Consider the following 288,358-nt stretch of genomic DNA (forward strand, 5'->3'; position numbering starts at 1 on the left):
TTGTAAATCTGATCTTTTCAATGGTGTTTTTTTCCCTACCTTAGTTTTGATGGGGTAGTATCGTTTTCATGCAGTGCTCATCGTTTCAAGACTATAATGGGTTTTTTTCAGTTCCGTGCAATGGTCATCATTTCATATGATTTAAGTGCAAACGGCTGTATTGCAAGACTATCTTTGGGTTTTTTTCAGTTCCGTGCAATGGTCATCATTTCATATGATTTAAGTGCAAACGGCTGTATTGCAAGACTATCTTTGGGTTTTTTTCAGTTCCGTGCAATGGTCATCATTTCATATTATTTATGTGCAAACGGCTGTATTACAAGACTATCTTTGGTTTTTTTTTTCAGTTCCGTGCAACGGTCATAATTTCATATTATTTATGTGCAAACGGCTGTATTACAAGACTAATGGGCACCTTGATTAAATGCTTGGCGCATACACCTGTAGAATTACGTAAATGTATATAACCAAGTGTATATTTCTATTTTTTTTGCTAAATGATTGTTTTAAAAAAACGAGGCTGGAATGATTTTTTTTTTTTTACATGTTCTGTCAAACTGAATATCATTGTAATATTAGTATCTGAATTATTTCATATTTTGAAGTATATTTATGATATAAGTGTGGCTTTTAAATGCAGTAGTTGATTGTATGTTTGAGTGTGCCTATGTCTCCTGTTAATTGCAATCAACATGGCTCAGATCTGACATGGAAATCTGCTTAATTTTTTTTTTTTAATCGATGCAGCAAAATTAAAAAATTATTGTCTGTTTCGTGTGAATATACAATGGAAAGTTGGGATAAAAACAAGGAAAGCCAGGTGCAACAGTGGTCTTCAGCATAATGCACTGCCTTACAAGGCTTTCCTAACAATCTTCAGAACTCTTTGGGTCCATATTCTCTGTGTAAATTGCAATAGAATCGGGAGGCGTCATGGCTCAGTAGTAGAGCAGTGGTGTCATAACATGAAAATCCCAGATTCAATACCGAGTCAATGAGATACCTAGTGCCCTTTGGGAAGGCATTAATCCTTATTACCAAGTCCCTCGAAGAGCACTTAAAGCCGTTAGTCCCCTGGTTGCTCACTTACAAGCATGCGCATGACATGCCTTTTTGGCAGTCAGGTTAAACAAACAAAAAATTAAGTCTAAATATCCTAATTGAATCGGGCCACTTATTTTAATGTATTTGACATGAATTTCTGTGGATGCGTTCAAATGTTGCATGTGTATCCTAAGATCTGTGTGAATTGATATGCAGAAATGAATTAGAAAACAGACTTTTACCTCACAGTAGAACCTTTCAAGTGTGAATGCAGCCACTTTTTATTACTGCAAAGTGCTTGACTTTCTGCGAGTGTGTTCCAATGTTGCATATAATAATGGAATCGTAGAAACCACTTAAATGCAGGAAGAGAAAAGAGACGGAAGCCCTTTTCTCTGCACCTTATTTGCAGAGATTCATGTATGTATACATGTATCTTCAAATGTGAACTAGGCTACCAATATCAGTGTACAGGACTTGACTTTGTGTGGTTGCATTCACATGTTGCGCTTACTTTCAGACTCAGCGATAGCAAGTTTCTGAAAATATATTATGCAAAACTTCTCTAGTAGAGCCAGAGAGTATATAGTTTATCATGTTCTAGCTAAGCTGGCTTTCAAAAGTAGTTTTATATATTTTACTGATATATCCTCTCATTTATAGGACTATTCAGTGTAATGATTTTACATCAGAAATGCTTCTGTTGTAATAAGTTTTAAGACAATTGTTTTATATAGTTGCAAGATTACTTGCATGTTCTAAAAACATGTTAACTTGAAAGTGTGAATGTACCCACTCATCTTATTGTGGGCCTTTTCTACTAAGCAAAACTTGATTCTACTGTCCCAATTATTGTTTTGAAAGGTAAAACTTTTTTTGTGTAAGAATTTTTTTTTAAATTCTGTCTATTTTGTTCCTTTCTCCACAATATAAAATGGTTCCTCGTTAAGACTTATAAATAATGATAAAATCATTTCATGATGTTAATCTTTGGGACCATCTTTCCCCGTTTTAATGAAGAAAAGTTAGAGTTGTCTGAAAAATAATAATTATAAAGAAAACTTTTAATATTGAGTGTTTGCAAATATATAATCTGGGCCCTTTATCTTAAAAAAATGATTTGAAAAGCAATTGACACAAATCAATAACAAAGCTGCTAAAAGCCCAGCAAACTGTACTATTTTGAGGAGCTTATATTAGTTATCATTACCAGTTATTGATAACTAGTTTTCAGAAAGAGAGCCCAGAATTTGTTTGTTTTGTTGAGTTCTCAGTTGATTGATAGTTCTCATTGATTTGAGGCCGTTTATTCTGATTTGTTTGTATGCATGTATCTGCACTTCATGCCAAAAAATGAATAAAACTCTGAAAAGATGTTCTTTTATTGTAAACAATATTCTGTACTCTATAATGTTGTTTGTTCTGTGGAAATGATCATAACATTTCAATTTGTCTCCATTAGTTACCATAGAAACAGCCAATTAAGTGAAGTAATCAAATTCATTGGTTCAGCTTGATGGCTATTGTATATGCAATGATTTTTTTGGAAAAAAAGAGTCCTATTAAAGTTTGGAAACAGAGAGAGGGAGATAGATATATATATATATATATATATATAGAGAGAGAGAGAGAGAGAGAGAGAGAGAGAGAGAGAGAGAGAGAGGGAGGAAGCAATATACAGATAAAGAGAGAGAGAGATTGATAGAGAAAGAGGGAGACAGAGAGCAAAGAGAACAAGATCTAGAACAAGAGCTTTCATATAATGTAAAGGGGCATTTATCATAACCAAAAAAAATGCAAAACAAATAGAAATACATATCCATTATATATTGCATGATAATCATAATTCTTTATTTCATCAAGCTGTCCATGGCCTCATATCAACTTCTCTAGATAAACACCAAGTACATGTACAAATATATCAAAATTGGTGACATAGTAAATGCATATGAGTATACCGAAAACATGTAAAAAATATATCAAAATTTGTGACGCAGTAAATGTATATGTACATGTATGACAGCAAAAGTTTCCTGGTAATTTACTTTTGATTGTGAATTTCTACAATTGCTTATCTAAGATACATGCATATTTAACTAATATGTAAAGATAACTATATGTGTACATGTAAACAAAAACCTGATGAAAACAATAGAAAATTAAGGAATTTTTTATTCAGCTCAAACTGTAAGATAGTTTCAATTGTGTATGTTGCAAGCAGATCACACCATGCCTTCGCCCTGTTTCATTAAACTTGTTATCAATAACAAATGTTAAATTTCTATGGCAGATTTGCTCTCGGTCTCAGCCAAGCCAATGCCACAATTTCATTAGCTTTTTAGTCATTGATAAAAAGTTTTATGAAACAGGGACTAGGTGCTTAGAACCAAAAGGTCACTAACTATATTATTTGAAAGTAAATGGTTTAACATCCTTCTGGCTCTCACCACCAGTGTTCGGTCACAGACAAATCTTGTCTCATAGTTTGGCGTTTTTGCTTATGGTCTCGACCACTTAAATTACGAACAAATTAAATACAGTAAATAACTTTATGCCAACCCGGAGAACCGCATAAATGTATCCGACATAGCAACAATGCATTTCAATATCAACAGAGTGGTGATATCAAGACATGCATGTCCTATGGTATAGGCAGTCTAAATTCATTTCCCAGTCTCATTTCATTTTAGAAATGACTTACAATGAAAATATAAACATTAGATAAAATGATCATGATTCTTTTATTTTGAAAATGAATTACAATGAACATGTAAACCTGTAAAATTCTTACAGATGTTTATTTCAGTAAAATGAACAGAGACAATCTCATCCAATGTTGAATGCAATTTTGCTATATAAGAAATATTTTCTTAATAACAGTTACAAATTAAAAACATTTACTTTAATAGTGAAAAGACTGAATCAGACAAACCTTCGTGTACGGTGTAGATATATAAACAACTACAAATGAATATACATGTACAAATGTTTCTTAAAACTTCATTAAACATTAATAAGGTGCACCTGGGTAGATAGTTTTTCAATTTCTAATCATCTCTACATTGAACTTATAAAAAGCAACGGCCTACGTGTATTCGAGCATAATATTGATGTATATAAACCTTCATGCGTCCATGCAATCTTATATGAAATGAACAGAATTTCTACAAAAGTCACAAGTCATGATATGATGTAAAACAATGAGTTCAATAAAAGCATATGATAACGGTGTATCATTTCTTAGGAAGTAACAGTAAGCAAACTGAAACATAATACCCCTTTTAGAATATTGATTGATATAGATAAGTTGCAAAGTTGTTTTCGTCTGTTAATCAGAACTATAAAGAAGTGGCGACCGGAAGACCAACAGGATTACCTTTTCTTCCGTATACTGTTGATGTTGACGTAAATTCATTTCATTTCAATTATCAAGCCATTTCTAATTATATATTTTTTTAATGAGGATAATATCAATACAATACGTAATGGCTGCACAGCTCAAGTGAGTTAATGGTTATATTTTGCCATTGATGGCGCTGTTTAACCAGGCCTCAGTTTCAGTGTGAACAGACATTTGAGCCCAATTAGAGGGGTAAGGAAGAACAATACAAGAATGGTACAATAATGGAAACATGACATAATTCCACTAAATGGTTATATTTCGCCACTGATGGCGCTGTTCGTAATCAAGCGTCTGTGTGTTCATCAATAGGCAATCGTGCCGGTGAAGCATATACAGGATTATCAATGCCTCCGCTAGATGGCTGTAACATAGAAAGTAATATGAAAAAATAGAAATGGTTGTCACTTAAATCATTTCTTGCATACAGAATTGTGACTACACTCTCAGTTGACACGCACTTCTGCTTAATAAGATCACAAACATATTTACAAATTAACTTTTAGAATACAGATTGAAAAGTGAATGTATTCATAGTGATTAATATCAAGGAAAAATATTCAAGAAGTTGAAAACCAATGCTTCATGTAAAAGATATCTGTCACTTATAAAATGTCTACTTCTCCTTCATTTCAAACATGTCTTTAACAACTTGTCTATAATGCATGAATTCATATCATGCTTGAAGTAGTAGAATTGATTCCAAGAAAATGATAACAAAAAATCAGCCTGTGAAGAAAGCCTTGCCCATCGCCTATTGTAATGCGAATAGCACATTTATGTGATTATTGTATATGGCGTATTTGGCTTCATCTGAATTGAATCCTCGCAATGTAACCCTATAGGGTCTCTATTTGCGGTTTAACTGATTGAGGGTGTGCAGGTGGACCACTACACCGGGGGTTTCCCCTACTTTTTTGTGATAGGTGCAGATGTAATCCAAACATGATCTATGCAGCATTTACAACAAGGGTATTGATATCGTCCTTGATCAGGCTTCTCAAAAATCTTTGTGACTGGTTTGAAACTCTTCCCTATTTAACTCACTGAGTGCTGAATTCTCTCATTGTGATATGCTTAACACAGGGACCACCCGGTTCACATAGTCAAGGGATTAACTGAGATCTTGTGCTATCAAAATGAAATCGGTTTTAAAATTACTTACCATGCCCTCAGAAGGGTATTCTCCAAACATGCTTGTATCTACTTCTTGTAAAGCAAACTGTAAAAACAAAAACAAAATTGGAAATAGTAATCTTGAGATTTAAAAATCATTAATTTATAAAATGTGGTTATCTATAAGACATGGAGGGAGGCATGATGATTTTGTTAGCTCATTTGTTGGTCTTTGGGGCTGTTGGTCTAGTAAAAATGTTGTAATTCTTTTGTATTTATTTGTTTTGTCGGTTTCATGGGGTGTCAGGTTCATGACCCTACTGGAATGACCCTTTTGAAAATCAAAAAACATAAATGAATAAAATCTTTACAAATTCAAGTTCAACTTTAATTTATTTAATTCCTGTAAAAGCATACAAACTTACAAATCAGAAAAATAGCACAGATTCAAATCATTATACATGGGATCAAAGGTACCATAAAAGACCAAGGCGGTCTTGTCAACATGGTTTCCTTATGAAAAAAGTTGAAAGTAATCAAAAGCAAGAGGAGAGTATATTTAAACATTTAGTTACATGAATATGCTAAACTCAAGAATAAAAAAAAATTAAAAAAAAACGAATTTAAATGATTAAAAGATGTAATAACACAAATAATGATATATTTAAAAAAACAAAGAAGTGTAAGACCAGACAACTGGAAACAATCATTATTGACTTTATACTAAAAATTCACAAAATAACAGAAATTTCATTAATTTGCTCTTGAAAACTATTATAACATTTAAATACAAATACTTACGTTAGGATTGCCGAAGTCTTTATCGAATCCTGGGTTTTCCATGTTCTTTTTGAGAGGTCCTAAGTCCCCTTTGCCACTGTTAAAGATACAGGTATAATAATTAGACATCTAATAACAGTAATATTTTTTGTTTGTTTGTTTATTTCAATACAGTGATATGAAACCTACCTTTAGCCGCAAGGCTTTTTTTCAACAAGACCATATACAAAAGAAGACATTTGAAAAATAACATATTTATAAATTATTCACAAAGAAAATTGAACTTGAACAAATTACAAAAACTAAATAGAAGTTATATGCAAAATATTGTGAGAAAAGGAAGAAAATAGATAGTAGAGATAACAGAGACAGTAGGGAAAATAAAATAATTAGACAAACAGAATTTTGTATTAATAGTCATAGTTGTATAGTGCTTAGTACAATATTCTTTAATAAGCATTTTACATCCCCCCTGGTCATAGGATTCAATTGTTGTCCCACATATACGGTACATACTCTCTACCCCCCCCCCCCCCCCCCCCCACTGCATAACAGGTGCACAAATGCTATCTCAACCACGATGACATCATGAGTATGGAACACCAAATGAATGATTCCCTCAAGCGTTCATTCATTCATTCATCACCAAAATGTTCCAGATAAGGTCATTTTAAGCATTGCAATATTAAAGCATACATGCAGAAAATGTAACCAAATTTATAGCGGAACATGCAGATCCATAATATGATTGAAAGTAGGTACAATTTGTTTTATACAGGTTGGGTGTAAAACAAGAACTTTAGTCATTCTTTCTGCCCCTGCACCAAAACATGTAGAAACATAGAATGATCATACATAAAAACTCCATATTCACTCATACCTCCTGCGCTTGCGCCAAAACAATAAAGATAAGACCACGACGATGAAGAAGATGATTCCAAAAGTTGCCGACAGACCTGCGATCAAACCAGCTTCAGGATTGCAAGAGGAGGCGGAAAGAGATATAGATATGAAACATTAGAAAATAGGCAAACAACTACATTGTACATTAATTTACTAGTAGAAAACATTGACAGAGAGAGAGAGAGAGAGAAACACAGAGAGACAGAGAAGAGAGGGAGAGGGAATAGAATGAGAGAGAGAAAGAGGGGGAGGAAGAGAGAGAGAGAGAGAGAGAGAGAGAAACACAGAGAGGCAGAAGAGAGAGGGGTTGAGAGAGAAAAAAGGGGGAATATAATGAGAGAGAGAAAGCGGGGAGGGGGGGGGGGGAGAGAACAGAGAGAGAGAGAGAGAGAGGGGGGAATAAAAGAGAGCACGACAAAGAGAGAATAGGGGGGAGAGAAAGAGGATGAAGTAAGTTATAAATGACAACAATTAACAAGACAAAATAGTTAAAGAAAAAGAATAGAAAAAAAAATTGAAAATGTAGAAAGTCAAGAATGTTAAGAATCTTTTACTGCTTGTGTATTTCAACAAAACATCCACTCACTCCTCAAAAAGACTCTAATTTTCATAAATCAGGACTAAATAAATACAATCATAACTAGAATATCAAACGGATATTTGGAGACAATACATACTGTTGCTTGTGTAAGGACTATGTGTAGCTTGTTGTCCAGTAGTCTCCTCACTTGTGGTGGAAGGTGTTGATGAAGACGATGTACCTGCGCTCGATTTAGGCTTAGTAGCAGGCACTGAAATGACAACAAAATATGAATTTAATGCACAAATCCTTCATTCAAATTGTTGCATTCATCTGTTTATGAATAATTGTATATCAATAGTCAGAATACAAACTGCCTATATTACGTGTTGCTAGGTAGGACAAAGAGTTGCAATTGTAAACTTTCAAAGTTGATATATTATAACGGAATGACATAGCAATGACACACATTAACCTTATAATCAATCCATAGGCAAACACTGTAATATCATCATCTTGAAACAGAACACATTTCGTGTATCCCTTGAGGAGGCTTTACATACAGATTTCACTTAAAGGAAGTAATTAATAAGTACATGATAAGTAATTATAATAACAATTTTTATCGTCCAAATCATTGTCATCAGGATAAATTATTCTTTGAAAAAAAAAATAGAAAAGCAGAATTTCCTGGGCATGAAATTTTAACAATTTGATTTTCTTTAATCTGTTAAAGATTTTGTCAAGTTTGGATAGGAATAAGCATAACTGAAAGGCTGTGTCGGGGTTCGAACCCACGACATTTGCATTTAAAGTCAAGTGCTTATACAAACCACTCTACTACGACACCTCTACCCCTTTGATATGTTTTAATTGTATTAATTAAAACATTAATGATTTGATATAATCTTACCAGTAGCAGTAGTGGGAGCCATTGTAGTGAATGCAGGTAGGCTGGATCCAGACGCGCTGCACTCAGGAGTAAAGGTCGTATCATCGATGGCCAAGTGACCTGATGACCCCTCACCTTTGACCCCCTCTATGATGACCTATAATTCAGATTTAAATAATGACATCATCAGGGCTCCATGGTTATAAGAAGTTGCAATTCAAATCAATCACAAAAAAGTGAGGCAAAAGTGAAGAATTAAAATGTTAATTTTTGCTTCAAAGCCATTTTGACTTCCTTCTACGCTACCAATTTGACCCCTTCAATAATTCCCTGCTATACAAATATAGACATTATTAAGTGTTTAAAAAAATGTTTGTTTTTCTTTCATGGCTTGGAGAGTCAAAGAAAAGCTGCGCTATCTCAATATTTACCTGAAAGATCTCATCACTGTTCAGAGTAATGGCCTTCTTAACCCACATCAACCCGTGATCAACTGAGTCTGTCCAACGGAGCAATAGAGGGCCTCCTATGTTTGTGCGAGTGTAGACATTCAGAGTACCGCCAGTCATCCCGGTCATGTAGTAGAAAAACCGCATCTATAAAAGTTAAATTCACACTAGATCAAGGCCTTACATTATCATAAAGTATTAAAATGGTTTAACTTGTGGCAGGGGTGTAAAAAGCGAAAATTATTAATTACCCCTCAGGGGGGTGTTTCACATAGATTTTAAGTTGAACATATCTCTAAGTTGGACTTAACAATTATGGAAAGCCGTTTATTTTAAAAGGCATAACATGTTGATTCAAATCATTCATATTTTCTATTATCAAGGAGATTTCATGTTCTTGATGTGGAATTTATGAAAAATCTAAAATACTTGAATTTTCACTTTTTAATATATAAAAATAAATCACATTTATCGTAATAACTATATTCAAGAAGTCATGTCTTAATTAATTGCATTACATTCAATACAGTCGTCTGATCTATCTTTATGTCTTATACAATTTCAAACAAATATGTATATTTTTTCCTTAGAAGCTGTTCCATTACATATAAACGTATGCTTTGAACAAGATTCATGAGAGTGAAGACCTTTTATTAAACCATGGCTTAAGCAAACCTGGAGATTCCTGTAGTAGCCCTATTGAAATGAGTGCTTTCAGGAGTCAATGGGTCATATAATTCAGTTTTAGGATCCACCATGTGCATTTGCAAGAATTTTCGCAGACTGGTACAACTGTTTAGAGACTCACCTTGCAGTTGGTATCACTTGCCCTGATGATGTAACTTCCAAGTTGTGTTATGTCTCCAGTCTGTGCTCGGTTTTGTGGATCCATATACAAGTAATATCCTGTAGAAAAGAATCCAACAAAAAGAGTAATAATGATTTCACACATGTTCTTAAAAGCAAGAAAAAAAAGAGGACATCTTATTTATAAATAGGCAATATCTACAGTGGAGGAAATCGGACACAAGTATGGCAGTTTTGTAGACCCAAATATCACAAACGTTTAATACCACATGTAACATTCTTCATCAAAGAGTTCATAGATTTAATACTCGCCCAAGGGTAAAGTGGTTTATGACAAACAAATCATGAAAATATAATTTGAAGAGTAGCAGAAGGTTGTGAAATCATCCTTTTTTTGCTTCTGGCTTTAAATAGGCAATACATTTTAAAACAAGACAAACACGACTCTGTTTCCTATATGCCTCCACCCAAAATTCAGTTAAGGAAATGAATAAAATTATTTGTAATATATCATAATGAAAACAGAAACATTTAATCATATGTCGACTGATGACTTTGATCTTGACCTACTAGTCCCAAAATGTAAATTTTTATTTTTTATTTTATTTTTCAGTAAAAGGAATTCATTAAAGCAATTCTAATGCATAATGATAACTAGACAAAGAATATATAGTACAACATAATGTACTAGTTATCAACAAAGTTACTTAACAAAATATCTGCCAGTTCTTATTATGAAGATCACACAATCTTTCTTGAAATTGATTATACGTTCCATATTTTCAAAATGTTTAAGAGCTTGTAGAAGAAAACGAAGTAGTAGAAAAGTCCAAAATAGTGGAATAATGTTTTGCAATATATATACAAGTAAATATTGAATATTTGGCAAAAATAATAACTGTATTGACAAAATAGAAATGATTAGCAATGAGAGTACAAACATTTTTTGTTCATCTTTGAAAAAAACATTACATACATTTTTTTTCTTTTAACAATGGAAATACAAAGAGATCATACTTTTTCACAATTTAGAATAAATGAGCTGACGTCTGTTCATGATTTTCACAAAAAGTACACATTGTAGAAATGAAATTGGATCATCATAGGCAACACTTATTCCTAAACTGAAATATACTCTGTAAACTTTTTCATGATCAGTATTTTGTTACTTGCATAATTTATTTGTTCTATTATATAATGTAATACTGTATGGTTTATATATATCAATTTTATTTGTGGATATTTGAGTGGAGAAATAGATCAAATCAAATCAAATCAATACATTTTGAAAGAAGTTCAACATTTTCTTCTTTTAGCTTACCATCTTCAGAATCTAGCGTGTGGTCAAATCTTAATTGGCTCATCTTGCTACCTTGGATTCTCGTCCAATCAAAAGCGTCGTCTGCTACCTGACTCCAGACACTGCACAGGTCGGCCTCAAAGTCACACTGCTTGTAGGTAGCTGCAACCAATAGGCAAATATAATAATAATAATGATAATAATATTTGGTTCTTGTATAGCACATATCACATTATATAATGCCTCTATGCGCTTCTAAAGAGCTTTGGGAAATATTATCCTAGCTTTAGCTCCGACAGCCGTAATCAGTGCACAGTGCATTTCAAGGAATAATCCTAACAGGTACCCATTTACCTCATCTTGGTCGAGTGTGGCAAATGTAGATCAATATCTTGCCAAAGGACATCAGTGCCGTGACGAGACTCGAACCGCGGACCTTGTGATCCACAGTCCGCTGACATATCCACTCGACCACGGCACCTCTATCACAAATATACACAACCATCGTAGAGTTGTGGAGATGAGAAATGACACTAAAGGATCAGGTTCAATAAAATGCTACCTTTATAAGAAATGACTTTCAATATTCTGTTATGTTTTGTTACATTTGGGATACAGGGGGGAGTTTCACAAAGATCCTAAAGTTGAATTTATCTCTAGGTTGGACTTAACAATTATGGATCTTTGAAAATATTTTGTAAAAGTTATTTTAAAAGGCATGAAATGTTGATTCAAATCATTCATATTTTCTTTTATCAAGGAGGTTTCATGTTCTTGATGTGGAATTTATGAAAAGTCTAAAATTCTTGAATTTTTGCTTTTTAATATATTGTATTTTAAGGCTACAAATGACTCTCCATAATGTTTAATAATAATAATAATAATAATAATAATAATAATAACTTAGAGTTAACTTTAACTAAGGATCTTTGTGAAACACCCTTCAGGTACAATATGACTTAAAATGCTACTTTTATAAGACATGTCTTCAATATTCTGTTATGTTTCGTCACATTTGGGATACAAAATTACCAAATAATTTTGATGTGCACATGAGCAACAGTTAATTACTGCCCATGGTCCCGGTATAATTATCATCTCTCTGATAATATTTAGATATTGAGTGGAATAAACACACTAAAGCTTCTCTGATCATTGTCCTTGTCTCTCTATTGATGCAGCACTTATTGGTCAACTCACATTGGCTGTTTGGGGATAGCTTTGGGATAAATAATGTTTTCTACCCTGACAGGAGCCCACTTCTGGCATTTGTTTCTCAAGGTCATGTACAACAGTCTTTCATCAATTCACAATAGTGATCGCATGGCACTGGGGGGGGGGGGGGGGTGTTTCACAAAGACTAAAATCTAATTTAAGTTGGACTTAAATATGGCAGGCCAATCATGCCACTGGATGATGTCGCCATTGGTCTCTCAACTATGATCTTTAGATATTATTTTTGCCTTCAATAATGAATTATCAAATCATGTAATTTCTGTAGATTTGTTACCACGATTTGTACGTCCCTTGAGAGACCAATGCCAGGAATGGTTAGAGGATCGAACTAGTGGCATGAGCGGCCTGCCATAGTTAAGTTCTACTTAAAGTCAATCTTAGTCTTTGTGAAACAATCCCCTGAATAAGTTATTCTTTCCTACATATGGTGGTATCGGGATTTGATAAACATTTATAGTACTTACAGCAACTGGCTTCATCGTTGCCGTTGCCGCTATCTGTACAGCAATCCTTCGCCAAGTCACACTCACTGTCCTTATCATAGCACTGTTGATCACTGCACTGGTAGGAATCGGTAGGGCAGGACTCAGAAGGTGAGTAGGCATCAAATGCACAGTCATCGAAGCGGATGTCATCGACCGCGTAACCTCCTGAGACAGGGTTGTTCTGTTTGTTTCCTGCATCTATCAGGATCTACACAGAGAATAATAGTAACAATAATATTGGATATTTATATAACGACATATACACCATGCATGGTTGAGCACAGATTTATGTGGTAATAGTTAGAGCACCTTGCTCCAAGTATTACCCCGGCTCTGCTAGGCAGCCGATATTGGCGCTCACAGCCTTCAAAGAATTTCTTCCTACCGATACCCATTTAGCACTTGGGTGGAAAGTGGCAAATGTATATTAATATCTTGCCAAAGGACATTAGTGTCATGGCGGAACTCGAACCACGGACCCTGTGATCCACAGTCCAACGACTTATCCACTAGACCACAACACCTCTACAATGAAATGGCAAATCCAATGGATGGTAAAATAATGACCTGTAGAGCATGTGTGTTGTGTGTGAAAGTTGGTGTGAGTGTTTGTGTGTTTGTAACTGGGTTTCTACATGCAGACAAATCAAATCAAATCATTTATTCACTCAATATAAAAACAGATACATAGAATTGCGAATAAACGCATACATGTATAACAAATATTAAAAAAATGTACATAGCAAAATCACTAGTTGACAGCACAAGTAACATAAATTGAGTGGGGATCAGATTAAAGATCTATTTAAAGACTTGTAGCAGTCATGGATAATTAATAATTTACATCTGGGAACTAAACTTTAACGTCACCATGTGAAAGACATGAATCAAGGTCTGCCAGAGTCACTTTGTAGATGAACAGAAAGAGGGGGAGAGAGATCAAGAGAGAGAAAGGGAGAGAGAGAGAGATACAGATATGAGCCCTATATACAAGAAGCCAATATAATTTATAGAGTAGAGTTAGTCAGTATCATAGGTGGAACAAAGCGTTCATATACTGAAACCACCAGGTTTCTCTAAATGAAATTAAAGCTGACCACTTACATTAAAGTTAGCCAAGCATGGAGGGAGAGTGATTATGGCCTGTGTCCACTCCTCGCTGACCGCATTCGCCTCGTTGATGGTCATGAGGGTTCTCTCCTTACCGTCCACTTTGCGTTTGATCTCCAGGTTGCCGTAAGACGAGCCATAGATGTAGTACCACACCGACACTATGCAGGTTATTCCTGTCTGGCTGAATGTTGGACTGATCAAGGTGGAATGTTGATTCAGAGAACTCCCACTGGTGAGGCCGTCAACATAGTAATAGATTCCTAGAAGAGAACAGGTGTGTGCAGGGATGAATCAGGAAAGAGCAATCAGTTGAGTAATACACATTCTAACTACAGTTAAACCTGTCTAAAGCAACAGCCCAAAGGAAACAAAATACGTGGTCTTTGTAGACAGGTTCCTTTAGTAGATGTTTCAATAAGACACTATTTTCAAGGGAAACAACAAATTTGGTCTTTTTAGGCAGAGCAGGTTTGGCTGAACTTGCATAATATTGGTTCAAATATGAGCCTCCCATCCTAGTCTTATGTATTGATTCTGTAACATTCTGCATCAGAAGGTATTTTTATTCGATCCACAAAAAAAGTTTCTTGCAATACAAACGCCTCCATGCTCCCCCCTCCCCCCCCCCCCCCTCATCACATGCATTTACATCTATAAACATGAATTCAATTGATATAAAATAAAACTGAGAAGTGCACTAAAAAGTTATTTTGCTATTAAATTACACTGTAATTTATAAACAAATGACTATGACACAGCAAGAGATATAAATGAGAACCCCCCAAAATGCTCTTTAAATTCATAAATGATATGAATATCATTATATAAAATCTGAATTAAAATTCACAAGCTAATTGTTAATTTCAAGAAGACATTAAACTTCTCTTCCTTCGTCATACCACAGTGTGGGTAGTTCAAATACGATACTGCACTTATCTGTTGTATTCTGCAGAATGTGATATTAAGACAATGGCCCCTCATATGCTTACCCATAGGACTGCCTTTAGAGTGGTCAGAGATGGGACCAGCATAACTCTTGACCTCTGAGTTATTGAACCTTGACCAATCAAAGTCATCGTTGACCCCCTGTCTCCACATACACATGTCAACCTCAAAGTCACAGGCGGATGCTGGAGAAGAAAGGGGATTAATTTTAAGATATAGACACGCATCCATACGATATTATGAACTAGTATAATATATACTGAGTATAAAATGACAAGTTTCTTAAAATTGCAGATATCAGAATAAAAAGGAGTACATGCATGAGTCGAGAAACAGATATCATCATTGTTCAATATGTCTTGCGTTGCAGCACAAGGAATGGAGTGTGTAGAATACGGAATATAAATATCCAAAGAAAAATGGATAAAATCATTACGTGACCATATGCCCAATTTTTATTTCCTGCGATATATAAGACAACTTTTCTTACAGTGTGTACTTTCTTTTCATCCTGTTACATCTTACTCAGCACATTCAAAATATTTTTGACATAGGAATTGAAAAACGAAATCATGAAGAAGTGGTGGCCAAAGAGCAAAGACCAATTTGGTAACTCTTTCATAAATTTCCTCAGTGGCATTACATGAGGTGATAAAGATGTCAAGAAGTAATACTTACGGCAGTCTATCTCATCAGAAACATCATCGCAATCAAATATAAAGTTACAGAACTTCTCTGAGGCGATGCATGTACCATCTTTGCAGGCTCTCTCACCATCTCCACAATGCGGGCTATCTATAAGGTCAAAGGTCAAAGGTCAAAAGTCAAAATATTTTAAATCAAAAAGTCAAAAAGAGAATCATAACAGATATCGTCACATAAATCTCTGTACTGTTGTTGCTATACCATGCTAAGGTGGGATCTGTTACAGGTGAGCCAGGATTTTCATTTTGATGGCATGGGTTTGAATCCCACCGCTGCCACCATGTTATTAGCGCTCTTTCGCAAACATGACGGTAAGGCGAGCGAAAGAACAATCTGGGCATGAGCCAACCAGAATTTTTTCTGACCTGTTTGATTTTCAGGACCGTATGAAGCCATTATAGCTTTCGTTCCCTAAACACGTCAACAGATTTGTATCCCCGTAATTCTCCTGTAGTCTTTGCTTCCGTCGTGTTTGCGAAAGCGATCAAGTATCAGGACAGCTAGAGCATCACACTATTGCAGACATCAATGCTGTGAATTAGGTCTTTATTTACCCATAATAAAGATGGTATTAAACCATCTATCAATAGAGGGCGCTTTTAAACATTTCATCTCATGAATGTTATCAACATCACCACATGATTCCAGACATTGATTGGTTCAACAGTACAACAGGGTCTTCAGTAGAAAGCTCATCGGTGAACAGATAAATTTAACCCCAATGAATCAATCAATGTTCTTCAACAGATGCACAGAGTCTATCAATTTGTGTTTGATTGATCACAATTTCAAAAGTTCCTAAGTTTTTTTTTTTAATCAGAATTTGCTCAAACTTTCACTGACCCAATCCTCACATTTGTCTGCTTCTATTCAAACCAACATAATATCAGGGTGGACTTTTCCTTTAATCATGTTCTCTTACCAGTAGGTTGCACGGTGACAGGTAATGTCTGATCAGAGTCTTTGATGCATCCTGGGGTCATTGTGATGTCATCAAGGGCTATGTTGTCATCCAGACCTCCAGCAATACCTTCAAAGTAAACCTACATTAAACATAGATGGAAGAATGAAAATGGTTTTAGCATATTGGATTTATCTTGATATCATATTAATGTCTACAAATGCATTTTTTCATTGTTCCTTGTTAGTCCTACACTTATTCCTTTTGTTGTTTTCAAAAGTTTTGTTTTTATCAACTCTAAAGATGATCTAGGGCAGAAGTGACAGCCAACAAAATGCTGTATCTCACACATGTCTACAACAGTTAAAAGTGACAACGCTATCAATATGCCCTCCTCAGTCTAGTGATCTGAAAAGCTTTTATCCTACAACTAGTTCATTAAATAATAGTAATAATAACAACAATTAATCTTGATTATTGTATAGCTCCTAATATGTAGTATCATCTGTAAGTGATTTACAGATAATATCAATACCCTGGTCATCGGATTGATTCACACACAGGGCTCACCATCTCCACTCCCTGGTGAGTATTCCTGCCATATGGTCACCATGAGGGAAAGTGGCAATTACAAACCCAAAGGATTTCTTCAACCAACCAGGTACCCATTTTTCTCCTGGGTATGGAGAAGGAAATGTAGACTAATATGCCTTAATTGCCAAAAGACGCAAGTGATGAACGTGAATCGAACGCACAACCAAGTCTAATGCTTCTTATTTTGTGTCCATCATCTGTGCTCAAATGTTCTGCCACGCTTTTGCACACTGAAGAGCCTTCTCATTTGCTGCCACTAGGTCTTCCAGGCAGCATTGGTCATCTAGGAGTGGGTATCTTAATAGGTGTGACATAGACTGCACGGATGTTCCACACTCACAGTCACTGTCTGTGGAACATACGTGCTCAAACCACATGAATGTGAAACCTCTATAAGATTTGATTCCTTAGCAGCTGGGGTAAAACATAAAAACAATCAATTAATATTGTACCTTGAATCTGTATCCAGCATCTAGTGGGACCGAATTCTTAACCCAGACATCTCCTGTAGATTCAGTCTGTGTCCAGGTCCTTACAGGATCATCATGGGTGGATATTTGGGTCAGGACACTCAGACGATTCACATTAGCTCCGTTCATGAAGGCCCAGAAACGAATCTGCAAAGCAACACAAACAAGGTAGTATCCCAAAATGTATCTACATGTGCATGTATACATTATTAACCTGGCATTTCTTGAGTTCCACTAAGAAATTCCTGTAGCAACTTAGCATCTTTCTACATGTTGCAATATTCTGCCATGTTGAAAAATATGATTTGTAAAAGGATTCAGCTAACACAGTGCACACTGATTTGACTACTGAAAGCTGATTACTTACTCATATTTTGCAAATTTAGCAACACTTAATTTTGTATTTGACTGTATCCATTGTTTACTAGATCTATTTCACTTTCATTTATTTATTCGTTTTAGTTAAACAGGGTAACTCTCAGTATTAAAACTGTTTTCCTGAGAGGCCCTGTACAAATTATATGTTACAAATACAGAAGAAAGTGAATAAAGTTTAAATACATATACATTTAAATGTCATATCATGGACTATTTGTTTTGTTTTTTATTTTTTATATGCAATAAATGTTATACACCATGCATTGCTGCCTACAACAATCAGTCATGAACTGACCTCACAGTCACCAGGGTTTTGAGTTCTAGAATAAACCAGCCCATCCAGCAAAGCCTTCTTGTTTGTGTCACCTTCTGCTGAGTCCAGATAGAAATAATGGCCTAAAGAAAGAGATTGGTTTGATTGGCATGTCAATATAGATACATGTAACAAGTGCCAATGACTTTGGAAATAGAAGCAATGATAATTATTAGAATTACAACAATAATATTCTGTTTACCCTTTTAAGGTTCTGTACCCACTCCAAAAAAAAATAAAAAATAAAAAATTGAATCAAAGAATTTCTTCCAATCTATTTATTCATTACTTCTAATCTTTTGTCCGGGTAGCCCATTCACCCATAAATAGTGGTCTTCCATGGGGCCTCTTAGGGTGCGTTTATCTTGTCTTCACTAGATATGTACATATCGAACCCCACTATCGAACCCCACTATAGTACGTGATTTGCAGGATGTCGCGTTTATCGTCTCTTCACGATTCAAAATAAAGGCCTACGTCTCTGTGCAGCTGCTTTGCGCCGTTTGATCCGGGAAGCAGACAGTTTCTCAGAGGTCAAGTACACACACATGCTTGTACAATAACATGACACAGCACATGGCACGTGCTAGCCTCCGAACCGGAAATTAACCAATGAGGTCCGATTTGTATGTGGGGTTCAGAACAGCTTTGCGTTTATCATCTCTCAGAAATGTGATTCTGGCTGTATGTCACATTCAAAACGCACCTTTTTCAGCGTTACAATATGCCCATATCTAAAGACGTTTGAAAAAGGTTTTGCGTTTATCACCTTAAAAATTTGGTTGAAAGATGTATGAGAAACCTGATTCTAGGCAAAAAATTGGTCAATAAACGCACCCGCAGAAAGATATAACACAGTAATAATGGGCATGGCACAAACAAATATTTATTTGCAAAATAATCATATATCTGTAAACTAGTTCATCTAGGCTCATTTTCTTCTTCTAATGATGCCTGCATCAAGTTCCAGCCATATTTACTAGTGTACTTAACATATCATATTTTAGAGTAATTAATGGACCCATGTGGGCAAGGTGTAGGTGTGGGGATCATATGGAGCTATATCGACCGACCCTTGATAAGCAAATACAATGTCAATGTAGCTCATCATCAGACTTTGGGAAATTGCTTGGCCACTGGCTATTTTGAGATTAGCGGCATTTGTTGTCATAATGTGCATCAGCCAATCTATACTAACTTAAAACTTACTTCAATTCAACACATACATGTACCTATTAGACACATATGGGTGTGGTAACTTCCATTATCACTCACCTGTTACTATCCTATTCATAGTTGTGGTTATCAAAAGGGGGGCTCCATCGAGAGACCCTTGGAAACAAGTGAGCCATGCCCACCTATAAATCTACATGAACTTTATTATTAAACTAATCTGGGCGTGGTCATTAGCACTCACCTGTTGGGTTACCGTAGGTGTGGTCATCATAAGGGGCTCCATCGAGCGACCCTTGGTATCCAGTGAGCCAGATCCAATCTAGATCATCATCAGAATCTTGACTCCAGTCACAAACGGTGCCAGATTCAAAGTTACACATTCTGTAAGCACCTAAATAGAGCAGAATAACAATGGACAATTAGGCATTTCACAGTTAAAATCTACATACCAGTAGTTGTGTTTCTTTATAGTTCAAGTTCAAGTTTATTCAAACCAAATCAAACATAAACAATGGTACAAGATTATAACAGCAAGGAACACAAGAATGATTGGTTTGGGACCCCAGTGAAGCACAGCTTGTGAACAGGGCCCCTTTACACAGTAGACTATACAGTAGGTATATAATGGCAAGGAGTAACATATTTACAACGAGTATAACTCATGTGTATGTAAGAATGTAACAACATAACAAATTATGCAGATGAGTATACCCCCCACCCCCCAATTACTGCCAGAGTAAGCCCTAGCATGCTTATGTCAAGTCTTATGATATATCAAAAATGAATATATATATTGTCATGAAGTTTCAGAATAAACATTAAATATAGTCCAAGTATTTATTTCTACGACCTATATACAAAGGCCACCAATCTGTCAAGACCTCATTCACCTATCATGTACATTATAATCTCTTCTCCCTAAAGACTGTCACACTTGTGCCTCTATATATTTTCCTCTCCTTTCTGTCTCGTCTCTCCCTATCCCTATCTATCTCTCTATCTCTCTCTCTCTTTCTCTCCTTCATATCATTGTAGGACTATGATATATGTATACACTTGTATGACATTTTGTTTTTTGGGATTTGATTTAGTAAACTTCATGCAATTCAACCCTTTAGCTTCAATGTTGACTTTTAAAAATAAATACCAAATACTCCAGAAACACAATATTTTTTCCATAGACATGTTCTCTCATTGAAACATGTACTAAAGGAGCCTGCTTATAAAGCCCTGTATGAGTCCTCCTTGAATGATCTTTCTATACAGGTTTCAGCGTGTACACTTACTACATGTCTTTTCATCAGTTCCGTCCCCGCAGTCATTGGAGTAGTCGCACTCTGCAGTATACGGCACGCATAGCTTGTTATCGCATAGGATCTCGCACGGGATGTAGGAGTTGGTTTTGCAGTTGGTGAACGAGATGTCGTCCATCGCTACAATGTCATCGTCGGATTCCACAGATGCAGCCATGATGAGCTGGAGAATGCAGGAACAAAACACAGGACAATAATTAATGGCCAATGCCTAATCCGCCGTCACCCTTCAAGTAGTTACCCGAAGAAAACTCATGACAACTGATAATTATGGAGAAATTATAAATGAATGAAAAGATTTTCTCTTGAAAAACACGAATAATTTGCTGAAAAATCATATAGATATCATGGAAAGGTGTAAAAAGATTTGTGGCTAGCTGTGTCTCGCATGTGATGTCACAAATCGTGACGCTCTACTGAGGACCACTGAAGGCAGAAAATCTGGATCTCAAAATAAACATTTTTGAGAGATGATTACTGCAGCCCCAAACATATTTTGAAGAGGGAAGTTGTTATGTTTGATCAGTCAGGCTTCCCCTTTGCAATGATATGAATTTTGCATCAATTAAAAACTCTTTTGATTCTTTGGGTGACTACTTTAACCCATTCTCTCCTAGAACAGGTGGTTACTGTACCTAACCCATGTACAAAAACTAAGCCTTATATTTCACATACTACAGGGTGCACAAAGAAAATGAGCTTGCGTCCTACCTGATAACTTGTCTCCTTTCGTCCCATTCCAACATGTAGGTTCATCCAAGACGACGTAGAGGTCGTAGAAGGGCTCCATATCTTATAGCTAGGATCATCACCTACCTGCACCTCCAGCTGGAACTCTACTGTTGAACTGGATGTCTAGTAAAAAAAACAAAATCATCAAAATATTTTATTATCCTTTTTGTGCCATTCAACATTTGATATTCATCCAACAATTTAATTGAAGACAAAGTTGAGTTCTGGTCATGCGATTGCATCGTGAAAGAAAAGGTGTGGAATGGATCAGAAAAAGTTGATCACGTAGCATGTAAGTATTGGTGAGTGCTGCAAGGTTCTGGAGTCATCAAAATCATAATGAATTTGGCCCAGTCTTGGTAAAGTAACAAGCACTGTACACAGAAAGATGTATATGGGATTACACAAATGGTGTCGGGCCTACTTACTGTGATCTTTCTATGCTCATTTCTCGGCCAGTATACATTTTCTACAAAAATTGTTTGGCAAATGACATTTATTTGTAATCTTGAACATTCAATGTAAGTTTTGTTTAATCATGTGAGAATTCATTTTCTTTTTTTACCAGAACTCAAGTTTATCTTTAACTAACTGTACACAGAAAGAAGTATATGGGACTACACAAACATGTGGCATAAAATAAGGCTCACATTTTTAAGCTGTTACATGTCATAGTTCGAATATGAAGGCATATGAAGAGCCATGCGTTTCAGGGAATATTTTTTCTCTGATGTTCTTCCACACTTGCATAATAACAATGATAACACTCACAAATTGGTTTTCACCTCTCCGGTCAAGAACTCAAGCTTCTCTTGGTTATAACAAAATATATTTTGATCTTTTGTTTTCTTTTCTGCTTACATTTTTATGATGAAAGTGTTAACATAAAACACACGACACATACCTGATAGAAGAACCACAAGTCAAATTGGCAATCGACCGAAGTGTGAGGTAGAACAGGACTGTAGAACCTTGCAAACTCACTGAATTGTCCATTGCCAGGCATTACTTTCATGTAGTATCCTTAAAAACAATCACAGAGTGGCGATGTATCAGCATACTTAAACGATTTGCTTATATAAACTTGAGAAGTTTTTCATTTCAGTCAGTTTGTCAAACTAATCTTTTACTTCATGATACTTTCATGCATATGTATGGGCATCTAAACTATAATAAACAAGAATATATCATTATGTTTATCTGATTTGACTAACATGAATTAATCAAGCTTGTAGAGGTCCAATCAAACAGCCAGTCTGGCGAGCTTAATTGTCAAGCTATCTATCACCTAATATTGAAAATGATAATTACACAACATTGCATGCTGTGTACTAACCTGTCTTCAGGAAAACCACTATTAATAAGTTTTTAAGAATTCCACCTAAAACTCATAACATATACATATTAGCATTCAAACCATACAAATATGTCCAAATGATAGCCCGCATGTTGTCCCCAGTTTTGTTTTTTCCTTTTCTGTTTACTTTTTCGCAGATAACAATAATAATAATATTCAGCTTTTATATAGAGCTTAATACAATGTCTCTAAGCGCTTTACAGATATACTATTACCCTGGTCACTGGATTCAGTGCTTGCCTGCACACACTGTGTGCACAATCTCCACTCCCTTGGGAGCATTCCAGATACCTACCACTTTGTGAACCCGTATGATCAGTCTCTGGTATCTTGCCTGCCCCACCTTGTTCCTGCTGCCATATGTACTCTCCATAGCTCTGATCATACCACCCACAAAGCCCAGCTGAGTCAAACACGCATGGTCCTGAAATACAATAGGAATAAACCTGTTTCAAGTTCAAGTTCAAGTTTTATTTATCTTTTTTTCATAAGACATATTAAAAATATGACATGAATATAACAGTTTAACAGAATATGGCGTTACAATAGAAGATAAGGTGACCTTGGTTGAAAGCAAGGCCTGTGAATTTTAGGTACCTCATGAGCAGCTTATGAGTATGTCCTAGAAGAACAAACTCGTCGGATAAGAATAATGCATACATTTAAATGCTTACAAACTATTAAAAAAATGTCACTTTCACCTTTTTTGTTTGAGTTCAATCTCACCAGTGCTTGTTGCATGTAAATATGTGAATAATTTTTGTTTGTTTGTTTGTTTTTATCCCACTGTTCCCACAATAATTACAAGATCATGTTTCACATCATATCTCATCATATCATATTGTACTTCACCATATCACATCATATCACATCGTTGCTCCATGTTTGTTCCAGGCTCTATTTTGTCAGAAGCACAGCGTTAGGGTTACAATAAGGTACAAGTTTAGGTTTGGGGTTAGGGTTAGTTATTGGGTCCAGAGTTGAAGTTACGAATTTGGTAAGTGTAAGAAACTATGGCAGAGAAATGTCCACAGGAGCAAGTGTCGTACAACCGTTGTATAAATCCTTTATCTACAATCAGGAACAATATCTTACCACAGAATGCTTCATCTGATTTATCAGGGCAGTCCTCCTGATAATCACAGTACTGATCGCTGTCGATACAGGACTGATCAGCACACTGCCATCTATCCTTTCCACATACACCGAGGGTAGTAGATGCTGGTGTCGTTGTACCGGATGGAAGGCCACCTGGTGCAGAGTTGAAAACGAATGTTTTGGCCCCAAAATGAATGAAATTTTCCATTTATATGATGCTTCATTGTATTTTGTTTTTATTTTTCAGTTTGCAATATTGAATATTAACAATAATAATAATATTCTGCCTTTATATATTGCCTAATACATGGAAAAAGTGATGAGCCTAAGCACTTTAAAGATTTATTATTACCCAGAATATATATATATATACCGTATATTATAATTTTGTTTTGACGTCACTCTGATAAGTTTCTGTAAAGGGACTTAAAGAGAAGGCGAAACATAATATGTGGACATTTCTATTATTGACATGATGGTCTTAATGAATATACATGAAGAAAACTGTAAGTATTCATGTTTCTCAGATTAACTAATATTAATTATACTATATGTAAAGTATCTATTTTGTATATACCTTTGTATTGTATGAAATATGTTGTTTAGAAATGAAATGTCATGTTATTTTTTAACTTGATTGTAAATTGTCATGTAATTCAGCTGAGGCTGCGAAATGATAATAATAAAACAAACTGAACTGAACAGATAGAACCAACCATTCTGCTGCAGACAGTCTGGTGTAAAAGACGTGTCATCGATCCCAATATCACCGTACGGACCGTCAGCCCTCACCACCTCTATAACAATCTGGTAGTTAGGTGATCCTGCATCTGGGAGAACAAGATTGGCTAGCTCCCAGTAATCATTTGAAAACCAGTTCTTGGTGAAGAGGAGATTCATGTAGCCTCCTATGTTTGTCCTCTGGTAGATGTTCAAGGTACCAATGTCACTTCCATACATATGGTACCAAATGCGCACCTAGAAGAGATAGAGAGAGAGAAAATAGAACTTGAGCCTGAAATAAAGTCTACTACTACTTGACCTACTAGAGATCTACTACTATTTATACTACTATTACTACTATATACTACCACTACTACTACTACTACTACTCCTATATATACTACTACTACCACTACTACTACTACTACTACTACTACTACTACTACTACTACCACTACTACTACTACTACTACTACTACTACTACTACCACTACTACTACTACTACTACTACTACTACTACTACTACTTCTACTACTACTCCTATATATACTACTACTACCACTACTACTATTACTACTACTGCTACTATAATATTTACACTACTACTACTACTACTATAGGCCTATATATATAAATATGTGTTCAAGTGATAAGTGCACTTATCCTCGAGTGCAGATAGATTGTATTATTCATTATCATTATTAATATGACTGATTCTCCCCTATGATACTCACGCTACAATCAGGACCGATAGATTGGTAAACTGGGCTGATTAGCCTAGCTGTGTCACCGTCCTCGTAGCCATCAGTGCTTGCAAGCAGTACCATATAGTACCCTTTAAAGAGAGGAAGAATAACAAATATAAACACGGTCACACTCGCACTAGATGCACTACAGCAAAATACCTCTAGCGCCATCTCAGGTGAGCTGTAGCAGTATGGTCCGAAAACTCGCTGCTCTGTTAACTGCGCTGTTGGTTGTCGTATAACGTTCTCTGTGTGCTAAGTGGGAATTAGGTGTTGGCTTATACGTACTGTAGGCAAAATGTGGATATATAGGCCTATGCTTGAGACACACAATTTGGTGGTGAGACAAGCGTGTTGTGGTCTAGTAAATAAATCACCAGACTGTACTTCACAAGGTACAGGGTTCAAGTCCCTGCCGAGACAATAACATCCTTTGGTAAGACACTAATCTACATTTGCCCCACTGGACCCAGGTGTAGTAAGTAGGAACCTGGAAGCCACCAAATTCTCTGGTTGCTGGATTGATAAAGCAGTGGTAATGTTATCTACAGTCTTTTGGAAGTGCATTTAGCTGTCATATCATAATGTGATATATGCGCTATACAGGAACAGAATATTATTATTATTCTCATTACCAAGATACTGTGTAGTATGATCCCGACTTGGGCCACTGCGGAAACCAGGTTCCGATGGTCCGCTCATCCTGGTGAACTCCATTTCGTCTTCGGTATCCTGAACCCAATCACAGGTATCATCCTCAAAGTCACACATGTCATAGGTACCTGAAGAGTTGAAGAAAAAAACAGAAAGGCTGAAATATTTAAAAAGGTACAAACTATCGGTGAGCAGGTACTAGAATCAAGGGGCATGCACTAATCTTGCAAGGCAGATGAAAGGTGAATGAACAATGCCACTAATTTTATTTGGGAAATTTTGGAAGGGTCCTATAGAATTAGTGAACGGTTCTACTTGGTTTTTTTTACACGGCTTAGATTACAATTCATTCACACGTTACATGGAAATGTTCAAGTTTATACGAAAATGCAATGTGTCAACATCTTATTTAGATAGTTATCAAGCTATTATTTGTCAAGGAAATTTTTTTCATGCAGTAAACATAAAAACAGTGAAGATTCTACTCAATTAGTAAGAAAGCTTGGATAGCAATTTCATTCACAATTTATATGGAAATGTTCAAGTTTATACGAAAATGCAATGTGTTCATATCTCATGTAGATAGTTATCGAGCTATTTTTTTTCAACAATTTTTTTTTCTTCAGGAAGTTAGCATAAAAATAGTGAAGATTCTACTCAATTAGTAAGAAAGCTTGGATAGCAATTTCATTCACAATTTATATGGAAATGTTCCAAGTTTATACGAAAATGCAATGTGTTCATATCTCATGTAGATAGTTATCGAGCTATTTTTTTTCAACAATTTCTTTTTTTCTTCATGAAGTTAGCATAGAATAAGTGAACAATTCTATATGGTTTTTTACACAGCTTGGATTAAAATTTCATCCACACTTTACATGGAAATTATCAAGTTTATACAGGAATGAAATGTGTTCACATCTTATGTAGATAGTTATCAAGCTATTATTTGTCAAGACAACATTTTTCATGAAGTTAGCATACCATTAGTAAACAGTTGTACAACAACAAAAAATTAACGCAGCTTATATGACAATTTCATTCCAATTTATATGAAAATGTTCAAGTTTATACAAAAATGCAATGTTTTCACATCTAATAAAGATAGTAATCAAGCAATTATTTGTCAAGAAAACTTTTGTTCATGGTGTATGCTTGAAATGAGTAAACAGGTGTATTCGAATTGTTACATAGTTTATATTACAACTTAATTCACACTTTATATGAAAATGTTCAGGATTATACGAAAATTCAATGTGTTCACATCTAATGAAGATAGTTACATATATGTTGCTTAATTAGCTTATCAGCAAGCTTATCTAGAAATGCTGTAAGTGTTTCTGAAACTTAAAGCTAATCTTGAGCTCTGGGATGGGTATCGTATGTCTAGAGAACATGGCTTTAATTATTTCTGGGGTGTTAATCCTGCAGTAGATTGATTGTTTGTAAAATAAAAACAACATCACAAAGGCTTGCTGGAAATCATCTTCAATAAAAACCAAATCTTTCATTTTCGCATGGTCACCTGTGTTGAGCACATAGAGTAGGGTCTACTTACCTTGATTTCCTTGATCTTTATCAGCTCAATTCTCAGCCCCAATACATTTTCTACCAAAATCGTTTGGCAAATTTATTTATTTGTAATCTTGAACAATCAGTGTAAGTTTTGTTGGATTCTGTGAGAATTTATTTTTTATCATTACCAGAACTAAAGCATATCTTTAAAAAAAACAATCTTACTGCAGATATCGACAGCTTCATCAGACGAGTCTCCGCAGTCATCAGTGAAGTCACAGAGTCTTGTTAGTGGGATGCAGGCATTATTAGCACATCGAAACTCATCAATCTTACAATCCTTGGCTTGAGGTACTGCATCAATGAATGAGGAAAGATGAAATATAGGGTAACAAACATTAGGGTTGATATGATATTAATAATAATATTCAAGTTTTATAACAGAATAAATATTACTGAATTTTCTATGTACTTTACAAAATCAGTTTCTGACATGCAATCGGTATAAACAAGCAATGTAGAAAAAATATTCTGTATTGCATAATATAAAAAAATAACATACAAATATGAAATGTAGCTATCATAAATATTGCTAATCATATCATTGTATGTATTATCATTTGTTATATTTATTTTACTATTATCAGTATAACATGTATTCCTGGTATAGCTATTTTTACTACTGTTCAAAACCTGTAATTCGGATTTCGAGTCACGACTGTTTTTTATTTCAATAAACCATTACTACTACATTTTAACATAATCTTGTGAATGAGTTGCATCACCTGGTAGCGTGTATTGGGTATTCTGCAGTCAAGCTAAGTTAAACATACCGTAATAATAAATCCTGGATACATATTCTCCCGGTATGGAGTGGCAGTAAAAGTGAGGTCCCTTTACCTTGTAATGTTTATTGAGGTATTCTGCACATTAATTAAGTGGCCTAGCGTGTGTATCATTCAACCACATTTTGACAAGATGGATACATAATCCCCTGGGTATGGAGTGGCAATATTAGTGGGATGCTTTACCTGGTAGTGCACACTGCATCATACTGATATCGTCTATTGCTACATCACCAAACACGGTGTAGGTTCGCACTGACTGGAACTTCACCTGGAGAGAAAGGAGGGAAAGAAGATATTCTAAACAAATTTTAGATACATCTAATAGTGACTCGGTACATTACAGGTAACAATTGCTGCTGGAGCATTCTTCCCAGAACCCATTTGTTGTTCTTGAAGAAGATGATCTGTTGGGGAGGATACCCGGTATTTCCCCGACTCCCAAGCTTTTATCAAGGCATCATCAAGAACTTCCCCTTCTGGATGTAGAGCTGAAGAGAACCAAAGTCCTCTTCTCGTTTATACCAATCATTTACAAGTTTTAAAAAAAACTACAATTGTTTGCGTGTAAATGAACGGGTTAGGGTTAAGGTTATAGAGTTATTCAAGTTCCTTCTGGAAGATCTTACATTGAATCCTCCAGAGATCCTGCCAGGAACTTCTCCTCTTGGATGTAGAGCTGAAGAGAACCAAAGACCTTTTCTCCTTACCAATCATGTGTAATTGAATGGGTTAGGGTTAAGATTAGGAAGCATGTATAGAGTTATGCAAGGTCTTACATTGAATCCTCCAGGTATCCTGCCAAGCGCAGCGATGCCTTCATGCCAGGTATCCCCCTGGCTCCCGGTCTGATACCAGGGCATCATCAAGATCTTCTCCTCCTGGATGTAGAGCTGTAGAGACCCGATGTCCTCACCGTACATGTGGTACCAGAAACGCACCTCGCATGAAGCAGCCGCGTTGCGATGCATCCTGGAGGACAGCACGGCCCAGCGCGTCCCAGAGTCCGGGGTGATACCAACATACATGTACCAGCCTAGGTAATAGGTAGTGGATATGACAAAACTGAGTGGTTACAAGTGAGTTACGTACATAATCAAATATAGAATAATAATAATATGAATGGTGGCTTCTTTCATAGCGCACCTGGCCAGCCCGATCATTACCCTGGCTTTAGCAAGGCGGCCATTACGGTGCACTAGCGTAGAAGGTTGAGTTCTGGTAAAAGGGAGAAACTAATTCTCAGCTTTCTCGTTCTCTTTTTGTCGGTTTGGAAGAATATTATTGTAGAAAGGTCTGGTCAAGGTAGTCCTTCCAATGCCCACATACATGTATTTGAAATGAAGTAAGTTACTTACTTGATGAAATATAGAAGGTCAAGTTCTGGTAAAAAGGAAAAACAATTTCTGAGCTTTTTCATTCTCTTTTTGTCCGTTTGGAAGATATCAATGTCGAAAGGTATGGTCAAAGTAGCTCTTCCAATGCCCCATACATTTATTTGTTATGGAACATGAGGGCCCTGAAAAAGTTAAGACTAAACTGTGATGCCACTTGTGGGTGTGATCCTACATATCCATTTTGTGTTCAAATTAATTAAAGAATTTCAAGTCAATATTTCAGTCTAAATAACAATACTCTACACAATTTGTGGCATAGAAAGGGTTAAAAACATTTTAGAAATTACCAAATGCAGTAAGTGTGGTGTGATCGAAGGAAGGACCGGTGTTTGAGTCTGGCGTATCTCCTTGGTGTCGTATGAACTTATACACATTGTGTCCAGAGTTCCACCACCAGCAGGTGTCATCCTCAAAGTCACATGTTGTTCCTATGGATATAATCAATTAGATAGTATACTGGTACTGGTAGATGTGTGTGTGTAATTGGGTTTTTACAGACGTGTATCAATCAGATATGATTATTTACGTATGGGAAACGACCTTTAAAGAGAAGGTTCATTGATTTAAAAAACTAACTTTAATGTCATCATTGCAAAGGTGACACTTTGATTGGCCAAGGTTATCAAAAGCCAGTGCTTGGAAACATTCGAAGTAATGATTATTAACAATTACAAAATGCTTAGATACAGCCCCGACATAGCACCTGAAAAGCTCCCGGTCGCTGCTGAGATATGACGTCACATGTTGAACATGATGTGCACAAGCAGACGATGTCCCATGACATCTCACACAATTTCAGTGTCTGTTTTGTTATCTTTTCTTCAGTTAGTTCTCTTACTTCAATACCTTCAGGCAAAATGTTTAATCTATTGCCTCACTCTTAACCCCGTGCATGGTATTATTTTGATGAAAAAATGCAAGGATTAAAAAAAAAAGGGAATCCGTCGCTTGTAAACAAAATAAGACGTCATTGTATTTTCAGCTGCATACACCGTGGCAGGTTCGGCGTTTCAAGAGGGAACAATAATGACGTCCAGCTATCATTCCGGAGGTTTTTTAATTTGAAAGTGTGGTTTCTTTGATCGTTCATTAACCCATATCCTGTGTATTTACAAACAAAAGAATTTAGTTATCAGAATGGGGGTCATATCCCTTTTTGAATGGTGTAAAATTCCACCACATTTATATACACTAAACTCATTATAATTTGAGAAATATAAGCATTGCAATTATGTTTATTCTTTATGGGATGTTGTCTGCTTGGGCAGGGTTGGTTCATATTGTGACGGCATGAAAACTTTTTTTTTCCGGCGAATCTCTCGCATATCCCAGATGCTATGGAGGTTGTTTTATTTGTATTTTTATAAACCACCCGATATGTAGTTGACCTAAAACTTGCATAATAGTCATCTAATAGCTTACCAGTTTCTAGTAATACGCTATTTGCCGTATTTGTGATTTTCTATGAACCCGCACTTTAACGTCACCCTCCAAAGTATTGACTCAGTTTCGAAACTGCGTATTCGGCAGAATCAGTTTGTAACTTTCATTGTTAGCTGGATTACAGGCGTACGCCACAACGCCCTTTTATACTGGTACTGGTAGATGGTTATATATAGTACTGACTTTGGTATGTAGCGACGTGTGCCCTGCTCAAAGTCAAATGGCATTTCTAGAGTCATTTACATATCAATACTATAATAATACATGTAGACGATAATATACATATTATATTGAACTGACTTCAGTAATTAGCGACAAGTGCTCTGCCTCTGATCATTTAAAATATTCATGTGATAGTCAATAGATGGTAATACTATCATAATACAGGTAGAGGGTTTTTTCATGATGGTACATGACTTTGATAATTACCAAAATATGGGCCCCTTTGCATAAAACTTAGAATTGATAGTAACTTTGCGATCAACATTAACCATGGTAACATTTTACTCAACAAATCACGGTCCCCACGAAAGATACCATAAATGGCAAAGTTACCATCGATGCAAAGTTTTATGCAACGGGGTCCTGATCACATTACGGAATCTGGTTTGAACAGTGCGGTGTGAATTGACAAACAAATCAAGGTTTCCATGGAAGTTACCATCAATTTAAATTTATATGCATGCAGTTAGTAGAGCGTCCGCCTCACAACCAGGAGGTCGTGGGTTCGAACCCCGGCCGCGTCATACCAAAAGACGTTAAAAGACGGGAGTTGCTGCTACCTTGTTTGGCGTTCAACAATAAGGGATAGAGCAACGTCGATCTGGCGCTGCTCAGTGGCTGCCAGGCTCACGATCAATTCGGCAAAAAGAATTTCCATTTTCGGTTTAACTTTAAAAAAAATTAGAGTGGACTTTAAAAGATTATTATGATTATGAAAATATTGTGTTGCACCTACCACAGTTAAGCTCATCCATCTGGTTAGGACAGTGCGGTGTGAAATCACAGAACTGACTGTTAGGTAAACAGGTCTTATCATCATCATCACAGTAGAACTCACAGGTTGATGGAGGAGCTGAAGGATAAAAGATAAAATGCCCAGTGGTATTAATTCATATTCAATTAAATTAAATTCAGTTCAATTCATTTATTTCTACAAAATTCATAAAAACAGTAAAATGCGTTAAACAATGTTTAAAACAAATCCTAATATTGCATTATAATTTTTTTAATGCAATAAGAACAATTATAAATTACATGACAATTGAGTGTAATGTGGAGGGAATAGCAAATATAAATATTGACTTGATATAGGCACGATAAAAAATTAAAAATTAAAAATATTACAATTTTTATCACAAAAGAATACAAAACAAAACAAAATTATTAAATTAAGATTTGAAGAAAAAAAAAAATCCCAAATAGTACTTTTTCAGCGCAACCTTAAAATACTTGAAATATTTCTGGTCACATGACAAGCTCTCAACCAACCAAACACCAATAAATTGTTGATGCAGATATAATAATAAATAATGGCACAACAATAGTACTCAATAGTAAAAGATAACTACCTGGGCATTCTCCTTCATAGAAAGCGATATCATCCAGGGATATATCACTGGAGAAGGATGTGCCAACAGAAGCAATTAACTGCAACTCGTAGGAATAGGCACCGTCTATTACATCCAATGGTACCTGGGATTTAAAGGATATACAATGGTGTTATTATCTAAGGTATGATTATATTAATCTGGAGTTTGAAACCAAATACATGTAAGACTTGAAGCCTATCTGCACTAGTTTGGCCAGGAGGGATTAGACCTCCCTGCATGGTCACTGTCAGGTGGTTCTCTCATCAACTCAGTTCTCAATTAACCTAAGAAAAAAGGGATCATGGGGGACCAGCGGGTACTGCTTAGGAATTGTTGGCTGTATAAAGGGCAAATTAGCTACAAGTAGTGCAGTCCCACTTTAAAGGGAAGGTTGAGTTCTGGGGAGAGGTGAACAATAATTTGTGAGCGTTTGCTTTGTTATTATTCAAGTGTGGAAGAACATGAAATAACAAATGTTCCCTGAAAAGCATGGCTTTTCAAATGCCTTTATATTCCAAATATGACGTGTAACAGCTTAAAAATGTGTGCCTCATCTTTCTGTGTGTAGTGCTTACTAAGACTAGGCCAAAAGACACCAAAACTTATATGCTACATGATCAATTTTTCTAAATTATTCCACACAATTTCTTTCACAATGCAATCGCATGACCAGAACTCAACTTTAGCTTTTAGGCTTATTCATGCACATACACCAAGTTTCCATTTAGTGTGTAATCTTTGAATTAGTGGGGGCTCTAGAATTTAAAGGAACTAATTCCTAAACCATCCGGGTCGGGTGTGGCAAATGTACACTAACATCTTGCTATATGAAATTGGTGCCCTTTCCTGATTCACCAATGAATAGGTAATGCTAATGATATTGACTGGCTTATCTATCAGGAGATACAATGACGTTTTTCAGTCTCATCAGCGCCTTTGATTAGGCAACTAGATATTCACGCTTTATAAATACCTGTATTGGATTAGATTAGATTGGATTGACCACGTCTACAACTCGGTCAATATGATTTCAGTAAGGGCAATATTTGTTGGTATCTCCCCCAAGGCCAGTCAATATTATATAATTATCTCACCAATTGTTGTCGCCACTGATCGCCTTTGTCGCCTTTGAGTGTAATGATATTGGTGAACTTTGTTTCTGTATCTGCCTGCCTCTGGACGTAGAGGTTACCCACACCAGCTCCATACATGTGATAATAAAACTCCAAGCATCGCTTCTGCAATGCCAGGAAATCACCAGACTTCAAGTAGGCCATGTCATTCTGAGACTTCCCAGACGCCTCAATGAAGATATAGGTACCTGGGAGAATTAAGACAGATTAAGTTTTCAGTGTGAGGTGCCATGGTGAAATGACCTCTGACATGCCTCAATGTAGATATAGGTACCTGGGAGAATTAAGACAGATTAAGTTGTCAGTGCGAGGTGCCATGGTGAAATGACCTCTGACATGCCTCGATGAAGATATAGGTACCTGGGAGAATTAAGACAGATTAAGTTGTCAGTGTGAGGTGCCATGGTGAAATGACCTCTGACATGCCTCGATGTAGATATAGGTACCTGGGAGAATTAAGACAGATTAAGTTGTCAGTGTGAGGTGCCATGGTGAAATGACCTCTGACATGCCTCGATGAAGATATAGGTACCTGGGAGAATTAAGACAGATTAAGTTGTCAGTGTGAGGTGCCATGGTGAAATGACCTCTGACATGCCTCGATGTAGATATAGGTACCTGGGAGAATTAAGACGGATTAAAATGTCAGTGTGAGGTGCCATGGTGAAATGACCTCTGACATGCCTCAATGAAGATATAGGTACCTGGGAGAATTAAGAGAGATTAAGTTGTCAGTGTGAGGTGCCATGGTGAAATGACCTCTGACATACCTCAATGTAGATATAGGTACCTGGGAGAATTAAGAGAGATTAAGTTGTCAGTGTGAGGTGCCATGGTGAAGTGACCTCTGACATGCCTCAATGTAGATATAGGTACCTGGGAGAATTAAGACAGATTAAGTTGTCAGTGTGAGGTGCCATGGTGAAATGGCCTCTGACATGCCTCGATGTAGATATAGGTACCTGGGAGAATTAAGACAGATTAAGTTGTCAGTGTGAGATGCCATGGTGAAATGACCTCTGACATTCCTCAATGTAGATATAGGTACCTGGGAGAATTAAGACAGATTAAGTTGTCAGTGTGAGGTGCCATGGTTAAATGACCTCTGACATGCCTCAATGTAGATATAGGTACCTGGGAGAATTAAGACAGATTAAGTTGTCAGTGTGAGATGCCATGGTGAAATGGCCTCTGACATGCCTCAATGAAGATATAGGTACCTGGGAGAATTAAGAGAGATTAAGTTGTCAGTGTGAGATGCCATGGTGAAATGACCTCTGACATGCCTCAATGAAGATATAGGTACCTGGGAGAATTAAGACAGATTAAGTTGTCAGTGTGAGATGCCATGGTGAAATGACCTCTGACATTCCTCAATGTAGATACAGGTACCTGGGAGAATTAAGAGAGATTAAGTTGTCAGTGTGAGGTGCCATGGTGAAATGACCTCTGACATGCCTCGATGTAGATATAGGTACCTGGGAGAATTAAGACAGATTAAGTTGTCAGTGTGAGGTGCCATGGTTAAATGACCTCTGACATGCCTCAATGTAGATATAGGTACCTGGGAGAATTAAGACAGATTAAGTTGTCAGTGTGAGGTGCCATGGTGAAATGACCTCTGACATGCCTCAATGAAGATATAGGTACCTGGGAGAATTAAGAGAGATTAAGTTGTCAGTGTGAGGTGCCATGGTGAAATGACCTCTGACATGCCTCAATGAAGATATAGGTACCTGGGAGAATTAAGAGAGCTTAAGTTGTCAGTGTGAGATGCCATGGTGAAATGACCTCTGACATGCCTCGATGTAGATATAGGTACCTGGGAGAATTAAGACAGATTCATTATTGTCCAGTTGAAAATGGAATTTCTTGGTGTATACATGGTATATGGGTATACATATACATGTACTGTATTCATATAAAAGATAAACTCAATTAAACAATTTTGAGTCAACAAAAATGAAAACAAAACCAATCAAACATAGATATAGTCATGCATCAAAAATAATCTGATGAAGTGACTTACCATAAGGTGTTCCGAAAGTATGATCCGCTGTTGGCCCCGTACCACTAGAGACTGTCCTTCCCTGGATGCGCTGCCAGTCAAAGTCGTCATCCTTCTCTTCGTTCTTCCACGTGCAGAGACTGGTCTCAAAGTCACACGAGCCAAACGGAGAGCAAGGATTGGCGCTGATGAAGACGTCGTCCAAAGATATGGCAGCATTCTCAGTGTAATCTATGGTAGAGGCTTGGAACCGGATCTAAAGAGGGAAACAAAACAAATCCAATGTTACCCCATAGCCAGCAGGAACTGGGTGGCTCCTATGGGAAAGACAGAACCCAGAAGTCAACGGGGGTTAACAAGTTAGAGCACATATTCATAAAACCATATTCAGGCTAGTAAGCAAATAATTACCATTGGTGAAGGTGATGGGACAAACTATCACTTCCGAGGCGATCTGGATGTAGCTATCTTTCCAAAGCGAAGCGATTTAGCATTCCTTAAAGATGATTTTAATAACATTTAAAGAAAGTCAAAGATGTAATGTGAAATGATCTCAGACATGTATCTTTTGTTGCAAGGAGAATAATATGCGACTATACAGCTGTTTAGAACACTGTTCATCTAGTTTTTCATTTTGCTTTCAAAATTGTAGCTGAGCTTTGAACTACATGTACCTAACCTTTAGTCCTAGACTTCATTACCTTGTAAAGACTGTCGGTATCATTAAGGTTCAGCTCCATTTACATGCCATTCATAGCAAAGAAAAAAAAATTATGAGAAGAGAAAAGAGCAAGGAGAAGAGAAAAGAGGAAGAAGAAAAAAGAAGGAAAAAAGGGGAAAAAGAGAGAAGAAGAAGAAGAGAAGAAAAAAGGAGAAAAAGAAGAGAAGAAGAAGAAGCAGAATAAGAAGAAAAGGAAGAAGAAAAAAGAAGAAAAGGAAGAAGAAAAAAGAAGAAAAGGAAGAAGTGGAAGAAGAAAAGGAGAAGAGGAAGAACAGAAAGGAAGAAGAAGAAGCAGAAGAGAAAAGAAGAAGAGGAAGAAGATGAAGTAAAAGAAGAAGGTGTATCATAGAACTCATTACCTTGTAAATGCCATCAGTATTATTGAGGTTGATCTCCACGACATGCCACTCATCTTCATGTGTGATTCCATCCATCTCCCAGAGTAACTCAGCCTGCCCAGTCACCAGCTGTACCTTGTATGCCTGTTAAGAAACGAGGCACCGGGAGGAGAGATGGTTAGCAAGAATCGAATTGAACTGAATTTAATCTATTGAACCATATAATGTATACAAGCAAAGCATACAACAGGAAAATACAATACATATTAAAACACATTTATAAAACCTTCAATACTAAGTCTTGTTGAAAACTAAATACTTATTATAGCTAGCCTATGTAATTAGTTGACAAGTAGCTTAGTGAGGGGTTATGAATATGGGACCAGGGGAGTGTTTTACAAAGACTAAGATCGACTTTAAGTTGGACTTAACTATGGCAGGTCATTCATGCCACGTTTTGCTCTCACCATTTACTGGCATTTGTCTCTCAAGGGACGTACAAGTCGTGGTCATAAATCTACAGAATTTACATTTTTTGATAACTCATTATTGAAGAAAAAATATTTTCTAATGTTTTTTCTTCTAAAGATCGTAATGGTAAGAGCAAACAGTTGCTTGAACGGCCTGCAGTAGTTAGGTCTAACTTTAAGACAATCTTAGTCTTTGTGAAACACTCCCAAGTGTTAAAATCTCTGAGCTTACTTTGAGCTGGCAGTATTTAGAGTTGGTCATGTAGTACCACATTTGAAAACACTGCCCATCTCCTGTGGTAGCTGGGAGGGGACCGCTGTCTACTATCGCAACATCTGTGTTCGATGAAAGGTCTGTCATATCAGCAAAGAAGACATGGCCTGCAGAGAAAGAGAGAGAGAATTAAATTGATTCTTTTAATGACTATGAAATAAATGATGACGAAATACATGATGATGAAATAAATGATGATGAAAAAATAGTAATAATAAAAGAAAATATGATGATAATAATAATAACAATAATATTAGTGCTACTAGTAATAATACTACTACTTATAATTATAGTAACAATAATGACAATAATTATAATAAATAGTTTAATCTGATTATAATAAATACAAATTAACACAATAAAATACAACACATGGATTTACAATACACTGTAAAACCAGCAAATTTCTTACATTTCAGTGATGGAAGTTAGAATCATAAGAACGTGTATGAAAATTATGGACATTTGGCAGTATGACAGTATTTATCAAGTATTTGTTATAAATAACTTCAATTTCAATTCAAATTTCTTTTCAATTTTCAATTTGTTCATGTTTCCAACAAAACATTACAAATCATTTATAACCATTTACACAAAATGTAGAAATGCATGTTGGAAACAGAGGGTTCCACTAAAAAGCAATGCTTGTACAAGTGTGAAAGCCTCAAATGATACTTAGGAATAATGAGTAATTAAATTAACAATTACCATATTCAGTTCGATAGGTGTTGTCTATGGCAGGGGCAGCTGATTGTGAGTCTGCTTGAATGACTTCCCAGTCAAACTGATCAGGACTCGTCTGACTGTAGTAGCATTCTCCGTTCTCAAAATCACATACATCTGTAGAAGAGAAAGATATTGGTATTAAAGCCCCACTTGTAAAGCTACTTATGCCCTCTATATAGAAAACAGTGCCTAATTGGTGCCTGTTGGTCCCCCATGATCCCCTTTTTTTATGTTAATTGAGAGCTTATTAGATGAGATAACCACCTGTCAGTGACATTGCAGGGTGGTCTAATCCCCCTGGCCAAACTAGTACAGACAGGCCTTAAAGAATAACAATAAATAACAATTCTTCTATTAATTTGATGTTATCGCCTGTTTGGAGTCGGAAGGGCGTTAACCTTAGGTTGAAGTATATGGTTAATGCCCTTCTGGCTCAAAACAGACGATATACTTCATTTCATTTGCACATTATAACTTCTAGTCTGAATATAGTAGTGTTTTCCATTGTAAAAATTACATACACATCTTAGAGAGAATAAAATATTGCATCAGAGACTAACAATAAACGTATCGTTTGTTTGCAGCCAGAAGGAAATGTATTGATTGTAAAAGTCACGAGTTAAAGCCTCCAAAAAATAGACAAGTATTATCAGGTCAAGAAATTGTTCAACTTTTAATCTGACTATAGCAACGTTCACTATTCTCAAAATCACATACATCTGGGGGAGAAGAAGATATTCGATTTAAGAATAACAACTACTAACCATTATTATATTACTTTGATGATATACTTCAATCTTCCACCAAATTGTTTCTTGCAAAGAATAAACTACATCACCTAAATTTATCTCAAAACTGTGCGATGCAAATCTTGACGCGATTCCGAAACCTCTTAACAGAACTGAAGCGGTGTAGCTACTACACACCTGGGCCTCGTGTTACAAAGAGTTACGATTGATCCAAATCAATCGTAAGTCCTCCAATCAATTGTAAGTTTGCAGTCTCCTATCTCTTATGTACATAGTTGCAATTTAATTCAATCGCAAATAACTTGCGATTGATATCAACTCTTTGTAAGATGGGGCCTAGGGGTTAATAAATACCCAATATTGTTGAATTAATTCATGTACTACTACAGTGATACTTAAACGTAATGATTGCAGAAAAACAGCATCTTTTAGAAAATCCTTCAAAGATCTGTAAATTGGCAACTCTTTATTACTGAATTGTTTAATTCCCATTGGCTTCTTATAGGAGCCACTCGGTTCCACGAGTCAATGGGTTGATACTCACTTGGAGTAGGGCAGGAACCAGGATGGAAGGTTATGTCATCTAAGGCGATGTCACCACTAAAACCATTTCCACGAACTCCTTCAAAGATTATCTGAAAATCAAGAAAACAAGAGCGTGATTGAGGGTGTTGCAAAACTGAAAGGCGTCTAATATTCTGGACAGAATCTATAAAAACAAATATTTTTACATCTGTGAACACTGAATACAAAATGTAGGCCTACATGTGTTAAACGAAAGCAATTTAAGGAAATTTCTTACCAGGGAGGTGTTTCATAAAGATTCTAAGTTGGACTTAACAATTATGGAAAGCCGTTAGCATATATGAAAATATTTTGTAAAAGTTATTTCAAAAGGCATAAAATGTTGATTTAAATCATTGATATTTCCTATTATCCAAGGAGATGTTATTGATGTGGAATTTATAAAAAGTCTAAAATACTTAAATTTTCACTTCTGAATATACTTTATTTTAAGGCTACCAATGGCTCTCCATAATTTCAAGTCCAACTTAAAATTTATTTCGACTAAGGATCTTTGTGAAACAACCCCAGGTACCTTACCTTACCTAGGTTGAGTGTTGTGAATGTAAATGTACATGCTGCATGTTTGTTAGCGCTGTGGCAGAGATCGGTCGATCAAGCTCACTATCCATAATGCGGAACAAAATGAATAGCAATCTTTTATGAATAGCGGTCCTTATAAATAGCAAGCTGAACCCGCAGGGATTCGAACTCCATACCGTGAAGTTTACAAACCACAATTTCAGGGACTTATCAACTGGACGAAAACACCTCCACAATATCTCGATTTGTGCTCCGGATGCATCTTTATGAGCCAATGTATTTCATTAAAGCCTATCTGCACTAGTCTGGACAGGAGGGATTCACTTCCATGCATGGTCAGTGATAGGTGGTTATCTCATCAAATCAGCTCTCAATTAACATAAGAAAAAGAGAATCATGGGGGACTAACAAGCACCGATTGGGTAAGTTTTCTATATAGAGGGAGCAAGTAGCTACAAGTAGTACAGTGGGGCTCTAAAGCATATCTGCACTAGTTTGGCCAGGAGGGATTAGACCTCCATGCATGGTCACCGACAGGTGGTTAACCCATCAAATCAGCTCCGAGTCTCAATTAACATAAGAAAAAGGGGATCATGGGGGACAAACGGGTACTGATTGTTTGCTATATAGAGGGCGCAAGTAGCTATAAGTAGTGCAGTAGGGCAAGTCCCTAATAAACTTCAACTCACATGATACGAGCCTGTATCTGTAAAGTGAATATGGACTTGGTTCCATCCAAAACACCTCCACAATTTTTTACAATCTCTCAATTTTTGTTCGGGACGCATCTTTAAGGGCCAGTACATTTCATTAAACTACCTAATAAAGTGGACCGTAAATTTCAATTAACTCACATAATATGAGCCTGTTTCTGTGAAGTGAAGATGGACTTGGTTCCATCCTGGTCCTCTGGGCTCTGTCTCCTGCCACACCGGCAGCTCAAGACCCTCTCTTTCCTCATAGACTGTGAAGGCGCCCATCTGATCTCCATACATCTGGAACCAAAACTCCATACAGTACCCGGCCACATCGACATTGTTCAACAGCTCAGAGTCTAATCGGGCAACATCACCGCTTCCCTCGCCAGACATCTCAGTATAGACGTAAAAACCTGAAAAACAGAAAGATATATACCGCATCAGTAAATTGCTTTACAGATATATTATAACAACCGTCTGACATCAACATTTTTCAAGAGCCCAGAGTCTAATCGGGCAAAATCACCGCTTCTCTCGCCAGACATTTCAGTATAGATGTAAAAACCTGAAAATAGAAAGATATAAACTGCATCAGTGTCTAATCGGGCAACATCACCACTCCTCTCACCAGACATTTCAGTAAAGACGTAAAAACCTGAAAAACAGAAAGATATATTATACCGCATCAGTAAAATTGCTTTACAGATATATATTACCGCCTCCATGGATTCAAGCTTGCATCTTTTAAGTAGTCACTTGAAGAATCTTTGCTTCATAATGAATATATGCATGACTGTTACATAATGAGCTCACACGTTATGTTCAAATTAAGAGTGCTGTTTTCAACCTCATCTCCTAAAATCATATTATTTGACCTCGAAATTATTTCTACAACATGCCCATACCTGTTTGATCCCCTTTGGTGTGGTCCGAACTGGGTCCTGTTCCTACACTGCCTGTAGATCCAGAGGCTCTGGTCCAGTCGAAGTCATTATTGATATCATGTGTCCAGTTGCAGAAGCCATTCTCAAAGTCACAATTGTGTGTGTCTGGTACTGTAGTGGAAAAGAGGAATGAACATAGATTCGTCCTCGTGGTAATATTTAGCTCTCATACCATAAATAATGCATGCAGGAAAAGATTGAATGTCATTGTATATATAATCTTTATAGCTCTGTTCATGACAGAAAAAATTACCATAGTACGTAGAACATAGGAATTAATTTGGTAATATCTGTACTTAATTATTTCTAATTTGCTAATATTATTTTCAGGAATTTCATTTAATTGATTTTGTGCTTTTGCTAGCTCTTTTCTTTCACCGAGAATGAATGTTGTAGGATTGATTCTAGGGTCTTTGGGCTTTAAATTGAAAAGTGTTACATGGGTGGCAGGAGAGGGATCCAAGAAGCGTTACACTTCTCTCACTATCCTGTTTTTAGTTTGCCTGATTAGACTTGTGGGGAGATTCAATGACATTTTGAACAGTTAAACTCTTGGCAGTGGTAGGTAAAAGTAAAGTAATGTAAAGTTGTGCTACACAACATTGCCAACTCCTCGCATGGTTGATTGAAGGGTGTTTCTGCACTAATTTTTACTACACTGGTGTCAGCGGTGGGATGTGAGAAGTGTTACATTTCTTTCACTAGCCGTTTTGTTTGACTGAGCTTTAATTTGAAATGTACATATGCACAGGTGGTAGCAGTACATGTAGGTAAAAAGTAAAAACTTACAGGATGTTTTAAGATTGGTTGTGGTTTGATTAAGTGTTACTGTCACACTGATTGCGGGATGGGACCAACCTGGTGGGTTGTACCCCCTGCCCCCAATCCCTGGATCTTGCCCCCACAGTAACAAAACACTCTAAAACTTGGCATGTATGTGTAGATAGGGAATCTTCTAATTAATAAACCCAAGAAGTAGTAGGTAAAATGAAAGTTATGTAACGTTGTGTTACACAACAGTATATAGTCACGTGATGGCTCAGTGGTATCTGGTCCCTGGTTTGAAACCACATGATGCGCTAGTGCTCTTTAGGAAGTCCCTAGGAGAGGACTTAAAGCCATCAGTCAACTGGTTGCTTACTTACAAGCATGCCAGTATATGCTTCCTTAGCAGTCAGGTAAAAACAAACAAACAAACTTACATGATGTTGGTGGAGGTGCAGGTTGGGTAGGTATCTCGATGGGGATAGAGCAGATGGAAGGATGCAGAAACATGTCGTCCAGAGAAACATCACTGGTGTAGTTGTACCCGACTACACCCTCAAAGATCACCTGAAACACAAACATCAAATAACATCAGAGATATAAGAAGCATCAATGATGAGACAAGCATTATAAGACTCTACTTAAAGGGACTTGGTATTAAACATTGTTAAGATGAGAGAAAATGGTGCTAAGGTAGTAACTTCATTGCAAGATGTACAATTAAAGACAATATTAAAGTTTGAATGAAAACAGACTATTATATTGATGAAAAAATTGGGACAAATCTATCTGATCAATTCATTGATTCTCTCAACTACATCATCACAATTTAATTACATTTAAGGTAACCGTAAATTGTCACAAAGCAATGAATTGGCTCTATATACCATTCCAGATATTTAGGTGTTGAGAGAATTTCAAAGCCTGTTTTATGTATTAAAAAACATTTTTTTAAACACTGTTTGACAAAAGTTGATTAAAATACTTAAATGTTATCTTGCCAAAGCCAACGGCTGTCATGTGCCCCCCCCCCACCCCCCGGGCTGCCATCGCCTCAAGCTTTCATGCTTATGATAGTAGGCTACTGCATATATCTGGATTCTTCGATTTACCTCTATAATTTCAAGTTTTCAATAATATCCATTAATTCTTTTGTAATTAATCAGTTGTCACCTTTATTTATTTCAATCAATTATAGTATATATAATCATTGTTTTTTGGAATATTTGGTATTTGATTTTTCCATAAATGCAGAAACATTTGCTTTAACAAAGATCATTCGTACCCAGAATGTTGAGATTGCGTCCACATTGACCTTGGCCTGAAGCCAGATGTCACCATGATTCTTGCTCTGTGTGAAGACTAGTTTAGGGGCCGTGTTTTCAGTGGCAGTGTAAACGTTCAAATCACCCATTCCAGCTCCATACATGTGATACCAAAAATCCATACAACGTCCTGCAAAGAAATAAGAAGATATTATTATTATCATTATTTATTTTGCGATAAAAATTAGAAATTCACAGTATATACAAAGTCAACATAGTAAATATAATTATCTTAGAAAGAATAGGGAAAGAGAAGCAAATGAGAAGCAAGGAGGAAAGAAAAACTGGTTACCTATGGGCCAGGGTTTACAAAAGTGAAATGCTTCACTGTTACCCAGAGGACCGTCGCATGCCTCTGGGCAATTAACAGTGAAGCATTTCACTTTTGCAAAACCAACTTAATATCAGGGTGGTCTTCCCCTTTGAAATTATAATAGTTGCTGTATGTTGCTAGAAGTGTTTTTATTTACATAAATGTACTCCAGCAAATTAGCTGCTCTTTATTTACATACTAAGAGCAGTACAATAATAATAATAGTGGAGTCTTATATAGCGCTCATGTCTGGCACATTGCCACTCCTGGCTTACTATTATTTTCACCCTGGCTTTAGCACGGCTGCCGTTACGGCGCTCAAGCATTTAAAGGAACTAATCCCTGCCAGGTATCCATTTACCTCACCTGGGTAGAGTGTGGCAACTATAGATTAACGTCTTGCCAAAGGACAATAGTGCTGTGCCAGGGATTTGAACCCGTACCTTGTGGTTCACAGTCCAGAGACTTTATCCACTGGACCACAACAACTGAAGAAAACAAAATTGTTTCAAACTTCACAGGAAATAGAATTTCAGAATATATATGTTGAGCCTACCTCCGGTTGCAGGGAAGTGTTCACTGAGTAGCCATGACTTGCTTCCTGCTGTACGGAATGACCCCTCTATGAAGACATAGTGACCTGCAGAAAGGAGGAAACCGTGATCAATACTGGTATTAGCAGTTATGACAGGTTCAGTGACCCAATCAGAATTATACATCAAGTGTCTCTCTAAGAACCTCGGTCTTGAACCATCCATTTCAGCATTTCATATCCTGTTGCTCCACATTCTGTGATTAAATCATCTAGAAAGCCTTTACAAGGTATTACCCTCTTCTAGTGATGATTTTAAAAAAGGAAAGTGATCAAGTTCCTAGGATGGGCTCAAAACCATGTCACAGACTTTGCCAAATTGAATTGAAGAGGACATCATTTAGACCTTCTTCATATATGTTCATGACATTTGTGGTCCTTCTTTCCCTCTTGTGTCATCCACTTCCAGATTCCATGATCTTTTACTGGTTCATCATCTTCCCTTCACAACATTTGACCCATACATCTCAGTCCACTTTTCTTCACCACTTCCACCACAGTTTCTTCCTGACCCAACCTTGACATGACCTCCCTTGTGTATAGAACCGAAATATTGTAAACAAAAATTTTGAGATAATTCTTCCCCCAAGAATGACTGAGGAAATCTTATTTCTTTCAAGCCTATCTGTACTATTTTAGCCAGGAGGGATTAGACCTCCCTGCATGGTCACTGACAGGTGCATGGCTATCTTGATCAAATCAGCTCTCAATTAACATAAGAAAGGGGGGACCAGGGGACCAACCCAAGCCATATCTGAACTTGCTCCTTTAACTTTTACATAATCCTTAATGATCACCGATTAGGCATTCTTTGCTATATAGAGGGCGCAAGTAGCTCTAAGAAGTGCAGTGGGGCTTTAAATCATCAGGAAAAGGAGATGTAAGTGTTACAAAATCTCACCATATCCAGTCTGTAATGTATGATCAATGCTTGGTCCTGTGTAACCAGACGACGTCGTGTAGCTCCCTCGTATCCAGTCAAAGTCATCGTTCTGGTAGTCGTTGACGTAGCCGCACATGTCGTACTCAAAGGTGCAGGTGCCCTCTTCGAGGCAGAACCTGTCGTCGATGTTGACGTCGTCGATGGCCATGTGGCTGCCGGTGGATGGGCCTGTTGATGTGAGCTCAATGTAAATCTGTGGAATATAGAAATCAAGATGATTGTGTTAGCCTGATATGTTTAAGTTTTGCTACAAACATTTAAAGGGACTTAGTAACATTGTTTAGATGAGAGAGAATGGTGCTCCAATGCTAGATGTACAATTAAAGATAATCTGAAAGTTTGAGTGAAAACAAACCATTATTAACAATAAAAATTGGGAAAAACTGATCTGATCGATTCCTTAATTCTCAATGTAAATCTGTGGAATATAATAATAATAATAATAGCTCACATTTATAATGCGCCTAATACTTTGTTTCTAGGCGAGGAACATATTATTACCCCGGCCATCGGATTCAGGCTTACCCGCAACACAATGTATGCACATGTTCCACTCCCTGGGAAGCATTCCAGCTAGTCGCCATTTTACAAGCGCCACTTGCTAATCCAACCACATTAACTTTCGCATCCTACCGGGTACCCATTTTAACACCTGAGTGGAGAGTGGCAAATGTAGATCAATGTCTTGCCAAAGGACATTAGTGCCGCGGCGGGACTTGAACCGCGGACCTTGTGATCCACAGTCCGGTGACATATCCACTCGACCACGACACCTCTACATATAAAATATATATAATATAATCACATTAATATTCATTTGTAAAGCGCAATAACTAAGTGGATATATTCTATTGCGCTCTTTGTAAATGCTGTGCTATATATACCATATGAACAAGTGAGTTTTAAGTCTTGATTTTAAATTATCTAATGATGGGGCTTTCCACTACGGGCAGTAAAAAGAAATGACCGGTCTCCGAGGGTTACTTGATAGAAATCAAGATGACTGTGTTCGCCTGATATGTGTAGGTTTGCTACAAACAAATCATCTGTTAAGAGCCACCATCATCAACAGCACGACACCACTAGCGGATATATGCCCATTTAAGCGAACTCAATTTAAATGTATCGCTTTAGTATGGCTGCTATGATTATTTCGAGGAATTAAATCCTGTTAGGTGCAAACCATGTGATCCACTGTCCGGTGACATATCCACTAGATCATGAGACCTCCACTCAAATGACCATTAATATCCCCTGCTGCAGCTTGAACTTTACAGATCAGGGGAGTGTTTCAAAAAGACTAAAATCGAGTTTAAGTCGGACTTAACTATAGCAGGCCATTCATGCCACTGGTTGCTCTCACCATTATGATCTTTAGATACTATTTTTTCCCTTTAATTATGAACTATAAAAAAAAAGTAAATTCTGTAGATTTGTCACCAAGATTGGTAGGTCTCTTGAGAAACCAATGCCATTAAATGATGAGAAAAAAATAGTGGCATGAACGGCCTGCCATAGTTAAGTCCAACTTAAAGTCTATCTCAGTCTTTGTGAAACACTTCCCAGATTCCTTTTCCCTTCAGTAAAAAGAATTGAAAGAGAGAATCTTACCTTGTAGCTTTTCTCTGGGTCAGGAATCACTTCCACCTGTGCTAGCATCCACCTGTCACCCTGGTTACCGGTCTTGGTCAAGCTAGGACTAACAAACAGGTCCCCATCATCCTGTCTATAGACTGAAAGAGTTCCAGGACCGGATCCACTCATGTGATAGTAGAACGACACGCATCTAGGACCAGTGTGGGCATAGTCCTGGCTCTGTAAGATTCCGGTGGTACCAGCGAAATGTGTGCTGGTGTCCACATAGAGATAATGGCCTGAAGGGATGAAAAAATAGACACATATTTTACTAGAGGGTTTCCTCTTTCTCTTTCTTCTTCACCTGTCTCTTCCTATTTCCCTGCCTATCTTTCTCTCTCTCTCTCTCTCTCTCTCTTTCTCTCTCTCTCTCTCCCTCTCTCTCTCTCTCTCTCTCTTTCTCTCTCTCTCTCTCTCCTCTTTCTCTCTCTTTCTCTCTCCCTCTCTCTCTTTTTTTCTCTCTCTCTCTCTCTTTCTCTCTCTTTCTCTCTCTTTCTCTCTCTTTCTCTCTCTTTCTCTCTCTCTCCCTCTCTCTCTCTCTCTCTCTCTCTCTCTCCTCTTTCACAGATGCCTCTTTGCTTTTTCCTTTGCCACCTTCTGCCTCCCCTATATAAACTCATTATTATGTTTCTTTCTCCTCTATGACAACATTTTTCATACCGGTATAAATTAAGGTTGCAGTCTGGTATTGTTTTGTTGTTGTTGTTGTATACTTGTATATGTATTGGGTGTTTCGTTTTAACCTTACAACCTAACCTAACAATTAAAATCATTTAAATGAATTCAGGAGACTAGTGATAATATACACGATCATCAAGGTAGAAAAATCTTACTTACCTGAGCTTGTAAACGTTGTGTGATCTAGGATCGGTCCTACTCCTCCTGCACCAACTGCAGTACCCCATAACCAATCAAAATCATCGATACCATCACCCAGGTTCACCCAGTCACAGAAACCAAGCTCAAAGTCACATTCCACTGAAGATACACAGAAGACGTGAACAGTGTTAAAAATGATATAATAATAATATGGATATTTATATAGTGCCGGTATCCGCCAGGCTCTGACGCTCATGGCGCTTTACACATATTACCCTGGTTGTAGCCGAGCTGCCAAAGTAACTCAAGTATATCAGGTACCTATTTACACCTGGGTGGAGAGTGGCAAATGTAGATTATTGTCTTGCCAAAGGACATTAGTGCCGCGACGGGACTTGAACCCCGTACCTTTTGACCTGCAGTCGGGTGACTTATCCGCTAGACCAAAACACCTCTATATTATCAGATCACATTCTCATTTCTGGACAGACATTCTCGTGATTTATAGGGTATTTAGCGGAGCTATGCCTTTCAAGCCACACTGCATTTGTAGATTCCTTTTTCCTTATCTCTATCAATATTTATAAGACATAACATTATATTGCATTATGTCATTTCTATACGAGAATGAATATCGTAGTTGAAAATGAAATTTTATTGAAAATTGACATTCCCTAAGCAAGAAACGTTCTCAAATTGCACAATCAAGTGTTAAGTCAGTTATAGTTCCATTTCTTTGCTGCATGAATTGTCATCAATTTGAACTCAAGAAATTTTCCAGGAGATTTCATGCATGCGAAATTTGTAATCTTACAGTATTTTGTACATTCTACAACGACTGTCCTGGACAAGAACCCTCTGTAAACGGTGTGGTAAAGTATTTTGTACACTTTATTTGAACTGACAATTAAAGATTGTATTTTTGAGCTTCAAAATTAAAAATAATCATGTCGAGGGTCAGTGACACAAAGACGTAACTTAATTTTGGCCATTTTGAGAAAAAGGGGTTTATGTGTCACTGAGCACTTGGACCTTAAGGAGTTAAGTCTATGTTTCATTAGCTATTGAATTCAATGGGGTGTTGGGTGGAGTTAAGTCTTTGTGTTTCCTGGAAAGCCCACATTGTTCAAAACATTTTGATATCAAATACTTTGGCAGAAAATGGAATTACATCTTTGTGTCACTGAACCCTTGATATCATAAATTACAAACCTGATCCTGGACAGACTCCCTCTGTAAATAAGATGTCGTCAATAGAGATGTCTCCATACCAGCCGCCTGCCCTTACAGCCTCTAGGACAAGTTCATAGTTTGAGGTCGTTGCTATGTTCCTCTGGCCAGGCAGCCAGGCATTTGCTTGGTTTCCTTGCTTGGTCCAGACCTACATGAATGAGAAATTAGACACTTCAACATAGAACAAGGAAACACCAGAGACTTGTTTCTCAAGGCCTTTTTTTTCATTGACAAATGACAAAAATCAGTTTACTAATCTGCTGATAACCAATCAGAAATAAGGATTTCACTAGCTTATAACAAAAATTGTAATTTTTCACTAGTGACAAGGTTTGTGAAATAGGCCCGTGGGTAATTTTACAAATGTGTACTATAATTCCATTCTTCTAACACAAGCTTTACAATTGTTCTCTCTCATATTTTATGGGTTTTATCGCATGAACCACAATTGACTACTGAACCTGCAAACATGTGTAAGTCGTATAATATCTATTATTTGAAATCAATGGGAGCAAGTATATATAAGTAGATTGCATCATTCTTAATAGGTAAAAAATTAGATATTTTATTAGGCTGGGGACTGCCTCGACAGAACGTTTATTTGGTTCTTTTGCAATTTTTTGTTTCTTGTTCATTATCTATTTCTTTGCTGTAGACATGTTCTTTTTTTTTTACTCTTGTCTTCACTTTTCTTTTTTAATTTTGTGTTTTAACTTCAATGTATACTGTGCATCCTACATGTAATTATGTTCTCAATGTACAATGTGTTTCCAATCTACTTTTTAAATGGACTTGAATAAATTAAATTGAATTGAATTGAATTGAATTGAATTGAATTGCATGAAGTGTACTCCTGTGTAATGTATAAACGACAACAACAATGCTACTTCTACTGCTATTGCTCATTCATATACTACTACTACTACTAATACTAATACTGATGGTGAACATATTTTAGCTTGTATGTGTATATAGCATAAGTAACTAGAATATAGAAAGTCCCTATTTGCCTAGGGAAATTGTTATAAGAGAAATATCAGGATAGAAAATAATATGTATGCCTAGTATGTTTAATATAACATAACATTCACACTAAACTGAACAAAATGTCATCAGCATGGTTTAAATACTAAAAAATGAGTTATGTGACACATCTAAAAACTGATTGTTATAAAAAAAATTGGATGTATCATAAATCTCATTTCTTATCTCCAGACACATTACAATTACATACAACTTGTAATCAAAGGCATTATGAAAGAGGAGGATGCATTTTGTGCAGGTTTCTGTATACTTTTTATACTTAAAGATAAGCTTGAGTTCTGGTAATGATAGAAAATAAATTCTCACAGAATCCAACAAAACTTATACTGATTGTTACAACTAAATGACATGGGCCGAACGATTTTGGTAGAAAATGTATAGGGGCTCAGTAATGAGCATAGACGTAAATCAAGGAATAATTAGGGTTAGAACATATTAACCATAACCCTAACCATATAGACTAGCCCGACACCATGTGCTTAAAACAGGTCACTATTTGCAAATGAGACTTATGGTTTTTATTGAAGGTGATCTCCAGCAAATTTTTGTGAGTGTTTTTATTTTTTATTGTACTAGTTCAAACAATCAATCTACTGCAAGATACACGATTGAGAACGAGTTAGAGCCATGCTCTCTCAACATACGCTTCCCAAACCAGGGCCCCGTCTTACACAGAGTTGATATCAATTGCAACTCATTTGCAACTGCTATCAATCGCAATTATGTACAAAAGAGATAGGAGACTGCAAACTTGCGATTGAATGAAGACTTGCAATTGATTTGGATCAATTGTAAGTCTTTGTAAGACTGAACCCAGAGCTCAAGATTAGCTTTAATATTATTACTTACCACGCCTTCATTTTGCCTGTCTGTATCTCTCTGGATCACGTTGAACAGACCGATGGATAACGCACATACCTTTAATATTATTACTTACCACCACTTCATTTTGGCCATCTGTATCTCTCTGGATCACATTGAACGGACCGATGGATGACCCATATACCTTTAATATTATTACTTACCACCACTTCATTTTGCCCGTCTGTATCTGTCTGGATCACATTGAACGGACCGATGGATGACCCACATACCTTTAATGTTATTACTTACCACCACTTCATTTTGACCGTCTGTATCTCTTTGGATCACATTGAACGGACCTTTAATATTATTACTTACCACCACTTCATTTTGACCGTCTGCATCTCTCTGGATCACATTGAACGGACCGATGGATGACCCATACATATGGTACCAGAAAGAGAAGCAGTATGGCTGATTCTGAGTCGACCTGAGGGGGCCAGACAGTAAACGAACAAAGTCTCCATTCTTTGCAGGTGTCGAGGTTTCTAGGTACGCATAGTAACCTAAGAAAAGACAATTGATCAATTGATTGACCTGATGAGAACAAAGCATTCACCCTGTACATTTCTCACGTTAACCTCTCTAGATCCACTGTAGTCAATTGTAATAAAAACAATTTTTCAAGAGTCAAAACATTTTTGGATAAAATGTTATTCTGTCTTTCGAGCCATATCATTTCGTCTCGTATAATGTATGCTATTATTTCTTCACTTTTAATTTTTGTTCGAGGAAAGGGGGGGGGGGGGGGTTGCAGGGTAAATTCTTCATCCGGCGGCCAATCTTTCATAAGGTCAAATTGGCTATAATCATTATAACTATTTATTCATTTTCCATAGGACTCTGCTAATTTTTTGTAAAAAATGTCAATCCCGAAAAGGTTTTACTTTCTTTTTTTCCAACAAAATCCTCCAGTTTCAAGTGGTTTGCCTGCACAACCCCAATTGAATATATCGGGATGAGAGACCCTAGAGTTACAGTGATTCGATCAGTTGCATAACGTGAAGCACCAGGAGTTTCAAGTCTGACAAACATGAACGCTATACAAGAACCCAATATCATTATTATTATTATCATTACTATTATTTCGCCTCTCAGCCACATGCGACGCGACAAACTTAAATAATTAATAACCTGTTCCATCCGTGTGGTCAGACTGTGGTCCAGTGTAGCTTGATGATGTTTTCCCTTTACGTAATGTCCAGTCAAATGTGTCCGAGCCATTAGCCTGGGTCCAGCCACATAGAGTCCCTTCAGATGTTCCTGGTCCAAAGTCACATGTCAACTCTACAGGAAAATACAGAATATAGAGAGAGGTATGTAACAGTTATATTTTGGAATATTTACCATTTACTTTATTTAACGGTTTCACATTTAATTTGTCATACTCTATGCTTTACATCTCTTTTGCATCTCTTTTGCATCTCTTTTGCATCTCTTTTACATCTCTTTTACATCTCTTTTACATCTCTTTTGCATCTCTTGTGCATCTCTTTTACATTTCTTTTACATCTCTTTTACATCTCTTTTGCATCTCTTGTGCATCTCTTTTACATCTCTTTTACATCTCTTTTGCATCTCTTGTGCATCTCTTTTACATCTCTTTTACATCTCTTTTACATCTCTTTTGCATCTCTTTTACATCTCTTTTGCATGTCTTTTTACATCTCTTTTACATTTCAGCTCCTGACCTTTATCCCACCGCTGCCACCACTGTCATTTTTTTTTTTAAATTATCTATGCTAATAATGATAGTAATGTTTTATTAGGGATCAATACTAATGTTTAATGGTAAGTGCTGTACTATTATTCCCCTGGCTATAGCTGAGCTGACCTGGGTAGAGAGTGGCAAATATAGATTAAAGAGATACTGAACTGATGACATTTCTGCTCTAGCGTACTGTTTATTGCACAGTGCCATCTCATAGTCAACTTGCCAACAGTGCATAACCCAATACCTAATTCCCACTCCACAGAAAGAGGATTTCATGCAAGAACCAACAGCGCAGCCAGGGATGCAGCGAGTTACAGGACCATACTGCTACAGTTGACCCGAGATGGCGCTAGGGGGTTTTGCGGTAGTGCATAATGTCATAATTGGAGGGCTTTGAGCATCTTGCATGGTGAATATCTACCTATCTCTATCTATGTACCATAGCTTGGGGCGATGATGAAATGGACCTTAGTGCATAGCTTCTCCATAACTTTCTGCCTACAGCTGTTCTAGTTAGCTACTCTAATGACACTCCCCGTCCACTGTTTGATGTTATTAGTCCAAGTCCTAGTTGGTCTATATATACAGTCAGCCAATATTATACAAACCATGAAGTGTTTGATTTCATCTTGGGAAAACAAAGTTTAAGTCTGTATTCTCACTTAGTTAATTCATATTCCGACATTAATATTTGCTATCTATCACAATAATATTCCAAAGCTCTTTGCAAGCGCATAAGGAAGTTTTACTGTCCTTTGGCAAGACAATAATCTACATTTGCCACACTCGACTCAGATGAGGTAAATGGGTATCTGGTACGATTATTCCTTGAAATGCACTGTGCGCTGATATCGGCAGCCGGAGCTAAAGCCAGGGAAATAATTTCCAAAGCTCTTTGTGATATGCGCTATACAAGAACCGAATATTATAATTATTATCATAATTTAATATGCATTACACTAGAAAAAAAATATTATTATTATCAAATCTGACTAATTCTTTACCTGATGACTTGTCACAGTTGATAAACTTGATATCATCTAGTGCAATATCAGTAGTATCCTGTGTGTTGTCAAAACCGATTCCAGGCGAGGCTTCCATTCGAACCTTCAAAGAAAATTCAGAGCAAATTCAGAATGTTAAATTGGTAAATTCACATGAGTTGAGGATGAGCGATCAAGGATCCAAAAGACTTTCAAACCTCTGAAAAATCTCTGAAAATAGAAACAACACAACATATCTTGCACTATTCAAATTCCCTGCAATCATTTCACAATCTGATAACTTGATTGTAAAATACCCAATTAGTATGTGTAAAATCTATACAATCTGATGAACTTGATTAATTATTATCTTTGATCACAGGTAAATTCTGTTGATTTGTGACCATGATTTGTATGTCTCTTGATAAACCAATGACAGGAATGGTTAAGAGGAACTAGTGGCATGAACGGCCTGCCATAGTTAAGTCAAACTTAAAGTCGATCTTAGTCTTTGTGAAACACCCCCCTGGCCTGTACTTACATAGTACTGTCCTGCGTACTGTGGTCCTACTAGGAGTGATCCTCGGTGCCAGGTCGAGCCCTGATCTCCAGTCATGATCCAGGATGAGTCGGGAAGGTTGTTAACATAGAGGATAGAGGTCAGTGAACCTGCATCACCAAGCATGTGATAATAAAACTCCATCTCACAACTATAATGGTGGAAAGTGAGGAAATGAGAGAATCATGGTGTTGAAGACACATTGCAGAGTGAAATAAAATGGAAATATTACATTTATTGTTAAATGAATTTTGTCCTAGAAGAAAAATACCTCTATGTTGTATGTCCATTGTTGCTGAGGAAGATTGACTTTATGTTAAGTCCTCAACATTCTGTATTAAGCACTATAAAAGCGCTTTACATATATATTATCACCCCGATCATAGGACTCAGGCCTGTCAGACACAATGTATGCACATTCTCCACTCCCTGGGGACCATTCCAGCCAGTCGCCATTTTACAGACGATCACAATGCTGAGAAAAATACATTAACTTGACATTTGCATCCTACTGGGTACCTATTTACGTGGTTCAAATCCCAGCCCAGCACTAAAGTCATTTTGCAAATGTAGATTAAACGTCTTGCCAAAAGAATTTAGTGCTGGGCTGGGATTTGAAGCACATATCTTGTGATCTACAGTCCGGTGACTTATACTCTAGAGCACAATACCTCTACAAGTTCAGTTTATTTTCAATATTAGTTTTCGTTTCCAACAAAACAGTAATTTTGACAATAAATCAGATAAACAATTCAATATTTTATAATATAATACATTTTGTATGGTTTAAAGTTATAAAAAAGAAAGTATACATAAATAATAGTTATAAAGCTTTGTCCTAAAAAACCAACGGTTACTCTTACCTTGAGCCAGAGCTTCCAAGGACCAGAGGGCTGAGTAAGAGAGCGGTCATCCCATACGTTCCAAATGTACTGTCTACAAACATGTAGTGGCCCGACCCGAGGTTTAGGGTATGGTCAGCGGCTGGACCGCGTCCAGTGGGGGCGCTGCTCGCCTGGATCCAGGTCCATAGGTAGAGTCCGTTGGGGATACTAGACCAACCACAGCTGTCAGTCTCAAAGTCGCAGTTACCTGACAGGGATGCAATGACAGTTTTAACAGTTGTATCCCACTCCTGACATTGAGTATATTAACCCTTGGACTACTGGACCTCATTCATTCCCATAGGATTAATACATTTACCACCCTGCTCCTGTTAGAAAGGGGTTAATATATACGACTTTTAAATTATACTAAAAATTGTAGGTATAGAATGTAAAAAATCTTCGTTAAGCTAATGAATAAGTCCTCCTTAAAATGCTTGGACCATAGTTATCTAGCAGAGATCATAAAGTGTGAGGCATTGTATCCTACTCCAGTCACCCCCATTGCACGATGTTTGACAATATTGTCCTTTATTACATGTACCATTCAAACCTTTTATACAAATCTATATCGATCTATGAACCTGAATAGATAAATGGACCAATTAAGTGAAAATGATTTGATTTAACCATCACAATTTCAAGATAATAGCCCCTATCAAATTTGGTTTGCCTCAAATGCCAACAAAGATCTTTCCTTGACTCTTAGGCCTACAAGAAAGAAAGAAATTGGCGTTACACAGAATCATACTTATATGCAACTCACCACAATTGGCCTCATCTTCCGATTCACTGCAGTCTGTATTTCCATCGCACCTCTGCTCAAATTCCAAGCAGGTGCCATTGTTGCACTGGTAGGAGTCTGGTCCGCAGGTTGGAAGGTCACCAGGGTCTGCTGTAGGTGCCTTGGTCGTCATGGAGGGCAAAGGTATGTCACTGAACTGACATCCAGCAGAGAAACTTGTGTCATCGATGCCTATGTCTCCATATATACCATTGCCAGTGACAGCTTCAATTATAATCTGTGGCAAAATTTAGGTTTAGGTTTGATTTTGTTTGAACTATGAAGATGTGTATCGATCACCATTAATCCATTACCTATGGGAGACCAGAAGACCCAGTATAAAGGCTAAAGAATGAGCCTATCCAATAGCCAATGGGATAATAATGGTGAGCAGTGCACAGAGGCATTTGTTATAGTCTGCAATTAACCATCAACAGTCATCAATGTTTATCGTCACAGACTTTATACAATATATGACATACTATTTGAGTGCACTCTAGAATGCACAATTTCTCCATATATACCGGTATTACTTTTAATAATAGCTCACATTTATAACGTGCCTACTACTTTATTTCTAGGCGCAGTACATTTTGTTACCCTGGTCATCGGATTCATGCTTACCCGCACACAACGTGTGCACATTCTCCACTTCCTGGGGAGCATTATGTTGCTTGTGCTAGATTTGAATGAGGAGATTCAGCAGTAATAATAATAATAATAATAATAGTTCGTTCTTTTATAGTGCATTTCAGGACCGAAGGCCCTCTCAAAGCGCTTTACAATGTACAATGTACATTTACATAATTACTCAAAGCATTCATCAAAAAGGTGAGTTTTCAGCGCTCTCGCATGTACAATAGTTCGACATATTTTAATCCTGATTTTCAAACAAACAAACCTGGACTGGGGTTTTGAGATCCGTCACTTCAATGTCAGCTCTCAAGTAGTATTCACCGATCTCTCCTTGCCTGTTCCAGATCAGCGTCAGTGGGCCGTTGATGGTGTCTCTCGTGTAGACGTTCAGCTGGTTGATATCCACACCATACATGTAGTAGTAGAATCGCAAGAAGCACCCCGATGATAATATGGAATTGAGTGTCCTTGAGGCTAGACGTGCTCTGTCACCAGGGCTCGCATCGGTTGCTTCCATGTAGATGTAGTAACCTATAAATGGAAGAACAATTAACCCGTAAAATACTGAATTATGTTATGCCCGTAGACTCAATGCAGGATCTACCTGGTTCCCATGGGCAATGGGTTCAAGTCTATATCTATTCAATTGCCTTGGATCAAAACCCTAAACTGTTATATTGCCTACATTGTATTATACATGTTTACTGAATGAGTGAGAAGAGTCAACCTTGGCAGAACAGTCTTTGTTTAAATGGTTGACCAAAGCCAATAAAGAGTTATTTAATCTTATATTGATCCCTGTATTACCGAACCTATTGCCACCAGTTTGCAGATGAATGTGCTAACAGAGTGTGTGAACTTTCTTTGGAGGAAAACACAACTTGCCAATTATGGCACCATATAAATATCCATTGTCCATTGCTTTGCAAACAGGTATGGTTAGTCGATTGAGGCAAATGATCCATGTCAGTTTCATACGCTTACTTAATTATTAACTGCAACCTCGGACCCAACACTTACCCTAACCCTAAATCTAAATCTGAATAAATCCCAATTGCAAATTAACTGAACATTAACCCAATATATTCAACGAAATTAAGCTCAGAGCGACTGTCACCTAAGTAAATGTTGGATCAATATTGATTTGATTTGGCTGTTATTTGTAGGAAGATGTAGCCTATGATTGATACCTGATACTAATCCTGTAGTATGATCTCTGGATGGTCCTGTAAACGGTGTCCTTGTGAGTCCTGCAAAGTGTCTCCAGTCAAGCTCATCGGTGAGCAACTGACTCCAGGTACAGATGCCACTCTCAAAGTTGCAATTCTCGTAAGAACCTATATGGTCAAAGTATAAGGCGTTTACAAAAAGTTGTTGTATTGCCCTTTGTGACCGACCCAAAAATCTTAAAATCTGCGGTCGGCTTAAACAAATAAACAATGTATTAAAGCATTCAAAACTAAGGAATAAAGATCAGCCCAAAGAGGAAGGTTTCCGACCGACCGACCGACCCATATTTTGGCACCTAAATAAAGGGCAACTCAGCATCTTTTTTATTTAGGCCTAACAGCTACATTTATATTGCACACAAAAGTCATATCCATTGCAGGGGATGTTAAAGATTCCTACTGGATTTTTCCAGGCTGCCCAGTGGCGCTCAAAGCATTCAATAGATAAATTCCTACTAGGTACCCAGTTACTATACCCGGGTGGAGAGTGGCAAATGGATGTTAATGATTTGTCAAAGGGTGGGACTTGAACCTGAACCATGTGATCTGCAGTCTGGTGATAAACCAATGACACTATATATGTAAAGTCTATGTACAATCCTATTTCCTGATGAGCCATAACCAAGAAAGTAAGTAAATAAACAATATGGCTATTATGTTATTTTACATTACACTGAAACCTTTCAAAGCTGATAAATTATGCAGTCTGTTTGGAGTCAGAAAGGCGTTAACTCATATACTTTAAAACAGAGTTAATGCCCTTCTGGCTCTCAACAGACGATGTTTTCAAATTTTATGCTGACTCCAGAATAAAGATGATCCACATCTAATAACATCAAATCAAATCATGCTGGAGTTGTTGTACTCTGCAGTCTGGCATTTAATATTTAACTGTTGAGCTCATATATCAAAAGCATTTATGGTCTTATCTTTAAGCACTTCCAAACTTGGAGATTATTACCCCTGCTTTAGCTAAGCAGCCATTACGGCGCTCTAGCATTTCAAGGAATTGATTCCTGTCAGCTAGTACCTAATTACATCACCTGGGTGGAGTGTAAATGTAGATCAGTGTCTTGCCAAAGGACATTAGTGCCGCGGCGGGACTCGAAACACGGACCTTGTGATCGAAAGTCCGGTGACGTTACCACTTGACCACAACACCTCTACATATCGAGAACGTATTGAACCCAGAACCTCCCCTATGAGAGTCAAGAGCCTTTGACAATAATATACCACGGTGATCCCACTTACCACAATCATCCTCATCAGACATGTCTCCACAATCGTCTGTGAGATCACAGTATCTATCCGTATTGATGCAACGTTGATTGTCACAGGTATACTCTGTTGGGTCACATCCACCTGCAGGGGGCGCTATAGCGTGGAAATATTAATATTCACATATCAAATATAAGTTAGCACATTGGAAAATGGTTGCACACTTGATATCAAGTAAGAATTTGAGAAGAAATTTGTATAATGAAAATAACTGAGCATTATAAACAAAATTAAACTTATTGAAACCTTTTTGAGAAATGTCCTTCCCTTGAAATACAAGTAGAAAAATAACAATTTCAATGGAGTTCTCATATCTAATGTTATCTGAAACTTTTCATATTCAATTGAAATGTATAACAAGTTCTAAACATTATTATCTTGTTAGACTTGAAAAGCATGTTTGAAACTACAAACCTTCAGAATTCTGGATCTTGGAAAAAATGAAAAAACGAATCTTTTGAACAATAATAACAACACTAAAAATAGTAATACTCAAAACAAAATTAACAATAGAATAATACAACAAAAATATTAACAATAATGATAACAAATGATGTATAAAGTGCCTTCCAATTAACAATCAACCAAAGCTCTCACACTGTTATGATTATTACCTTTGTGACTTGATTCAAAAACTTTTCTGCATATTACAGACAGTGTAAATTATCTACTGCCTAGGGAGCATTCCAGGGGGTGTTTCACAAAGATCCTAAGTTGAACTTATCTCTAAGTTGGACTTAACAATTATGGAAAGCCGTTAGCATCCTTGAAAATATTTGTTAAAAGTTATTTTAAAAGGCATAAAATGTTGATTCAATTCATTAATTTTTTCTATTATTATGGGAGATTTCATGTTCTTGATGTAGAATTTATGAAAAGTCTAAAATTACTTGAATGTTTGCTTTTGAATACATTTCATTATGAAGCTACAAATGGCTCTCCATAATATTTAAGTCCAACTTAGAATCTTTTTGAAACACCCCCCAAGTAGAATAATAAGCATTGTTGTATTACAAGCTTACCAGGAAAGTCGCAATCACGGAAGGAAATGTCATCGATGGCAATATCTCCAATCACATCAAACGATCTCTCAGCTTTGAACTGAATCTATTGAAACAAAACAAAAACGCAATAAAATCAATGATCACTTTCATCAAAGGTTAGTTGCAGAATACTCTGATATTCCTTATGGTTCCATCTCTTTCACTTCAACACAAATTAATAATTCTACGAAAGTATTTAAAAAGCAATCATTATTGATAAGAAAAGAAGTTGCTATGTAGTAAATCAGCTAATAATAATTCCACTACAGCATTTAAGAAGCAATTATGCAGATTATATCGTAGAGCCAAATAGTTTTAAAGACTTTGCTTTAAAAACAAACAAACAAACAAAGGTCTGAAAAGTGGGAGGAAAAACGTAAGATTGATTTTAAAATTGCGCCTTAGATCAAGCTAAATGTATATATATATATATATATATATATATATATATATATATATATATATATGAGCTTTAAAATCTAATTAGGGTTATGCACAAATAAAAAACATGAAGATTTTTTTTGGGTGATTTTAAAGAAACTCCGTCCATCTTATTACCTGGAAAGTCCCTCGGATGCGTCCGACAGGCACAGAGGCACTGAACCATTCATTGGAACCTGTATCCTCCTGATAGAAGAGAAGAGCTTTCTCCAAACCAGACACGAGATAGATGCCCAAAGAACCAATATCTGAAAAGGAATCAATGCAAAGAGTCACGATATGCCCTTCAAATACTATCCCCCTCTCTTTCTCCCTCTGACCAGCCATATCTCATTCCCCTCACCTCCCCCCCCCCTAATTCTCTCTCTCTATGTGCCATGTCCTGAGACGTTGGTGCCCATGGAGTGCCCCAACTATATACTTCATATTCTATGAAGTAATTCATTCTCGCCGAGATCGATTCCACATTCAGAAATCCTACTCCTTAAGCTACTCATCCACAGAATCCTCCTTCTACCCCTACTCCTACTCTCCCCGATTCTTCCAGTTAGTGCAAGATTTTCCAAACCAGTCTTTTGTATAACATGACCCAAGAAGCTCAGCTGTCGACCTCTTATATTATTCAGAAGCTTTTGTTTTGTTTCGTCCTGCTTTCGTCTTGTTAGCATGTTAAAACTAGTAGAATGTTGAATATCTTATATTTCTTACTCAAAGAAAGGTTTACCTTTTCTCTTGATATTCAAAATGGATTTGTTACTGTCATCGTTAAGTTGACGAGTTGATTTCTGATGTATGACAGGTGAATCACTAAATTTCAATTCAATTCAATGATAAGAAGGAATGTTTATATCATGATATGCCATGACAAATAAATATTGTGATTGAAAGTTCATCTCGTCAGATTCTGTTTTTGTTAAATGTTTCTACAATATGTGGTACTGCCAGGTTCATGCATTACATGATGAAGCCAAGTAGATAACACATTTTCTGCCAAGAACTTTGAAGTTACACTTTGATTGTATTATGTATTGTAAGTTTTTCAGCTTTGTTAATGACTCCTCCTGAACAAGTGCTTGTATAAAAGTCGCGGTTATCTAGCATAAATAATGCAGTATGAGAGGTATTGTAAACCATCCTAACAGAAATGGGTTAATGTATTGTCAAGTTTATACATTTCGCAAAGAAAAAATGAATTATCAAATATGTCGCTTGAAAGTTAATTTATGACATTCGCTCAAAGAATCTATTGGAGATTGACAAGCATTAAAGGGATTAGGTAACTTTGTCTCAGATTCTGAAACAAAATCTTAGATTTAGCTCATGCTGCAATGATAATTATAAACCTTTAGGTCAGTCAGGAACCCCATTACTTTTACAAGCCGATCGCCGGTCTGATTATCAAGATATTTATGATAGGAAATTGAAATAAAATTTTGATTTTGCTAACGGTTTTCATAACACTAGGTCTACAGTCTATTGGGGGAAACGAGTATGATGAAAACTAGTCACTTTTTTTGAGGCACTTCTTGATCATTTTGAAGTGCAATTTTTTAAGGGCTTCAATATTACACCATATAAAAGACACTGATAACACGCAGGGCCATGCATCTCAGATTTAATATTGTTAAACGATGCCTTTAGTAAGATATCTACCTGTTCCATACATGTGCACCCAGACGTCGAGAATGCAGCTAGGACTTGCTTCGTTCAGCTCAGGAGAGAGAAGAAAAGCTTCACTGTAACTTGAGCCTTGGCTAGCATCGATGAAGAGATAATATCCTGCAAAATAGTGTTTATATTATGGAAGAATTTAATCAGTGGTGGGTCCAGTGTTCAAAAATAGGTGTAGCATCTTCCACGCCATATTCAAAATGACCCATCCATTGAATTATTCATTTACTGAATTGTAATGTATTTGTAATATTTTATTATATTTTGTTGCTTTTAAGCTATTGAACATGTTGACAGTTGAGAGTTAGAAAGTATCACCTGTGCGCTTAGAAACGCCTGTATAAAGAAGGGGGGGGGGGGGTAAGAGGCCTTTTTTAAGGGGGGGGGTCCCAAAAATTAGGAAATTTGACCGATCGATATTTCGTTTTTTTAATTATTATTTGTATTAAAAAAGAAATTAAAGGGGGGGTGGTTTCCTCCAAAACTCACACGTTAAACAAAAAATTGCCCCCTCCCCCTGCTTTCGCGTCTGTGTGCAGCACCTTTCAAACACTAAAGGTGCTTTCAAAGCAGTATACTCACCTTCACTCGTTTTGAGTGTATGATCTTTGGATGGTCCAGTGTTAGAGTTTGGTGTAGCACCTTTACCTCTCTGCCATACCATACTCCCTATACTGGTGTCGGTGTAATTACACCAGCCGGATTCAAAGTCACAATAACCTGAAAAAGAAAATACAAAGTTTTGGGAAATTTTGAAAATTGGGTGGATAGTGATTCTTTACCATTTCGATATATTTGGATGCCCCTATGGATGTTTTATAAGCACTAGAAAATGTAGCCCCTAAAACACTTCTGCTTTCGAGACAAATTTAATATAAAAATTTACTGGTGCTCCCGATAAATTTTGATAAATTACAAATAGCAACTTTTGGCCGTACAATGGTAGCTGCGACCATGAAAATCTCAGAATAGGTAGTTGTGATGTATAATTTCCAAACGGGAATAGCTAATTGGTCGATTATATTCAAGAAACATTGTTTTATAGCTATTAATATCTTGACCTTGAGAGGGAGCTATACAACATAAAGAGTTTATTATATACAATTTCATAACTTTAGACTCGATTTCAACCGCGACAACGATCACTGAATATTGTAGGATTGCATATGCTTTCAATATGTTCATTTGAACCAAATTCATGACCCCATACCAAAACTTTTTATTACCTTTAACAAGAAAATAAATAATGCAACAACAAAATCAAGGAACGGTGCTGAGGAGGATGATTCATTTCTACTTTCTTGATTGGAGACACAATTATCTACAATCCAAGTTTATGGAAACTATAGGCACAAATGGTTTTATTCTTACTTAAATCATACTTCTTCCCTGAATAATCAGATGCGATGATCTACTTATCTCCGATATTTTGTATTTTTATTTGAAACTGTTATCATTGTTATCATCATTAGCAATATTGTATTAACATTATTATTATTATCATTATCATTTTTGTCACATTTATGGAACTATATAAAAAAAAGTTCAATTCTTACAATAAATGAAGTAGACAAGCAACATTTATTTGACTCGGGTAAAACGTTATTTCAATCAATAGTTTTGGATAACACATGCATGCATCCAGTGTAAATAATCATACAGATTTTTAAAACAACTATATAAGTTTTGAAACTGAATATGATACATACCACAGTTGAGTTCATCGCTGCTATCACTGCAGTCAGCCTGGAAGTTACACACCAAGGTGGCGTCCTTCAGACATTCCCCATTATCACAGTAGAACTGGCACGTAGGTGCATCAGTAGCTCCTGCACATGCGCCGTCATAGATGTTAATATCATCCATGGCAACGTCACTCTGGGAAGGGGTTCCTATGACGCCTTCAAAGCCGATCTAAAGAAAAAAAAATATTGGATAATTATATAGCGCACATATCCATAAGGTGCTCAAAGCGCTCCAATATTACCCAGGCTCTGCTAGGCTGACGATTTCGGTACTCACAGCATTCAAGGAATTCCTTCCTACCGGTACTCATTTACTTCACCTGGGTGGAGTGTGGCAAATGTAGATCAATGTCTTGCAAAAGGATGATGATGATGACTAAACTCTCTCATTCCCATATACTTTTGTATAGGGAAAATCTTTAGGGAATTGTATTAACTGAATGACTGCAGGAACCGGGCGGTGCGTCCCTGTTTAAATCCTATAAAAAAAGCCAGTTCAGTGGTCAACAGGTTAATATAATATGAATATTATTTTCAAAATCTAAAAGGTTCTAACACATGTATAACAATTATAGCTTCTTTTTCACATCTTGATATAAACATTGTTACATGATATGTAAATACTTCAAGTATGAAACAATTTTAGAAATCAACGAGAAAACACATGCTTTCATATGTCAACAATTATTAGATAATCAAAATGATATCAATACTTTTTTGGAGGGATTAAACTGCCAATGGCACTGGAAAGGTTAATCTCCATCACACTATAGTGCATTTGATTCTCACGTGTCAGTATGTACATATTCATCTTTTAAGAAAATTTGATTTCGGTCAAAAGTGGATTTAGCCCCTTTTGGATTAAAGCTGGTTTTATGTCCGCCTCTCCTGTGCTGGCTGCTTTTAAGAAGGCTCTCAAATCTATTCTACTGAGTGATAATCAGTAGCTTCTGTTTAATACCTCTATAGTAATTACTTTAAGCTCTATAAAGAGTTTTGAAATCTGTTTAATAAGTGTAAAAGCGCTATATAAATGAACATATTTTATTGCATTGTAAACTACACCATTACAAAGAACATTAATTAAAGTTAACAACTAAGTTACTCATATCTCTTGTAAATTTGATATTATTTGTGATTTTCGTAACTGAAGAATGAAAGGTTAACTGGTTGAATTGAATAGGTAGGGCCTTTGTAGAATACTTGTATGTGTATTAAAGGTAAAGACCAGTTCTGGTAATGCGATTGCATTGTGAAAGAAATGTTGTGGAATCGATCAGAAAAGGTTGATCATCTAGTATATTAGTATTGGTGTGTACTGCAAGGTTCTGGAATCATCAAAATGAAAAGAAATTTGGCCCATTTTTGGTAAAGTTACAAGCACTGTACACAGAAAGATTTATATGGGACTACGCAACACGTGCACGATATCTATCCGGTCAGGATAGATATAATAATTTACCAAATATATCAATTAGTAGGCGGTTTCCCGGGAACATTTGTATCATCACGTATTAGTCAAAACATATTCTGTCACATGATTGGTGATAAGAGCTTCCATTTCATTTTTTGAGAGGGGGGCGTTTCCAAAAGAGGTCTTTACCTTTAAAGCTTATATATGTCACATTCTCAAGAAACACAAGAATTTTGTTTTTTCGCATACTTAACAAGATTCAAATCTTGGTAAGGGTGTGAATAATTGAGCTGCTATCTGTATTTCATACTTACCGTATACGTATTAGTCTCATCGTCTACTCTTGCAGTCACTGTAGCATGCTGCCATGTATTATCCAGGGGTCCTGTCTTAGTCCACAAATCATGATCAGTCATTATATTTATAGATCCTTGATCGGCTCCACCCATATAATACCAGAAAGACAGGCACTTCACACCCACCAGCAACGGCGAGTTCAGTGTGGCCGAATCCCCCGCCTGGCGAGGTGAGGCAGAGTCGATGTAGATGTAAAAGCCTGATAACAAAGAACAAGTAGAGATATCTACATATGATCCTTGAGACAATGAGTGATTTCAAATTGGGTGTTAGTGTCAGTGTTAGTGTTTAGAGCAGTCAAGAGCTCTTAAATCGAGCGGAAAATTTTCTGATGAAATTAATAGCCCGATACCGATATCAAAATCGATAGCTTAACACCAGCTGTGACGTCACCACATACTTGATTTCACGACGATGATTTAAAAATAGTACATCAAAACTAAAGATATCATGAAAAGTACAGAATAAATTTAAACCTATTTCTCTGGTCTTATAAAATAACTCATTTTACACATAAGAATATATGAATTACCTGTTTCACATATTCTTATTTGATCGTCAGACAATAAATTGGCGTCGTTCGTGCGTTGACTGTGTGCGGATATAACACTAACACCGAACTGGAAATCAACATTTGCTTAATCCCTAGGGGCTAGTGTTAGTGAATAGGATATTTGTACGTAAAATATTAACACCAGCCACAAAGGTCGGTTCAGCAGACGACAATTTTGCAAAAGCGATAACACTAGCTACCGGAAGTTGACGATATTCAGAGGTCAAAGCCTTAACACCAGCTGATTTCCACTTCGGTGTTTAGGCTGGTGTTAGTGTTTATTAAACACTTACACTAGCCTTAAACACCCAACTTGAAATCACTCATTGTGGTAATTTCATGGTTCTTTGTTTATTAACACTCAACTGAACTCCAATCAATTCCATACACCGGAATGTACAAAGTAGCAATAGAAGTAGTAGTTTAGTAGGTAAAACACATTTTCCCTTCCTTGAATCCGTGCCCACATCATATCATATCTGTAGTTTCCATGTGACAAGCCTAGCTACGTTTGTACAACAATTCCAGTCAATCTACGGTATCCTCAAAACAAAAACTAAATTTGGCTTCTTATAACTTGATCCTTACAGAACATACAAAATACATTAACATGTCAATCCTAAAGATTTTGAAAATATGTGGTGCATTTTATTAATTTGGTCTAACACTCTGTTAAAAAAAACTCCCACAAAGTATGGGAAAGCGAAATTAAATTTACTCCCCGAATCGATGCACATTCTCATGTGTGGCTTTCCTCTGATATGGTTTCTATCTTTAACCAAAATCTCAATTTGCTGAAACTTGTATGAACAGGAAAACAATTATGTTCACACAGAAATTAGATTATATCAAAATGAAATCTACATAAGCTTTGGTCGACTTTTGGAACAAACACAATACTGCAGAAGTTGATGTTTTATCACAAGTACAGTGTATTGTACAGTGTACAGTATGGTATTGTAGATCCAGATTTGAGGCAAATCAGTCTGGGGATTCAATCTTTAAAGAGTACAGAGTAAAATACTACAGGCAATTATCCAGTACAAGTGCAAATCATGTCCAAGAGGTCATGTATATATGAGATACATGTATATCACTTGTGCATGATCATGAACACAGCCTGTAAGGCCTTGGGGGTGTTTCACAAAGATCCTAAGTTGGACTTAACAATTATGGAAAGCAGTTAGCATCTATGAAAATATTTTGTAAAATTTATTTTAAAAGGCATAAAATGTTGATTCAAACATTCATATTTCCTATTATCAAGGAGATTTTATGTTCTTGAAGTGGAATTTATACCAAAAGTCTAAAAAACTTGATTTTTCGATTTTCAATATATTTTATTTTAAGGCTACAAATGGCTCTCCATGATGTTTAAGTCCAACTTAGAGTTAAGTTCGACTTAGGATCTTTGTGAAACACCCCCCAGAAAAATGAACATAAAATCCCATACCTGCTGCTGTTCCGGTAGAATGATCTGTATTTGGACCAGAGGTCTGTGAGGGCGTTCCTCCATTGGTTCTTATCCAATCAAAGTCATCGACATTGGCAGAGGAAGGGTAGTTCCAGAATGTACAGGTGTCATGTTCAAAGTCACATGACCCGGCTGGAGCGCAGTAGTCCTTGTTCATGTTGATGTCATCCAGGGCAAGTACTCCATCATAGCCAATGGTGGCTTCAAAGATGATCTTGAAAGAAAATGAAACATATTTTCAAATCATATTTCTTGAGGAACTTGTTCATCAAGGACGATGTGAATCATAAAGTCTTACGTCATTAGTATTGTAGAGTTGTCGTGATCGAGTGGATACGTCGACGGACTGTCGATCTTAAGGTCCGCGGTTCGAGTCTCGCCGCGGCACTAATGTCCTTTAGCTAGACATTCATCTGCATTTGACACACTCAACCCAGGTGATCGTGTAAATGGGTACCTGGCATGAATTAATTCCTTGAAATGCTAGAGCGCCGCAGTGGCTGCCTTGCTAAAGCCAGGGTAATAATCGGGACAGCGCCACGAGCGTCACAACGTAACGGACATGTGCGCTATATAAGAAGCCACCATTATTATTATTATTATTATTGTAAACTTATACATGTTCTTCTTATAGACTCTGCTCAAATACTGTACTATACTGCAATCGACTCAAGAGAAATAAAACCTGAAGCAATTATTGCAATAAATATAGTAATACATACTTTATAATCCTTTTGAACATATATTTTCGGATCGTTTGTGAATAAAGAAAACACTACAAGAACAGGTTACAAACTTTCATCATGAATACCATATGGAATTGACGGATAAATGTTTGTTCTAGCGCAATATATCATGAGAGATATTTCAAATGTCATGCCACTTGAAAATATCTTCCTCATCATACCGCCTCTTTTGAAGTAAATGACATTAAGATCTGATAATGTTTTGTATTTGTTCTATTTCCCATACCTTTTCAGACTTAAAGGGAACCAAAACCATCATACTAAGTTACTTTTATTATAAATTTTAAGATATTTGAATAAATTCAGTACAAAAGGCATGGAGAGTTATCCACAAATGATGTAATTAAATTGAATATCGCCCTCTAGTGATTAGTTAACTTCCTTATTCCTTGCCCGATTCTGTTCAAATTTTCACTGATTTTATTCAAATATCTTAAACTTTACAATAAAAGTAACTTAATATGAAGGTTTTGGTTTCCTTTAAGCTCAAAGAGCAGCACACTTACTGTGTATTCTAGACTACTGGAAAACGATGCTTCATACGGAATCCAAATACCAATGGCAGAATCGGCATCGAGACTCATGATCTGGGTTAGGGGCGTATCCCCGACTGTGACGGTAGCTGTGAATTGAGGTGGGTCGTCACCTGTGCTGAAGAACCAGATCTGAAGGCATCGTTGGAAGGTTGCTGGGTACACCGGTGAAATGAGACGAACCTTCGACATGTAGTTGTTAACGATACTGTCCACGTAGATGAAGTGACCTGTACAGCAAATGTTGGTAACAAGCAATTCTTGTATTACGAATATGTGATGGGCATGCAAATTTAGTCCACATCAGAAACATTTTTGATTTATGAGTTGGGGGTCATTCCTTTGTTAATCCAAAGGTAGAATACAAATAATAATAATAATAATACTCAGTTTTTATATAGTGCTTATTAAAATCACTGAGCGCTTCCAAACTTGGAGATTATTACCCCGGCATTAGCTGTGCTGCCATTGCGGCGCTCTAGCATTTCAAAGAATTAATTCCTGCAAGGTATCCATTTACATCACCTGGGTTAGGCAAATGTATGAACAAATCGTGGTAACGTTCATTTAATGAACAATGAATCCAGGAGCTTTATCTTTTTTGTAATCAGTCACTTGCCTATTTGGGTTCCATAGGTATGATCGGTGCTGGGTCCGTATGTTAAGTCCAATGGAGAGAAGTCATCACGCTCCACATTCCAGTCGCCTTGGTCTGTGTAATCTTGATCAAACCCACACCAATCCCCATGCTCAAAATCACACATTCCTAAATAGAAAGACAGAGATTGAAATATAGTCATTAGAAATGAAGAGGAAACAAAGATATATCAAATAAGAAGATGAATTAAAAAAAAGGGAAGAGCAATATTCCACAAATTAGAAAGGGGGAAGATGTAAAATTTACGAAATATAACAATACAAAAAAGGCTAGGTATCCAATAAAGGATAAAACTTGCAAAAGGGGATAGGATTGGATTTAAATAAAGAGAAATTCACTTGTTCAAGTGGAGAGAGAAGATACATATCGGTTATAGGAATCGAGGAGAGAGATGTAATTGAAGCAGATAATAATAATACAAAAAATAATGGTGGTTTCTTATATAGCACGCATTGTCATCATACTTCATGATGGTCCTGGTACTCCACAATTATTATCCTGGTTATCCCTAGCAGCCGAATATGTATCAGTCTAACATATCGGGTACTCATTAGCACCTGGGTGGAGAGTGGCAAATACAGATTAATGTCTTGCTAATAGGTTCATGCAAGCCTGTGATTTGAACCTATAGTCCTTGGATTGATCGAGAGTCAATGAACCGCTATATCCCAACACCTCCAAATAATCAAAAGGGCACCCAAAAATCAATCAACTCTTATCATGCCACAGGGCTAATCCCCATTGTGCCAACCACCAAATTCCCCCCCCCCCCCCCTTATGCCAGGTTGTTTTGGAGATAATCTGATTAAAGCGGTGGTTCTATGAATAGCGCATGCGAAACACACAGCACAGTCCAATAAGCATGAGCCATGAACAATAACTGCTATTACGAATGCGTGCTTGCACGCACATGGCAGTGAATCAATGGTTAACTCGCATGTACAAAACACTATAACGGTAGCGCGCATGCAGCCTCTGCTATGAGTTAATAGTTGTCTGCTCAACATGAAATTATAAGCAAATACCTTTATCATTATGCTCTGACCATGTTTGTAATCGGCTTTTAAATAATACTGACAAACTCTTTTTTCCCTAGCATCCCACATTGGCATGTATATAAACAGGGTGGCGTTTCACAAAATTTGTCATCAGTGAGAAATGACAATTTGTGTTAAAAGCTACTGAAATCCTTGCTTCTGACTGGTTATCAGCAGATTTGTCACTGATTTTTGTTATGTGTCATTGAAAAAAGGCTTTGTGAAACTTATTTGGTGGCAGCGGTGGGATGTAAACTGTAGGAAATTGTCATGTATAGAACAAATGCAAACTTACTTTGTGAAGGACACTCTCCAGTGCTGAAGGAGATATCATCAAGAGCTATGGCTCCCCTTGATCCACTCCCCTTGTAGCCTTGGAATTTGACCTGAAATAACATACACAAACACATGTATATCATGCATGTGTAATCATTTGTAAGATAATACTTTATATACAAGTATCACTTAACCCTTGATATTAATGTAGCGATGCTTTACTAATGTGGAGGACCATGTTCTTCGTGAAATGGAAAGGCAACTGGCGGATTCTAGTTAGCTGGAGATGGGCTGAAAAATTGGGTATTCATACGGGGTGAGGGAATGGATGTCAAATTAGAAGGATACTGGCGAAATAGAGAAAGAATTAAGTCCATTAAGCAAAATCCTCAGAATATGATGATACAGTAAAACTTTCTATGTCTACAGAAATAGTGGCCACTGTAAACAGGTTCTACAACACACATTTCTCTCTCTCTCTCTCTCTCTCTCTCTCGGGAGACAAAATGCATAGCTACTATAAAGAGAGGTAGCCACTAAGACAGGTTCGACTGTAATATAATAGGTTTCCTTTAATCTCTATGGAAAACATATATATAGTAATCAATTTGCTAAGAGATACTTGCAAGCTAAAATACTGACCATAAAGCTACCGGTGAGGGAGACCTGGCCGTGTTTCCAGTCCGGTCCCTGAGGCCCGAGCCTGGACCATTCTATGACGTGCGTTGACCCTTCCGTCTTCCAGACCTCTAGCTTGTTGATGTCCGCACCATTCATATGATACCACCATGAGGCACAGATACCCTGAGGGCCAGCGGTCATGGAGCTTGAGATCAGCTGACCAACGTCACCACTGTTACCCACGTCACTCTTGAGGTAAACGTAGTATCCTATGAGTAATACAAATATTGACTCTCGCTGAATATCATTCATTATATCCCTTCTATGAATATTCATGAGTATAATAAATATATGATTGGTCAATTGGGGATCATGTGATAAAATATCATTTCACTATGACAAACAAATCTCTGCCAGAGCTCCGAATAGTTTTCACTATTTTTTCTTAGGCAGAACTTTTGGATTTTGTAATCATCTAATCATTTTGTTAAACATACATCTTCATGAACATGAATATATATGTGATACAAATCTGATAAAAATGGAAACTTTTAAGAAAAATAGACAAATTGAATTCATCATGAATAAAACGCAGATGGTTGAGAGCATGAAGCTTGATTGGGATACCATTTGTAAGTATCGGACATTTAGTGCGCCTGAGAGAAACTCTGACATGTGGGAGTCCCACATGTGCTGTAAAATATGAAGTCTTTAAAAAGGAGGTGCCAGGGCCTGAAATAAGACTATGGTCTAAAAACCTGCCTAGGTATAATGTAGAAAATATTAAAAGAAAGGGGGTGCCTTACAGTGGAGGATAATGAAAAGAAAAATCAGACTTTTTTGACAGGCTTTATTTATTCATGACATCGAAGATTGTTCTAGCAAAAGACAGGAGTTTAAATGAGGCAAGAAAAGAAGTCCTTGGGATTGAATTGAATGAAAAGCATTACAAAAAATATATTAAAATGGGTAATTAATAGAAAAACATCGATAGACTACAGAAAAGAAAATTAATGTTCATAGAATAACAGCAGGCAGATATTGATGAAGATTGATCTTTAGAGTTCCTGTAAGATAAGTTTAGCATTATTTTTTGTACCGAATGTGTTGCCAAGGGTGTGGTCCACAGTAGGTCCTGTGTTTGGAATTGGCGTGTCTCCGGAGTTTCGATACCACACCAGCGAACTGGGTGTGGCTTGGGTGAAATCACAGAAATCATCCTCAAAGGTACAGATGGAGAGCACAGGAGCTGGAGATTGGAAAACAAAAGTTTAAAATGGCAATAAACTGTACCTCATACTATAAATGTTCAATCAACAGCAACCAGTACCCTCTTCCTTCTTACCACCCTACAGCCCATGACATCTTCAATATTGTGATGAGCCACAAAAACAAACCACATTTACAACTACCAAAACACCATCACCATTATATCCATTCTCACGTTTCTCATTGGAGGCGCAATGGCTCACTGGTAGAGCAGTGGTCTAGTAACCGGGAGGTCCAGGGTTCGAAACCAAGTTGATGCAAGTATCCTCATTACCTAGTCCCTTGAATAGGACTTAAAGCCGTTAGTCCCCTGGTTGCTTACTTACAAGCATACAAATGCTTTCTTAGCATCTTATAATTACAACTCCATCAAAACCACCTTGTAATTTTCCATCATGATGATAACAATTAAAAAACAAAGAGCTACGCCAACATCGTCATCATCCATCATAATCACCCTCATCATCAAACCCACCTGTTGTTGGTCTGGCAGGGGTTACAGGAGCAGCTGTTCCAATATCTGAGCATGCGTTCATCTCAAAGTCCAAGTCATCCACAGCTATGTCCCCTTGGTCTCCTACGATCTGGTACACCGCCTCCAGTTGGATCTAAGAATACAAGGAAATCTTTGTCAATCTAAAAGCAGTTCGGTGACAGGACATTTGCTCCACCCATACCATAAGTTTATGGTTAGGACAGCACTTCCTCTCGAAATAGAGACAGTGGCAATACCTTTTTCTTTTCTGTCACATATTACATTTTTCTTGGGATGGTGCTATTGACTATATTATTTCATTGTCCATTTTCAGATGGTCTTGATCCTTAAGTCTCTTTTGACTTTTAATCTAACTTTATACTCCTGTCGAGATTAAGACAACAGATCCTTTTCACAATAGAGTGATGTCTCTTAAAGTGTTGACATGTCAAATACAAGCCAAAACCTGCTTGATAGACACAAAAGGTGAGTGTCATTTTCAACAAATCTAAGACTATGACCAATAATCTTGTATTTCAGTTGCAGTGATTTGTGTAGTTGGTCTCTTACTCACAAAGACATGCTTGCATGCTTTCTTAACTACCAGGGGCGTTTCAAAAAAATTGACAACAGTGACAAATGACATTTTTTATTATAAGCTACTGAAATCCTTGCTTCTCTGATTGGTTATCACCAGATTTGTCACTGATTTTTTGTCATTTGTCATTGAAAAAAGCCTTTGTGAAACGGGTCCCAGGTGTACTAAACATCAACACTTTCGTTGAATCATGAGCATGGTCGCTCATTTGCTACACTTGTAATTTTGCACGAAACAATAGGCATCATTTGATGGAGGGGTTTCCTTGGTGCAACACAATGCTTTGCGAGATTACACATTCCCAGTCTTGATTAGCTCAATTTAAGTATTGTTAACATTGTTATAATTGATCTTGAACTGGAAGTAGTTGAAGTCTTTGGGGTACATGTATCTATCATATGAAAAATACAATCTGGCACAGGGACATTATTTGAGCGGCATATAAAGAGTTATATATAAAACGTCAAGGTTCTCACCCTAAATTCTATGTCACTTGAAAGATCGATTTGAACATTGAACCATGAAAAACCCTGGTCCCCGCTCAAGGACCAATGGGACTCTCTAGGCTGACCATTAGAATATGCCATCCAAACATTCAGATCACCAATATCTGTTGAGAGAGAGAGGCACCATTAGATGAAAGATTGTTGTAATATAAAGGAAAGAAACATACATATATAAATTATACTCTGTGGAAATATTTAACCGTAATTTCATCAAAGCAGTACATAAAATATATACAACTAAACTAAAATCCTAGATAAATAATATCTCAGCCCTGAACAAATTGCTATCATAGCTAATCACTTGGAATATTTCCCAAATATAAACTTAGGAAGGAATAAATGCACACTTGAAGTTGTGATGTTTGTGCGCTGTGTCCCAAAAGGCATTTTTAGTAAGCAGTCTTTTCCCAACAAATGCAATCAAAGAGTATGTTAAATCTAGCACTTGCCACAGCAAATTCAAAATAAATCAATTAACCAAAGTAAAAGTTAACCACCAAATGTAGATATAATATAAATGAGCCAAGTAAATTGTCGTTGTCATCTGACGAGTCATGACTGACCCTTTGTGAACCTATTGATGATGACGCTCCAACCACTTCTGTCCTAGGCATATAGCGATTAGCTGTGCAGATCTTCACTTTTGTGTTAATACTCACCTTTTCCATACATATAATACCAGAAGCTTAGGCAAGCTGACGAAACTGGGCTGAAATGCTCGCTGTTAAGTACCGCTGTTTCCCCAACCTTCATTGTCGGGAATGAATTATCAAAGAAGATGTAATAGCCTGTAATAAAAACAGAATTCAAACACTTAAGGCGAGCAACATGCGCTTCAAGTTCATGTCGCCATATAGGGGCTTGGGTTACAGTTACATTATTTACATCCTAACCTGGTTTTGTTATTTTTTAAGTATGTGAAAATATTGATTTGTCCATATTCATGTTTCTTGAGAATGGGACATATAAAAGCTAATACATCTAGAAGCATTCAACAAAGGTTCCAATTCCACAAGTCCACCGTTCATTCTAGAAAACATTGGATTCACAAGGGGTATGAATAATTATGTATCGGTGTTTTGGGCAGATGAAAAAAATCAGATGTATGAATGACATACTTTCAATTTCAAGTAAACAACCTTTGCCATCCATGCACAAACTAGGCAGGGCAGGTCAATGATCAACACATTTTATGCAGAAAAAACACACACTGAGAAGTGAATAATTCACATTTGCTTAGCACAGTTATAGCATGGATCTAACCATCGAAGGGGTGTGGGTGTCTGAGGATATGGTCATTGATCATAATAGATGGAAAAAATGAAAGAGGAAACACAGTCACAGGAAGAGTGTGTGTGTGCGTGTGTGAGTTAGTGGAGGCATCATCTGATTGTCATGCTTTTTCCCCATTTGCTTTCTATTGCTCCCATTTTCTAATTTTCCTTCCCCCATCACACACACTAAAATAAAGATTCCATCCCTTGGTACGTAGCTGTGGTCTAGTGGTCCCTGGGATAGGACGTTAAATGGAGGCCTGTGCAGAGGAGAGTCGCCATCTCTGCAACCACTGTACTATTCATATAAGAGTAGGGGAAACCTCTGTGTAGTGGTGCACCTGCACACCCTAATCAGAGGAGAGACTCAAGAGTTACAGTGATCAAGTTTACCTTTCGCCTCCCAGGCACAGGTGACGCCAAATACTTAATAATAATAACAATCACCTCCACACACGCACAAACACCCATCTGCACATTAATCAACGTACCTTCTTGCGTTCCATAAGTGTGGTCTACTTGTGGCCCAGTATTAGGACTGTCTGTTGCTCCAGATGACCTCAACCAATCCCATTGGTCCTGGACTACTTCTTGGGACCAGCCACAGAGATCATTTTGGAAATCACAGAATCCTGAAAAACAATAAAAAGATTAGTTTTTAAATATATTTGTGGCTTACCACCAAGTAAATAAGATCCATTGATCGATCTGTAATTGAAAAACAAGTCAGAAAAAATCTTGGAACCAGCGGGATTTGAACCTGCCATCTACTGCTTGCCGGAAAGCGACTCTACTAGTCCGGCAGCCATCTCGATATACCTTGTTTTAGGGTCTATAGTTTTTTTTTCTTCGGATTATAGTTCCTTAGACCATCAATTTGAAGAATTCGATTGCTGACACTCTGTCAGCATTGAGCAATTTGAGATATGTGACGTCATACAAAATGGCCGCCAAAATCCCCCTTTTAACCAAAATTAATGATATAAAAAGTTTTAACAGCATTTTACTACATTAAATGGCAGTCAAATATCTTGATTTTTTTCTAGAATCATCACTAAATAAAAATTGCGATGCTGTATGATCACAAATGATATGCAAATTTGCATAATTCGGAATGGCGCCCTCTATAGACACATTAACTTGCATAGGTCAAAATGATGGCCAAATACCAATTTCTAACATGAGATTTTCATATGTCATGAGTCAGATGCACTGGATACAGTGAGTAGAGATAGTGCTGCACATTTATTTTTAGTTTGTAATTTGATACTCGAAGAAAACACGGTTGAATTTTATGCTCTCTGTCCCATAGATATGAGGTGGCATACGGTGATAAATGCCCATTTTCAGTGACAGCGTTAAGAAACTAGATTTGTATTCTAAGCTACTAGATTCTTTTAAATTAACCTAAAAATTACGAACTACAACTACGATACAGGACTATATCCGTTTATAAGTTTGCTTCAAAATCTTGAAATTTGTTTAAAAGCCCTCTAAAGTGTTGGGAACCCTAAAATATTCCATGCGGAAGAGGGTGTCATTTAACACTTAATTCTGCAAAGTAAGGTCGTGACTGTAATGCGTGCTTCCACACGCATGTTTGCAAATGAGTTCTCTTAACATTTTCTACAAACGCTTCAGTAGTTTGAGGTAGTGAGGCAAGGTTTGGGGGTATTTGGAGCTCCTAGTCTTCGGACCCTTGATAGCCACACGTTGATACGAGCCTCTGACATTCAGTTGATTGTTGACTGTCCATAACATGAAGCAAAGCATTGAGTAGGTTGAGTGATGACATATGACCATGCTGCATCAACATTGCCAACTCAGTCCTAAGGAAGTCGAATCTTCTGCTTCATCACTTTCAGCATTGTACCCTATCCAATGCCAAAGTATGCCCCAAGAGTGTCGCATCCCGTCAACGCATGTCCTGCCAACATCGATGGAATGATATCTCCTAACTTGTCTACATTGGCAGGAACATCAATAACAGTTCGATTTGTAAAGGGGCGTCTCCATGGTCATTGGCGTTTTATAAGTCCGTCATGTAGATAATGATGCAAAAGTAGTACGTAGACGTCTGTGTCATCCACTAGGACCCTAACATACATCTCATTAGCATCAATTCCAATCGCTTGCTGTTCTTTGATGTTGCCTGCTTCATCATAACTATGTTGTGGACAGACCTTTCCCTGGCATGACATCACTGCCTGGAATCACTTCAACAAGAACCTCATCTTGACGGTAAAGGCCTGCTTGTGCTTTTGCCTATTTCTGAGCACCCAATCATCCTGCAGACTCGCGCATATAATTATGATGTCGATCAAGTAGTTTGTTGTCATGAAAAGATAGTGAAGTTAGCAACACTAGAGACACGTTTCAACAACTTCTCTCCCTAGCTTTATTGATCTTTCCAAAGCTTTTGACTGCGTACAACATAAACGCCTATGGAAGATTATGAGCTAGATGGGCTTTCCAGCACATATAATTCAACTCATCCAGTCGCTCTACCAATACCAAGAAGCAACAGTAAGAGCAGAGAATGGCGACACCGAAAGGTTCACTATTGGTCAAGTTGTCCGTCAAGGCTGCAACCTATCACCATAAATTTTCAACATCTATGCTGAATTCATCATAAGGCATTTTATGGTCAAGTTTCTGTTGGTGGACGAACGATCACCAACCTAAGATACGCCGACAATACAACACTCTCTGGTGTATTAATGGGGAAGGGTATGGGGGGGGGGGGGGGGTTGGGGACAGTTGAACCCCCAAACAAAATTCAAACTGTTTCTTTTTATATATTCGATACCAGTGATTTCCTTCTATGGAGGACCTGCTCATCAGGAAGAACCTACGATGGACAGGCCATGTCATCAGGATGCCCTCTGAGAGGTTACCAAAGCAAGTACTATTCTCGCAACTACCCGCTGGCGAAAGAGGGATTGGTCGTCCACGGCTTCGCTACAAGGACACGATCAAGAGGAACCTTAAGCGGAGGCAAATTGAAACCAAGACTTGGACAACTGCTGCAGGCCAGCGAGCTGTATGGAGAACAGCTGTAAAGTGAAAATGAAGGCGGTCATTGTCGCTTCGCGACAGACAGCTACTACTACTACTACCAGTGATTTACAAATGTTGTTGAAATGTCATGATTTTCCTGGGTTTTTTCTCACTTTTTAGTAAATTATTATTTGTTAAGCGTATGTTGGAAAATGACAAATCCTAAATCCACAGTCAAGCAAAAAATATGCTTATTTAAAAGCCTACATGTCAGGGTCCGCAGAACAGCGGGGCTCAGGGGACTCGAGCCCCCCTCACTTTTTGTATAAAGTATGTTAAAGAGAACTAGAACTAGAAAGAAAGAAAGAAAGTGACCCGAGGTGAAATGAGGTATCAAAATATGTTCATCTGACAGTTAATAAATGCCTGAAACCCTTGAGCTTCCGGGGGCTGTGCCCCTTGAACACCACGCCAATTTGCGCTCCCCTCTTCTTGATCGTAAATACTTCAACCCCCCCCACCCCGCTTTAAAAAAAAAGTTCCGCGGGGCCTGCATGTAACATGTATGAGTGGTGGTGATGCAGATTGTTTTTCTGCCCCTCTAAGTGTTTTTGCTCAGTATGCCACTGACAACACTTATAACAAGAACATCAGAAGAACTACTAGAACTCCTTAAAAAAGAGTGAAGGATGCAAGTGAATAATTTGGACCCTACCTCAATGTGAAAAAGACCAAGATCATGATTGGTGGAAATTAATTACATGCAACAGAGCATGGTGGTTGATGGAGAAGAAGTTGATCAAGTGGACAAGTTTATATAATGTTCTTGGGTCAATGAGTGTCAAGGAGGGTGGAAGCTCGGCAATATCTGCCTTTGAAATGTGGTGTTGGAGGAAGCTACTTGGGATATCATGAAGAGATTACAACACCAATGGACACAATTAATGTCCATCATCGGAGATCAACCGCCACTTGCTACCAGGATTGACAAGTACAAGCTACAATAGTTTGGTCACGTTAGCAGAAGATCAGGAGACAACCTTGACAAATTATCATTCAAGGTACCTTTGAAGAAACACGTAACAAAGGAAGACTCAAGCTCAGATGGACTGACGACCTTAGGGAAATCTCTAGCCACCCTCTAAATATTAAAGACACTCTACCGGATTGCAGGAGACAGATGCCGATCAAAAGGTCTCATCAAACGGGTCACAAGGGTGAGCCATGATCTATATGACAACGACGACGACGACGAACAGTAAGAGATAGTTTCTTGGAGGGCAGCAGTGACGCGGGACTCAGTTGGAAGACTCTCGACCCGTTATGACCTCTAAATACTCTCGGATCTGTCAAACACCAAGCAAACATCATCAGATTTTCATCCACAGCAGAGCACAACCATCAATGACTGTACAAGGTTGTTCCAGTGTCTCATGCCTGGCTGACATCTCAACTTTTGTCAAATTCTATAAGTCCGTCTTTGACATGGGAGTGCTCGTTTCCAGAATCATCAAAAAGTGCTGTTGGGACTGATGAAAGCTCTTATGACAAAATGTCCTTGACATTGACCTCTCTAGAACTTGTCTGCAGTCCTATTACTCTGGAGTAGATCAACTTTTCATAGACTTTCGTACCCCAACATTGACTTCTTCATGGCTGCCATGGTTTGAAATTTCTTGGAAATTGTGACATAGAATCCACCAGGTAATTTCTTTTGAAAATCATGCATCTGTCTAGTATAGATGTCAACTGCTTTATCCACATTCACTGACGTTGGCGCAATGCTGGTCTAAATAAAGCCTATTAATTGAATAATAATGTGTGCCGTAAAACCACTTCTCACCGATTTGTTGAAAAATAAATTCTTTCATAGCCATTTTTTTCTTGACATATGTAGGGTAGGTGTAGGGAATTGGAGACCACCAAGCTTGAACCCATCACTGTCTGTCCGTGTTGACTCCAATATTGATATAGCGACATATGTGGCCTTCAACAACACTACTGCATATATCCAATTCATTTCGAAGACTACAGTGCGTTCTCTCTACGAGAAAATTGGCAAAATTGACCAAGATAAGCAATTTTGATCGTAAAATTTTGCTCTGATATAAAAACACAATTTTCACTGAATGTTGTGGTGTATGCAGATATTTAGGGGTGGCTCTTAAAAAAAATAGTTTTAAAAGGAAGTTTATGAAATGTGCCAACCATCACAGAAAGCTTATGGCCACTGTGTGTTGTGAATGGGTGTTGCAATTCACATTATGAATAGTGTCTGATCAGAAATGTGTGTAGGTAATGGGGGACACCAGGTCCAAGATGGGGGCCTACTTCTCCCCAGTTGTCCATTTCATGTTGAAAGGCACTATCATGAAACATATTTGGTTGTACGTGTCACCATTCTAATTTGAATGCATTTAATTTTAAGAAGTTGTTTCTATGCTGTGAGTTTGATAAATGTAAAAGTCATATTGCCAGAAATATTCTGGGCCCCATTGTTTTAAAATCGTTTCAAAATTACAGTAAGTTCATTGGCTGCATGTTTATCTTTCAAAAAGTGTTTGAACTAACTATAACAATCCCATTTTCATTCAAATTGTATTTAAAATGTCTTGATTTGTAACTGTTCCTTATTACCTACACATGAAGGTAATGAGAGACCTTTGGTGATGACGTCATTAATCATTGTTATCTTATTAATCAGTTACATCATCACCACAATTTCGTTACCAAATAAAGAGAAAAAATACTAAAGAGAATACAAAAATGTCTGTATGTGTAACATTGTTCATGTTTATGTAAATTATGCAAATGTGCTTAAGGGTCTTCCATTCCCCACACCTACCGTATCTAAATTTGTACCAAACACGATGAAAGATTAATGCAGCACAACTGCAATTGTTTCCCCAAAAAGCATTTAATATGATTTCAACGTGACATAGATTTAAGAAATTGGCATTTGGCTGGCACACATATTTTATTCAAATTAATATGTTTATAGAGGGCGCTATTTCAAAATATGCAAATAAGCTGGTCATCTCTGGCCATGCAACACCACGAAACACATTTTTAGTGATGGTCCTAGAGAGATACAGACATTTGGCAGCCAAAAATTGTAGAAAAAAATCCTTATTATATATTTATTATTCATTTTTAAAGGAAAATCATGTACTTTGGCGGCCATTTTGTATGACGTCATATATCTTAAATTGCTCAAGGCTGACAGAGTGTCAGCAATCGGATTCTTGAAATAGAAGGTCTAAGCAATCAAAATCCATTGAAAAAAAAACTATAGACCATAAAACAAGGTTAGGCCAATAATCTGGATTTGGCTGCCGGACTATACCACCAGGCCATCACTGGTCCATGGCACAGACACGATAAACTAGAAACAAATACCCGAAGCACTCCTGATTCATTCTGACTTATAAATATTCATTAGTCCGCCATAGGACAATAACTTTTATAAATGCAATACTTCCTGGGAGAAATTTCAATATTTTTTAAACATATTTGTGGCTTACCACCCAGCAAATAAGATCGATTGATCGATCTGTAATTGAAAAACAAGTCAGAAAAATTCTTGGAACCAGCGGGATTTGAACCTGCCATCTACTGCTTGCCGGGCAGCGACTCTATTACATTTATACAAGTTGGAAGGAAGGGCCTGCAACCTGCCATAATCTTCTACCTCTTGGTTGCTTTGATCAATTGCCGAAAATATTTTGGCACCTTTCATCCCTCCCCCCCCCCCCCAACCACGGATACAAATCGACACCCCTGCCAGCTATAATCACATTTTCAGGATATGGACCTGATAAATGCATGTTTCAGACACAATGTTACCTAAAATATCATTCAGATATGTCAAAAACAATATTTGTAATACGCCTCTTTGTATCATGGACGTATCTTTTTGATGATTACTCAAACATCTCAGGATCTATTGTGGCACAATTGCACAAAGCAATATTACGGGGCAGCGTTTCCTCAGTTTTTGACCTCCATATTTATCAAAGAGGAAATAAACAGGAATGAAAGGGTCAAAGACCAAAGGTTATAACCTTACCTTGACGTGGACATGACCCCCTGATGACCTCGACATCATCGATGGCGATGTCTCCCAGGATATAGAATCCTCTCTCAGCTTCGATGACGGCCTTATAGCGATGGGAAGATGAGATACTGACTTGACCAAACCTCCAAGCATCATCCGATGGACCTAAGGTTAAAATACTTGTTGCAAAATAAGGATATCCTTATGCAACTAAGGATGCCATTTCTTATTATTAAACAAGGGAAATGCTCTTGGCGGTCTCGCCTGCATTATGCAATTTATGTGATTACTACTTCAGATAATATTTTAAGAATGGTGAATGGTTCTTGAGGTGAGTTGTCTATATAAAAAAAAAACATGAAAGATATGATCACCAGTCAAGGTAGACTGAAAAAGAAGAATGGGAAGATGATATACTGACCAAACCTCAACGAATCATCCGATGGACTTTATTATTTATTTAAATGAAATAATGAGGACCATGTAAATGTATATCGTGGAGGATATCAAAGGTAGGCCTACATGTAATAACAGGATAACAAATAACCAAAAGTTATTTTTAGAACCATTTGTGAATTGAGTGTTCTATCTGGATTATGAGACCATGTCAGTCTACGCCTGAACTTGATATTTCACTTTGACAAATATATTGACTGAAACTCAACGCCTATGCATCATCCCCTTTTCCAAAGCTCTCTTGTTCACCAACATTCTGCTCCGAATAGTTCAAGCTACAGGCCCATATTCTAGTTGTTTAATTAAGCCCATAGCGTGGTCTGCGTCATCTTCATGAAAGGTTAAATTAAGACCATGGTCTAAGCTTTTGACTTTCGACCAAGCTAAAAAGTACCGTTACGTCCATACTGTAGTGATATACCTGCCAATGGACCTACCTAAGCAAGATTTATATAAAAAATGAATAATGGGGACTGGTGTCCTTGGAATACTGTTACTTTTTCACTTTACATAACTACTTACCATTCCTTGTGAATAAAACACCACTATCACTATGTGTTACTTGGTCCTCTGTGTAAATGGTCAACGTGCCTAAGTTACTTCCATACATATGGTACCAGAACCTTAGACATTCCATATCTGTATCTGAATAGATGGGACTAAAGAGTCGTGCCTTGGACCCAGTTGAAGCATCAGCTGCATTGACGTACGCGTAGTAACCTGCAGGAGACAGAGATAAGATTAGAAAAGGCAACGTTATGAGGATTGAGGTAGAGATATTTGAAGAGATACAATGTGTATAAAACAGAACCATTTAAAATGAGGGAGATTTACAGTTATTCCTGTCTGTAGTTGGAACAGTTAAAATCACATAAAAATGGGTTCTATAATGGGGAATTTGACTCCATTTGTGTGTTTACCCAATAACAGGACTGGTGTTGTTAATTCATCCCGGGTCTGGCTTTGAGTGTTATGATAAAGTCTTTATTGCATCACCTCAAGACGAGATATTTCTTGATTGGCCTGTTAAGGGTTTGCTATGTGCAGACTAGCTTGCACACCCCACACCCATTGATGGTATTTTCACTGAGTCTAGTGTCAGCGAATTGTGACCCTTTGAACATTGAAACTGACGACAAGAACAAGCCATTTTGAGAGGCTTTGATTCAGTTTCCTCTAAAACCCTGATTAGGATGATGACCCCAACCAAGGACATGCAGACATAGCGTTGACCCATTGTATATAGGGACCGGCTTGAGCCCTGTATGAAGCACTTGGAAATTAGTGAATTCAGAAGTGAATGAGTTAAGTCAATGCCAGTAAGCCTGGACAGGTAGTTTTAATAGTTAATGTGTACCAATCACCAAGAATAATAGTGGACAGCTAGAATGTATAAAACCACAATCAAAAAACCTTAGCTGGCTTTTAATGGGCTACCAGATAATGAGTATGAATAAAATACAGCAGAACATAAAACAGCGTAGATGAAAAGAAGAAGTCGGAATTGAGTTCCAGGTGAAATGTTTTTAGCGAGCGTATGAGAGTGTTATGAGTAATGTATGCATAAGTCGCTTTTGTGTTAACTGGGATTGTATTTTTAACTTGCAAAATCTCTTTTGAATAAAGTATTATTATCATCAAGTATACGGTGTCACCTGTGTCTGGGAGGCGAAAAGAGAACTGAATGACTCTAACTCTCAGGTCTCTCCTCCTGGTATAACTAAGTGGGATGTACAGCTGGACCACGTACTACAATAGGAATTAGGATATATTAGGACATTGAACTGAAAACACATAAAACAAACTAATGTTTGATACTTACCAAGAGCACTACCAGTGGAGTGATCGTATGATGGTCCTGTGCTAGATGTAGGTGTTGGACCGGCATTCCTCAACCATTGCCAGGAGTTGGTCTGGTCCTGAGTCCAAGAACAGAAGTCCAGCTCAAAGTCACATTCAACTACGAGATAAGATAGTGGGACATATAGTTTTTTTTTTTTATAAATATGACTATAACTTAATGCTTTGTTCATATTTCCTGGATGAAATATAGTTTAAATAAAAACGACAGGAAAAGAGAAGAAAGGATATCTGTACCACAAAAAAGATGAACAGTGGTGAATGGGGATATGGAAAATGTCGTAGCACGAAAAGAAGCATCTGAAACGCAAAAGACATAATAGTTTATAAGTGCTTTTTGTTAATTAAAAGTTCTTATTTGACACACCTCAATGAAAGTTTAGGTACCAGCTCCTTAAAGCTAAAGATGGGGTTCAAATTCTATGTGATAAAATTAAGATTTTAAACAATTATTCATTATGCATTCCAGGCACGTCTGTTTTTCCCGAAGCTACCTAAAAGAGAGATATTTTAAGATTCTTCTTCTTCCTTCCGAGTCACTACACAAGCCTGGTCCAGTGGAGGAAGTAGGATCTGGCCTAGGCGTTGAAACCCTCTAGGTCTTTTGGGATAAAGGATGTTTAATCGTCTGTTCCTCCATGTTTACTATAGTCCCATGTATGAGATTTCAAGATGAAGAGAACATTAACTAACCTTCTGTCGGACAGGCACCATCATAGAGGGATAGGTCGTCTAAGGCTATATCACCAGAATCACTCTGTCCTACCACACCTTCATAGATAATCTGCAAACAAAAGAAGCAGAAGACAGGTTTACTCCATTACCTACAGGAACTGACTAGTCCCTTTATTAACAATATTCACACCTTAAAGCCCTTTATAATGTAATTACTATTACTAGTCCGGCAGCCACTGAGCTATACCTCGTTTTGTTGAAATAAGTTTTTTTAATGGATTCTGTTTCCTTAGGCATTGCAGATGACCAAACAGAAAATCGGAACTTTGTCAGTGTTGAGCATTTTAAGATTGCCCCCCAAAAAATGCCTTACGTAAGGACATAAGTGCCATGACAGGGATCAAACAGAACAAAACATTGCATCTCCAGGCAAGTGTTTAATCCACTTGCTGACATATGACACCTCCATCTTAACTCGTTAAATACTGAATTTTCTCATTCCCATACAGGGTTCCCATCAATAATGAGTTAATAAGCCCACAAGAGATTCCAGCAGTCAAGGAGTTAATCTTCAATATTTATTTAATAATTTAGCAGTAAGCCCTCAGCATATGCAAATTAGCCTAAGAAGTTTTTTGATCTATAAAATTATATTAAGATGCCATGATGAACTTACATGTAAGTTAACATTTAATATATCTCTAATCTTAAGTGTGTTGAATTCCTGATCTAAATTTAAATTATTTGTATGCGCCTTGAGCATCTCTAGAGATGGGTATGTTACGCTTTATAAATATCGTTATTATTAATACTATTAAATATCAGGAAAATGAGGAAAGTTTACCTCCCAGACATCATCTGAAGTGATCTCCTTCTCTGCTTTGATCCACTGGTTTCCTTGGGTGCCATACTTGGTGAAGATGATGTTGTCCAGCGTCATCTGGGGTTGGGAGACCCTGAGGTACACATTCAACCTGTTAACATGAGCTCCAAACATGTGATACCAAAACACCAGGCACTTTGATCCAGTACCAGTAGGATTCTGGGCGGGGCTGGCAAGTTGGGCCTTGTCTCCAGGTTGACGGCTAGTTGCATCAGTATAGACGTACCAACCGTAGCTAGTGCCCAGGGTGTGGTCAAATTTCGGGCCTGTAGTTTCGGTGTTGGTGAACCAGAAGGTCCTTGTCCAGTCGAACTGGTCACTGGTCAGTTGGGTGTAGGAACACATGCTGGATTCAAATGTACAGTCCATTGCTGAGGAAAGATAAAAGAAAGATTTTAAGAACTCAAATGGAAAGAGATGATGTATGATGTGATTTCAGCTATTGCATTTTGAGGGTTAGGTATTGTTTATAGTAAACACAACAGAAAAAACACTAAAAATTAAGCTTTCTTGTCATTCAAACCAGTTCCAGCCCAAAGTGGAAACTCTTTCAAGAGCAGCACTGACGCCATATACTGCAGAAAATACCCCCCCCCCCCGAAAGTTTGTGACATTCTATGATTAAAAATTTCTGTACTGTGGGCTATATTACTTAAACCCAAATAATTACGTTTTTCATTCTGTGTTTGAGATTAAAATGGCTAAACATTTTCTTTCTTAGAATAAACAGGAACTTGATGTGTTTAAATTTTTCCTTTGAAGATGTTTTACACCTGAAACAATAAAACCAAATTGTATATATTCAGATATTGACTGGTAGAGGGTGTAATATAACTTATTTTTGACAGCTGAAGGGAGTTATATTTTCCCGAGGGTTCGCTGTGTGCAGACTTGTACACACGTTAATGGTTTTTCCACCACGTCTGGTGTCAGCGAAATATGGCCTTGTGCGCATGGAAACTTACGATCCACAAGTTAATAAGTTATAATAGGTCTGTTTTCATCAGCTCAAGATTGCAAAATAGCCCGCTATTTCTGATTTGGGAAATAAACCCGAAGTTACAAATCGCGTCTTTATCAGCTCGAGACTTGACTTGAAACTTGAAACTCAAGATATTTTGCTCAGCGTTCGCGCAAAGTCCAGGTCTTCCTGCTGGTGAAGTCGCACCGGGATATTTTGCCAAATAGCGGGATGATTATCGACCAAAATTCCCGCTAATAGCAACTTCGAGCTGATGGAGACGCAAACAAATCTGGATATTTTGCGATCAGGATAGTTCCAATGGCGGAATATTTGGCAATCTCAAGCTGGTGATGACAGGCCTTTTGATAACTCTTACGAATGACAGGCAAGGATGTAGGATTGCCTCCATCACTGCAGGATCTTGTGAAGACATCAATGTCATCGATAGCGATATCACCCGTTCCACTCTTGGTCCCAGAAGCCTCAAAAACAATCTGGTGTTATTAACAAAAAATATGCTATTACCATTTAGAATTATCAGTGAACAGAACTTATGTATACAACACTTGTACATTTCCATTGTTTGCTCAAAGGGGCTTTCCAGTAGATTTACTTTCACGTTGTTGATGTTCATTTTTGGGGTGTATTTTTGTGTACTTGTAGTTTTTCTTCTCCATTTGGCCTCAAACATTTTAGTCATGTGAAGTTGGCGCATTACAAATACTCTATGTTATTATTATTATTATTATTATATGCATGCAAGCCAGCTTCTTTCACAATTGCTTTAAAAATTAGAAAATAGAAGGAAAATATATTCCAAACTCTTAGCTGGGATTAAGTTGACATTAGCTATGCTTATGCTGCCCAAAACCACAGACATCTTTTAGACATTTTTATTATTTTCTCTCAAATCAAGTACAATCCTTCTTAACAAAACTGGATACATTGTACATTGATATTTTTGATTAAACATAAATTGCAATAATAAAATAAACTGTTTAACCCTAAATGGGTTCCTTCTCATCAAAACCACCCAGCAAAACACACACGCTCTCTATGTCTTTCTGTCTGTCTCGCTTAGTGACTGAGAATCTGGCAAATCTACAACCGATTAAACTACAATATTATTGATGGTAAGTGGTAAACTTACCCTGACTTAGCAAATTCAAAGTCAGCACTGCCCTAAAAACCTACATCACCCTCAACTCCAAAAGCACACCCATACACAAACTCCATACACACCACACAAAAAATCAAGGCATATCGATGTTCCCCTCTCTTTTATCTGCCCCTCAATTGTCAGAGACTTACCTTAAATTCGCCAATGTAGACAATATCTGCACTGCCCTGGATCCATACATCACCCTGTGCACCGGTCTTACTGAAGGCAGGACCTAGGTGTCCCCCATCTGACCCCATGGTAAATACCTCCAGGCTCCCAATATCTTCAAAATGAAATGATAGGAATAAATGTAGTATTTATACTTATTTTGGAAGAAGAATATAACTGTCAGATCCTGAATAGGGGCTATAATAGGATTAAGGGGATTAGCAGGTAATCCCGTAAGACTAAGAACAACCCTGTAAATGTTCTTAGTGAGGTATGGTATGTTATCCCATAGGATTTTTTTGTCAAAGTTGATTTTGTTTGCTGTTTTGGCTTCAAAAGGTTCCCAATTGGCCAAAAATGATGGGGTTCAAATTTCCTGGGGGTCCATATTGGGCGCCAAAATGGCATACGCGCAATAGGGAAATTTGGTGTCTTCGGGAAAATTTGAACCCCATCAATTTCTGATAATGAACCCCAATGAATCCAAAAATGCAAACAAAAAAAATCAACTTTGGCAAAAAAATCCTAAGGGAGCTGTTTCAGTGACATTCGGAACCACACTATTAGTCTAATGGGATGTTTGCGTCATGCCATTAAATATTGTTTTGAATTATACATGTAATGCATGTACCATGGGTAGTATAGTGCACCTGTAGAGTTTAACTAATAAATGTATAATAATGTGGAGCAAGCGCATTGAGCACCTGAGCTTGTAAATACCAACAGTAGTGGTGACAGTAGTGGTAGTAGTGTACTAATAATTTACTTATTATCACTTTCAATATTCCACAGCCATTACGAAAAGGTATTTTTACTTACCATCACCGTACATATGATACCAAAACGTCATGCAGGATCCTTGAGTACTGGGGAGGTATTCACTCACAAGGTCAGCCATACTCTTATCAAGAGTGTCATCTGCTTCAAAGTACATGTACATCCCTACGGACAAACAAAGAAATCAACTGGGTTATCAAAGATCCTTTAAAACTGGGAAGGTATTCACTCACTAGATCAGCCATACTCTTATCAAGAGTGTCATCTGCTTCAAAGTACATGTACATCCCTACGGACAAACAAAGAAATCAACTGGGTTATCAAAGATCCTTTAAAACTGGGAAGGTATTCACTCACTAGATCAGCCATACTCTTATCAAGAGTGTCATCTGCTTCAAAGTACATGTACATCCCTACGGACAAACAAAGAAATCAATTGGGTTAATAAAGAAAGTTTGTACATCAGAAAATTTGAAAGCCAGTCGTGTGAAAAAGAAAGAATGCATATTAGATCTCTCATTTGGTTGAATCATAAACATAACTTCATTAATTATTATACACTAATGTCCTTATTGCACTCACCTTGTGCTGTTCTTGTTGTATGGTCAAAGGATGGGCCTGTGAATGGGGAGGGAGTTGCGCCGTTATTGCGTAACCAATCCCTTGTGTCCGTCTGTTTCTCATCGCTCCACCCGCACCTCCCTTTCTCAAAGTCACAAAAACCTGAAAAAGTCACATAATTGTCAGTTTACTAAACAAATCAAGCAAACATTCCTGCAAGGTCACCGACAGGTATCTCATCAAATCAGCTCTCAATTAACATTAGAAAAAGGGGACTGTGGGGGACCAATGGTCACCGATTAGGCTTTGTTTGCTATATTGAGGGCGCAAGTAGCTATAAGTAGTGCAAAGGGGCTTTAAACAATTAACAACAAAGATGACAAAATGTCTAGAGATATCATACAAATAACGATAATATTCATTATAGTCACATTTGTATAGCGCTTGATACTGTGCTTCTAAGTGCTTTACATGGCAGTTGTTATTACCTCATTGGATTTAACTGCTAATCAGCACATAATAGTGCACACTATCAACTCCCAGGGGAATATTCTAGCCAGGCGCCATCTTTCAAACCCACACATGCAAATCCAACCACATTAGCGTTCGCATCATACAAGTGCCAGATATATTAATCTATACCAGATTTAACCCTATTTAGCCCGGGCTATTTTGAAACTGCATAGCCCGGGGGGGGGGGGGGGGGGGGGGGGGCTTCTCAGGCCCCCCCCCCCCTATGATCTCGGCCGTGAAACGCCCGATCGCCGCGAAAATTTGCATACATGTCAAGTGAAGTGTATAGAATACTATGGTAATTTCAATTTTTTTGAAAAATTCACTCATTTGCATATTTATGGTAATTTATGCAAATAAGGTCATTAAATTCACATTTTTGCCCATAAATCAGACATTATTCATATTTAAGCATTCTTTCTCACTACATATATTTGTTAGACCATTTGGAATAATAATACAGCACAAAAATTTGAAAAACCAGGGTTATTCCTTATGTTATCTATTGTTTTGATAATTTCTTATGTATTTCTTTGTTTTTTTAACTTATGTATTTTATTGTTTTTGTTGTTTTATTTCATTTCCAACTATAATTCAACTATTTTGACCCCAAAATAAACACCTAAAATCTAAACAAGACCAAATAACCAATGTTTTACCTCTTTATTTGAAAAATGAGATTTCCATATGTTTTGTACACAAATCACAAAAATGAGCGATTTTCGGGCTGACATGCGAAGACAAAAGGACACGTGACTTTGTAATGGTAGGTCCGATTTTCGAAAAATTTCTTTCAAAAGTTGCGCAAGACTCGAAAGAAAAAAGTCACAAAATTTCAGTGCAAGAATATCTTGCGTTAAAAAATTATCGCGAAAAATGTCGAGGGGGGGGGCTTCTCAAGCCCCCCCCCCCCCCCCGGGCTAAATAGGGTTAAAAGGACTGTCATTAACTCTTTGCCCAGAGTTAACTCTTTGGGCACACAGGTTGGTGTCCTCAAAGAGGCCAACTAGATAGTTGGGCATGATGGTAACCCTCTTGGTGTGGATGGCACACAGGTTGGTGTCCTCAAAGAGGCCAACTAGATAGTCAAGACTAGAAATGGGTAATAATCCAAAATCATTGTGTCGCAAAAAGCAATCGTTTTGTTGATTGTTTTGTGCAAAATTTCACGTGTGGTAACCGAGCAAACTGTGCAGTGAGGTGAAGAAAACAACCAAAGTGTTAATAGTCTTAAATGCAATTCAATTTAATTTAATTAATCTATTTACACAAAACTCATGGAATACATTGAAATGTGCAAAACACTGCAGTCAAAATATAAATATTACAATTGAAATATATACATGCAGGAAAGAACAATACATACGATGATAATTAAGTATATGTGGAGGGACTAGCTAAGGCAGAATGTCTATCAAGGGCTATAATCCCCAGCTTTAAAGCCAGGCTGCACTAGTTTGGCCAGGGAGGAATAGACCTCCCTACAAGGTAGGTCACTAACAGGTGGTTATCTCATCAAAACAGCTCTTAATTAACAAAAGAAAAAGGAGATCATGGGTACCAACAGGCACCGATTAAGCATTGTTTGCTATACATAGAGGGTGCAAGTAGCTTTAAGTAGTGCAGTGGGGTTTTAATACCTGGCCTGGAACAAGATTCATCAAGAACAGTGAGGTCATCAATAGCTATGTCTCCATTGACACCATCATGTAAGGTAGCCTTGATGACCAGCTGGTATGGGTGAGCAGGAGCGAGAGAGGCACGCCCATAATGCCACTCCATCTCACTATGACCTGCGAGATAGAAAGAGGATAAGGTGGTAGTAGTAGTATTAATTTATAGAAGCATATAGTTGAATTGGGGCCTTTGTTGAATACTCTTAGATGTAATCTTTAATATTTCACATTCTCAAGAACATAAATCGAGATAAATTAAATTTTTCAAATACTTCAAACAAACTACAAAACTTGCTGAGGGTATAAATAATTTAGTTGTTATCTGTATGTAAACGAACATTGCTTGAATGGTACCATATATACAAATATATGCGGTTTGCAAATAAATTCATAAATTGTTTTCTCCATCATTTATTAATTGAATAATACTTACATAAAAAGCACAAAATCTTATTGATTACATAGAAGAAAAAAAGTAAATTATACTTAAATCACAACATTAACTATACTGATATCAAAACATTAATTATACGTTTTTGTTTAAACATAACGAACATTCTATTCCAGGGGGTGTTTCACAAAGACTAATATCGACTTTAAGTTGGACTTAACTATTGTAGGCTGTCCATGCCACTTTTTACTCACCATTTACTTGCATGGGTCTCTCAAGGGATTTAAAAATCATGGTCACAAATCTACAGAATTTACATTTTTGATAGTTCATTATTGAAGAAAAAAATATTATCTAACGATCATAATGGTGAGATTAAATAGTGGCATGAACGTCCCGCGATAGTTAAGTCCAACTTAAAGTCGATCTTAGTTTTTAATTGTGAAACACCCCCATAACTGATACTAGCGATTTTTTGTTTTTCGCATGGGGAAGCAAGTGCTGACTACGGGTATTTAAATGAGCTCGCCACCCCGTACTAGCTCGACTCCTCATGCTAATACGGCTGAATACCATCATAGGTTTTGGACGCTATGCGGAAATTTTCGCTTTGAGTGCGACCCCCACAAAGATTAGCGTTGTAGAAGGCCGCGTCGCCGGTTGCGAAAGATTGCAATTTTTCAACAATTTGCAACTTACTTGTTTCCTTCCAGATAGATGTTGATGCTTTAGACACGGTGTCATAGATGTGAACCTCTAGCTCTCCTATGGCACCTCCATAGAGATGGAACCAGAACGTGAGGCACTCACTGACTGCTGCAGGATAGACAGGGCTGTAGAGCTGGGCCACCTCCCCGTATGCTCTGGGAGGCTTGGCTGTGTTCACATAGGCAAACATCCCTGGAAAAGCATGGAGTGATGAACAAACTCGTTTGAGTTATGAATGGAATGCGGTCTCCTTTCCACCACATAGGCTAAGCAACTTTGCTAGGAAATCAGTTTTTATTTGTCTTGCAATCTTTTATATGTTCAGTTCTCTCCTAGAAATCACTACAATATTAGAGGAAACCAGACTCGACTAGCATTTGTGCTAACTTCTTGTACCCCTTTAACATCAAAAGTGTACACATAATCTTTAGTTTCTTTTGTTTATAACATACTTTGTAAAACAATGTGTATATTATTAATGTGTGATGTTATTTATCTTGTGTTATATTGTTACATGTTATGTATTCATGCTTGATATGTTATGTTTTACTTCTTATTTTTATTTTTTAAAATAAAACTCAAGCTCAAACTCAAACATGTAAAACGCTGCATGTTCTGCTTTTCAGGATGCTTTAGGAGCACTTCCTTTTCTTTACATAAAGGATCTGCTGGATATGTGCATTTTGGAGGGAAATAAAGTATCCATTTGTAAATGATTACATAAATTAGGCATATTTCACGTAGTAAACTTTTCCAGATCCATAATACTGAGCATTGTAAAAAGTTGAACAAATCTCAATCCTTATCATAATATGTAATTGATAAAATGAACAGCAATATATATATATCACAATATAGGTCTTGACAGATTCAACTTGATCGTATTATCAGCAGGTCACTGCATACATACCTCTTGTCAGTAGATTGAACGAATATCATTAACAAAAGCTTGACATTGCTTCACATATTCTTGTTGTGGTAATTCAATCTTATTTCTTTGATATTTTTTTTTTTTGGGGGGGGGAGAAAAGAGGATAGTCCAGGGTAAGAGCAAAGGATCAGATGGAGACCCAGAACAAGACTGACTGGCAATATCATAGATCCACATGAACTTGATGTTCCCTTCATGAGGTGTATGCCCTGCTACTTATTTCCATGTATGGTATAATATTGTTGGGGTCATGATCTGTCAGTCACCCTGAGACTGATAAACCCAAGTCGTATGTAATAGCGATTATGCTATAGTAATAGTGAAATGCTGCTTGTAAGTATCGGCTTGCATGGGGATGTAGATATACAGTAGGCTTGCGGGTGCACCATGTGAGGACTGTTGGTGTAGTCTTGAAAAAGACTGTTTGAAGTCACCAACAGTCCTTGTCAGGATTACACACCCTCAGGACTCTCAATCCTCCCCCTCTCTCGAATGGTGCACCCGCAAGCCTACTGTATAATAGTGAAATGTTATAGTACTCATGATTAATGTCCGATCATAAATCCTACCTAGATCGGTTCCCATGGTGTGGTCTGACGGAGGTCCTGTTCCTTCTAACATGGATCCGTTGTTACCGATCGTCCAATCAAAATCATCCATGGAGTCCTGAGTCCAGGAACAGAAACCCACCTCAAAATCACATGTTCCTAGAAAAGGTCAAAGGTTAGAAAAGTTTCCTTTAGCAAGACATGAGCAAAATGTATAATTATGGACCTACTAGGAGGTCCATGGTATAACTCTGTTTCCTTAAAACTAGATACAATTGAACATGTTCGTGATGATATGACGGTTGGATGTTTTCCATACCTCGAGAGCAAAAATCACCTGATAATGAGGGATTCCTTGAATGCTGCAAGCACTGAAACTGTTTGCATTGTTAAAGGTGAGGACATTTTGGATTGCCTTGACCAGCTTCGTGTAGCATGATGAATATAAGAACTATCCAAGATGCATTTGCATTATCATGATATGGGAGGTGTTTACAGAGATATGAATTTACCCAAAGTGCTTTAAAATTCAACTGATTTACCGACATAAAATGGTCTGATATTTGAATCTTTGCCTTGATGACTTACGTTGTAAGGAACAAGCCCCATCAGTTACGATGACGTCATCAATAGCAATGTCGCCTGCGTTTCCTAGTCCCTTGTAGGCTTCAAAGACAACCTGAATGTCGTCGAAAGAGAAAGGTTAAAGTAATGAGAGCCTCTAAATTGAAGATCTGAGAGATGATTTTGTGGGTATTTTGTGCGTTACCACGTTTCACTGACATCAGACGCGACAGATTTCTTGCATACATACAGATATATAAATATCTTGCTTGCACCAAAAAAAGTGATATTACTAACAGAGGTGTCGTAGACACAAGGATCAAACACCTAGAGATGCTAAAGTCTAGGCTTGAGTGCCAAATATCATTTGGCAAGACATTACTCTGCATTTGCCACTCTCTACCCATGTGTGGAATGTTACTAGTAAAAAGAAGCCCTTGAGTAACTTGCGTGGTGTACAGGAAAACTATCAAATATTATTTTTCTTTTAAAGCTCGTCTCTGCAAGTTTTGCCAGAGGGGATAAGACCTCCCTGCAAGGTCACTGGCAGGTGGTTATCTCATCAAATCAGCTCCCAATAAACATAAGAAAAGGGGGACCATGGGGACCAACAGGCACCGATTAGGCATTGTTTCCTATATAGAGGGCGCAGAAAGCTATAAGTAGTGCAGTGGGGCTTTAATGATACTGATTTATACTAACCGCCCAGGAGGTTGTCGAGCTAACGGTCCATTGTTCATACATCCACTGGTTTCCTTGTGTTCCTTGGCGCTTAAAGATCGGCATGTTCTGATCATCTTGCTGAAGGTAAACATTGAACTTGTCAACGTCAGGCCCGTACATATGATAATACCAGGTAAGACAGACGCCCTCTCCGCTGGTTGCTCGCTGTGGGTGGGATTTGAGAATGGCTTTCTTTCCATCTTCTGGTCCGTCAGCCTCGATGTACATGTAGTAGCCTGCAGTCATGTAACAGAGAAGCAAACAACCACGGCTAATTTACAAACAAAGACAATTTTGGGGTAACCTCCCTGCTGAAGAAACGAGATTTGTTTCGAAAAACGTTACAATAATGCATTCAACAATTGTCTGTTTGTGTTCCTAAAACACCAATATTAAGTGGACATGAACCAATATGTATGGACAATTTCATCTTCCCTGACGAAAGAACGATTTCTTTTTCAAAAATTTGGACAATAAAGATGTCTTCATTATCTAGTAGACTATTAGTGCATTACACAAGCGTCTTTCTTTTGTATTTTTGTTAAACGCCAAATCAGGTATATCTGTAGGAGAGACCCTATAGGGATACAGTGATTCGAATTGCTTTTCGCCTCCGTGGTGCAGGCGACGCGAAATAATTAAAAACAGATACAGATTATTATTCACGTACCTGACCCTGTGGTATGATCGAATCTAGGTCCAGTCGAGTCTGATGACGTTTCTCCTTTTGTTCTTATCCAATCAAAGTCGTCCTCATCTGGACTCAAGCCTTGGATGTATCCGCAGAGACCATCTTCAAACGTACAACTTATATCTGAATGAGTGGTAACAACGAATTATTTTATTCCTTTGACAGTTTCATCTGGAACAATATAACCAGGGTTCAGTGACACAAAGGCGTAACTTCATTTTTGCCAAAATTAGTATTTGATATATGAATGTTCATACAAATGTGGGCATTCCAGGAAACACAAAGACTTAACTCCACCCAAAATCCCATTGAAGTCAATGGCTAGTGAAACATAGACTTAACTCCTTAAGGCCCAAGTGCTCAGTGACACATAAACCACTTTTTCTCCAAATGGAGTAACGTCTTTGTGTCACTGACCCCTCGATATACAGAAAATGAAAATACAGATTAGGATAAATTAAGCTCTGAAGTAGCCAAAATGCAATACGGGCTTCAAGTTGGACACAGATTATTGACAAACTGTATCTTACCCGCTTAATTATATGATTCTATTTTCATCTTTATTTGTTGATCGATATTGTTACTACTTATGATTATTTTAATTGGTAAATTCATTTGTAAAATATATATGAGTGTAACCCAAATTTCTGAATGGAAAATAAGTTCAATAAAATTTGATATCAAGACGACATGTATTTGTGGTGGAAGTGGTAATGAGAAGTGGATTGAAACGGATGTGCCAAATGTTAAGAAGGGAAGATGATGAACCTGTGGACAGAACATGGAATGTGGATAGCATAAAAGGGAAAGGAAGACCGAAGAGTCCATGGGAAGATATGTTCAAGAAAGAACGCCATAAGGTTAGTCGGAATAATGAGAAGGCTTGAGACAAGAAGAAGTAAAGGAGGGCCAGGGATCGACTATCATCATGGCACGAAAGTCAGTAACCCTTCGTTAGAGAGAAAATAGTGACTTTATCGAATGATGATGATGATGAAACACACAATTTCTGAATGGACAATACATTGTATGAATCCCATCTTTTATCATTGTATTCAATCTCAAATTAAACGATGTTACGTTTTATAGTAAATACACTTTGTAATGTATTTCCCCTCCCCTTCCCTTCTCCTCCCCCTATTTTTTCTTTTGTATTGATGTTCAGGTTTTCTCTGCTTTTCTTTTCCTTTTTTTTCCCAATCAATACAGTGTAAACTTTTTAATGGGTTGGGGTTCATAAGGCTAATTGCCCTTTTTGTTAACCCCATATTCCCATAAAGTTGTGTTTGCTCCTTCCCTTTTTTTTTTTTCTTGTAATCGATCTCTTATCTGTATACGAAATGTGTCATGTTTGTATGTTTATGTTTTTTATGCAGAATGAAATAAATGAAATAATTGAAATGAAATGAAATTTAAATGACGTATACCTGGAGAAACTGAGGAGTCACCAAGACAATTGAGGTAACTAATGCCATCCAAGGCTATGGTGTAGGCAGGAATGTTATCAATGTCCAAGTAGGTGTGGTCAATAGTTAGCTGCAAGTAACAAGGATACACTCCTTAACAAATATTCTGCAATTCAGGATTGGAGCATTGATATTTCTTTTGCTACTAGAGGTGATGTAGTCGAGTGGTTAAGTCGCCGGACTGTCGATCACAAGGTCCGCGGTTCGAGACCCATCGCGGCACTGATGTCCGATGGCAAGACATTGATCTACATTTGCCACACTCAACCCAGGTGATGTAAATGGGTACATGGCAGGAATTAATTCTTTGAAATGCTAGAGCGCCGTAATGTCAGCACAGCTAAAGCCGGGGTTATAATCTCAAAGTTAGGAAGCGCTTAGTGATTGTAATAAGCGCTATCTAAAAACTGAGTATTATTTTTATTATATTATTATACATGACTTTGGTATCATTGTAAAGCCTTTTTATCCCCCTATACAGTGATGCCCCATTTATAACGATTATGTTATCATGGACTGTGCAGTAAACCTGGATATGGAGCCAAATCAAACGTGAAATGGTGCAAAATGCATTGTTATTCCATCAAAACACAATCCAGCCTCCAAACAAATGCAGAATTCATTATTGACAATAACAATGCATTTCGTCTAACCTTTGGGAATCTTAATTTCCTTTGCAGCAATATCTCATTCACAAAAATTGTAACTCAATAGATGGCATAATAAGTGCGTCATAATCTGAAAGTACTGGCACAAATGCCACATGTCGATTGAACAACTTATTGGTAGGTCTACCTGAATCTTTTCCTCGAACATCCCTACGAAGGCCACTCCAAGCTCCCATGTTCCTGGTGTCTCGCTTCCTTTCACCACAAAGAGCTGTTGGCCGTTCGTCACTTGGACACGCAGTTCTAGATCGCTGGACCCGCTACTCATTACGTAATAGAACTGGACCTGACAGAGAGGACCAGTTGGTCCCACAGGAGGGGTGGTGAGGATATTAATCCCCAAGTAACCTTCCAGATAGAACCCGGGCACTGAGGTAGAAAAGAATGAGACCAGGGGATGTTATACAAAGACTAAGATCAAAGTAAATTAGACTTAAATATGGCAGACCATACATGCCACTGGTTGCTCTCATCATTGGTCTCTCGATTATGATCTTTAGATAATATTTTCTTTCAATAATTGCATTATCAAAATATGTAAATTATGTAAATTTGCAACCATGGTTTGTACGTCACTTGCAGAGACCAATGCCTGTAAATGGTGAGAGCAAACAGTTACAGTTGCATAAACAGCCTGCCATAGTTAAGTCCAACTTAAATTTGATCTTAGCCTTTGTGAAACACTCTTCATGAATGTTATGCAAATAATTACTTTCATCTAGATATTTAGTAATGGCAGAATTCTATGTTTCAAAGTAAAGTCCAACCTGTCTATTAAGGTCACTTAGGGGAAACTTCAGAAGTGGCCACTGAAGACAGGTGGCCTTTCTAATGTAAAAGTTGAACAACACATATTTCTTTCTCGTGGGAGACAATTTGCATGGCCACTATAGTCAGGTGGCCTTTATAGAAAGGTTTGACTATACTTATAGGTGCATGCATGGTTATACTTGCAATACAAGGCAAACCTGATTTTTAATATGTTTATTAACCTGTTGAGTACTGGATTATCTCATTCCCATAGATTTAATACATTTTATTTCAACTAAGTAGCAGTAAAAGAAAAATATTTTTGTTGCCAATTCAAGGCATAATGTGATCAATTTAGCCCCAAAACACATTAAAGGCACTTGGTAATATTGTTCAGATGAGAGAAAATTGTGCTAAGGTAGTGAATTCAATGCTAGAAAAACAATTATAAAGATAATCTCAAAGTTTGAATGAAAACAGACCATTATTAATGATGAAAATTGGTGGAAACTGATCTAATCGATTCATTAGTTCTCCCAACTATATTATTACAATTTAATTACATTTTAGGTGAACGTAAATCGTCACAAAGCAATGAATGGACTTTATATACCATTCCAGCCATTTAAGTGTTTTCATGAAAAAACGATTGGGAAAATTCAAAAATGGTTAGGAGAATTTACTGTAAGTGGAAGTCGCACAGTGATGACTTCGAAGAAAATCATAAATATCTGTTTGCATGTTAGAGGGTTAGAACATTTCATACACAAATTACGATTTTTTTTTCATCAACCTTCGACAATGTTACCAAGTCACTTTAAATGGAAATATCTGTCATGTCTCTGACATGGGTGAACTGCGATACATTGCAAGACCTCTCAAAGACCACCTCTAATAAAAGAATTCTATTGATGTTGTACCTGATGGGTTGTTGTTGTGGTCTGTAGGGAGATTCGCGGTATCAGAAACCGCTTCTGTAGGCGTCCATCCTAACACTTGAGACCCACACATTCCTTTGTCATCAAACTCACAAGCACCTGTTAAAGAAAGAAACAAAGTTTCGTAAAACGCTGCCCATGCCTCCTTCATTTAATCCTAATTTACAATAGTTTTTACAATAGGCAACTTACCATAAAGAACATGTTACAGATCGATAAACGGGATGATAACATACAATTAATTGCAGCGATACACATTTTTATAATTGATTGAGATGTTTGTGAAGGTATTGAGAGATTACTATCCTTCCCCAAAATCAACATAGAAGCCTTAGAGAGACCCTTGGTTGTGGACTAGTGTATAAGTAACCCATTTGCAGATCACTAGGTATATATAGGGTTCAAATCCAAGCCCGACACTATACGTCCTTTGGCAAGACGACATTTGCCACTCTCCACCCAGGTATTAAATAGGTACATGGTAGGATGCCAAAGTTAATGTATTATGATCAGCATGGTAGGCATTTGTAAAATAACGCCTGGCTGGAATGCTCCCCAGGGAGGGAAGAATGTGCATACATTGTGCGCGGGCAAGTCTGAATCCGATGACCGGGGGTAGTAATATATCTGTTAAGCTCTTAGAGACAGCGTTGGTGTATTTAAGCGATATGAAAGCGGAATATTATAATATTATCATACCGCAGTTTCGTTCGTCCCTTCCGCTGACGCATTGTGTGATGAAGTCACAGACCTGATCCTGTGGTATGCACTGTCCATCACCGCATTGGTAATCAGAAGCTACAGGACAGGGGGCCAGAGTGGTAGGTGGAGGATCTGTGGTACCCACAGGAAGAGGATCATCTGAAAGGTCACAGTTTGAGAAACTGATGTCGTCAATGGCGATTGCTCCGTCAGGTCCACTGCCTGTAGCTGCCTCAATGATCACCTAGAGTTGGTATCAAGAAAATGGTAATTTTTCGTCACCTTCCTAATTTTGGCACTTTACATGGACCAGCTGACTGATGAGTTCTTTATTACCCATAGGCTTTAGAAATGTATCGTAGGTATACACAAAATTTACCACAGATAAAGTTCCTTTAAAATCTTTTGTTGTTCTCTTTGCCTCTCCTCTGGCAAATGGTTCCCTGGGTTCCTATCTGCAGAGATACCACCCTTCAACAACAAAAAAGGTATTCTTAGAGGAAAAAAGAGTATTTTTGATCAGATACCCGGATCAGATAGCGACATGCGCAGTTTGGGGCATCAATTGAAGACAAATTGCATAATACACATACGAAACAAAGCCCATGATCGGATATTAAGACAAATGTCATTTTAAAAAATAAAAAGATAAACATACAAAAACATACAAAAAAGTACTGCCGTATACATAGCAAAATAACGGAACAAATACGGCAAAAACAGAACAGTTGGCAACTTGGCATCTCTGTACCTGGTAGGCGTCCTGAACAGTTATGTAATCACCAAAGTACCACCCAAAGCTGTCCCCGTCAAAGTTAGTAAAGCTCCTGAGGATTGTGAGTGGGCCACCTATGGAGGTCCTGGTGTATATGGTCAGTATGCCTGCATCGGGTCCATGTGCAAAGATTGCCATGCGAATCTGCAAATTACACAGACAGCATTATACACTCATATCATGTGTTAAAGAGAAGGTTGAGTTCTGGGAAGAGGTGAAAAATAATTTGTGAGCGTTATCATTCTTATTATGCAAGTACATCAGATAAGACATGTTCCCTGAAAAGCATGGCTCTTCAAATGCCTTCATATTCTAAATATATCATGTAACATCATAAAACTCCGGGGTAGGATTTTTATGCCACGTGTTCCTGTAGTCCCATATACATCTTTCTGTGTACAGTGTTTGTAACTTTACCAAGACTTGGCCAAATTTCTTATCATTTTGATATTCCAGAACCTTGCAATACACACAAATTCTTATATGCTAGATGATCAACCTTTTCTGGTCGATTCCACACCTTTCTTTCACAATGCAATCGCATGACCAGAACTCAACGTCATCTTTAAATCAGAGCCGGAAGGTCGTTAACTCTGCGTTAAATCATGTGGGTTAATGACCTTCTGGTTCCAAACAGACGTTATGTACATGTATTTTTTTCACGTCACTATACATTTTTCACTTTAGACAACTCTGACCCATTGATTTCTTATTTAACGCATCAAATAAAATAATCCAATAAATAAAGATTGATTCTGTACACGGTCAGGTTTTGTTTTCGTTTTTGTCATTCCCCCTTTATTTAGGCATTAGTTTTTGGTTTGTTATTAATAACCTTTCTAAGCAACTGTTTTACTTTTTCGTTGGTAGCTCCAATAAAGTTTATGGCTTTTCTAGCTGTCTCCACATCCATATGACATGTTGTTGTTGTATTATATTATGATTTTTTTCTCCTTAACTTGTACGATATTTTTTGTATTTTATATATTTGTTATGATGTTTTTATGATGAGTGAAATAAACATAAATTCATTTCAAACTTCAATTATCCTCTATAACTTTTCAGCAAATAAAAGAATGCTTGAGCAGTTTGTACTGACCATGCAGGTAGATGTAGTTCCAGTAGGACGGAACACTGGTGATGCTATCCGAGCAACATCCCCCTGCCTCGTTCCCATGGCATCAGCAAGCATGTAATAGCCCCCTCTGTCGTTGGACGTGTGGTCACGGGTAGGAGCGTAAGGCGCTCCCTGGGTGAGTGCCCCGGATGTTCGCACCCACGTGTAGTCAGCAGGGATGTTCGTGTAGGAGCACATGCTGGACTCAAAGTCACATCGCCCTGGATATGCGTCTGGGTCTGTCGGTTAATACGGGAAAAATGTAGAAATAATCCTAATTCACAACAATGAAACTGCAATCATGAATAAATTCAAATTCAAACAGATCATTCTCAATGTTTGTACATTGGATAACAAATTTCGAAGTTATAGTATAACATAGATAATTGAGTGTAAGAGTGAAGATAACCATAACCAGGAGTGACACAAACTAACATACTACTGCATGTCTCACCTGAAATATAATACAGGGATGAGAATAAATTATATTACTCGCAATAATTTATACAATTTTGTTCCCCTTTTCTTTTCAAATAAAAGGAAGAAAACAAAATTTAAATATATATACAACATGATGGTAACACAATATAAATATATATATATGTTTTATGGTTACCAAACTTAGGTCGACCCTTTCCCTATTCCAAACTCCTGGGAGACAGTGAGCATGGGAATAAATGATGCGTTTCACAATACTTAATTACGTCAAGATTAATAATAATAATGGTAACAAACAATCAATGATCTACAAATTTCGTATGCGGTCGTATTTCTATCACATAATAGACTATCAAAAATATCTTACATAGAAACCTCAACTAACCACACTCAAGCTTATCTGAGTAATCACCACACGCACCCACAACATTTCATACTCTAAACATTGTTCGACTTACCATATTGAAACTCGCCACAATCAAACAGAATTTTCAACAAAAAAAATCGCTCAACTTACCACACTGCAACTCGTCCGAGTAGTCCCCACAATCATCTCTAAAGTCGCAGACCCCCTGCATGTTGATGCAAGCTCTGTTAGAGCATGCAAACTGCTCGTCCTGGCATGAAGTCTGTATGTCTGGGAACATGCAGATAGACATATGAATGTCACTGACGGCTATGACGCCCCCATCGGCATTCCGGTCACGCACACCAAGGAAATTCATCTGAAAAATAAAAGATATTGTACCTTTAATGTTTAATATATTGCTCATTGCGGATGTAGTATTAAAAAATAATACCGCTAGAGATATAAAACACACTTGCTTACATTAGATTTTATCACCTGATGAATCGTTGCAGCGGCGCACGAAACGTTGTGATCGTTTAGATCCCTTGTTGACTATGCATTGCGAGACAAACGAATATCACTAGCGATATTATTTTTGATATATTTTAATTGTAGCTTAGTGGACAGGACTGTATCGAAGTGTGAAATCATACTGGCCAATTAAAGTTTGCTTGTTCTAAACTATGGTGTCGTGATCACCACACTCGCCCCAAACACTGAAATTGCCCTGTTCCTGTCCGTTGCTTGAATGATTTCGCGGTGAACCTCAAGCGCAGGCTCTGTTGTTTGGAACCAATAACGTGGACGATGAGCATATATGACGTTAGCACTTTCTATGAACTTTGACATGCGGCAATTGCCTGAGGGTAACAGGTGTAATGTTAAAGAGGAGGTGTTTCTCCTGAATAGACATGGAGATATCCATCGTCAAACATCCTTGAGGGGTGTCCTTGTCAACGTACGGTGGAAGTTATCAGACTGTGACGCTTCATAATGTACGGGTGTTGTGGATAAATCTCCGGACTGAGAACGGGGTTTGAATCCCTGCTGCACCACTTTGGCTTTTGGCTAGACATTAATCTTTATTTGCCACACTCCACCCAGGTGAGGTAAATGGGTACCCAGCAGGAATTAATTCCTTAAAATGCTAGGGCGCTGTATTGGCAGCAGTGCTGCATGAAGCCGGGATAATACAAAAAGGAGTACTGTAGGAGTGGTCATGCGCTTTGCCCTAAATGAATGCAATTCAAGGCTCCACTATTATCGTTATTATCATTAATGTTTCTGAAAAAAAATAATATTGATGAATCTCAACTGTACAACAAAAAACGGCTTACTCCGAATTATCAGGTCATCTCGTCGGGTTGGGCCGTCGCGTTCCCCGACCTTTTGTTCAAACATGTCCTTTTACTCACGAAATGTCGAGGGGTAATGTTTGTGAAATAAACCTCAGTCGTCTACAAATGGTCTGGTCCAATTACCTGACACTTTGTGAAAACCCTATAGAAAGTCTACGCATTTTGTTTCAAGAAAGGTTGTGTAATGCGACCACCCGACCAGACGCGAAGATCCGATGATTCGAAGTAAGCCAAAAGGGACAGTCAAACGAAAGAGGACAAAAGCTGTACCTGGAATGGCATTCTTATTCGTCCGACGAGGAATAATCCTTGCTCCCAAGATCCCGTCATTGGTATAGCAGCTCGATACATGACGGTCTCTTCAATTGGTGAGGTCTTGTACGTCACAATGATATCATCTAAACATATAAAGATAGTAATTACAATTAACCCAGTGTCTACTGGAACTGGGGGGTCCTTGTATTGCGCCTACGGGAATGAAAGAATTCAGTAGTCGACGGGTTAAATTGAGTATTCATAATAGCAATGGTTTACAGTTAACTAACGAATGTTCATACAACTTGTAAATTTGATGTTTTATTTGTGTTACTCGTTACTCAAGAATGGAAGGTGGACTAGTAGACTTAATTAGCGTCGTTGTTGAATATTTAGATGTAAGCTTTGATATGCCATATTATTAAGATAACATAAATCGGGACAAATCAATATTTCACATCCTTTCAAATGTGAAAAGAACTACATGGTAAAATTGAATCACATGGCTCAAAATTTGTATGTCTTCAACCATTTTGGAGCTGGTTTAGCGGCGTGATTCAAGTGGAATGGTCAAAAGAAATATAGTTACCTGCACCAGCAAGGTAATACCAGAACACGAGAACATAGCTTGAACTAGTGCCCTGTATTAATGGAGTGACCAGTTGGGTTAAGCTGGTCCAAACCAATTGGTCAATCCACGGAATGACCATTTGGTTTGGCGGTGTGGTTCATGTGGAACGGTCAAAGTAAAGATAGTTACCTGCACCACAAAGGTAATACCAGAACACGAGAACACAGCTTGATCTAGTTCCCTGTATTAATGGAGTAACCAGTCGGGTTAGGCTAGCCCAAACCAATTGGTCAATCCACGAACTGACCAGTTGGTTTGGTGTTGTGGTTCAGATGGAACGATCAAAAGAAAGATAGTTACCTGCACCACCAAGGCAGTACCAGAACACGAGAACACAGTTTGAACTAGTCCCCTGTATTAATGGAGTGACCAGTCGGGTTAGGCTGGCCAAACCAATTGGTCAATCCACGGAATGACCATTTGGTTTGGCGGTGTGGTTCATGTGGAACGGTCAAAGTAAAGATAGTTACCTGCACCAGCAAGGTAGTACCAGAACACGAGAACACAGTTTGTACCCGTCTCCTGTATCATTGGACTGACCAGCCGGGCGTAATCTCCGGCTGCGACAGGGTTGGCAGTGCCATCTACAACCATGTATGTACCATTCACTACGTCATAGTCTGCTGGGGGTAGGAGGAGGTTGGGAGGCGGAGTGGTGGAGGCTCCTCCTCCTTGTCGTATCCATGGCAACAGGCCTGCGGGGTCGGTGGTGTAACCGCATTGGTCGTCTTCAAAAGAGCAAGAGCCTGCATTAAAGAAATATATTGTTGAAATTAACCTGTAATTGTCGGAATATAATGCACCAATTACACTGTACACTAAATTATAATAATAATAAGGAAAAAAAGTAATGATAATGATAATAATAATGATAATAATGATGATAAAAATGATAATTATAGAGCCAGTAATAGAAACAATAATAATAATCACAATAGTCACATTTTTATAGCGATAATACTACGTTTGTAAGCGCTTTACATTGTAATTATTATTACCTTGGTCGTTAGGTTAAATTGCTAATCCGCAAATGATAGTACACGCATTCCGCTCCTCGGGGAGTATTCCGGCCAAAGTAATAAATATATTATAGTTCATCACTTTAAAGAATGAATTTCAACTTAAATCAATGTTTTTAACTAGGAAATAATCATAATAATGACGATAAGTTGGATTTATATACCACTTAGTACTAAATACCATCTCTAAGCGATTACGCATATCATTATTTTATTAATTGAGCAGATCAAACTTACCACAATTCATCTCATCTGACCCATCACTGCAGTCCATTCTCATGTCACAGACTTTACTCGCATCCACTACCGTACCGCCCGTAAGACAAGCGAACGGCGGCGCAGGGGTGGTGTCCGCACTGCAAGCTCCGTCAAACAGGTACAGGTCATCAATGGCAATATCACAGGCAGCTGTGTCTGCTAGCACGCCCTCTATCATCATCTATGATGTATATCAAGATAAGGGAAAACAGAGTTAATTTTCGACTTCGATTTACAATGGTTCTATTTCAAGAATGTTTTGTGGCCACTGGGTAAACGCAGGTATATCTTAATGTCAATTTCAGGTTACATTGAACTGCACTAAAAAAGGCTGAAGTTATCATATTCATTTAAGAAAACAACTGAAATACTGTCTCATCAAAGCAAATTGAACAGGTTCAATATCTGATCACCGATTACTGATGGGCTAAGAGCCTTGTTCACAGGTGCCGCGGTAAACGGTTTACAGCACTGTACCGCACTTCACATAGGTTATTTGTATATCTTTTAACACAAATATAAGTGAGTATAGAACTGTTGTTGCAGGCAGCTACTTTTTAACCCTCACTTGCCTTTCTTTTAGCACACACAATAAAAACAGGCGGTTTATCGTGAACGAGTCTTCATGATTATTCAACTTGTTGTGTGATTGGAAAAAGTAAAGCCTTCAAACACACTTAAGGCTCATTCGGATATGAAGCAGTCAACCGCCGCAAAAAAAGAGATTTTCTACGTCTAAATGAATGGCAACTGCGGGCAACAAAGATCTTTGGTACATTCATTGAGAGCTGATCGAGTGGTCAGACACAGACAAATGTGAAACGTATTACACTTTACGTCATCATAAAAACACCGACGCGGTTTTTAACCGCGTCATATTTGAACGAGGCCCTACCGTACTTACCCTATACTGCTCATTGACAACAAATGTAAGTTCACTGAGAGCTGTGTGGTCAGACACAGACATATTATGTGAAGCGTGTGACACTTTACGTCATCATTTAAAGAAAACGCCGCAGTTTTACCGCGTCATATTTAAACAAGGCCCTATTGTACTTATCCTATAATGCTCATTGACAGCAAATGTTGGTTCATTGAGAGCTGTGTGGTCAGACAAAGGTGTCATCATAAAAGCACCGAGGCCATATCGTACTTACCCTATACTGCTCATTGACAACAAATGTAAGTTGTCTGTAGTTCCACTCGTCTTCAGCTACTCCAGTGAAAGACCACAGTATGTTCGTCTGATAAGAGGTTTCCCAGGCAACCTGAATGTTTTTTAATGAAATAAGTTAGGAGAAGAGTTTACAAAAATTATATTTTCACCAAAGTTATAACTTACCTAAAACACTATGAATTTTATGCAAGGGAGGATGAGGGTAATTGTACTTACTAATTTGTGTACATTCCTAAATTATTTTCATAATTTAGAGGCACTGTAATCATACATTTCTTCAGTATTATGCGAATTTAAACTGTATATATATTTGTTTATACATTTACTATCTGTATTGTGTTTAATTTGCTTGTACGATTGTTCATGTGTACTTGTGATTTTACACCCAAGGACCCATGGAAGACTAACATTTATTGAATTGGCTAACCTGTTCATAAATGAATTAATAAACTAAACCTCAGTACCCAATCTCATGTATAATTGTCCTTTAGCCTTCTATGATTTGAGAATCCAGTAAACATGTTCGTGGAGAGGACTTAAAGATGTTGGTCACCTGGTTGCTTACTTACAAGCATAGACATGCTTTCTTAGCAGTCAGGTAAAACAAACAAACAAACAAATTAAAGATAATGATCGTTTCTTTGGTCACTTACCGTGAGCGTGTTCTTGCTGTCACTACTGCACGTCATATGGTACCAAAGACTGAAGCAGGCAAAGTCCTCTGGAGGATCGATGCTAGAAGACTCCAGTCTGGCCCTGGTCCCAAAGGAGCCCAGGGTGGAGTCGATGTACATATACCAGCCCGATAGGGTGCCAGTGGTGTGGTCAAACGTTGGACCAGTGCCTTGAGCGCCTGTAGAACCGCTATGCCTTAGCCAGTCGATCTCATCAGCATTCTGCGTGTTTGTCCAGTCACAGGTGTCCACCTCGAAGTCACATGATCCTGTAAGAGGGATATTGATAGGAGTGTATAGTTCCAAAGATGTCAAACAAACCCTTAATCCCCTCTTGAATAGAAAAGGCTAAAAGCATACATAATATGTATTTAGATTACCGATGCCATACCTTTTCCTTACAGCTAGCAATAACCCAGTTATCACTGTCTTTTTGTTCACAAGTAACATTTTAAGGAAATCTGTTTGGTTGCATTCATGTACAGGACATCTGTTTCTACACTAGGAATGCATGGCATTTAAAGCCTTGAGTGGCTAAATGGCCAAATAAGTGGTAGATAGATTTATGGTATTTGACTTTCTTTGTCACCTGGGACCTGTTAAGAAACTGTTTATCTATAACAAATGCTAGAATTCTATAACTAATTAGGTCTCAGCCAATCAAAATGCTATGATTTCAGAAGCTTGTAAAAGTTATTGGAACGAGTTTTATGAAACAGGGCCCTTGTCCACAGTGGATGAGACTCAGGTATATTTCAAGAAAGAAGGGATAATTTCTTGGCTCAGTTGTGTCCATTAGCTAGATGAATTTTAAGGCTGTAAGGCATGTCTGGCGCACTCATCAATACGATTGAGTCCTTTACAGGGATACTTAACTATGCTCTCTGCCATGCGATAACCTTTGCGATAGTTTACGCTCAAACTAGCAAAACTAACTAGAATCCATGTTCTCCCACACTTTGTGGGAAAAACTTATGGAGTATCATAATATTGTCTAGGGAGTTTGCAGTCAAATTGACAGCGCTATTCGGAATTCCTACATCTTAACAGAGGAGAAAAAACCAAGAAGTCGTTCACTAAAGCTGAAAAAATCATTGACACGTCTGGATGTGAGGAATTTCTTCTTCTCTCAGCAGAGTGGTAGACTCGTGGAATGATCTACCAGAAGAGGTAGTTTCAGCTCCTTCAGTAAACTCCTTCAAAAACAGACTAGAAAAACACTGGAAGAATCTACCTACCGTCTTTGACCCCGAAGGAGAGAAATTTTCAATTTGAGAACTGATTCTGCTCCACGCACACACATCACTAATGTAAACCATATGTATGACAGATAGATGCTCGCTTGATAAAACTCATCCCCGAAGACAGATGGAATTGATTTTAACCAATGATCGATGAACAGGCATTGTCCTACTAGCATCGATGGACTAAAGTAAAGTAAAGTAAAGTATGACATGCCCATACCTAGTTGACCTGTACAGCGCTGATCTTTGACGTAGATATCATCTAGAGCAGCAAAGACACCTTGGATTCCTTTCTTGACCACCAGCGTGAATGTGAACACGTTTGCATTAATGGAAGGTACTTCAATGGAGGCTTTGCGCCAAAAGCCACTGGTTGGCTCCTGAAAGAAATAGAAAAAAATGTAATGGTTGTTTATTTTTTATTTATTAGTCTTTAAAAAAAAAAGAAGACTAATAGTAGAAGGGTGGATCCATCAGTAGTTCAATACTATTTTCCCTGGAGGCCCTACAACATAAATACAAATTTACAAACATATTGATGTAATAAATACAAACCGAGAAAAGAAAAATTACTGCTTGTAAGTATCGGCTTGCATGGTTATGTAGATAAATAGTAGGCTTGCGGGTGCACCATGTGAGAGAGAGGGAGGATTGGGGAGTCCTGAAAAGGACTCTCGGTAATCTTTCTTGAGGGTTTGCAGTCCTGAAAAGGACTGTTGGTGTAGTCTTGAAAAAGACTGTTTGTTATCTTTCTTAGCTTATAGTTCTTTCCAGGACTTTTCAGGACTACAAACCCTCAAGAAAGATTACCGAGAGTCCTTTTCAGGACTCCTCAATCCTCCCTCTCTCTCACATGGTGCACCCGCAAGCCTACTGTTTATCTACATAACCATGCAAGCCGATACTTACAAGCAGTAATTTTTCTTGTCTCGGTTTGTATTTATTACATCAATATGTTTGTAAATTTTGTATTTATGTTGTAGGGCCTCCAGGGAAAATAGTTTTGAACTACTGATGGATCCACCCTTCTACTAAAAAAGACTGATGCACCCGCAAGCCTACTGTATAAGAAAAATTAGTTACAAAATTTTCGAACAAAAAAAAAAACTAACCATAATTCAAATAGAATATGTGCGTGCTATTAGATGAAGATGTGAACATGTATCACTTTGTAGACGGTTCAATATTTTACAAAATATTTGTCTAGTACAGTGAAAACTGTCCATAAAGACCAACCAGTGGAGACGGGAAAAGTGGTCTTTATAGGCAGGTGGTCTTTATGTACAGGTTCCTTTTAATATTAGTACATGTTTCAATGTGGACAAGCTTCTGCCCAAAAAATAATTGCTCTCCAATTTTGGTTGAACAGGCAGATGTTTTTCCAACTTAGCCATCCGGGCTTCTTGATGAATCGATAGCATGTATAGAGGAATCTCGTCCTCATAAACCTTCTAGGACCTATTACGGCTGTAAACCGTTCACAATATTTTGTTTGAAATCGTACCATTGCAAATGATATCGAAAATATTATCGCTAGCGACATTCGTTTGTCTCGCGATGTATGGTCAACTAGGGATCTAAAAGATCACAACGTTCCGTTGATTGGTTGAGCACCCGTGTGCTTCGACCAATAGGCCTTGTCCGTTATGGTTCTAATTATTTGACTGCCGGGCCACCTGGTCCACCCGTAGAGTAAGAAAGACGCTTGCTTACAATAAATGTTATCACCTGACGAAGTGTAGTAGCGGCACACAAAACGTCGTGAGCTTTTAGATCCCTTGTTGACCATACATTGCAAGACAAACGAATGTCACTAGCGATATTATTTTGGATACTATATCCGCAATGAGTAATATATTTAGCATTGCAAATGATGTTAAAAGAGTATTATGTTGTCAGAATAATCTCACGGTAAACGTTGTAGATATTCCGGTCGGTAGGATAACTCCCGAGGGGTCTATTTGGTATGCTGCAACTATTAGTTCTCCAAAGTCATCTGAAAATAAGAGAGCATAACAAAGCAATAAGAGAACAACAACAACAAACATGATACGAAAGATGAATTGTCGGTGCGAACCTGCCCGAAAGACATATCACAAGTGATCTCATGGTAAAGATGGGTCTGGAAAAAACAGTGGTGAAAGTGCTAAAGAGATAGAAGTGGATTGACGATTTTCAGTCATGTTTTGTATCAAATACACGTATATTTCTACATAGTGCACACTTTTAGTTTTCAGTTTTTGCTGACGGATATGAGTTTAACCATGCACTCTTTTGAGGCATGCGATAAAATTATGGTTTCTCTTCAAAGACTGGTATACACTGTAGTACCCAAACTAAAGATGCAGGCACTGTTTCAACTAAAGCAACCGTCATTACTTCTTAGTTTTGTTAATAAAAATCCATGTAACTTGATTAGTGATCTCATTGGGGTCTGCTCGCTATTTATATGGATCGCCTTTTTTATCATTTAGTCACACGGTATGGATAGCGGTCCTTATAAATAGTGGTCCTTATGAATATCGGTTCACATGATTCGCTAAGTAAGTTGTCTATGGTTTGCTTGCTATATATAAGGGCCGCTATTCATAAAGGAACGCTATTCATTTTGTCGCGCGTTATGGATAGTGGTCCTTAAAAATAGCAAGCTTGACCCATCCCATTAATTTCATTCATTCAGTCCCACACGTACAAATTAATGTTACTTACCGCTTATCATATACCAGAACTCAGTACATCTAAACCCACTGAGAGGAGCGGGATACAGAGATGACAGCAGGGTTCCAGTATCACCAACCCTTGGCAGCTGACCAGTCATGATCCGCATGTAAAAGCCTGTAAGATGAAGATGTGAGAGATGGTACATTCATACAACTGCTCGTTATTTTAAAGCCTGTCTGCACTAGCTTGGCCAGGAGGGATTGGACCTTTAAGCGTGGTCACTGACAGGTGATTATCTTATCAAATCAGCTCTTAATTAACCTAAGAAAAGGGGGATTATGGGGACCAATGTATCCCACTTAGGGATTGTTTGCTCTATAGTGGGCGCAAGTATCTACAAGTAGTGAAGTCCCGCTTTAAGGTTTAAAATCTTACACTAAACAAATCCATGCTTCAACACAACTGTAAGTTTACCTTACAAGTGACCAAAATTACAGCCCCCAAACATACAGAGTATCTTTAACATACAAATCATAGACATAATGTAGCTAAAGCAGATGTTTAATAGATCACAAAGTGGAAACCATGTACAAATTCGCTTTCATATACCAAAGAGAAAAACATTGTATAGTAGAAAATATAAGAATTGTTAGATGCATGTATTCATCTCTGCTTACACAATATTACAGTGTGGTCACAAAGGAGAGAGCAATTTCTTCTAGGGGGCATGTTTGGAAAATTATGGGAGTTGCCATGCAACCTCTTTATAACACCCTCATGTAAATACAATAATATAAACGTATGGATTATATCAATATTATCAGCTTAATACTCCCTGGGGTATCAATGCATAGCAGCAGGTAGTCATGCATGTTCTTACAACTTGGCTCAGAATGGAAAATGTAGATTAATGTCTTGCAGTAGCACATTTGTGCTGTGCTGAGACTTAAACCATCAACCTCCTCATATAGTCCAAACTCCAGTGTTTGAACCACCGAACTATAACACATTAAACGGATTCTTACCATCAGCTGTGCCCGATGTATGATCAACAGAGGGCAGGGTTACTTCTGAAGTCATCCCTCTATCTCGAGTCCAGTCCATCATATCCGTATCATCATTAGCATACCCACATGCGTCATCAGCCTGGAAGTCACAGAATACTGAGAGAAACAAAATATTCATTAGGTTGAAAAAAAGCAGATAAAGAACTTAACACAGGCTGGGATAAGTAGGTCTTAAGAGATCTAGAGCAAAATACAGAGTATGATTCTCCTCAAAACGTTCTGACTGGTGACATTAAGGCAAAACACTCAAGTGATTGTGTAACCTTCGAGCAAGAGAAATATATGTTCAAAATTGATAACACTAATTTTGTCCTTTTTGGGGGGGGGGGGTGGTAGTGCCATTTTTTATACGCATAACATTAAGACGTTGAGTTTGAGGAGGTCCCTTACAATTGTTTACTAAAATAGTTTAAATTACTGTTTTCAGAAAGCACTTGATGACCAGAAATTAAGTAAAAGTTGCAGACTAATTTTAGCTGACAACAGTTGGACAAGCATTATGATGTAAAATTGTAAAATCAACTCGATTCAAAGTATGCTTCTAATGAAATTAAGAAGTCTGTATAGTATAAGCATCACTTTGAGCTATTATTATTTTATTATTATACTCACATAAAGTAGGACAGTCTCCATAGTTGAAAGCAATGTCATCGATGGCTATATCTCCTTGGTAACCGTCCCCTGCTTTGCCCTCCAGATACACACTGGGGTTGGTGTCGGTGGTGATGATGGCTACCCGTCCAAACATCCAATTGTAACTCTGGTCTCCCGATTTGGTCCAGATAACTGAGCGATCTACAATCGTACAGACGGGGAGAGAGAATAAGATGTGGTCAGATTGATATGGTAAAATGATTCCACCTTTACGGGGCATCCGCATTCCAGGGGTACCATTTCCCTGTTTTCATCTTCGGAATTTTGCTTGTCTATCTATGGATACATTTTCTTTCGATCTTCGTCATTGTTTTCCTCCTTGTTTCCTATCTCATCATGTATTTCCTTCTAGATTTCATTCTAGCTTTTGGAAAAGAGAACCTTCGAAAATGTATCCATAGATAACCAAGTAAAAAGACGCCTGGCTGGAATGCGGGTAAGCCTGAATCCTATGACCGGGGTAATAATATACACATCTGTAAAGCGCTTTGAGAGGGCCTCCGGTCCTGAAAAGCGCTATATAAGAACTAGCTATTATTATTATTATTATTAAGCAAAATTCCGAAGAAGGAAAACAGGGAAATGCTACCCCTGGACGGCATCCATGTGACTCTCTTCCAAATGTACTCTTGATTTTGTATTCCCTGATTTGCCTTTGTTTTGCCGAATAAATGATAATAATAACGATAATTATTTGATGTCTCCTTTGTCAACGCCCTCTTTCTATAATCCGGGGTATAAGAAGAAGAAGATTGTTAATGATAACAACTCCAAGAAGCTGGAGCCTAATAAACTACCAAAATAAAACTTCACCATCAATTGAAACGGATCTCATTCCTATCTGTAGATTGCTCACCTGTATCTAATAGTGAGTTCCCATAGCCGATATTCAGTGTTCCCACATGCGCCCCATACATGTGGTACCAGAAAGTCATACACATGTGGTTTCCTGCTGGGATGCTGTTGCTATAGAGACGAGCCGCATCATCAGTATTGGTAGAGCTAGCATCAATGGCGATGTAGAAACCTGAATGCAAGAAGTAATCAGTGTAAGAAGTGTGTGTGTGTGTGTGTATTGGGTTTTTACAGACGTGTATCAATCAGATATGATTAGTTACGTCTGGGGACCGACCTTTAAACGTCACCATCCGAAAGACGTGACTCATTTTCGAACCCGCGTCCTCGGCTGAAGCAGTTTGTAACTTCCACTTTAAGCTGGATTACAAGCGCACGCCACAACGCCTAGTGTGGAAAAGAGCGGGGTTTTATATACACGAGATCATGACGATCTAGTAAAAACTTTACCGAATAATTCAGAGACTTGTACTATAGTATTTTAATTGGAAATATGAAGACTTAGATTAAACAATGATCTCAGGCTTCTAGATCCTAAGAAATCCTAAACAGATCTTAATCAGTTAAAAGAAAAATCATTGCAGCAATGAATAGATTTAAAAGAAAAAAGAAACACACCTTTGCGATGAAAGAAAACAAGAGTATGTAGTTCCCTACGTGTATCAGGGAATAGATTCGGGGCCGTTCAGGGAATTGATTCGTGGAATAAGATTCATTAAAAAGTTTTGAAAAACAGCAAGCAAGATAAGCATCGCTCTCATTTTGAAACGGGGAGAGACGGATAAAAAAGATGTTCAGCACTGGAAAGATATAAAGCTCCCGAATCTCAAAATTTGTCGATGATAAATAAAGGTTAACGGACAACTTTTTTTTGGGGGGGGGGAGGGATCATTTAACAAAAATGACTCTCTGTACACTGCAACAGGAATAAAACAATTTATAAAAAGAAAGAAAGACAATTTTCGAAAAACTAGACATTACTCTATTATCGTTTGCATTACTTACCGTCTTTAGTTTGAGTGGTGTGATCTGCTGGGGGTCCAGTCCCGACCGTTGGAGTGCTACCAGTTTGAATGGACCAATCAAAATCATCGGTGGTCACTTGGGACCACGAGCAGAGTGTAGCGCCCTCAAACGTACAGTCCCATTGGAGAGGAGCAGAGGTGGGCGGATTGGTGGGTGCGGGCGTAGGGGGTGCTGAGGGGTAGAGTCGGAGGAAAGTAGGAAATACGGTTAATAACTAAAAATTCATATCCTGATCAAGTTTTGGAATTTGGAATATCCTAGGTAGGTGGAAAATTAATTGTCCTGATCGAATTATGTTTCTTAGGAATGTGACATATTAAAGCTTATATATAAAAGTATTCAACACCTGCCCCAATTCTTGAGTTACGAAAGAAAGAAATAAAAATCAACTTTATAAGGGTTACCAATAGTTTAGTTGTAAACTGCATATAATACATAAAGGAGTATTAGGTCCATGTATTTACGAAGTGAAATACTTTAATGAGAGTTTGGAGAAATCGCATATTCATGGCTGAAAGCAACTGGTAATATTTATCTATTTATAGTGTATTTGTCAATCTTTAAATTGTTAACATATTATGTTGACAAATGTCAGATATACATGTATATCTTAAATGCTTATTTCACGTACGAACCCAAAGACGAGAGTCATGAGAAATGCACTACTGAGCTACATTCTTCCATTGCTAAAAAATCAAGCTGACATTGTTCAACAGCTTAGTTTAATGTTCATAATAATAATTACAGTGCTTATATAGCGCCTAACACTTACTTTGAAGTCTCTAACCGCTCTACAATAATGCAGCATAATTACACTGGCTTTAGCAGTGCAGCTGTTACGCGCGCTGCGTTTCAAAGAATTAATTCCTACCAGGTACCCATTTACTTCACCTGGGTGGAGTGTGGCAAATGTAGATTAATGTCTTGCCAAAGGACATTAGTGCCGCAGCGGGACTCGAACCGCTGACCTTGTGATCGACAGTCCGGCGACGTTTCCACTCGACCACAACACCTCTACAAAGAACGTGCTAGCTCAGCTGACGAAACATTCCTTTTACAGGCATTTCTTAATTACAATTGTGTTAAGACGGATGCGATCCTCAAACACGGCATTAACGTTCTAAGGCGTTGATCTAAATTTGCTACTCCATACCCAGGATATAAATGGGGACCTGGTAGGAGGACGAAAGCCTTTGAGTTACTAATTAACATATGCCCTCACAGTGACCATATGGTAGGAATACTCCCCAGGTAGTGGAAGAGGTGCACATATTGCGTAAATGCATCTGATGACCGGGGTAATGTCATATGCAAAGCGATTCGAGACGGTATTTCATATTAAGCACTATATAAAACCAGATTATTGTTATTATCATAATTAATTAATCAGGACACTCACAGACGTAAAGGCAGCTATGCTCGGTGTATTGTATATCATCTAGCCCAATATCACCCGTATAGCTTGTTCCATCAATGCCTTCAAACTCGATCAGATGGTAGACCCCTGAAGACACCTCAATCTCTGCTAGCCTCCAATAGTTCCCTTGTTCTCCAGTCCTCGTCCAGAGCACCCGCCTCTTCCCAGATTGCATTTCTTGGAGATGCACGTTGAGTGTTCCCATGTCTGTGGACATTTGGGAATAGATATCATCGGGTTCATGGAACACGATGGCCACTATTTATTCTTGAAAAATCAACGCAAGGGCAATTTCAATGGTTCATAGCCGTTTAGTCTATTATAACCAGCCCGTTTACTTTCCACATGATCTAATAATCATTATGTCTTCTTTTCATTTGGTCTAATAATCATTATGTCTTCTTTTCATTTGGTCTAATCATCATTATGTCTTCTTTTCATTTGGTCTAATCATCATTATGTCTTCTTTTCATTTGGTCTAATAATCATTATGTCTTCTTTTCATTTGGTCTAATAATCATTATGTCTTCTTTCCACATGGTCTAATAATCATTATGTCTTCTTTTCATTTGGTCTAATCATCATTATGTCTTCTTTTCATTTGGTCTAATCATCATTATGTCTTCTTTTCATTTGGTCTAATAATCATTATGTCTTCTTTTCATTTGGTCTAATAATCATTATGTCTTCTTTTCATTTGGTCTAATAATCATTATGTCTTCTTTTCATTTGGTCTAATAATCATTATGTCTTCTTTTCATTTGGTCTAATAATCATTATGTCTTCTTTTCATTTGGTCTAATAATCATTATGTCTTCTTTCCACATGGTCTAATAATCATGTCTTCTTTTCATTTGGTCTAATAATCATTATGTCTTATTTTCACATGGTCTAATAATCATTATGTCTTCTTTTCATTTGGTCTAATAATCATGTCTTCTTTTCATTTGGTCTAATAATCATTATGTCTTTTCATTCGGTCTAATAATCATTATGTCTTCTTTTCATTTGGTCTAATAATCATTATGTCTTCTTTTCATTTGGTCTAATAATCATTATGTCTTCTTTTCATTTGGTCTAATAATCATTATGTCTTCTATTCATTCGGTCTAATAATCATTAAGTCTTCTTTTCATTTGGTCTAATAATCATTATGTCTTCTTTTCATTTGGTCTAATAATCATTATGTCTTCTTTTCATTTGGTCTAATCATCATTTAGGAAAATAGTCATTTGGTCTACTTCCCATTTGGTCTATTGCCCATTTAATCTAATTCCAGTCTGTCTAACTCCTAGTTTGTCTACTAATTGGGTAGTAGACGAACTGGTATTTGTAGACCAAACCGTAATTCACCATAACCATCATGTTTTAATTACAAAATACGTCATAGTCATATTCGCAAATGTCAAGAGATGATGTACAAGGATATTGACATATTTTTAGGTTGATTTTTCTCAAGTATATGTTATCATGTAATGAATGAATTAGTTAATTAAATCGCCACCTTACACAGAATGTAGACCATCATACAAACCCCTTAGATATAAGGCATATACGCAATACCACCCTGACCCAACGCTCTAGCTGCAAAGTATCATAGACAAGAAGATTTTTTTTTTCTTATCACTTTGATGACTCCAGAACCTTGGGGTACACACCAATATGCCTACTTATATGCTACATGATCAACTTTCTTCTGATCGGTTCCACACCGTTTCTTTCAACTTGCAATCGCATGACAAGAACTCAACTTTATCTTTAAATGGGAAAGATGTCCTCCGGTAATCACTGATTTCTCCGGTATAATCACTGATTTTCTAAAATGCATTACCTTTTCCATACATGTGATACCAAAAGGAGAAACAGCCTTCGATCCGTGGAGAGAAGTCCACCGACTGAAGAATAGCATTGTAGTCGGTCGCTGAGCTAGAAGTCTCAATGTATGCGTAATGACCTGATAAGAAATGTTAGCCAAGTTGAAAAGATTTATTCTTACAAATATATTTATTATTGTCTTCAGAACCATTACGAAAAGCTCTCGTTAAAACTATACCCCACCAATACAACACAGGAACCATTGTAAATCAGGTGGGGTATCACGACCCCACTTTCGTTTCTCTCGTTAAACTTTGACAGAGCCACTATACCCCCCAACACTATAACACAGGAACCAATGTAAATCAGGTGGGGTATCAGGACCCCACTTTTGTTTCTCTCGTTAAACAGAGCCTTGCAGCTCTGCGTGAGAGATGGCAGCTGTACTCTTCATCATCTTACGTAATAGTGTAAACAGACTCTTACTGGGGCCGTGCCCTTTAAAGGAGAAGTAGGAAATATATATTTAACTTGTTTTAAGATATTTTCATGGTCAAAAGTCACTTATAATTAAATGAAGACCATAATGAAAGTTTGAACGAATCAAAATGACCCAGAATTGGCAGGGGGATTACATTGTATAGCGCTAGTGCTTACTTTAGGCTTGGCTCTCGGAGTAGTGAAAGTCAAATTAGGGTTTTAATTTTAAACGACAATTTTTCGTCCTACTTTGAATTACTTAGAAATCTTTCAGAACATGTATGATTATTAATACAACTAACGATCATCAAGGAAATTGATAATACTAGGACTACATACAGACTAAAAAAAACGACTGATCTTGTCCTTCGGCTAATGTCTCCATGCATGCATAATAACAAGAGAAGATATATTAGGTTTGCTTGTCTGATTTGTCTGCTTTCTTTTAGAGCAGTTATCTATTTGGGTTGGATTTCCCTGAAGTAAAATGGGAGAGGCCATTTTCACATTACTTATGGATTGAGCCGGGTCAAGTCTATTCTGCTAAGAGGGGTGTTTTTACTCACCCTGTGCACTGTTGAGCGTGTGGTCATTGGTTGGACCTGTCGATCCGCTCGATGTACTACCGCTGTGAATGATCCAGTCAAATTTGTCTGTATACACATTGGACCAATCCAAAAGAGGCTCCTCGAAAGTACAGTAGCCTTGAATAACAAATACAAAAAAAAAAACAATGTAACAAAAAAAATTGTTCTCGGAAATTATAACCTGTAGGCCTGTTTATTTACCCTCGTAACACTATAATTGGAAACTAAAGAACATTATAAGTACAATGAGGTTGGTAGGGCTTAAAAAGGCTAGAGTCCTAATTGTTGATGATGTTTTAGCTTATTTATTACGGAAGAGAAGAGGAAAACAGTTTGTCACAGTTGATTTTAACATAAACATCTGAATTTAGTATATTTTTTACCTTTAAATTTACTCTTCAGAGCGCAACCAACTATTTCACTATTAACAGCGTAAACACAAATGATCTGAATTCATATCAATGCAGGCTGTTGTAACGGTATCTGATTTTGAATGAAGAGAATTATTAAACAATAATAATAATATATTGACACTTGAATTGGATAGCGACCACCTGTATAGAAAGATTTTCTGCCAAGCCAGACCATATTGTCTGTTCCCTTGATCAATGCTTCGCATCAAAATAATGTGTAGGACAAACACACCACCTGCCAACAAAGATAATATTTCTTGTCACACTAGAATGATCTTTATATACAGGTTCCACTGCACAATTTCAGTTAATTTTAGACCAAACTGCTCCCTTAAAGGGACAGGGTAGGCAGTTTCCATGTGCAGTATGTCACAGTTCGCTGACATCAGACTTGGTGGAAATAACATTAACGGTTGTACAAGTCTCACACACAGAAAACCCGTAGTCCCGTCGAATTCCTAAAGAGAGCCCACTACTTTGTGTCTTTAAGTACCTACCTACTGGTGGGCACGCCCCCACGTCGATTCTGACCTCATCAATGGCCATGAGAGATCCAGGAGTAGAGCCTACAGTACCCTTAAAGGCAGCCTGTAAAACAAAGTATTCAGGATATATCGGTTTATTTCTAATTCCTTTAAACTGTCAACTATTAATCAATTAATGGAAGACTTTAAACAGACGAGAAGAAGGAGAAGTAGCAATAAAAGAAGAAGAAGAAGAAGAAGAAGAAGAAAAAAGAGAAGAAGAAGAAGAAGCAGAAGAAGAAAAAAGAGAAGAAGAAGAAGAAGAAGAAGAAGAAGAAGAAGAAGAAGAAAAAAGAGATGAAGAAGAAAAAAGAGATGAAGAAGAAGAAGAAGAAGAAGCAGAAGAAGAAAAAAGAAGAAGAAGAAGAAAAAAGAGATGAAGAAGAAGAAGAAGAAGAAGAAGAAAAAGAGAGAAGAAGAAGAAGAAGAAGAAGAAGAAGAAGAAGAAGAAAAAAGAGATGAAGAAGAAAAAAGAGATGAAGAAGAAGAAGAAGAAGAAGCAGAAGAAGAAAAAAGAAGAAGAAGAAGAAAAAAGAGATGAAGAAGAAGAAGAAGAAGAAGAAGAAGAAGAAAAAGAGAAGAAGAAGAAGAAGAAGAAGAAGAAGAAGAAGAAAAAGAAAAAGAAAAAGAAGGGAAAGAAGAAGAAGAAAAAGAAGGGAAAAAAGAAGGAGAAAAGAGCAGGAGGGATAAGAAAGACGTCAAAAGAGTTAGGTCACCTGAAGTGGGTGAACTTGTTCTTTGGGAATATTAGCGACGGAATGATGATCTTATTAAAAGAATTTTATAGACAGGTCTGATTGTAGTATGTTTAATCCAGAATACTTTACCTCAAAATTGTTCGTATCGGTCACTGTACTGCTCCCAAACCTCCATCCATTCACACCGATAGGGGGCGCCACCCAGAGCGGATCGGAGTACGTCCCAGAATGTCGAGAGTGAACCGTGAGGGCGCCTATTCCGTCGTGGTAGTAGAAGAAGCGAAGACAGTGTGATATGGATGTCAGTGTGTAGGTCGGGCTGTAGATGATAGCTTTCTGTCCGTCCACGGGGTTAGATGTGGTGTCCACCCAGGCGTAGTAACCTGACGTTGACAAAGAACATGATATACAATGGTTTGTCAGTTTGTTAGTTTGTTATACCCGACTGCTAAAGAACACGTGAAACCAGGGGACTGACGGCTTCAAGTCCTCTCCAAGTGACTTGGTAATGCGGATTGATGCCTTACTAAAGGGCACTAGCACATCGACTTGGTTTCAATCCCTGGACCTTCCAGTTATGAGACCACTGCTCTATAAACAATGAGCCATCACGCCTTCACTCTTTCACGATGATGTTGTCAATCTAATGCTTGTCCATGTACCTCCGAAGCACGATCGCAAAGACTTTCGAGAAATTAGCTAAATTCCAATTTCATCATCCCATTGCCTAGACATATAGAAGACAGTCAGTTCATAGTTACGTAATACGTCATTGTTTTGATCACACATTACACAAAGCTGATAGCCGAGACTATTAATTGAAATTGGTTGATTTTTATTCGAAAGTCATTGTGATTAAGTATGCGTTCCGAAAATGTTGAAGTTGAATCCCTTGTACCTATTCAACTTGTGATAAATATTACAGATATTAAATTACAGATACATATACGACACTCTTGATAGAGGCCTTGAGGCTATCATCATCATCATTTTCATCATCATGATCAATGTCATCTTCTTCATCATCGCCATGACAGTCATATAATAACCACCATCACCACCATCATCGCCATCCACATCATCTCCGTTCTATTCAATTTTTTCGATTCAAGATTTATTTCGAAAAACGTAGAATATAATGATGCACATGCTGCACCTAAAAATCTGAAATGTATGTTTACAACTATCGAGGATACATATGAATAGAAAAGAATATATATACAAAAACAATATCGACATGATTGTACAATGAAACTGGTCTGATTAAAAAGACAACTGTTCAAATATATAAAAAAATAAAATTAAAAAAATATTGGGTTTGTAGTAAAGAAAAGCTTAGAACAATCATCAATTATCAAGAAGAAGAATAAAATATGGTTTTGCACTTTGTTTAAAATGAGAGGATCTGCATTTCAATTGACTATACTTTCGTTTATTTCGTAATGACATGCCAACAACTTTTCCATCAGGAATCCAGCCTTTGATGTTCCCACCATGATCATAATTAACCATGTTCTTACCTGTATCAACCCCAGTAGTTTTATCAGCAGGGATCGTCTTGTGATCTCTTCCACGACTCCTGGACCAATCAAAGTCATCATGGACCCTCTCCTGCGACCAACCACAGAAGTCCGTCTCGAAGGAACATTGCTCTGACAAAGAAAACAATGAAATGTTATCATAAGAGATGACGTCATGAGTTAAAACGTAATGCAATAGAGGGCAATCCAATCATTCTAATAAGTGCATTTGAATGAAAGCAGAAAAATCAGAGAAACATAAATGCGGAAGTTTGAAATAATTTGGACCAATAATAAGAAAGATATGAATATTTGAAATATGAGATTACTTCAGCTATGGAAAATTTAAATTGGTAATTTTTTAGTGGGTTGTGACGTAGTGACAGATAACTGTCTAGTTTGTTGTGTAAACAAATATTATAAATTTCTGTTTTTCTCCTAATTGCCTTAACCCTTGGAGCGCTACTCCAAATATATTATGTAGAGTATATTATTACAGGTCCTCTAAAAAGAATATACCATTCCAATGCGTACATTTTAGAAGAATTTAATTTTAGGGCATTTTTTGTATTAGAACAAATGGGAAAATTGTCGGCCACTTCATCACAGAGACAAAACCAAGTCGGTCAATTTGAAGAGCCCATACCTGTAGTGATTGCAACTTTTAAATATTTGTGACTTTCTTTTCTGATTTCATTCAAACTTTCACCAGAGTACTTCTCTGATGTTTCTGTTTCCTTTACAGTAGTTTGCTATCAAGTTTAGATTTCCCCTTAATTAAACATCACTGCAAACACCAACACCCAAGAACCCCGACCTGGGTACCTGGTAGGAATTTATTCCTTGAAACGCAGCACCCGTTATGCTGCATTATTGTAGAGCGCTTAGAGACTTCTGATAAAGTAAGTGTTAGGCGCTATATAAGCAAATATAATTATTATCATTATCGCCCTAATCCTATTCTGTATCCTATGTAGAATTGCATTTATATAAGCATAGGGTACAACTGCAGAAAACCACATTACACCCTTATCCCAGACATGATCTTACGGCCCACTGACTCGTATCCTTATACCCTCATCCTTACCCTAACACTCATACATTCTACTAGTATTCTGCATGTAAGCTCGTCGTTGATAAATGAGTACTCACACAAAAAGGTGAACAGTGAACAGAAAAACGTACTTGTTCATGATCTCCTCACATAATACATTTGATATGATATATTGACATAAACATCGATAAACCATAATAAATTGCTTATGTTCCTATGACAAGTTTGTAATTATATGTTTTTATCATTTAATTATTATTATTCAATCAGATTTCATTTTGGGTAGTCATTATTTGTTAACATATGATTTCTGTAAGTCTTGACAAAAAAGAAGAAGAAACAAATAATCTGGAAAATATTTTTGTCTGATAGAAGAAAACTATTTACCGAGAGCTGGGCAACCTGAAGTAGGGTCAAGGAAAAGATCATCGATAGCTATATCGCTCCAGTAACCGATACCACGGATGGCATTAAAGATAAGCTGTGTAATGAAAGGAAAATTATCAAAGGATATGAATATACATATTCAATTCAATTTTCCAACAAAGTCATTAAAAAAGTAACATTCATAAATAGTCAAAAGACAACAAAGTAGATGAAAGGATACTTTCGAAAAAGAAAAAAAAGCACAAGTCTTGTAAAACAAAAAGGCACCCGAACATATCATTTGAAAATGCTAACACAAATTATGAAAATCAAATTAAAACATTATTTACCCTAAACAGACACATAATATATGTATTATAACATTGACAACTAAATTTAATATATCTTTTCTTTTTTCTTTTTTCTTTTCACTATACGATAAAAATACAATAAAAACGTCAAATACACATATATGTATAAACATAACAATGCAGTAAAGGTATAACGAAATTCAACAACAATAAAAGGTACAGTACAAATTTACATTAGATAGAAATAACAAACAAACATTTTGAAATGTGGAGGGCCAAACAAAGGCAAAAGTCCCTTCACAGTCTTATTCCTGAAATGTATCATGTATATGCGCATATATGAACATATAACTAAGATAACTATTACATCGATAACTATATATTTACTCCAACTTTGTCTTGCTGCCTATATTTAGCTGAATTGTTTAATTCTTTTAACAGATGGTAAAATCAAAATGCATTTAGCCCGTTGCCTCCTGGAACCGGGTAGTCCCTGTACAAAGCCTATGGGAATGAGAGAATTGAGTCGTCAACGATTTAAGAACACATTTGGTTGCGGGACCATACAGCTACAGCTCACCTGAGAGGGCGCTAGAGAGGATGTTGCAGCAGAGCCATGATACACAGAGTTTGGCCAACTTGGTGTATATTCTTTTGTTTGTGTGCTTGCCAAACAAAGCAGTAGTCGCCATATTGTGTCCAACGCGAACCGGGTTGGCCAAACTCTGTGTATAAGATAGCTCTGTGTGGCAGTAGTGTTTTTAGTACAGTATGGCTTTGATTTGTTGTGAATTCAAACAGCTGTGTTTTACCTGGTAGTGATAATCAGCTACGATGTCGATGTGTCTGTAGATCCATTGGTTTGTAAGGGTCCCTGTCTGCTTCCACAAAGATTCATTCTTTTGCCCATCGGTGCTTACGGCTGAGAGCTAAAAAGAACAGTCAAGTAAAGAGAAGAATGTGAATGAAAAAAAAATCACGTGGTGGTGTTGCCTAGCAGGCCAGTACAAACTAGTATAAGTTGTGGTGTAAGACTCGATCCAACGAACTTCAGGTTTATACCACTCGAACTTGACAACTATATATAATATTCTTTTCGTGACAGTGTTCATATGCATGGTGTTTCTAGGCGTAACGTGGATCAAGCCATCGAGGGGGGCACTGGTGTCTCGTAAGGCCATCAGGAGGGGGAGCCGAATCAGTCTGTTTTTACATTCCCTTCTATCTCACTTTATTTCTATCTATACCCCCTATCCAACCCCCTCTCTCTCTCTCTCTCCGTCTGTCTCTGTCTCTGTCTCTCTGTCTCTCTCTCTCTCTCCTTGTAACTCAGTGGAGTCTCGTCAATAAAAAAACTACTTCGGACCGTGTAAATTACTTCGTTATATAGAAACCTTGTATTATATGCTAGTGCTTAAAGGGAAAGTCCACCCCCAAAATAAGTTTGTTTCGATAGAGGCAGAATAATAAGAAAATCAGGTGAGTGAAAGTTTGAGCAAATTCTGAATGAAAATAAGAAAGTTATGAATTATTGAAGTTGTGATCAATCAAATACAAATTGGCAACTCTGTGACTTCTTATGCGAGCTCTCCTTCATTTGCTTTGTGCATAATATTCCATAAAATCATGTTTTCTTCGTTATTGATGACGGAATATATATTTGTTCCTTGCAGGGGGAGTATAGAAACATATTTGCAATTATTATATTTAGGGTGCATGTATGGTTGAAATTTTTCTTGAGGGAAAATGAAAATTTTAGATTTTTTGAGTACTGAGCAAATGGAAGTTGAGCTCGCATGATACGTCATAGAGTTGCCAATTTGTGTTTGATTGATCACAACTTAAAAAATCCTAACTTCCTTATTTTTAATCGGAATTTGCTCAAACTTTCACTGACTTGTTTCTCTCATTTTTCTACTCCTATTAAAACTAACTTAATTTCAGGGTGGACTTCCCCTTTAAACTAAATACAAAGAGGCAGGATGGGATTAATATTCTATGAAAAACATCCCGTAATATTCTTTAAGCGTACCATATCTCAAGTTTCTCAGGTTTTCCTAAAATGTAGAGATAGAAATTAATGCATAAACTACCGCTGGGTACGATTGAGATACTGACTCCTCCTCTTCCCCCTTCTCCTTCTACTACTACTACTACTACTACTACTACGTAAGTTGAACTTAACTCTAAGTTGGACTTAATAATTATGGAGAGCCATTTGTAGCCTTATAATGAAATATTTTAAAAAGCGAAAATTCAAGTATTTTAGACTTGTTATAAATTCCCCATCAAGAACATGAAATCTCCTTGATAATAAGAAAATATGAATGATTTGTATCAAAATGTTATGTCTTTTAAAATAATTTTTACAAAATATTTTCATAGATGCCAACGGCTTTCCATAATTTTAAAGTCCAACTGAGAGATAAGTTCAACTTAGGATCTTTGTGAAACACCCTCCTGGACTATATACACACCTCAAGTTCGCCCATAGATTGTCCATACATATAGATCCAGAACTTAAAGCACGCTCCGCTGGGCGTGGCGGGAATGGGGACCGATAGAAGCTTGGCATTGGCCCCCTGAGAGCCCCCTGATGACTCGAAATATACGTAGTAACCTGAGGAAAAAAGAAGGAATAAGTCAATTCAATCTTCATTAATTCAAATGAAATCAATATCGATATCAATTCTGGTTTATTGTAAATAAAAACATGCTAAATAAAAAGCCTAGGACTCATACAAATTAAAATACATTTTAGACATTTTAAATTTACGGTTTAGAGAGGAGGTGCGGTAAATGACTTTTTTGTTTAACAAAACAGTGATCTGCGACTGAATCGAGAATGTGATCTTACCTAACCCAGTGGTATGATCATTAGTAGGACCAGTATTGCCAGTTGAAGTTGAGAGTCGGGTTCTGATCCAGTTTCTATCATCATCTTCCATATCGCTCCATCCACACCAGTTCACCTCAAAGTCACAGTTGACCGTCTGTTGGTTTGAAGGCTCTGCTGCTTCAGGGAAAACTGAAGGAAGAAACAAAATAATAATAATAATAATATTCAGCTTTTATAAAGCGCTTAATACATCTCGAACGTCTCTAAGCGCTTAAAAGATATATTATTACCCCGTTCATTGGATTCAGTGCTTGCCCACCCACACCACTGTGTACACAATCTTCACTCCCTGGGGAGCATTCCGGTCAGGCGTGCCTTGGGGGGGGGGGGGGGGGGGTAGTGGGCACATCTTTTTTGGGGTCCTCGAAAATTTTAAAAATTGCACCCCCCCCCCCCCTTTGAGCGCCAGGGGGGGGGGGGGCCAACCCCTCAAAAAGGTAAAAATCACGTGTTTTTACATGATTTTTTTCTCAAGGGGGGAGGGGGCCGGGCCCCCCGGCCCCCCTCCCCCCCCCCCCCCCTGGATCCGCCACTGTGGTAGCCTAGCAGAGCCGGGGTAATGTAGGATTGCCTTTAGCACCTTACGTGGTGGATATGTACGCTGTTTAAATATCAAATATTATTATTAAAATTATTATTATTATAGTAAACAGTCACAGTGACAGTTGTTTCAGCCACCACCTGTAGAAAAAGACCATATTTTCTCTCCTCCCTTGAGTTTTTCTTATTTCCACTACAGTTATCTGGAAGGCATGGACAGATATTCACTGTCTTGGAAATATATTTCCCCCAAAGGATCAATATAAGACAGGACATTTTATTGAATAGAATTACCGCCACTATCTCAACTAAACATAACCCTGAAAGCTGACCCTATTTGCAGATACTGCTATTTCAAATAAATGTAATACCAGTCATCCTTTAATAAAACATCTAAAGTCTTGTTCACATACGCATCGATCAACCATGATGGCAGGCTTTCTGAGATGTTAAATATAATATGCTTCACCTTTCTGTATTGTGTAACACATAGCTCAGTACACATGGAATATACTTGTGCGAGCAGGATTTTTTGCTTTGGTGGAGGTTTACCACAGCATATCCGAACAAGCCTTCATATAGAGCGGTGAAGTGTGACGTCATCAGAAAATTATTTTTAGAGTTTCCAAATATGAACTTCATTTTCCGAAAGAGCATAACAAATCACGTCAACATTTTTGAAAACCAATTGAATATGTTAAACCTAATAAGGCCGGGAGGGGGGGGGGGCATTATGACCACCCCCCCCCCCCCTCCACGATTTTTCCGATTGCTCGGGAACGCATATGGATGGCGCCCCGCCGCTCATTGACTTTTTTCTTTCGAGTCTTGCGCAACTTTTAAAAGATTTTTTTTGAAAATCAGACCTACGGTTACAAGGTCACGTGACCTTTTGTCTTTGCATGTCAGCCCGAAAATCGCTCATTTTCGTGATTTGTGTACAAAACTTATGGAAAAGTAATTTTTCCTAAAAACAGATCAAACATGGGTTATTGGGTCTTGTTTAAAGTTAAGGTGGTTGTTTGGGGAATCAAAATTGTTGAATTGTAGTAAGAAATGAAATAAAACAACAAAATCAATGAAATACATAAGTTAAAAAAACAATGAAATACATAAGAAATTATCAAAACAACGGATAACATAAGGAATAAGCTGGCTCTTCCAATTTTTTTGGTCGTATTATTATTTAGAATGGTCTAATGAATGTATGTAGTGAAAAAGAATGCTTAAATATGAATAATATTTGATTTATAGGTAAAAATGTGATTTTTATGACTTTATTTGCATAAATTACCATAAATATGCAAATGAGTGAATTTTTCAAAAATTGAAATTATCATATTGTTCTATACACTTTTTTGCGGCGATTAGCCGCTTCGCGGCCGAGATCTTAAGGGGGGCATAATGCCCCCCCCCCCCCGTACTTAGACCTCAAATAACCCGGCCTTTTTAGGGTTAAGTATTGGCCGAGATATGCCCGTCCGAATTAATTAATTTCAATAGGAAATTACTGTTATTTTGCTCTGGCTCATACCGTTACGGACCAGAGCAAAATAACAATAATCTTTTTATTCAGATGGTCATATCTCGACCAATACGTCACATATTCGATTGGTTTTCAACAGTTGGACATTATTTTTGACGGGATTTTTGATGCTCTCGGAAAATGAAGTTCGAATTGAGAAATTCTAAAAAAATAGATTTCACAGCTTATGTACGCTATAGGTAATACTTGATAACGAGCCATTATCTCACCATCGCATATTACAGTCTCCACATCCAGATCGTCTAAGGCTATGTCCCCGTAACTATAGTAACCCAATACCGCCTCGGCTTTGATCTGTGATAGGGGACGAAATTGCAGGGTTGAAGACGAATTAATAATAATACATAAGATTTGTAAGGCGCCAAATCCACTTGACAATCAAAGGCTTGTGCGAAAGATGAAATACATGATAGATATGTAGTGCAATAGAAAGGGTACGGACATGAAAGGCAAAGATAATCAATTATAGGCTAAATTAAACAGATATTTCTTGAGAACTGCTATTTTTAATCCATTGAGGGAGAGTATTCCATAATGAAGGCCCAGGATGAGCGAAGCTTCGCTTCCTTATGTAATGCTCTGCATTTTCTGCTAGTCGCCCATTTGTAAAATTCATTTTCCTACATTTCCCTCACTGTAGATGCTTGTATAGTGTATTTCTTGATGGGACCCCGGGTTTGCTTTGGGCAGACTTGTACATCCATTAATTAATGGTATTTACCAAATCTGGTGTCAGCGACTTAATATGACCTTACTGCCCATAAACAACTAAATAACATCTCCATGCAAGTATCAATAGTGATTACATGGAGTGTTATTCAATGTGAAATGTTGAATAAAATTCTTTCTGATACAGTTAGGAGGAATATAGAATAGTCACTTTTATCGTTATTGTTATCCTACTTTTTCGTAAGCATTGTTAACATTAACATTGAATGGTTATAATGGTTGTATTGTATCCAATTGTATCAATTGTTATCCGTATCACTATCATCCTCACTATTATCATTTTCATTAATATAATCACTATCATCATTACTGGCACCAAGTATTTGGAGCTGACAGAGAAAAAGAAATTAATCATATTTCTCCACCCAGTATAACTCAGGAATAGTGTCCTGTGCAGTAGATTCATAACGATTATTCGAGGGATAGAACATTTTCATCGGAAACTTCCCCGCGTCATACTGGGTCATCCCCATATAATGATAGTAGTAGTCGCTATATACAAAGCGAATTTATTTTTCATTTCTTTTCATATAATATAAACAATGACAGACATTATTAAAAGTAATAAACAGAAATGAGCATTGAAATATCTTTGACACTTGTTTTTTACGAGGACACAGGGCAAAATGTAATGACTACACATAGAATTAGGCGACATTTTATTTCAAATACGCATCTAAAAATATTTTTAATTTCAAAAGGTTTCTAGTAATACATACCATTAAGGTGCGTCCTGTTTGAGGCGATGTAGTTGTCTAGGGAACAATATAAACAATCAATTGGGATTAGTTTTTAGATTTTACAGGTATTTCAGTGTGATAATCAACAATGAATTTCTCATCCATGGAGTTTAAAAAAACTAATGTTTACATAACGGAAACTGAAAAAACAGGTTCTGGATGTAGGTAAGGATTACTATGAAGATAGAGGGAGGTGTTACAAGCCCCATCTGCACTAGTTTGGCCAGGAAGGATTAGACATCCCTGCGTGTGGTCACTGGCAGTTGGTTATCTCATCAATCAGCTCTCAATTAACATGAGAAAAAGGGGACCATGTGGGACCAACGGGTACCACTTTTAATAGGCATTGTTGGCTGTATAGAGGGCGCAAGAAGCTACAAGTAGTGCAGTTCCGCTTTAAAGGCCCACTGCACTACTTTTAGCTACTTGCGCCCTCTATATAACAAACAATACCTAATCGGTGACCATTGGTCCCCCGTGATCCTCTTTTTCTTATGTTAACTGAGAGCTGAGTTGAGGATGATAACCATCCGTCCAGTGACCTTGCAGGGCGGTGTAATCCCTCCTGTAAACTAGTACAGATAAGCTTTAAGCTCAGATTTTAACATGATATGGAATTGTGTTTGCGTGTGAAAGCAGAATCTGCGCCTGAAGATGATAATTATGTATACATTGCTATACTGACCATGCCATCGTTCGAAGGTAATGTTCCAAACTTGCCCTGCAGCCATGTATCCTGGTCAGGGTTCTGCTGACCGTTGAGTCGCCATCGATAGGTCTCTTCCTTTGTGACGTCATCAATGACGATGAAGTTGAGTTCACCGATGGTGGATCCAAACATGTGATACCAAAACGTAAAGCATGCCGTGGTGGTGACGTCATACTGAAAGAGAGGAGAGAGAAACCAGGCCGAGTATCCCGGAGAAACAGAGTTGCTCTCGAAGTACATGTAATAACCTGTTATAGAAGACAAAAAGGTGATGCTGTCCTTATTACCAGCAAGGAGATGATGGGATGCTAAAAATATAAACTCTAAAAAAGGGAGAGAAATGCCTAGGCAAAACTTCAGGGGCAACAACACTGGTAGTCTAGAATCTGGCCGGTTCTATTACTTTCCCTACAATTGATTCAAGCCGCCGAAGATAGCGTTATCAACGAACTCATAATTATTCTCACCATCCCAGCCTGAGAACTTTTTCGTCGGGCGTCCGAATTTAATGATCAAGCCATCTTCGGCTGGTAGCAAGTAAGTAGGGGAAGGTAGCGCTAGTGTGGTAAAGATCAAAATTAAATAGGGCAGATTATGGACTACACGGCTGGTTTACGACATGACGAAATACGACATGGTTGGTTTCTTCACTATCGTAAAGGAGATGTTGAGGCAGGGTAGGGTATAGTGCTTTGTCCACCCTCCCCAATACTTAAAGAGAGGAGAGAAGAGAGCCGAGTAAAATTAGGGTACTATTGGATAATTCGTTTTTCTGATTCTGTCACGACACAGAAAAGTCCAAAATTCCTTTGTCATTTCTTATTTAAAAACAAAAAATTAAAATCACGAAGCAAAAAACGTGTTGCTATTTCGTTTCTGGTGGTGAAAAACACGAATCAGAAATCAGAAAACTAAAACTAGAAAAACTCTTTCTGATTTCTGAATTCTGATTCGCACCACAGAAAAGGAAATCGCAACACGTTTTTTGCTTCGTGATTTTGTTTCTTGTTCAAGAATCACAAATCGCATTGCGATCTCGGCTCTCTGATTTCTGATTTTGTTTTCATCTCACGAATCAGGGGGGTTCAACTCCGCTTCTGCATCCGTCTAGCCATGGGGAGATTTTGGAGGGTCAAAAGTGCACACTGCTTCCACTTTTCATGTATTAGCCTATGAAGACGACAAATGTTTAGTGCACCAGCGAAATGGCGATTTTGGACTGCGCGTAGCGCGCAAAATATTTAAATTAAAATTTGGAATATTCATGAGCTCTTTTCCACTTATTAGCATATTATCGCAATGAAAAAAAGACAATGCGCATGCGTTACTATATCGACAGAATCCTTAATACACCAGTTTACAGTTGTATCAGTGCGCATGCGCAGACAGTTGATCTCGGGTCACTGGCCCCGGAAGCGGGGTCAGTGGCCCCGGAAGCGGGGCCAATAACTTTTGACCAGTGGTATTTATGCGTAAATTAAGATTGCGCCCATGCAAATGATGATGTGCGCGCACAACGCAGCGCGTAGGGCAGTGATATCATCAAAATTTGCATGGGCGCAATCCTAATTTACGCATAAATACATGACCTCTAGGTCATTGGCTTTGTTTAAAATGGCGCACACAACTGTAAACTGGTGTATTGGGCCGATAAATGTAGAACAAAGGTCAGAGTTGGGGAGGTGTGTGTGTTGGGGGGGGGGGGGTAATAAACTTTCAAATGGTTGACTTAGTTGGGGCCACAAACTTCACTGTCACCAGGATGGAAAGTACATTTTTAAAAATAATGACCCCATTTCACTGTGGTACCTCAATTCATTTTTGTTTTGTTCGTTTATTAACTTAAATATTTTTTTTAATCAGAAAAATTGCACTGATCCTTTAGCCCACTCAACAAGTGATATATTCATATTTTTAGTGTCCAAATATTGAATCATTCTCACCTCGACTTCAATGATCTTCATATTGTGCCCCATATCCCAAATGAAATTTCTAATTTGTCTCGTTCTTTTCATTCTTGCATTCGTCGCCACTGATATTTTTTAAATTTGCCCCCCCCCCCCATCAGTAACATTTTCAATACAGGGACCCCTTCCAATATTGACATTTCCATAGGCTCTATTACCCTCCCTTCCCCATCCACACCCCAATTACCTATGCTTTCATCATTTTGGCATTGACTTATTCTTTATTTAACCCCCCCCCCCTCATCTTTATTGTAAACCATTTTTTATATTATATTTATACATTAGTCTTGTCCACTCTCTTGTTACATTTCCGCTTTCTCTCTCATTAGGAAAGATGGTTAAATCTATCTCGCTGATGCCAGATATAAACAAACATCAAATGGTAGAACACCATACTCAATTCTACACAAGACTGCATCAGCCCCCATCTCACCTCAGTCATAGAGCATTATCATTACAGAGTGCCTACATCATCATAATCACCAGCATCATCACATATATTTCACAAAATAAGAAAATGAAAAGAACAGAATTAAGCAGTATTAACTAATTTATTAACATCTATGAACTCATTTATCAACATATTTTGTTTCTATAAAGATCCTTTTAAATCCAACATGACATCAACAAAAGGATGACAAAAGGATGGGGGAGGGGGGGGTGCTAGTCTCTTGAATTCAAATTTTTCAGTTGTAAAAGTTTACTGTAGATTTTGAGAAAAAAAAATCAATAATATCAACATGCTATTTTATTATGTAAAGCACAGGTATATACCGAGTTTTATGAGTACTTTATCTTACATTGGACATTATTGTTGTTTTTACTACTACCTGTATTATCATTATTATTACTGCTATTATCATGATCATTGTCATTATTGTTACTATTTTTAATATTGTTATTATTATTAATGTTATTAATTATATTACTACAGTATTACTATTGAACTACATCATTTTATCCCCCCCCCCCCTTCAATTTACTATTCAGTTCAGCATCCCTAATATTTTTGTCAGAACTTGACTTAAGATTAAATATTAAAAAACTATGTTACATGTACACGCATTTAAAAGAAAAAATGATTACTTTCATGATCCTCGATATATCTTCTTCTTCTGGTAATCTTCAAAAGGCGTTGTAGCCTATCACGAAGATGAACTAATACTAAAGATTACAAGTGGTGTGATGAAGACAGAATGTTTCTAAGTGGGATAAGGAGAGTAGATGCGTCAGAAGTAGTCCCTGGCAGTTCTCTGGACTGTCAGCATGCACTATATTTGCTGGAAGTCAGTTCCATTAACTTTGGGACAGAGTGTTGGGCAAATACAAACTTGTCTATGTCGCTTCTGACTTGGTGCAACTGGAGGGTCATGTCATGGTATTTCCTGCTTGTGATTTGTTAAAGCCTGTCTGTACTAGTTTGGCCAGGGGGATTAGACCACCTTGCAAGGTCACTGAAAGGTGGTTATCTCATCAAATCAGCTCTCAATTAATATAAGAAAAAGAGGATCATGGGGGACCAACAGGCACCGATAAGGCATTGTTTGCTATATAGAGGGCGCAAGTAGCTATAAGTAGTGCAGTGGGAACATTTTCAAGGGAGAGCGGAGAGACCATTGACTATCTTGTGCACCATTCCCAATCTTCTTGCAGAGTACCTTGTAGTTGTAGATATAGTAGGCAACTAAAAGGTGCTGATCATCTCAGTCAAACTGCTGGTTCTCTTGTGGTCCCCATTGTGAAGTAGCGTCCTGGACATCTTAGATGTTGTAGGGATCCCAGACACCGGAACAGTTCTCAAGATGAGGGTGGACTAGGGACTTGTACAAAAGAAGCCTGGGTATCAAACCATGCAGATTGGGACAACCTGCATAATAAAAACAAAAAGAGAGGAGAAATCAAATAAGATTAAAACTGCTGCATTATATTGTATTTTCAAAAATAGTACCTCCCCACTTTTTGTAGGTCTTGCATTTTAATTTTATTAAAAAATGATAAACTTATGTCTATCTGATAGGGCCCTTTTTGAAGAGAAGAGTAAAGGTTTAGACTTCTAGATGTATTTCCAATTATTATTATTATTATTATTATTATTATTATTTTTAAAGTAATTTCCAATTTATTTTAAGTTATTATTTGCTAGACTTTTGTGAACAAAAGTTTGTTAGATATAATGTAATATTGAGGAAAAAATGCCTTTGAGTACATCTTTTAATATGCTGAGAGAATAAACTGAAGCAACACCATAGTTAGTCACCTAAATAAAGCTAGAGAATAAATGAGAATTACAAGATATAATCCAACACAAGATGACAGTTCCCCAAATCTTTGTATATAGTCCAAGTCGAGTGCGGTGTTCGCATGAGCTTAGATTATACAGCCTGAATATTTTCGAACTGCATACAAACATACCTTGCCAGAGTTCAACTGAGGTAACCTGTTCCTGATTAGATCTACAGCATAACATTTGATGATCAGGTCCTGGTGCTCTTTGTTGCACTTCTGTGATCATTATCTGCTTCTTTGTTCCATAGGATCTACAATTAAAAGAAAACAGAAACTTAGTAAGCTTCGTGCAAGTAATAGTATCAAATGCTTGCATTTTATAACTTGGTTCATGTCCTTTAGACTAGAGTTAGAAATACCCATGCCATACCAAATAAAAAGGGGGTAGCAAATAGTCCTAAAACTTTATTGTAAACAAGGTAAATATTCGAACATTAGTAATACGCAAATAATATAAACCTATTTTCTCTCTAAAGTCTAAACATGTCATTTTCCTCTAAATATTTCAAACAAGGCACAGTGCCATAACTTAGAAGTTAGAGCACAATCAAGAAAAAAGAGTGGTGGGGGTGAGGGTAAAATTAGGAAGCTAGGAAGTGACACCCTTTTTGTTTTGTTTTGTTCTTGTCTAGTCTATCTAGCCTACATCCGAACTAAGCTGGACCTGGATACATAATGCCACACTAGCATGACTAGACCCTAGCCTAGGCCAGGGCCTAGTCTATCTAGATCTAGACCTAGACCTAGATCTATGCCTTAATTAGCCTGAATTTTCTATCTCTTTCGTTCGTTAGCCTCTGATTTGGGTAGGGTTGGCTAAAGAGAGGAGCCGACTCTACCCAAATCAGAGGCTAACGAACGAAAGAGACAGAAAATTCAGGCTAGACTATGCTATGAATACTAGCCTAGGCTTTACAGTAAGACTAAAGTGTAGCCTACACTGTAAAGTTATAGCCGCGCCAGCTCAGGAAACGCAGTCGCTTCTTGGTGGAGTGTTACAGCCGGCTAGCACCAGCGAATTGAAAATCATAAACCGCTCGACGAAATCGCATCGGCTTGGACTAGCAATGAGCCATTTGCGCAGTCTACAACAGGTCTACATCTACCATTGATTACTATCGGTAATCAAGCTGTGAACTTAACTTAAAATTATGAGATGTGCTGTAATGAAATAACCTACGGTAAACTCCTGATTATTTCTAAAAATATTACCGTCGACGACTTAAATTAGAGTTAATTCAATCAGTTAATATTCTTTGGTAAGACAAAAGAAAGGGATGGGATAGGGAATAATACGTTGTGACAATGCAGAGAGCCCCTCACTGCAACGACGAACACATCACAATCATTTCAGAGATCTTCACACAAAATGGATCTTTACTTACTTTTTTTGGTATCCGTATAGTATCACTTTGATGTCGATGTTCGCCTGAAGATTTTCTGCTCAACTGAGATGTATTTGACAAACTTCTATGATAATAGAAATTCACTTACAAGAAAAATGTTTCATTGTTCGTAATTGAAAAACTTCAAAGTCGCAGTTCATACAACCGCCATTTTTTCGTCATTTTCTTGCTCAAATCGTAGGGAATTCTGGGAATGCAAAAAATGTTTTATGCATGACCTAATACATAAAACATTTTGTCGATGGCCAATCAACAAACAGTAATTGGCGTATTTTTTATGTCATTGTTCATGAATATTCATTGACCCTCCAAAACCGTCGTTCAAATCGGACAAAACCCCCATAATGCATCCAATGCAAAACCTATGAAATGTCAAAGGTCAAGATTTTAGTTGGCCCTCTAGTCCTCCTACGGAGGACATACTGAGTGATTTCAAGTACGGTGTTGAAAGCTGGTGTTGGTGTTGTGAGAACACCAACACCAGCTACAACACCGAACTTGAAATCGAGCCGGTGTTGGGATTGACCTCGGAAGATATGACGTATTTCCGGTACGCAGTGTTGAAGCTGGTGTTGGATGTCGTCTGCTGAACCGAGTATCGCGGTTGGTGTTGACGATTTACGTGTAATTTTCCCATTCACCAACACCAGCCCCTAGGGATTGGGAAATTCATGATTTCAAGTTCGGTGTTGGTGTTGGTGTTGCTATCATTACGATTAAGGCTGCTGCACGGAAGAAGTACCCCTTTTACATTATTAATTTTTTCTTCACTATACTGTTTTTTTAGTTTTAATTTTGTATCATGTTCAATCTACTTAACTATCGTCGGCGCCCAAATCATCATAGAGTCCCAGCATCATCAAGCGAATCATCTGTAAAACATTATCGATTAAGTGAGCGAGAAATTTCCCAACTTGGAGGTGAATTTAACGACTGGAGGGGGGCAGGACCACGCGGGTATCTCAAATCAGAACAAATGATAGAAACCCTACTAGACTATTTGGCTGGAGGTGGCTATTACAGACAACTGGGCAGATCCGCGGGAATTGCCACCTCCACCGCATTTCGTCACACCAGATTGACGACAGATTTTCTCTTTGATAAGGCGCCGGAGTATATTTCTCTTCCGCGGCCAGAACAATACGAACGGCTTGCGTCTGAAATCATGATGCCGGATGGGCAGGTATATATAACGTAAAGATAATGATATCGAATAACAATAATAATATAGAATAAACAAATTTACAATAATGAAAATAATTATTTAAAAAAAAACTTAACTTAGGCCTATAATAATAATGTGATGATGGTGATGATAATGATGATGATAATGATGATGATGACCTGGTGATGGTGATGATGATGATGATCTGGTGATGATGATGATTGTGATGATGATGATGATGATGATGATGATGATGATGATGATAGCTGGATCGTAGTGGGGGAGGGCGGTCGCTAGAAGAGTTTTGTTTAAATACCGGCGACAAATAGCCATAATCATAATGATATTTATTATGATGAAAACAAATTAAATTAATTTTAGGCTTTACTTTGTCCCCTTTCTTTTATCTGGAACGAAAAGTTGAAGCAAGTAATTTTATACATCGACGGGTATATTTCCCGGATCCAGAGACCTGACCATGCAGGCGACGCCTACTTTTGTGGTCGCCATGGCAAATCATGTGATTCACTGAACACCCAGCTCATTTCGGATAAGTTTGGCCAAGTTCGTCATATAATAACAGGTAAATAAAACAAAGAACAATGATCCTAATAAAAAATGTTATAACATTAATCAAGAAAAAATATTGATTTAAAAAAAATCACGCATGAAACTAAAAAATTTCAGATATGTATAAGTCATGTATAGACTTCTAAAGTTTAATTTTTCAAAATTATTATATCAGAGTAAATATTAGATATCTAAAGAATGTGCAATTTGACATAGCACTTAATACTAAAATGAATAATGAAGATATAGTGCCATTAAACTTTCCAAAGTGTAATTTGTTGAATATCAATATAAATCAAAGCAATTAGCTCATTTACAATAATTATTTTCTCCGGAATACTTTTGTAACTATAATTAATAAGATCGATTATCATGTCTTAAATCGTGAACAATGAACACCAATCACGAAAAATAAGTGGCAAAGGTCATTAACATTTGAGTTATGTATCTTTACACACCAAACAATATTGCAGGTTTGTCAGGAGCGACACATGATAAAACAGCAACGGAATGGAGTGTTGGTTTCATGCATTTCCTCGACAATCTCCCAGACAATTTTGTTGTCCTTGGAGATCCAGCCTATCGTAATCTCCATCAGTCGGTTGTGCACAGAGTTGTCAAACAGCACCCCAACGAAGCAGAAGCACGCTTTAACATTGACGTCACCAAACTTCGTCAAATTGTAGAAAGGACAATAGGTGCTACCCAGCTGAGATGGCGACTGGCGCAACTTAAAGAGAATCGAATGGCTGCAAAGGGCGGTGTTCTATTTCCCTCTAAATGTTTGGTAGCCATGTCTGTTTTACATAATAGGTATACAAATTACATTTAACTTCATAGATCAACCAATATCCTGGAATCCAATTGATGATTTGATTATATGGTACATTGTAAATTATTCCAATTGACACCCGCTTTCACATTATGATACAATTTAAATTTTGCGGTCAAATTTTAGGCGAATTTGGGGCTCCCAACACTACATGAATATTATCAGTACCAACGGTCAACAGTGATGTTAGTCTTATGATGAACAATATTAATTTCTAATAAGTTTCTGTTTTTTTTTAAAGTCTGGAAATGTAAAAGTCCAAAAGCAACGACTAAAAACTGTAAAGAAAATAAATGATAATTTAAATTTCATTGCTCTCAACCCTCACTTCAATGCCGCAATGTGTTGCCATAACCATTCTTATAGTTTTCAGTTCACTTGCAATTGTTTTTTGGGTGTCAACCAATTCTCTCATTGCATCGAGCATCTCATCCTGTTGAGTTCTCCTCTTCTTGGGGCTTGGTTGCTCAGATGTACCTGGTTGCGATGGGGTTGGTCCGGACGCCGCGGAATTGATGGTTCTCACCATGCCTTCGGTTATAACTGCATGCGGCTTAACCTAAAACGGGTTGAAATGGTAAATATAACACTTCTGATAAACTTATAGTCAGTTTGATGTTGATACAGTAAAATTAAAGCTTTTAATTAAATTTAAAAGTTAAATAAGTACCAAAAAACAGACTGTTACATGTATGTATCATTTTGTATTTTGGTTTGATTAAGTTGAAATTCATGAACTTTGTAAAATAATTTGCCGTTTATGATACCTTGTTTAAAGTTACATGCATTGTTAATATTAAGCTTTGTAAATTGTATAGACATTTGGCATCAGTATATAGGCCATATATATTATGTTATTAATATCTGTCAAGTTTGATAGAGCGACAGAAAAGAGTTATTCGAATTCATTGCGTACTTTATTCTACGGAAAACTTGCTTATTCTTGTAGTCAGGTAAAATTGTATAAGAATGATATAATTTATTAATATAATCACCTGTCCACCAGCTGGGAAGTACAACTGGTAGTATTCGTCATATTTGTCATACAAGTCACTGGAACCCCTCAGTGTAGGCGTCCGGGTTTCACCCCCTGTAGCCATGGAGCTTCTCACCTCATCCCGATACTCTCGGCCGATGTTCTTCATTAGGTTCTCAGTACACCCTCGCGGCAGATTTAAAGTGTCGCATATTTTATCATGAAACAGTTTTGCCTGTCCACTTTTTTTCATGGCTTTGTACGTGCTGTGTAATTCGAGGTACGTATCCATGCATACCATAATCTCATTCACCCTCCAAGAACCTTTCTTTTTGGGAGTCTCCATCCTATAACGTAAACAAAAAACTCCCTTGATCTTGATGTATAAAGTAAGATTATAAATAAATAGGTCCAATTCAGTATTAAACATTGATGAAGTTTAATGGCAAAATTAATCGTGTCATGAAAAATTCTTTCTTTGTCGCGTGTAGTTCAATGTGATGGCTTATAAACTTGAAATTACGTTATTGGGAGCACGTTAAATTATTAAGAAGTGCGGAGGACTACTCCGATTACGATGTGAACACAATTAAGTCCTATGACAGCCCTTTTTCATTTCCCCCTTCTCCTACCCCATTAAAATGTGTAAAGGCAAAAAGGAACTTCTAGGACTAGGAGTGCTAGGACAATTACGATTACTCCCTTCCCCGTATCGGACATTTATTACCCCCGCCCCCCCCCCCAGAAAATTACTCGGGCAATCAACCTCCCCCCCCCCCCCCCCCCCCCCCAAGGCCGGCAACAAGCTTAGCATAATGTTAGACTTAGACGTCCCCCTTAAATAAACAGGGGGTAATTTTCAGGGGTGGGGCGGTTGTTTAGAGGGTAACTGTCATGATAGTACGACTAACAAACAATCACCTTCGCAGCATGCACCCTCAGTAAATTATATAAAGAATCTAGATCTAGACTCTAGATCTTTTTATTTTAAAAATCCTTTTCATTTCTATTTATGTTCTACATGTACAAGTACCCACACGCTACACCGAAATTACTTGAAACACAAAATAATCATTAGACCCCTGACCCTGTCATACATAAATATTTCGTCTAGATCAACCTTCCATTAACTTTCTATTATCACAACAAACAAAAAAAAACAAAAAAACCGAGATAAAAACAAATATTAGTCTTTATCGCAAGGACAACATAGGGTAAAAATAGCTTGCACAGATCATTGATAAACAGCTTCTATTTATATACACTCGGACTACAGCAGGGAGAAAAGACTACGGAGAGGTAAACGCGTCATAAAATTTGCATTGCTTATGCTAATTACGTCTACTACACGTGCGCCCACTTCAGTGAACTTTACAAGTACAAATACTACAAATCGTTAATGACACGTAACCATGTCAATGGATTTAACTGTTACTCACATGTGATGTATTTGGTAGATATTCGTGATCTTGAGGAAAAGTTCAGTCAACTCCAGGTAAGTCTCAGATACGGTCTGAAAATCCTAAATTTCTGCTATATTTTTTTGGCGCAATTAAGCCTTTTGATCATCTGGAATCGAATCGGGTACGATTCTGACCTGGCCTCTTGGACGACCTATATCTATGCCGTGGGCTGGCTCGCCTGCAGGCACGGGAGCGCAGCCCGCCCGGCCCGGTCGGTCGGTATTCCGCAAGCGAGACTCGACTGCTCTGTAGCTAATGAAATGACAGAGTAAAATTAGTTAGACCTTGACCCAGTAGCTGAGTTAGTTTAAAAGTGTTTACATTTTATCTGGTCTGTAGACTATTTTAGGATATATTTCGAACCTTTGCAGTAGGTCTAAGACTCGGTCATAGCATAGAAAAATCTACTCAAAGTCAAACAAAGTTTTACTAATACTACACTGTGAAAAGGTTGGGCAATATTTTGTCAACACTTTGCCCAACGTTCTGCCAATAGTCAACCCAACCATCTATTGGGCAATATTTTGCCCAGTGGTATTGGTAAACGTAAGTGCCCTACTTCACACGTGCATAATTGTTTCGTATTTTGACAAAAATTTGGGCGAAGATATGACCCTTCAACTGCCGGACTACGGTAGCCCACTTGTTGGGAAAATCTTGACCAACTGTTGGGCAAAATACGAAAATATTGCCCAATAGATGGTTGGGTTGACTATTGGCAAAGTGTTGGAAAATTTTGCCCAACCTTTTCACAGTGTAGATCTAGATCTAGGTCTACTTTGTTTTAGTTACTATCATCTAGGCTAGTTTTAGATCTAGGTCTGTCTAGATCCCTGTAGGTCTAGATCTAGATCTAATTAAATGAAGTCAGACGATTAGGAATAGGATTCAATTTACTTGTAATGCTTGTATTCAGAAGACCTTGGTATGAGTGTAGACTAGGCTATCCTTTTTTAAAGATTTTTTTGTAAAGAACCACAGGGAAATGATCGATGAAGGAGAGTTGTGAATATGGTCTGGACGCTTTATAATAATAATAATAATAATAATAATAATAATAATAATAATGAAGCCTTTTCTTTTGTCTCTGACTTTCATGAAAAGTTTGCATAAAATATCACTGTAGATATCTAGAGTCTAGCCTTAAAGATTAACCATCGTAAATATTTGTCCATTAGAAGTCTGAAAAGAAACATAAAAGATTTTGCATGTAAACCTCCTCAACTGTCATCCATGCCCCAACATCTTTTTCTACAAAACTTTTTGCCAAGAATTGAGAGCAATTTGTGACAAATCATTTTATACCCCTGATCTGTTAAAATAAATAAAACTATTTCTATCATTCCACTAATTACTGAATGTAGACTAGACTATGTAATTTTGTTGTTAATGTAAATTTGATATCTTATTTTTTAAATAATAAATATGCATTAATTAGGCCTAGACTCCAGGCCTACACGCTACCTGTAATAAATGTAATTGATTGATTGACAAAATGGCTGTAGGACTAGATCTAGGAAGATTATCGGAGACTTCCTGACCTAGGCATTTCTTCCCCTGTAAATAAATTTATTGTATAGTTCAACCACGACTGCACATTTTCTAATCATGAACACACTAAAATGTCCAAAAGATGCATGAACGTGCTCACGATTTTAGTAGTTTGAGCATGCATGTTTATAAACAAAGCCATACCGTAGTATTACGGCAATACGGGTCCTGTTCGCTTACGGCTACTCATCACATACCGATCGCAAAATCCATTTTACAGTCAAGATAATATTGAATGATTAAACTTATAGGTAAATCACTGAATAACGATATTTTTTCTTTTGATTTTTTTAAATGATTTTACATTTAACATGCGATATGACGTAATTTATTGAAATTTCAGAATGGATTATGCTTTTATCGCAAGACGCTTTCGCCTGTAGTAGGAAGTCACTCGGTGTTGAGGCTGGTGTTGAGCTATCGATTACGTGATTGGTATCGTCCTTCTAAACTGACCGTCGGTGTACGTGTTGGAGCTCGGTTCAGCAGCCTTTGCGCGCTCTCAACACCAACACCAACACCGAACACCGTACTTGAAATCACTCACTGTGTATGATCGAATCTCTTTGTCACGAATATTAAAGAGCGCCCTCTACGTCGGCATGCCAGCATGGTAGAGTGAAGAAAAAAAGATGGTAATAATCCATCCCGTATCCCTCTATCTAATCCTACAGGCAAAATTCTTCATTATAATTTGTTCTCTCAGTTTCTAAATTATCTGGTGCATCAATTCCAAAAAGGGGGAGTCCCAATTTGTCCATCTTTAGTCTATTACCGTAGCATGGATACCAACTTTTATTGTCCTGATCTTAAAGTGTTATAGTGTGATATACAAGTAAATCATTGACGCTCCGGTAAAAAATCGTTTTCAAGAAGAGCCTAATTACATAGCACCTATAGTACTATATAAAAATGTCATTTCATAATATGATATAAAAACAAGCATAATCATGTCAATATGCCAAATTGATCCTTTTAAGGGAATACTCTGCACGATAATAATAATATGTTACCAGGCTTTTTCTGTAATTTTTACGTGAAACTTCAAAAGTTCAGGCCCTTTATTTAAATTCAGATAGCTGAACAGCCATAGTATTAAAATCAGGAAAGTGAAGTTACTTCGATCACACGGGACGTTTGTGAATAAAATAGTGTGGCTACAGTGGCTTACCCCTTTAAACTGATCTGCAGTATAGGACCGACTCCTCACTCAGTGGTATAATTTTTACCGTTTCAATTTCATGGAGTCGTCTAAAAGCTTTGTGTCTGAGCCAGCAAAGTTAAATGGAAGAAGCACGTGGATGGATGATTGTACCAGCAGACATTGATACATGTACAACAAAGCCCCCATTGCTCTCTCATTTTTGATAGATTTCTCTTGTATTTTGTTGTATCTGCATTCGGTACTCATTATGCCTGTACTCTACTAAACGAATTAATGACTAGGTTAGTAGTATTGTAATGTGTAGCAGTGGAGTTTTTAGCCTTAAATGAATTGCCTGTTGTTGTATTTACAGATAATGTTGTTCATCATGATGCTTTATGCATGTTATAGTGCAGCTGGCTTGCTCACTAATAATATTGTACCGGTTAAAAGGGGCCTAAAAATGGGTTTGATCAACTTACTTACGAATCGAGGTACCACTTCAAACTAATGTTAAATAACAATTAATGGATGAATGCCACATAACACCGAATGGCCCCTGCCAGAAAAAAATCAATTTCTGCTGCAAAAGGCACACCAGACTCATAAAAAGGGCCCCTAAAAATGCGTTTGATCGAATGAACGATCGAGGTATTACCACTTGAAACCAATTTTAACTAAATGCATGAACGCCACAGAGCACGGAATTGCCCATGCCAGACAAAATATTCTGCTGCTTATACCAGAAGCAACCAAACTGTGGCCCAAAAGCCAGTTATGGTAGCATTGACCAAGAATCATTATGCAAGGTGCCACTCAAAACCAATTTGGAATGCTCAGGTAAGTCAGGTTAATCTCATAGGGTGGTATTCTCGAAAGCGGCCTAAGTTAAATCAGTGGCCTAAACCTGGTTTAAACCATGGACTATCTTTTTTGCTATTCTCGAAGGTGGCCTAAAGATAAGCCAGGCTTAAATACGTCATAGTTCGGCCTAACTTTAGGCCGCTCAGAGGGCAGGTTTAAATACGTCATAGTTCGGCCTAACTTCGCGTGACGTCACGTTTTAGTTAAATCGAGTGTCCGCGGAGAGTGAACGGTAAGTTTTGCATTTGAATTTCTATATTTGATAACAATTTACACTCTTTTGCATGGATAAGCGCTCATGAAAGTTACACCAGCTAATAAAATATTTTTGTTACTTTCATTTTGCTGTACTGGTGATAATCTAAAATGCTTTTAACTGAATAAATTTGGGAGAAACTTGGTTAATTTTCATGGTGATTGCAGACCAGTCCCATACGTGCAAATAATTGTCGGTTAACATTTTCGTTTCCTGAGATTGAGCAATTTCTTACCGGGTAATTTTTATCTGGCCACTATTGTACTTTCGTACGCATATACCACCTTAACACCACCTTAAAAATATCATTGCTAGACGTAGAAACTACTTTTATAGTGGATTTTCGAGACGCTGTTGCCTAAAAGTGGACTAGCACTAGGCCTAGACCTAAATCTAGATCTGGCTGTCTCTTTCGTTCGTTAGCCTCTGATTTGGGTAGGATCTTTTTCAGGAGCCGACCTAGACCGAATTTTCCGTCTCTTTCGTTCGTTAGCCTCTTATTGGGGTAGGGTCGGCTCTCTCTTTAGAGACGGAAGCCGTTTATACACATGTCCTTGCTAACGCCACGGCCAGTTCTGGTCGTAGCGTTTTGCCCCCAAAATCCCCCAAAATGTCATTTTACCTCGAGCATGTTATATTGTAAATTAGGCCTAGGCTATAATAAATCAGTTCCACTTACCAACTTGACTGAAATAATCAGTTTAATAGTCCCTTTTTAGGAAATTATGGGTCAAAATCGGAATCCATGTTGAAAAAGATTTTTCAACATGGATTCCGATTTTGACCCATAATTTCCTAAAAAGGGACTATTAAACTGATTATTTCAGTCAAGTTGGTAAGTGGAACTGATTTATTATAGCCTAGGCCTAATTTACAATATAACATGCTCGAGGTAAAATGACATTTTGGGGGATTTTGGGGGCAAAACGCTACGACCAGAACTGGCCGTGGCGTTAGCAAGGACATGTGTATAAACGGCTTCCGTCTCTAAAGAGAGAGCCGACCCTACCCCAATAAGAGGCTAACGAACGAAAGAGACGGAAAATTCGGTCTAGAGCCGACCCTACCCAAATCAGAGGCTAATGAACGAAAAAGACGGAAATTTCGGTCTGGTAACACCTCTGCCTGAGCTGCAGTGCTAGTTGTGGCTGTTGTTGGGATAATTTTCTACAGGATGATGATGATTTTCATAACCACCCACCCCCCCCCCCCCCCCCTCCCCAAGAAATCTAAATTTCATCAATAAGAGTCTAGTCTTGACAGGTCTTATAGGAATTGAAAGGAAATGGACAGAAGCTTCCTTTTTTGACATATACATTTGCTGATAATGGTACAGTAGACCTAGCTTACTATTAGTAAACTACAGAGAAAGAGAAATTGTAATTTCTTATCAAATATCAACATATTTTTCATCTTGATTTTCTGCTATTTCAGGTTCTTTTCAATTGATGCATGGGGATGAAAAAAGAAGGCCTCTCCCAAGCTACTGTGACCCGCCTTGTGAAGTCCATCTCAATAGCCATTGCCAGGAGATCGGAGCAATACATCTCAATTCTTTCAACAAGAGAGGCAGTCCTGCAGAGTGAAGACCCAACATGAATTTTATAATTACTGCCATTTCCCTGGCGTAAATATGGTTGGTGCTATTGATTGCACCCACATAGGCGTCTCCACGCCAGTTGGCCCAACACCAGTTATTTCCTGAACAGGAAAAATAGATACTCCATTTTTCTTGGAAAGTCTGCTGGTGAGTAATGCTGTAATAACGTCTTACTTTTGTAAACTAAATAATGTTTATACAATTTTTATTTAAAAGATGTGCTGATTTTATGAATCTGCAGATGTGTCTAAAGGTACATTATGTAGTGATTTAAAATTGTTTTGTCTGATGAATGTAGGTGCAATCTACGCTCAAACTTTTATCATTTTACGTCGGCACGAGCTAATATCTTCAGCTTGATTGCCATGGCTACCAGTCACTCCTGAGAGTGACAGCTTGGCCTAGACTTTTGGGCGGAACTATCTCTGAAAATAAGACACAAATAATCAACAGTTGATTAACTACTTTCAAATTTGGGTCAGAAGAAAACTCAAACCTACCACTAACAATTCTAGATCATATAAGACTTAGAGACCTACAGACTGCAGTACAGTACAGTGCAGTAAATTTTCATTTTACTTTTTTCCCCTTCACGAAGCTCATTTTGGGAGATAACGTAAACAAAGACAATCTTTGGTCTAATGTTAGATTGAACTAAAATGGAAAAGTTGGGCTCTAACGATTAGGGCCTTGTAAAATCTACATTCCAGGCTGCGTTTACATCTAGGTTAGGCCAACTGTCGGCTAGTTATCTAAGTAAGATGTAGACCTCTAGACTTGATTTTAGGAAAGAGACTAACTTGGCTTTCTTAGGCCATGACATGGCAAGTATAACTTGGTGCAAGCACATGAGATAGTACTGCAAGAATGTGTATGTTTGTTCTTGACTTTAAAAGAGATACCGGTAGTCATTCTGTAAATCAATGATTACTAGTAACTGAGTGGGGAGGGGGTGCCTAGTCACTGCCTACATGAAAGTTAGTTGTTTTTTTTAAGTTAGAATATGATTGACACTATAACTAAGACCAATTATCAATGGAGTAGATCTTTGGTATTTTAATGAGGTCTAAACCTTTTTATTTTTGTTTCAGGATGATGTTCTTCTTCAGTAAAATAAATGAAGGCAAATAACCTGATGATTAAGACAAATTCAGAGAGAGGAAGGAGAACTACTGAGCTGCTGAATTTCTGAGAGGTAGGCTGTAGGAATAAGTTGTTGTTTGTATGCCCAGGTACATTTGTTCATTCACATTTTTCCATCAATACTTTCATGTAACTAAATGCACTCCACTTTTACCACAATGTGCATGTAAGTCCACTTTGGTCACAATGTACATGCAAGACCAATTTAATGTTTAATAGAAATAGGTTTCAATGTGCTTCCTTTTATTCTTTTCTCTTTTCATACAACAGACATACTTGCGGGGACTATGAAGTTCTACTTAGCCTATTCAATGAACCAAACTCCATCTGCTGTAACTGTGACTGCATGGGGATCAAAACCTTTGTAGTATAATCCTCATAACATGAAGCTATGGTAACAAACAAGCAACCATTGATAATAAGCCTGATATGTCCTTGTTGTGTGTGTGAACCACAAAGCAACCATTACTCATAAGGATGTTTTTATGTACATCAGATGTTTACTGTTTCACTGGAAAAATTGTGATTTTAAGTCATTTAAGAAATTATGTTTTGTAATGTGTTTTATAATATAGTGCAAGTCATGATATAACAGATTCCCTGCAAAAGAAACATGGCTCAAAAGTAGACTATGCTTTGTTTTAAAAAAATGGGAGAAGGTAATGTAACAAATACATAACATTTAATTCTAATAGTTTCAAGTAGCAGATTATGAGGCTATTGGAGCTTAATATTTGATTTTGACCTTCAATTTTATAATCGTATTCATCATGAATTACAATCTTTTCTGTTTTAAGAAAAATAAATAAATTGAACATAATTGTTGATATGTTATATACAATATTTCTTTCATATCTTTTGATTTTAAGTGTGCATATCGTTGGGTTCATTGAATTATACATGAAAAAAGTCTTGAAATAGAACAGTGGGAGAACAGAGAGCGAACAAGAGAGAGAGAGAGAGAGAGATAGCGTAAAAGAGAAAGGGAACCAAATGAGAAAGAACAATTTAATGGTGAGAGAAATAAACAATGATGTGAGATAGTGTGTGTGTGAGAAAGAGAGATGGAGATAGAGAGAAAGAGTTGGGGGGGGGGGGTGACAGTGCCCCTTTTTTCAAATGCCCCTTTTTATATAGGAAAGTTCCCTTTTAACTTTGTAAGAAGTGCCCCTTTTTCCATAGGAAAAGTGCCCCTTCCCCTTTTCACCTCTGATAAGTGCCCCTTTAATTTTGACATGCGCCCCTTTTCATTTGACAATTTTTCATTTTCCTTTGCAATAAGTGCCCCTTTTCACTTTTCAGAAGTGCCCCTTCACCTCTGATTATTGCCCTATTTAAATCTGAGAGGTGCCCCTATTAACAAAATTATCGGTGCCCCTTTTATTTCAACAAATGCACATTTCCTTTATTATAAGTGCCTCTTTTTCATTCTCATAAGTGCCCCTTTTAAAATATGTTCAATGCCCCTTTTCAAGTGCGATATGTGACCCTTTTCATCTCTGATAATTTCCCTTTTAACAATGATACAATTCCAGCAAGTGCCCTTTTTGTTGGTGCTGCCCCCCGCTTTGGAAGTCGCTCCGCCGTCCCTGGACGTCATATTGCTCAAGTTGTCGAGGTGATGCATCCTCTCCACACTCAGCGCGCATCCATTGTCTTAGCCCATTGTCTTAGTGCATTGTGATGTCATATTGCTCAAGTTGTCGAGGTGATGCATCCTCTCCACACTGCGCGCATCCATTGTCTTAGTGCATTGTGACGTCGCAGCTTCGGTACTGAGCATGTGCAGAAACTGTAACCATGGTGAATAATCCATGGACTAAGTTAGGCCAGGTTTAAACCATGGATCAGTTAGGCCACCTTTCGAGAAATGAAAATGACTTAGGTCAGCGGCCTAAGTTAAGCCTGGCCTAACTAAACCACGGTTTAACTTAGGCCAGGTTTAACTTAGGCCGCTTTCGAGAATACCACCCAGAAACTATGGAATGCATCATGTCTCACACAAAAATTTGCTGCAAAGGGGCACACAAACACACTAAAACAAAGTGGGCTCCCAATGGATGATCTGATAAATCATTACATTCCATCCAGATCTTTACGCTCTCAAAACTCCAGATTTCTTGTCCTTCCTAAACTCAATACCAAGTAAAGTGGGAGGAACAAAAACTTTGGTCGTGCAAGCTAGGCATTAGCTTTGGAATGCTTTCCCTCGAGAGATTCTATAAAGTGGATCAGTTGAAGTATAACAAGTACTCTTAAAACGTATTTATTCTGTTTAATTTCTACATAACAATTTCATTTTCATCTAATGTTCTATCTTATTCCCGATCCTTTGTTTCTAACTTTTATGTGACTTTGTTTTCACAAGTGCGCGTTGGGCATTTAATTTAAGTTGAGTCAGCGCCTTATATACATTTATTGTCATATAATAATTATAATAATAATAGTTATTATTATTGTTATTATTCTAAAGAAAATTGATGCATGGTTATTGGTAGGGTGTAAAACGTACTAACTAATACACACTTTATGAGTCCCATAAGTACAACTCATCTTAATAACATAAAATGGATCGTATAATAACAGTGTGAAGCATGCATTTCACATAATAGGCTGTATAATAATAGGCTGTATTAATAGAACACACGATAAAAGCAATTATGGTAACGACATCTCGTGGGAGTAATATTGTGGGTGCCATCTAGTATCGGATCCGTTGAATGATGTAGATGAACATAAACAACGAGGCTCTCATTTACTCTGTACATAAATATAGATCTGGAAATGGGTGTGTCTTTTTGGTCTAAAAAGAAAGCCCAATTTGTAATTGAATGTGCGTGAAGTATGGATGATGTATAGCTTTTTTAATGAAATGCTATGACGTACATTGTATAAACGGGCACCGCGGACCGTTTTTCAAAGTGGGGGTGGGGGGGGGGGGGCTAAAGTACTTACGATCAGGTCGAGCGTAGCGATCGAAGCGTAAATTGGAGTGGGGTCCAGTGGCAAAGCTGCATGGACCCCCTTGAAGCTTTTTTCTATTTATCTTTAACATACTTTTTCAAAAGTCTATATCGTTTTCATTTCCCTGAAAAGACACTACAATATCTAGCGTTTATGAGCATCAGTTACACGGTTTCATGTTGTACATGAAATGCATATCATGAAAGTAGGCTATAAAATGTATACTAGTTTCGCCGGAATGAAAAAAGGAATAGAAATGTCTTATTGACGGTGTCAATTCAACGTTTGAAGAATGATAATGCTCAAGTTTTACAGAGAAAGAAGGGGAGGGAGAGAGAGGGAGACAGAACTAGGGGAGAGAGAGAGAGAGAGAGAGAGAGAAGAGGGAGATAAAAAAAAAAAAAGATGGATAGAGAGTAAGAACAGAGACAGAAACACTGTGTTTTAATCCTAAGAGAAGAGGCGTAAATATTCACTTCTGAATGACAAACGCCTATAAACTAAAACAACAACAACACACAAATACAGTATATAAAAACAACAAAAAACAAAGTGTGTGTGCATGGTATTTGCGTGTGCGCGTACGTGTGAGTGTGGGAGATATATAAGAATGAGAGAGAGATAAAGAGAGAGAAGATAGAGAGAGAAAGAGAGACGGAGAGAGGGGGGAGGGGGAGTATTGTAATGATACAGAGAAATGAGAGAAACGTACGTACGCGCCGTTTCTTATAACGTAGAGGGCGCTCTTTAATATTCGTGAAATGAAAACGAAATTAGAAATCAGAGAGCCGAGACCGCGTTTGCGATCTGTGATTTTGTTTCTGGTGGTAAAAAACACAAATTATAAATCAGAAAGAGTTTTTTTCTATTCTGTGTTCTCTGATTTCTGATTTGTTTTTTTTAACACCAGAAACGAAACCGCAACACGTTTTTTGCTTCGTGATTTTAATTTTTTGTTTTTAATTAAGAAATGACAAAGGAATTTTGGACTTTTCTGTGTCGTGACAGAATCAGAAAAACGAATTATCCAATAGTACCCTGATTGAGTAACCCGGAGAAACACTCTTGCTCTCAAAGAACATTCAGTAAACTGTCGGAGAAGACATTAGGCTATTAAAGTTTTGCTTAATTAAGTAAATGATCGGTTCTGGGAGGAAAATAGAGGAGAGGAGAACAAAATTATGGCACGAATTTGGGGCAGCCGTTGCTTTCAAGGTACAGGTACTTAAAAACATATGATAGATAACGGTGCCAGATCTGAGACTTTCTTCATTTCTCTAACACTTCCTATTTCACATTCGCCAATGATCTACTTTAAGAATTACTCGCTAGATCTTCCTTTCCAATTCTGTAAAGCCCCATTGTACTACTTATAGCTAATTGCTACCTCTATATAGAAAACAATGCCTAAGTGGTGCCCGTTGGTCCCCCATGGTCCCCTGTTTTCTTATGTTATTTGAGAGCTGATTTGATGAGATACCTGTCAGTGACCTTGCAAGGAGGTCTAATTTCTCCAGGCCAAACTAGTACAGATAGGCTTTAAGAATCACTCGCAAGATCTTCCTTTCCAAACCTGTACATGTTCTACCATGTCCTAGCCTGCCCTTCTCACCTAGTGATGTTCCTGTTGTATGGTCCACCTCAGGACCGGTCCCTGCTGTTCCAGTATATCCTGAGAGTCTGATCCAATCAGCCGCATCGCCGTATTCTGCATTCTCCCAGAGACACTGACTATCTTCAAAGTCACAAGACACTAAACCAAGACAAAAAAAAAACGGAACAAAGAGAATTCTCAAATACTTTCCCTCTAAAACTTTGTAGTTAACGTATCCCGTTCGTAGTAGACTGGTTTGCTAACATATTCAAATTGTATGCATAGTGTGAAACAAAGGTTGTTCTTGACAATCTGTAATCTTGCCCGACATAGCAACAAATACTTGGTTGGGTAATCCCTTTGGCAGCTCACTCAGGAAGCTAAACTGGGTTTGTGGGTGAGGCGAGTAACTACAAGGAGTGTCATGAATTGCAGGAATGGTGTGTGGACAAATTAAGCACTCGTTCATTTACAGTAAAATATGCTAAGTCCAGTACAGGTAAAAAAAAAGAAGCTAGTCAGCTTATATGATGTGTGAACCAACATGGGGCTGCATCATTCTGATGGAGGGTAGAGCAGCCTCCTTGTAGTTGGTTATTCCTGTTGCATTGACTGCTGAACCTGGCAGATAATTCCAGATCCGTATTGCTCTTGGGTAGTATGAGAACTTGAAGGAGTCAATAGTTGCAACAGGAATTACATACTTCAGATTGTGGTCGTGTCTTCCGAAGTAATGTGAGATGACTAGATTTCACGGATTGTAGTTCATTCATTAATAGCGTGTTAATAAAATAACTCACAATGCATCGAGCTGCGCTCGTCTTGGAGCCTTGAACAGTTTTGATTGTAAATAAAATTATATTTCTCCACGTATGTTTCAATGTATATTTTTAATAGGTATTCAGAACTGAAAACGAATAAAATGAAATGAATTCATACCGCAAAGTGAACTATGTTTGCTTGTTTTACCAGACTACAATTAGAAGCAACTAGGGGACTGATGGCTTTAACTCATATCCGATGGACTTGGTAATGAGGATTAATGCCTTGGCATCAGCGCATCGACTTGGTTTCGAACCCGGAGCCTTCCTGGTTCGAGACCACTGCTCTACCACTAAACCATCGTGCCTCCCCATATGTTATGGTCATAATCCAACGAATGTGATTGTAGCATGACATATCTATGGAGGGGGAGGGGAGGGGCCCCCTCCTCATTCCCCTTTATTTATCATCATCTTATATTATAATATTCCTTTTACTCAACTGCCGCTGCAACCACTTGATCACTAGGTTTTACCAAGAGAGTTTTGTTGCTAAATCTTTTCTTTTCTTTTTTTCACGAGGCCGTCATCCATTTCCAGCCTAGCCGCTCACGATGGCGGTCTCCTGCGTTTTTAAATTGATCTCTTTAGTTAAATGAAAAATATATACAAATATCCGTTATACTTGTTTGTATGCTTTGTATTGTGGTCATTGTACACAAGTATACTCTCTGCGACTGCGGAGAGACTCAGACGATGGACCACATCTTGCAGTGCGGCGGAACGGGTTGCACAGATGACGACCTGGCCCTTGTTAATGAAACGACCATTGCAGCAATCGGGCGAGGAAAGAACTTAATTTAATTTTAATTGAATTTAATCAAGAAACTTCACATAACTATCTTGATTAAAGGAAACACGAACGAACGATTAGACATGATTTGCTATGTTTGCAATACTTATGTACAAAATGTATAACCTTGTATTTGTTATTTGAACGAAGAAATAAAATCAATCAAACAAACAAACAAACAATACTTACAGTCATGGCCGCATGTATCACTCCTGAAGTCGATATCATCAATGGCGATATCTCCGGTCTCTATGTTGCTTCCTACCGAGGCTTCAAACACGAGGCTGTATCTTTGATTCGTATCCACTTCGGCTTGCTTCCCGAACCACGTGTTACCAAGGTTGCCCGAGATGGTGGTTATCTCTGTCTGTGTGCCATCAATGTCGTACTGTATTGCAGAATAAATACAAATAATTTGATTTATGCTCTATTGTGTAGGGGTGCGGGATGGTGTAAGGGCGTATGTGTGACGGTGAGGCGATATATGTGTACGTATGCATTTTACTGTGATGATGACTAGTATAAAATGGAAAAGCACAAAACATGAAACTTTTTTTTAAATATTTTTTTTACTCGACGTTTAAGTGTATATCCCAGAAAAGATTACCTTTTACTTCCATTGTTTTTTGTGTATTACTAGGGCGCATTATTGATTAAAAAATTATATTATTTTTTGGACAGTATGTATACGGGCAATTACGTTCTTAAAAGGAGTGGGGAGTAATTCAATAAAGCAAAGACTACAAGGAAACAAAGGAGTACCGAAGAGAGACGTCATACCGGCCAAGTTGTCAGGTTGCTGGTGCTAAAGAAGTTTGTGCTAAACAATTAATGGTGTGGTGATCACACCAGTCCTAAACACTGAATTTGCCCTGCCCCAGCCCGTTGCTTCCATGATTTCACAATGAACCTCATGCGCAGGCTATGTTGTTAAGAACCAGTAACATGGACGATAATCAAATGGGATGTTAACATGTCAGCTAGTACTCTATGGATGGACCTGGACATGAGTCGATTGTCTGAGGGTAACAGGTGATGTTTAAAGCGATACTGAACTGATTAACTTTCTGCCCAAGAGTATTATTCCAGAGCCATCTATATTCAGAGTTTGGCCAACTTGGTTTCACTGGGTCACAACATGGCGTGTATTCTTTTGTTTTGTGCTTGCCCAACAAAGCAGTAGTCGCCATATTGTATCAAACTCGAACCAGGTTGGCCAAACTCTGATAGATTGCTCTGGTAGTGTCCAGTGCCATTGGTAATTGATTAGGAGAGTTTGGCCAACTCGGTTCGAGTTGGACAAAATATGGCGACTACTGCTTTGTTGGGCAAGCACAAAACAAAATAATATACATATGTTGTGACCCAGTGAAACCAAGTTGGCTAAAGTCTGTATAAAGATGGCTCTGGTATTATCTACTGAACAGCGTCATCCCATGGTCAACTGGCCGACAGTGCGTAACCAACTTCCGTACTCTATAAAATGAAGAAATAGAGACGGAGAGACCAAGATTCATAAAGAGTGCGTTTATGCTCAATTTTGAAGGCAGAATGAGCGATTTGAAACACTCATCGTAAACGCTCATCGTAATCGCAGTTCCACGGAGTACTGTTTATGCTCACTCCTCTGGCTCCTCCAAGATCCAGGTATGATTCTGGCTCTGCAGCTGGATTCGTAAACCTGTACTGCGCATGCTACGTTGACCTCATTTAAACGCGTAACAAATGCCTCATTCTGGCCAGAAAAAGTTGAGCATAAACGTACCCAAAGACACTGTCGTGCGTGACTTACCAGAATCCTAAGCGTATCTATCCCTGCACCGTACATGTTGTAGTAGAATGTCCAGCACGCAAAGCCTGATGGGTCTGCATCTAGCTTCGGACTGTAGAACTGAGCCTTATCACCGGGAGATTGCTTGGACGAGTCGATGTACATGTACTTTCCTGTAACGTTAAAGAATTATAATTCAAATTCAAATTATTTTATTTTTCATGCAAAACATAATACAATGACAAACTATATTACAACAAATATACAATGAAACGAGAAATATAATGGTAATGACACGAGAAAAGAGGAACTAACTAGAAGCAGAGCTTGTTAAAGTATTAGTTCCTCAGAGGCTTTTTTACAAAACACAGTATACATAGAAAATCAATAAATCAAAAATATATGTAGCAAAGAAATTACGAATGAAATGTAAGGTATGTTTATTCATTTATCTTTGTTCTGTGTGCTTTAAACAGGGTAGTCTCTTCAGTACATGAGCCCTGTTTTGCGTTATATAATTACAATGCAATGTAAAACAATTCAAAAAACTTATCTATAAACAATGTAAAACAATAAATAGTAAAATAGTACCATATATAATGAAAAGGAACAAAACATATGCTTCCCCGACATATCAACACGTAATGTATGTAGACTGGATTCCAAGTCTTGTAAGTCATTTATTATGAACAGGCAAAGAGATTCGATCATACACGTATGTCCTCCGTAGGTTAATGGAATAACTCTTCGTTAGGTCCCCAGGAAAGAAACATTCATAAATTTGAATATGTTAGTAAACTGTTTTTACTATTGGGTATTCAATAATAATAATAATAATTTTTTAAAGTCCACTCCAAATTTTATTAAATAAGTTAAACCGAATAAGGAAAAAAAATTGCCCAATTGATCGTGAGCCCGGCAGCCACTGCGCAGCGCCAGATCGGCGTTGCTCTATCCCTCATTGTTGAACGCCAACCAAGGTAGCAGCAACTCCCGTCTTTTTACGTCTTTTGGTATGACACGGCCGGACAATGGGTCAACTTACCGTAAGGAGTCTTGTAGGTATGATCTACAGTCGGACCAGTCCCAAAGGTCACTGTACTTGAAGACCCCTGCAGCCAATCGAAATCATCCTTGACCGTCTCTTGTTGGTAGCCGCACAGATCATCGTGCTGGAAATCACACGCATGCGTACCTGGAGAAAGTGAAATGCAAAAAATAAATACAAACCTGCCAGCTTTTGACAAAAAAAGATTACAAATCGCTGAAGCAAAACGTAAGAATACAGTGTTTGTGTGTATGTGTGTGATTGTGATTTTACATACGTGTATCAATCAGATATGATGATTTACGTCTGGAGACCGACCTTTAACGTCACTATCCGAAAGACGTGACTCGGCTTTGAACCGGGGTCGCCTGAGCCAGTTTGTAGGCGAAGACAGAGAGCTGACCAAATGAACGTGCCAGTAGACCAACTCACATCTCCCAATATTACATGTATTTATATAAATGTTTTCAGAAAAAAAGGAGGATTATAGAGTTCATACGGCTAATTTGAAGGCAGAAAATAGGATTCATTCCTCCGAAATAGGAATGGTTGGCAGTTATTTAAATGTATATATAAAAAGTGATAGTGTAAACACAATCGACATGATATAAACTCGAGTTGGTTTACAGAGGCCAACTCTTTGTTCCATCTATTAAACAAGAACGGTTCAACCGCGGTTGCATATTTTGGATTCTGACATTCAGAAATTGATATAGCAAGACTGTACAATTACGAAAAATATAGATATATAGATGTAAACGTTGTTTTAAACGATTTTCAGGTTAGAAAAATGCCAATTAACAAAACTAACATCAATGTTATATTGACTCTTATTAATAACAGTAAAACAAAACGTTGTGTTTTTAGCTATAAGAGACAGAGTACCATTTCTATCTCACCCTATTAGTTCTCCGTCGTGAATTTCAGTGCAGTTAAACTAATACAAAATAGTGTTTAACTGCACTGAAATTCACGACGGAGAGCTAATAGTGTGAGATAGAAATGATACTTAGTCTCTTGTAGCTTAGAATTTCACTACATGAAATTGATTCCCCGCAAAATGTTAATATAGACGGATTCATACAAGAGTAGTTTGATGGTTTTAAACATCATTAATGTCGGGCCAAAATGACAGCACACATCTTTATACTTATAAATAACAAATAGCCTATGAATAAAGTAGTTTTAATAGCTTTTGATATCTTCAAACTATATATTGTTCAACGGATTTACATATACATTTAAAAAGATGGCATCCGTAGCCAGTCATTTCTACTTCTCTACTCGTCCATGTTTTAAGGTCTTTAAATAGTCTGTATTTAGAAGGAATTTCTTTGTGAGTACGGGAAAGCCCTGTGTAGTGGTCCACCTGCACACCCCCCTCCCCCCCCCCCCCCCCCAATTAGTTATGCCGGTGAAGAGACCCTAGGGTTACAGTGATTCAGTTCGCTTTTCGCCTCCCAGGCGCAGATGACGTCAAATAATGCATACCTGAACATTGACCTTCAACCATGTCAAGGTCATCGATAGCAATATCCCCTGTGTAGCTATCTCCTCTGATAGCTTCATAAACCACCTGAAAATAAACCGCAGGTTCATATAAGTAAGATACATTAACAAACAGAATTTTAAATAAGAAATCATTTCGTTTGGTTTCCTAGATGGTAGGCAATTTGACTTTATCCTTATCACTTTATATGCAAAACGTGTTTTTTGCAAAATAATATTTAAAAAATGGGTATCTTTAATTCTGTTTATAATTTGCTGAAACGTTTTCTTGAAATTAAGCCTTTAAACAAAATATGCACACTAAGTTTGTTTTTAACATGAGATACATTGGATATGTACAACTTCTGCGATCGTGTTTGCGTTGACCAATAATGTCAAAATATGTAGACTCTTTGTTTGAATCCATCAAGTTGCTTTCGCTCATAAAGTATTTCATTTAAAAAAAGGGGAGAATGCGTAAGACCGTGGGCGTGTTCGCTTTATGACTTTCAGCAGTGCAAATTGAAACAGAATAACGCCGCAGCAAGACTACTCCAAAGGGAGTTAAGCTTATTGTTGAATAAGTTACGAATAAGTTACGACTGGCCTAGACAAGGGTGGCAGTGAAAGAGGGAAGAACTTTGACTAAAGTAATTCTTCTTATTTCCTGGTTGAAAGACATGTTCAGCATAGAAGGATGGCATAAACCTGTGATGGCCACAGCAGCGCAGCGCAGCTAGCGCACCTGGGGCTCGTTTCATAAAACTTGTAACCTATAACAAATGCTAAATTTCTATGACAAATTTGCTCTCAACCAATTAGATGCCATGATTTCAGCAGCTTGTAAAGTGTTATCGATATCAAGTTTTACGACACATGGCCCTGATTGATAGAAGAATTCTTCGGCTGCCGGCAAGAAAGCTGCAAGAGCTATCGATCATCATCAATGACAGGACCAACCTTTTTTTAGGAAAGCCGACGACATGCGCTTGCAAATCATTTACACCTCTTTGGCCTTAATTAATTAGCTTAAACTGTCCTTACTTACTTAGTTGTTTTGACCATGTTAGCTATCTTTTTATTTTGTTATTTACTATGCTAAGTTAGTCAATTTAGTAGTTATAATATTTGTATATTTCTCTTTGTTGATTCCTTGTATGTGATTATATTTCTCGTCATTCTTACTTGGACAGCGCATAGAGAAACTTTTGTTTATTATGCGCTTTATAAATATTGTATTAAATAACTTTAGAAAGGAGATAAGGGCTAAATTTACCCTGAACTCATAAATGTCGACCACATCAACATATCCTTCGATCCACTGATTGCCGCTAGACCCGGTCCTGGTCCAGACAGGGAGGTCTAGAGCAGTCTCGTTCCTCTGGATGTACACATTCAGGGTCGCGATGGTCTGACCAAACATATGGAACCAGAACCCAACGCAGTATTTGCCTGGAGGAGCAAAGGGGCTTAGGAGCCGGGCTTTGTCTCCCTTAGATCCTCCGGATGTCTCCAAGTAGAGGTAATAACCTAACCCCGGATGAATAAGAAAAGAACATTTCGAGGGGTCAGTGACAGAAAAAAGACACAAAGACGTAACTCCATTTTGGCCATTTTGAAAAAAAGTGGTTTATGTATCACTGAGCACTTGGGCTTTAATGAGTTAAGTTTATGATTCACTAGCCAATGACTTCAATGGGTTGTTGGGTGGAGTTAAGTCTTTGTGTTTCCTGGAAAGCCCATAGTCTTCTGAACATTTTGATATCAAATACTACTCATTGTGGCAAAATATGGAGTTACGTCTTTGTGTCACTGAACTCTCAGTTTTACATAAATGTTTAGTTTCGAAAGAATTGGGAACAAAGTCATAGATTCGAGGACCATCCTGACACGAGTACATTTATCCGCGCCTATACCTTTGTGTTTATGTTTCGATAGAACTGGAATAACCTAGCCCTAACGAGTAGGCCTACTATATTCTTGTGTGAAACATTGATACAAAGAAAGTTTGTAATCGTACTAATGCTCGCTCTTTGTAAAGCACTCATGTCCTTCACAACACGGCGCTCAGGCTGGCACCCCTAACATATCACCTTGGTCAGAGCCGAGCGGCCCAATATTGAGCGCTCTGTATGGCTTATCAGGTACCTATTAACACCTGGGTGGAGAGTGACAAATGTGAATTAATGCCTTGCCAAAGGATGTTAGTGCTAGACTGGGATGCGAACCCTCAAACCATGAATCGATGTGAATGAGCGACTAAAGCACGACATTATACATTTAGAAGTGTCGTAGTCGAGTGGTTTAGGCACTTGACTTGAAATTCAAACGTCGTGGTTCGATCCCGATACGACATTATAATTTAGAAGTGTCGCAGTCGAGTGGTTTAGGCACTTGACATGAAATTCAAACGTCGTGGTTCGATCCCGATACGACATTATAATTTAGAAGTGTCGCAGTCGAGTGGTTTAGGCACTTGACTTGAAATTCAAACGTCGTGGTTCGATCCCGATACGGCACTAATGTCCTTTGGCAAGACATTAATCTTCATTTGCCACACTCAACCCAGGTGAGGTAAATGGTACTACCTGGCAGGAATAAATTCCTTGAAGAGCTTGAGCGCTGTAAATGCGCCTCGGAATAGAATTTCTAGATAGACGGCGCCATTGAAATGCCTATAATTATTTTTATTATAACAGTTCTAATTTTGTGTAGTTCTCGAGTTGTGAAGATGTTGAACCATGGGCCTGTTTCACAAAGCCTTTTTTCAATGACAAATGACAAAAAAATCATTGACAAATCCGCTGATAACCAATCAGAAGCAAGGATTTCAGTAGCTTATAACAAAGGCTGTCATTTGTCACTGATGACAAGTTTTGTGAAACACCCACCAGATCCCAGCGTATGGTCCGCGTCTGGTCCTGTCTTGGTAGATGATGTACTACCGCCTCTTCTGACCCAGTTCCTCTCTTCATCTGTAGCCTGTGTGTAACCACAGAGACCATCCTCAAAGGGGCAATGCCACTGGTTGAAGTCTGTAGGGGAAATGTCAAAAGTAATGATAATATACAAATAATACACAGCAGTGAGGGCATTCTTAATAATTACCCACACACGGTACCTTTTGAACAGTCTAACACGTCCTAGGCGATATTCGAGGGTGTTTGAACTGTTTTGAAGTTACCGAGTGTGGGTAATTTTACTGATGCCCGAACAAAATGATATGTATTATGTGTTTTATAAAATGATGTTTTATAACATGATTTTACTAACGACCGGACATTAGCATTTGATAATGACCGGTCATTATCAAAATTGCGCGTTAGGCCTAACTAAACGCCTGGCCACGTGTACGCTCTCAACTAACTCCATGGTCGAAGTCATCATCTTATAATACATACATAATGACTCTTTTGCAGTACGGTCTCTCCTAATTTGTTGTTATTGTTGTTGCATTGTCTTTTGATCCAGAATGCTATAGGAATTACACATTATACATGAGCACTGAGTAGATATCACAAAAATTGAGCATATTTTCAACGCAGTATGCCAATGCCATTCTAGTATGAAAGCGATTAGATTTTAACTTATCATTGAAGTCTTTACAACGCAGCATGAAATGTCAATATTTGTGTGCACAATTGTCAGTTTTCCAGTTAAATTTGTGCAATAGGCTTTTTGGGGATTTTCTTCAAATTATGAAGGAGTGGAAAGTAATATCAATTGTTATTAAAATCTATAGGTACAACTGGAATAACAAAAATGAGAGACAGAGGGAGAGCGATAGCGTGTGTTTGTGTGTGTGTGTGCCTGTGTGTGTTTGAGGGAGAGAGAAAGATATATATATATATATATATATATATATATATATATATATATATATAAAGAGATAGACATAGACAGAGAGCAAAAGAGAGAAAGAGAGAGAGAAAGAGAAAGAGAGAGATAAAAGAGACACAGAGACAGAGACAGAGACAGAGACAGAGAGGGGGCAGGATGAATACAAAAGGGAGAGAAGGAAGGAGTTTTTACACACCTGAACATTTCGTTGTAGTGAGACTCGTATCATCGATAGCTACATCGATGTACCCGTTCTCCGAAAACAGGACCCGGAAGAGAATCTGGAATTCTTGACCCGAGGTGATGTCGAACTGATATTCACGCCACAGGTTACCTTGAGTGCCACTGACCGCAAACATCTTCTTAGGATCGTAGTTCGTAGGAGGGTTGAATTGTTGATAGAACACGGATAGAGTCACGTTCCCTGGAAAGTTAAGAACATCATGTCATGTTCATAAGTTTTTCGGGTCTAACGACTCATGCTCCGCGACAACTGCAACGCGGTCAACATCATACATTAACCACATTCATAACTACCACCTGTTCAAAACACTGTACCTTACCCGAACCCTATCCCTGAATCAAAACAAATTTGCAATTTGAGCCCTATCCTTATGCTTCTGTTGGAATAAAACGCAAAAAGAAAAGTTAGCAGAGACCCTTCAAAGACCATATCCCATATGGTTCTTTTCAGGCAAAGTTGGTATGCATGAGACATCAACCAGGCACCGGTTTTACAAAGCATCTCTTCAATGACAAATGACAAACCAGTGACAAATCTGCTAATAATAATAATAATAATAATAATAATAATAATAGTCCACTCCAAATTTTATTAAACCGAAACGGAAATTCTTTTTGCCCAATTGATCGTGAGCCCGGCAGCCACTGAGCAGTGCCAGATCGACGTTGCTCTATCCCCTTATTGTTGAACGCCAAACAAGGTAGCAACAACTCCCATCTTTTAACGTCTTTTGGTATGACGCGGCCGGGGTTCGAACCTCCCGGTTGTGAGGCGGACGCTCTACTGACTGAGCCAACACTCCGGTATAACCAATAACCAATCAGAAACAAGGATTTCAGTAGCTTATAACAAAAACTGTCATTTGTCACTGATGACAAGTTTTCGATTCAAGCATTCGATTCAATATGGCAGGAAGGACTTTGGAAAGCTATGAGATTCTTTGGCTACTCCAATAAGACAATCTGTCTCCTAAAAGCACTATACAAAATCTCAGCTAGTGCAGTCAGGGTAAATGGCGAACTTACAGACTGGTTCCCAACAACTGTGGGTGTACGCCAGGGCTGTGTATTATCACCACAGCTATTCAACATCATCCTAGAAATGGTTATGTTACATGCCACCTATGACACCCCTATTGGAATAAACATCCAAGGCCATCTGATCAACAACCTCCGCTTCGCAGACGACATAGTTCTTCTTGCATGCAACGAAATAGATCTCCAGTCCATTGTAGATTGTGTACAACAGTGGAGCTCAAACTTTGGCCTCAAAATTAATATTGCCAAGACAGAGGTCCAGGTCATCAGTAAACAGCAGCAAGACATTAACATCAGCATAGGCGGAACCAAACTACTACAGGTGGAAAAGTTTGTTTACCTGGGAGGTACCATCACTCAATCAGGAAAATGCACAGAGGACATAAAGAACAGAATTGGAAAAGCCCTGGGTGCTGTTCAAAGTCTTCACAGCATATTGACAGCCAAAGACATTAGAGATGTTACAAAACTTCAACTATATAAGGTACTCATCCTATCCATCCTTATGTATGGATCAGAAACATGGACACTGAAAAAAGAAGACGAGAACAGGCTCCTTACCTTCGAAATGATCTGCCTCCGAAAAATCTTGGGGGTAACCAGACTAGACAGAATAAGGAATACAACAATTCGGAAGACTCTAGGACTGGATGAAACCATTCTGGACAAAATAGCCAAAAAACGGCTACGATTCTTTGGCCACGTTAACAGGATGAGACCATCACGATACCCAAAGATACTCCTAACTTCTGATATCCATGGTGATAGACCCCGGGGCAGACCAGCCAAGAAATGGATAGATTGTGTAAAGGCCGATTGTGCTACTAGATGTCTGGGATCCCTCACAGAAGCGACCAGAACATCACAAGACAGGAAGATCTGGCTTGACGTCATGAAGCAGAAGCCATCACACATCTCCCAGATGGTGCGGAAGGCTTAGGTCAAGGTAGGTCAAGGACAAGTTTTGTGAGACACCCCCATGACCAACGTTGGCTTTTTCACTGCCACTACTAGCTGAGCACTGCCGTCATGGTCATTAGTGTTGTCTCCATTGTTCCACCAAACGATGGCTTGAGGCGCTTAATGAATTGAATAGAATTGATTTATTATCCATACAAATTGAAATTCGTTGTTCACTGGTACAGGTGTTACAAACAATGTGTCCCCTGTCGGCAGTGCCCTTCCAATAGCGATAGATAACACTAGTAATCAGTTGGCAATAACGAAAAGTCGAGAGTCATAGTGTATAATCTACCGAGCATGATATGAAAAGCAAAATAACAAAATATCAGTCGCCTTTCATCTAATGTAATTTAGAAGGGCCTACTACAATAGTTGCCTCTTACCAAGGGACAGACCATCAAACTTCCGGTAGCTAGTGTTATCGATTTTGCAAAATTGTCGTCTGCTGAACCGACCTTTGCGGCTGGTGTTAATATTCTATATACAAATGTTTTATTCATTAAACACTAACACTAACACCCAACTTGAAATCACTTGGTGTGTTACCTGATCCTCTCATGTGATACCAGAAGGCGAAGCAGTCTCCATCATCCGAGGAGGGGTCAAAGACCTCACTGAAGAGGGTAGCGGTGTCTCCTGCATTGGTGTTGGTCGCGTCTACGTGCATGTAATAACCTGAAAGTAATGATAATAATATTAATTAAACGTGTGTGTATAGCGCATACTTTGAATGGACAGTCTGCAGTCTGCAGAAATTGTTGGAAGAGAGAGGAGTGAAAGAACTGGGAGTGGTGCTAATACAGAAGGCTAGGAACCGAGGGTTGTGGAACAGTCAATTGATATGGCACTTAGAGAGAGAAAGTATTGCGCATAACACAAAGGAATAATTGCATGTCCCTATGCGCTATACAGGATACAAGAGGAGTAGAAACGATGCACTGGGTTCATAATTGTGAGATCTTTCAAAGTACTAGATATATATTTGTTTGTAGATTTCTTCTGAACTTCTGAACTTGTCATATGTTTCTATACTTGTTACGGCAGAGTTTTGTTTCCATAAGACAGTGGCTGCATATGCAAGTGACCTTCCCCCATAATATTTTGACATAGTTAGTGGGACATAAAATAATTAAAGACATCTTACTGGAACGCAGCATTTTATCTGGTTTACAATGTATTAACATTTCAATGAAATGTGATGGAACAAGAGATGACAACAATGGTAGATATTTGTATGGCGCTGCTATCTATGTAGAACTTGGATGTCATTTCAGACACACTTCTGCAAAGATTTCACCCCCAAACAAAATGGGTTTGAAGACGAATATTATTAAAGAATACATAACTTGGGTTCACTTGTTGTACGAAGAAAATCTAAACTATGTATTCTTTCATCAATATTCGACTTCAAATACATTTGTTTTGAAAAAAGGTTTTGTGAAATGGGTACCTGGAGTAGGTTTTTCAATTCTTAACGAAGTGTGTAGAGCACGTTCATTTTGCACCGAATTCATACCAATATGAATACGTTTATACCTTCTGATGTTCCCTTTGTGTGGTCATTGGTCGGTCCGGTGTTTCCACTCACTGTGCTTCCTGTCTCTCGTATCCATGTTAACTCATCGTTATCACCATCATCCGCAGTACTCTGCCAGGAACACATGTTTTCATCAAAGCTGCAATGACCTGTTAAGTTCAATCATATGTTCATTTATTTATTATTTAATTTATTTTAAAATATTTATACAGGATGACAATGTCAGTCAGAGCTGTTTTCACATTGGTCCTGTATTTACATGGTATTAAACATACATGAAATAAGGCAAAACATAAACATATTACATGGATATTTAATAATATGACATTGTTTGTAATAAACAGCGACTAGATACATGGACGTAAATTCATAGATTAACCAAGACTCACAAAATTAGATTATCCAACGATTTGAAATCAAACTTTACCGGAGATGTAATTAACTCTTTCGCGAATAGAATCAGAATCTCATTCAGCACACTCACAGAAAACTCGACACAACACACCCGTAAATCATCAACATAAGACAGACATTATCAATGGATAATCTAATTACAACATGAAGTGTCATACTTTAATTCACATACTTAACTCCTTTCTATACAGTTAGATAATCATTAGAAGAAAAAGACAAATCTAATGGTGGTCATTCGATGCGATTCTTGGAAGCTTAATTTTTCCGAAGGCAATTTGTATGCTTAAAAATACTGTCCTTCAGATATAATGGACTAGTCCATCAATTTTACCCGATGTAATTATGCTCATCATCATCATCGTTCATTTAGTTACATGAATAGCTAGTCTGTGTCTACCATTATGTTGAAATGTAAAACAATATCTCAGATCGTCCAGGGAGCACATATTCACTGTCAGTTCAAGTAGAACATTAGCTTAACGGCATGTGCCCTAATTCCCCCCGTTGACCACTGGATACTAATTGTAATTGTAATTGATTGTAATTGAATTGATTTATTTATTTAAAAGAACATGACATACATATAAAGGCTGGTACTGTCTGTATTACAAAGTAATCAAGTATTAAGTTATACCATCATCAAAAATACAAAAGCAATATCACAAGATAACAATGGTAACATCACACAGTAATACCAAACATGTACAACATTTATAAAAATGTATCAAAGGTGTTGATAAGTAGTTAAATAAATAATTTAGGAAATGTCATTAAATATTCAAGGATAAATACTTGACAACCAATCATCATTCACCTGGTGGGTCACATGATCCAGACGTAAACCCAACATCGTCTATCGTTATACCTCCCTTGGTTCCTGTTCCTATAGTTCCTTCAAAAATTGCCTGAAACAAGACAAGAGAATAATAACAATAATAATATACCGTACTTATAGTACTTATATAGCGCATATCACAATATGTCTCTATGCGCTGTAAGAAAAAAGTAAGAAGGAAAAGTGGATAGAGTAACATAAGAAGAGTGAGATATGCTCAACATACTATCTCTCGTTAACATTTTAAAATATTTAAAAAAAGAAATGTTTTAAGAATGATCAGTGTTTAATCATATCGTAAACGAAATTCGGTTTTGGTTTTAGCACTGATACTTACAATCCAAAGAAATGGATTAGGGTGATATTTACTTACACTTTCCTCAGAAACCATGATTATTTAGAGTTGAATTTTAAAATATTCAGATGTCAAAGGATGAACTTGTGCATTTCTTGTTAAAACTCTTTCCATTACTATTTTCCCTTCTCGGACTTGCTCTTCGTTGCTTTCCAATTTCAACATAATTTTAAACCAGTTTATTTAGGTCACAATATCGTCCTAGCATCACCAGGGCCCAACATCTCTGTGCCAACAACTAATGACCAATTAGCCCTTCTTCAATCAGATGCAATGATCTCAGTAGCTTATATCAGTTATTGTAACTTGCTATTGATAACAAGTCTTATGAAACAGGGCCCGGATGTGACATTTTGAAACCTAACCTAGCCATCCTAGCGCTACATATAAATATTTGAATTTATGAATATTTGCGTTGGTACGGTGTGGTGGAGATCAACATATACTGATGCTAATCAGTATGTCGCAATGATTATGGACACGTTACGACCTGGGTAGTCATTCGTTTACGGTTAGCCTCCCGATTTTCTCGCAATGCCATTCATTTTAAGTAAGCATAGCTATGCACTTGTAATTTTTGTAAGAAATCTCATTATTTGACAAATTTATACCATCAGATTCTGTGTGCGTGCATATCATGAATATTTATCACTATCGTTTATGATGTATAGGTTCCTATTGAGCGAATCAAAAGCAGGAGTAGGATGGCTAGGTTAGGTTTAAAAAAAGACGCGGCCCAGATACTCCTGACTGCCAGTGTCATCGAATGATGTTTACCTGATAAGGAAACTTGGAGACAATGGTCGCGGCTCCGAACCACCACTGATCATCACGGTTCCCGCTGATCGACCACAGTGAGTCACTCATCATCAACGTCCCGTTATCAACCCATTTCATGGTGATGTTCAGCGACCCGACATCCGCTTCGTCAAGATGATACCAGAACCCGAGACACTCGGCCTGGCCGTAGGTGGGCGGGACGCGCTCCAAGCCGAGAAGACGCGCTCGATCCCCGGGCTTGTTTTGTGAACTGCGGACGTCAATGTAAGCATAGGCGCCTGTCATGAGATAGAGGGTAGGAACCATGAACACATATTTACATCAACTATGAAAAAGAAAAAGGTGATAGAACATAAATGAAATTGAGATCTCACGTGTGCAATTTTCACTACAGCAACATATGCTCCTCGGTTGTTTCGCCAATAGCTTTAGAGTTCATATTTGAATAGCGATTAAACTTATGGTTGGCCTATGGGGGAGGGTGGTTGTGTGAGGATTGGGTAAAGTTTCGGGTTTATGGTTGAAGCTGGGTTAGTGATAACCTTGAAACATACATTTCACAGTCGAACACAGTTAGCAACTACTCCATTATTTCCCTTGTGATTCATGCAGGTATATATACATGTGCAGTATATGTGAGTGTCACAAGCACCCTTGATTCAAGCAAAATATATACTTTGGCGCTCTACAAATTTCCAGACGGGATTCGAAAGATAGAAATAGACCGAAAAGCATTTGTGGCCGGAGTAGGCCTATGTGTGGTAATAATGATAACATAACTAGGACAATAAGGAACATCCAAATATACTACCAAAACAAATATTTACCTCCTACAAGTCCAATAGAATGGTCCCTAAGGCCTTTGTCGTTACCATAGCGACTGTCACTCCCTGATCCAAGCTTCCAATTTGTGTCGTCATCATCCGCTTGTGACCAATCACAAAAGTCGACAGAGAAATCGCAAATATCTGTCAAGAGAAGAGAAAAGTGCCTTTTAAAAAAGATGCCTATATATATTGAGGAATGACATGACACGCAGATTGAAAATGAACTAATCTTTAAGTTTTTCGTTTCGCATTCAAAGTGGAATGCAAGTTTTTGTTTCCTACCATATTATCATTTGTATTAAGCGCTTTATAAAAATTAAATATTATTATTATTATCAATGATCAGGAAATAAATGTGAAATTTAATTTTCAATCTTAATTAAAGAGTGAGCAGAAATTGGATATCAACGGAAACTTAAGGAAAAAACAGATTAATCATGTTTTAAGTCTGTAGGAATGAATGAATGCATAATGAAACTAATGTCAGTGGCTAAGCGTGCTTCCTGTCATGCGTGGGGAGCCGTGCATCATTAAGGAATGGCTGATCGTTAATGGAAAAATACAAATTAATAAGACTTTCGTTAAGAGGGAGGGTGAGGGAGGAGGTCCATCAAAGGTTTTTTTTTCCCTTTTCTATTTTTATTCTTCTCTTTAATCTTCTTTTTTGTTTCAACATAGACAAGCTACATCACCAACACCCCCATGATAAGACACAGAATGTTCCATTACCTGAGCGTCCTGAGCAGTTACCCGGGTAGAACATAATATCATCTACAGCTATATCACAGTATCCTGCAGCTCCTACGCTAGCGTTCAGAAGCACTGTATAGAGCGATCCGTCCACTATATCGAGGGTAACCTATCAGGTAGCATGAAAGCAACAAACATACGTGACAGTAAGAGGATGCCATTACTCATTACAGTTTTAGTTGATAATTAGGTACAAATGAAAGTAATGGATCATACAATCGGTAATTGTTGTTAATAATACTATTACATTTATATTGGTTTTATGGCGCACGTCACTGCTGTTGCGTCTATATACGCCCGGAAAGAAAGATATAAAAAGGAATAAGTACTGTACATGCCCGACTGTAACTCAGTAAAAATGTGGTTTGAATATGTAGTTGGAGGACGTTCACTAAATGGGTCGTGTAGTTATTGAATCTGAGGACAATGGTGTTATAAAGGTGATGTGAATAGTAATTATCAGTATTATGAAGATGTGTCGTGGTCAAGTGGTTAAGCACTTGACTTGAAATTCAAATGTCGTGACTAACGTCTTTTGACAAGGCACTAATCTACATTTGCCACTCCATACCCAGAAGAGAAATGGGAACCTTTGTGTTATACAGTAGAAGCCATATGTCCTCACGGTGACCATGCGGTAGGAATACTCCCCAGGGAGTGGAGATGGTGCACATTGTCCGTGAATGAATCCTATGACCGGGTAATAATAACTGTAAAGCGCTTAGAGACGGTACTTTGTATAAAGCGCTATACAAATCCAGATTATTATTATTATTATTATCATCAACATTGCTGAAATATTATAGATATGAAAGTCTACACAGAATAGGATAGTAGACTCACAAGCGATTGTCTCCAGGCTTCTCCTTGGTTCCCACTATAAGACCTCAATGTTGTACCAATGGCATCCTTGTCCTGAAGCGACTGGACATCAAGTCTACCAAGATCTTCACCATACATGTAATAATAAAACTCGAGGCATTGGATGTACCCGGATGCGAACTCGGTTGATTTAACAATAGCGATGTCACCCGCTCTACGACCAGTTGTTTCCATGTATGCATAGATGCCTGTAAACAAAATTGAAACATAAATATATGTCGTTAGCAAGAAGTACCTTGAGAATTGCATAAACTGCACAACTCACTCAAGTTATTTAAGGTTAACTTCTGGATGCAGTTTGAAATGCCTCCAGATCGTGGTAATGTAATACTCCAGGATTGTAAGCCCCACTTCACTGGTTATAGCTACTTGCGCCCTCCATATAGCAAACATTTCCTAATCGGTGACCATTGGTGCCCCATGATCCCCTTTTTATGATGTTAATGGAGAGCTGATTTGATGAGATATCCACCTATCGGTGGTCATGCAGGGAGGTCTAATCCCTCCTGGCCTAACCAGTACAGAGAGACTTTAAGCGCTGTCTTGGGGAGTTTTTCTGTAATCGTATTTAAATTTAGCATTTTGCCAAAAGCTATCCAGCTTATTTTCAAATTGTTAAACAGTATCCTTTGTTTTATATCTTCCCATTAGCAGAATAGCCGACACAGGCACAAGTTCGTCGAAATCTCAATCCAAAGCGTGTTATTATATTTAGTCTACGCGATTCTTTGGGATGTCAACGAACTGATACTTCTTTCTGACGGTTTTATGAAACGGTTCTCTCTCGCTGCACTTACCATATGACGTCATTTTGGTGTGGTCGTTTGGCGGGCCTGTATCGTCAGAGGGCGTCCTACCCTGTATGAGCTGCCAATCAAAGTCATCAAGGTTCTCCTCATTCTTCCACATACAGAAACCATTCTCAAAGTCGCAGCTGCCTGGCCATGGACAAGGGCCGTCCGTTAGCTTGAAATCATCGATGCTGACTGATCCTTTCTGGGTTATATCTAGACTCTGAACTTGGAATGTGATCTGGAAGACAAGATGTCATAATACAGTGTACAACATTGCAGAATCCAAGGTCAAATCGACTAACAGCGTTCTTTACAATTCGCCTTTCCTCTAAAATGTTAAACAATGTTCGATGAAAACCTGTCTGCACATTAAATTGCCCCTGAGTATTGTCTTCTTGGCTCCGATCTCCAAGTCAGGTATAGTACCTAAATATGAACATATAAAATGTGACTTGTTTTCGTAATATATTTATATTATATTTACAATTCATTATTATCCCCGTCCCTATTAATATTGTATATGTATTTTTAGTGTATGTTGTATTTATTTTGTATATCTTTATTTTATTATTATTATGTTGTATTATGTTGTATATATGTTAATTTTATATTGTATGTTTTTATGTACGCACGGCCCTACGGAAGAACAGTCCATGGGCTGAGGTAGGCCTCAGTGCTTAAATATGAAGTTGAGTTCTGGTCATGCGATTGCATTGTGAAAGAAACGGTGTGGAATCGATCAGAAAAGGTTGATCATCTAGCATATAAGTATTGGTGTGAACTGCAAGGTTCTGGAATAATCAAAATGATAAGAAATTTGGCCCAGTCTTGGTAAACTTACAAGCACTGTACACAGAAATATGTAGATGGGACTACATGAACATGTGGCGTAAAAATCCGTCCCGATTTGTATGCTGTTACATGCCATATTTAGAATATTAAGGCATTTGAAGAGCCATGCTTTTCAGGGAACATTTTGTTATCCGATGTTCTTCCACACTTGCATAATAACAATGATAACGCTCACAAATTATTGTTCACCTCCTCCCAGAACTCTTTCAATAAATAAATGAAATGACTGAAATGAACTGATTGTATTACCTTGAAGTCCTCAGTGACTGTTATATCCTCCTGTATGACGTGCCATTCAGTGGTTAAGTCTTGTCCTGTAATCGAGCCTAGATTAATCGTATTCGTTGATGTCGCCGATTCTTGCTTAAACTAGAAGAACGTTACAAAATAATAATAAGGGTTCATGGGGGTGTTTCACAAAGATCCTAAGTTGAACTTATCTCTAAGTTGGAATTAACAATTATGAAAAGCAATTGGAATATTTAAAAATATTTTGTAAAAGTTATTTTGAAAGGCATAAAATGTTGATTCAAATCATTCATAATTTGTATTATCAAGGAGATTTCATGTTCTTGATGTGGAATTTATAAAAAGTCTAAAATATTTTTCTCTTTTGAATATATTTTATTGTAAGGCTACAAATCGCTTTCCATAACTTTTTGATTTTTCGCTATTGAATATATTTTATTGTAAGGCTACAAATCGCTTTCCATAACTTTTAAGTCCAAATTAGAGTTAAGTTCGACTTTAATAAGTTAACACCCCCAGGCAAAATGAATATATAAACTACATGCCACTTGATTCTTTCTAAATTGCCCTAAATAGTCTATTGAATAGTCATCAATATAGACTCACCAATGTTTTTGTCTTGTTCTTATAACCGTTAAACCTCAAGAATGAGCGAAAAGCCGAATATCGATTAATTATTTCTCCTTCAATTAATTGTAACAGTAGGATAAATATTTATTTTTTAAATAAAAAATAAAAAATAAAAAAAATAAAAACTGGTGCTAAAAGGTGACAAAAAAAATCCTGCGTACGCCACTGTTGTAAGTCAATCTTTATTTCATACTGCCTATGTTTTCTTACCGTTAGACTAATGGCTGTGCTGTTGATCAAGTAGAACCAAACATTGAGACAGCGGTCAACAGATGGTGATCCTCCGGGGAAGACACCAGATTCCAGCTTGCCAAGATCATTTACATTCTGGACGTTAGACAGGTCAAGAAACATGAAATAACCTATATGGAAGGAGAGACAAATATCACAAGGAATTGATAATATTATAAGATGATGACGTGGATCCTAATCAAATGATTGGTTGATATTCTTATGTAAAACTGTAATCGAATTGAAGAGATTTTGACATTAATCCTATTTGACAACTTATCAAGGAAACCGATCTCTCCAAAGTTTGCATTTTCTCTGTAACTCATTCATAAATGGGAGTTGACAGAGTCTCGTTTTGCTCGTTGTTTAATCAAACATAGGTAATCCATATATTTCTTGCTAAATGGTTTGAAATTTTGATTAAGATTCATTTTAATAATATTATCAGATAAAGTTTGTTGGGTTTTCGTTCTAATTAAAGTCTCCCGTGTCTTTATTCCTAATAAATGAAACCATCCCTGTTAATGGATAATTTGGACTGTAACTGTTGACATTTAACTTAAGGGATTAAAGATCACCTTACCCAAGGTAACTATATTAATAAACAAACACGACTGGTTTTCTTTAAACTGAATTTAGATTGTAAAAATTAAAGTAATGCGGTTATTATCCATTATGGGCATTAATTGTACATCATTCATTGATTGATTATCTCCATAAAGACTTAATTGAATAATTTTATTTTGTACCTAATGGTGTTTTATATGTAGCATCGAATGGTGGGAGAAATTCAGAGGCTGGGAATGCTCTTGAGAGTTGCCATGGTAACGCGTCAGTCGGTGCTTGTGTGAGACCACACTGGCCATTCTCAAACCCACAATAACCTAGGACAATGAAGAAGAGAAGAGGATATTGGGAGGGGTGCATAATTTAGAGATGAAGCAGGAGAGCGATATAGGTGGAAGATGAAAGGGACAAAGAAGAGAAACACAAGGAAGGGAGATAAAGGAGGAAAGATAGATAAATACATGAAGAGAGGGAGAGAGTCAAATAGAGAAGGAACGAGAGAGAGAGACAAAGAGAGAGAGAGAGAGAAAGAAAGAAAGAGCAATATATAGATATAAGGAGAGAGAGAGAGAGAGAGAGAGGGGGAGAGAGAGAGGGGGGAGAGAGAGAGAGAGGGGGAGAGAGAGATGAGTCAAACATAATTATTATTTTTACTTCCATTTTAAACACAGAATCTACGAAACCACATTTACCTCGAGAAAGTCTTTAGGACATTAAATTGTTATTGTAATATAAATTCATTACTCTGACAGAAGAAATCTTAAAATATTTTATTTTATCTATCAAAAATAAAATAGCGTTTTTTTTTAATCGTAGATTCCACGACACAATTTATGTGGTCTTGAAATGTTCATGAATTATGACTGGATTGTAAATAAAGCATTTCTGACAGGAAAAACATCACCAGTATGTATACCTTGAAACAATTAATAATAATAATAATAATAATAATAATAATAATAATAATAATAATAGCCTAATAGTCCACTCCAAATTTTATTAAACCGAAACGGAAATTCTTTTTGCCCAATTGATCGTGAGCCCGGCAGCCACTGAGCAGCGCCAGATCAACGTTGCTCTATCCCTTATTGTTGAACGCCAAACAAGGTAGTAACAACTCCCATCTTTTAACGTCTTTTGGTATGACGCGGCCTGGATTCGAACCCACGACCTCCCGGTTGTGAGACGGACGCTCTACTGATTGAGCCAACACTCCAAATCTACTAATGACACCAAAGACATTTATTCTTATCACAAAAACTTGGGACACGCTACTGTCATGAAATGTTCAGGAAATAAAATGGGACTCTTGATTTTGGCATATCTGAAAGAAAGATCCTAAATTGGTATATTTTGAAACAACTTAATTCTACCTCGAATGAGTGTAGAAACTGTAGATAGTGTTCCCACAAAATCTAAGACACAATGTTTAGGCCTACTGTCATGAAATGATCTGTAAGTAAAATAGACCATTTATTTTAGCATTTCTGACGAAAACAATCAAAGTTGTATATTATCTTGAGACAACTAATTCGACATCTACCAAATTTTTTTTTAAAATGACATTTTGAAGATTTCTTGAACAAGATGGTAAATGAACCATCTTGAATACACTTATGAAACTGATTAAACGCATGATGGCAAGACTTTTGACTTACGGCAATTTCAAAAGCCTTGTCTCTCACCTGTCATAAAAAGCAAACTCAACTACACTGACATAATCCGAACATAATTTATGCAACAGGGTACTGCTATTGACTAGTTGATATCTGTGCAATCGTGTTCGTAATGATATTGACATAGATAATACATACTACAGCTAAAGCGTGTATGTACTTACTTGGTGTTCCACAATCCCCGGATGTAAACGTGATGTCATCCAATGCGATATCCCCTTGGTAATTAGACCCCCTGACACCTTCCAATATCACCTGGAAAAAAATAAATCTCGTTCATTTAGACAATGCATTTTTTAGAATATTTGATTGAAATACAAATGAAAAATTACTCTGTTTCTTGGCTGAAAAATACAGAACAAAGGAGTTAAAACCTTTTTAAAGTAAGTGAGTGTGGTAATGCATGAACTAATAGCTATCGTATTGTATTCCAATTCTCGAATTACGAGTTGTTGACCTGCAGGCAATCATACAATGAAAACTTTATACACTGCTATTTTTTTCTCAAAACCCATTGCCATTATATCTCAGTGATCCCACCGCTGCCACCAGGCTAATTATTTCTAGGTCTAAAGGGGTAAGGTTATGTTTGAAAGCTTAATATATGGTTATTTTTACTGTGCCTATACAATTTGACATTTTATTCTGATAGAAGGATTGGGGTTGGTGAATGAAGCAGTCTGTAATCATATGTAAATTAAGGTAAGAGTGACCACCAGGGTAAATACCATTGTGAACTGTACCACTTATAAACACTTCGTTACTGAGAGTTTGGGGGATGTTTGCATATACTCAAGAAAGCTTACTGACTTATCTTCACATTCACTGTATGGCCTACTTACAAGGTACTGTGCAGTCCCACTCAACTGAACACGTGCTGGGTTCCACTGCGGACCCCTTGGCTCAGTCTCCCTCCAGAGGGCGGTCTCACTATCATCGATCTTTTGGTAGACGTTGAGGCTTCCAAGATGCTCACCATACATCTGATACCAGAATTCCATACAGCTGCCCTCTACGGTCGGATTGATGAGAAGGTTGGACACCAAGCGGACCGTATTACCCGGTGCGAGACCAGAGGCCTCGGTGTATATGTAGAAACCTGCAATAAAGCAAAGGCCATGTAAAATGAAATTGGGAATGCAGAGTTAAAGTCACTTGGTAACATTGTTGAAGGTTGATGAGAAAATTGCTTAATTTTTGTATAAAATGTTACTTACTATATTCCGTCTACTGTACTAACCCTCTGACATGCCAACAATCCTGAAAAAAATTCTCAAACCACGAAGATACCTATGGTTTTCTTTGAAGGAGTCGATGTATGACACCCTCTAACAGTAATTGACAGAAAATTCGTCGCTGTTTTCACGAAGTGACGGTAGTGAGAAAAAAAAATTGCATTCACTTTGCGTGTCGATTTTTTTCACTACCGTCACTTCGTGAAAACAAGGACGAATTGTCCAAACAATTTTTGAATTTTCCCAACCGTTTTTCCATGAAAAAAAACACTGTCAACACTTAAATGTCTGGAATGGAATGTAAAGCCATTTTATTGCTTTGAGACGATTTCCATTCACCTAAAATGTAATTAAATTGTAATAATATAGTTAGAAGAATTAAGGAATCGATCAAATCAGTTTTTCCAAATTGTGCCATGAATAATGGTCCGTTTTCACTCAAATTTTCAGATTATCTTTAATTGTACATCTAGCATTGAAGTCACTACCTTAGCACCACTATCTCTCATCTGAACAATATTACCAAGTCCCTTTAAACGTGAAGCCAGTCGCGTAAATACACGAACCAAATCAGATGGTGAAGACAAAAATAAAAACGAGAAAAGAATGAGGGGAAAGGGAAAATGGGAAATGGATTAAAAGAAGCCCCGGAACGACGCTTGCATCCCCATCATTCATTCCCCTCTCCAGAGTATTCAAGATTCATGTGACATCCACAATAACAATCACCATCGATGAAAAATCGTTCTTGAAAAAAAAAATACCCTTCCGGGGGTGGACTCGTGCCATGCTACAGCATGAAACCTCGATGGGTACTCAGAGAAATGTAATGGATGGGGTATAGTAGGTTAACCAAGACCTTCTTCATTATTGTAAAGTGTCTGAAAGCATCTCGTCTCGATGAGCTAGTTTAAATTCCCCCCATTTTTCCTCTTCCCAACGTCTCTCCACCTCTCCCTCTCCCCTTTCTTCATTTCGATTTTTGTCTACTCATCTCTCTTTCTATATCACCTCCCTACGTTGTTCTCTTTCTCTCTCCTAGCACATCACACGTCTCCTTATCTTCCCTCTCTTACCTCTTTCAGTTCCATAGGTGTGATCGGCTCCTGGACCGGTTCCAGCACTATCCGTTAATCCGGAAGCTCGGAGCCAATCGAAATCATCCTCCTCGTCCTGGACCCAGTAACAGAGGTCGCTCTCGAAATCACAATCGTGTGTAACCGGAGCTAATTATAAGAGAAAGATATAAAGTCGCTTCATCATGACCTTCGATCTAATCTGTTTGGAGCTAGAAGTATGTTGACCTTTTGGCCCGTAATGTACTACACTTAAACCAGACGGTGGCTTTAGCCTTTTTTTAAATCGGAGTTGATGTCAATGATTATACTTTTGTTCAACGTGATTTTTGATCAAAGGTCTACTTTAACTAACTTATTTTATACGTTACCACAGAGTTGTTGCATTTATGGCTTACGGATATATGGTCTCAATTCCTTAATCCAGTTCTAATTCGAATAAAATAATGGATTGTGCAGTGTGTTGTAATGAAAAGTCATGTGTTGCAATAGACATTCGTGTGTTAAATTACCATTCGTGTGTTAACCCCTCAATAAACTTGGTATTTCATAGTGTAATCAGAGTTTATCCTTTACTTACATTTCACAAATATTTACAGTTTAAGCATTTGCACACGAGGCGTTCTTCACATTGCGTTAATACCTAGGCTTATTAAAACAATAAAGCGAACATGCACATCTGCCTTTAATTCAAGCAGTGGCTGAACTTTTAATTTCACATTCACTTTTGTATTATAACTTGCCAAAGACCGCGCGATTCCACTGACGGCACAAAATTAGTGATCTAATATGACGTACCAGCTTCACTCGAGCAGTCCTTATCTTCCAATGTGACGTCATCGATCGAGATATCACCCCTTGAAGTGGTGCCCCTAACACCCTTCAGGAGGATCTCATAGGAGAATGCATTTGTTAAAGACTGTATCGGAACCTATAGCAAGAAAGAAAGATATATATTTATACAATTATATAAATATATATATATTTCAAACTATTAAACACATCAAATTTTACACTAAATGAACAATCGAAACTGCATAAGAGGGCATAAAATAACATTTTTCTAAGCCTTTCATGATTCCAATCGGCAGCGATTCGCTTTCATCTCATACTAATCCAACAATTGGTGGCTGATTAGGGATTTATTCTGGCTGGATAACTTTTAATTACCATGCAAAATGAAATTTTAAGAACCGATCATCTTCAAGAGCTCGATCAGATGTAATCAACGTTTCTTAAATGCAATGTCCCATATTCCGTATTTAGTTAAACTCGACGCATTTCCTTTATTAAACCCGATATTTTAATATCGGGGGTTAGGCCTGAAGTTGGGTTTTAATCCGATTAGTATACAGGCATTTATGCTAAACGTACCGAATCGTTTCATAATCTAATTTTAACAACTTGGCATCAAGATGTCAGGTAAATTAATGGCGAAACGCGTAAGCCTTGACTGAAATCTTGCAGTTATAAGCGTGTAGGGTTATACTCTCTTATATAGCTACGTCACTTCCGGTTCCCTTGTGATTCTTCAAAACGCAAAAACTTTGAGGGAAAGATCATTTGCTCTCGAGTGTCCTAATTCATGGAATAAAATCATGTAAAATTTAATTCTTAATTATTTCTACACGCGCCTTGAGCACTCCACTGAGTGAGTTTGGTGCTTTATATTTTACATTTATTATATCATGAATTAATGAATGGTGGTGGTTATTTTACATGACTGCTAAGAAAGCATAAATGCTTGTAAGTAAGCAACCAGACAGCCGATGGCTTTAGGTCCTCTCCGAGGGACCTGGTAATGGTGATTAATGCCTGAACAAAGGGCACTAGTGCATCGACTTGGTGTCGAACCCGGGTCACCGGATTACAAGATCACTACCAACTGAGCTATCGCGCCTCCTCTCAATAATATCATAATTATTGTTATTATTATTCCTCACCAAAGCCTGCTTCCAGCCAGAACCTTGGTCATCTTGAATAGTTCTTAGGGTGAGTGGTTCGGTTAAACCCTCTGCTGAGATCTGCGTAATAAGATTACCAATACCCCAGCCTTCCATGAAGTACCAGAAACCAAAGCAGCGGTTTGTATCGGCTGTGAAGGCAGTCGATTTCAAGATGGCGGTGTCTCCTTCCTTCAAATATGTAGATGCCATGTAGATATAGACACCTGTTCAGATTCAAACACATACAAGTGCAATGGAATGAGTTACCTCCTAATGTTAAAGCAAGCCCAACTCTGAATACATTTAAAAAGAGATACAAACAATTACGTTTTTGTGAATAGTATTTTATTAGTTTTTATATAACATATGCAATCAGGTGTTAGATGTTAGGTGTTAGTTGTTAGGTGTTAGGTTTAAGGTGTTTAAGTTTTATAGGTTAAAAGTCTTTATTATGTCACAAGGAACCAGCAACACATGAGACTTAACTGTTCTTTCTTGCTGGTTCCTCATTCGTATATATATTTGTATTTTATGTTTATCTTTCGTTATTTCATTCGTATGTTCTTTACTTATCTGTAAATATCAATGTTATAATCATGTATGTTTTTATATGATGAAAATAAAATGAAATGAAATGAAAAAAAATGAAATACAAACAATGCCAACACACAATGATTAAACCTAAACATCAAAATATTAATATAATTTTTTAAACATTTTTTTCAGGAGCTTAGAAGCTTCTTATTGCAAGGAAAAGGTAGAAGAACTTAAAATAGGTTGTAAGGGTTGGGGAAAAAAGCTAGCTGCAGCACTACATATAAGTTCTATGTCCCTCACTCGTCCGATTTAAACTCTCATTGTAAATCTTTAAGAACTACATCTTCGCAAGATCAGATGCATTACAATTCTTTCGGGTAAACATCCAATTTATATTTTCACATTTTCTTTTCAAAAACTTTTAAAGACAAATCTCCTGAGTATCTACCGAGTTTTGCGAAAGGAGTTTTCATTTTGCGACGATGTGAGCAACGTGGATCAGAAGACTGGTGGGTCTCCCGTTGCAAAATATTGTACCGTTAACAAAGGATATTCATTGTCCTCCAAAAACGACTGTTTTCTTAAGCAAAACCCATTGCCATTGAACTTACCATCCACTGTCCCGTATGTGTGATCAGCATCTGGTCCCGTTGTCGAAGAGGGCGCCACTCCCTGAATGAGTTGCCAATCCGTATCGTCATCTTTCTCTTCGTTCTTCCACGTGCAGTAGGCGTTCTCGAAGTCACAGCTACCAAACGGCGAGCAAGGGAAATCGGCTAGAATTATCTCATCGAGGGCGATCCCTCCGTCTTTCTGATAGTTGGTGGTGCTGGCTTCGAAGGAAACCTAGGAAATTGAATCGATTTGAATCAGTCTACTGAAGTATTTCAGAATAGGCCTATACATGGTTATCTCCTGGAACTGTCAGCATCGTTTCACTAAATCGTCTAACAAGTTAACAAGTTGACCGATTGATAATTTCAATGTGCTGTTGAACTTGTGAACTTGTATTTATGACGGTTTTGTAAAACATTGCCTGGCTATCCATCCATTTCAATCACGTGCATTTTATAATGACATCTATATTAGATGGAATCCACTTTGCATAAGAAATCAATATTTGTTTATTATATACCACATTCCCAAGTCAATTCTGAAAAAATAAAAAATAAAAAATACCTGTCAAATGTATGTTTTTGTAGAGTCTCGCTGCGCGTATGTATTGCTAACTTTATGTGCAATCATCTCGTCCTTACATTGTACAAGCGACGTTGCCCGGTCAATATTTCTCGTATTTTTAATGCTGCAGTTATGACCAAACAGAGGCCTAGAATATTTATATGTGGTATATAGTAATTGGTATTACATAACAGATAATAGCAGGTAACAATTGATCTAGTATTCATACATAATGCAAAATTTACCTTCATCCTGCTTGTAGTACTGATGAGGTTTGTTTCTTGTACATGCCATTCATCAGCATGACTTACTGCATCCATCTCCCACAGCTTAGTGCGTTGACCTCCCTCAGTCTCCATATACACCTGTTGCATAAATGATTAATTGATTATTTTATTAACGGATAACATCCGCCTGGGTGGGATTCGAACCTGAGATCTTTGGTTCGACAGGCAGACACTTTACCGACTGAGCCAACCCGCCTTCTGGCGAGTAATGTTAATAATAATCGTCATAATAATTATTGTTTTATTAACCCAAGGAAGCCTCACCAGCATCAATGCTGTTCTTCCTGAGGGCCTGCCATTATTATTACCCCAGCATTTGCCAGGTTCCACTTACACCAGGGTGGAGAGTGGCAAATGTGGATCAATGTCTTGCCAAAAAGACGACATTGCTGGGCTGGGATTCGAATCCTCAACCCCTTAGATTGAGAGTCAAGTGAATGAACCACTACGGTATAATCACGACACCTCCATCATAATGTCGTATGGGACACATTACATGGATTTCACCTGATGTAGAGAGGTCGTAGTCTAGTGTATACGTCGCCGGTCTGTGGATCACAATGGTTTGCGGTTCGAGGTCCCGCCGCAGCACTAGTGCCCTTTTGAAAGACTTGTATATACATTCGCCACAATCGACCCAGGTGAGGTAAGCGGGTATCTGGCAAAAACGAATTCATTGAAATGCTAGAGCACCATAATGGCAGCCATCCTAAAGCCGGGATAATAATTGTGGAGCTCCAGGTTTGACATACATGATATACAAGAACCCACTATTATCATTATTATTATGTTACATCTACATGTATACGATATTTAGATATTTATGTATCTATTTATTTCGTCCACATTGTGGAAATATGCTTCTCATCAATATACAGTAATACAAGAAAAAGAGTACAATGATATAAAACATGCAAAAGAATTAAGCAAACAATTTCAAAACAGAAAAAATCTTGTCCTTTCACAAAAATAATGTTTACGACATCCAAGATTGTTAAACTAAAGTTGCTAACCTTTAGAACAGAGACCCCGGATGTACCCATATAGTACCAGAACTGAAAGCATCTCCCTTTGGCGTCGGTCGAGTCCAGATAACCTGTATCTACTATTCCTTGCTGATTGTTGGATGTCAGCGAGGATAGGTCTGCGAAGAGCACGTGGCCTGTGATGAAATCAACAAACATTACACATTAATAATAATAATAATATTCCGTGTTTATTATATAGCGCTCAATACATCGATCCGACGATGTGCCTAAGCGCTGTACAGAAATATTATTACCCCGGTCATCGGATTCGGAGTTACCCGCACACAATGTATGCACATTTCCAATCCCTGGGGAGCATTCTAGCCAGTCGCCATTTTACAAGCGCACACTTGCTCGTTCAACCACATGAACGTTCGCATCCTACCGGGTACCCATTTAACACCTGGGTGGAGAGTAGCAAGTGCAGGAAAATATCTTGCCAAAGGATATTAGTGCCGTGTCGGGACTCGAACCCTCGACCTTCGCTTCTCCAGTCAAGCCCCTTAAACTGCTCGACCACGACACTCCCATTAACTCATTCTCATGTGATAATTTGACCAGGCTTTTAGGTCGTATGCAACATAGGTTTTTTTAGTGGTAAGCCGACGGTTCAAATCCGTTATATGAATATGCTCTTATGCGCTTAATACTAAGACCTTGCATTTTTTTTTAAATACTTTTTATTCTCGTTTATCATCTTTTCTTACGTACCTTTTCTCTTTTCTTAAATGGTTCCCTTGTAACTATCACTTCTTCTTCACAAGTACTGCTAAAATAAGCACTGATCCTTTTATTAAATTTGATTATATACATTCGGTTGATAACATTTATTTTATATCCTAGAGAAAGCAACACATTACTTGTCCCTCATTTCATAATAATAGACCAGTTCACGGTTAGCACATTACTGCAATGACCCCGAATATCCACAGATCTTCAAAACATGAAGAGGTCCCACTTTGTACATTTTGAAATAATCACTCCTATAGCGATGGAGGTGCTTTATAAATAGCCTTTGTTTCCCCCAATTCAAAGAATACTTCGCCTGTGTATCATGGAGTGCACTGAATGTGCATGAATGAATATTGATTACATAACTTTCACGAGCACGTATCCAGTATTTCGTCTCCGTGTATTTCAAAATTTGTTTTGCAATGATCTTTATCTGCTCATGCTTAGACTGCAACAGTGGACTGGCGTTTTAGTATTAAAATACGTATTTATGTGAAAGATAACCATCTTATATTCATTTGCTTTTGTAAATAACTATGTTTATTCAGATATCCTAATTAATATACACGACCATTAATTGGGACCTAAATAATACAAGCTTTGCTTTTTAGTAGATCCCCCACTTTATTTAGCTTTACAATGTAATGATCATACTTATGGTTATTCCATTAGTGTATGTTTTGTTATAACTATTACCATGTACATCATGTTCCGATATTCTATGTTTAGTTATAATTATAACCATATGAACATTATGTTCAATTATGTTATTTTCGATGAAGTGGAAACAAACAAACTTGAAACTTGAGACTAAATCGTTGTTCAGATATGCGTTGGTAAACCGCGGTTGTATTTGCAGCGGTTTACCGCGTCATATATGAACTTCGTGAAACCATACCTGCGGCGGTTCGGTAAGTGATGTCGATAGGGGGCGCTGTGCCACCAGAGTTTGGCTGGATGACATTCCAGTTGAAATCACTTCCTGTGCCGGGGGTGTAGCTGCAATCACCATTCTCAAAGTCACAGCGACCTGTAATGCAATAATCATAAATAATGATAACGATATTAATGTTAAAACGACCTCAAAAGCTACGGTTTCCGACAGAGCACAGACGTTCATGGCGCTTCAAATCGCCTCTGAAAACAAATGCGACGTCACCATCACTTTTGAAAGTGACACGGTTGCGGCTTTTAATATGTTTAGTTCCGAGCAGCACAAATGAAGCATAAATCTCCAAGAGTCCAAGAAATTTGGTGTAGTGCGGTGTAGTGTGGTGTAATGCAGTATTGCGTGCATGTTGTGTACGTGTTACATACGTGTTGTGTGGTGTGGTGTTGTGTGGTGTGGTGTAGTTCGGTGTAGTGTGGTATAGTGTGGTGTGGTGCGGGGTGGTGTGGTGTGGTGTGGTGTAGTGTGGTGTGGTGTAGTGTAGTGTAGTGTGGTGTTGTGTGGTGTGGTATAGTGTAGTGTAGTGTGGTGTGGTGTGGTATGGTGTGGTATGGTGTGGTGTAGTGTGGTGTAGTGTGGTGTGGTATGGTGTGGTATGGTGTGGTATGGTGTGGTGTAGTGTAGTGTAGTGTAGTGTAGTGTGGTGTGGTATGGTGTGGTGTGTTATGGTGTAGTGCGGTGTGGTGCGGTGTAGTGTGGTTCAATGTGGTGTAGTGTGGTGTAATGTAGTGTAGTTAAAAAGTAAAACTCCTATTGCTTAATACTCACTCGGTGTTGGGCACTTTCCATCGTGAAATGCAATATCATCTATAGCAATGTCACCCATGAAACTGGATCCTCTTACTGCTTCAAAAATAAGCTGTCATAAAAACAAAAGAAATGCAAACCGCCATACCGTCAAATATCAACCATAGTGTGACTACCCTACTTTTTGTTCTACTCACATAATATCCCTGTGCCACACTGAAATTCTCAATACGACACCCTAGCGATGAATTTTACTTTATTTCTATGAATTTACAGTACAAATGCACTAAATAAACCATAGCAAAGGATCGTCAGGTAGCCAATTTATACAAATTCAAATTTATGGCTGTTTCTGTCCTGTGGACCTAGTGACGAGGTATTCCATTAACCTGTTATTAATGAATGAACTACAATACTTGGAATCCATATATTACTTTTTGATATGTAGGGCAAGCCTCTGGAAAGGTTTTAGATTGTCAAGAACAATCTTTGTTTAAAACGTATTCATAATATGTGGGTAAACCATTCCGTTAAGACCTGTTTACGATAAACTCTATGCATGCTTCTTGAAGAAAGTTTATCTTGAATTTGTAACTCAGAAGTTTGCCAGATGTTCCCAGCGAATGTATGCAAGGCCCGCATCTATGAATATGCTATTATGCGTAGCAGGTGAATGAGATGGTAATCAGAGCGGCGTTTCACAAAACCGTCATAAGTACAAATTCGCCGACAACTTATTGAAATGCATGTATTAACAATTCACACGTTCCAATGGGATGTCGGTGAACTTGAACTTATGACGGTTTTTGTGAAACATGTCTATGGGTTCTGAAGAGAAACGCGCATAAGCTGAAATGCATTTAGTTAACAGGCCAATTGATGGCTGTTTGTGCTGATCAGCACATTTGGTAAATCTGCAATGGTGCCAATCTGCTTCCTTGGTGAATGAAAGGTTAACCTTGTAGTTGTTGTTGAAATTAATGGCGTTTTCCCAACAACAACAATTTTAAGCGCCCATCCCAAACACGTATATCAGGAGGAGAGACCCGAAAGTCATACTGATTGAGATTGCATTTTCCCTGCCAGGCACAGGTGATAGAAATGATCTCCATGTGCCATGTTGGCTTTATCATGGGATTTACCAAAGACTTCAAATTATCTGACTTTCTAGAGCAAGATTATTAATCAAATCCCCTCATTCTATATTCTTCTCTTTTGTTCCTTTTAGTCTTCTTCCCTTTATCCTTATGTTTTTTATTTATTTATTCATACTTTTTATGCATTTGATATTTTGATATGAATGTATTTAAATTATAAATGTTGTATAAGTTGTGTGATTTTATGTAATATGATTCACCTGGACGGAAAGTTTCTTTCTTTTGTTTTGGAAGAAGACAATAAATGATATATTCTACTTCTATTCTAATCAAGACCAGAAATGAGTAATTTTTCAAGGCCGTTGTACACAAAGCAATCCTTCCATCAATTGTTGTTGCTTATTTTGTGTGTGCAAAATTTCATTTGTGGCAAACGAGCAACCGTTAGAGAGACACAGAAAGCAACCAAAGTGTTGATAATAACTTTGAAAGATTTAGTTTTGCGACAGCCACCTAAAATCTAACCCTAACCCAAATCCTATCCCTAACCCTACTTTATCATGTTTTATATATCATATCATTATTAGATATATCATTCTAAGCTGTACCCATATTTTTCTCCTTCTCAATATGGGTGGCTGTCACAAAAGGAAACCTTCCCCATAACTTACATGGTATGGATCTTTGCCCGTGAAGTCTAAGTGCGCCTGGTTCCATTGAGGCCCTCTGGGCTGATCTTCCATCCAGATGGCTACCTGAGGATCATCACTGCCATCAAGCTTCTGATAGACGGTCAGACTCCCCATACCCAGGGTCACCAAACCATACATATGGAACCAAAACTCTGCACAGTAACCATTGTCACTGTTTGTGATCGTGTCCGAGATGAGTTGAGCTGTGGAGCCCTCTGCGACACCAGAAGCTTCGATGTACAGGTAGTAACCTGCAAGGAACAATACACACAGGATAATGATAATAACAATTGATACTTATTAAGCACTTTTACAGAATACTGATCAGAGCGCAGATACAAAATGTGCTTCATAAATATTTTTATTATTACTAGTATTATATACATATGGCACTAAGCAGTAAACGTATTTTTTCCCTTCTCTCTCTCTCTTTCTTTGTCTCTCTTTCTCTGTTTCCCTTTCTCTCTCTCTCTCTCTCTCTCTCTCTTGCTCTCCCTCGCGCGTGCTCTCTCTCTCTCTCTCTGTCCTACTCACCTGTATCATCTCCCTTAGTGTGATCAGTTCCTGGACCTGTTCCTTGACTACCTGTGGCCCCTGTAGTTCTGATCCAGGGGAATGTATTGTCCGATCCTGGAGACCAAGTGCAAAGGCCTTCCTCAAAGTCGCAATCGTTGGCACCCGGTACTGGCAATCAAACGTATTCATAGAATTAAATTTTAAAAACACACACAATTGTACTCAGCAAACATTTAATGCCCCACTGTACTATTACTTGCGCCCTCTATATAGCAAACAATGCATATTCACTTCCGTTTTCGTATGTTAACTGAGAGCTGATTTGATGAGATAATCACCTTTCAGTGACCTTGTAAGGTGGGCTAATCCCCCTGGCCAAACTAGTACAGACGGGCTTTAAATCACCATATTATCATGAAAACGGGAAAAGTACTCTCCTATGAGCAGTTAGAGCTTCATTGCGTCACACGTTTGTTCTACCTGTAACAGTTTTGTATTTGCCGTTTGGTCTACTAGCAGTTCGTCTACAACCCAATTGGTCTATTCCCACATAATGGTCTACACCCAGCCCGTCTACTATCCACACGGACTAATGATCATTTCGTCTACTTATCATTTCACCTAGTAGGCTAACTGTCATTTGTTCTAATTTCCATTTGGTCTTATCTCCAATAGGTCTATTATTACAATTTGGTCTTTTGCTCATGTAGTCTTATTTCCAGTCCGTCTTATATCTAGTTTGTCCCATGCCCATTTTTGTCTACCATCCATATGGTCTAATAATAATTTAATCATAAATATTAATAATCATCAAACGATTAATATACCTTAAGGATGGATGGCAACACGCGCGTATTGAAAAAAAAACCCGCTGCGGTTTAGCCACATCATAACTGAACAAACATAAAAAGGGATTGGGTATCTTTGTCTCGGATTCTGAAACAATTCCTGGATTTAGCTCATGATGCAATGATACTTATAAACCTTTAGGTCAGTCAGGAATCTCATGACGTTTACAAGCCGATCGCCTGTCTGATTTTCAAGATATTCATGATTGAAAATCGACTTTGCAAAAACCGTGTTCCTAAATGTTTTATAACACTACAGTCTATTGGGTAAAATAAGAATGGTACATACCGGGGGTACATAATGTAAACCGTTCACTCCAAGAGATGAGCAAAATTCAAAGTGATATTCACTTACCCATTGCACTTGCTTTCTACACAGATTAAAAACTTTTTTTTTCTTTATATGTTTTATTGAACAATCACAATATTTACAAGTTATTATAATTTTTTTTTTAAAAAGCAGTAAAACGTACATCAAAACCTCACGAAAAGTAAATTTACACTAAGATGCAGACAATATTACATGCACATGTACCGATACAACATTAGAAAAACAGCATTATAAAAACAAACTTCCATTTTTTAAAGTGCAAGGGCAGTTTGTTTTTCTTTCTTGCAATACGATATTCAAGATCTTTATTATAGTCAATGTAAGTTCTGAAACCCTGAAAATTGGGTATTTTGCTTTGAAATTTGCATAAATAAATGTAGTATTTAAGCATAAGAAATAAATACGTCAAAAACATATCCTTTTTATAGCCAAACATTCTTTCAAATATTGAAAAATTCACTACTTTATTAATCTTCTGATTAATAGTTTTAATGGTATCATCCCAAATGGGTTTTACAGTTTGACATTCGATGGAAAGATGTAGGTCAGTCTCGGGTTCATTATCGCAACATGAACAATTATTAGGAGAATTCTTTCGTTTAATTTTGAAAAAGAAGTTATTTAATGCTATGGCTTTATGAAATAGTTTGAAATAAAATGAACGAATGCGAGTGCTTATAGAACATTTGAAATCATCAATATGAATCTTTTCCCAATTAACAGGGTTAGGGTCAGAAAGTTCTTTCCAGAATGTTAATTTCTTTTCGGGAACATGTGGCTGTAGAATGACATTGTAAGCATATTTGGGAACCTTCCTAGCTTGCACAAGTTTATTGACAAAGGCATCAAAGATTACATCATGATTCAGATCTGATGGGACCAACCAATCAGAAGGAACATTTTTCATAAGAAAATTGTATTTCCTCCTATCCCTAGGATGAATTTCGTAATCAAGTATCAATTCTTCAAAAAGTTTGCTACCAGGGTGATGTTTTTTTAAAATTTCTAATTCCAATCGTAAATATCTTGATACTCAAACAAGTGATTGCCTTGTAAAAGTCATCATAATGGAATTCATGTTTGCCCTAAAGGTTTATAATTATGATTGCAGCATGAGCTAAATCCAGGGTTTTCTCATTGACCTTCAAAAATGTTACCAGGGCCCTAGCTGTTTCATGAAACTCGACATCAATAACAAGTTACACTAACTGTAATAAGCTACAGAAATCGAGGAATCTGATTGGCTGACAACTAAATTGTCACAGACTTTTATCCTTTGTTATTGATAACAAGTTATTTAAACAGGGCCCAATTCTCTTGGTGGGTGGAATACTGTAAACGCGGAAATCTTCGCGGTATATTAATTTTCGCGGATTTCGCGCTAATTAAAGTCGGTGTCCACGAATTCTAGAACCCGTGAAAATATAAGCATGACTTCTTAAAATGCGTCTTCTGAACGGGCTGAATTTGGTGCAACGCGAATTTAAGAATCAGCGAATATGTTTTGGGGTCGCTCAGCGCGAAAAATTAATCGCGCGAAAATAACAGCGTTTACAGTAGAATGAAAACTTACATGCATTTTGACACACGACTCCACCTTGAATGGTAATATCATCTATAGCTATATCAGAGTAGTGTGGTCCGCCGAGCTCTCCCCTGATGAACATCTGGTAAAATAAAGACAAGACAGAACAAGAGATTTTATTTTGTCTTTGCAAACAAGTTACATAGAAATTTGTTTTTCAACGGCGTTACAATAAATTTCAAGAAAATACATAATAACAAGAAATAAATATATCACGTTAATAGAAATAAATGAAACAAGGAACAAATACATGCAAAAGAAAATAAAGCTACAAAAGTGGTCATTTGTACTTCAAATTCTGAGTTTCAGAATCAGGCATTGGTCATTGGTATTTCAAAACATAAAAGTTTCAGTATTAATTTCCGACGCAGAAACTCAACGTTTAACAGTCAGAGTCGGGAAAAATGAATACAATCGTAAAAGGGCGAGTTGGGTTTTTTTTTATTGGTGATTTATTCACAACAGGCGATATCAGCTAGAAGCCATTTATCTAGAAAATAGCTATCTAGATAATTCGCTGTCTGTCATTAAAACAGTCCCGCGAAAAATCCAACAACGAACCAAGAAAATTCTCCTTTATCGAGAAATTCAGTTCACGGGATTTTCCGCGGGAAATCTCTATGTGTCACCTGTCCTGTTACATACGTAAGTGATTTATCTAGATAGCTATTATCTCGGTATCTCGGTAATTCAAGATAGATCGGGAAAATTATGTCTGACACCGCCTAATATCTAATATACATTTGGCTTAATATATCTCCTTCTTTTTTTAAATCAATAACTCAGCCTTAAAAACACGTTTCCTTGATTTGCATAGTTTGAAACTAATTTTGAATGGGAAATTGACAGCGTTGGCCTGAACAGCAAAAACATCGGTCGGTTTGGTGGTCTGTCTGAAATATTTGTCAAAACTAAAAAACTTAAATACATCCACATAATATATTGAAATTTGATTTACTCTATGCATTTTTACACATTACATAGTTTATTAAAAAACGTTTGGCTATTTCAGAATATGCTTAAAACTATATCCTTTAAAAGGAGCGTGCTTAGGGGATCAATATCTTAGAATATTGATATATGCACCGACGAATTTCTCATAGTTCCCGTAGCCAGATTTATACCTCAGCAAAGGGAACTAAGCTCGAATGAATATAAATATATCCTTTTAAAGGATAATTATAGTTTTAATATTCAAATAACTTATGAAGTAGGCCAAACCTTGCCAGCTGCTAAAGTTACCTCACACAAAAACAAAAATAACTTTTGGAAACTGCGCTTTTACTTGCGCGCGCCGCTCTGAAGCTTTGGAATAACCTACAACTAAACATTAGGAAATCCTCATCTTTTGCTGTCTTCAAAGTTTTGTTGAAGACGCACTTGGTTTCAGAAGCTTGTTTTTGGTATTATGCCTGTAAAGTAGCACTGTCACATGACAGCGCAGTAGAGTATATTAATAAAGTAGCTGCGCTATATAAATTGATCCAATTGTTATATGACTATTTATGAGGTACGTAGTAAAACTCTGTTACATATTTTATGCGGTAATCCTATACGAACTCATTAAGGCACGGATCACGTGCTCCCTCCCATTGAATGGCAAAAAGTAGAGTGAGAAATAAAGGGGAAATGCCATGAGAAGTCGGACGAAAGTAAACATGAAAAGCCTACCTCATCCCATATACTCCTAATAACTTATTTTCGTTATGTTATCAAATTTAATGCACAAATCTTCGTCAATTGTCTCGTTACACATTAATTCATTCTCCTGTAACGAGTAATTATAATTTATTTAACTTATCAGAATGCGAATTGCATACACTAATTGTAGCTAGGTATGACTAACATAACGGCTTGTGTTACCTAACAGATGAATACAATAATTTGTAACGAGGTCCTTAGCAAAGATCCCGCCCCCCCTCTTTACCCCCCCCCCTTAACCCCCCTACCCCCACCCCACCCATCACATTGTTTTTAGGGTACGTGTACACATGTTCCCTCCCTTTGAAAGCACCCCTATCTCCGGTGTGTATAAGTTAATACGGGCCGGACTTTGTTGCGTGAGATTTTGTTTTCGAATATTTTGGGAACACGAATGCGGTCCCTCCGACCCCGGAGAGAGAGAGGGAGAGAGAGAGAGAGAGAGAGAGAGAGGGGGGGGGGGGAGAGATAAAGATCAATGCATTAAATTTGATTACATTACGAAAAGGACCCATTGGTAGCCTATTCCTTCGCATTCACTCATCGAGTAATAACCCACTTGCGACAACTGAGCCCCAAATACCCACATACATGAATCTCTCAAACATGGATACATCCCACTTTGTGCTTTTTAGAATAATTACTGCCAAAGTGATGGAGGTGCATAATGAATAGGTTAATTTGTCCTTTTGGGAAGAAAACTTCCACCTGTGTATCAGAGAAAGGGCCGTCGATGAGTAAATGAATGATGATTACATAACTCTCATCAACGCGTATCACGCAGCCATCTCCATGGGTTTTACCTTTTCGTACGAATGATCTTTCGCAGATAGTACTTCCGGAATTACTTTTAGGCTGGATACACCATTGGGCACTTCTTAAACCCGACTGGTTGCTCATTAAATATTGACCATTAAATATTGACCATTAAATATTGACCGGCTATAAATGACATAAACATGTCCTGTTTATCACAAAATGCTAGTGAACATCGCTCCTAGCCAATCCTTCAGATTAGCAACCAACGGATTCTGAGCGACCCCAAAGGTTTGCTTTAAATTTACGATAGGCCTATTTCATTTCGTTAGTGATTAAGCACGAACACTCGAAATCATGAATCGTTGCTATACATATGGGACCCCCCCCCCCCCCAATAACAAACAAAACAATAATACAACAAATCCGCGCAAGATCACTGACACAAACCTTTACAAAATAAATACATGTACGAATAACCCACCTGTGAAGAGCGTGTAGATGCTTGGAGCCAGACGTTAGCCTGCATCCATAGGTTGCCTTGGTTACCAGTTTTCTTCCAGTATTCAGTGTTCTCTGGGCTGTAGACGATGAGACTCCCCATGGTACTCCCCAGCATATGATACCAGAACGTCACGCAAGCTCCCCCGGAACCTAGGGCGGGGATGGAGGGTGATTTGATGATCGCCAAGTCCCCTGTGGTGGAACCCGCTGCCTCGGTGTATAGGTAAGACCCTGGAACAGTGTCAGAGAGGGGAAAAGAGAAAAACCTTCTGTCAGTAAAGTCATTTTTCATGCATCATAGTACAGGGGCGTACAATAAATTTGTAATGTTGCGCCGTTATATTTATACATGTTCATTTCGTATTTTGTGTTACATTGATCTATGTTTTTGTATTTTCTCTTGCTTGCTATCTTTCTTTCTTTCTCAACCGCTAGGAAAGACAGATTCTTCTACCCAATGGATATGAATACACAAATCTGGCCTTATTTAAAAAAAATGATTATTACATTTTTGTTATGTTCATATGTATGAATAACTATATGTTTTTATACTGAAAATGAAACCAACCAAATCAAACTAATGAATGACGACGAGATATTTGGATTCAAACTAATGTATTTTGATTGACAAAAAAAAATGGTACCCGTTGATGAAGGAGAGGAAAAGGACCAACCAATATATCACTGGGTTGAATAAACTCCGCTCTGATTGAAATCTAATGCGCATTAGAGGACTATTTTTGGTTTGAGTTTGAGTTTGCATGAAGATTCAATACAGATAACAAGATATACATAAAAGACGTAGTATTTCATAATATAAATAAAAATGGTTATAGTCAGTGGCGTACGCAGGATTTTTTAAAGGGGGGGGGGGGGGGGGAGGGGACACTTTTTTTTGGATCCCCCAAAAATCGCAACGACTCAGCAAGCCGATGAATAAGCGGGGGGGGGGGGGGTAAGAGGACACTTTTTGGGGTCTCGAAATATGAAAATTTGACATTTTGGTTCGTTGGGGGGGGGGGTGAGGTCATCTTTTTTAGGTCAGCCATTGGTATTATTTATTTTTTTTATACAAAAAGAAAGAACTCAAAGGGGGTGGGGGTTCCAAAAAAACATACCCAAAACATACACATACAAAAACTCAAGTGGGGGGGGGGGGGGGTTAACTCCAAACCACCCCCCTCCCCTCCTGCGTACGCATCTGGTTACAATACACCACAAAATCATATATCACCAAATATATTAGACAACTATCATGTTAAAGGAAACCCTGACAATAAAAGGACAAAATTGTGAAATGTGTAGGAACCTACAAAAAGCATATTTTGAAAAGAATTAGGTTCCTTGAAGACGTGGAAAAATGTGGAAAAAAAAACAAACATAAGAGGGCAGTAATTTGACAACCCACGCTTTTCTTCGATCATGTTATAACTATTTTATAGCTATTGAAGTTCGTTTCATGATTCTTTTTAGAATTTGAAATCAATATATAAAACCAAAATATGTAAAATTACACATTTTCTACCTCCAAGTTACAACATAATCATAGATCAAATTACCTTCTAAACAGTTTTCTCTACGCCATAACGAGGCAGGGAGTAATTGGCTGAAGCTACGCAAACAACCAGAATTAAGAAATTTCAATTTTTGGCAGCTTCCATGGCAGTCACGAGGTGATTAACTTGTTTAAAACAATCTTAGCTAGTAAACCTTTGTCTAGAAATTACATTAATCATGCATTTGTTACTACAGTGAATATTACCATTGTTATGTGTCTTATCCATATTTATCATCACCATCATCACGCAGTAGGCTTACAGCATTATTGCTGGCAACAACCGATCATCATCTTCATCATCATCGTTATCGTCAACATCATCAACATCATCATCATCGACATCACCATCATCATCATCATCATCAACATAATCACCACCATCATCAACATCATCATCAGCATCATCAACATCATCATCAACATCATCAACATAATCACCACCATCATCAACATCATCATTAGCATCATTATAATCAGAATCACTATCATCATTAAATAATCATCACGAATATCATAATCACAGTTAATTCAATCATACTTTTCATCACCATCACAACCACGATGATCATATTTATCATCATCGGAGTCGGCGTCATCGTTATCACTATTTCTAATTTTGTTTATATTACGATTACTATTACTTCTAGTTTTTAATATTACTATTACTACATTATTACTAACACTATTACTACAACTATAACTATTATTATTCATGTTACTACTATTATCACCATTAGTGTTAATACCATTACTTTTATTATTACAATTATTATTTCTATTATTGTTACTATTTCTATTAATATTAACGTAACTATTCGCTCCCCCTTTCTCATTCTCTTACTGTTACTTTTATCATTATTATTACTATAGATAGTGTTATATTCTGCATCAAAAATATATTGGTTTTTGATTGGTTAAGAGCTCTTCACGTGACCAGAAATATTCCAACCATTTTAAGATTGCTCTGAAAAAGTACTATTTGGAAGTAGAAGTCCCGCCCCCCCCCCTCCCACTCCGTGTTATTTAGGGTACACATATTCTTGTTCCCTCTTTTTGAAAGCACCCCCTAGCTGAGGACTGCCAACATTTCCGAACCCCCCTTTCGCGGGCTTTTCGCGGGTTTTTCCTGCCTTGGAGACCCCTCCCCCCTAAATCATGAAAAATGCTCAATGTACCCCCCTAAATTCGGAATAATTTCTCAGGAGTCCAAAGAGATGAGAGAAAAAACAGAAAAAACACACCCTTTTTAAAAAAAATCTCCGGGTGAAAAGTTAATACACCCCTTTTTTTTTTTTACAATTCTCGGGCCGGGCTTTGTCGCACGAAAAGTACCCCTTTACCGGACATTTTGGCAACACGCATGGGGTCCGTCCTCGGAGTGGGGGGGGGGGGGGCGGAGTAGAAGTACTATTTGGGAATACTATTGGGGAGTTAAAAGTTCAGCGAGCGTACGCTATTTGACATGCATCCAGTGATGTCACGGCGCTAATTACGCTGTTTAATCTGCGCTGATCCACAGTCTAATTAGCTAACAGGAGCAAAATATATAAAGATGTCTTATTCTACTTGATTATAGTTTTTTGACGTAGGATATCAAACACATATACACTGCCTTCTCTTCGAGGTACTGGTTAAAACTATGGGTCTCGGTGACTCCAATATTGAACTCAATTGGAGTCACCTCTTGCCCATAGTTTTAACCAGAACCTCGAAGAGAAGGCAGTGTATATATTACTCTTACTCTTACTATCATTCTTACTCAACTTATTATTACTCATACTATTGTTCTTACTCAACTTACTATTACTCATACTATTAATCTTACTCAACTTACTATTACTCATACTATTAATCTTACTCAACTTACTATTACTCATACTATTATTCTTACTCAACTGACTATTACTCTTACTCTTAATATTATTCTTACTCAACTTACCCTTACTCTTACTATCATTCTTACTCAACTTACTATTACTAGTACTCTTTTCTTACTCAACTTACTATTACTCATACTAATTTTCTTACTCAACTTACTATTACTCATACTAATACTCAACTTACTATTACTAGTACTCTTTTTTTACTCAACTCACTATTACTCATACTATTTGTCTTACTCAACTTACTATTACTCATACTATTGGTCTTACTCAACTTACTATTACTCATACTATTTGTCTTACTCAACTTACTATTTCTCATACTCTTTTCTTACTTAACTTACTATTACTCATACTAATTTTCTTACTCAACTGACTATTACTCATACTCTTTTCTTACTTAACTTACTATTACTCATACTAATTTTCTTACTCAACTGACTATTACTCATACTCTTTTCTTACTTAACTTACTATTACTCATACTAATTTTCTTACTCAACTGACTATTACTCACACTCTTTTCTTACTTAACTTACTATTATTCTTACTCTTTTCTTACTTAACTTACTATTACTCATACTCTTTTCTTACTCAATTACTCATACTAATTTTCTTACTCAACTTACCATTTCTCATACTCTTTTCTTACTTAACTTACTATTACTCATACTATTTTTCTTACTCAACTAACCATTACTCTTACTCTTAATATTATTCTTACTCAACTTACTATTACTCTTACTATGTATATATTACCATTAGTATTACTTCCTTATTACCTGAGCCTGAGGTACTATGGTCCCCCGAGGGTCCAGTCCCTGGTGTGGATGTAGGTCCAGAATGTTTGGTCCAGCTCACTTCATTCGATGAATCTTGGGTCCATCCACATAGATCTGTATCAAAGTCACAGTCAAAATTAGGCACGCTGGCGTCACCCCTAGCATGAGGGATCACGGACACCAGCAGGATGAGGATCGCTGTGAAGGCACACATGACGGCAGCATGGGGTCTAGCCTTGGAGAGGCTGCAGTGAGTGTTGAATCTCTGACCCACTGCGCAAAGCTCCTATGTGATAACCACAGGGCCTCACTCTCAAAGCCTTCTCTGTCGGTCTGAATGGTCCTGGGCAGTGATAAAGAATATCTTAAAGTTCTCTAGCAACGACAAGTCTGAATCAGTTACCATTCCTTCAAATAAGCGACATATATCCAGTTTGTTAGATGATTTTTCTCGCATAAAAGTCTTGTCTACCTACGTAGCCTATATCGTCTTCACTTGTACAGTGTACTTGATTATTGCAGATACGCAATCCTAACTTGTCACAACCGCCAAAACAATGTGATCATTCTTGTAAATATCACATGATAAATATTCATTCCTTTGTAAAAAGAAAGAGTCATCCGTTGCCCCAATCCTGTACAAATTCTCTTCTTTTAAGGAGAAGAAGAAGAAGTGCGTCAAGATGGCTGCCGTGGAAGACTCTTCTGAGACCAACTCCTGCTAGAAGATTCTTCACCGGTCGTCGCTTTATGATCTAAAAAATGTGACATCCCTAGCAAACAAATTAAGGGGTGTCACTTGGTGCGATGATATTTTGCGATTTTATGAGAGGGATAAAGGTATATTATGAATTAATATTGGTAGAAGATTGGCGGATCAAAGATTGAAATTGTGTTTACATGTACACGTTGGTACAAGTACAGGTATAGGTTTATTTTTGTGTAATAAAGACTCGACAGATGGTGATATTAAAAGAAAGAAAGAAAGAAAAACAGTAAGGAAGAAAGGAAGAAATTAAGAGAGCCGACAGAAAAAAAGCTGGAAGGAATTAAATGAAAAGAGGAAATATAGAAAGAAAAAGAAAGAAAGAAAGAAATAAGAAAGTGGTACAAGAGAGAACGAAAAAAGAAAGGAATGGAAGAAGAGAAAAGAATGGAAAAAGATTTAATCTCGTTGGGATATGTCTTCTTGGGGGTAAAGAGCTGCCTCTTTAAAAGGCACTCACACTAATGTTTCGAGAATATCAAGATGATCATTCTGACCATCTTCACCGTCATCATAAATCATCATCATCATCACCATCATCACAATCATCATCATCATCACCATCATAGTCATCATAATCATCACCATAATCATCATCATCATCACCATCATCATCATCATCATCACCATCATCACCACCACCATCATCACCATCACCACCATCATCATCACCATCATCTCCACCACCATCATCATCATCATCAACATCATCACAACCATGTATCACCACCATCATCATCATCATCATCATTATTATTACAATCATCATCACCACCATCACCCCATCATCATCATCATTATCATTAACATCATCATCATCATCATCATCACCACTATCGCCACATCGTCATCACCACCATCATCATCACCATCATCACCACCATCGTCATCACCACCATCATTCATCATCATCACCACCACCATCATCACCATCACCACCATCGTCATCATCATCATCACCATCACCATCATCATCATCACCACCACCATCATCACCATCATCACCACCATCGTCATCACCACCATCATCATCATCATCACCATCACCATCATCATCATCATCACCATCACCATTATCATCATCATCACCATCATCATCACCATCATCACCACCATCGTCATCACCACCATCATTCATCATCATCACCACCACCACCATTATCATCATCATCATCACCATCACCATCATCATCATCATCACCATCACCATCATCATCATCATCATCACCACCACCATCATCACCATCACCACCACCATCATCATCATCATCACCATCACCATCATCATCACCATCACCATCATCATCATCATCACCACCATCATCATCACCATCATCACCACCATCGTCATCACCACCATCATTCATCATCATCACCACCACCACCATTATCATCATCATCATCATCTTCATCATTATCATAATCATCATCACCATCATTTTCATCATTATCATCATTGTCATCATCATCCTCACTATCATCATCATCATCACCACCACCATCATCATCATCACCACCATCATCATTATCTTCACCATCTCCTCCTCTTTCTTCGCCTTCTTCTTCATCATTCTACATCCATAATAGGAATTGAATACAAATTAAAAATGTCATGGAAAAGTTATTTCATCGAAGTTAGTGGAAATGAGGAATCGAATTATAAACAAGTAGTTATGAGAAAAGAAATACATTTCCACATTCATAGGCAATATTCATCTTCTATCCAATATTTTGTTTATTCTAAAACTCTAGGTTCAGATTTTCAGCATTAAAGTTCAACAGTGTGATAATTTTATTTTTGTAACGTTGTGTCCTACACCTCAGTTCTCGTAACATGTTGTTATGTTATCTGGGCCCCGTCTTACAAAGAGTTGATATCAATCGTAACTTATTTGCGATTGATATCAATCGTAACTATGTACATAAGAGATAGGAGACTGCAAACTTGCGATTGATTGGAGGACTTACGATTGATTTGGATCGATCGTAACTCTTTGTAAGACGGGGCCCTGGTCTCCTACCTGCCAACAATTAATACGTCCAGTTTGCATTTTGACTATTAAATACAATTATTCGTAACAGAGAAATGAAATGATTAATATCGCGGTACTTCACGAAGACGTATGCATTATATTTAGTTATATTTAATACTACGAAGGTCCATCGTGCTCAAGATTCAAATCGGAGTCTTGGTCTACAGACTAATACAGACAATGGATATACAATGTACATTAATCGGCTTTTACGATGTGATAAAATCGTTTGTGCAAACTTATTACAGTTTACAATCTTGTAAAGTTCACTCGTAACAGTAGCGTGATAGCTCTATATAATTTACTAAATGGAGGAAATGAAGTATACATGTAATCATCTTATATTAAACATCTTATATTAAATAGATGTGTTTGAGTGTTTGTGCATGTGTTTTCGTTCGTTCGGGAGGGGGGGGGGGGGCTTTGACTATGGATGGGGGAGGTAAATGTAGTACATATCAGAGTATTGTTGGCTAGGGCAATGGCCTCGTATTCGCGATTTCAGGGGGAGGGGGAGGGTTACACTATTATCACCAGCATCACTTTCATCCCCTCCTTCACAAGACGTCATATCATTGAAGCATCAAGATAGCACACAATACATATTATCAAGAATACAAAGTATTTGTTTACATTACATCAATTTAGGTTTTATTGACAATAGTTAAAATTGCAAAGATTTTTTAATATCACATTAACTCTTCAAAAACTTGCACGAGCGGAGCAACATGACAATACCAATAATGTTTTTATATACGGTTAACTATGTACTGAATACACAATAAAATTATGATGGTACAATTGAGGGAAACATGGAGACTTATAACAATATTTGGCAAAGTTGCAATACAATACAATTACTCCGATGAAAGTGGTGAATAAAATCATTTCAAAAGAAGAATAACTTGCACCTTTACATGAATATTCAAGTGTAATGGAATGTTTTTGAGAGTTGAAAGAAAACATGTGTCTAAAGGTATTGAATAGACTACATACACATAGTTGAAAGAATCAAACACAAACTAAACGGTGATATAATAAGAAAAAAGAAAACATTGCAGAGTTTTGCTTATGTTATAATGATTCAACAACATTTCTACAGCAGAAGAACTAACAATCTATACATGTATAATTTGAACAAGTTGATCAGTGTTATACACCCATTTTTCATTTATCAAAACTTGCAGACAGTCAGATAAATTTATAGTTATCGCCGCGGAGTATTTTGCATCCTCTTTCTCTTTACTCCTTTCAAGACAGGGATTTTTAAAGGACTAAATTGATCATATATTGACCTTCAAATTGGCAACAACAGTAGTTTTCTTTTAATGCTTCATCGTTCTTATCAAATGCAAGTATCTGAAAAGAATATACAAGGCTAGAAACTTTGTTGAAAAGTTGAAAAATTGGCAATTCTGTTAAAAAACAATTCATTTGAACCTCTAAACGTGTTGACAAATAGGAAGGATTTAAATGACCATTTTCCTCTTTTAAAATCCCGTTTTTAAACAAAATGTGGTCATTTAACAATAACGGACACAGTAAGAGCATACATTTTTGGTCCTCTTTCCTTACAGGCATTTGATATATTTTTAGAGCTCTATTCAAAAGTAAAGGAGGCAAAGCACGGCACATGGAATGGCTGTCCTTATAGGGTTAAATGATTAGACTATCAAACCCAAAGGGGGCGTAACAGAAATTGCTGCAGGTACAGCCATCGTCAACAGAGAGTATGCACTTTAGCTTCAATCTTTAGCACAGAGTTGTAAAAAGTATAGATATGGAATATAGCATATGACCTTAAGCATATATATCTCCCTAATAAACGAGATCAGCTGACTTTTCATAAACCTGATCTCGTTTATTAGGGTGTATATACATGTGTGCCTAAGGTCAGATCTATATACATGTGTATAAAGATCGAAGCTATAGATAGTTGGTAAAGTCTCTGCCTGTCGATAAAAAGATCGTGGGTTCGAATCCAACCCAGGTAGATGACTGAAGGATGGGTTGTGTGTTAAAGTGCCTCCTCCCCCGTTTCATAGACACAGGCTATGTTACAGAGGAAAACATTCTGTCTCTCGGAAAGGACGTAACATAGAGGCCCTGAGTGGAAGAGATTTATTGCCTTTGCATGTTAAAGAACCCACTGCACTATTTGTATAATAGGGGGAAACCTAGACGTAGTGGTCCACCTGCACACTTCATTAAGCCACAATTGAACGAACAATGAACAAGACCAGTGTCATTCATTATCCCATCGTGACTTCACCTGCGTGCAGTGCATATTCACTAATACACTTGCAAACATGAATTATTTGTATACTACATTAAAGAAATAATAATAATAAAAGATATTTCTATACTGCAAATTGCATAATGCCTCTAAAAGACAATATCTTGGATACATACAGACAGATTTTGGTAGTGACGAAAAGTACAATATTAGAGAATCAAACGCAGGTTATAATGCATGTTGATAACTACATTTAAAATGATAAAATCATTACACATCCTTAGCTTAATAGAAGCATGCAAAGAATGATACATTCCGGCATTGTGAGGGGCAGTGGCCCTTAGACTGGGAGAACCCAGGTTAGAAACTAAGTGGATCCAATTGTGCCCTTTGGTATTAAAGGTATTAATCCTCATTACCAAGTCTTTTGGAGAGAGGATTTAAAGCTGTCGGTCCCCTGGTCACTTCTTATATAAGCATACATATTCTTTCTTAGCAGTCAGGTAAAACAATCATCAAACTAAATCGACTAACTCATATTGGTATTTATCTTACATTTCAAATATCTTTCTTTTTTAAGCCCAAATATGGACAATAATATTGGATAACTCTCATTCATTCCAAATATGCATTCATGATAGATTCTCTTAGAGTACAACTCCATGACCAGAAACTTTAGCTTTAGTTTATTTATTCATTTCTGCATGGTTCATCACATTACATAGCATGATCAACATGAGATTAAACAAACAATAGCAGTAGACTTTAACAAGGCAGTTACAATCATTATACATTTACAGTAATACTGCATGGAGTAACACATACAGGTTTGGCAATATACGGTAAGCCTAAGGCTTGAAACTTTGCCACACCCATACTGTCCAATTTAACATAATATATTCCTCAAGTGATACAAAAACAAACATACTAAATATTGCTACTATTTACTAACGACAGTAGCTAAACTAATTAATTAATTATAACTAGGTACTCAAAGTATAGTGATCATATACATGTATATGGAATATAAAATACTCTTCAAACTAGCAATGATAAAAGAATGATACTTTGATGAACAACATTACAAATATCTGTAACATTATTGCTACTTTATAAATGGAATGATTTTGTTGTGAAAATAACCTTCTTTGAGTATACATAAAACGAATGAAGAAACAGATTCTAAATACATGTTGTACGCATAATGCGTGCTATACCGGGTATTCATAATTCATATTAAACGTTTTATTCTCTTTTGGTGAGTCTTTTATAACAAACTGATTTGAAAGAAAAGAAAAAGTCACATTATGGAGAAGATAAACTTAACACAATTAAAGGTAAAGACCAGTTATGGTCATACAATTGCATTGTGAAAGAAACGTTGTGGAATCGATCAGAAAAGGTTGATCATCTAGCATCTAGCATCTGCAAGGTTCTGGAATCATCAAAATGATAAGAAATTTGGCCCATTCTTCGTAAAGTTACAAGCACTATACACAGAAAGATGTATATGGGACTACCCTATATCTCTCACAGACCATGAGAGATACAAATTTACCAAATATATGAATTAGTAGGCGGTTTCCCGGCAAATTTTTTATCATCATGTATTAGTCAAAACATATTCTTTCACATGATTGGTAATGAGAGCTTCCATTTCATTTTTTGAAATTGGGGCGTTTCCAATACTGGTCTTTACCTTTAATACACATATGAAAAATGTAGTCATGACCAAATAATGGCTATATCCTGACACTGGAGGGTGCAAGATCCTATCAGGCCTCTGTTTGGGCATCTATGGGTAAGCTGGCAGGCGAGGAATACATAGGATTGTCCATGCCAGCATCAGAAGGCTAGAGTAGAGGAATGATGAAAACAGAATTTGAAATTTAGAATTTTTAGAATTTTAAGAATTGTATTGACTCTTTGGCCCCCCCTCGGGATATGAGAGTACAAACAAACATAAAAAGTATAAATAGCAATGCATGACTTGTGAATACAATTCTTATACATTATACATAGATAACGACACAAAGATATGAACGATAATAGGTTTATGGTGTATGAAAGTACAAACGTGAATGATGTAACAAACTAGTAAGCATAATGTACACATACAAAGTAGATAGTGACAATGATCAAATGGGAATGGTTTCAGTCGTTATGATTCAATTCTGGCATTTTGAAAACTATTGTCGGTTTGGAGCCAGAAGGATGTTAACTCTTGTACTTTTTAGACAGGGTTAATGACCTTTTGGCTCTGAACAGGCGACATGAAATCCTGTTTTGGATTGATATTTAATAGGGACTTTTAGATTTACACGACAAGAATGTGGACTGCTAGGTGTGGCATCCTTTAAAGGCAGTCCACGTTCCCGTCGTGCAAATCTATTGGATGAGTTGTAACCTTCCAGTCACTAATTTCAAAATTGGCAGAAATAAACGTACAGATGTAGGACAAATTTATCATAGAATCCTTAAATATCATTTATGTAAATTAGTTACAGCACTCTCAATATACGCTTCCTTTCTTCATGCCTTGTATATTCTGAGATCGATATTGTTGTTGTTCATGTATTTTGTATGTTAGAGCAGGACATCATTGTAAAGCAGTTTTTTTAACTGAATGACCTACGCTGCTTTTTAAAGAAGAAATGACTAAAACATTAAATGAATAATGAATCATCTAGCTCCCATAGCCTTTCTGCAGTAATCAACTTGTTCCAGTTGGCAATCCATCAATTCAATCTACTTTGATATTGTGAAACTAAAATCTCTTCTTGGGGGTATTTTATAAAGATCCTAAATCGAACCTAACTCTAAGTCGGACTTTACAATTATGGAAAGCCGTTAGCATCTTTGAAAATATTTGGTAACAATTATTTCAAAAGGCATAAAATGTTGATCAAATCTTTCAAATATTCTATTATCAAGGAGATTTCATGTTCTTGATGTGGAATTTATAAAAAGTCTAAAATACTTGATTTTTTGCTTTTGAATATATTTTATGTTGAGGCTACAAACGGCTCTCCATAATGTTTAAGTCTAATTTAGAGTTAAGTTCCACTTAGGATCTTTGTAAAACAGCCCCCTGTTTGTGCTTACCATTGAGTCTGATGGGTACTCTCCAAACATGCTTGTATCCACCTCTTGTAATGCAAACTGTTTGGAATATAACAAAACATAGTTTAAAATACACTAGTATCAATCAAATATACAGCCAGACCTAACAAGGGAATCCATTCTGCCTTTTCAATGTATAAGCATGCACTCTTCAATTTCCTTTTTTAGTTGAATATGTTGTACAGGTACATGCGACTTCTTTGAGAAGAGACGACTCTGTTGCATCTGTTACACGTAAAGTCTTTCCTTCACCCACTCATCTTTCCTTTTGTCTTTCAAGTTCAAGTTCAAGTTCAAGTTTTATTTCCACAAGTGGTTCATAAAAAACAACAAGTATACATACATGTTCAGACGTATAAAAAATACACAATTAACAAACAATAATATTAAGAGAAACAAATAGCGAACAAAATCTAAGAACAACTAAATACATGTAGATATAAAAAACATGTGGGGGGGACCAACAAAGGCCAGGGGCCTATCGAGGCTAATCCCCAGAACAATATTAGATATTTTGAATATTTTATACATAAAAACAAGTAAAAAAAAAAAAAAAAAAAAAAAACCCACAAACAATAGCGACATACAGTACATGATAAAACAAAATTAAGTTGGCAAATTAAACAGGCAAACAAAAAAATTATATTGTACCACTATAAGTTTGTGAATTGTTTTTATGTAAAATATACAGTTTAAATTTACGTTTAAAATTAGAAAGTGTCGGACTGTTCTTAATCTCTACTGGTATTTCTGTAAAACTATTTCCTTGTTTGAAATGTAAATATAAAGGGCTATAATAAATGTTAACATCACTGCTAAGCTTTAGCGACCCAAGGTGAAGGAACTATACATATAAATTACTAAATGGATTTTTCTTGTAGACATACTTACATTCGTGTTACCAAAATCTTTATCATATCCTGTTGTTTCCATGCCATTCCGTAGACTTGCTAAGTCTTCTTTAGATCTAGAACAGGCAGAAGAATAATGACATAATCATAAATATACTGTCTAGCACATTGTCTTTTGCCAAAACGCAGCTCAGAAAAACACTAGCTAACGATCTAAATAACCAATGGGATTGATTATTCTGATATTTAATTTGAATGTCATAACCCACCCATCAATTGATTGTGACTGGACTTTGGCTTGGTTTTGGACAAAAATCAACACAATTGGTCACTTTTTGACTAAATAGTGACCAAAATGACCAAAATGTCATAAGTATAAGGTCAATTAGACTGATATTTTTGGAATCAGTGTAGAATTTTACCTCAGATAAGCTATTCAAGTCTTGCCCATCAAAACTTCTGATTGAATCCCCTGATCTCCTAGGGTACATAACAATGCCATAGCTTATATCCGACTTTCCCCCATGAAGCATAACTTGAAACCAAGTAAACACAATGATGCAGGAAGTCATGCTTGGTATTATAAGGCCAGATTACAGAAAATATGAGGACAACATTGCACAGATAATACACATGTAAATAAACAAACCATAGTATCTGTTAAAGTACATGTAGATAGTCATATATCATCCTGTTTTCAAATGCATGGTAGTTAGTCAGTAGTGAGAAATTCAGCTATCAGCTCCCATTTTAAAATTGTAATATACTATGAATGGTTAAATAAATAAATAGAAATTGATAAATAATAATAACAATAATATTGGGTTCTTGTAAAGCGCTCATGTCTGTCGAACTTGACACTCCTGGGGATCCCGATTATTACCCTGGCCTTAGCACGGCTGCCATTACAGCAGTGTAGCATTTCAAGGACTTAATTCCTGCTAGGTATACCCATTTACATCACCTCGGTTGAGTGGGGCAATACACATCAATGTCTTGCCAAAGGACATAAGTGCCGCTGCAGGACTTGAACCGCAGACCTTGTGATCCACCGTCCGGTGACATATCCACTGGACCACGACACCTCCAATGTAGAAAATTAGCCTACTAAATGTGAAAAGTACTACAAACCTTCTTCCTTTGCACCAGTATAGGGTAGATACCGCTAGTATGATGATGAACAGGATTCCCAAGCTCACAGACAGACCCACGATCAAGGCAGCTTTATAAAGAGAAATAAAAATAGAATAAAGGTGAGTTTTCAAACATTCAAAAGAGAGACTAAGAGGGAAAGAGAGAGAGAGAGAGGGAGAGAGGGAGAGAGAGGGAGAGAGAGAGAGAGGGAGAGGGAGAGAGAGAGAGAGAGAGGGAGAGAGATGATGGATGTTACCAGAATGTTATGTTAAAGACACTATGTCCCTTTTGCAGCGCCAACCTCAAATTCTGTAGAACTTTGCAGGAGGCGAGTTGGCTCAGTCGGTAAAGCGTCCGTCTGTCGAACCAAAGATCCCGGGTTCGACTCCCACCCCAGCGGATGACTGAAACCTGCGTTGTGTTAACGTGCCCCTTCCCTTGTTCATAGACGCAGGTAATGTCAAGTGGAAAACACTCCGTCCCTCGGATAGGACGTTAAATGGAGGCCCCGTGTAGAGAAGAGTCACTACCTTTGCACGTTAAGAACCCACTGCACTATTCGTATAAGAGTAGGGGGAAACCCCGGTGTAGTGGTCCACCTGCACACACCCCCAGTATAGTATGATAATACTCTGTAAAGAGGTCTGTACTCAAAAGGAAGAAGAAGAAGAATTATGAATATGTCATATATGTCCTATCTGTGAAGTTTAAACGTTAGCAATGTCCTAATATTCAAACTATGCAAGGAAACCCGTTTACTTGCTAGACTTCACTGTCTGACACTATTGTCAGTATTGAGTGAATGACTGGCTTTTTCTTCTTCTTTGGTAATAACATACATAAAATAAGCTGTAAAGGATCTGCATACATCAATAACCCACTTCTTGTAATGGCCAAAATTAAACTGATTGAATCTTTGCGCAGCATAAAACGTACGACCATGCGGTACAATGGTCTGCAAATCAAGACTATTACTTATTGGCTCTATAGCTCCTAAGTCAATTTGACAACTAATAGTCGTTATTTTCCCACGTAAAGACATTTTAAAGACCCATTTTTTTAAGAGGAGTTCTAAATTAGTATTATCTTTCAAATGCCATTGAAATTTAACCTTTTCATTTTTTAGGCCTGCAAATGGGACATAGTACCTTTAATGTAAGATCGGGATTAACCAGAACTGGCAGTATTGTGTATCTAGCAGCTTATTAACACAGGCAGAGCTGCTAACCTTGTGCAACCAAAAAACAAACCATGATGGCAAAAAAAAAAAAAGAATTTCAAGCAAACAAAAATGAATTCTTTGAAACGAAACACTTCCAATGCAGGAATGTCCATTCCTTATACTGTTATTTCCATATTAGTACCTATAGTTCATTTACAAGTTGGTTTGTAAAAAAAAAAAAAAAAAAAAAAAATAAAATAAAATCATTCCGTACTTCATTTGCCCTCCCTTGTTTTAATAACAATTTTGAATAAGACATTGTAGTGGCAACAAACCTGAGCAGTATTCCACCATCCTCTTTTATTTAATTCTTTTATTTTTCATTGGAAGAAGCTCAGTAAGCTGGTAATGACTTTGTGCTTACTGTTAGATTCAGGAGATTCCTCAGTAGCTTTAGGTGTTTGTCTCTTTACTGTCGTTGTTTCCTCTGCCTGTGCTGTAGTGATAGGTGCTTCAGTCCTTGCTCTGGTAGATAGTACTGAAATACAAATTGAATTGAATTGAATTGAATTGATAAATTGAATTTCTTTATTGTCATGCACAAAATAAAATGAAGGCATAAAAATCGTTTTACGGCTCTCATTTGTATAAATATAACAATACATTAACATATCATAGACAGTAACTACAAATAACATAAATAAATTTAACCTCTCTGTTGAGAGCCAGGGGAATTATTTGATTATTTGTACTCCCCTGGCTCCCAAAAGACAATACTAACTTAAATAAATAGCAGAAAATGTACATGACAACAATCAATGTCATATAACATATAAATATAAATATAAATATACAAATGATAGTTTTATACTAATATTCTGATTTCTCTGACTATCATCATCAATTTTCTTATTGTTGCAAATTCTTTCCATTGATAGTCATAAATTAATAGCAAATATGTACTACCAACGGTCTTATGATATCAAACTACAAGATTCAAGATTCAAGATTTTATTGTCCATAATATAATACAGAAATTTGTTTTCCATTGGTATAACATGTAATACATAAAACATAAGACAAAAACATGGTGTCGTGTGCTGAAATCCAGAAAGGCGTCGATACTCTATAAGAAAAAGATGATGTCCAGTATATGTTGCAGCGATCTTCCCCCTTTAAATTTGTCTTTTCTTACTTCATAGGGAGACGCTGTCTCCCTTTACGCTGTATAGCCCTTCAAACTCATGTTATATCTAGTGCACATATTCATTGAGTCTGTAACTTAGTTTCTTATACCTTTTCGGATTTCTATACAATATTATGTACTGTATTGAGAAATGTATCAAATGTACAATATCATATTGATGAACATGAACATCTATATTTGAAAAGATAATATAGCAATCAATAAATCAAATATCAAAGAGGATAACAATTATACATGTATGGGGATTTTGTTACCGTAAGTAGTTGCTAGTTGAGTAGTACTCTTTGGGATAAAAAAAAGAAAAGTTATTAGGGGCCTGGGGGTGAACGTGCCCCTCCCCCTTCTCAGCTATGCAAATAGCCTACATTGTACATAATGTATATTCAAAAATATGATATACAGTAGCAATCAATACATCAATTATCAATTTTCAAAGAAGATAACAACATTTTGTTTTACCGGTAGTAGCTGGTCGGCCTACTGGAGTAGTAATCATTGGGAGACTGCTGGGTGATTTTCTGCAGTCAGGGGTAAAGGTCGTATCATCGACGGCTAAGACACTTGATGACCCTTCACCTTTAACCCCCTCTATGATGACCTACAATTCATAAACAGTGTATAGAGTGGTCAAGTGTGACGTCAACGTAATGTTAAAAACCAGAGCAAAATTACAGTGATTTTCCATTGAAATCTGTTTATGCGGATAGTCATATGCATATTTCAGCCAATACTTCACATTTTCAATTGGTTTTCAATATGTGGACATTATCTTTTATGCTCTTTCGAAAAATGAAGTTCAAATTGAGAAATTCTAAAAGTTGATTTTTATGATGTCACAGCTTTGGTACTCTATTTGTTAAAACACCAATCATTATATAATTTCAAGAGAATAAATTCATTCATAGTATCTGTAATCAGTGTTAAACTTCATACTCACAGTATTTCATGACACTTCACTTGAAAAAATTCCTGAACCCTTTCAAAACTCTCTAGAAGAAAATATTAAAGCTTAGCTTTCTTAACATAATAGCATAATAGAAATGTTATTATAATTTCCTATGGCAGCAGAAAGGGTCAAACATTACAAGCTGTAAACGGTTTCAGAGTTTTAAAGCCTCTCTGCACTAGTTAGGCCTGGAGGGATTAGACCTCCCTGCATGGTCACTGACAGGTGGTTATCTCATCAAATCAGCTCTCAATTAACATAAGAAAAGGAGGACCATGGGGGATCAACTGGCACCGCTTAGGCATTGTTTGTTAAATAGAGGGCGCAAGTAGCTACAAGTAGTGCAGTCCCGCTTAAAAGTTACCTGAAATATATTATCGCTGTCTAGAGTAAGGACCTGCTTCATCCACATTAACCCTCGATCACCAGAGTCTGTCCATCTTGACAATAGAGGGCCTCCTACAAACATGCGAGTATACACATTCAGAGTGCCGCCGGTGATGCCACTCATGTAGTAGTAGAATCGCATCTGTATATCAGAGGTAAAATATTTTTCACATGAACGAGTCTTAATTACTTTAGACAAGATTTAAATCTCAGTATTGCATTATCTTCTCACTATACCAGACATTAATTTGTATAGTACGCTGAAACCTGTCTATAAATACCACTCAAGGGAGGCAAGAACAGTGGACTTTATAGGCAGGTGGTCTTTATGTACAGGTTTCTGTAGTACATGTTTTGGTGAGAAACCATTTTCAAGGGAAAAAGGAGGTCTTTGTAGACAGGTGGTCTTTCTATATAGGTGGTCACTAAAGCAAGTTTGATGTACATGTACAAGTTTTAGCCTCCATTATTTAAACGATTCTACTAATTCTAATTTTGCATTCCTAATATCCATTATGTTCTTGAAATAATCTCATTGCATTACATATTTCATGTGTTCACTATCATCTTTAACATGACCCGTTGCCAGTAATAACGTGGTGGGAAGAAATCCCTTGATGCAATTGTAATACACTGTATTTTATTACAGTGTATTACAATTGCATCAATGAGGCAATGTTTTAACAGACTGGTATAACATCTCAGGAGTAACTAACCTGGCAGTTGGCACTGGTTGGCTGGATAATGTAGCTCCCGAGTTGTGTTATGTCACCATTACTTGCTTGGTTTGATGGGTCCATGTACATAAAGGATCCTGTGGAATAAAAAGAAAATAATTGAAGGCTCTCAGCTGGAAGCACCAAATTAAAAAGTAATGTTTCTTTTGAGCAAATTCAATAGAAATGCACTGCAGAATCAAGGGTGCGTTTATTGACCAATTCTTTGCCTAGAATCAGGTTTCTCAAATGCCTTTCAGGCAAATTTTTAAGGTGATAAACGCAAAGCCTTTTTCAAACGTCTTTAGATATGGGCATATTGTAACGCCAAAACAGGTGCGTTTTGAATGTGACATACAGCCGGATTGATGATTAATGCATATTGTCTGAAAGATTATAATTCTTTTAAAAAGTAGCATAATTTTAAAGCTATAGAACTATTCTGTGAATGTACATGTTTAAATGTATGAATTTTTACATCAAAAGTGCAGCCCAGATTTGACAGCAGTTTAACAATCTCTAAGAAAATGCAGCTTCATTATGGGATAAAAGGTGCTAGAAAACGAAAGACATTCATCTAGAAAAAAAGAATATATTGTTCTTTGTTTGTGTTTTTGCTTTACCATCGCCTGAATCAAGGGTGTGGTCAAAGGTCAACAGGTTCATATCCTGGCCTTGTACTCTCGACCAATCAAAATCATTCTCTGCCATCAGGCTCCAGACCTCACAGAGACCGCTCTCAAAGTCACATTGCGTGTACGAGGCTGAAATGAAATGAGGGGGATATAAGAACGAAAATAAAATTGCAGAAAAAACAAACATTTCTATATCATTTGTGAAAAACTAATCTTTGAAAAAAGAAAAATTCTTATAAAGAAAAAGAGTTTTTGGGGAAGAAAAGAAAATGTGAAAAAAAGAAAATTGAAGAAAAAAAAATGTTGATAAAAAAAATTACCATGTGTAATTTGTGTAATTGGTGACATACAGTCCTCACGAGGGCAACATGCATTGATTAAATATATATTAATTTCACCAGCTGGTCGATATAACCATTGAAAGTGACCAGTTAGGAAAATATAACAATTACGATCCTAGCAATCGATATCACGTGACAAGCTCTGAACCAATCACATCTCGGTATCTAAGCTATCTAATATAAACATGTACAGACCACGGCATTTTTCATCGCCCTTGTTACTTTTTATACCACATAAGAACTATAAATGCAAATGTGAATTCGGTGCCAGGAGTAGGAAAGTCTCACCACAACTTGCTTCACCATTGCCGTCAGTTATATTTGTGTGACATCCTTATTTTAAGTCATATAATCTATTTTGTGGATAGCAAAGGATTACAACTATTAGAATTTGGTTTCAGGAGGGGCAAAAATATGCTAACTTGCTTCATCATCGCTTCTGTTTTACAATGTGCATATCAAAATTAAAACAGATGCATATTTGCTGTCATGAGTAGGATAGTCTTACAACTGACTTCAGTGTTGCCGTTGTCGCCATCTATACAGCAATTCTTAGTAATGTCACACTACTGATCGGATAGCACTGAATAAACTTATCTCACCTGCATCAAAATAGTCATTGTGGTATCAGGATGGGATAAACATTTAGTGTACTTACCACAACTTGCTTCATCGCTGCCATTGTCGCTATCTGTACAGCAGTCCTTTGTGAAGTCACATTGGTCATCTCTAGGATAGCAATGCTCCGCAGCACACTGGTAGTAATTAGATTCACATGGGATGGAAGATGGGGACACGTCAAAGGCACAGTTATCAAAGCGGATGTCATCGATGGCGTAGCCTCCTGAAGCAGGGGTGGTTTGTTGGTTACCAGCCTCTATCAAGATCTGTACATGAGGATGGATAGATGCAGGAGTTTGGGATGGACAAAGAAACAAGTAAAGGGAAATCAGAAGGGAGAGAGAAAAAGATAAAAAAATAAGACAGTTATTGAGGTGAAAATGACCACAGGAATGTGGGGGAATGTAGGAAGAAACAAGGATACTGTTTAGAGGCAGATAATATTTTAGGACCAACAATTGTTTTACCTCATTCATCTAAGCTTTTACATCTTAACTTACATCATTCAAGACACTATGTTCACATATCCTTTAAACAATTCAGTCAATTTATACAGAGATGATTGACTTATTTAGAATGATTGAACTTGAATCATTGCTTCTGAGCAAAATGGTTTGGCCCAACTCTCTCTCTCTAAGTGCCATATCGATTTTGGCAATCATGCTGTTCCACAACCCTCAGCTCCTAGCTTTCTCTATTAACTCTTAAGCTGCCACCCATACAATGCACCCAGTGCCACAGTGCTAATCCCTATTGTGCCAGCCACAAATCCCCTGTGTGCCAAGTTAATTCTACTGTTAGTTCAAGTGCGTGTTTTTTAATTCTTACAAAAAACAAATCGCTAAATTCCTCGAGAAAATCCAATCTGACTGTTGTATATGAAGAAGCGTAATCGAAAGCCGATAATCTGATGCACGCGATAGTACTTTCAATAGTGCTGCAAAAGCACTCAGCACGGTGCAATGGGCATGAACAATAACTGTTATTACATGTGCGTGCTAGCGTGCACAAAGCAGACAAGCGGTAGCTCGCTAGCATGAACGTAGCAATCAATCGATAGCGCGCTCGCGTGCACACGGCACTATAACAATAGCGCGCTAGCAGTCTCATGGCAGGATATGAGTTAACACCACTGCCAGTTCTTTGACTCCTCTCTCTTTAACTTCTTTAGACTGTCCATCCAAAATATCCTTCTTCTTCTCCTACTCCTCCTTACCACAAGTCAAAGCAAGATTCTCTATGCCTTCTTTACGTGTAATGTGGCCCAACTACGATGTTCAATTTGACCCTATGAACTCACATTGAAATTAGACAGGCAGGGTGGTAGGGCAATATTGGCCTGTGTCCACTGTGACGAGATTGCATTGTCCTCATTGATGATCATGACGGTTCTATCCACGCCTCCTACTCTGCGCTTCATCTCAAGGTTACCGTAGGTGGAGCCATAGATGTAGTACCACACAGAAGCTATGCAGCTGGTCCCTGCCTGGCCAAACTTAGGGCTGACCAAGGATGCATAGTGGTTTCTGGTGCTGGTCAATCCATCAACAAAGTAGTAGATACCTGAATAGATAAGAAAGACAGAATGAATGAAATATGATACAGATGGCTATAGGACACCTACCCCCCTAGGGCAACCATCCTCTAGGAGGTAGTTGTCTGGGGGGTAGTTGTTCGGGGGTAGTTGTCCTAGGGGGTAGTTGACTGGGGGTGGTTATCTGGGGGTGTATGTCCAGGGGGTAGGTGTCGATCCGGATACGGATATAGATATATTCTACGACAATCCTAATATGTACAAACTATCGGAGATGTCTCGCATAGCCACTCATGCTGACTTGATATAGGCAGTTAAGGAAATTAAACATCAAACCCACAGCGTAGGGAAAATAAATGATGATGATAATGAGTAGATCAGAAAGAGGTATGAGTACAATCTGATATAATTTACTCCAAACCTGTTGGAAAATACTACAGGAGATGCCCCATGCTTCCAGTTTCTCTGGAATAGCCAATCACCATGGCTTGAGATAAGCCATAAAGGAAATAAACATCTAACCCAACAGAGTAGGAAAAACAAATGTTAAATGGTGAACATGTTGTAAGACCTAAGATTAAAGGGGATCTCAAAAAGTATATGTCAAAGTGAATAGCATGAAAGTATGCCCAATGATGCCCCAAATACCCTTCGATCACAAATATATGTTTTCTTTCTTTCTTTTTCTTGGGGGGGGGGGGGGGGAGGAGGGCTGCATCACTACAAAATGATTTCGCCCAGATATGTTTCATTGTTATAAACACAAATCAAAGTCACAAGAATGTAATACAATAACTTGGAATGAGTTTTCATACTTACCCATCGGACTACCCCGTGAATGATCCAAGATGGGTCCAGCGAAAGTGGCATCCTCTGAATTATTGTACCTGGACCAGTCAAAATTATCATTAACCCCCTGGGTCCACATACACAGATCATCCTCAAAGTCACACACAGATGCTAAAGAAAATAAAGAGAAGTTCATTTTTCATTCACAGGCATTTGATGAGGTCTAGGAATAAGGTCTACAAAAAAAAGAAGATGTTGTACTGCCCCCTTTGCGACCGACCCCAAAATCTTGAAATTTACAGTTAGCTTAAAAAAAATCAAAAAAAAATCAAAAATCTACCGTTTTTTAGAAAAAAAATGTATTAAAGCATTCAAAGAGATATCAGCCCAAAGAGAGAGTTTAAAAAAACTTTAAAAAAGAAGAACGACCGACCCATGTTTTGGCACCTAAAGGGCAATACAACATTTTTTTTTAGGCCTAACTGATTAGAAAGTGTAGCCAATCTGAATAGAGTGAATTGAATAGCGGCAAAATGATTTAATATAGTGTACAAAGTTAAATGTATGAAGTTGGATGGTTGGCTTGAAATTGCAAAAGTCACAGCAACATTCAACCCATGTAAATTGTTCTTCATTTGAGAGGATTATTTACGGGGGAAATAAGGTACACATACATTTCAAAATGTTTAAAGGCTAATCATGAGAAAGTTTATTTACAGAAAGATAATAAAAACTTTACTCAGATACCCAAAGACGAGTACCTGTATGTACATTTTCATTCATCAACCCTAAATCTTAAGAATTTCCATCCAAACTGCATCAAAACTACCACTTCTATACATTACATTGAGCAAAGGTTATGAAGTGGAGATTACTAACATTGCACACACGGGCATTAAGTCAGGTCAGACTACGTACTACTCATTCTATTTTAAAATGGATTTAGATGCTCTCTGCTAGCGTGACAATGAATATTGATGAATATCAGAGATACTTACGGCAATCTATCTCATCGGAAACATCATCACAATCGTAAATAAAGTTACAGAACTTCTCTGACGCGATGCATGTACCATCTTTGCAGGCTCTCTCACCAACGTCACAGTGTGGGCTATCTGTAAGGTCAAATGTCAATGAAGACAAACAATTTCTCTTATTAGGGATGTAAAGTGTGTATTAACTTCATCAGAAAAGTAACAGTAATAGTGTAGAGGAATTGTGTGACTTAGAGAAAAAATGTTTTGGTTGTGAAGATCTGTTATCTCTCTGCTGGAAGCCTGAATAGCATTTAACGCCTTTCTACATGTAGCTCTCAGCAGACAGATTTAAGAACTCCAGCTTTTCTCTGTGATTCACCTGATTGTATATTTAACACAGTCCTCAAATTCAAGCTTCCTATCCCACCGCTACCATCATGTTATAGAGTGGTGAAGTGTGACGTCATCAAAAATCTATTTTTAGAATTTCTCAATTTTTTCTTCATATTCGGAAAGAACATCAAAAATAATGTCCAAATGTCGAAAACCAATTGAATATGTTAAGTATTGGCTGAGATATAACCATCTGAATGAATATATGTCCTATGGGAACTCAGTGTTATACGCTCTGGCTCCTAACCATTAGGAGCCAGAGCATATAACACTGAGTTCCTATGGGGAGTATATTTATTCAGATGGTCATATCTCAGCCAATACTTAACATATTCAATTGGTTTTCGACATTTGGACATTATTTTTGATGTTCTTTCGGAATATGAAGAAAAAATTGAGAAATTCTAAAAATAGATTTTTATGACGTCACAGCTTCGGTACTCTATACTTATTAGTTTAATGATACACAGTATAGTCTGTCTGAGAAAGTACCAATAAGTTGAAGAGAAACCACAAATTGCTCAGTTGTATCTGCATAATTGATATCCCTAACACATTCTTTGTAGGCATTACAAAGAATATGATAATACTAATAATATCGGGTTCTTGTATAGCGCTCATATTTGTCAGACTAGACACTCCTGGTGCTCCCGATTATTACCCTGGCATTAGCACGACTGACATTACGGTGCTCTAGCATTTCAAGGAATTAATTCCTGTCAGGTACCCATTTACATCACCTGGATCGAGTGTGGCAAATGTAGATCAATGTCTTGCCAAAGGACATTAGTGCCGCGGCCGGACTTGAACCGCGGACCTTGTGATCCACATTCCGGTGACAAATTCACTCGACTACGACACCTCTAACTTTTAAAGAATCACAGAAATAAAATATTTCAGGCTCACTGACTAATGGACACTAATACAGAGGCTGCAACTTCAGGGATTGTTAGAATGAATTAAGATATTAATTGAAATTCGCTAAACATATGGTAACATATTCTTGACTGAAAGAACAAAAACTTCTTGCAATTTGACCTGTAGGTGTGACTGATTCAGGTAACGTCTGATCAGGGTCTTTGATGCATCCTGGTGTCATTGTGATGTCATCAAGCGCTATGCTGTCATCCAGACCTCCTGCGATACCTTCAAAGTACACCTACAGGAAAGAGAAAATGGTCTTACAAATTATTATCATAATTATCATTATTATTACCGGTACCATTATTATTATGACGATTACCATTATTATTATCATTAGGTACAGCCTAAATGAATGAATGATGATAGGTAAGAGATTGGTCAGTGTTTAGACAACACATCCTAAACGTGATGTACGCGTACCATGATTGTATTTACCCCTACAATAACGGCATTATTACACGACCAGACGTTGACTCAACGCCAGTTGTACGTGAGATGAAGACGCTTAGATGTGGACAATGTGTGGAAGGTGTTTACCGGTAGGCAGTACTTGTATCGTCTAGAGCGATAGTACATTTCTGGGGTAGCATCAGTTGGAAACAGAAATAGTGTTTATTTTCCTTCAGGAAGGAAACAAGTACAATTGCCGGAGGGAAATGTATTTTTTTTAAATCTTCTTCATTAATTATTAATATCTTTAAAATATCCTAGCCCAAGCATTAAGAGCTATTTTGACTATGTAAAAATTATTTTCTTTCCTGTTGCATCATAGTCTCTAAGCTAGCTTGAATCGCTGATTGCAGCAATGCCAGCCATTCAGCTAGATGAAGCAATATGGCAGCTTAAAATGTGAAATTAGGTGGAAAAAAAATGAAAGTTGGCTGAAGAAATAACATTACTTGCTTGCTTGTTTGTTTTACCTGAATGCTAAGAAAGCATGTGTATGCTTGAAAGCAACCAGGTGACCAGCGGCTTTAAGACCTCTCCAAGGGACTTGGTAGTGCCTTACCAAAGAGTACTCATGCATCTACTTGGGTTCGAATTCCTCTATTTACTTAATGATAAATGTCTGTAAATATTAATAAAAATGACAATTATTTACCTTGAATTTATATCCGGTGTCCATTGGGACAGTGTACTTAATCCATGCCTCTCCTGTTGATGTAGTCTGTGTCCAGGTCCTTACTGGATCATCATGGGTCGATACTTGGGTCAGAACACTCAGGCGATTCACATTAGCTCCGTTCATGAAGGCCCAGAAACGAAGCTAAAATGGGAAGGGAGATATACAACTGTCATGTAAAAATAGACGACATTTAGACATCCTTACAAAAACACAGAGTGGGGGAATGTGAGAGAAATTTTATTCATTTGTTTATTGCAACCATGTTTTAGATTTCATAAAAAGACGGGGGAAAGCAAGCAAGAAGGGTAGAGAGTGGGAAAGAGAGGAAGAAGGTAAGGTATAGGAGGAGAAAGAGAGAGAGATAAGTGGAAAGAATAAATAGCTTAAAACCATTAGAAAGATAGAGTAAAGCTAACTTTCATACTTTAATGTAATCAACCCATCTGCAGATAACAATTTATATGATATGTATGACATGTAATGAAGTAATGAAGTAGCTTTACACGTCGTTGGAATAATGAACCCTTACACCAATGAACAGCATTAAAGTGATACTAAACTGATAAACTGTCTGCCCTCAAGTAATGTTTATTGCATAGCGCCATCCCATGGTCAACTTGCCAATAGTGTATAACCCAATGCCTAATTCCCACTTTGCAGAGGACTCGATGCGAGAACCGAGAGTGCAGCTATGGAAGCAGTGGGTAAATACAGGACCATACTGCTACAGCTGATCTGAGTTGGCGCTAGAGGGGATTTTGTGATAGTGCTGTTAGTACAGTATGGCTTTAAAGCCCATCTATACTAGTGTACAGGAGGGATTAGACCACCCTGCAAGGTCACTGACAGGTGGTTTTGTCATCAAATCAGCTCTCAATTAACATAAGAAATAGGGCACAATGGGAGATTAACAGGTAAAGCGAGTTCGTAATTAGGATTTTCGCATGGGCAGATAAAGGTCATTCGTACCCAAATTGTAAAACCATTGAGACGATTACTCGGATCGTGCTCATGAAAGTTATGTAATCAGTATTCATGTATGCACCAACGGTACATTTTCTGATACACAGGTGGAAGTATTCTTCTCAAGAGGGCAAACAAAAGGTATTCATGAAGCACCTCCATCACTTTGGCAGTGATTATTCTAAAATGCACAGGTGGGAAGTATCCATCGTGTCTAAGATCTGTGGATATTTTGGGGTCATGCGGTCCAGAGCTATTACGAACTCGCCTATTAGACATTGTTGGCTGTATAGAGGGCGCAAGTAGCTATAAGTAGTACATTATGGCTATTAATGGAGGTGAATACAGAGGCAAAGACACTGACCTCACAGTCTCCAGAGTTTTGAGGTCTAGAATAAATTAGCCCATCCAGCAAAGCCTTCTTGTTTGCGTCACCTTCAGCTGAGTCCAGATAGAAGTAATGGCCTAAAAGAGAGGTGTTATTAAAGGTAACACAAAGTTTTGGAAAATTTTGAAAATTGGGTGGATAAGTGATTATTTACCATTTTGATATATTTGGATGCCCCTGTGGATGTATTATATACACTAGAAGAATTAGCCCCTAAAACACTTCTGCTTTCAAGAAAAATTGAATATAAAAATTTACCGGTGCTCCTGGTAAATTTTGAAAAATTTCAAATAGCGCCTACGGCCGTACAAAGTTAGCTGCGACCATGAAAGTCTCAGAATATGTCGTTGTGATATATAATTTCCAAACGGGAATAGCTAATCAGTCGACTTTAGTCAAGAAACTGTTGTTTCATAGCTTAATTAAGATCTTGACCTTGAAAGGGAGCTATACAACATAAAGAGTTTATTATTTACAATTTCAAAACTTTAGACTCGTTTTCAACCGCGACAACGATCACTTAATATTGGATCGCGTTTGCTTCCAATATGTTCAATTGAACCAAATTCATGACCCCATACCAAAACTTTGTATTACCTTTAATACTATCATTATTATAAACATTATTATTATTAACAGTATGAATACTGATGAGGCTCCCCTGGGTAAACAAGACATATTATTATTATTACAGTGGGTTCTAAAAGGTAGTGACTCTCCTCTAAAATGTGCCTCCATTTAACGTCCTATCCGGGGACGGGTTGTTTTTAACTGTAACATAACCTGCGCCTATGATACAGGGGAGGTGTATTAACACGGACGGCAAGCTTCAGTCATTTGAACTCACAATCTTTGGTTCAACAGGCAGACACTTCACCAACTGAGCCAACTCGACTTCATGTGTACACATGTAGTCCTAATGAGGACTGCTATGTTGTAGAGAGGATAGATAAATAAACAAACTCAGGGGGTAGGGGTACTCTTTCTTGCTTCGTCAACTACAATACTTTAAACCCTTTCTCCTTTTCTCAACAAATATTTACAGTAACTCCTTTCAAGGACCTCCATATTAAAACCCTTAAACCACACCCATCTTAACACTTGAACAAAAAAACACTTCTTGGACCCATAATTTTAGGCGTGGTCATTATTACTACCACTCACCAGTTGAATTAACATACTTGTAGGAATGGTCATCAGAGGAACCCCCGCTGTGGTTACCCTTATAAAATAAAGGGCCAAAGCCATCTCTACACTATACATTAACATAAAATTAATGGACACATGTCATATATGCATGGTCATTATCACTAGCACCTACCGGTTGGATTGCCATAGGTGTGGTCATCAGAGGGCCCTCCATCTACCTCACCTTGGAAACCATTAAACCACACCCACTCTAGGTCATCTTCTGAATCCTGGCTCCAATCGCATACTGTGCCTGATTCAAAGTTACACATTCTGTATGCACCTGAGGAACACAGAGAAGAGATGATGACATTATACGACGGGACAGACTTCATGAATTATGAGGAACAATGCTTAAAGACAAACCAAAACTAAAACTCATGGACATAACTATTTGTTTTCAAAATGCATTAGTTCAAAGTCCAGAGACCTTATTGTTTATCTATGTCATTTCAACAACAACAAAATACTGAAATTCAGCTAAATAGGTCACTCTCTTTTGGCAAAGGGGGGGGGGGGGGGAGGGCACACCTCCTAAAATAATTACTTTTTATTAGCTTTGTTTTTTCTTCATCCTTCATCAGTTAGGATCATCATCACATTCATTTGTGAATTTATAATGGTTTGGAAGTAAAACTCATTTGAATTGAATTAAGAATTACAATCAGAGACAAATTAAAACTGAAACTTAGTGACTTACTGCATGTATTTTCATCTGTTCCATCTCCACAGTCGTTAGCGTAATCACATTGAGCTGTGTATGGCACACAGAGCTGGTTATCACACTGGATCTCACATGGGACATAGGACTCCACTGCACAGCCGGTGAATGAGATGGCGTCAATGGCAATGATATCACTGTCTGATTCCACAAACCCAGCAAATAAGAGCTGGAGAATGATAGGATAAAAGAGAAAGGGTATAACTGTCTTAAATAGAACGATTACTAATAATTACCTACATGTAAATGTGCATGTATACTCAATAGCTGCTTGGGTCTAATTTCATTCTATGTATTAATTTTATTTCTCATCTTGCCTTTCTCTCCCTCAATTTTCTTACCTCTTCCTCTCTGTCTGTCTGTCTCTCGTTTCTCCATGACCCAGCTACTACTTCTACTACTAATATTACTACTTCTACTACTACTACTACTACTACTACTACTACAGCCACTACTACCACCCCTGCTACTACTACTACTACTACTAATATTACTACTTCTACTACTACAGCCACTACTACCACCTTGCTGCTACTAGTACTACTACTACTACTACTACTACTACATGTACTACTACCTCTACTACTACTACTACTACTTCTATTACTAATACTGTTACTATTATTATTAATAATATTACTACTACTACTACTACTACTACCTCTACTACTACTACTACTTCTATTACTAATACTGTTACTATTACTATTAATAATATTACTACTACTACTACTACTACTACTACCATTATAACTATTACTACTACTTCTATTACTAATACTGTTACTATTACTATTAATAATATTACTACTACTACTACTACTACCATTATAACTATTACTACTACTTCTATTACTAATACTGTTACTATTACTATTAATAATATTACTACTACTACTACTACTACTACTACCATTATAACTATTACTACTACTTCTATTACTAATACTGTTACTATTACTATTAATAATATTACTACTACTACTACTACTACCATTATAACTATTACTACTACTTCTATTACTAATACTGTTACTATTACTATTAATAATATTACTACTACTACTACTACTACTACTACCATTATAACTATTACTACTACTTCTATTACTAATACTGTTACTATTACTATTAATAATATTACTACTACTACTACTACTACTACCATTATAACTATTACTACTACTTCTATTACTAATACTGTTACTATTACTATTAATAATATTACTACTACTACTACTACTACTACCATTATAACTACTACTACTACTTCTATTACTAATACTGTTATATTACTATTAATAATATTACTACTACTACTACTACTACCATTATAACTATTACTACTACTTCTATTACTAATACTGTTACTATTACTATTAATAATATTACTACTACTACTACTACTACCATTATAACTATTACTACTACTTCTATTACTAATACTGTTACTATTACTATTAATAATATTACTACTACTACTACTACGATTATAACTATTACTACTACTTCTATTACTAATACTGTTACTATTACTATTAATAATATTACTACTACTACAACTACTACCTCTACTACTACTACTACTACTACTACTTCTATTACTAATACTGTTATATTACTATTAATAATATTACTACTACTACTACTACTACCATTATAACTATTACTACTACTTCTATTACTAATACTGTTACTATTACTATTAATAATATTACTATTAATAATATTACTACTACTACTATTACTACTACTTCTATTACCGCACTATACCTGATAGGTAGTTTCTCTCCTCCCCATACCAACATCTACACTCATCCAGTAGGTGCTCTGAGATTGGGATGGGGTCCATAGAGTGTAGCCAGACTGATCGGTCATCTTCACCTCCAGTTTGAACTCAACCGTAGAAGAGGATGTCTGTTCAGGGAAATGAGAAAGGAGAGAGATAATAATAATAATAATAATGAACGTTATTTGTATAGCGCATATCACTAACACAAAGAAAGTCCCTATACGCTTAGAAAAGAAGGAAATAGAGATAGAGCGGAATAGAAATGAACGATACATGAAAATAATTAATTACAAACAACAATAATGATACGCAACTCCTATATAGCTTACATGAGATAGAAGAAACATTTGATCATCTTTGTTACTGACCATTATCAGTCTCATACACACTTTGAAATGTTAGAAGTGTCGTAGTGGAGTGGTTTAAAGGTAAAGACCAGTTTTGGAAACGCCCCCCTCTCAAAAATGAAATGGAAGCTCTTATTACCAACCATGTGAAAGAATATGTTTTGACTAATGCATAATGAACTAATTTTGCTGAGAAACAGCCTACTAATTGATATATTTTGTAAAATATTATATCTATTTGGACCTGACAGATACCGCGTACGTGTTGCGTAGTCCCATATACATCTTTCTGTGTACAGTGCGGGTACCTTTACCAAGACTGGGCCAAATTTCTTATCATTTTGATGATTCCAGAACCTTGCAGTACACACCAATACTTATATGCTAGATGATCAAACTTTTCTGATCGATTCCACAACGTTTCTTTCACAATGCAATCGCATGACCATAACTGGTCTTTATCTTTAAGCACATGACTTAAAATTCAAAGGTCTATTATCATTATTAATTCAGTGTTGTGATGTCTTCTTTATTCTTTAACTGTCACCCCATAGGGGCAGGGGCTAGGGAGAACAAAATCTTGAATACTGTAAAGTTCACAATAATTACTAAAGAAGAATAGCCCACCCCTCCCCAGTACTCCAGCATCAATCTTAGCTCCCCCCCCCCCCAAAAAAAAAAGGGCACTTGAAAATGTGAAAATCATTTACGTGTGATTGATAAAGAGCTCAAAGTGACAAGTCAACATAAAAATAACAACCCTTTTTTCAGTGAAAGACGAAAACAAGATATTTTTTGTTGTTCAGTCAAACCTACTTTATTGACAACTTGTATAGAAGATCACCTGCCTATAAAGACCACTTTTCCTGTCTCCATTGCTCTATAGGCTGTAATAACTACCTTCACAATCAAACAATGAATATTTAATGTAATTTAACTTACCTGATAGAAGTACCAGAAGTCAAAGCGACAGTCAACGGATGTATCAGGGAGGATAGGGCTTGTAAGTCTTGCAAACTCATTGAACTGACCATTACCAGGTAGAACCCTCATGTAGAATCCTACAAAAATAATCACAACAAATACTATTAGAAATGAGGCACCGATTTAAACACAAGATATTTAAGATGCTATAGATTGAGAGACCAAATTTGGAAATAATGCCTGTATGGTGTTTGGGGACTGATCTTCAATTGCTTCAATGTAATTGTCGAGTCTACATTAAGACCTGAGTTCTCGCCTCCATTCATGATGTTTATCTACATATACAAATCAGTAGAAGAGATACATGTTTGTACTAATTATTTGTTCTATTACATGAAATATATATATATATATATGTATATATTCACAATATTTGAATCTCTACCTACCATTATCTCCCTGCATGTTCTAATAATTATAATACTGTCAAATGATTAAGAACGACAAACACAATAAGTACCATAGCGCTTACAAATATATGAAAAGAGGACAACAAATGTACAGTCTCACAGGAAGTAGATCACTGGGGAAAAGGTAAGTTTTGAGGGATCTTTTGAAGGTGGCAAGACAGGTAATTTCCCTTATGGAAAGAGGGATGCTGTTCAAAGTCTTTGATGTGGCTACTGCAAAACGTTATACGTGTATATACACCGTATCTTTTACACTATCTGACTGGTATACCTACCACTATCTGCCTGTACACTGAGTCCTGGTATGGTTCCTACATCCCCTGCCTCCTGCCCCCATGCATACTGCCCAAAGCTCTCATCACGCCACCCGCACAGGCTGGTATCAAACTGGCATGGTCCTGCATATGATGAGAATAGTAATGGTTTGAGGAGAGCCAGATGGACATTCAGTCATAACACTTTACATTTAATCAACAACTCTTTTCATTACCTCAGTCCCTCCATGCTTTCAAAATGTGGTGTTGGAGGAGGATGCTGAGGGTATCCTGGAAGCTGCATAAATCAAATAATGTTGTCAGTAACCAAATTGGAGTGAAGGTCATACTATTTTGGACTTTGGATTTTGGACACATTTCTAGGAGAGGTGACAACCTGGTGAAGACCATAAGGTCATGTTGAGGGTCAACAAAAACGTGGTAGGCCAAAAGTTTGAGGGGCTGACGGAATAAAAGAGATTACTGGCATGAACATCTGCACAGTTCATTGCTATGCCCAGGACAGAAGAGGTTGGAACGTCATCATCAATAGGGTCACAAATAGTCAGTCATGACTTGTAGGACGACACCGATTATTACGCCAGTATAGATAATAAACTAATATATGAAAAAATAATTTCAGAATAAACACCGTGAAAGGCTGTGGGCAAACTTGTTGTAGAACTGTTGTTGATAGCAAGTTTCATGAGACAGGGCCAAGAACGATATCTTACCACATAAAGCCTCATCCGAATTATCCGGACAGTCTTGTTGGTAATCACAGTACTGATCACTGTCGATACAGGTCTGATCAGCACACTGCCATTTACCAGCCCCACATGGACCAATGGTTGTAGCTGCTGGGGTAGTGGTACCGGCTGGGAGCCCACCTAGACAGATAATGAGATGAACAAGGACAGTCTTTCAGGGCTTTTTTATCTTTCATTAGAAACATATTATTGTGAGCATGGTCTTTAGCTGCAGCTCTGTGTCAAAGGCATCGTTTAACAATGATTAATCTGAGATGCACGGCCCTACGTGTTATCAGTGTCTGTGATACGGTGTTATATTAAAGCCCTAAAAGTGTTGTGCCTCAAAATTATCATGTAGTGCCTCAAAAAAGTTAAAGAAGAGGGGTTCAAATTTTTTAAATTTTAGTACAAAACAAGTGGAGAGCTGCTGGTAACAAAAGTATTTCATGAAGAGTAGCAAATTTACACATAAGTATGATCAGCCAAACAATAACAAAATCAGAACTTTCATATTGCATTTTCCCATGTTTTCAAAGATCTCTTTCCTTATTTTCTTTTATCAAAACCAGTTTGACTGTTGGATGGAGGTCCCCATCAGCAATAAATGTGTTAATTCTCTAGAGATGAAGCAGTAGAGCCTACCAGTGGTTGTAACACAGTCAGGTGTAAAGGACGTATCATCAATTCCTATATCTCCATAAGGACCATCGCCTCGGATCGCCTCTATTACAACCTGGAAGTTGGGTGACCCTGAAGCCGGTAGGTCGACGTCTGCAAGCTCCCAGTAATCGTTGGAATGGCCAGTCTTGGTGAACAGGGTGGTCATGTAGCCTCCGATCGATGTCCTCATGAAGACATTTAGAGTGCCCATGTTGGAACCAAACATGTGATACCAAAGACGGAACTGAAAATGAGGGTGAGAATAGACCAGTTCACCGTTATCAACGTTCCAAATGCCCTTCTTACATTTATATCTCATAAAAAGGTTGCAAAAAATGATTGATTGCAAATTATACTTGACCCATTTCGTTTTGTTGGACTCTGGAATTCATTTACTTACTTTACAGTTGCAATTTTCATTGATAATTTTTCTTCAAAAGTAACCTCTAAATTCAATTATGATATCCCCCAACCCGGGTGACATGGGCATACATGCTAATGCCTTTTTAAGAATTCCATTTAGACCTCTCTCACACTTTCCAATAACGAGGTGGGTTATTTCATTACAACAGAACGTGTATATGAACAATTTACTAAAGAAAATGTGCCCTTAATGATAAATAGAAAAATACACATTCATCAACATAGAAAGTAGAGGAATATTAAATACAACGCAGTTGGAGAAATCACACAATAGAATATTAGAGGAGAGCATGGAGTAAAGTTAAAATGTGAACTGCTCAAACTTACCCTACACTCAGGACCATTGGAGCTGTACACCTGACTGATCAACCTAGCGCTATCGCCCTCATTGTAACCATCTGTGCTTGCATCCATTACCATATAGTAACCTATCACAGAAACACAATCACCATACCCATTACCATGTACACATGTAGTAACCTATTACAGAAACACAATTACCATAACCTTTCTATATAGTAACCTATTACAGAAAAACAATTACAATACACATTGCTATTTAGTTACCGGTAGCTATTACAGAAACACAATCAATACCATATAGAAACCTATAACAGAAACACAAAGCCATTACCATATAGTAACCTACTACAGAATCACAATTATCATACCATTAAAAAGTAAACTACTTAAAAAATACAATCATCGTCCCCATTACCATATAGTAACCTACTACAGAAACACAATCATCACACCTGTTACTGTATCGCATTTTATCCATATGAATGAAACATCTCTTAACTGTAGTGATACCAGAAGGCACTATTATTCCACGGTCATACCAAGAAATGGATGAGTTAATGGATGAAATATGTGGAAACAGGACATGTTGCACAGTATCGTCCTTTTCATTGCTATCTTGAAAATATTCACTCTGATTGAGATCAATGAGTAAGTGGGCTTACCAGTATACTGAGTTGTGTGGTCTCTGTATGGCCCTGTCCTGGAGTTCTTATCTGAAGGTCCGTTCATCCTCTGAAAGTCGATATCATCCAGGCTATCCTCACTCCAGTCACACGTATCATCCTCAAAATCACAATTATCATAATCCTCTGAAAAATGATGAATACAAATAATAATGGTAATAATACGCCTATTTTGAATGACACCTATCCCATTATAACTTCTCTATGTGCTCTGAAAGCACTTTGGCTATTATTACCCCTGCTTTAGCTCCAGCAACTGTACCATTCAGTGCATTCAAGGAATGCATACTACCATGTACTTACTTACTATACGTGGGTTGAATAGACAATGTATAATTTTCAGAGGTAATGATGCTATTGTATCATTCTCAAAAATAATTAATCATAATCTTCTGAAAAAGAAAGATAGGCAGAAAGTACTATTCCCTAAAAGAATATTTCGCTTCAGACTCCAATGTAATGAAGAATATTTTTGTTTTTATCCCTTCACTAACTTAAGTAATTTGTTAAACCACAGTATGTTCATATCAGCATTAGATAACTCACTGCAAGTGAAAATAATAAAAATTGTCACATGTTTAATCAGATGAACAGCCTTTGGAAAATCCATAAACAAAAAATTTCAATGAGTGATATAGCAAATTTATATAACCCAGGTATTACTTAAAGCGCAATGCATTCATAGCAGCAGTGGACATGTAAATGTAACTATCACCTAAAAATGTATAATGGTTCCTATATTAGTAGAAGTATGTTTGATTATTACGTGAACAAGAAATATTTCCAGAGGCACATTGTAGGTTTTTATCTCACATTTTTCAATATTTCAATCACAGTGTGTTTATATCAGCAGAAGATACCTAACTGTACTGAGATTATCAGCTGAAAAATAACATAGGGTTGCTCTTTTAGGGCAATGATTGTTCACATGAATAGTTATTGGCCAATCCATAAACAAGAAATTTTCAATGAGATAGCAAATTTATATAACCTGAGTAATACTTAACTCTTAACCTGCCACCCATACAATGCACCCAGCGCCACAGTGCTAATCCCTATTGTGCCAGCCACAAATCTCCTGTGTGCCAAGTTAATTTTAAGGTTGATTCAAGCGCGTGTTATTTAAATCTTTACAAAAAACAAATCGCTAAATTACTCGAGAAAATCCTATCTGACTATTGTATACAAAAACGCGTAATCCAAAGCCGATAATCTGATGCACAGATGGTACTTTCAATAGCGATGCAAAAGTACTCCGCACGGTGCAATGGGCATGAACAATGACTGTTTTTACATATGCGCCCTTGCGTGCACAAAGCAGAGTATCGGTGGCTCGCTAGCATGAACGTGGCATTCAATCGATAGCGCGTTCGCGTGCACAAAGCACTATAACAATAGCGCGCTAGCAGTCTCATGGCAGGATATGAGTTAAAGGGATCGTTTAACAATATTAAATCTGAAATGCACGGTCCTATGATATAGTGTTAAACTGAAGACCTAAATAAATTGCGCTTCAACATGATCAAGAAGTGCCTCAGAAAAGTAAAAACCTTTGAGTAACCGGTTTTACCATACTTGTTTTCAACGACAAAAATACACGGTGGCGACGGGTGATTCGCCCCCTAAACCTCTAAAAATCAAGATGAGGGCGAAAAAAAATCAATATATATTGAAAAATTGCCCCCGCCATTAATTGATATTCCCTAGGAATTAATAAATCAATTTATTGATGTGTCTGAGTGAAATCTCCGTTCCAACTACCAACTCGAAAACTAGAAACTTCCATCAACATTTTAAAAGTTTTGTGATTGCAGCGGATCGGCGGTTGTACCTAGCTAGATCTACAGCAGTATCCGCCTAAGCTCCCGGCTGCCCAGGCCGCCAAAAACGGAGTACATAGTAGTTTTGTGAAGACAATACATACGCAGTTCGCACACATACACAATACACTAAAGCATTATTTAAATCACAGTGTACTCATATCAGCAGTACATAACTTACGGCATATATTCACAGCTTCATCAGACGAGTCACCACAGTCATCAGTGAAGTCACAGAGTCGTCTTGTTGTGATGCAGGCATCATTATCACATCGGAACTCATCACTCTCACAATCCTGAGTTTGAGGAACTGTACACAGATTCCATTGCATGAGATATCAAATCAATTTCAATCAATATCATGTAGATGAAAAAAGATTATCTATTACATACTACTTGGAATAATATACCACAGTACATAAAAACATTAAATATTTGTTAAACTCTTTAAAACCTAAGTTTAAAGAGTATTTATTGCTAAATGTCTTAGATATAAAGACAAATTTGAATATGGTTATAAATTAAAAATTCCCTGCACTAATTTTTTTTCATTTTAGTCAGATCATGTCTACAAGTGGTACCAAACTTTTTTACCATCTCACCACATTCAAACTCATCTTTCATTTTTTAATATTGGCTTGTTATGATATAACATTAAAAACCTGGAAAAAAAATTATACTTTCCATTTACTTCCATCTGCCTCACGAAGGCAACAGATTTTAGAGAAAATTAATGTCAAGGTTTTGTTATCACAATAGGAAGATACTAGGCTCAATGCTATCAGTATTGACCCTATATGCATTATTTGTATTCCATCTCCTGGGTAAGGGGAGGCATGCCAGCAAGATGCCTTACCTGGTAGTGCGCATGATTCCATCCTGATGTCATCAATGGCTATATCACCAAGAACTTCAAATGTTCGGACGGACTGGAACTTGACCTGTTCAGAGAAAAAGGAAATATATCATGGATCTTTGACTGCTTGTAGTCGAAACTGATGCCTCAGCCCTCAGAGCGATTTTACAAACCAAAACAGAATCAAATTTTTCTTAATTCAAGTTAGATTGTATTCAGGTTCTCAGAATATCTAACTTACTATATTTTTATCTCATGCAATTAAAAGGATTTGAGAATCCCATTTAGCTCTTCATATTCAAGTCATTCCTAAAGTCATGCCTAACTTTACGCACAACTTTATGAAACACACCCAGTCTCTTACATTCATATCTTAATAATAGCTTTGGAAGTATTACTGATCTTACATTGAATCCGCATGACTTTACGAATGAATTGAATATGAAGAGCTAATATTCAAGTCATTCGTAAAGTCATGCATAACTTTACGCACAACTTTATGAAACACCCCCAGTCTCTTACATGCATATCTAACTACATAGCTTTGGAAGTATTACTGATCTTACATTGAATCCACCAGGGATTCTTCCAATCCCAGCGATTCCTTCATGCCAGTAGTCTCCCTGGTCTCCAGTCTTAAACCATGGTATCATCAGGAAGGTTTCCTCCTGGATGTAGAGCTGTAGTGAGCCTATGTCCTCTCCATACATGTGAAACCAGAAGCGGATCTCACAGGTTGCTGCGGCATTGTTGTGCATGCGGGATGAGAACACTGCATAGGCTGTGCCTGAGCTGGGCGTGGTTCCTACGTACATGTACCAACCTAGGATGTAGAGGAACGATAAGAGAGTGTACATTCAGAAATGGAATGCTCCCCAAGGAGCGTAAAATGTGCATACATTGTGTTGCGGATAAGCCTGAATCAGATGACCAGGGTAATAATATGTGCTGCGCCTAGAGACAAAGTATTAGGCGCATTATAAATGTGAGCTTTTATTATTATTATTATTCACTGTCAAACCTGTCTTAGCGGACACCTCTATATACACGTGTTGAAGAACCTGTCTATAAAGGACACCTGTCTACAGTGACCACGTTTGGTGTTTCCCTTGGGTGGTCTAAATAGACAGGTCTGGGCCCCGTCTTACAAAGAGCTATGATTGATCCAAATCAATCGTAAGTCCTCCAATCAATCGCAAGTATGCAATCTCCTATCTCTTACGTACATACTTGCGATTGATACCAATTGCAAAGTGCAGATTGATATCAACTCTTTGTAAGATGGGGGCCTGATTGTACCAACCTCAGGATGTACACAAAAGACATAGTGAATGATAGGAGGGGTACATGTTCCTTAACCTACTGACAACTGAATCCTCTCATTCAAATTAAAGTCAAGTGTAGTAAGTCTGGTGTAAATTAACACAAATGGTGTAACACTCAGTGTGATGTAATCATAAGCAGTTTTGTGTGTTCGAATCTGATTTGCAATTGTAATTCAAATTAACACCTTAGGTGTAACACACAATACAGTGTTAACATATTTACCTGCAGCGCTCAAGGTAGTGTGGTCATAAGCAGGTCCGGTGTTAGAGTCCGGTGTAGCCCCTTGGTGTCTAATCCATTTATAAGCACTGGATCCAGCGTTCCACCATCGGCATGTGTCTTGTTCAAATGTGCATGCCGATCCTGTGTAGCAATATATAGTAAAGAAGAACATCACATTTGTTTTATATACATATATGACGCTGTTTAAAATATGAAAATTCTCATAAACTATTGCTTTTCGTGGAGGTCCATTTCCATGTTTATATTGTGCGATCACAAAAATATCCATGTCATGTTTCAAGATATACTTGTTGACAAATTGTCATACCAGGGGGTGTTTCACAAAGATCTCAAGTCGAACTTAACTCTAAGTTGAATTTAAACATTATTTGTAGACTAAAAATAAAAGATCTTCAAAAGCAAAAATTGAAGTATTTTAGACTTTTCATAAACTCCACATCAAGAACATGAAATCTCCTTGATAACAGAAAATATGATTGATTTGAATCATCATTTTATGCCTTTTAAAATAACTTTTGCAAAATATTTTCAAAGATGCTAACGGCTTTCCATAGTTGTTAAGTCCAACTTGGAGTTAAGTTCGACTATATCACCAGAACATACAAGCCCACTGAGAACTGAAACAAAAGAAATGAAACAAACTTAAACCGTTGAATTCTCCTATTTTTACAGGCTTAATAAACAGACATCCAGTTCCCATAAGCAATTGGTTCCTCGGTTGATGCTGATTTCTCTAATCCTCATAGGCTTAATACAGAGATCATCTGGTTCATGTAGGCAACGTGTTCACATGTTGAATACCAAATGTCTTGTTCCCATAGGCTTAATACAAGGATCACCTGGTTCATGTAGGCAACGTGTTAACATGTTAAATACCGCTTGTCTTGTTCCCATAGGCTTAATACAAGGATCACATGGTTCATGTAGGCAACGTATTAACATGTTGAATACTGAATGTCTTGTTCCCATAGGCTTAATACAGGGATCACCTGGTTCATGTAGGCAACGTGTTAACATGTTGAATACTGAATGTCTTGTTCCCATAGGCTTAATACAGGGATCACCTGGTTCATGTAGGCAACGTGTTAACATGTTGAATACTGAATGTCTTGTTCCCATAGGCTTAATACAGGGATCACATGGTTCATGTAGGCAACGTGTTAACATGTTGAATACTGAATGTCTTGTTCCCATAGGCTTAATACAGGGATCACCTGGTTCATGTAGGCAACGTATTAACATGTTGAATACCGAATGTCTTGTTCCCATAGGCTTAATACAGGGATCACCTGGTTCATGTAGGCAACGTGTTAACATGTTGAATACTGAATGTCTTGTTCCCATAGGCTTAATACAGGGATCACCTGGTTCATGTAGGCAACGTATTAACATGTTGAATACCGAATGTCTTGTTCCCATAGGCTTAATACAGGGATCACCTGGTTCATGTAGGCAACGTATTAACATGTTGAATACCGAATGTCTTGTTCCCATAGGCTTAATACAGGGATCACCTGGTTCAAGTAGGCAACGTGTTAACATGTTGAATACTGAATGTCTTGTTCCCATAGGCTTAATACAGGGATCACCTGGTTCATGTAGGCAACGTATTAACATGTTGAATACCGAATGTCTTGTTCCCATAGGCTTAATACAGGGATCACCTGGTTCATGTAGGCAACGTATTAACATGTTGAATACCGAATGTCTTGTTCCCATAGGCTTAATACAGGGATCACCTGGTTCATGTAGGCAACGTGTTAACATGTTGAATACCGAATGTCTTGTTCCCATAGGCTTAATACAGGGATCACATGGTTCATGTAGGCAACGTATTAACATGTTGAATACTGAATGTCTTGTTCCCATAGGCTTAATACAGGGATCACCTGGTTCACATAGGCAATGGGTTAACAAATATACTGTAATGTACATACCGCAGTCAAGCTCATCCATCTGGTTTGGACAATGTGGGGTGAAGTCACAGAACTGTGTGTAAGGTATACAGGTCTCTGCACTGTCTCCACACAAGAAATCACAGTCAGATGGAGGGTCTAGGTCAATGGATATAAAATATGGGTTTTATTATACTAATAATAATAATACAAATATTAAAGGTAATACAAAGTTTTCGGGAAATTTTGAAAATTGGCTGGATAGTGATTCTTTACAATTTTGATATATTTGGATGACCCTGTGGATGTATTATAAGCACTAGAAAATGTAGCCCCTAAAACACTTCTGCTTTCCAGAAAAATTGAATATCAAAATTTACCGGTGCTCCGGGTAAATGTTGATAAATTTTAAATAGCGCTTACCGCCATACAATGTTAGCTGCGAACATGAAAATCTCAGAGTGTGTAGTTGTGGTATGTAATTTCCAAACGGGAATAGCCAATCGGTCGATTTTAGTCAAGAAACATTGTTTTATGGCTTAATTAATATCTTGACCTTGAGAGGGAGCTATGCAACATAAACAGTTTATTATTTACAATTTCAAAACTTTATACTCGATTTTAACCGCGACAACGATCACTGCTTATTGTAGGATCGCATATGCTTCTAATATGTTCATTTGAACCAAATGTATGACTCCATACCAAAACTTTGTATTACCTTTAATAATAACATTTAATATGATAATAATAATAGTATAGTATTAATAATATAATACAAGTCAACGCAAAGCGTAGCATCCCCTCACATGGTACAAATGGCCTATATACATCAGAACAAGTTACCTCCATTGGAATAATATATTACTAGGCAAGGAAGTTAACCACATTTTCACATATATAATTAGGTGTTTTTGCACATTTAATGAGCTATGACCTTTCACCCTTGGCCTACATACCAGTACCATATTATTCTACATACCTGGGCAGTCACCATCATAGAAAGTGATATCATCCAGGGAGATATCACTTAAGTGCGATGAGCCTACCGTAGCCTGGAACATCACCTGATACGAATAGGCCTTGCTGATGACATCCAATGCAACCTGTGATTCAATAAGGGGAAGAAACAGATAGCTTCGGATAGGATGATAAATGGAGGACCTGTAATGTATTGCGCAGCAATTTGCGTGATGTACTACCCTCCCATTTGATGCACAATATACCTAGCATACTACATAGCTATAATCTTATCTAGTTGGTACTCAGCAGAATTTAAGTAATCATTTTGGCGATTTCACTTTTGCTCGTGCACTGTTGTCTTGTGCACAGTTTTTGTGTGGTACCTCAAGGTAATATTAATACTACAACTTGATTCCCATTATTGATTTACCTTGTGGAATAAGCTCCAACAAGAATATCTCTAGACTATTGCAAATGTCTACGGTGCTAAATACCAAACCTCACCATATCTTGCCGCCAAGCATCCCCTTTGTTTCCGGCCAACGTCTTCAACGTTGTGACCAGAGTGGATGTATCAGCTTGTGACTGGACGTCCAGGTTGCCTACGCCTTCACCATTCATATGGTAGTAAAACTCCACACATCGCTTCTCGGTTGCAGTGAAGTCACCTGACTTCAAGATGGCCACCTGACCCTGCGTCCTGTCCGATGCTTCTGTATAGATGTACGTACCTGTATGGTATTTTGGCAGTGCAAGAAAAATAACCATAGCAATGTTCTTGATATTTGTGGATGATTTAAATCAAATAAATAATAGAAAGTCAATATAAATACAAATAAAATTCTCCTGTAGATGATCATAGAATACTGTACGAAACGTAAAGTACCAAAGATTTCTTAGCGAAGTTCACTACCATTTATATGCCTCTTATGCCCTTTGAAAGAATTACAAGGCGTAGCCCTGAAACCTTTGCACCTCACACACACACCGCCTGAATAATTGTTGCCATTGGGGGTAATATGATTTTTTTTCAGTCTGGTGTTGGTCCGACGGGTGACAGATGTACTAAGATTTACGTGGTTCTTTAAATTCAAGACTCTGGTTTGCCTAACCTCCACGCAGTAAAAAATGATGCCTCCGCAGTAGAGCGATTTCACAAACCAAAACAAAAGAAATTTTCAAATTCAAGCTTAATTGTAATCCATTTACAGGTTCTCAGAATATTGTGATTATCGTACCAGCTATTTTTCATATACATGTATGACCCTTTTATCTTTGACCTCAGAACCCTAAAATCTAATCAGTTCATCGGCTCTGCAAGATACATACAAGGTTTAAGTTTGGTAGGAATCCATCTATCGGTTCTTGTGATAACGCGATCACGAGACATAATACCTCTGGCTACATCGTAACGGAGGCATAAAATTGCACACCCGTGCAATAGTTGATTATCATGTGACCAACAATCCTCCCCCAAAATGACAAGGATCTACTTAGGTTTTGCATAAAATCTATTATTCTAGTCATGTAGAGTGATTAAAGAGAAGGCTATAAAGAATGACATTACCGGTAGCATAACATAAGTAGTTAGAAGTAGAATTTATTTTAGTAAAAAATGGTGGGTTACCATAAGCTGTCCCGAAAGTGTGATCGACCCCTGGTCCGGTACCATCAGAGGGTGTCCTTCCCTGGATGCGCTGCCAGTCAAAATCATCAGTCGTCTCCTCGTTCTTCCACGTGCACAGACCGGTCTCAAAGTTACAGTCGCCAAACGGAGAGCATGGGTAAGTGCTGATAGAAAGATCGTCCAGAGATATGGCAGCATTCTGGGTGAAGTCCATAGTGGAGGCTTGGAATCGAATCTGTATAGGGAAGCAATGTGCCATAGAGATGGTATTCTGTATGAACGACTCGTTTTCCTACCATATGGTCATGTGAGGGCATAGGCAATTACTAACACAAATGCTTTCGTCATCCTACCGGGTCCCCATTTCTATCTTGGGTATTGAGTGGAAAATGTAGATTAATGCCTTGTCAAAGGACATTACTGCCCTGTTGGAGATCGAGCCATGACCTTTGAATTTCAATTCAAGTGCTAAAACCACTCGACTACGACACTTCTACTGTCTGGGACTGTGGAGAAGAATAGACAAAAGAACACCTTTTGGTCTGTTTCCTCCTACCGTTCTAGAATCTTTTAACCTCAAGAGGACGATGAAGAAGGAGGAGCAAGAGGAGAAGAAAATTTCTTCATCTTCATCACATGCCAATCATTCTTATGAGCGATTCCATATATCTCCCATAGCAATGAAGAAGAAAAGAAGAAGAAGAAGATGATGAGGAAGGAGAAGAAGAAGAAGAGGAGAAGAAAAAGAAGAAGAAGAAAAAGAAGAAGAAAAAAGAAGAAGATGAGTATGAAGAAAAAGAAAAAAAAGATGAGGAAGGAGAAGAAGAAAAGGAGAAGAAAAAGAAGAAGGGGAGAAGAAAAAGAAGAAGAAAAAGAAAAAGAAAAAAAAGAAGATGTGGAAGGAGAAGAAGAAGAGGAGAAGAAGAAGAAGAAGAAAGAAAGAAGAAGAAAAAAAGAAGAAGAAAAAAGAAGATGAAGAAAAAAGTGGAAGATGAAGAAGAAGCAGTAAATAAAAGAAGAGCTAGAAAGAAGATGAAGGAGGACGAGATGACGAGCAAGAGGAGGAGAAGAGTTCATACCTTAAAAAGATCATCGGTATTATTAAGGTTCATCTCCATAACATGCCATTCATCCTCATGAGCGATTCCATCCATCTCCCATAGCAACGTAGTTTGTCCACTAATCACATGAACTATATAAACCTGTTAAGAATCAGAAAAGCATGGAGAAAAATGATAATAAAATTGTGTTGTTTCAGACAATGATCATAGTGTAAAGATTGTTTTCAATTTGTGTTAATTAACAATCTGAACAAAAATCATACTATTTATTTAGTTCTTTCTGACCATATTTTTCTAAAATGATATTTTACCTATAAAAAAAAAAAAAAATATATGTATATTTTTGTTTTACAAGTTATACAAACTTCAGGTGAAAAAAAGTAGTTTGTTTATTTCATCAAATCAGCCAAACAGATGAATGAAATTTTGAATACTTTCTGTTATTCAATTTATTAAATATACATGTAATGGGATAAGGCCATATTTTCAAACTGAATATGTGCAAAGTGGGTGGTGAAAACGTTGTACAGTCGAACCTGCTTTAGTGACCACCTGTCTATGAAGCCCACTTTTCTTGTCTCCCCTGGGTGGTCTTTATAGACAGGTTTCACTGTATTATTACCTGCAGTTGGCAGATTTGAGAGTTGAACATTGAGTACCAGAATTGGAAACAGTTGCCTAATGGTGATGTTGGTGGTAGGGGACCGGTTTCCACAATGGCAAGATCCTTGCTTGATGACAGTCCTGTCATGTCCGCAAAGAAGATATGTCCTATGTGCGGAAAGAGGTAAGAGAATCAAATGTAATAATAATAATAATAATAATAATATTAATGATGATAAAACATTGCTTATTAAGCGCTATCTACTGAAGGCTCTAAACACTTCATGTAGCTGACTATTAAAAAGGACTCTATGACAAATTCCTTAGCCATTCACTTGTATTCAATATTTTTCACATGTTTCTTTGGTGTCTCTCACTTTTCCTTACGTTACCTTCCTTCTATTTCTTGTGCTTAGAAATACTAGTACGAAGCGCTTTATAAATATAATATATTATTATTATTATTATCATTATTTATATACCCCCCGTCCCTATGAAAACAAGAGCCAACAAGAAAGTAACAAATTAGAACTTAATAGAGGCTGATTTTGACCAAGGATGATTGCTGGTGATGGATTGAGTCTGTGATGAATATTACATGAGTTATCACTAAAAAAAAATACAAATAAACCTACATATTACAATACAAAAACTATATACATCAATGTGAACAGATAAAGTTAATCATCACAAGCAATTTTTAATACTGTAATAAATGTGTTTTAAGACAAGTTTGTACGAGAGGATGTTTCTTTGGCTTACCATACTCAGTACGATAGGTGTTGTCTATGGCAGGCGCAACAGATTCTGAATTAGCCTGGATGACCTCCCAATCAAACTGATCCAGTTGGGTCTGACTCAGGTAGCATGCTCCATTCTCAAAATCACACATACCTAAGGGAGAGAAAGTGAAACGGAAGGGGACATGATAGTGTGTTGGCCTGGCAGGCAAATACATGTACAGTCAAACCTGTCTATGAAGATCACGCAAGGGAGACAATAAAAGGGGTCTTTATAGGCAGGTGGTCTTTAAGTGTACAGTCAAACCTGTCTATAAAGACCATCCAAGGGAGACAAGAAAAGTGGTCTTTGTAGGCAGGTGGTCTTGATGTACAGATTCCTGTAGTACATTTTCAATGAGAAACCATTTTTAAGGGAAACAAAAAATGTGGTCTTTGTACACAGGTGGTCTTTCTACACAGGGGGTTGTTAAAGCAGGTTTGACTGTATTTGCAAGGGGACACACATAAAAATGGCTTGCACATGTCACATTACATCACAGAATTACATTTTAATGAATATACATTCAATGCTACTGTAATATATTGAGAATCACGTTTCTTCTAAGAATAAATGATGTCTGTTCATTTGCATAATCAATATATTGATAATGTGAAAGAATGCAGACAAAATTAGAAATTACTTTTTCCTGTATAGTACATTGTTGTTAATTTACACTTGTATGCACCTGTCATTTAAAAATAAATCATACCAATCATCATCTTTTGTTACAATCTTCTGTATCTTCTCTTTTACACTGGGGAGGTTGTCTGTTGAATTGGTAGGGAGAGGAATCTAAGCCCAGGCCATATCAATATATCGCCCATGTGATCACATACATGTACATACATAATACAAAATCCACCCCCAATATAAAATTCAACCAACACTTTTTCTTCAACCATTGATTTTATAGATATTTTTCTGGTTCAGTCAATAGTTAATAGCCAAAATGATTTGTGCACCGCTGGCTTCCTCAGCCTTGAGATAATTGCTCTGTAGAAAACCAGACTGGTAAATTTGAGGCCCAGGAAATGAAATATGTAATTTCTCATTTAAGACTTACTTGGTGTGGGGCAGGTACCAGGATGAAATGAGATATCATCTAAAGCAATATCACCCATTGTGTTGGGTCCATGGACTCCTTCAAAGATTACCTGAAACATAAATACAAAATGAGATATCAGTCATGCAATGTATTAAAAACTGCATGAATTAAAAGCCCCTCTTAAGTGATGGGAGCCCCAAATTCACCAAAAATTTGATGGCAAAATTCACTTTAATTGTATCATAATAAGAAAGAGGATGTCATCTTAGACACACTTGTGCAAAGAGTTCCCCCCCTAAAAATGTGTTTAAGTACACAATTTGGGTTTTCTGTTGTATATAGAAAACCTAAATTGTGTATTCTTTCATCAATATTCAACTTAAAACATATTTTTCAAAAATCCTTGCAGTAAAGTGTCTTCAATGACATCCTCTTTCAGATTATGATACGGTTTAAGTGAAAATTTGCCATCAAATTTGTGGGGCTTCCAACACCTGAGAGGGGCATGAAAATGTAATTGTATTGATTGCTGTAAATCAGATCACAAGAGGGCTTTCATGGTGGAAAACCATACTATTGTGGCGTAACCGGGCTCTGCCGGGGTAGCGTTCTGCCTTGCAGTCTCTCAAAACTCGGTCCATGCTGTCGACAATCATTCATCAACTATCTCTCAGTGGGCTCTCACAAAGTATATCGTGTAAGAATAACGTGGACTAGCTCTCATTTTCATCACTCCCGCAATCACTGAATGTCTGACAGGAACTCAAGAAACAACACTTGCACTGTATCTGCAGTTCAAGTAACTTTACTCATTCCTGGTAACGGACCTGTCGCAACGACAGCTCAACGCTGACTCACAGATAACAACTATATAGAACCTGTCCCAACAACAGCTCAACGCTGACTGACTGACATCTCACGCTGTACATGTATATATCTCACAATTATCTATAACGCCCTCTACGTCTTACTAAATTACTGGGCTAGTTATGTTACACTATGTATGACACCCCAAACCCTCTCTCTATCTCGTCAGCCATGAGCCTAACAACAATGATCTCACCATGTAAGTCCCTGTATCAGTAAAGTGAAGGTGAACCTGGTTCCATTGAGGTCCTCTGGGCTCTGTCTCAGTCCACACAGCCACCTCTACCTCCCCTATCTTCTCATAGACTGTGAGGGCGCCGAGGTGCTGTCCATACATCTGGAACCAGAATTCCATGCAGTATCCGGTGTCATCCACGTTCTTCAAGAGTTCAGAGTTCAATCGGGCGACATCATCAGGACTTCCATTGGAAGTTTCAATGTAGATGTAATAACCTGAAAAGATTTATAAATATCATTATTATTTTCATCAGTTTCATTATTAGCATTATCAGTAGTAGTAGTAGCAGTATCATTATTATTAATATTATTATCATCATTATCATTATTACTATCATTATTGTCATTATTATTATTATTTTTTATTGCAACCAAAATTGCAACCGTTTTTCCCATGTTTAAAGCCCCCCTAAAGTGTTGGGGCCCAAAAAATTGAATGGCAAAATTTCACATAAGTTGCATCATAATGTGAAAGAGGATGTCATTTAAGTCACATTTCTGCAAGGATTTTCAAAACAAATGTGTCTGAAGTTGAATATTGATGAAAGGATACAAATTTAGGTTTCGATCTGCATACAACAAAAATCCCAAATAATGTATCCTTCTATCAATATTTGGCTTCAACAACATTTTTTGGGTGGAAAATCTTTGCAGAAGTGTCTTAAAATGACATCCTCTATTGTGAAATTTTGCCATCAAATTTGTTGTGCTCCCAACACTTTAGAGTGGCTTTAATCTGCATGTCTCTATCGTACACACCTGTTTGGTCTCCTTTGGTATGGTCTGAGGCGGGTCCTGTTCCTGCACTATCGGTCTCTCCTGAGGCCCAGATCCAGTCAAAGTCATTGCTGCTATCTTGAGTCCAGGTGCAGAGACCAGCTTCAAAGTCACAGTCGTGAGAATCAGGCGCTGAGGGGATAGAAACGACCAATACATGACCAATACAAGGAACAATATTAATAAAGAATATCAAATTCAAGGGCCCCGTTGCAATAAAATTACCATTGATGAGGAGGCGCGATAGCTCAGTCGGTAGAGCAGTGGTCTCATAATCCGGTGACCCGGGTTCGAAACCAAGGCGATGCGCTAGTGCCCTTTGGTAAGGCATTAATCCTCATTACCAGGTCCATCAGAGAGAAACTAATTTAGCTGTCGGCCGTCTGGTTGCTTACTTACAAGCATTAATGCTTTCTTAGTAATCAGGTAAAATGACCACCACCACCACACAGAATATCGTGGAGATGGTAACTTTGCCATCAATGGGAACTACCATCAGTGTGATGGTAACAAGGCTCAACAGCCAATCAAAATCAAGGTTTCCATGGTACTTACCATTGATGGCAAAGTTACCATCAATGGTAAGTTTTGTGCAACAGGGCAAAGGTGTAGATATCAACTTTAAAATCACAATCGTGAGAATCGGGTGCTGATAGTATATAAACGACCAATACACGACCAATACATGAAACAAAATATCAATAAAGAATAAGATTGTTGTAACTCTGCCTGTATTTGAGATTATTTTGTCACCTTCTGTGTAGGATTGCAGTGTCCTAAATTTAGAAGTAGAAATTGTCGTTTCTGGAACTGATATGGTAAACTGCTAACTTACGGAACATTGCGGGAGGCGGTCTTTGTGTCGGAGGTGCGATGGTGATAGCGCAGATGGAAGCATGTAATCTCCTTCCACTTTAACTAACATCGCATACACTTCATTAATGATACAGTGCTTCACAAGGGCAGTTGAAGCAATATAATTCATTTAGAAAAATACAATATATATCATTTAGAAAAATAAGTGGCAATTTTCTGGAACTGATATGATAAACTGGTATTACTTACGGAACGTCGGAGGTGGCCCTTGGGTAGGAATTACGATGGGGATAGCGCAGATATCAGGATGTAGGAACATGTCATCCAGAGCAATATCACTGGTGTAGTTATACCCAACCACAGCTTCAAAGGTAACCTGCAACAGGTACATGAAAGATAAAACATTGTTTAGGTTGAACTGAATTTCTTTCCATATTTGTAATTATATTAACTAACAAGTGTGAAGGTAACTAGGAGCTAATAATGCTGTAATTCATTACTCCTAAATTGTCTGAGAATTTGTATGACCCAAATATCTACAAATTGTCTGGTCATGAAGGGACTTAACTCTGTGTAAAGGTAGATGAGTGTACACCCTCTTGGCTCCAAACAGACTGAATGTAATTGGCACATCAAAAGTGCGTAATACACTGAAATATACTGCAAACGTAGTCCATTTCAAATCATCAGGGAAAGGCTAGAAAGATTGGTTTTACCCAGAACGTTGTGGTTGCATCCACATCTATCTTCCCTTGCAGCCAGACGTCACCCTGGTTCCTACTCTTGGTGAATAGTAGCTTGGGTGATGTGGTAGCGGTGGTGGTATAGACATTCAGATCACCAACCCCTGCTCCATACATGTGATACCAAAACTCCATGCACCGACCTGGAATAATAATAATGACAATAATTACAGTAGTGGTGGTGGTGGTGGTGGAGGTGGTGGTGGTGGAGGTGGGAATGGTGGTGGTGATGGTGGAAGTGATGATGATGACGGGTAGCGGTGGTAGTATAGACATTCAGATCACTGACCCCTCCTCCATACATGTGATACCAAAACTCCATGCAACAACCTCGAATAATAACAATAATACTAGTAGTAGTGGTGGTGGTGGTGGTGGTGATGATGATGATGGTGATGTGGTAGCGGTGGTAGTATAGACATTCAGATCACCAACCCCTCCTTCATACATGTGATACCAAAACTCCATGCAACAACCTCGAATAATAACAATAATACTAGTAGTAGTGGTGGTGGTGGTGGTGGTGATGATGATGGTGATGTGGTAGCGGTGGTGGTATAGACATTCAGATCACTGACCCCTCCTCCATACATGTGATACCAAAACTCTATGCAACGACCTGGAATAATAATAGTAGTAGTAGAGGTGGTGGTGGTGGTGGTGGTGGAGGTGATGATGATGGTGATGCGGTAGCGTTGGTGGTATTGCCATTCTTTGGAAAAAAAAAGTATTAAAGCAATCGAAAATGAGAAATATCAGCCCAAAAAGGAAGTAAAAAAAAAGAAAAGAAAACATTTCTGACCGACCAAACCATGTTTTGGCACCTAAAGGACAATACAACTTTTTTTTTTTTTTGGGGGGGGGGGGGGCCTTTATTACCCTAGCTTTATCATACGGCGCTCTAGCATTTCAAGGAATTTATTCCTGCCAGGTACCCATTTACATCACCTAAGTTGAGTGTGACAAATGTAGATGAATATCTTGCCGTGGCACGCTCTCCATGCTGCTGACTTACGAGCTTTCACATCTTTTTCTGGCACAGAAAAAGATGTGAAAGCTCGTAAGTCAGCAGCATGGAGAGCGTGTAGCAAGCTTGGAAGAATCTGGAAATCTTCTCTTCCTAGACAGTTCAAACAACGTTTGTTTGTTGCTACAGTTGAATCTGTGCTTCTATACGGCTGCGAAGCATGGGCAGTTACAACAAAGCTGGCAAAAGAATTAGATGGTTGCTACACCAGACTTCTTAGGACAGCATTCAACGTGCACTGGAGCCAGCATATGACCAATAAGGAGCTGTACGGGAATCTACCAAAAGTATCAGAAAAGATCAGGGAAAGAAGACTACGTTTTGCAGGCCACAGCTGTAGGAACATCAATGAACCAATATCTCAGCTTTTACTCTGGAAGCCTAAACACGGGAAGAACAAACCTGGAAGACCTCATCTTACTTATACAGACCTACTCAAGAAGGATACGGGACTTGAACTGTCAGAGATAAACGCAGCCATGCTGGACAGGAATGTGTGGATGGCCATCACAGCTCGGGCAGTTGACCCGACTTAAGCAAGTAAATAAGCAATATCTTGCCAGAGAACATTAGTGCTGCGGCGGGACCGATCCACAGTCTGGTGACGTATCCACTCTGCCACGACACCTCTACATAATAATAATAATTTTGTTTACCCAGGGAAGCCTCATTAGCAGCAATGTTTTTTCTTCCTGAGGGTCCTACAATTATTAGCCCATAAATTGCCAGGTACCCATTTACACTAGGGTGGAGCGTGGCAAATGTGGATTAATTCCTTACCTAAAGAAGTTATAGTGCCAGGCTGGGATTTGAACCCTCAACCTTTGGATTGAGTGGATGAACCACTATATCATGACACCTCCACCCTGTAATGAAAACCACTTGGATTTTTGACAGAATATCCTATACTTTAAGTATCATCAGAGCTGAGTTAATGAGAAGGCCACCTGTTAGTGACCTCGCTGTGTGGTTTAATCCCTTCTAGCCCAGTAGTATTGACGGTCTTTAATAAACAAAAATTCTTTGGACAAAAAAAAGAAAAAGAAAAGATAAGACAGCACCTACCTGCAGTTGGTGAGAAGTGCTCACTAAGTAGCCAGGCTCTGCTTCCTGCTTTAGGGCCAGACGCTTCTATGAAGACATAGTGACCTGCAAGGTGACAAGTACATTCTCAATATAGCTTCTCTAACTTTGTTCAGTAAAATCAATTTGTTAGTGAATTTCAATCAACCACTCAGCAACAAACCAGCTAGCAGTTTTCACTAAGTAGCCAGGCCTGCATGCTTCTTTACGGTTAGATGCTTCAATGAAAACATAGTGACGTGCAAGGTGACAATAGTTCATAGTTGCAGTCTGAGCATGAGCAGATGACGGTTATTGCAGACCAAATTGTGAAATACACAGAGACAAAATACTAGATACGTGCTCATGAAAGTTCACGGCTAGCACAATCCTACCATCCTAATATACCATCCTTATGACCTCACCATATCTGGTCTGTAGTGTATGGTCAATATCTGATTATATCTACCAATACTTGCTACATCATTATGACCTCACCATATCCTGTCTGTAGTGTATGGTCAATATCTGATTATATCTACCAACATTTGCTACATCATTTTGACCTCACCATATCCTGTCTGTAGTGTATGGTCAATTGATGGACCCGTATATCCTGACGACGTGATGCTCCCTCGTATCCAGTCCATATTGTCATCGTTCTCGTAGTCATTGACGTAGCCGCACATGTCGTACTCAAAGGTACACGTCCCCTCGGGTAGGCACACGCGGTCGTCGATGTTCATGTCGTCGATGGCCAGATCGCTATCAGAAGAAGGAGTAGATGATGTCGCCTCGATGTATATCTGGGGAAAAGCAATGAAAACATAATCGCAAATATTGGAGATTTCTCAACAGATGCTAGTGGGGGAAAGAACCTTTGCTCATGCAGGGCCTTTGCCTTGTAACGCTTTCCCTCGAGAGATTTGTAATAGCAGATCAGTTGAAAAGTTTGAAAATAATCTTAAAACTAATCTTAATCAATAAATAATTGTTCTTCACTAACCAATTGTCAAACGTTCTTACAAAAATGTAAAACCTCTCATTTGTTACTTTAATTATTATAACCTTCATAGAGTGGTGAAGTGTGACGTCATCAAAAATCTATTTTTAGAATTTATCATTTTTTTTCTTCATTTTCCGAAAGAGCATAACAAATAATGTCCAAATGTCAAAAACCAATTGAATATGTTAAGTATTGGCTGAGATATGACCATCTGAAAAAATATATGTCATATGGGAACTCGGTGTTCTATGCTCTGGCTCCTCATGGTATAGGAGCCAGAGCATAGAACACAATTCCTACAGGAAATCTATTTATTCAGATGGTCATATCTCAGCCAAAACTAAACATATTCAATTGGTTTTCGACATTTGGACATTATTTTTTATGCTCTTTCGGAAAATGAAGAAAAAAATTGAGAAATTCTAAAAATTGATTTTTCTGACGTCACAGCTTTGGTACTCTATAGACTTACATGAGAATATGAGACAAGAAACTCACTTTGTAACTCTTATCAGGGTTCGGTATGATTTCCACCTGTGCTATCATCCACCTGTCACCTTGGTCTCCGCCCTTGGTCCAGCTGGGGCTAACAAGCATGTCCCCATCATCCTGCTTGTAGACTGTAAGAGTTCCAGGACTGGATCCACTCATGTGATAGTAGAACGACACGCATCGAGGACCGGTGTGGATGTAGTCCTGGCTCTGTAAGATGGCCGTCTCACCTAGGGTGTTTGCACTGGTGTCCACATACACGTAGTGCCCTGTTTTAGAGATCAGAATAATAATAAATAATAATAATATTGGCTTTTATATAGCGCTTAGTACATCTACGATGTCTCTGAGCGCTTTACAGCTATTCTATTAACCAGGTGATTGTATTCAATACTTGCCCGCACACAGTGTGCACAATCTCCATTCCCTTGGGGAGCATTCCAGCCAGGCGTTACTTGACGCTTAAAAGCTGTTTGACCAACAAAGACGGTCGCATCGTACCGGGTACCCATTCGGGTGGAGAGTAGCAGGTGCAGGGCCTGTATTCAGTAAACTTCTTAGACGTGTTTTTTTAAGTCTAAGAAAAATGTTTTAGAATTTGTCTATGTTAAGAAGGTTGCCTTAGCCATATTCTAAACATGGTAAGCACTTCGTTTTAGCCAAGACGACAGAAAAGATAAAATTCTTAGCCCCAATGCTTTGATAGAATACACATTTTTGCTAAGACATTACTCCTAGCATTTAATTTTTTTTTTAGATTTCATTCTTGAGAAGTTTATTGAATATGGGCGCAGGAATGTAAGGCCTCCTAATTCATTGTCTAAGAGAACTGAGTAGTTCTACCGTTAAAACTACTTTACAACTGCTGCATTATTTTTAACAGTCATGAAGAATATTAAACTTTACCTGAGTTTGTAAATGTTGAGTGATCTACTGAGGGTCCTTTCCCTGCGGCAGAAATGGGAGTTCCCCACAACCAATCAAAGTCATCGTTACTGGAGTCTAGGTTCTCCCAGTCACAGAATCCAAGCTCAAAGTCACAGTCAACTGCAAACAAATTCAACATTAATTAACTGACTTTAAAGCCCCACTGCACAACTTGTAGCTACTTGCACCCTCTATATAACAAACAATGCCTAATCAGTGCCTTTTGGTCCCCCATGATCCCTTTTTTCTTACATTAATTGAAAGCTGATTTGAGATAACAACCTGTCACTGACCTTGCAGGGAGGTCTAATCCCCCTGGCCAAACTAGTGCAGATGGGTTTTAAACCTTACTGTAGTCCAGGATCTGACCGGTTCTTTATATATTCCCTACACTTGATTCAAGCCGCCGAAGATGGCGAACGAACTGATACGCTCACCAGCCCTATGATGCAGCCTAAGAACTGGTTAGGAATCATGCCATCTTCCGCTGGCAGCGGGTAATTAGGGGGGGTTGCATTGCGTTGGTGTTTGAGATCAAAATAAAAAGGCCAGATTCTGGAATATCCTTGCTGTTGATCCTCTTATGTTTACTTTGAATGACAGAAACAATAGCGTCCAGCGGCACAGAATGAGTACATCTATTGAGGGGGGCAGTGGAACGTTTGGGAAGAGCTGGATTTAATAGGAAAATGGAATGCGAAATTACAAGGCTACTGATTAGGGAAAAGGGTGAGGGGGTGATCCATGCATCTTCTTTACTTGTCCTTTTCGCCCTCACTTCTCTCTGGAACCATTTTTCTCCCTTTTTGTCACCACTTGATTGGGGGGGGGGGGGGGTATAGGGACGTGCCCATGTGACCCTGGTTAACTGTGCCTATGTGCACATTCTTTGCTAATATTGTTAGACCCTTAATGGGTTAAAGGTGAATGCATCTAAGCTTACTTGATCCTGGACAGGCGCCAACAGTGAGGGCGGTATCATCAAGACCGATATCGCCGTAATAGTTAGCTGCCCTTGTCGCTTCAAGAACCAGTTCATAGTTAGAGGAGGTGATGATGTTTCTCTGACCGGGCAGCCATACGCTAGCTTGATTACCCCTTTTAGTCCAGACCTACATGTATGTGGAGCAAATATATATTATTATACAGATATTGACTGGCAGGGGGTGCAATATAACATTATTTGGACTGCTAAAGGGACTTATATTTCCAAAGTGGTTATATTTTCCCAAAGGGAAAAAAAATGGTGGAAAAACTCATTTCAAGGGGATAAAAAATTCATGTAAACACAAAATGGAACAACAAAAAATGACCGTCGGTAATGGTGTAATGTGTGCAATTGGGGACATACAGTTCTCAAGAGGGCGACATGCATTGATTATAAATATATTCATTTTACCAGATGGTTAATATAACACTAAAAAGAGACCGACCAGGAAAATATAACAATTTGGATCCTCACAATTGATATATACAGACATTTTAAGTACAATCTATAAATTCATAATATAACATATGAACAATGTTACAGACATTTCAAGTACAATCTATAAATTCATAATATAACATATGAACAAACACAAACTAAAAATCATTTGAACTATATTTTCCTTTTCTCCGATATCTCCTTCAATTTAATCTTTGTGAATCTGAACCTTTTCTTGTTTAGGGTAAAATTCTATGATGACTTCACTTCATAAATGATGAATAATTCATTATTATTCGTCTTCCTCGCTCCTTTTATATCACTTTTATATTACTCCATTTGTATTCCTCATCTCTACTTTTATTATCAATATTGCTCTACCATTTCCCATTTCTCTGTGTTTTGTTCTCTCCCCTCCCTCTCTCTCCCCCTCTCTCTCACTCTATCTGTCACTAGTGCTCTGAATATGCTCTGACGATGATTGAAAAATGGTGCAGGGTCAAAGGTTGGAAATATGTTGGTATCGAAAATTTACAGGGAGCAATGATCGCTAGAGCGTGTCTTCATTGCAAGTTCATTCTAAATACTGGAAAAAAAATTGCACCTCATAACAAAAAAATTGAATTGTTTTTTACTTACAATAACTTCATTTTGACCATCTGGATCCCTCTGGATCACACGGAATGTTCCGACGCTAGGACCATACATGCTATACCAGAAAGAGAAGCAATACGGCTGACCCTGAGTGGACCTGAGGGCACCAGACTCCAAACGGGCAAAATCTCCAGATACTACAGGAGATGAGGCTTCCATGTAGGCATAGTAACCTGACAAAAAAGACAGAAACAAAGAAACAAATTCTCAAAGTACATGTAGAATTAACTACTAAATTATTCACACCCTTACCAAGTTTTTAAGTACATGAAACAACAAATTTTGTCCCGATTTATATTTCTTGAGAATGTGACATATCAAAGCTTACATCTAAAAGTATTCACCAGAGGAAGGCCCTATTCATACAGTCCAGCTGTATTACTAAGTAATGAAAAATACACAAAACATGAAATTTACAAGGGGGTGTTGTTGTGGTTGAGTGGATACGTCGCCGGACTGTCGATCACAAGGTCCGCGGTTCGAGTCCCGCCGCCGCACTAATGTCCTTTGGCAAGACATTGATCTACATTTGCCACACTCCACCCAGGTGGGTACCTGGTAGGAATTTATTCCTTGAAATGCTAGAGCGCCGTATGGCAGCCATGCTAAAGCCAGGGTAAAAATCGGGAGCGCCAGGAGGGTCAAATCTGACTGACATGAGCGCTATACAAGAACCCACTATTATTATTTATTATGAATAATTTTTTTGTTAACTATATATTCAAAATCAAATATTGGTCTTAATAGCTTTGTTTAAGAGAGTTGCTTCCTTTTATCTTAATTAAGATGGAATCGCTACGATGTATTTTATAATACCGTTACATACACGTGAAACATATAACAAAATCAGTAGCAGGTTGGTATACAAGAGTTTATAGGTATCTTGTTTTATCACAACAAACTGCAAGTGGGCTTGTAAAATCTGGATGCAAGGGAAAGGAAGCTAAATCCATATACTTTGTTCAAGGTCCAAGTTTTATTGTCCATAATAATACAGGAATGCTTTCCCATTGATGTTACATACACTAGAAACATACTTAGGCATAAACATGACATTGTATCAACTCAAGAACCATGTCATAACTTACTCAATCCATCTGTGTGATCATACTGTGGACCAGTGTATCAACTCAAGAACCATGTCATAACTTACTCAATCCATCTGTGTGATCATACTGTGGACCAGTGTATCAACTCAAGAACCATGTCATAACTTACTCAATCCATCTGTGTGATCATACTGTGGACCAGTGTATCAACTCAAGAACCATGTCATAACTTACTCAATCCATCTGTGTGGTCATACTGTGGACCAGTGTATCCTGAAGGTGTACGTCCTTTGAATAAGGACCAATTAAACGTATCAGAGCCATTAGCCTGAGTCCAGCCACAGAAGGTCCCTTCTGATGTTGCAACGCCAAAATTACAGTTTAAGTCTTGGTGAAGCAAAGAAAAAGAAATGGAAAGAAGAACAATGTTGGATGGGCAATTTCATCAAAAGTTTCTTTCATCTTCAATTATTTGTCACTCAGTCGGAATGAGGGCGAGTTTAAATTTGGTTGGTCGGTTCGTTGGTTTTACCTGACATGTGTTTTCTTGTAAGTAAGCATTTCACAGGCTTACTATCAGATTGAAGGGGTACTTGTCTGGTTTCTACCATGCAATGGACAAAGTGCTTGTCTCAATTTTCATCTGGTATAATGATTTTATCGAATTGGTAGCAATTTACAAGATCGAGCATGCAATCTTTATTTACTGGGTGCAAGCCAACAATTTCTTTACAACAATTAAAACTTTTCCCAGGTAGCCTAACATTCAAAGCTATTGTCCTAATAGCGGACTAATGAATATAAATAAGTCAGAATGAATCAAGAGAGCTGAGGTTTTCGTTTCCAGTACATCAGGACTGTGCCATGGACCAGGTGATGGTTTTGTGACATACTTGCTGCCCGGCAAGCAGCAGATTGCAGGCTCAAATCCCACTGATTCCAAGATTTATTCGGAGTTGTTTTCAATTACTGAGCACGCAATCTTTATTTAACTGGGTGCAAGCCAACAGATTTTCTTTACAAGAATTGACATTTCATTTCTGGATCAATAAGGGAACTCAGTTCACACCATGCCAGACAATTAATTGCCACTTTAAACAAGATAAATTTAACTTTATTGTTCCATCATTCAAATTTCCTAGGACACAATTTGGCGCCACAAGTAAATAATTCGTCTCACGAAAACTGCTCTGACTTCTCTTTCTGTGTTCTGTCAAGTAGCGTAATATGGTATCTTTAAAACCCAAACCACAGTGTTTTTAAACTGACTTCTTCTGACTTCAAAATGGTGTCTTAAAATAGACCTCTATCCAAAAAGAAAACAAATTAAATAGAAATACAAATAAGGTTTGCTCAACAAACCAATTGCTACCTGCTGATGATCCACAGTTGATAAACCTAATATCATCGATCGCAATGTCAGTCGGCTCAGTCGTATCATCGAAGCCTAATCCAGGTGAAGCTTCAAATCTTACCTAAAAATAAAAAGAGAAAATTGGAATCAAAAGTTGAAATAAGGATATACATATTTATATAATAATGGCTGGCCTTGAGGAAAATACCAGGAAATATTGCCCTAAATGAAATCATATGGATTGGTTCGAAAAGGAGGTCAATGTGATTTCATTAAGGGCAAGATACCTCTGTATCTCCCAAAAGAGAAGCCAGTCAATATTATAATTATTACCTATCCCTTTGTGAATCAGGAAAGAGCAATGTACGGTATACTCTGCTACCACACTGCATGATAGCCTGCTCAAACATTTTGGTAATTCAGCTGCTTGAAAGTTCCAGATGTTAAATGGGGCCAATGCTTATCAGGCTCAATATTTACTGTAGTTTTTGTACACAATGATAGCAAAACCCAGAAGAGTGAAAATTTCAGGAAATATTGCTCGCTTGGAACTGCAAATTTACAGACAGGGCGAATATGCATGGTGAAATTACCTCATATAGGAAATAAAAATGAATAATCCCCCTATGTGATATGGTAATGTACATTGTTCTTTGCTCATGATTGAATGCAATGCATATCAATTGCCACAATGGAGGGTACCTCCAAAAAAAATGTCTCTATTTTACTTGGACATCTGGATGAGCGCATAAGCATGTTGCACATGCTTTTTGCTTGCTCTCCAAAAGAGCTCTTATTTGCCTGTATTTACTTTGTTATATCAATTTGTGTTGTTACCAGTCATTTATATATGTCTTCTGGATACCACTAGTCGAATTGCATTCGGTAGTTAGGTGATTTCACACCATATTTTGATGACAACATTTTTTCTGGATTCATGTGTAGTAGTACCTAAGAAGCCATTTTCACTGTACATCTCTATGTAAGTAAAAGTACCCTGGTACTCTATTATGTATTGTATGCCTGGACGAACATGAATCACTGGATTCACTAGCAAGCACAATGGGACCGTTTCAACTTGGACTTTTGTTCACACTCTGCCTGTATGCTACTTTGGATAGGAATGTGTACTGCAGTGAGCAATCTTTCATTAAACTCTCTATTAATGAAAACTTCACCAGAAAACACTATCTTAAAAGGAGGATTCCATACAACCCCAATAGTACAGCATCTTTTGAACTAGAGCTACTACATGCGGGTGATGTACATCCCAACCCCGGACCAGATCGGGATCAAGATGGCACTGTACCATCTTTTTGCATTCATCGTGACCCTCCCCTTCAGCGTAGAATTCACTACTCTCCAGAGGATCTGTTACAGTGGAGATATGCAAAGCTTCGACTGTCGTCCGACGTTCGTGATGTCATCCATTCTTTCGGAATTCAACGAAGAAAGACAAGGAGAGGTAGGCGCGGCAACCGCAGAAGAAACTGTCTCCGACAATCAAAAGTGTCAAGATCATCATCATCATCTACTATCCCGATCTGCATTCAACCAGGTATTCATTCATACTTTTCAGGTATTGATAGGTCAATATGCATTCAACGAGCAAACTTAATCTCTATACCTCCGATTGAAAGTTTTACCAAAGTATGCACTTTTAATATGCGATCAATAAGGAATAAGACAACTGATTTCTATGATTTTGTCACTGAAAATGACTTAGATATTGTAGCAGTAACTGAAACCTGGCTTAAAGATGGTGATGATGTTGTCATAGGAAAAATTACTCCTGCCGGATATAACTTTGAACACCGGCCCCGTCAAGGGAAGGCCGGAGGAGGGGTTGGACTGTTATACAAATCTTCGCTCTCACTTACTACTAGTCTTGTAACTCCGTTCAGATCATTTGAATCGCTTCATGTTACAATTTCAGGAAACTCTCGCTCAATCAGTTTAGTCGTAGTATATCGACCTGAATCTGATGATCATGGGCGTCATCTACCCTTCAGTGTCTTCATGGAGGAGTTTGGTGAAATGTTGGACAGTTATCTTCTCCACCCATCAGAGATCTTACTCGTGGGTGACTATAATATATGGGTTGACGTCCAGGATGATTCAAAGGCCAGACAGTTTCTGAACCTACTATCGACATATGGGATGAAACAGCATGTCCGTGAACCGACCCACGACCACGGACATACACTTGACTTATTGATCACACGTGAACATGAAAATGTTATATCAAATGTAGTAGTGCAACCTGGTCTCTCAGATCATTTTGCTATCATGTGTAACATTACATTGGAAAAACCTAAACCTATTCGACAAAGTTTCTCAACCCGGAATTTAAAGTCTTTGGATAGACAAAGGTTCTGTAAAGGTCTCCATGTAGCTTTATCTGTTCCTGACTTAAATTATGATGTTACATCTATGTGTATTAATTACGATTATTCTCTAAATGCCTTATTGGATCAACTAGCTCCCAGAAAAACAAGAACTATAGTTGTCAAACGTAAGTGTCCTTGGATGACTGATGATATCCGAGAGGCAAAGTGCCTCAGACGGAGACTGGAGCGTCGCTGGAGAACCACTAAAACTGAATCCGATCGGTCTCTATTTATTAAGCAGAGACAAATAGTATCTCATCTCGCTAACCAGGCGCAAAAACATCACTACACATCTGCTGTAGCAGACTGCAGTGGCGATCAGAAGCGGTTGTTTCAAATTATAAACAAACTCTTGAATAGAAAGAAAGATCAAATTCTTCCCAGTAATGTGTCTGATCAAGACTTAGCAAATCGTTTTTCTGATTTCTTTATGAATAAAGTTAGCAATATTCGTCGAATTCTTGACGCTCGTGATAGTACAGGTTATCAGTCAGTGTCAGAAAGTGCCATTCCCTATTTGTCTGACTTTTTACCAGCCACAACTAGTGAGGTTCGGAAAGTCATCATGAATTCTCCACCATCTACATGTGAACTAGATCCTATTCCAACCTGTTTGATCAAAGATTTTTCTAATGAATTCACCCCATACATCACAGAGATTGTAAATTCATCTCTACGTTCTGGCATCTTTCCTGATTGTCTGCAACATGCACTCATTAAACCTCACCTAAAGAAACCAAGCCTTGATAAACAAGAGCTTAAAAATTATCGTCCCGTTGCAAACTTAAAGTATCTTGGTAAGGTAATTGAACGTATAGTATCTACGCGTCTTCAGTCCAGCATAAATGACCAAAACCTTCAAAACCCCTTTCAATCGGCCTACAAGGAAAACCACAGTGTGGAGACGGCACTATTGAAAGTACAAAATGACATTTTAATAAATATGGATAAGGGGAAAGTTACTGCATTAGTTCTGTTAGATCTCAGCTGCGCCTTCGATACTGTTGACCACAATATCTTAATCGACAGACTAAAAAAGATTGGCATTGGTGGAACATGTCTTCATTGGTTTCGTTCCTACCTTTCAAATCGATCTCAAGCGGTTAACCTTCATGATACAACTTCATCGGTTGTTAACCTTCTGTTATCTGTGCCCCAAGGATCTGTTTTAGGTCCCCATCTGTTTAATGTATATACCTTACCACTTCATGAGATAATCAGTAAACACAATATAAGCTATCATATGTATGCAGACGATCTACAATTATATTTTTTGTGTCTTCCTATTCAGGAACAGGTAGAAAAACGTGTTGAAGATCTTGAAAGTTGTATTCATGATGTACGAAAATGGATGAATGATTGCTATCTCAAACTAAATGACGATAAAACAGAATTTCTCTTGTTAGGCTCCAGACAACAACTTTCCAAGATTGTTATAACTCATATATGTGTTGGTTCTGTGCACATTGCTCCTTCAGATAAGGCAAGAAATCTTGGTGTCATTTTCGATACAAGCATGTCTCTTGATGCACATATTTCAAAATGTGTGAAAGCTGCCAATTATCATCTTCGTAATCTTCGCGCTATAAGGAAATTTTTAACCCCCCAAACCACTCAACAATTGATTCATGCTTTTGTAACATCTCATGTCGATAACTGTAACTCTCTCCTTTATGGACTTCCTAAATACCAAATTCACAGACTACAAAATGTTCAAAACGCAGCTGCCCGCCTTGTCACTAAATCTAAACGTTCGACCCATACTACTCAAATACTCAAGAACCTTCACTGGCTTCCAATAGAACAGCGTATCAAATATAAAATTCTACTACTCACCTACCGTTCACTAAATGGATCAGTCCCTGAATATATTTCCTCTCTTCTTAATATCTCTTTAAGTTCTCGTGCAGGTCTTCCTTCCTCTAATTCAACAAATTTAACACAATTAAGAACAAAGAGGAGTTGGGGAGACAGAGCTTTTACAGCTGCTGCACCCCGGTTATGGAACTCCCTACCCCATTCAATCAAAATGTCAGCGAATCAAAATGTGTTCCAAAAACAATTGAAAACCTATCTAATGTCTGAAATCCTTATTTAAGACGTAGTGTATTTCACAATCTGATGTAATTAACGTTGTTGAATTATATTTAATTATGTTATATTATTTTTGTTCAATGTACTTACCTTGTTAGGCGCCTTGAGCATCTCTTGGGGTGGATATGTGCGCATTATAAATGTTGTTATTATTATTATTATTATTATTAATGCAAGTCACTAGGATAATTAATTTTCTCTTTCATATCTAAATACGATATTTGATATCTCATTTAGTATACTCAATATCTGATTCAATATCTCATTCAATGATGGTAATACTACTTAATTTACTATAAATCAAAAGCTGGGGTCATTTTCTGAAAACGATTATATCCTAGATGTTAGTTAAAAACAATGATAATTGTCATTGCAAACTAAAATTATGCGGAAATAACCCTTGCTAGTGGTGCTTGCGCAGATACCTCTTTGAACTTTATTTTTACGACGCGACCGCAGCCAGGCATTGACAAGTGACCTGTCCTGACTTTAGTTTGTTATGACAATACCATAATTTTCCTTACATATAAACATTACATCATTTTCGCCACCTCAGGAGGCAAACATGATGGCATTAAACTCACATAGTACTGTCCAGCATAGCGTGGTCCGACCAGTAGAGACCCACGGTGCCATGCTGACCCTTGGTTACCGGTCACTATCCAGGAAGCATCAGGGAGGTCGTTGTCATAGACGATGGCACTCAGTGACCCGACCTGCCCGCCAAGCATATGGTAATAGAATTCTAACTCACAACTAGAGTGTTCGAAAGTAAAAGGGGGAGAGATGGAGAACAATTTTTAATATTGTGTGAGCTATAAACTGACCGTTGTCCTGTCCACAAAGCATGGTATGATAGTAGAATTTGAACTGTCAGTGTAAGCTATAAACAATCAAGTACATGTATACATACTTGAGGATATTAAACTTTGGGCATTTGCTATATAAACGACATGTATATTTCTCTTCACTACACCCAAATTATGGATGATGCTAAAATTATGGCATAATCGCATAGTGCAAACTTGCGTTCAGGGCAAACTTGCGTTCAGTGCAAACTTGCGTTCAGAACAAACTTGCATTCACAGCAAACCTGCATTCAGTGCAAAACTTGCATTCAGTGTGAACTCCTACATTAATGTACCTTGAGCCTGCTTCTCCCAGGACCAGAGGACTGATCAGAAGAGCAGTCATTCCAAACGTTCCATACGTGCTGTCAACAAACATGTAATAGCCAGACCCGAGGTTTTTGGTATGGTCAGCGTCTGGACCGCGTCCAGTGGGGGCGCTGCTCGCCTGGATCCTGGTCCAGAGGTAGAGTCCGTTGGGGATGCTGTTCCAGCCACAGCTGTCAGTCTCAAAGTCGCAGTCACCTGTTAGATGAATGCAATCGCAGTGTGCAGAATCATATATATCAAACTCAAGACATCAATTATGCAAGAAGTGATTACTAAACAACATCTAGGAGTTATCAAAATTGCATTAGTAGCAGTAGTAGTATAAGTAGTAGTAATAGTAGCCATTGTAGTAGTAGTAGTAATGGAGATAGTAGTAGTAGTAGTGGTACAGGTAGAAGTAGTAGTAGTAGTAGTAGAGGTTGTAGTAGAGGTAGTAATAGTAGTAGTAATAGTAGTACTAGTATTCTCAAACTGCTCATGAATACCACATTCACACCTACCAACCATTCAGAGTCAAAATTAGGAATAGAGCCTCTTTTGTATACTTTTTACACAGAAGTTTTCAGAAAATAAAGAGTTACCTAGGGTTCACAATAGTAGTTTGAGGGCCACAAAATCGGATTCATTCCTCCAAAATAGGAATGGTTGGCACCTGTGCACATATAAATGACCTTGCTACCAACTGTGTGCAGGCAAATATTAAATCCAATGACCGGGGTGGTAGTATATCTGTAAAGCTCTTAGAGACATTTGCAATAAGCACTATATAAAAGCGGAATATTATTATTATTATTAACTCACCACAATTAGTCTCATCTTCTCCATCACTGCAGTCGGTATTAAGATCGCATCTCTGTTCGAAACCCAAGCAGGTGCCGTTGTTACATTGGAATGAACCCTGAGGGCAGGTTGGTAGGGTAGGGGGTGGAGTGGGGGCCACGGTGGCGATGGAGGGCAAGGGCGTGTCACTAAACACACAGCCAGGGGTGAAGCTGGTATCATCGATGGCGATGTCGCCGTAGATACCATCTCCGCAAGTAGCTTCGATGATGATCTAAGTACGAATGATTAAGATGGCGTGTGTGGAAAAGCTATTTTTACAGGAATATGTTCACAAATTAGGCTCATGGCCTTAGGGGCACACCAAGTGTCAACAACTAGTGACAACCTTGAAGCATATTTGGGGGAAAAGAAAACATTAACAAATCAACATCTTCTGCAGGAGTTTTTAAAATAAATTCATACTTTGTATATCTGAAGAGCTAATCATTTAAAACTCAACAACATTCTTTTTTTCCCTTCTCCTAATAACATATAAAAAGAAAATAACTAAAAACCTGTAAGTTAACACGGTAACATCAATATTAATCTATTATTGACATATTTACTCAGAAAAAATAACCATGCATATCATTAGCTCTTCCAACAAATGGTACATAAAATGGTGATTTTTATTATTCTTAATTTTGCCAGTTAAAGGTTTTTAAGGCATAACAAACCTGGATTGGGTATTCAGGAACGTCTATCTCAATATCAGCTCTCATATAGTAATCTCCCAGGTCTCCTTGTCTGTTCCAGATCCTCGTCAGCGGGCCGTTGATGGTGTCTCTAGTGTAGACGTTCAGTTCATTGATATCCTCACCAAACATATGGAAGTAGAACCGCAGGAAGCATCCCGAAGATGACACAGAAGTGATTGACCTTGATGCAAGTCGTGCCCTGTCTCCCGGTTGCCCATCACTTGACTCCAGATAGATGTAGAAACCTTTAGATTGAATAGATCAACAGTTCAATGAAGATGTCTTAGAGACCAAATTACAAAACAAACGATACATATATGTTTCAAGAAAGAAAGATTAACGACAGTCCTTTTTCAGTACTCCCCAATTAATCATCCCCCTCTCTCACATGGTGCAACCGTAAGCCTACTGCATATATATATTTCTGTTTGCTTGTGTGGTATACCCTACTTCTTCTCCTCCTTCCTCTTCTTCTTTTACAGGCTACCATTGTTTTAGTTATATTTGTACATTTAAAGTTGTGCAGGTGTTGTTCTGTGCTGTTAAAGATACAATCTACTGCAATTTCAAGACACCAGTACTTATCAAAGCATCTCTACTTTGGTATAGATCAAGCCAAAATCTGGTCCAATATTGGTAAAAAAAAATCATTAAATATTTTGGCAATAGTTTGTTGTCAGTTGCTGTACCATGATTCTTAATTTTAGAGATATGTTGTAAATTTGGTGAACTATTAAATACATTCTTTATGGTTATCCATGTTCCGTTAATGTCTTTATTACAGGAAATAAACTGATTACAATGATACTCTTTTTTAGCATTCCGAAGCAGGTTTGTCAATGTATTTGTTATAATTTGTGTACTAAATCAAAGCATTGATCTCTACCTGCAGGAAGACCGGTGGTGTGATCCCGGGCTGGTCCAGTCCATGGTGTCCTTGTGATGCCTGAGTAGTGTCTCCAGTCAAGCTCATCCGTGGTTATCTGGTTCCAACTACAGATTCCCTTCTCAAAGCTGCATTGCTCATAGGTATCTAGTGATTCAGTATGCAAAGTAAGACCATGGTTTCATATTAGATTCATATCAGATTCCCTTCTCAAAGCTACATCGCTCATACTTATATAATAATAATGAAACTATTGGATATTTATATAGCGCACATATCAGTTCCGTCCAGTTCAGTTTATTAATATCATCATTTCGCAGCCTGGGCTCTATTGCATGACAATTTACAATTAAAAACATATCACATTTTGTTCACAATTGTTTCAAATAATACTAGTTAAAATACAATACAAAGACAATGAATACAATGCTATTTTGTTATCGTGAAAAGTATGATTGATCTAGATTTACCCCATCTGAATTGTTATCATTCATTGATTTATTTTGTTTTGTCTTCTTTTCCAATATGAATTATATGTTTATTAATACAAATATGTGGTTATGTTATAAGTTCATCACTTTTTATAATCCCCTACATTGACATTAATATGTTTGCAGTCTAATTTTATTTTGTATTTCTGCCTTTATTCTCTTTTTTTCTTCTAATGTTAATTATGTCATTAATGTGTTGAATAATAACCATTTATATTGTGTATATTGTTTTGTTTTTTTCTTGGACATGTGGAAATAAATTAAATTAAATTCACTTACCACAATCCATTTCATCTGACATATCGCCACAGTTATCAGTGAGGTCACACACTTGGTCTGTAATGATGCAGCGCATGTTGGTACAGGTGAAGTCTTCAGAGCTACAGCCATCGGCAGGAGGATCTAAGAAATCACACAAAATACTTTGTTTCTTTGTTTAATTTACCTGACTACTACGAAAGCATGTGTACTCTTGTAGGTAAGCAGCCATAGGACAGAGGGCTTTAAGTCCTCTCAGAGGGACTTGGCTTAATGCCTTACCAAAGGGCATGATCAAATCGACTTGGTTTCTTTATCAAGGTCATGTTTTCATAAATCTGGGTCCTGTTACACAAAACTTACCATTGACTGTAACTTTGCCATCAATGGTGGCTATCATGGAAACATTGATTTTGATTGGCTGAAGAGCCCTGTTACCATGGTAGTTGCCATTGATGGCAAAGTTACCATCAATAATAAGTTTTATGCAACAGGACCCAGAACCTGCTGGACAGCATCAAAGAGAGAGTCTCACAGGCAATTCTTAACATAATAGAAGGACGACATACAGCTGCTATTTGGATGTTTTAGTCTCAACCCCACTTTTGGTGTGCAGGACTAAATTTATGTTATCTTCATATTTGACGGAGGGTCTTAGCAATTGTGGCAGGGGAACATTTTTAAACAATGCCACCATGGCCTTTTTCTTGTTCTCCTATTTCATTTGAAGTTATCGTATAAACTAAACATTCTCTGCCTTAGTATGTGTACTTTTGCTGTGTTTTTTATGAAAATGAAATGAATAAACGAACAAACAAACAAAAGTGTTTTACTTACCTGCAAAACCACAATCTCTGAAAATGATGTCATCGATGGCAATATCTCCTATCACATTGAAGGATCTTTGAGCAAGGAATTTAATCTTTGAGAGGAAAGAAAAACATAAAATTACATTTTTATGCCTCCGCCACCGAAGGTGGTGCCGGAGGCATCATGTTTTCGGGTTGTCCGTCCGTACGTCCGTCCCGTTTGACCGTTATCACAATATCTCAAGAACCATTTAAGATTTAAACTTAAGACTCGGGAATAGTATTTATCACCATAGGAAGACGATCTGACTAGATTTTGGAGTACGTAGGTCAAAGATCACAGGTCACAGAGGTCAACTTATGAAATTCCTTGTATTGAGTTTGTTAGCGCAATATCTCAAGAACCATTTGAGATTTAAACTTCAAACTTAAGGATAGTATGTATCACCATATGAAGACGATCTGATTAGATTTTGGAGCACGTATGTCAAAGGTCAAGGGTCACAGAGGTCAACTTATGAAATTCCATACATTGAGATTGTTATCATGATATCTCAAGAACCACTGGAGATTTAAACTTCAAACTTAATGATAGTGTGTATCACCATAGGAAGACGATCTGATTAGATTTTGGAGCACGTAGGTCAAAGGTCAAGGGTCACAGAGGTCAACTTATGAAATTCCATACATTGAGATTGTTATCATGATATCTCAAGAACCACTGGAGATTTAAACTTCAAACTTAGTGATAGTGTGTATCACTATAGGAAAACAATCTGATTACATTTTGGAGCACGTAGGTCAAAGGTCAAGGGTCATAGAGGTCAACTTATGAAATTCCATACATTGAGATTGTTATCATGATATCTCAAGAACCACTGGAGAATTTTCACTTCAAACTTAATGATAGTATGTATCACCATATCATAATATCTCAAGAACCACTGGAGATTTAAACTTCAAACTTAATGATAGTGTGTATCACCATAGGAAGACAATCTGATTAGATTTTGGAGCACGTAGGTCAAAGGTCAAGGGTCACAGAGGTCAACTTATGAAATTCCATACATTGAGATTGTTATCATGATATCTCAAGAACCACTGGAGATTTAAACTCCAAACTTGTTTAAATTGCTCTATGGCGGAGGCATCATTTTCGACTGCACGCAGTCAAAATTCCATCTAGTTTCATTTGGTCTTCCGTTCATTTTAAGGAGAAGGCAATGACTATCAATGGTTGTTTCCTCTGATCGAGTAGAATTGTCATATATGTGTGTTCTATGGTATCAAGATGTTAAATATTGGATACATTTCAATTATCATTACCCTTTCAATTATCAATTAAATTTGAATTATCATAGACAGTTCTTTAGCAATTTCTATAGCCCACATACACTGTATCCACGACACAAGGTGCTCAATAATACTCCAGCTCTGCTGGGCTACTGATTTTGGTGCATACAACTAATTTCTTCCTTGCAAATTGAGCCAGAATATTTCCCATCCAATGCTTATATTATGTACTCCCTTCCCCCTTCCCCAAATTTGTTCAGACACTCCCAATTTAATACTGAACTCTTACATATACACTGCAGAATGACTGCAGAATAACAATACTTTGACTCGGTCCTGATTGCCCATAATTTTATATCCTTTATTCTACAAAGACATGATGTGCACAGTGGCATGGAGTTATAACTATACATGTAATTATAATAATATGCCATTCTTGTAGAGCTCATATCACATTATGATATAGAGTCTGTCTCTACGTGCTTCCAAATGACTTTGGATATTATTACCCAGGCTTTTGATCAGGCAACCGTAGCACTCCATGCATTCAAAGAATAAATTCTATCAGGTACCTACTTACTACACCTGGGTGGAGTGTGGCAGATGTAGCTTAATGTCTTGCCAAAGGACATTAGTACTGCTGCAGGGATTCAAACGTCCTACCTTGTGGTTCACAGTCCAGAGACTTACCCACTAGATCACAACACCTCTACATATACAGTCAAACTTGCTTTAGTGACCACCTGTCTACAAAGACCACCAGTCTACAAAGGCCACATTTGTTGTTTCCCTTGAAAATGGTTCCACTTCATTGAATCATGTACTAAGGAACCTTTCTAACAAAGACCACCTATCTACAAAGGCCACTTTTTGTGTTTTCCTTGGGCGGTCGATATAGACAGGTTTGACTGTACAGGTAACCACTGCATTGTGAGAGTTATTATCACATAGCATACAGACTGACTTGCAATAGGGTCTAGTAGATCTAAAAGCTGATAGATGTCTAACCTGGAAAGTTCCTCTGATGCGACCTACACCGGTGGAAGACCTGAACCATGCGTCTTGACTCGTCTCCTCATGCCATTCCAGGAGTGCACTCTCCAAACCAGACACGATGTATATACCCAGAGACCCAATGTCTGCAAAAATGATCAATAGCCACCCATTAATGGTATTTCCACCAAGTCTGGTGTCAGCGAACTATGACCTTCCACACATGGAAACTGACAGCCAACCAACTTTAATATACATATTGATTGGGCTTGAAAAGATAACAAACATTGAATTCAATTTAGGGAGGGAAAGTTTTTCCTTTACAGCTTTGAAAATTCTGAGCTGCTATCAATTAGACAGATAAAATAGATGCTGAATACCTGTTCCATACATGTGTACCCAGACTTCTAGGAGACAGCTTGGACTAGCTTCATTCAGCTCAGGAGACATCAAACTAGCCTCACTGTAGCTCGATCCCTGACTCGCATCAATGTATAGATAGTAGCCTGAAAGAAATATTGATCATCATCATTCAAAGAAAGTAATATCATATGATATTAATAATAATAGCTCACATTTATATTGCGCCTAATACTTTGCTTGTAGGAAAAGCACATATTAATAACCCGGTCATCAGAGTCAGAATTAGGTGTAGCACCTTTAACAAACACCAAGGGTTATTTTCATATATAAAACTCATCTTTGCTGCTTCTGAGTTTAAAGTGTTTGGAGGGTTTGGTGTTAGAGTTAGGTGTCGTACCTTTCAAAACCTTTGAGTGCTTACTAAGAAGTACACTCACCTTAATAAGTATAGAGGGTATGAACTTTGGAGGGTAAGGCGTTAGAATGAGGTGTAGGAACTTTTCAGACAATAAGGTGTTTTATAAGAAGAACACTCACCTTCACTGGTTCCAAGTGTATGATCTATTGACGGTCCAGTGTTAGAAGTGGATGTAGCACCTTTACCTCGTTGCCAAACCATACTCCCAATACTGGTGTCGGTGTAATTACACCAGCCGGTTTCAAAATCACAAGGACCTGTGTTAACAACAGAATCAAACTAGAGTTAGTGAAACAAGACTTGATTTCCTCTTATGTTTTTCTTGCAGATACTTTATCCATGTACATGCAATCAAGTGTCAAGATTTCTATTTGAAATACAGTTCTTGGTATTTTATCATGTTAAACTAATTTATACTTTTGAGCAGGAAATGCATATACTATTAATATTGTTTTATTTATTTCATATTGGCTATTAATTTGCGCGATACTCAAAGTCACTAATGCTGTGAACCCTTTCAAGCAAGCCATATTGTCCAGGCACGACTGTTGCAAAACCCTTGTATATGGTACTCTCTACACAAGTTTTTTAACAAATTTATGTAATACTATATTTGAAAAAAGAAGAACACAACAACTATCAAAGAATTTCAATATTATGCAACAAAGGCTGAAGAACAATAAACTATGAACTACAAATTGGCAACATCAGATTTCCCTACAGTAATATCTCTCCATGGTTGTGTAAACTTAAGACATTTCTGAATGAGAGAAACAATCAAACTTAAAGGGATCGTTTAACAATGTTAAATCTGAGTTTCACGGCCCTACATGCCATCAGTGTCTGTAATATGGTATAATATTGAAGCCCTAAAAAATCGCGCTTCAAAATGATCAAGATTTTCCTCAAAAAAGTAACAATCTTTGAATGACCGATTTTTACCATACTCATTTTCCCCAATAGACTGTAGTGTTATGAAAACCGTTGGGCAAACACAAAAATTGGTCTTGATTTACAATAATAAATATATTGATAATCAGACAGGCGATCGGCTTGTACAAGTCATGGGGTTCCTACTGACCTAAAGGTTTCTAATTATCATTGCAGCATGAGCTAAATCCAGAATTTTGTTTCAGAATCAGAGACAAAGTTACCGGATCCCTTTAATGGATGAGAAATAATGAAGCTCATACCACAGTTGAGTTCATCGCTGCTGTCCTCGCAGTCATCCTTGAAATTACACACCATGGCAGCGTCCTGCAAGCATGCGCCGTTGTCACAGGTAAACTGACATGCCGGCGGATTGGTGACACCTGCACATGCTCCATCGTAGATGCTGATATCATCAATAGCAAAGTCGCTTTGAGAAGGTATTCCTACACTGCCTATGAATTGAATCTTTAAAAAAAGAAATTAAGTGAAATCACACTGTCAAGTCGAGGGGTCAGTGACACAAAGACGTGACTCCATTTTGAGAAAAAATGGTTTACGTGTGACTGAGCACTTGGGCCTTAAGGAGTTAAGTCTATATGTTTCACTAGCCATTGACTTCAATGGGGTGTTGGGTGGAGTTACATGTTTGTGTTTCCTGGAAAGCCCACATTTTCCTGAACATTTTGATTTCAAATATTCATTTTGGCAAAATATGGAGTTATGTCATTGTGTCGCTGAACCCTGTAAGTGATCAAAAATTATCATGGCCAATCAGTGATGTCACAATCCAAACAATACACTAGTCACGCAGTCAAGGCTGGCATCAGACTAAAAACAGTCAAAACAACCAATCACTTTAATACCCAGAATAGAAAAGAATCTTTCGGTTTGAAATTGGTGTGTTGGTGTTGTAGTTTGTGTTCTTGTGGCAACTACAAAGGCATCCTAATAAAGATAATTTCCAATATTTTTTATTTGCTTGATCAGGCAAAATTATCAATTATCAACAATAGTTACACAGACAAGGCTGACATCTGACCGACAATAGTCCTTACATCAAATTACTTTACCAAGAACAGGAAAGTATATGTTGGTTTGAAATTGGTGTGGGGTCAGTTTGTGGTATTGTGGCAATTACAAAAGCTCCCTAATAAAGATACTCTCCAAATGTTGAATTGCTTGACCAGGCAAAATGATCAATTTCTTTCAATATTGAAAAGGTGTGCTGAAAATCATGAGGTTGAATATTGCTGGGTCATGATTGCAGGACCATCAGTAAGAAGCTGAGGAAGCTACAGTGAATAAAATCCCCACATTATTATCATCAGAAAACTTTTTTTTAAACCTTTTTTTTCTCCCTCTTTGGATGATATTTCTCAGTTTCTATCTATCTAAGTATCTTCTCCTGGTTTGGAGGTTTATTGCAACATCTCTCCATTTCACTCTATCTTCTGCCATTCTGGTGCACTCTTGCAGTTTTAGTCCACTCCAGTTTGTAATGCTTTAATATTTTTTTTTCTCTAAAAAACAGTAAATTTTTTTTTTTTTTTGCCTACTGTAGATTTTAAGATTTTGGGGTCAGTCGCATCTTTTTTTCATAGGCCTTATACATACCACATATGACAAATAATCTGCACCCGTTGTCGCTGTTGCATGCAACCAATACGAGCCATACGATGAACCCGCCTGGGACCAAACCAAGGTATCAGTTAGCACATCTAGGGTGGCTAAATCAGCTCCATCCATGTAATACCAGAAAGAGAGGCACTTCAAACCCTCGACCTTCGGGGAAAAGAGGATGGCCGTATCGCCGATCGTGCGAGGTTCAGCAGAGTCAATGTACATGTAAAAACCTGAAAATAACACAATAATAATAAGATGACTGCAACTGTGTCTCTAATATGTCTCCACCATTATGTATGTCCAATCACTGGTGATCCTGTGACCTTTGAAATCTGACCTTACAAAACCAAAATCTTTTATTCAATCTTTAATTGCTCATAGACGATCATAATTTTCATAATTGTGCCCACTTTGGTCACTTAAGTTCAACTTATGTTTAAGACATTATCACAGTAATAAGATAGTTTCTGGGACTTTTTAAAACTTTTATAATCACCTGAACTTTGCCCACTGTCTTAAAACTCCCAATATCTAATGAATTTATCCAAGTTTAGTTTAAATCGCTCCAAGTCTTTTCAACTTATCGTGGTAAAAAATATTTTCAGGTATTTTGTGACACTTTTAGGCCTGTCACGTACAAGACCTATCTATAAAGCTGTTGGTAGTACGGAGCTGTTGTACCTGCAAGGACTAATTAAACTGGAAACATTTCATCCTTAACTGAAATCAAAGTTCATCCATCCCCTCAAAACTAGTACGACCAGAGACTGGAGTAATTTACCTACATGTACACTCAATCCTCCACAACCAACTTTCTGGGCAAAAAAAACAATACATGTACTCTAATCATCTCTCTCTCTCTCTGTGCAAGTACCGTATTGCACCCTACCCTGCATGTTAAATCCCTTTGGTGGTGTAGGATAGTCCTTGAGAACAGAAGAAGATCTTTTCAAAAGCTGTTGTAAATCATTATAATAATTAGATCAATTTATATAGCGCAGCTATTATATAACTGTACTCTACTGCGGTGTGAAAATATTTTCAGGTATTTTGTGACACTTTTAGGCCTGTCACGTACAAGACCTATCTATAAAGCTGTTGGTAGTACGGAGCTGTTGTACCTGCAAGGACTAATTAAACTGGAAACATTTCATCCTTAACTGAAATCAAAGTTCATCCATCCCCTCAAAACTAGTACGACCAGAGACTGGAGTAATTTACCTACATGTACACTCAATCCTCCACAACCAACTTTCTGGGCAAAAAAAAACAATACATGTACTCTAATCATCTCTCTCTCTCTCTGTGCAAGTACCGTATTGCACCCTACCCTGCATGTTAAATCCCTTTGGTGGTGTAGGATAGTCCTTGAGAACAGAAGAAGATCTTTTCAAAAGCTGTTGTAAATCATTATAATAATTAGATCAATTTATATAGCGCAGCTATTATATAACTGTACTCTACTGCGGTGTGAAAAAAAAACTCCTAATAGAGTTTCTTTACAAACACACAATACAGACAGAACCTTATGGTTTTATTTGCAGTTCCAGTTCATTTCTATTGCTAATTAACTTTGTATAATTCTGGTAAATTTGTAGATATGTTTCCATTTCGTGTGTGTTCTCTGTTTTCTAAATTGTATATAATCTGTATCTGTTTTTTTGTGTGGATTTGATTGAAACTTGAAACAAATATTTGAAGAAAAAACTATTCAAAAGCTCCTGAAAACAAGTGGATGTTGTACCTGCAGGTGTTCCTGTAGAGTGATCAGTAGCAGGACCAGACTCCAGTGAAGGGGTTGGTCCGTTCCATCTTATCCAATCAAAATCATCGACATCGGCAGACGGGTCGTTCCAAAATGTGCACATGTCATACTCAAAGTCACAGGACCCGGCTGGAGTGCAGTAGTCTTTATTCAAGTTGATGTCATCGAGAGCAAGAATGCCCTCATAATAAATGGTGGCTTCGAAAACAATCTGGTAAAGGGAAAACGGATTTGATGTTCCAACTTGAAGTCAATTAATAATAATAATAAAAGTGAACATTTATAATTAATGCACCATGTCTGTCAAAAATGACACTCCTGGCGCAGTTGGGTGAAAATTGTATAATTGTGGGCATACGACCATCAAGTGACTCAAGAAAGAAAGTAAGATACACATAAATTAAATTAAGGGGGGCATTTCATCAAACATTCAGTCGGTGGTCTCTGCTATCAGGGAAGGGGGGCGTTTCATCAAACATTCAGTCGGTGGTCTCTGCTACCAGGGAAGGGGGGCGTTTCATCAAACATTCAGTCGGTGGTCTCTGCTATCAGGGAAGGGGGGCGTTTCATGAAACATTCAGTCGGTGGTCTCTGCTATATCACATGACTGCTATAGATGTACCAAAACTTGCGACTACACTATTCTTACCGTATACTCTAGACTGCTTGAAAGCGATGCCTCATATACCATCCACTTATTGCTGATAGCACCTGAATTGAGGCTCAGGACCAGGATCTGGGTGACCGGTGTGTTGCCGATGGTCACAGTAGCTGTCATCTCAGGCGGACTTTCCCCATTGAGGAAGGCCCAGAGCCGCAAGCATCGCTGAAAGGTGGCTGGGTAGACCGGTGAAATCAGACGAACCTGGTCCAAGGCGTCATTGACGATGCTGTCGACATAGATAAAATGACCTGTCAGGTGAATAAGAGAACAGTGTTATTCCTTTGAAATACAGTAAAATGTGCTTTATACTGAATTAGGCCCTTTAGGTGCCAAAACATGGGTCTGTTGGTCAGATTTTTTTTTTAAACCTTTTTTTATGTTCTCCTTCTTTGGGCTGATATTTCTCATTTTTTAATGGTTTAATATTTTTGTTCTTTAATAAAAAAAAACTGGAAAAAAAAACAAACCTGACTGTAGGTTTCAAGATTTTTGAGTCGGTCGCAAAGGGCAATACAACAATTTTTTAGGCCTAATTGCACTGTATGATGGCTAAATTTTAGGACATCCTGCAAGTCAACTAAAGAACATGTAGTTTATGATTCTTGCCCTTTGCATTCAAAATACCATGCTTCCCTGAAGAAGCACTGCATTAGCAGTGACCAACAAGCCCTTTTGACATGCTATGTGAAAGACACGTCATATACTGCACGTTGGCAGGGAGCAGGGGCCCGTTTCATCTAACTTGTTATCTGTAACAATGGCTAAATTTCTATGACAAATGTGTTTTCAGCCAATCAGATGCCTGATTTCAGTAGCTTATAACAGTAGCTTGTAAATTATTTTTGAAATCAAGTTTTATGAAACAGGGCCCAGAACATTTGCATTAATATAGTGGGTATCGTCGCTGAGGCATTGTAAATGAAACATTTGTAGCAGTATCTGTAATGCTGGTCTTCATGAAGATTTTCACTCTATTGGAATTGTTATATATTTGGAGGTTTAGATGTACATGCACATATACATAATTAGTCTCTGCCATCTCCTTAATACAAAGTTAACTACATATATCGCAATCTGTATTGCCGCGCAATGGGAGTGTATCCCGGCCCCGGCAGCAATTTTGTGTCATTCTTATGTTCGAAAGAGGGAGAAAGGGACACCCACCAAAATAGGACCTTTGACCCAATAATAGACTAACACTAGTGGCAGCATCACTAAACACTAAAGATGTGTAATTTTAATCCAGATACACTTCCGTACAAAATTTAAAAAAAAAATCTGTCAAGAAATGAGGCAGCTAGTATAACAGCACACCAAAGGAACAAATGACCCTTGATCCTATAAAGAATGGAATAATGAGGGCAGCATCACCAAAAAGGAGATATGTGTAGATTTAACCAAGATATATCTGTATACAGATATGAAAGAAATCCGTCATGAAATATGACCTTTTGACCAAATAAAACAGAGGACACTGGTGGCAGCATCACCAAAAACTATAGGTGCATAGATTTTACCAACATACACTTCCATAATCAATTTGAAAGAAATCTGTAAAGAAATGATGCAGTTAGACCTCATTCTCTCTAGAGCAGATATCTATCAGAATATGAACTTTGACCCTGTAAAAGACGGAACACTGGAGGTAGCATCAGCTTCTAGATTGTACCAATTAAGATACACCTTCGTTCAAAATATGAAAGAAATCCCTTGTAAAATGTGGCCTATAGAGCACACAGAATATCTCCCAGAATCTATTTCAATATTTTCAGTACTAAACGAATCCAACTGCCATGCACTTCGAATGCTGTCTGAATCTTTAGACTGCCGCTCATATGCTGCTCGAATGCAGTTGAAAAGTCCAGACAACAGAGCAAGATTGTCCTGAATGCAGCCCGAATGCATCTTGAATGCCGCCGGAATCTATTTCGATATGCTCGGTACTTGAAGAATTCAACAAGAATGCACTTCGAATGCCGTCAGAATCTTTAGATTGCCGTTCGAATGCGGCTCGAATGCAGTTCGAATGTCCTGATCATGATGCAAGAATGCACTTTGAATGCTGTCGGAATCTTTAGATTGCCGCTCAAATGCGGCTCGAATGCAGTTCGAATGTCCCGACCAGGATGCAAGAATGCACTTCGAATGCCGTCAGAGTCTTTAGATTGCCGCTCAAGAGAGGCTTGAATGCAGTTCAAATGTCCTGATCATAATGCAAGAATGCACTTCGAATGCCGTCAGAATCTTTAGATCGCCGCTCAAATGCGGCTTGAATGCAGTTCGAATGTCCCGACCAGGATGCAAGAATGCACTTCGAATGCCGTCAGAGTCTTTTGATTGCCGCTCGAATGCGACTCGAATGCGGCTCGAATGCGGCTCAAATGCGGCACAAATGCAGTTCGAATGTCCTGATTATGATACAAGAATGCACTTCGAATGCCTTTGGAATCTTTAGATTGCCGCTTGAAATTCAAGCGGCTCGAATGCAGTTCGAATGTCCTGATCATGATGCAAGAATGCACTTCGAATGTCCCGACCAGGATGCAAGAATGCACTTCGAATTCCGTCGGAGTTCGAATGTCCTGACAAGGATGCAAAAATGCATCTCGAATGCTGCCAGAAACTATTTCGATCTTCTCTGTACTTAAAGAATTCAACTGGAATGCACTTTAGATTCCTGCTCAAACGTGGCTCAAATACAGGAACGTCCCGACAAGAAAAATAGAATGACCCGAATACACCTCGAATGCATTTCAAATGTCCCGAATGCAGTTTGAATGCCGCTCGAATGTGGCTCAAATCCAGTTTGAATGTGCCGAATGAGGCTGGAATAGAGTTCGAATGTCCCGAATGCGGCTCGAATGCAGTTTGAATGTCCCGACAAGGAACAGATAATAATAATAATAATTACAGTGCTTATATAGCGGCTAACACTTACTTTGTCAGAAGTCTCTAAGCGCTCTACAATAATGCAGCATAATTAAACTGGCTTTAGCAGTGCAGCTGTTACGCGCGCTGCATTTCAAGGAATAAATTCCAACCAGGTACCCATTTACTTCACCTGGCAGATGGCAGTGATTCTACTTCGAGAGATATATTACATCAGTCTATGGAGACTCAACTAAATACACGTTATGAAACGATGGATTGTTTAAGACGACAGATTACCTAATTAACAATAATCAGAAGATGGTAATTAAAAGAATGATATATAACTTCAGATGCACTTGCCTAAAACAGTTCCATAAGTGTGATCAGCCTCAGGTCCATAGGTTAAGGCCAAAGCTGAGAAGTCATTCGGTTCAACATTCCAGTCGCCTTGGTCTGTGTAATCCTGATCAAACCCACACCAATCACCATGCTCAAAATCACACATTGCTGGTAAGAGAGATAATTATTTGAGACAGAGAGAGACAGAAAGAATAGAAGAGTGAGAGAACAAGTGTAAGAGATGCATGGAATAAAGATAGGGTAATTTCAAAAATATGAGAGAATTGAGAGAAAGAAATATATAGTTAGGATAAGAGAAATATCCTAAAAACCTGATAAATAATGTGATACAAATTAAATGTTGGTTCCCAAACAGGAGCATTAAAATACAATATATATTTGCATATGATTAACAAAACATGTTGAGACAAAAAATATCATATCATGGTGAATGGAAACGACAAAAGAGAAGAATAAAATGAACTGTGAACAAAGAAAGTATTCCAGGAAAAAAAGAAACTTTATTTCATTTACAGTAATGTACATGTCCAGTCATCCTAATCGACATAATGACAAATTAATAGTTGATACGATCGTAACTCATTTACTGAAATTCTGAATATATCAATCTCCATAACGACAAAGTCCGACATTCTTGTGGCAGAAAAGAATCAAGTAGGAATCGGTATGAACCATTCTGGTGGCAGTGGTGGGATATGCTGTATAGAATGAATGAATACAAACTTACTTTGTGAAGGACACTTCCCACTACTGAAGGAGATATCATCAAGAGCTATCTCTCCTCTGCTTCCACTTCCTTTATAGCCACGGAAATCAGCCTAGACAATATAAATAATGATGAATAATAGGGAATATGAGGGGAAATTAGGCCTATCATACTGGATTACAATAATAATAGAAATGGTGGCTTGTTATCTAGCGCACATGTCCGTCATGTCATGACCCTCCTGGGCTACCCCGATTATTACCCTGGCTTTAGCAAGGCGGCCATTGTGGCGCTCTATCATTTAAACAAATTAATTCCATTGGAGGGACTCAAACCGCGGATCTCGTGATCAACAGCCCGTTGACACATCCACTCCAAAATGACACCTCTACATGGTGCATGTAGAGGTGTTGTGGTCCAGTGGACACGTCATTAGACTACAGATAACATGTTTCGCGGCTTGACTCCTGCCGCGGCACTAATGTACTTAGGCAATGCTTAAATCTACACTTGCCACTCTTCACCCAGGTGTCGTAGTACATACTACCTGGTAGCAATATATTCCTTGTATGCTTTTAGTGCCTCACGTATCATTTTGAGATTGCATTATTGTATTCTTTTTTCTTAATTAACTCTACATCTGCTTTTGCTGACTAAAAGAGCAAACAGTGAACTGCTACAGTCAACTTTTCTCACACATATGTGTAATATCTGTGTAAAATATTTATACCTTATAATATTTGTGTTATAATAACAATTCCAAAGAAAAAAAATGGGTCTCTACATATTTTTGAGAGTACAGATCCACTTGTTCCTTTTAGGAATGCTAGGGGAAGTGGTGCATGTAAAAACTCACCGTAAAGGTACCGGTAAGGTCCACCTGGCCCTGCTTCCAGTCTGATCCCTGATGTCCAAGCCTGACCCATTCTATGATGTCCGAGGATACGTCCTTCCAGACCTCTAGCTTGTTAATATCAGCTCCATTCATGTTGTACCACCATGATAGGCAGATGCCCTGTGACCCAGAGGTCATCGTAGAGGAGAGGAGCCGGGCGTAGTCCCCACTGTTACCCACAGAGGTGTCCAAGTAGATGTAATAACCTATGGGTAATGATGCATATACCTTTCATTGCCTTAAAGCCCCACTGCACTACCTATAGCTACTTGCGCCTTCTATATAGCAAACAATGCCTAATCAGTGCCTGTTGGTCCCCCATGATCCTCTTTTTCTTATGTTAATTGAGAGCTGATTTGATGAGATAACAACCTGTCAGTGACCTTGTATGGAGGTCTAATCCCTCCTGGCCGAGCTGGTGCAGACAGGCTTTATCTGGTCTTCGGGAAATGAATTACAGTCAAATATGCCTTAGTGGCCAAATCTCTACAGTGTTCACCCACATTCAAAGAAAATGTGTGATGAAGAACCTGTCTAAAAAGGCTCCTCTCTTCAGAGGTCACTACAGAGGCTGTGCATTTTGTTTCCCTTTTGTAGCCTTAATAAACAGGTTTCACTGTACTCTTGCTTCAAATCTTCATTTCCGTAACCTGCAAATCAGTGCAAAGGATAGGGACAATTCAAAATAAGATTGAACCAGTGAATTGTAAATTAATGCAACTCATATTGATTTTTCAGCGTTGGTCATATCTGAAACAGCTTCTTAGATCACATGCTGTATTATCATCACCCTACATCTTTTACAAAATTGTGGAAAGTAAAATTGTTGTAACTTGAAATCTTACTCTCAAAAAATAATGATTGAACTTGGAAACATACTTTCAGAAAATAGTGTTGGAAATAAAGGATCCTCATAATCATCAATACTTTACCTGATGTACTACCAAGGGTGTGGTCTACGGTTGGTCCTGTATATGAGGATCGACTGTCCTTTCCTCGAGCCCATGATAGTGACAACGACGGCGTGAGGGCTGTGAAGTCACACCAGTCCGACTCAAAGGTACAGATGGATAACACAGGAGCTTCACAGGATAGAAAAAACAAAAGCACTCGTTATTTATAATAATGATCACATTTGTATAGCGCTAACGTTTTTAAGCGCTTTACATTATTATTACCACCGTCATTAGATTAAATTGCTAAACCCTCACATAATAGTGCACACACTCCACTCCCTGGGGAGTATTTCGCCCAGGCGCGATTTTACAAATGCACACGTGCCAATCCAACTACATTGACAATGACTTGATCCACAAACTATGTGATCCACAGTCCAGCGACATATCCACTAGATTATTAACCCATTATCTACAGAAACCTTAATTAAGCCTAGGGGGATGGACAGAATTTGGTAGTCTATGGTTTAAAAAGAGAGAGTTCATGGCCCTCTTGCATAAAAGTCATGACTGAACGTGACAGAAATATTAAACGCAAGGCTAAAGGTGTAATCCTAACTGAGCTTAGAGCTTAGAACTAGTCCCCCCGCTAATACTCAAACTATCAAATCAAGTATGTATTGTTCTTTATTGCATGTTTTTGTTTCTATTGTAACATTTCAATTTTTTCCTGCATTGTTGTATACATTTTGCGGCTTTTGTGAATTTTGTGGAAATAAATGAATCGAATTGAAATGGGTCATTACCAGCTGTGGGTTTGGAGGTAGTGACCGGGGGTGCTGTTCCTATAGCTGAGCATCCATTCATCTCGATATCCAAGTCATCAACTGCTATGTCCCCAGCATCTCCTACAATCTTACCCACGGCAGAAATCTTGATCTACAGATTCAAGTTCAAGTTCATTCATGTTAATATTTCTTTCATGCCTTTCACTAAAATACATATTAATAATAATAATAATCCGGCTATATATAGCACTTAAAACAAAATACCGTCTGTAAGCGCTTTATACACATGAACTTGGTCATCGGATTTATTCATGCACAATGCTTCTGAGCAGGTGGCCTTTATGTGTAGGTTCCTTTAATACAAATTTCAATTACAAACTCCGCTCAAAGGAAACAAAAAATGTGGTCTTTATAGACAAGGTGGTCTTTCTACACAGGTGGTCGCTAAAGCATGTCCGACTGTATATATATATTTCTAGAACTAGGCCTGGTGGAAACGCTGCCAATAGAAATCTTTAGTTTTGTACCCTAAATTCGCTGTCGCTGTTAAGATCTATTTTAACATTTGTCCATTTATTTCCTTGTTCTCCACTCTGCGACCAGAGATGCATCCTGGGTTGACCCGAAGTAAAGTCCATCCACACATCAAGGTCACCAACATCTGGAGAGAAAGAAAGAGAGAGAGATAGAGAGAGAGAGAGAGAGAAAAGATAAAGAGAGAAGATAAAGAGAGACAGAATGGAATAGAAAGAGAGAGAGAGTAAAAAAGATAAATAGAGAAAGAATGGGAGAGAGAGAAAGAGAGAAAGGGACAATGAGAGAGAAAGAGAGAGAAAAAAGGGAGTGATGGCAAGAAAGAGAGTAAAAGAAGAAAAAAAGGTTTGAGATAGAGAATGAAAGACAGAGGTGAATGAGGGACTCATATTCTATTTACTTTGTAGCATTTTGAAAGATTCAGGAAGGTAATCGTTGACATTATTTTGTTAACAAAGTTATATGAATGTGATATCTTTATTGTTTAAACTACAGTATGCTTTTTGTAATGATTATACAATCGTTGTGCCAGCATTTGACTAAATTCCATCTCTTAGAAAAAAACATCAAGGTAAGATTCATATGGAAACGTTGTATCATCCGCTCAATCTGACTTGCGTGCATAGAACAAATAAGCATTTTTCCATGAAAAAGTGAATTTTTATCAAATGTGCGTTTCTTTCCAGCATTGGGGCGCCCGGAAGTCACTCGGGTAACATTCCATAAAGTATAATATAAAAAGACCATTTGCAAATTTTCTGTACTTTTGTCGGAAAAAATGTATTTATCCAGCACAATGTCGTCTTTTTTTGCGTTGGAGAAGAGCAAATAGCGAGTTTCAATCACACTTTGGCCGCTCTCGCAAGCTCTCACTCGTTTCACCGTGGTCAAGCGACTTTGGGGCAATCGGTTAATGAAAATACTAATCGTAAGCTTTCTTTTGGTATTAAACTTGTTTTGATTGATTGTATAATTTTGTCGGAAAAAAGGAAACAAAAAGGCTTGAACAATAACTTATCAGCGTCTGAATTGACCTTTTGACCTTGAATTCCCTGATGCAAGCGCACATAAACAGGTTCTAATGACGTCATTTTCGCTAAATCGGTGTCTTTTATCGTAAAATGCTACACTTTCACAATGTTTATACATCTTTTTTTAATTATTAGTAAGAAATAATATATTTTGTCGGAGATCACTGAAGTTTAGGGTTTTATTTAATGATTAATTTTAAAATAAGAGCCATTTTACTGTTTTAATATACTGGATCGTACCATTAAAGTCGCAGGGTAGAAATATGCATTTTCCAACCGCGCCAAATTTAATTTACGTTCCGACATTCTGTTAAATGGGTTCGTGTTGTTAAGAATCCACTGTTTTCTGCTCCACCAAACGTCCACATTCGGAGTCTTTTATCAACTAAATTATTCAAATGTATGGATGCTTCTTTCCGAGGTGTTTGTGTTGTTAAAGCATTTCATTCACCTGCTATATCATTCTTTGTAATCCAATTGCCAGAACGCAAATTTATTACATTTCGGTTTTATAGTTTTATGCGGAGTTGTTTATCAACTATTATGTATTCAAATGTACGAATGCTTCCTTCCCAGGTGTTTGGGGGTGTTTATGCATTTCATTCACCTGTTATTATTCTTTGTACTCCAATTGTTAGAATACAAAATGCATTTTGGTTTTCTAGTTTCATTCAATAAGTCAATAAAAGAGTATGTTCTGCACAATAAAAACAATGTGTGTCCCTATAGTACAATGTGTGTAATGTGTACCCTCCTTTCGTAATAGTTAATTTACCCATTCACATAATAGAACTGCCTGCCCGATGAACAGTGGCCCGTGACCACTAAGCACTCAACACCGTGTGGGAGTCAATTTTTTGTTAACTTCTTTTATGAGACAAATCAAAGCAAACGTTTCCATATGTATTGATCAGAATGAGTATACATAAGTGATGTTGGATTGAGTGAAATTTACAAAGAACTGTTGTACTTACCAGCTCCATACATATAATGCCAGAAGCTCAGACAAGCGGACCCGACTGCATCAAAGTGTTCACTGTTTAACATTGCTGATTGGCCAATCGTCGATGATGTCACATAGGAATTCTCAAAATAGATGTAATAGCCTACAATGCAAGACAGATTAATTAAAAAATGCCTTGATAAGATTTAGATAAAATGGACAGATTTCAAGTGGGGTTAAAACTCCTCGCGAACTAACATGAAGTAGTTTAAAATAACAATTATCATTATTATCAACGTTATAGCAAGATCATTAAAAATCTATGTCATTCGTAATTCATTACGTTCATTGCCTCGTCTTCAAAGTACAAAAATAATCTAGCGATACAATTAGGCATTTTGTTTAATGATTTGCTGATATTCCTGTTGCTACACCACACATTGTAACCATGAACTACAGAATCAACTATTACAGGCCTACCTATGATTCTTATAAGAATTTGAACATATTGCAAAATACAAAAGAGAATAATTAGACATTCAATATTACACCACAAAAGAACCCCCCCCCCCCACACACACACATATCATCTGGTTTGCTATGCCTGTGGAAGTAAGCTAAAACTTGTGTCAATAGTGTACATAGATAATTTACAAGTCTCATCACTGTCCATACTTCTGAATCATATTAGGACCAGAACTGCAAATTTAACAAAATTACAAAGTTTATGCATGTATAGAGTATAATACATGTACAGAGCTGTTCCAACTAAATTTTACTACCTTAAAGTTTCTGACTGAACTGTACCATAATAAAAACTTGCTCTCTATAGCAACCGCTCAAGGAAAAAACAAAAAGTGGTCTTTGTAGACAGGTTCCTTTAGTACATGTTTAAAAAAAAAACATTTTCAAGAGCAACAAAAAAAGTGGTCTTTGTAGACAGGTGATCACTAAAGCAGGTTTGACTGTACATCCATGGAAAATCACACACACACGCACACACGCACGCATCTACCCTCCCACCCACACGCACCCACCTACCCACCCACCCACATGCCCCCATCAACCCACCCACCCACATGCCCCCATCGATCAACACACCTTCCCCTGTTCCATAGGTATGATCCACCTGCGGTCCAGTATTAGAGCTGTCTGTTCCTCCAGATGTTCTTAGCCAATCCCATTCGTCCTCGACTACTTCTTGGGACCAGCCGCAAAGATCGTTTTGGAAATCACAGAAACCTGATGACAAAGTAACGTGAGAAGAAAAAGGCTTCAGAAGCAACAGGACATAGTAATCTTTTCATAACCTTATAAGATGTATATACATATTTTATGGAACCATTCTATCTATTCAACTCTAAATTAAAGAAATATCAAATGGCACATGAGGAAGTAAGTTTCATGTGCACATTGTAGATCAATTTTTTTTAATGTAAACAAAGATCTACCAGTTCAAACTTATAATAATGATTCATACTTGTGTAGGTAAAACTGTCACCATTTCTCCTATGCTGCTTTTCAAATATAGACAAGTCAACGCAAAGCGTAGCATCCCCTCGCTGGGTACAAATGGCTTATATATGTCAGAACAAGTTAGCTCTATTAGAATATACTGTTAAATGAAAATCTGTCAACCATTACTACAGTTATCAAACAAAAACCAGATTTTTCGCATATTTAATGAGCTATGACCTTTGACCTACGTACTCCACAATTGAACTTAGCCTGTATTTTGAAAGCATATACCTTCATATCGAATTTTATGAAAATCTGTCACACATCGATCGGAAACCAGATGTGTATTTTTTCGCATATTTAATGAGCTATGACCTTTGACCTACGTACTCCACAATCGACCTTAGCCTGTATTTTGATATCATGTACCTTCATATCAAATTTCATAAAAATCCGCCAATCATTACTGAAGTTATCGATCGGAAACCAAATTTGTTACGGACGCACGGACGGACGGAAGGATGCACGCACGCACGCACGGCAGCGTTTCTATATCCCCTCCTACTTTGTCGGCGAGGGGATAAAAATCAGGGGTGATAGTGAGCACTAAAAAAAAATAGGTTTTTTATTTTCCCCTCAACCACGCCCCCCTTGAGTAAAAAAAAAAAAGGCGATTCGCGGGGAAAAAACGGCATCTAACAACATTCCCCCCTTTCGAGTAAGAAAATTGGGAGAAAAAAATAGGGCAAAATAGGGAAGAATAGAGAAAATAAGGGGGGAATCAGGAAAATCAGGATAAAAAAGGGAAGAAAAAAAAAATCTGGTAGAAAAAAAAAAAAAAATTTTTTTTTTTTTTTTTTTTTTTTTTAAATCGGGAAGAAAAAAAAAATCGGGAAAAAATCGGGAAAAATCAAAAAAATCGGGAAACCGATTTAAATCGGGTTTTTATCAGGCCTGAAAAATATAAAGTGGCACAGCAGGTATTAAGTTAATGTGCATATTTATACTTTACTAGCATTACACAAGCTTTAGAAGGAGATTTCAAAGGGGTCAAAGGTCATGACCTCACCTGGAGGAGGGCATGACCCCCTGATGACCTCAAGGTCATCAATGGCAATGTCTCCCTGGACGCCGTCTCCTCTCTTAGCTTCGATAACGGCCTTATAGCGATGAGAAGATGAGATACTCACTTGACCAAACCTCCAAGAATCACTGGACGGACCTAAGATTAAAATACATGTTGCAAAGTAAGATCAAGTAAGATCAAGGGTGACGAATCTTAAAAGCTCTTTGCGATTGCCTATAATGACATTTGTAAAGTTGACTTTGATTTTCATTTTACTTATTCTCAGTAACTTAAAAATATTTAATTTGAAGCAGTTCCATTTCACCACTATAAAACTAACAAGATGGTATAGAATTAAGAAATCACCGGAAATCAATTTTGATCGCCCTGTTCGACACCTTTTTTAAATATATGCAAACATGACATTTAGGTATTAAGTTATCCGAACATGATTTCCGTAGCATATAGATTGGGGTATTATAATTGACCCCTTAGGATCTCTGTCCAGTAGTGCCGTGTTTGTGCCTTCAAACTGGATCAACCAAATGAATTGATTCATAATTCCCGTAACATGAGAGTAATTTTAATAGTTTCATACTATTAATTAAATGTATTGTTAATTACTGTAACTGTATAATTGTTTTAAATGGGGGCACGCTACAAGAGTCCTATCTCGCACCCCGGGGCAACGTGTCTGACACGGCCGGTTGTAGCAACTACTCCGAAGATCAAGATTACAGTAATCTTGATCTAAGGAGACACGAACGAACGAAGGATGGCCTCACACAATGAAGGACAACATAACTTAAATGATTTGCAAACCTGACCAACCCCCCAGGAATCAATTGACAAACGTTAGATTCCAACGGTACAAAAATTCAAAATACCAGATGAAGAAGGAAAAATTAAAATGTCCATTCAATCAATTGACCTGCTCTCAAATTTATTGAGTAGTCATAACAGGGATCCCTTCGTCTGAAGTGACGATTGATGAATGAAGAGTTATTTAACCACCAAAATTTTGAGAGTGTTATCCCAAAAGAAAAGGACTTCAAAATAAAGAAGAGAGGATAACCAAAGAGTGGACTCATGTAATGGAATAATAAATAGCATTATGAAGGAACTAATCATTCTGCTATATTATTTGACTCTTCAATCATATTTTGAAGGCCCCTTACAAGGATAAAGATTGTTCTTAGATAGTAGTTTGGATCAACTGGGGGTATTTCACAAAGATCCTAGTCGAACTTAACTCTAAGTTGGACTTAAACTTTATGAAGAGCCAGTTGTAGCCCTAAAATAAAATGTATTCAAAAGCAAAAATTCAAGTACTTTAGACTTATCATAAATTTCACAACAAGAATATGAAATCTCCTTGATAATAGAAATCATGAATGATTGGAATCAACATTTTATGCCATTTAAATAAA

General features: G+C 37.6%; 7 protein-coding genes and 2 long non-coding RNA genes across 9 annotated transcripts in view; 1 reads left to right on the forward strand and 8 right to left on the reverse strand.

Annotated features, from left to right (window-relative positions):
* Nucleotides 1-2,871: 2,871 nt before the first annotated feature.
* Nucleotides 2,872-9,178, reverse strand: LOC115927535. The gene is made up of 7 exons (XM_030993577.1): nucleotides 9,087-9,178; nucleotides 8,677-8,812; nucleotides 7,921-8,034; nucleotides 7,221-7,311; nucleotides 6,362-6,437; nucleotides 5,610-5,666; nucleotides 2,872-4,808 (listed from the first exon to the last, which is right to left on the reverse strand). The coding sequence occupies exons 1-7, from the start codon at nucleotides 9,132-9,134 to the stop codon at nucleotides 4,731-4,733; spliced, it is 600 nt and encodes a 199-aa protein (XP_030849437.1). The 5' UTR covers nucleotides 9,135-9,178; the 3' UTR covers nucleotides 2,872-4,730.
* Nucleotides 9,177-69,914, reverse strand: LOC757047 (MAM and LDL-receptor class A domain-containing protein 2; the record flags this gene model as incomplete). The annotated part of the gene is made up of 57 exons (XM_030994046.1): nucleotides 69,662-69,914; nucleotides 68,389-68,623; nucleotides 66,340-66,581; nucleotides 64,576-64,780; nucleotides 63,449-63,586; nucleotides 62,849-62,974; nucleotides 61,313-61,443; nucleotides 60,734-60,818; nucleotides 59,685-59,807; nucleotides 58,395-58,541; nucleotides 57,470-57,735; nucleotides 56,551-56,806; nucleotides 55,764-55,992; nucleotides 54,883-55,051; nucleotides 54,363-54,465; nucleotides 52,779-52,931; nucleotides 51,963-52,150; nucleotides 49,716-49,884; nucleotides 48,522-48,662; nucleotides 47,661-47,923; nucleotides 46,008-46,242; nucleotides 45,071-45,154; nucleotides 44,162-44,331; nucleotides 43,314-43,443; nucleotides 42,073-42,222; nucleotides 41,324-41,580; nucleotides 39,907-39,997; nucleotides 38,596-38,727; nucleotides 37,846-37,994; nucleotides 37,165-37,287; nucleotides 36,106-36,340; nucleotides 34,038-34,264; nucleotides 32,923-33,046; nucleotides 32,310-32,426; nucleotides 30,196-30,336; nucleotides 29,291-29,547; nucleotides 28,698-28,782; nucleotides 27,892-28,020; nucleotides 26,133-26,279; nucleotides 25,486-25,586; nucleotides 24,744-25,005; nucleotides 24,025-24,180; nucleotides 23,225-23,353; nucleotides 22,477-22,595; nucleotides 21,552-21,695; nucleotides 20,814-21,003; nucleotides 19,769-19,918; nucleotides 18,334-18,434; nucleotides 17,643-17,807; nucleotides 16,618-16,738; nucleotides 15,669-15,785; nucleotides 15,035-15,175; nucleotides 14,037-14,305; nucleotides 12,912-13,140; nucleotides 11,233-11,373; nucleotides 9,913-10,010; nucleotides 9,177-9,251 (listed from the first exon to the last, which is right to left on the reverse strand). Coding segments are annotated over exons 1-57 (9,279 nt in total), but the record flags the coding sequence as incomplete, so codon positions are not given.
* Nucleotides 69,915-70,299: 385 nt separating this feature from the next.
* On the reverse strand, nucleotides 70,300-90,567 carry LOC105442252 (MAM and LDL-receptor class A domain-containing protein 1-like). Its single transcript, XM_030994047.1, has 16 exons — nucleotides 90,447-90,567; nucleotides 89,609-89,742; nucleotides 88,674-88,791; nucleotides 87,295-87,704; nucleotides 86,469-86,559; nucleotides 85,738-85,875; nucleotides 84,438-84,635; nucleotides 83,472-83,624; nucleotides 76,894-77,034; nucleotides 75,788-75,916; nucleotides 75,099-75,232; nucleotides 74,025-74,157; nucleotides 73,380-73,529; nucleotides 72,302-72,549; nucleotides 71,679-71,769; nucleotides 70,300-70,454 (listed from the first exon to the last, which is right to left on the reverse strand). Exons 1-16 carry the CDS (start codon nucleotides 90,565-90,567, stop codon nucleotides 70,300-70,302), a joined length of 2,544 nt encoding a protein of 847 aa, XP_030849907.1.
* A 3,235-nt stretch (nucleotides 90,568-93,802) lies between these two features.
* Nucleotides 93,803-98,978, reverse strand: LOC105442251 (MAM and LDL-receptor class A domain-containing protein 1-like). The gene is made up of 7 exons (XM_030994048.1): nucleotides 98,974-98,978; nucleotides 97,690-97,826; nucleotides 96,999-97,255; nucleotides 96,321-96,411; nucleotides 95,754-95,891; nucleotides 94,245-94,445; nucleotides 93,803-93,816 (listed from the first exon to the last, which is right to left on the reverse strand). The coding sequence occupies exons 1-7, from the start codon at nucleotides 98,976-98,978 to the stop codon at nucleotides 93,803-93,805; spliced, it is 843 nt and encodes a 280-aa protein (XP_030849908.1).
* A 1,438-nt stretch (nucleotides 98,979-100,416) lies between these two features.
* Nucleotides 100,417-134,272, reverse strand: LOC105442250 (MAM and LDL-receptor class A domain-containing protein 2-like). The gene is made up of 30 exons (XM_011674175.2): nucleotides 134,117-134,272; nucleotides 132,172-132,256; nucleotides 129,835-130,005; nucleotides 129,455-129,597; nucleotides 127,790-127,906; nucleotides 126,688-126,781; nucleotides 125,247-125,378; nucleotides 123,856-124,109; nucleotides 123,002-123,092; nucleotides 122,071-122,208; nucleotides 121,041-121,163; nucleotides 119,192-119,416; nucleotides 117,772-117,963; nucleotides 116,768-116,938; nucleotides 115,870-116,052; nucleotides 115,216-115,353; nucleotides 114,239-114,364; nucleotides 113,440-113,525; nucleotides 111,750-111,909; nucleotides 110,265-110,554; nucleotides 109,592-109,702; nucleotides 108,414-108,615; nucleotides 107,628-107,903; nucleotides 106,542-106,669; nucleotides 105,082-105,289; nucleotides 104,109-104,365; nucleotides 102,986-103,153; nucleotides 102,232-102,478; nucleotides 101,515-101,631; nucleotides 100,417-100,436 (listed from the first exon to the last, which is right to left on the reverse strand). Exons 1-30 carry the CDS (start codon nucleotides 134,270-134,272, stop codon nucleotides 100,417-100,419), a joined length of 4,809 nt encoding a protein of 1,602 aa, XP_011672477.2.
* A 3,338-nt stretch (nucleotides 134,273-137,610) lies between these two features.
* Nucleotides 137,611-140,068, reverse strand: LOC115927536. Its single transcript, XR_004065710.1, has 3 exons — nucleotides 139,779-140,068; nucleotides 138,520-138,644; nucleotides 137,611-137,974 (listed from the first exon to the last, which is right to left on the reverse strand). It is a non-coding gene; the product is annotated as an uncharacterized LOC115927536 (long non-coding RNA).
* An 8,287-nt stretch (nucleotides 140,069-148,355) lies between these two features.
* LOC115927537 lies at nucleotides 148,356-152,347 on the forward strand. Its single transcript, XR_004065711.1, has 4 exons — nucleotides 148,356-148,596; nucleotides 150,055-150,367; nucleotides 151,312-151,415; nucleotides 151,634-152,347. It is a non-coding gene; the product is annotated as an uncharacterized LOC115927537 (long non-coding RNA).
* Nucleotides 152,348-207,931: 55,584 nt separating this feature from the next.
* On the reverse strand, nucleotides 207,932-277,285 carry LOC574589 (MAM and LDL-receptor class A domain-containing protein 1). The gene is made up of 64 exons (XM_030994049.1): nucleotides 277,180-277,285; nucleotides 275,366-275,628; nucleotides 274,696-274,927; nucleotides 272,943-273,181; nucleotides 271,589-271,793; nucleotides 270,515-270,652; nucleotides 269,995-270,120; nucleotides 269,630-269,760; nucleotides 267,357-267,441; nucleotides 266,541-266,663; nucleotides 265,771-265,917; nucleotides 264,864-265,129; nucleotides 264,166-264,418; nucleotides 263,331-263,559; nucleotides 262,771-262,942; nucleotides 257,721-257,823; nucleotides 256,583-256,735; nucleotides 255,285-255,472; nucleotides 254,163-254,331; nucleotides 253,199-253,339; nucleotides 252,299-252,561; nucleotides 251,366-251,600; nucleotides 250,798-250,881; nucleotides 248,679-248,848; nucleotides 248,212-248,338; nucleotides 247,129-247,278; nucleotides 246,329-246,585; nucleotides 245,284-245,374; nucleotides 244,200-244,331; nucleotides 243,457-243,605; nucleotides 242,853-242,975; nucleotides 241,774-242,008; nucleotides 240,651-240,877; nucleotides 240,166-240,289; nucleotides 239,226-239,342; nucleotides 237,268-237,408; nucleotides 236,286-236,542; nucleotides 235,720-235,804; nucleotides 235,045-235,173; nucleotides 233,023-233,169; nucleotides 232,385-232,485; nucleotides 231,617-231,878; nucleotides 230,957-231,112; nucleotides 230,244-230,366; nucleotides 229,517-229,635; nucleotides 228,209-228,352; nucleotides 226,415-226,604; nucleotides 225,848-225,997; nucleotides 224,503-224,603; nucleotides 223,152-223,316; nucleotides 222,164-222,284; nucleotides 220,754-220,870; nucleotides 219,786-219,926; nucleotides 218,733-218,995; nucleotides 217,470-217,698; nucleotides 216,459-216,599; nucleotides 215,836-215,933; nucleotides 215,097-215,261; nucleotides 214,246-214,384; nucleotides 213,004-213,117; nucleotides 211,415-211,505; nucleotides 210,324-210,399; nucleotides 209,415-209,471; nucleotides 207,932-208,162 (listed from the first exon to the last, which is right to left on the reverse strand). The coding sequence occupies exons 1-64, from the start codon at nucleotides 277,283-277,285 to the stop codon at nucleotides 208,085-208,087; spliced, it is 10,053 nt and encodes a 3,350-aa protein (XP_030849909.1). The 3' UTR covers nucleotides 207,932-208,084.
* Nucleotides 277,286-278,597: 1,312 nt separating this feature from the next.
* LOC105442246 (MAM and LDL-receptor class A domain-containing protein 2-like) overlaps nucleotides 278,598-288,358 on the reverse strand; it is a 91,869-nt gene continuing 82,108 nt past the window's right edge. Inside the window, exons 74-82 of the mRNA XM_030994050.1 lie at nucleotides 286,932-287,084; nucleotides 285,506-285,646; nucleotides 284,436-284,567; nucleotides 282,424-282,557; nucleotides 281,915-282,047; nucleotides 281,145-281,294; nucleotides 280,174-280,418; nucleotides 279,339-279,429; nucleotides 278,598-278,758 (exon numbers count right to left, since the gene is read on the reverse strand). Of these exons, the coding sequence (XP_030849910.1) occupies nucleotides 278,598-278,758; nucleotides 279,339-279,429; nucleotides 280,174-280,418; nucleotides 281,145-281,294; nucleotides 281,915-282,047; nucleotides 282,424-282,557; nucleotides 284,436-284,567; nucleotides 285,506-285,646; nucleotides 286,932-287,084 (1,340 nt within the window). The remainder of the gene's footprint in view (nucleotides 278,759-279,338; nucleotides 279,430-280,173; nucleotides 280,419-281,144; nucleotides 281,295-281,914; nucleotides 282,048-282,423; nucleotides 282,558-284,435; nucleotides 284,568-285,505; nucleotides 285,647-286,931; nucleotides 287,085-288,358) is intronic.

Source organism: Strongylocentrotus purpuratus, unplaced genomic scaffold, assembly GCF_000002235.5.
Source record: "Strongylocentrotus purpuratus isolate Spur 01 unplaced genomic scaffold, Spur_5.0 spur5_scaffold_20, whole genome shotgun sequence".
In the NCBI taxonomy this organism is placed as follows: Eukaryota; Metazoa; Echinodermata; class Echinoidea; order Camarodonta; family Strongylocentrotidae; genus Strongylocentrotus; species Strongylocentrotus purpuratus.

Bases quoted from the DNA above. Each gene is read 5' to 3' on its own strand.
- LOC105442250 (XM_011674175.2), bottom strand. From the start codon at position 134,272: ATGTTTGGATCCACCATCGGTGAACTCAACTTCATCGTCATTGATGAC. The intron at 116,053-116,767 runs GTGAGCAATCTA...GTACGATTGTAG, and splicing joins GAACTCACTATTAGATACAG to ATCGCTCAGTTATCTGGACC. The intron at 114,365-115,215 runs GTAAGAATCCGT...TTCATCTTACAG, and splicing joins TACATCGGGCACAGCTGATG to GCTTTTACATGCGGATCATG.
- LOC574589 (XM_030994049.1), bottom strand. From the start codon at position 277,285: ATGCATTCGGGCTGCATTCAGGACAATCTTGCTCTGTTGTCTGGACTT. The intron at 270,653-271,588 runs GTATGAGCTTCA...TTGTTAACACAG, and splicing joins CAGCGATGAACTCAACTGTG to GTCCTTGTGATTTTGAAACC. The intron at 233,170-235,044 runs GTAAGTTATGTA...ATCATTTTTCAG, and splicing joins TGAAGCTGTGAATATATGCC to AGGATTATGATAATTGTGAT.
- LOC105442252 (XM_030994047.1), bottom strand. From the start codon at position 90,567: ATGTACATGTACTTTGAAGCAGATGACACTCTTGATAAGAGTATGGCT. The intron at 89,743-90,446 runs GTAAGTAAAAAT...TTCATTTTGAAG, and splicing joins GTATCATATGTACGGTGATG to ATATTGGGAGCCTGGAGGTA. The intron at 70,455-71,678 runs GTAAGTTTGCAT...CTTTCTATTTAG, and splicing joins TGGAGAGTGTCCTTCACAAA to GAATGTGTGATTTTGAGCAT.
- LOC115927535 (XM_030993577.1), bottom strand. From the start codon at position 9,134: ATGTGGGTTAAGAAGGCCATTACTCTGAACAGTGATGAGATCTTTCAG. The intron at 8,035-8,676 runs GTAAGATTATAT...TTGTCATTTCAG, and splicing joins GGCTCCCACTACTGCTACTG to TGCCTGCTACTAAGCCTAAA. The intron at 4,809-5,609 runs GTAAGTAATTTT...TCTATGTTACAG, and splicing joins AATACCCTTCTGAGGGCATG to CCATCTAGCGGAGGCATTGA.
- LOC105442251 (XM_030994048.1), bottom strand. The intron at 96,412-96,998 runs GTTAGTATAAAT...GACGACATTCAG, and splicing joins GCTCGACAACCTCCTGGGCG to GTTGTCTTTGAAGCCTACAA. The intron at 94,446-95,753 runs GTAGGATTTATG...ATGCTTTTCCAG, and splicing joins CACCATGGGAACCGATCTAG to GGATGTTTGCCTATGTGAAC.